Genomic DNA, 204845 nt, shown 5'->3' on the forward strand with positions numbered 1-204845 from the left:
AAACAATTAGGGGTTAATTTATTATAATTTGTATGACGACTTTGCATAATACAAAACTTATCCATCGGTTTCTGGTTACAATGTGCTCCTGCCGATGGTGGATGTTTCCCATCTCATCTGTGTATTTCAGAGACGCAGCTCCCGTCTCCCCGCTGTACAAGAGATGAGGATAATTATGTCTTTCTTGTAAATTAAATCTGCGATGCTTCATTACCACGACCTTCCCAAGCCGTGCTGCCTCCGTGCTAGGGGAAGAAGAAAAATCTGGAGGATTTAGGGTATGTGCACACGTTGCGGATTTCCCGCGCGTCCGCAGCGTTTTTTGCGGTGCAGAAACGCTGCAGATCCGCAAGTGATTTACAGTACAATGTAAATCAATGTGAAAAAAAACCGCTGTGCTAATGGTGCAGAAAATTACGTGCGGAAACGCTGTGGATTAAAAGAAGTAGCATGTCACTTCTTTTTTTGCGGATCTGCAGCGTTTTTGTACCCATTCCATTATAGAAATCTGCAGGGGTAAAAAATGCTGATAATCCACACAAAATCTGCAGCAAATCTGCAACAAAAAAGTATCCCCATAAATTCCTGCCACCGACAACCTCAAAGGATCTTACCACAGATATTCCTTCAGTATCTGTTATATGTGCCTGCCATATAGGACTTATTCCATGCCGGCTGCTGATGCTCCTGTAAGTAACTTCCTAAACCATCAACATAAATTCCAGCCACCGATAACCCATAGGATCCTGCTATAGATACTCCATCATTGTCCTGTATGTGTTTGCCATATAAGACCCCTTATGTGTCAGCTGCTGATGCTCCTGTAAGTATCTGCCTAAACTATCCACATAAATTCCAGCTATAGATACCCCCTTAGGACCCTGTTAGAGATACCTTTTCAGTGCCCTATATGGGATTGCCAGATAAGACCCTTTATGTGCCAGCTGCTGATGCTCTTGTAAGTAGCTGCTTAAAATATCTCCAGAAATGTTTCATTTAATTAAATTCAGCATCCAGCACTATTTCACATCCAAGTACCGTAATTGTCCCTGATACCTGCGGAAGTGTCTGCCTGCCATCAATGACCACTTAGGTGCCAGACGCACCATTGCGTACCTGTCAAGAATTCCCCGTTAAAGTTATTCCCACTACTGCAAGTTGCCAGGGGCCTAGAAATCAGATCCCCCCTAATTTTGTTTTTGCTTAGCGTAGCAGTGTGAGAATGGCCTTCTAAGTTCTGTAGATGCCTCCATAGGTGCTTGGCAAAGTTTCAATGTCTGCCTCAGGTGCTGTGTCTGTTAGAAATTTAGAAATGACCTCTTACGTTCCAGTCACAGATACTCCTGTAAGTATCTGCCTAAACTATCTCCTGAAATATCTCCAGAAATTACCTCACAGGTGCCTGATATGGATGACCACTTAAGTGTTCCTATGGTCATTTACCGTATATATCCCCAGAAGTCAATGCCACCAAAGACCTCTTAGGTGCTAGAGACCCCAATAAGTACCCAACTGAAAATCCATTGACAGAGGATTCCATAGGTTCTTCCCATTGAATCCCATCAATCCCATCAGGGTATTTTCATATGTGCCTGACTTATGTCATCCTGACAACCCAACGAGCCCAAATATGACTTTTGGAAACCCCATTGGCTGAGGAACCAGTCCTGATCTCCCCTGTAGGCTCCAACACTGATGTCTCCAGGCTTGCCTCTACGATGTGTAAGAAACAATTTAAAGTAGAATTTCCCATTAAGTAGTGGATGAGGACTAGCCGAACAGGTGCAGAAGCAGATGAACAACCCTCACACCTGTTTCCATGCACTCTTCAAGGGGAACAGACAGGACCTGTATGACCAGATGAGGGTTGTCTTTATGTGCCTGTCAAACCAGAGGGGTCCTACAAACAGGAGGGTCAGCCAGAAGAATCTGTGCAGCAGCTGAGGTGTGCACTATGAGGTTCTGCAGCAGCTCTATGCGCCTTTGAGATTGCAATATATGGTATATTAGCAGTAGTTTATTCTTCAGCACCAGACAGCAGTAATTTACCTGCACATCTGTGCTCTATTGCACTTGTCATAGAGGGATATTTCCTGCACTCGGGATAATGAAACACGTCAGCTGTAACCTTGTCTCTTAATGTGAAGTCTATGGCTTCTGGCAGCTGAGCGTTAACACTGGAGGTCTCGACTACGTCGAAGCATCACGGCTGTTCCTAATGGGCACGCTGCCACCCTACAAAGATGTCCTACTTGGAAACCGACTACTAGAAGGGACAAACTCCAAGACTTTCTCGATCACAGATGTTCCTGCATGAAAACAGATTGTCGCATTTCATCAAAATATAGAAGGGCAAAATAAACTGTAGGAAGAGTAATGGAGGAAGAGTCCCTTTAAGAGTAGTCACTTTGAGAATTTTTTACAATGGGATATTTTTGCTCAACTCTAGAATATGCCCAAAAGGTAGGATTTTGATTTGGGTTTCTGCCCAAGATTTGCAGTCTGAACTTCCACCAGTCCACGTGCCCTAATCGATGGCGCTAATCCACATGTGGCTATTCTCTTCTCTTTCCGGACAGAATCTTACTGCAGAAGTGGCTTTTTAATCTGCGGCCCAAATATCAGCAACACTGCAAATAAAAAGCATTTTTTGGGTAATTTTCAAGTCAATTTTGGGGCGGAATATGAGCCAAAATCTACATCATGATGCCCCTGACAAGGATCTGTGACGTCATCATTGATGCCCATTAGTAGGCTCTGTGATGTTAGGACTCTCCCCACTAAGTCCTGCAACATCTTCCGCAATTGAGTTCAGTGACCTCATTCTGGGCGCCCCTGGTGTTTACTAGTTCCTGCGACATACAAGGTCCCTTAAAAGGCCCAGTGATATCCTCTTATGAGGACCCTTACTAGGTCTTGCATCAACATCCTTGGCACCCCATAGTATGCAGCAAAGACATCTCCTTGGGAGCCTCTTGTGCTCACTAGGCCCCACAACGCCATGGAAGGTCAGATTGGGAGCCAGACAACACTCCGTGAGTCGAATTGCTCACTTCCACCATCCTGTGGATGCTTTTTGGACTTTAGACCACTGACCAGTAACCTGCCGTTGTCTAGTTATGGGGGAGGCAACAACTCCCAGCATGTCCTGAGCCTAACTGAGGAGGATGATGAGTCTATTTTTATCATATAGGAAAACGCTCTTAACAGGAGGGATAATTGTGGCTCGGTGATCTACGTGCCTCTGTCAGGTACAGCGCCCATGGCTTGTTTCCACTCCCAGGGACACACCTATATTGTACACAGGCCAGATGACTCCAGGCCATCCACATCATCAGGAGTCCAGCTCCATATTTTCATTTGTGTAACCGATACCTCTCCCGTAACTGATTCAGATAAGGAGGAAAAGTCTTGGCCGGTATCAATCTCACTGGTAGCGCCACATTTAACTATTTCATTGTGTATTGAGAACACCTGCTGGGCACTGGCCTATGCAGAAATCCTGAAAAGGCTTCTCAGGGATTGTATAAATCCTTGTGCTGCTGCCAGTAGTCACAGATGTATCATAAAATCAGATCATTAAAGGCAAATAATGTCAGCCACAATGTAACAGTGCCAGACTCAGTGCCCCAATAACAGTGTCAGACAGTGTAACAGTGTCAGCCAGAGTGTCAGCCATACTGCACCAATAAGGAAGAGTTTAATGCAGAGCCCGTTTAACAGTGGCAGACATTCGGTGACCCATAATCATGACAGTCGTAGTCACCCCTTAATAACGGTAGTGAAAGTGCCCCCTTGAGAACAAAAGCCACAGTGCCCCCAAAACAGTGGCAACAACAGTATTTGTAATCAGCGACATTCATAGTATCCCCATAATAGCTGAGAGAGCCATAGTACCCTCCTAATAGTGATAGCCACAGCGCCCCCATAAAAGAGCCTGCCATCATGCCCATAGCAGCAACAGTTACTATGTCTCTCTCGTGAGAAAGCCATACTTCTCCAATACTGTGACATCCACATTGCTCCCACAGCAGTGACTTCCACAGTGCCCCCATAGCAGTGATTTCCACAGTGCCCCCATAGCATTGACTTCCACAATGCCCCCAAAGCAGTGAATTCCACAATGCCCCCATAGCAGTGACTTCCACACTGCTTTTAGAAGTGTCACATACACCTTAATCCAGGAACACAATTGTTGATAAATAGAGCAGATCTGATAATAAATATATTTTATAGAATTACTATATACACTGCTCAAAAAAATAAAGGGAACACTTAAACAACAGAATATAACTCCAAGTAAATTAAACTTCTGTGAAATCAAACTGTCCACTTAGGAAACAACACTGTTTGACAATCAATTTCACATGCTGTTGTGCAAATGGAATAGACAGATGGAAATTATTGGCAATTATCAAGTCACACTCAATAAAGGAGTGGTTCTGCAGGTGGGGACCACAGACCACATCTCAGTACCAATGTTTTCTGGCTGATGTTTTAGTCACTTTTGAATGTTGGTTGAGCTTTCACACTAGTGGTAATGTAGGGGGAGCTCTGAACCCGGATTCAGGGGAGCGTCCCCAGCTTTAAGTGTTCTGGTCTGGAGGAAGAGTTAGACAGTTGGTCCAGGGAGACCGAACAGGTCAGTCTGTTGGAGGGAGAGGAGAGAGAAGGAAGTCTGGAACAGTGAGAGCAGACAGCGGAGCCGTGCAGCCAGGACTGAGCTGCAGCTCCAGGGAAAGGAAGTGAACCGGACGGGTTGAAAATGGTGGAGCTACTGAGGAAATGAGCACAGTGGAGAAGGAAAGGGGCTCAGAGGGGAACTGTGACCGGGCACCCTCAGAGCCGAAGCGCAGGAACCAGGCACCGGGAGCCCGAGGCTGTGGCATACTCCAAGACAAACGGCAGAACCGGAGGGCATAGAACTGTATTTGATTTGCCCACACCACACCTGAAGGTGAAACAGCACCTGAAGAGCCCGGGTTATGATAGAGACCCTATAAAATGGCTCAAGTTGCCCATCAAACAGGCAACTGTCCCAAGACAGGAGAGAGAGGACTTTGTCAGCAGCTACAGGCAGCAGGGACCTCGCACACTAGCATGAGTAGGAAGGCTTACAGACCTCACCTGGGAGAGGAATTCACTATTTCCTAAAGGCCCTACCATCACCTGTTCCTGGTACCCTGGACTGTGGATTACTACTGACAGTAAACCAGGTAAAGACTTTACAACTTTGTGTCCTCCACTAATTTGCCGGCATACACCATCCTTGCCCATACACCTTGGGAGCCCTGGGGACCCCACTTCACATGTGGGAAGTGTCACCATCTTGCTGCAACATCACCCCAGAGGACCCCTTTAAGCAATGTCGGTCCCCTCTGAACGAGAACGCACAGGTGGCGTCACGAACACAAACTTTAATACTAAACCCTTTAAAAGACCTTCCCTTTTAATTGAGCGCCCAGGGCCACGGACCGGGTCGCAGCCACTCTGACATCCACTTTAAGTGCGACCAGACCCGGTACCGAGTACCCCACGGCCCAGGCGGGTGACTTGGTAGCATGAGACGGACTCTACAACCCACACAAGTGGCTCAGGAAGTGCAGCTCATCCCAGATGGCACATCAATGCGAGCTGTGGCAAGAAGGTTTGCTGTGTATGTCAGCGTAGTTTTCAGAGGCTGGAGGCGCTACCAGGAGACAGAGCAGTAGACCAGGAGATGTGGAGGGGGCCGGAGGAGGGCAACAACCCAACAACAGGACCACTACCTCAGCCTTTGTGCAAGGAGGAACAGGAGGAGCACTGCCAGAGCCCTGCAAAATAAACTCCAGCAGGCCACAAATGTGCATTTGTCTGCACAGTTAGAAACCGACTCCATGAGGATGGTCTGAGTGCCCGATGTCCACAAATGGGGGTTGTGCTCACAGCCCAACACTGTGCAGGACACTTGGCATTTGTCAGAGAACACCAGGATTGCCAAATTCGCCACTGGTGCCCTGTGCTCTTAACAGATGAAAGCAGGTTCACATTGAGCACATGTGACAGATGTGACAGAGTCTTGAGATGCTGTGGAGAGTGATCTGCTATCTGAAACATCCTTCAGCATGACTGGTTTGGCAGTGGGTCAGTAATGGTGTGGGGTGGCATTTCTTTGGAGAGCCGCACAGCCCTCCATGTGCTCGCCAGAGGTAGCCTGACTGCCATTCGGTACCGAAATGAGATCCTCAGACCCCTTGTGAGACCATATGCTGGTGCTGTTGGCCCTGAGTTTCTCCTAATGCAGGGCAATGCCAGACCTCATGTGGCTGGAGTGTGTCAGCAGTTCCTGCAAGATGAAGGCATTGAAGCTATGGACTGGCCCACCCGTTCCCCAGACCTGAATCTGATTGAATACATCTGGGACATCATGTCTTGCACCATCCACCAATGTCACGTTGCACCACAGACTGTCCAGAAGTTGGCAGATGATTTAGTCCAGGTCTGGGAGGAGATCCCTCAGGAGTCCATCTGCCGCCTCATCAGGAGCATGCCCTGGAGTTGTAGGGAGGTCATACAGGCATGTGGAGGCCACACACACACAACAGAACATAATTTCCTTGTCTTGATGCATTTCCACTGAAGTTGGATAAGTCTGTAATTTATTTTCCACTTTGATTTTGAATATCATTCCAAATCCAGACCTCCATAGGATATTAATTTTGATTTACATTGATAATTTTTATGTTTTATTGTTCTCAACACATTCCACTATGTGATGAATAAAGATTTAAAACTGAAATATTTCATTCAGTGATATCTAGGATGTGGTATTTTAGTGTTCCCTTTTTTTTTTTGAGCAGTGTATATATCAGACCCTAGGTTCTAAGTGTATAGGAAGGGGACCATATCACTGCTCTATGCATTAAAGAACAGTGGCAAAATAGGGGACACATACCAGGATGATATACAGTGCCTTGCAAAAGTATTCGGCCCCCTGGAACTTTTCAACCTTTTCCCACAAATCATGCTTCAAACATAAAGTTACCAAAAGTAAATTTTTGGTGAAGAATCAACAACAGGTGGAACACAATTGTGAAGTTGAATGAAATTTATTGGTTATTTTAAATTTTTGTGGAAATTCAAAAACTGAAAAGTGGCGTGTGCAATATTATTCGGCCCCTTTAACTTATTACTTTGTTGCGCCACCTTTTGCTGCGATTATAGCTGCAAGTGGCTTTGGTTATGTCTCTATCAGTTTTGTACATCGAGAGACTGGAATTCTTGCCCATTCTTCCTTGGCAAACAGCTTGAGCTCAGTGAGGTTTGATGGAGATCGTTTGTGAACAGCAGTTTTCAGCTCTTTCCACAGATTCTCGATTGGATTGAGGTCTGGACTTTGACTTGGCCATTCTAACACCTGGATACGTTCATTTGTGAACCATTCCATTGTAGATTTTGCTGTATGTTTGGGATCATTGTCTTGTTGGAAGACAAATCTCTGTCCCAGTCTCAGGTCTTTTGCAGACTCCAATAGGTTTTTTCAAGAATTGTCCTGTATTTGGCTCCATCCATCTTCCCATCAATTTTAACCATCTGTCATGTCCCTGCTGAAGAAAAGCAGGCCCAAACTATGATGCTGCCACCACCATGTTTGACAGTGGGGATGGTGTGTTCAGGGTGATGAGCTGTGTTGCCTTTCCGCCAAACATATCGTTTGGCATTGTTGCCAAAAAGTTCGATTTTGGCTTCATCTGACCAGAGCACCTTCGTCCACATGTTTGGTGTGTCTCCCAGGTGGCTTGTTGCAAACTTTAAACAACACTTTTTATGGATATCCTTGAGAAATGGCTTTCTTCTTGCCACTCTTCCATAAAGGTCAGATTTGTGCAGTGTACGACTGATTGTTGTCCTATGGACAGACTGTCCCACCTCAGCTGTAGATCTCTGCAGTTCATCAAGAGTGATCATGGGCCTCTTGGCTGCATCTCTGATCAGTCTTCTCCTTGTTTGAGATGAAAGTTTAGAGGGACGGCCGGGTCTTGGCAGATTTGCAGTGGTATGATACTCCTTCCATTTGATCGCTTGCACAGTGCTCCTTGGGATGTTTAAAGTTTTGGAAATCATTTTGTATCCAATCCGGCTTTAAACTTCTCCACAACAGTATCACGGATCTGCCTGTTGTGTTCCTTGGTCTTCATGATGCTCTCTGTGCTTCAAACAGAACCCTGAGACTATCACAGAGCAGGTGCATTTATACGGAGACTTGATTACACACAGGTGGATTATATTTATCATCATTAGACATTTAGGACAACATTGGATCCTTCAGAGATCTACAGTGAACTTCTGGAGTGAGTTTGCTGCACTGAAAGTAAAGAGGCCGAATAATATTGCACGCCTCACTTTTCAGTTTTTGATTTTCCACAAAAATTAAAAATAACCAATAAATTTCGTTCAAATTCACAATTGTGTTCCACTTGTTGTTGATTCTTCACCAAAAATTTACATTTAGTATCTTTATGTTTGAAGCATGATATGTGGGAAAAGGTTGAAAAGTTCCAGGGAGCCGAATACTTTCGCAAGGCACTGTATCCGATCCCTGATGGATAGATTAGTCCAGAGCCATTTTATCTCGCATACAAATCCACCTTGGCTAGGAGCACAAACCAAGGGATGCTATAGGTGTGGCAGCTGTAAGAACTGTAGAGCTATTTCCCAAGGAAAAGAATTCAACAGCAATGTAAATCGTATTCCATCCACCACGTCATTAATTGCCGCACAAAGGGAGAAGTGTACAAGGCCATGTGTGAATGTGGATTGGAATACGTTGGAAAAACCAGAAGAGAACTGAGAAAGAGAGTGGGTGAACATCGGAGAGACGCATTTAACAAAAATGACACACCTGTAGCCAATCATATTAACTTGGTACATCAAAGAAACACAAATGTACTTAAATTTTTGTGGATAGATAGGATCTATCCACCAAACAGTTGAGGAAATTGGGATAAACTACTTTTACAGAGAGAGACCAAATGGATTTTCCACCACCAAACCATGGCTCCTAAAGGACTTAATGAGCAGCTTTCATTCTCCTCTTTCCTTTAAGGCAGAGTTTAACAGGGAGAGTTATTGCTAGGGTCAGCCGCCATTGAGTGGGAGCGCCAATGCGTAGGTTATTAGGGTGCCAACCTCCGCGTTAGGTAGCCATGTAATGCACTTTATGTATTGCGTACTAACCGTAGACAGCGCTGGCTTCTTAGCTTTTTTTTAACCATGTAATAGTGCAGTGTTTAAAAGGGATTCAGCTCTCTCTCACCTCCCTCTTTTCTCTTTTTCCGCTTTCTGCTTTTCAGATGATCTGTCATGTCTCCATATGAGGCTGAAGCACATACTGTATATGCAGCCCTTTGTCACCACTGACAATTCTTTTTATCTGTCATCATGTTTGCAACTTTTCCTATTGGAATATACAGGGGTTGGACAAAATAATGGAAACACCTAACGTTTTGGCATCATAATCTTCGAACATGTGATAAACATGCAAACCGTGACATATGGTAATGTTTTGTAGTTGATTATTTGTTATGTGATATGAGTATGTAAATTAACTGTTTATTTTGCATAATTGTAAGAACATTGATGAGAACCTGATACCAATGGCAGACCTCTCGGATTTTCAAAAAGGCCAAATTGTTGGTGATCGTATGGCAGGCGCTAGTGTCACAGAAAGTGTCCAATGCTTGGCGTGTCAAGAAGTACTGTCTCCAAAGTAATGACTGCATTTGAAAGAGAAGGAAAAACGTCCGCAGCAAGGCACATGTCCGGCCGAAAGTCAAAGTTGACTGAGAGAGACCGAATTGTGAGAGAGGATTGCAAGACCACGGCTCCGAAAATCACTGCTGAGCTCAATGAACACCTACAGAACCCAGTTTCCACAAAAACTGTTCGTCGGGAGCTGCACAAATCTGGATTCCACGGAAGAGCTGCAATTAGAAAACCGCTGCTCTCAATGCCAAATTTTTCCAAGCGTTTAGAATGGTGTAGAAACCTCCAGAATTGGTCCCTCAAGCAGTGGAAACATGTGATATTCTCAGACGAATCATCGTTTTCCCTATTTCCGACCTCCGGCGAGTATACGTTTGGAGACAGCCAAAAGAAGCATTCCATCCTGACTGCCTTCTCCCAACCGTAAAACATGGCGGAGGTTCTGTGATGATCTGGAGTGCTATTTCGTGGAGATCCGCCAGGCCAATGATATCCCTGCATGGAAGAATTAACAGCCGAGATTATTTAGGCATTTTGAGCGACCAAGTGCATCCAATGGTTCAAGCACTGTTCCTGGAGGTGAACGTCATCTTTCAGGATGATAATGCACCAATTCATACAGCTAGAATCGTTAAAGCATGGCATGAGTAACATTCTAATGAAGTTGAGCATCTCATCTGGCCCCCACAATCCCCAGACCTCAACATTATTGAGCATTTATGGTCGATTTTAGAGATTCAAGTTAGACGTCGATTTCCGCCGCCATCGTCACTCAAAGAACTGGAGGGTTTTTTAACTGCAGAATGGGTTAAAATTCCTTTGGAAACAATTCACACCTTGTATGAATCCTTACCTTGAAGAATTAAGGCTGTAATCGCTGCAAAAGGTGGACCTACACCATATTAAACTAAATTTTGTTGATGTTTCCAGGTGTTTCCATTATTTTGTCCAACCCCTGTACATATAAAGTTAAACCTAATTGATGTACTTACTCCTGATACACATGTGCTCGGACCATAGGGCCATTTACAAGATTTTACTTGATAAATGTTATTTATGCAGGGATTCGTTCACTAAATCTAGTTGATACATCCCTGCCACGCTTTGTCATTGGGTTAAGTCGGATATCCCCTGTCACGGTTCACGGGGAGGATACCTTTATCATCCCCACTAGGGTTGAGCGAAACGGATCGGACAAATTCAAAAATCGCTGACTTTCAGCAAAGTCGGGTTTCGTGAAACCCGACCCGATCCCAGTGTGGGATTGGCCATGCGGTCAGCGATCTTCGCGCCAAAGTCGCGTTTCGTATGACGCTTTCACCGCCATTTTTCAGCCAATGAAGGAGGACGCAGAGTGTGGGCAGCGTGATGACATAGGTCTCGGTCCCCACCATCTTAGAGAAGGGCATGACAGTGATTGGCTTGCTTTCTGCGGCGTCACAGGGGCTATAAAGGGGCGTGCACGTGGACCGCCATCTTACTGCTGCCGATCTGAGCATAGGGAGAGGTTGCTGCAGCTTCGTCAGAAGCAGGGATATAGTTAGGGAGGGAAGATTAACCCCCAAACCGCTTGTGCTATAGCGATTTCCACTGTCCAACACCACCTTTGTTTTGCAGGGACAGTGGAGGCTATATCTTTGTGCATCAGCTCTGTAGCTTATTAGGCTGCCTTATAAGGCTCCCTGATAGCTGCATTGCTGTTTGCACCGCTGCTGTGCAAACCAACTGCTTTTTTAAAAGCAAAAATCCTGTTGCTCCTTTCTGCAGTTATCTTGTGTATTTGTCCACACTTTTGTGTGCAGCAGTCCTTTTTGTTGCTGCCATACTTGTCCTGAGATCATTGTAGGGAGATAGAAATTGTACTACAGTCCTTGGATTTTTTCAGATATCTTCCAGTCACTTGCTGCCACTTACATTGTGTTGTGTTACACACTGGGCCTGAGTTGTGGTGCTGTCTCCCCCCCAAAAAAGGGAGATTCAAATTCTCACAAAGTGGATATACGTCAGTTCTGTTAGTTTGTCGTATAGCAGCCAGCCACGTTCTGCCACTTACATTGCGTTGTAAAATACACTGGGCCTGAGTTTGGGCTCTGTGTCCCCCAAAAAAAGTGAGATTGAAATTGTCACAAAGTGGATATACCTCAGTCCTCTTAGTTTGTGGTGTATCAGCCAGCCACTTGCTGCCACTCACATTGCGTTGTAAAATACACTGGGCCTGAGTTTGGGTTCTGTGTCCAAAAAAAAAGTGAGATTGAAATTCTCACAAAGTGGATATACGTCAGTTCTGTTAGTTTGTCTTATATCAGCCAGCCACTTTCTGCCACTCACATTGCGTTGTAAAATACACTGGGCCTGAGTTTGGGTGCAGTCTCACCCCCAAAAAAGAGAGATTTAAATTGCCACTAAGTGGATCTACGTCAGTTCTGTTTGTCGTATGTCTGCCAGCCACGTTCTGCCACTTACATTGTGTAGTGTAATACACTGGGCCTGATTTTTGCTGCAGTCTCCCCCCAAAAAAAGGGAGATTTAAATTCTCAACAAGTTTAGATACACCTTCTACCTTGTTTTACAGTACCATATAACGGTTGTTATTTTGGTTACATTTTCCCAAAAATGAGGAAGTCTGGTGGAAGAGGCCATGGGCGGTCGTTGGCAGCTGGTAATGATGGTGGTGCCTGGGTTAGAAAGGGAAATTGTTAACAGCCCATTACAAGATGAATCGGACATGGAGTGCACTGATGCACAGCCACAGCTAGATTATTATGCTGTTCCATTGACTCAGATCACTACATTGTCCTCGCAGTGTACTGAGCCAGAAACTGACCCTGATGAGACTATGGTGCGCCGTCCCGAACGCTATAGCACCTTACACGGTGACACAGAGAAAGGTGCACATGACATTGAAGAGGAGGTGATAGATGACCCAGTTGTTGACCCAGATTGGCAGACATTGGGGGAAGAGGGTGCCGCTGACAGTAGCTCAGAAGCGGAGGAGGATGATCCACAGCAGGCATCAACATCACAACAGCTTTCATCTGGCAGGCCCGTCTCAGGCCAAAAACATTTGTCAACCAAAAAAACAGTTTTAGGACAGCGTGGCCATCCGGTAAAAGTAGTACAGCGTGCAACGCCTGAAAAGGTATTGCATAGTAGGAAGAGTGGAGTGTGGCAATTTTTTAACCAAGATCCGAATGATCAGTGCAAAGTTATCTGTAAGAAATGCTCAAAGACCTTTAGCAGAGGGAAGAATCCCCTAAATTTAAATACAACATGCATGCGTAGACATTTAACCAGCATGCACTTGCAAGCCTGGACTAAATACCAAACGTCCCCTACCATTGGTGCACCTGCTCAGAATGAAGGTAGTGAGCAACGCTACATTGCTTCCCTCACTGTAAGCCCATCAGTTAGGACACCACCAGCAGCAAATGTGGAGGTATCGTCACAAGGCCAAAGCAGTCAGGGAAACACAAGGTTTTTGGTAGGAAACACTGTATGTAGGTCAACATCAAGAATAGCCTTACCAACCCTCTCTCAATCCACCATGTCCACCACCACCACTACGCTAGTTCCACCATATGCACCTCTCCAGTGCAGCTCACCCTACAAGAGACTCTCGTTAGGAAAAGAAACTACTCATCCTCTCATCCGCGTACACAGGGTTTGAACGCCCACATTGCTAGACTAATCTCGTTAGAGATGATGCCCTACCGGTTGGTTGAAAGCGAAGCTTTCAAAGCCCTGATGGCCTACGCAGTACCACGCTATGACCTACCCAGTCGACACTTCTTTGCGAGAAAAGCCATCCCAGCCCTCCACCAGCATGTCAAAGACCGCATTGTCCATGCACTGAGGCAATCAGTCAGTAGAAAGGTGCACCTCACAACAGATGCATGGACCAGTAGGCATGGCCAGGGACGTTACGTGTCCATCACAGCACACTGGGTTAATGTGGTGGATGCAGGGTCCACAGGGGACAGCCATAGTGGGACAGTTCTGCCTAGCCCACGGTCTAGGAAACAGTTGGCTGTAGGCATTCGCCACCCCTCCTCCTCCTCCTCGTCCTCCAGCAGAAGCGAAAGCTCGTCCACAGAGCGCAGTCGCACGACCACTCCATCTGCAGCTGCCAGTGTTGCACACGAGGTGTCCCATAATGGAACAGCTAGTGGTAAGCGTCAGCAGGCTGTGTTGGAAATGAAGTGTTTGGGAGATAACAGACACCGTGGAAGTTCTGGCCGTGTTCTTGCAGCAAGAAACTCAGTCATGGCTGTGCAGTGTACATCTTGAGGCAGGCAAGGTAGTCAGTGATAACGGAAGGAATTTTATGGCTGCCATAGCCCTTTCAGAACTGAAACACATACCTTGCCTGGCTCACACCTTGAACCTGGTGGTGCAGTGCTTCCTGAAAAATTATCCGGGGTTACCAGCCCTGCTCCTGAAGGTGCAAAGACTTTGCTCGCACATCCGCCGGACACCCGGACACTCCAGCCATATGCTGAACCATCAGCGATCGCTGAATCTTCCCCAGCACCGCCTAATAATCGACGTTGCAACAAGGTGGAACTCCACACTGCACATGCTTCAGAGTATTTGCGAACAGAGGCGTGCTGTAATGTATTTGTGGGAGGATGCACATACACGGGCAGGCAGTTGGATGGCAGACATGGAGTTGTCAGGTGTGCAGTGGTCGAAGCTACAGGACCTCTGTCAAGACCTTCAGTGTTTTGAGGAATGCACATGGCTGGTAAGTGCAGACGACGCCATCATAAGCATGAGCATCCCACTAATGCGTCTGCTGATGCAAAGTTTGACGCACATTAAGGAGCAGGAGTCTGCAGCCGAGGAGGAGGGAAGCCTTGATGACAGTCAGCCATTGTCTGCTCAGGGAACTCTCCTGGACGAGGTGGTGGACGAAGAGGAGGAGGAGGAGAATGATGGGGATGAATATTTATGGGAGGAGGTTGCTTCTCAGGGGGCAATTGAAACTGGTGGTGTTGCAAGGTCAGGTACAGGGTTTTTGCGGGAGACAAGTGATGTTGATTTGCAAGACAGTGCTCCTCAACCCAGCACAAGCAGTGAATTGACACCTGGAACATTGGCCCACATGTTGTGAATTCCGCTCTTGGGCTCCCTCCGGTGGTTGTAAGTGGCACTTTTGTGAGTTCTGCTCTTGGGCTCCCTCTGGTGGATTTAAGTAGAACTGCTGCTCCTTGGATTTAGCAGTCTGCAGCTGCTTCCACTGATCATCTATTCTGGCTCGGATATTTATCCTGGCTCTATCCTTCAGCCAGTGCCAGTTGTCAATGGTTCCTGCTTGGATTCACATCTCTCTTGGATTTCCCTGATATTCTGACCAGTTCAGCAAAGATAAGTCCTTGCTTTGTTCTTTTGCTTTCCACTTGTTGTGGACTTAATCGTTCAGTACATTCTATGTTTTTTCTAGTCCAGCTTGTCAGTATGGATTTATTCAGTTATGCTGGAAGCTCTGGGAAGCAGATTTACCCTCCGCACCTTTAGTCAGGTGTGGAGATTTTTGTAAACTCTGTGGTGGATTTTTCTAGTTTTTAATACTGACCGCACAGCATTCTGTCCTGTTCTATCTATCTAGCTAGATTGGCCTCCTTTGCTACATTCTAGTTTCATTCTGTGTATGTCATTTCCCTCTCCACTCACAGTCAATATTTGTGGGGGGCTGTCTGTCCTTTGGGAATTTTCTCTGAGGCAAGATAGCTTTCCTGTTTCTATCTTTAGGGGTAGTTAGTCCTCCGGCTGTGACGAGGTGTCTAGGGAGTGACAGGAACATCCCACGGCTACTTCTAGTGTTGTGTTAAGCTCAGGAATTGCGGTCAGTACAGGTACCACCTCCTCCAGAGCACGTCCCATGTTGCTCCTAAACCACCAGTTCATAACAGTACAACTGGCCAAAAATAAATTAAATGCATCTCAAAAGAAGGAAAAAAGAAAAATTCTGAGCCATTTTTTTATGTAGTCTGTTTTGTCTTTTTTTCCTCTTAATCTCTGGGTGTTTCAGGATTTTGGCGCTGGCATGGATGTTCAGGGTTTGTTTTCTCGTGTGGATCAACTTGCTGCAAGAGTAGAGTATCCAAAATTATGTTGTCCAGACTCCGGCTTTAAAGCCTAAAATTCCTACTCCTGATTTGTTTTTTGGGGACAAATCCAAGTTTTTGAACTTTAAAAATAACTGCAAATTGTTTTTTGCTTTGAAACCCCGTTCCTCTGGTGATCCCATTCAGCAGGTTAAAATCGTCATCTCTCTGCTGCGTGGTGACCCTCAGGACTGGGCATTCTCCCTTGAATCAGGGGATCCAGCATTGCTTAATGTAGACGCATTTTTTTCAAGCGCTCGGATTATTGTATGACGAACCTAATTCTGTGGATCATGCAGAAAAAACCTTGTTGGCCCTATGTCAGGGTCAGGAAGCGGCAGAATTATACTGCCAGAAATTTAGAAAATGGTCTGTGCTCACTAAATGGAATGAGGATGCTCTGGCAGCAATTTTCAGACAGGGTCTTTCTGAAGCCCTTAAAGATGTTATGGTGGGGTTCCCCACGCCTGCTGGTTTGAGCGAATCTATGTCTCTAGCCATTCAGATTGATCGGCGCCTGCGCGAGCGCAAAGTTGTGCACCATATGGCAGTGTCCTCTGCGCGGAGTCCTGAGCCTATGCAATGTGATAGGATTTTGACTAGAGCAGAACGGCAGGGATTCAGACGTCAGAATGGGCTGTGTTTTTACTGTGGTGATTCTGCTCATGTTATTTCTGATTGCCCTAAGCGTACTAAGAGGGTCGCTAGGTCTGTTACCATCAGTACTGTACAGCCTAAATTTCTCTTATCTGTGACCCTGATTTGCTCATTATCATCCTTTTCTGTCATGGCATTTGTGGATTCAGGCGCTGCCCTGAACTTAATGGACTTGGAATTCGCCAGGCGCTGTGGTTTTTCCTTGCAGCCTTTGCAGAGCCCTATTCCTTTGAGGGGGATTGATGCTACACCGTTGGCCAAGAATAAACCTCAGTATTGGACTCAGCTGACCATGTGCATGGCTCCAGCACATCAGGAAGATTGCCGTTTTCTGGTGTTGCATAACTTGCATGATGTTGTTGTACTGGGTTTTCCATGGTTACAGGAACATAATCCGGTGCTGGATTGGAAATATATGTCTGTGACTAGTTGGGGTTGTCAAGGGGTACATTGTGACGTTCCGTTGATGTCAATTTCCTCTTCCCCCTCTTCTGAAGTCCCTGAGTTTTTGTCGGATTTCCAGGATGTATTTGATGAGCCCAAGTCCAGTTCCCTTCCTCCACATAGGGACTGTGATTGTGCTATTAACTTGATTCCTGGCTGTAAGTTCCCTAAGGGCCGACTTTTCAATCTGTCTGTGCCAGAGCATGCCGCCATGCGGAGTTATGTCAAGGAGTCTTTGGAGAAGGGGCATATTCGGCCGTCTTCGTCACCATTGGGAGCGAGATTCTTTTTTGTTGCCAAGAAGGATGGCTCCTTGAGACCCTGTATTGATTATCGCCTTCTTAATAAGATCACGGTCAAATTCCAATACCCTTTACCTTTGCTTTCTGATTTGTTTGCTCGGATTAAGGGGGCTAGTTGGTTTACTAAGATTGACCTTCGAGGGGCATATAATCTTGTTCGTATTAAACAGGGTGACGAATGGAAAACTGCATTTAATACGCCCGAAGGCCATTTTGAATACCTTGTGATGCCTTTCGGGCTTTCTAATGCTCCTTCTGTATTTCAGTCCTTCATGCATGATATTTTCCGCAATTATCTTGATAAATTCATGATTGTGTATTTGGATGATATTTAGATTTTTTCCGATGATTGGGAGTCTCATGTGAAGCAGGTCAGGATGGTATTCCAGATCCTTCGTGATAATGCTTTATTTGTGAAGGGGTCTAAGTGCCTATTTGGAGTTCAGAAGGTCTCTTTTTTGGGTTTTATTTTTTCTCCCTCGTCTATAGAAATGGATCCTGTTAAGGTCCAAGCCATTCATGACTGGATTCAACCCACATCGGTGAAGAGCCTTCAGAAATTTTTGGGCTTTGCTAATTTTTATCGCCGTTTCATTGCCAACTTTTCCAGTGTGGTTAAGCCCCTGACCGATTTGACGAAGAAAGGCGCTGATGTGACGAATTGGTCCTCTGCGGCTGTTGAGGCCTTTCAGGAGCTTAAACGTCGATTTACTTCTGCCCCTGTGTTGCGTTAGCCGGACGTTTCTCTTTCTTTTCAGGTTGAGGTTGACGCTTCTGAGATTGGGGCAGGGGCCGTTTTGTCTCAGAGGAATTCTGATGGTTCTTTGATGAAACCGTGTGTTTTTTTTTCCAGAAAGTTTTCGCCTGCGGAGCGCAATTATGACGTTGGCAATGGGGACTTGTTGGCTATGAAGTGGGCATTTGAGGAGTGGCGACATTGGCTTGAGGGAGCCAAGCGCCGCGTTGTGGTCTTGACCGATCATAAGAATCTGATATACCTCGAGTCGGCCAAGCGGCTGAACCCTAGACAGGCTCGATGGTCCCTGTTTTTCTCCCGTTTTGATTTTGTGGTCTCGTATCTTCCGGGATCTAAGAATGTTAAGGCTGATGCCCTCTCTAGGAGTTTTTTGCCTGATTCTCCTGGAGTCCTTGAGCCAGTTGGCATTCTTAAAGAAGGGGTGATTCTTTCTGCCATCTCCCCTGATTTGCGGCGGGTGCTTCAGGAATTTCCGGCTGATAAACCTGACCGCTGTCCAGTGGGGAAGCTGTTTGTTCCTGATAGATGGACTAGTAAGGTAATTTCTGAGGTTCATTGTTCAGTGTTGGCTGGTCATCCTGGGATTTTTGGTACCAGAGATTTGGTTGCTAGGTCCTTTTGGTGGCCATCCTTGTCGCGGGATGTGCGTTCTTTTGTGCAGTCCTGTGGGACTTGTGTCCGGGCCAAGCCTTGCTGTTCCCGCGCTAGTGGGTTGCTTTTGCCTTTGCCGGTCCCTGAGAGGCCCTGGACGCATATTTCCATGGATTTTATTTCGGATCTTCCTGTTTCCCAGAACATGTCTGTTATCTGGGTGGTTTGTGACCGGTTCTCTAAAATGGTCCATTTGGTACCTTTGCCTAAATTGCCTTCCTCCTCTGATTTGGTTCCATTGTTTTTTCAGCATGTGGTTCGTTTGCATGGCATTCCGGAGAATATTGTGTCTGACAGAGGTTCCCAGTTTGTTTCTAGGTTTTGGCGGGCCTTTTGTGCTAGGATGGGCATTGATTTGTCTTTTTCTTCGGCGTTCCATCCTCAGACAAATGGCCAAACTGAGCGAACTAATCAGACCTTGGAAACCTATTTGAGATGCTTTGTGTCTGCTGATCAGGATGATTGGGTGGCTTTCTTGCCGTTGGCCGAGTTTGCCCTTAATAATCGGGCTAGTTCGGCTACTTTGGTTTCGCCTTTCTTTTGTAATTTTGGTTTTCATCCTCGTTTTTCTTCAGGGCAGGTTGAACCTTCTGATTGTCCTGGTGTGGATTCTGTGGTGGACAGGTTACAGCAGATTTGGACTCATGTGGTAGACAATTTGACGTTGTCTCAGGAAAAGGCTCAACGTTTTGCTAACCGCCGTCGGTGTGTTGGTCCCCGGCTTCGGATGGGGGATTTAGTCTGGTTATCTTCTCGTCATGTTCCTATGAAGGTTTCTTCCCCTAAGTTCAAACCTCGGTTTATTGGTCCTTATAAGATTTCTGAGATTATCAATCCGGTATCTTTTCGTTTGGCCCTTCCAGCCTCTTTTGCCATCCATAATGTTTTCCATAGATCTTTGTTGCGGAGATATGTGGTGCCCGTTGTTCCCTCTGTTGATCCTCCTGCCGCGGTGTTGGTTGAAGGGGAGTTGGAATATGTGGTGGAGAAAATGTTGGATTCTCGTTTTTCGAGGCGGAGGCTTCAGTATCTTGTCAAGTGGAAGGGTTATGGCCAGGACGATAATTCTTGGGCTGTTGCCTCCGATGTCCATGCCGCCGATTTGGTTCGTGCCTTTCACTTGGCTCGTCCTGATCGGCCTGGGGGCTCTGGTGTGGGTTCGGTGACCCCTCCACAAGGGGGGTACTGTTGTGAATTCCGCTCTTGGGCTCCCTCCGGTGGTTGTAAGTGGCACTTTTGTGAGTTCTGCTCTTGGGCTCCCTCCGGTGGATTTAAGTGGAACTGCTGCTCCTTGGATTTAGCAGTCTGCAGCTGCTTCCACTGATCGTCTATTCTGGCTCGGCTATTTATCCTGGCTCTATCCTTCAGCCAGTGCCAGTTGTCAATGGTTCCTGCTTGGATTCACATCTCTCTTGGATTTCCCTGATATTCTGACCAGTTCAGCAAAGATAAGTCCTTGCTTTGTTCTTTTGCTTTCCACTTGTTGTGGACTTAATCGTTCAGTACATTCTATGTTTTTTCTAGTCCAGCTTGTCAGTATGGATTTATTCAGTTATGCTGGAAGCTCTGGGAAGCAGATTTACCCTCCGCACCTTTAGTCAGGTGTGGAGATTTTTGTAAACTCTGTGGTGAATTTTTCTAGTTTTTAATACTGACCGCACAGCATTCTGTCCTGTTCTATCTATCTAGCTAGATTGGCCTCCTTTGCTACATTCTAGTTTCATTCTGTGTATGTCATTTCCCTCTCCACTCACAGTCAATATTTGTGGGGGGCTGTCTGTCCTTTGGGAATTTTCTCTGAGGCAAGATAGCTTTCCTGTTTCTATCTTTAGGGGTAGTTAGTCCTCCGGCTGTGACGAGGTGTCTAGGGAGTGACAGGAACATCCCACGGCTACTTCTAGTGTTGTGTTAAGCTCAGGAACTGCGGTCAGTACAGGTACCACCTCCTCCAGAGCACGTCCCATGTTGCTCCTAAACCACCAGTTCATAACACCCACATGGCTGAGTATGCCTTGCGTATCCTAAAAAGGGACCCCCGCATTATCAAAATGATGACCGATGACGATTACTGGTTGGCCTGCCTCCTGGATCCACGATATAAAGGAAAATGACAAAATATCATGCCACATGAGAACCTTGAGCAAATATTGGCTACCAAACAAGCAACTCTTGTAGACCGTTTGGTTCAGGCATTTCTAGCACACAGCGGCGGTGATGGTTCTCACACGAGCTGCAGGGGGCAACATGGCAGAGGTGTTAGAGGTGCACAAATCAGAAGTGGCGTTGGACAGAGGGGTTTTATGACCAGGTTGTGGAGTGATTTCGCAATGACCGCAGACACGACAGGTACTGCTGCATCAATTCAAAGCGACAGGAGACTGCATTTGTCCAGTATGGTTCCGAACTATTTTTCCTCCCTTATCGATGTTCTCCCTCACAGGTCATTCCCCTTTGATTACTGGGCATCTAAAATAGACACCTGGCCTGAATTGGCTGAATATGCATTACAAGAGCTCGCTTGCCCTGCTGCTAGTGTGCTATCAGAAAGAGTCTTCAGTGCTGCTGGTTCAATACTGACCGAAAAAAGTACTCGTCTGGCTACCCAAAATGTTGATGATCTAACCTTCATTAAAATGAACCAATCATGAATTTCAAATTATTTTACCCCACCTTCCCCTGCTGACACGTAGCTTGCCTGAAAAATGTCTTGCTTTTGGCTTCCTCTTACTGACTGCTCCAATTCCTCCATTTGCAGCTGCTGAATGTCCACCATAGGCCATTTTTATACCTCCCTAAATGGGCTGACTCCCCCCACAGGGCCGTGGTCACCACTTGGCGCAAGCACCCGTGCAAGTGCCGTTTGCCTGGACAGGTGGGTGTGCCCACTCTTGGGCGATGGCACTGGCACAGGGTCCCTCATAGTACAAAGAAGTGTCTCTGACGGTGGTGGTGAACAACCAACGTCAGACACACCGTCGTAATATGAGGGGCCCTGTGCCAGTACCGCCGCCCACGAGAGAGTGTTCCCCCCTGCTCAAATAGTGGTCTACCACTTGCAATACTTACCTCTCCCTGCTCCACCACTGTGTCGTCTGTGCTGTTAAATCCTTCAATGGCACTGCCAATACAAATTTGTTGAAATGATAGATGATAGTTAAAATATACAGGGGCCCTGGCCTCCATTTAGACCAGTTAATACTTTGCGCCTACTACCACTGTCTGCTACTCAGCAGAGGAACCCACCCTCTTATGAACAATTTTTTGGCAGACATTTAGCCCACTTTATTATTTGGGCCTACTAACTTTGTCTGCTACAATTTTCCGACACTGAACAAAGCATTGCCGCCAGTTTACTCCAGTTACCAATATTGAACTGCATTTAGCCTACTTTTTTATTTTAGGCCTACTAACTGTGTCTATCTGCGCCACTCAATACAGCTGTCCTCCACTGAACAAAGCTATGCCGCCTGTGTACTCCAGTTACCAATTTTGAACTGCATTTAGCCTACTTTTTTATTTTAGGCCTACTACATGTGTCTGTCTTCACCACTCAATACAGCTGTCCTCCACTGAACAAAGCTATGTTGCCTGTGTACTCCAGTTACCAATTTTGAACTGCATTTAGCCTACTTTTTTATTTTAGGCCTACTACCTGTGTCTGTCTGCGCCACTCAATACAGCTGTCCTCCACTGAACAAAGCTATGCCGCCTGTTTACTCCTGTTACCATTTTTGAACTGCTTGGAGCCTACTTTTTTAATGTGGGCCTACAAACTGTGTCTGCGCCACTCCTTACAATTGTCCTCCGCTGAACAAAGCTATGCCGCCTGTGTACTCCTGTAACCAATTTTGAACTGCATTGAGCCTACTTTTTTATTTTAGGTCTACTAAGGCTGTCTGCGCCACTCCTTACAATTGTCCTCCGCTGAACAAAGCTATGCTGCCTGTGTACTCCTGTAACCAATTTTGAACTGCATTGAGCCTACTTTTTTATTTTAGGCCTACTAAGTCTGTCTGCGCCACTCCTTACAATTGTCCTCCGCTGAACAAAGCTGAGCTGCCAGTTTCATCCTGTTTCGAATATTAAACTGCATTTGGCCTACTTGTTTGGTTGGGCCTACTAACGGTGTCTGCCGCTCCTTGCTTTTCTCCTCCACTGAACAAAGCTGAGCCTCAATTTTCATCCTGTGTCGAATATTAAACTGCATTTGGCCTACTTGTTTGGTTGGGCCTACTAACGGTGTCTGCCGCTCCTTGCTTTTCTCCTCCACTGAACAAAGCTGAGCCTCAATTTTCATCCTGTGTCGAATATTAAACTGCATTTGGCCTACTTGTTTGGTTGGGCCTACTAACGGTGTCTGCCGCTCCTTGCTTTTCTCCTCCACAGAACAAAGTTGAGCTGCAATTTTCATCCTGTTTCGAATATTAAACTGCATTTGGCCTACTTGTTTGGTTGGGCCTACTAACGGTGTCTGCTGCTGCTTGTTGTTCTCCTCCACTGAACAAAGCAGTGCCGCCTGTTTACTCCTGTTACCAATTTTGAACTGCATTTGGCCCACTTTATTACTTGGGCCTACAAACTGTGTCTGCCACTCATTACAGTTTTCCTCCACTGAACAAAGCAATGTTGCCTGTTTAGTCCTGTTACCAATTTTGAACTGCATTTAGCCTACTTTATTATTTGGGTCTCTATCTCTGTTTTTCCTCCTCATCCTGCCCATTGCCCAACCACTGCTAGATGAGTCTGCTGGTACATTGACCCAGATCACTACATTCCCTTTGCACTCTACACAGCCAGAATCTGACCCTGCTGAAAGTCAGGTTCCCCTTCCCGCATACTATACCATCTTACACGGGGACAAAGAAGAAGGTGCAGATGAAAGTGCAGTTTCCTTCATCAGGTGGGGGGGCAAACTCGTTGGCGACCTCACTGGCACAGGGCCCCCCATAGTACGCAAAAGTGTCTCTGCCGGTGGGACGCGCCACCGCCATCAAACACACCGCCGTACTTTGAGGGGCCCTGTGCCAGTGCCAATGCGAACGAGTGGGCACCCCCTGCTTGCTCAGGATCACAGCACTTGCAAAGTTGAAATACTTACCTCTCCCTGCTCCACTGCCATGACGTAGTCCGCGTTTCCTGTGCCCACGAAAAACTTGAACCAGCCCTACCCCCCACAACTTTAGCCAAATGACCCCCAATTTTCAATGGCTAACTATTATTATAAGGTAAATTAAGATTGACAAACTTAAGTAACAAGAATTGATGTTTTTGGCATTAAAATGGGCGTGTTTTCCTGTCCTCCACCCACTGCTGACTTTGATTCCCCATTGACTTGCATTGGGTTTCGTGTTTCGGTCGGCCCCCGTCTTTTCGCAATAATCGGCCAATTTCACCCGACCCGACTTTTGAGAAAGTTGGGTTTCGCGAAACCCGACTCGATCCTAAAAAAGAAAAAGTCGCTCAACTCTAATCCCCACCACTCACACCAATTTGTCATGAACCGGAGTTGTTTGGTTGCCCCTGGTTCTTTCTGAAGGGGATTTATCTACAGTATATCCCACTTCCCAGTTCCAGTTTGGATCTTGCAGCTCTCTGGCGCCCCCCTTATACTCAGGTCAGTCAGGGTACTGCACCTAGGGTAATTAGTAGCCAGAAAGGCTGCCTGCTATGTATTGGCTATTAGGCACGCTGCAGCGAGGGCGATATAACTACTCCCACTCAGGCGGGAACAATAATTATCAATGCCGCCGGTCGCTACAAAGCCTCCTAATCGCACAGGACAAATCCCGCTGCCACCAGCTCCGATTTCCTAATTATTAACGGGTCCGGAGTCAACCCAGATTAGTAGCGTAATTGTCATGGTTCCCAATGGCAAGGGAACGTAAGAAACATATAAGTAACGAACAAGCTCTCGGGTGATGGAAACTCGAGTTGACCGTGAGCTAAATCTACCACACAACTAACAGTAGCCAGGGAGCATACCTACGGCTTCCTATATGCCACGCGCCAGCCGGAGGACTAACTACGCCTGGTAGAGGAAGAAACAGACCTGGCTTACCTCTAGGGAAATACCCCAAAAGATGATAGCAGCCCCCCACATGTAATAACGGTGAATTAAGAGGAAAAGACATACACAGTATGAAAGTAGATTTAGCAAAGAGAGGTCCACTTACTAGATAGCAGAAGGATACAAAAGAGGACTTCACGGTCAACTGAAAACCCTTTCAAAAACCATCCTGAAATTACTTTAAGACTCCTGTGTCAACTCATGACACAGGAGTGGCAATTTCAGCCCGCAAGAGCTTCCAGCTACAGAGAATTACAAAAACTGCAAACTGGACAAAAGGTACAAAACAAAAGGACAAAGTCCACTTAGCTGATCAGCAGACTAGTAGCAGGAACATGCAACCGAAGGCTCTGGTTACAATGATGACCGGCAAGGAAATGACTGGAGAGCAAGGCTAAATAGGAAACTCCCAAACACTGATGGAAGCAGGTGAACAGAAGAAGCAAAGTGCAAACAAGTCACCAGTACCACCAGCAACCACCAGGGGAGCCCAAAAAGCGGATACACAACAGTACCCTCCCCTTAAGGAGGGGGCACCGAACCCTCACAAGAACCGCCAGGGCGATCTGGATGAGCCCTATGAAAGGCACGAACCAAATCCGAGGCATGAACATCAGAGGCAGTTACCCAAGAATTATCTTCCTGACCATAGCCTTTCCATTTAATCAGATATTGAAGTCTCCGTCTGGAAATACGGGAGTCCAAGATCTTCTCTACGACGTACTCCAATTCACCCTCCACCAGCACAGGAGCAGGAGGTTCAGTAGAAGGAACCACCGGTACCTCATATCTCCGCAACAACGACCGATGGAACACATTATGGATAGCGAAAGATGCCGGGAGGTCCAAACGAAAGGAAACAGGGTTAAGAATCTCCAAAATCCTATAAGGACCGATGAACCGAGGCTTAAATTTGGGAGAAGAAACCCTCATAGGGACAAAACGGGAAGACAACCACACCAAGTCCCCAACGCGAAGGTGGGGACCAACACGATGACGACGGTTAGCAAACTGCTGAGTCCTCTCCTGGGACAATTCCAAATTATCCACCACTTGTCCCCAAATCCGATGCAACCGATCCACCACCGCATCCACTCCAGGACAATCCAAAGATTCAACCTGACCAGATGAAAAACGCGGATGAAACCCTGAATTGCAAAAGAAAGGAGAAACCAAAGTGGCAGAACTAGCCCGATTATTAAGAGCAAACTCCGCCAACGGCAGAAAGGCAACCCAATCATCCTGATCCGCAGACACAAAACACCTCAAATAAGTCTCCAAAGTTTGATTAGTTCGCTCCGTCTGGCCATTGGTCTGAGGATGGAATGCAGACGAAAAGGACAAATCAATGCCCAACCTGGCACAGACTGCTTGCCAAAATCTAGACACGAACTGGGTACCCCTGTCAGAAACGATGTTTTCCGGAATACCATGCAAGCGAACCACATTTTGAAAAAACAGAGGGACCAACTCAGATGAGGAAGGCAACTTAGGCAATGGCACCAAATGAACCATTTTAGAAAAACGGTCACACACCACCCAGATGACAGACATCTTCTGAGAAACAGGGAGATCCGAGATAAAGTCCATAGAGATGTGCGTCCAAGGCCTCTTCGGAATAGGCAAGGGCAACAACAACCCACTAGCCCTAGAACAACAAGGCTTGGCCCGAGCACACACATCGCAAGACTGCACAAAAACACGCACATCTCGAGACAGGGAAGGCCACCAGAAGGATCTAGCCACCAAATCTCTGGTGCCAAAAATTCCCGGATGACCTGCCAGAGTAGAAGAATGAACTTCCGAGATGACTCTAGTGGTCCACTCGTCAGGAACAAACAGTCTACCAGACGGACAACGATCAGGTCTATCCGCCTGAAATTCTTGCAAAGCACGTCGCAAATCTGGAGAGACAGCAGACAAAACCACTCCATCCTTAAGGACACCAGCAGGTTCAGAATTCCCAGGAGAGTCAGGCTCAAAACTCCTAGAAAGAGCATCTGCTTTCACATTCCTAGAACCCGGTAAGTACGAGACCACAAAATTAAACCGGGAAAAGAACAACGACCAACGTGCCTGTCTAGGATTCAGGCGCCTGGCAGACTCCAAATAAATTAAATTCTTATGATCAGTCAAAACTACCACCTGATGTCTGGCACCCTCAAGCCAATGACGCCACTCCTCAAATGCCCACTTCATGGCCAAAAGCTTCCGATTACCAACATCATAGTTTCGCTCGGCGGCCGAAAATTTTCGCGAAAAGAACGCACAAGGTCTCATCACTGAGCAGTCGGAACTTTTCTGCGACAAAACCGCCCCCGCTCCGATCTCGGAAGCATCGACCTCAACCTGAAAGGGAAGAGAAACATCAGGCTGGCGCAACACAGGGGCAGACAAAAAGAGGCGCTTAAGCTCCCGAAAGGCCTCCACGGCAGCAGGGGACCAATTGGCAACATCAGCACCCTTTTTAGTCAAATCCGTCAGAGGTTTAACAACGCCAGAAAAACCAGCTATAAATCGACGATAAAAATTAGCAAAGCCCAAGAATTTCTGGAGACTCTTCAGAGAAGTGGGCTGCGTCCAGTCGTAAATAGCCCGAACCTTGACAGGGTCCATCTCAATAGAAGAAGGGGAAAAAATATACCCCAAAAATGAAATTTTTTGAACCCCAAAAACACACTTTGAACCCTTTACACACAAAGAATTCTCCCGCAAAACCTGAAAAACCCTCCTGACCTGCTGAACATGAGACTCCCAGTCATCAGAAAAAATCAAAATATCATCCAAGTACACAATCATAAATTTATCCAAATATTCACGGAAAATATCATGCATTAAGGACTGAAAGACAGAAGGTGCATTAGAAAGGCCGAAAGGCATTACCAAATACTCAAAATGGCCCTCAGGCGTATTAAATGCGGTCTTCCACTCATCCCCCTGCTTAATTCGCACCAAATTATACGCCCCACGAAGATCAATCTTAGAGAACCACTTAGCCCCCCTTATGCGAGCAAACAAATCAGTCAGCAAAGGCAACGGATACTGATATTTGACTGTAATTTTATTCAGGAGACGATAATCAATACAAGGCCTCAGAGAGCCATCCTTTTTAGAGACAAAGAAAAAACCGGCTCCTAAAGGTGATGAAGAAGGACGAATATGTCCCTTTTCCAGGGACTCCTTAATATACTCGCGCATAGCAGCATGTTCAGGTACAGATAGGTTAAACAAACGACCCTTTGGAAATTTACTGCCAGGAATCAGATCTATGGCGCAATCACAATCCCTGTGAGGAGGGAGTGAACTAATCTTAGGCTCTTCAAAAATATCTCGATAATCAGACAAAAATGCCGGAATGCCCCCCACATGTAATAACGGTGAATTAAGAGGAAAAGACATACACAGTATGAAAGTAGATTTAGCAAAGAGAGGTCCACTTACTAGATAGCAGAAGGATACAAAAGAGGACTTCACGGTCAACTGAAAACCCTTTCAAAAACCATCCTGAAATTACTTTAAGACTCCTGTGTCAACTCATGACACAGGAGTGGCAATTTCAGCCCGCAAGAGCTTCCAGCTACAGAGAATTACAAAAACTGCAAACTGGACAAAAGGTACAAAACAAAAGGACAAAGTCCACTTAGCTGATCAGCAGACTAGTAGCAGGAACATGCAACCGAAGGCTCTGGTTACAATGATGACCGGCAAGGAAATGACTGGAGAGCAAGGCTAAATAGGAAACTCCCAAATACTGATGGAAGCAGGTGAACAGAAGAAGCAAAGTGCAAACAAGTCACCAGTACCACCAGCAACCACCAGGGGAGCCCAAAAAGCGGATACACAACACGTAATGCACTTCAGAGGACGTGACCTGTTATGATCCTTAGTGGTTGAGGATCACAAATTACTCCAGCTAAGTAACAAACATAGGACAAGCTCTAGGGAGGTGGCAAACTGGACTGACCGCAAATCTGAACCTATCCAAACACACTAGAAGTAGCCGGTGAACGTGCCTAAAATCCTAGACGTCTCGAGCCAGCCTAAGGAACTAACTACCCCTAGAGAGAGAGAAAGACCTCACTTGCCTCCAGAGAAATAATCCCCAAAGATATAGAAGCCCCCAAGAAATAATAACGGTGAGGTAAGAGGAAGGCACATACACAGGGGTGAAAGCAGATTCAGCAAATGAGGCCCACTAATACTAGATAGCAGAAAATAGAAAAGGGTTCTGTGCGGTCAGTAAAAAACCCTTACAAAATATCCACACTGAGATTTCCAGAACCCCCGCACCAACTAACGGTGTGGGGGGAGAAACTCAGTCCCCTAGAGCAACCAGCAAGCGAGGAAATCACATTTTAGCAAGCTGGACAAGAAACATGATGAATGCTGATAATCAAAAAATGAACAAACAAAAACTTAGCTTGTCTTGGAGAGACTGGGAGCAAGGTAGTCACAAGGAATCTGAAGAGCACTGAATACATTGATAGCAGGCAAGGAACTGAGTATCTAGGTGAGCTAAATAGGAAACCAGCCAAGGATAACGAACCAGCTGATGCTGCCAACCTGCAGAAAGACAACACTACACAGTACCGCTTGTGACCACTATAGGGAGCCCAAAAATAGAGTTCACAACAGTACCCCCCCTTTGAGGAGGGGTCACCGAACCCTCATCAAGACCCCCAGAGTGATCAGGATGAGCCGCGTGGAAGGCACGAACCAAATCGGCCGCATGAACATCAGAGGCGACAACCCAGGAATTATCTTCCTGACCATAGCCCTTCCACTTAACCAAATACTGAAGCCTCCATCTAGAGATACGAGAGTCCAAAATCTTCTCCACCACGTACTCCAATTCGCCCTCGACCAGCACCGGAGCAGGAGGCTCAACAGAAGGAACCACAGGTACCACATACCTCCGCAACAAAGACCTATGGAACACATTATGAATGGCAAACGATGCTGGGAGATCCAAACGAAAAGACACCGGGTTAAGGATTTCCAAGATTTTATAAGGACCGATGAAGCGAGGCTTGAATTTAGGAGAGGAGACCTTCATAGGAACATACCGAGAAGACAGCCACACCAAATCCCCAACACGAAGTCGGGGACCCACACCGCGGCGGCGGTTGGCAAAGCGCTGAGCCTTCTCCTGTGACAACCTCAAATTGTCCACCACATGGTTCCAAATCTGCTGCAACCTATCCACCACAGAATCCACCCCAGGACAGTCAGAAGGCTCAACCTGACCCGAGGAAAAACGAGGATGGAAACCAGAATTGCAGAAAAAAGGCGAAACCAAAGTAGCAGAACTAGCCCGATTATTAAGGGCAAACTCGGCCAATGGCAAAAAAGTCACCCAATCATCCTGATCAGCAGAAACAAAACATCTCAAATAAGTCTCCAACGTCTGATTAGTTCGCTCGGTTTGGCCATTAGTCTGAGGATGGAAGGCCGACGAAAAAGACAAATCAATGCCCATCTTAGCACAAAAAGTCCGCCAAAACCTGGACACAAACTGGGATCCTCTATCAGACACAATATTTTCAGGAATGCCGTGCAAGCGAACCACATTCTGAAAAAATAGAGGAACCAAATCGGAGGAAGAAGGCAACTTAGGCAAGTGCACCAAATGGACCATCTTGGAAAAACGATCACACACCACCCAGATGACAGACATTTTCTGAGATACTGGAAGATCCGAAATAAAATCCATCAGATTCAGGGCAGCACCCGAATCCACAAAAGCCATAACCGAGTAGGACGACAAAGAACAAATCAAAGTAACAGACAAAATAAATTTAGGCTGTATAGTACCAATGGTGACAGGTTTAGCGAATTTTTTTAAGCGTTTAGAGCATGCTGAGTGTCATGGTTCTCAATGGCAAGAGACCGTAGTAAAGCATACAAAAGGACTAGCTCTTGGAAGATGGGAACTCGAGCTGACTGTGAGCTAAACCTACCGCACAACTAACAGTGGCCGGGTAGCGTGCCTACGTTTTATCCCTAGACGCCCAGCGCCAGCCGGAGAACTGACTGACCCTAGCAGAGGAAAATACAGACCTGGCTTACCTCTAGAGAAATTTTCCCCAAAAGGCAGACAGTAGCCCCCACATATAATGTCGGTGATTTTAGAGGAAATTGACATACGAAGTATGAAGATAGGTTTAGCAAATTGAGGTCCGCTTACTAGATAGTAGGAAGACAGAAAAGGGAACTACACAGTCAGCTGAAAACCCTTTCAAAACACCATCCTGAAATTACTTTAAGACTCTAATATCAACTCATGACACCAGAGTGGCAATTTCAGCTCACAAGAGCTTCCAGCCTCAGAAATATTCAAACACAGAGAACTGGAACAAAAATGCAAAACAAACTTAGGACTACAAGTCCAACTTAGCTGATAGTAGTCTAGGAGCAGGAACATGCAACAGAAAGGCTTCTGGTAACATTGTTGGCCGGCATAGAAATGACTGAGGAGCAAGGCTAAATAGACAACTCCCACATCCTGATGGAAACAGGTGAACAGAGGAGATGAAGCACATAAGTGCAGTACCACCAGAAACCACCGGGGGAGCCCAGAAACCAAATTCACAACAGTACCCCCCCCTCAAGGAGGGGGCACCGAACTCTCACCAGAACCACCAGGGCGATCAGGATGAGCCCTATGAAAGGCACGGACCAAATCGGAGGCATGAACATCAGAGGCAGTCACCCAAGAGTTATCCTCCTGACCGTAGCCCTTCCACTTGACCAGATACTGAAGTCTCCGTCTGGAAACACGGGAGTCCAAGATCTTCTCGACAACGTACTCCAACTCACCCTCAACCAACACTGGAGCAGGAGGCTCAACAGAAGGCACAACCGGTACCTCATACCTGCGCAACAATGACCGATGGAAGACATTATGAATAGAAAAAGATGCAGGGAGGTCCAAACGAAAGGACACAGGGTTAAGAATCTCCAATATCTTGTACGGGCCGATGAACCGAGGCTTAAACTTAGGAGAAGAAACCTTCATAGGGACAAAACGAGAAGATAACCACACCAAGTCCCCAACACAAAGACGAGGACCAACACGACGACGGCGGTTGGTAAAATGCTGAGTCTTCTCCTGGGACAACTTCAAATTGTCCACCACATGCCCCCAAATCTGATGCAACCTCTCCACCACAGCATCCACTCCAGGACAATCCGAAGACTCCACCTGACCGGAAGAGAAACGAGGATGAAACCCCGAATTACAGAAGAAAGGAGAAACCAAGGTGGCAGAACTAGCCCGATTATTGAGGGCAAACTCCGCCAAGGGCAAAAAGGCAACCCAATCATCCTGATCCGCAGACACAAAACACCTCAAATAAGTCTCCAAGGTCTGATTAGTTCGCTCGGTCTGGCCATTAGTCTGAGGGTGGAAAGCAGACGAAAAAGACAAATCAATGCCCATCCTAGCACAGAACGCTCGCCAAAATCTAGACACGAATTGGGTTCCCCTGTCAGAAACGATATTCTCCGGAATACCATGCAAGCGCACCACATTTTGAAAAAACAGAGGAACCAGCTCGGATGAGGAAGGCAATTTAGGCAAGGGAACCAAATGGACCATCTTAGAAAAACGGTCACACACCACCCAGATGACAGACATCTTCTGAGAAACAGGGAGATCAGAAATAAAATCCATGGAGATGTGTGTCCAAGGCCTCTTCGGAATAGGCAAGGATAACAACAATCCACTAGCCCGAGAACAACAAGGCTTGGCCCGAGCACAAACATCACAAGACTGCACAAAACCTCGCACATCTCGCGACAGGGAAGGCCACCAGAAGGACCTAGCCACCAAATCCCTGGTACCAAAGATTCCAGGATGACCTGCTAACGCAGAAGAATGGACCTCCGAGATGACTCTACTGGTCCAATCATCAGGAACAAACAATCTACCAGGCGGGCAACGATCAGGTCTATCCGCCTGAAACTCCTGCAAGACCCGTCGCAAATCTGGGGAAACAGCAGATAATATCACTCCATCCTTAAGGATACCTGTAGGTTCAGAATTACCAGGGGAATCAGGCTCAAAACTCCTAGAAAGGGCATCCGCCTTCACATTTTTAGAACCCGGTAGGTAAGAAACCACAAAATTAAACCGAGAGAAAAATAACGACCAGCGCGCCTGTCTAGGATTCAGGCGCCTGGCGGACTCAAGATAAATCAAATTCTTGTGGTCGGTCAATACCACCACCTGATGTCTAGCCCCCTCAAGCCAATGACGCCACTCCTCAAAAGCCCACTTCATAGCCAAGAGCTCCCGATTACCAATATCATAATTTCGCTCAGCGGGCGAAAACTTACGAGAAAAGAACGCACAAGGCCTCATCACGGAGCAGTCGGAACTTTTCTGCGACAAAACCGCCCCAGCTCCGATTTCTGAAGCGTCGACCTCAACCTGAAAAGGTAGAGTAACATCAGGCTGACGCAATACAGGGGCGGAAGAAAAGCGGCGCTTAAGCTCCCGAAAGGCCTCCACAGCCGCAGGGGACCATTCAGCAACATCAGCACCCTTCTTAGTCAAATCAGTCAACGGTTTAGCAACATCAGAAAAACCAGTTATAAATCGACGATAAAAATTAGCAAAGCCCAAAAACTTCTGAAGGCTCTTAAGAGAAGAGGGTTGCGTCCAATCACAAATAGCCTGAACCTTGACAGGGTCCATCTCAATGGAAGAGGGGGAAAAAATGTACCCCAAAAACGAAATCTTTTGAACCCCAAAAACGCACTTAGAACCCTTTACACACAAGGAATTAGAGCGCAAAACCTGAAAAACCCTCCTGACCTGTTGGACATGAGAGTCCCAGTCATCCGAAAAAATCAAAATATCATCCAGATACACAATCAAAAATTTATCCAAATATTCACGGAAAATGTCATGCATAAAGGACTGAAAGACTGAAGGGGCATTTGAAAGACCAAAAGGCATTACTAAATACTCAAAATGGCCCTCAGGCGTATTAAATGCGGTTTTCCACTCATCCCCCTGCTTAATTCGCACCAAATTATACGCCCCACGAAGATCAATCTTAGAGAACCACTTGGCCCCCTTTATTCGAGCAAACAAATCAGTAAGCAGTGGCAAAGGATACTGATATTTAACCGTGATTTTATTCAAAAGCCGATAATCAATACACGGCCTCAAAGAGCCATCTTTTTTAGATACAAAGAAAAAACCGGCTCCTAAGGGAGATGACGAAGGACGAATATGTCCCTTTTCCAAGGACTCCTTAATATATTCCCGCATAGCAGCATGTTCAGGCACAGATAGATTAAATAAACGACCCTTTGGAAACTTACTGCCCGGAATCAGATCTATAGTACAATCGCACTCTCTGTGCGGAGGTAGTGAACCAATTTTAGGCTCCTCAAAAACGTCACGATAATCAGATAAAAATTCCGGAATCTCAGAGGGAATAGATGACGAAATGGAAACCAAAGGTACGTCCCCATGAGTCCCCTGACATCCCCAGCTTAACACAGACATTGCTTTCCAGTCGAGGACTGGGTTATGAGATTGCAGCCATGGCAATCCAAGCACCAACACATCATGTAGATTATACAACACAAGGAAGCGAATAATCTCCTGGTGATCCGGATTAATACGCATAGTTACTTGTGTCCAGTATTGTGGTTTATTACTAGCCAATGGCGTGGAGTCAATACCCTTCAGAGGTATAGAAACTTCCAGAGGCTCTAAATCAAACCCACAGCGTTTGGCAAAGGACCAATCCATAAGACTCAAAGCGGCGCCAGAGTCGACATAGGCGTCCGCGGTAATAGACGATAAAGAGCAAATCAGGGTCACAGATAGAATAAACTTAGACTGTAAAGTGCCAATTGAAACAGACTTATCAACCTTCTTGGTACGTTTAGAGCATGCTGATATAACATGAGTTGAATCACCACAATAGAAGCATAACCCATTTTTTCGCCTAAAATTCTGTCGTTCGCTTCTGGACAGAATTCTATCACATTGCATAATCTCTGGCGCCTTCTCAGTAGACACCGCCAAATGGTGCACAGGTTTGCGCTCCCGCAAACGCCGATCAATCTGAATAGCCATTGTCATGGACTCATTCAGACCTGTAGGCACAGGGAACCCCACCATAACATCCTTAATGGCATCAGAGAGACCCTCTCTGAAATTCGCCGCCAGGGCGCACTCATTCCACTGAGTAAGCACAGACCACTTACGAAATTTTTGGCAGTATATTTCAGCCTCATCTTGCCCTTGAGACAGGGCCATTAAGGCTTTTTCAGCCTGAATCTCTAAATGAGGTTCCTCATAAAGCAACCCCAAAGCCAGGAAAAACGCATCCACATTGAGCAACGCAGGATCCCCTGGTGTCAAAGCAAATGCCCAGTCCTGAGGGTCGCCCCGGAGCAAGGAAATTACAATCCTGACCTGCTGTGCAGGATCTCCAGCGGAGCGAGATCTCAGAGACAAAAATAATTTACAATTATGTTTGAAATTTTGGAAGCGAGATCTATTCCCGGAGAAAAATTCAGGTAAAGGAATTCTAGGTTCAGATATAGGAGCATGAATAACAAAATCCTGTAAACTTTGAACCTTCCCAGCGAGATTATCCAAACCTGTAGCTAGACTCTGAGGATCCATATTAATCAGGTGAAATCAGAACCATTCAAGGATTAGAAGGAGAGAGAGACGAAGGCTGCAGTAAGCAGAGATGCTAGTGAAACAACTAATGAGCAAACTCAGGAAAAAAAAAAAAAAAAAATTCTCTGCAGACTTCTTTTCTCTCCTTTCTTCTGCCAATTATTTTAACCCTTGGCCGGCCAAACTGTCATGGTTCTCAATGGCAAGAGACCGTAGTAAAGCATACAAAAGGACTAGCTCTTGGAAGATGGGAACTCGAGCTGACTGTGAGCTAAACCTACCGCACAACTAACAGTGGCCGGGTAGCGTGCCTACGTTTTATCCCTAGATGCCCAGCGCCAGCCGGAGAACTGACTGACCCTAGCAGAGGAAAATACAGACCTGGCTTACCTCTAGAGAAATTTTCCCCAAAAGGCAGACAGTAGCCCCCACATATAATGTCGGTGATTTTAGAGGAAATTGACATACGAAGTATGAAGATAGGTTTAGCAAATTGAGGTCCGCTTACTAGATAGTAGGAAGACAGAAAAGGGAACTACACAGTCAGCTGAAAACCCTTTCAAAACACCATCCTGAAATTACTTTAAGACTCTAATATCAACTCATGACACCAGAGTGGCAATTTCAGCTCACAAGAGCTTCCAGCCTCAGAAATATTCAAACACAGAGAACTGGAACAAAAATGCAAAACAAACTTAGGACTACAAGTCCAACTTAGCTGATAGTAGTCTAGGAGCAGGAACATGCAACAGAAAGGCTTCTGGTAACATTGTTGGCCGGCATAGAAATGACTGAGGAGCAAGGCTAAATAGACAACTCCCACATCCTGATGGAAACAGGTGAACAGAGGAGATGAAGCACATAAGTGCAGTACCACCAGAAACCACCGGGGGAGCCCAGAAACCAAATTCACAACAGCTGAGATAACATGAGTAGAATCACCACAGTAAAAGCACAACCCATTTTGACGTCTATGACTTTGTCGCTCAATTCTGGTCAGAGTTCGGTCACATTGCATAGACTCAGGTCTCTGTTCAGAAAATACCGCCAAAGGATGAGCAGATTTGCGCTCCCGCAAACGCCGATCAACCTGAATGGCTAAAGCCATAGAATCACTCAGACTTGTAGGGGTGGGAAACCCCACCATAACATTCTTAACGGCCTCAGAAAGACCTTCTCTGAAATTTGCAGCCAGGGCACACTCATTCCATTGTGTAAGCACCGACCATTTCCGAAATTTTTGACAATACACCTCTGCTTCATCCTGACCTTGAGAGATAGCCAGCAACGCTTTTTCTGCCTGATTCTCAAGATTAGGCTCCTCATAAAGCAGTCCAAGAGCCAGAAAAAATGCATCTACATTAATCAATGCAGGATCTCCTGGCACCAGAGAGAAAGCCCAATCTTGAGGGTCGCCACGCAACAAGGAGATAACAATTTTAACTTGCTGAGCGGAATCACCAGAGGAACGAGGTCTCAGAGATAGAAATAACTTACAATTATTCTTAAAATTTAGAAACCTAGATCTATCTCCAGAAAACAACTCAGGAATGGGTATCTTTGGTTCTGACATAGGGCTATGAATAACAAAATCCTGAATACTTTGCACCCGTGCAGTAAGATGATCCACACTAGAAGTCAGAGTCTGAACATTCATGTCTGCAGCTGAGCTCAAAACCACCCAGAGTTCAAGGGGATGAAAGAAGCTAAACAGACTGCAGCAAAGGAAAAGCGGGAGGAGAAAAAAAAAAAATGTACTCAGGTCTTCTTTTTATCCCACTTCTGCGATGCATTAAACACTTTTTGGCCTGCTATACTGTTATGATCCTTAGTGGTTGAGGATCACAAATTACTCCAGCTAAGTAACAAACATAGGACAAGCTCTAGGGAGGTGGCAAACTGGACTGACCGCAAATCTGAACCTATCCAAACACACTAGAAGTAGCCGGTGAACGTGCCTAAAATCCTAGACGTCTCGAGCCAGCCTAAGGAACTAACTACCCCTAGAGAGAGAGAAAGACCTCACTTGCCTCCAGAAAAATAATCCCCAAAGATATAGAAGCCCCCAACAAATAATAACGGTGAGGTAAGAGGAAGGCACATACACAGGGGTGAAAGCAGATTCAGCATATGAGGCCCACTAATACTAGATAGCAGAAAATAGAAAAGGGTTCTGTGCGGTCAGTAAAAAACCCTTACAAAATATCCACACTGAGATTTCCAGAACCCCCGCACCAACTAACGGTGTGGGGGGAGAAACTCAGTCCCCTAGAGCAACCAGCAAGCGAGGAAATCACATTTTAGCAAGCTGGACAAGAAACATGATGAATGCTGATAATCAAAAAATGAACAAACAAAAACTTAGCTTGTCTTGGAGAGACTGGGAGCAAGGTAGTCACAAGGAATCTGAAGAGCACTGAATACATTGATAGCAGGCAAGGAACTGAGTATCCAGGTGAGCTAAATAGGAAACCAGCCAAGGATAACGAACCAGCTGATGCTGCCAACCTGCAGAAAGACAACACTACACAGTACCGCTTGTGACCACTAGAGGGAGCCCAAAAATAGAGTTCACAACAGTGACCGTACGTTACAGAGCAAGGAGAGACAAGCTAGTAATTTTATATTTTACTCCAAAAAAAGTAGGCAGTGTTTACAGGAGAATAAAAGATATTATAAAGAAGACAATTATCGTATGTACAATACAATTAAAATAAAATGGGATTAACATTGAAAAATCACATACATTTTGTTATGTTATATCATCTGATGGCTGACCGTGTGCTGTGGGGGAAGGACGAGCATATATCCAGATGCATCACCCCTGTCTCTCAGCAGGACCCAGGCAAAGACATGTGAAGACTGCTGCTTCACTCACTTATTTCCTAGCCTAAAACCCAGGCACTCCCCTGTGGTGACCTCACTTGAAGGCTGAAACCTCCTCTTTACTTAGAATTATGGTAACTATTTTTATGCCTAGCTCGCTGTATGAATCTCGTATACGAAAGATACAATGATCAGGATGTGCCCCACATCAGGGGGATTCTTCTAAGTGTAAACACAGTGTAATTACGTAACCCGCTTACAGAGACACCCGCTCTTTGCACTCTCTGGGTTTAGCTTCTAGCGATTTCAGGGAGTTATAGATCCCTCGATGGATATCCGGAATATATAACTCTTCTATCTCAAGCCCTGATCGGCGCCAATATATATAGTCTTCAAAGAACAATAGAAGCTTATGCTTTGTATACCAGTTTTAACCAGTAATAATAATAATAATAATAATAATTTTATTTATATAGCGCCAACATATTCCGCAGCGCTTTACAACTTATAGAGGGGACTTATACAGACAATAGACATTACAGCATAACAGAAATCACAGTTCAAAACAGATACCAGTAGGAATGAGGGCCCTGCTCGCAAGCTTACAATCAACCAGTACCAGGTGGGAGGGGGAATGAGTAGGGTAGGGAGATTTGTCTGCGCAGCACAGAGCCATATAAATTCTTGAGGGAGGGGGGAAATGAGGGGTTTAGGATTACACACACAGATAGAGAAAAGAAGAGGAAGAGGGGGGTCGGAAAGGCCAACAGCGTGTATCTGGAAAGCCATGGAATTTCTTGGTAGATACTCAAACATGGCATATTTACATTATCGTGACACCTCGCCCTTTTGGACCGCACTATGGAGACAGAACCTCACGGTACTCCTCCATTCGCACCTCAGCAGGTTCGCCCCAGTGCGACAACCCATCTGCATTGCCATGCTCCCTGCTCGTTTAGTGTTTCTGTAAAGTCATACTGCTGGAGGGCAAGGCTCCAGCTTAGCAACCTTCTGTTGGTTCCACACATGGCTTGTAGCTATCTCAGATGGTTGTGGTCAGTCACCACAGTGAAGGTGCAACCATACAGGAAGGGCTGAAAACGTTGCAGGTCCCAGACTATGGCTAGGCACTCCTTCTCGATGGTGGAATAGGCCACTTCCCTCGGCAGAAGTTTCCAGCTCAGGTACAACACAGGGTGCTCTTGGTTCCTCAAGTCGACCTGGCTGAGCACAGCACCGAGGCCAAACTCGCTGACATCGGGCTGCCCCAGGAACGTTCGACTGCTGTTGACTGCTTTTAACACGGGAGAGTTGCACGGGGCTGTTTTCAAAGCCTGGAAGCCCCCTCACAGCCGTCTGTCCAGTCGCGATATGGGGTAGCTTCTTCCTGGTGAGGTCCATCAACGGCTTTGCCAGGCTACCATAGTTCTGTACGAAGCGCCTATAGTACCCTGCAGTGCCCAGGAATGACGTCACCTGTTTCTTGGTCCTGTGGGTGGGCCAGGATACAATCACGTCCACTTTCCTAGGCTCTGGTCTTATGGACTTCCTACTCACCCGTTGGCCCAGGTAGTGGACCTCTCTCATGCCCATCTGGCACTTTTCCGGCTTGATGGTCAGACTGGCTTGGTGAATTCACCTGAGCACCTCCTGAAGATGCTGCAGGTGTTCATTCCAGGAGGAACTGAAGATGGCAATGTCATCCAAGTACGCCACCGCGTACTTCTCCAGTCCCTGAAACAGGTGGTTGACCATCTGCTGGAAAGTGGCAGGGGCATTCTTCATGCCAAAGGACATGACGGTGGACTCGTACAGTCTGAAGGGTGTGATAAAGGTGGACTTCTCCTGCCCCTCGGGGCTCAGGGGAACCTGCCAGTATCCTCGACTCAGATCCATTATGGTCAGACATTCTGTGCCAGCTAACCGCTCAAGCTGCTCCTCGATGCGCGGCATTGGGTGCACGTCAGAGGCTGTTATGGCGTTGTGCCCCCTGTAATCCACGCAGAACTGGGTGGTCTGATCCTTCTTTGGCACCAGAACTACAGGTGAGGCCCACGTGCTCTTTGACATTGAATCACCCCCAGCTGTAACATCTCATCGATCTCCTGGCGCATAACCTGCTGCACCTTGTCAGAGATCCGATAGGGTGTTCGCCATAGTGGGGAATGATTCCTGATGTCCACTTTGTGGACCGCTAAATCAATTCTTCCAGGTCGGTTGGAGAACACGGCCCAGAAGGGTTCCAGCGTGGTCCGCAACTGCGACTGCTGGGGTTCGGTTAACAACGCGCTTACCTCCACCGACCTTTGCTTGGACCAGCATGTCCAGGAGGGGTCTTCCTCCCCGTCTTTGGGCAGGCTGCAGACCGGTAGGACATAGGCTTCACGTGATGAGCCTTCATCATATTGACGTGAAAGGCCTTCAGCCTACCCCGAGCGTGGTCAAGCGTAACCACGTAGGTGACTGGGTTGAGCTGTTGGTGGACGATGTATGGGCCTTCCCAGGCTGCCTGAAGCTTATGCTTTGATACGGGGACCAGCACCCACACCTTTTGACCCACCTGGTGGGTCCGCTCCCGGGCGTTCTGGTCGTACCAGTGCTTCTGATCAGCCTGAGCCTGCGTCATGTTGTCATGCACCAACTGAGTCAAGGTCTGCATTTTGTCATGGAAGCGCATGACATACTCCACTATGGACACTTCAGAAGGGTTTGGCTCCTCTTCCCAGGATTCCCTTACCAACCCAAGGGGTCCCCGGACTCGCCTGCTGTACAGGCCTGCGGAACATCTCGGTAAGTGAATAGCAGGTGTGGGAGGTACCACTTCCAGTCGCGTCCTTGGGTCTCAACCAGCATGTGTAGCATCTGTTTGAGAGTACCGATGAAGCAATCACACAAGCCATTGGTCTGTGGGTGATACACACTCGATACCAGATGCTTCACCTGCATTCTCTTACAGAGAGCCTCCATTAGGCGAGACATGAATTGGGTCCCTTGATCGGTAAGCATCTCCCTGGGAAATCCTACCCATGAAAAGATGGCCAGCAGTGCATTCGCCACCTTATTTGCCCTAGTTGAGGACAGAGCCACTGCCTTTGGGTACCGGGTAGCGTAGTCTACCACAGTGAGGACGTATTGCTTTCCAGAGCTGCTGGGGAAGGCCAGCAGGCCCATAATGTCCACCGCGATCCTCTGGAAAGACTCCTCTATCACTGGCAAAGGGATCAGGGGAACCTTAAGAGCAACGCCGCCTGCCCCACTCTTTGACAGGCGATACAGGTGCGGCAGTAGTTTGTCACAACTGTCCTCATCTTGGACCAATAGAAGTGTTGAGACAGCCGGGCCTTAGTTTTGCTGATCCCCAAGTGTCCAGCGAGCGGGATCTCATGGGCAATCCGCAAAAACTCACCCCTGAATTGGTGCGGGGCGACCAGCTGTCTTTCCCTCAACCACTCCTTTTGGGAATTTCCGGGTACTGTCTCCCGGTACAACCTCCCTCGTTCCCAGAACACCCTCTCCTTATCAGTCATGAAGGTGGGCGTCTCAGCAAGGCGTCTCAAATTCTCCAGGCTCGCATCTGAGTGCAGAGCAGCTTGGAACTCCTGGCTAGGGGCAGCCAGAAGCGACGTCAGGGTCCCTTCCCCACGGTAACCCTCTGGGATCTGCTCAGGGTCCAGAAGGCAGAACGGTATCTGCGTTCTGAGCACTCTGACTGCGGGTGACAGCAGCTACATAGGCTGTCACTCCGGGGATTTCTACAGACCCATCAGCCAGCACTGCTATGGGTACTACCTCCCCATCCACCCCCATCATCACAGGAGCAGTGCTACTTATCGGGCAGTTACCTTCCTTTGTGGCACTGGTCAGTTGCACGGCATCACCTTCCTCACGGTTCCCATGCATCTCCCCATTTCCAATAGCACCATCGCTTGCTCCTGTTAAGAGTTCCTCAGCCATCCCACACTGCAGAGTGACGTGGCTGAGTATTCCTGCACCTGTGAACACATCATCCTTATGACATAAATGGTTAGCAGGCAAAACATGCATATTTTCATCATCAGTATTACCCTCTGCGTTTTCAAAAATATGATTATCATGTACGTCATTAATCGGTAAAGCATTGTCAGGTAACACATGCAATTTCCCATCGCTATCATCAGCATTCGATCGGGGAGGGGAGGCAGGGACATAATATGCAACCATCCGCCCCAAATCAGTCCCCAATAAAACATTAGTGGGCAAGTTATCGGACAGCCCCACTTCCTTCACCCTGCTCCCGGCACCCCAATCTATATACACCCGGGCCATTGGCAGGGGACAGATGCCCTCAATCCCGGTGACAGTCAGGGTTTTCCCCAAAAATAATAATCTCTTCAGGGGCTGCCAGTTCGGTCGGATGAGGGTTTGTTCAGCCCCAGTGTCCTTGAGCGACATGGCCCCCCATGGTGACATGCTGCACGTTGCCATACACCCTCCCAACCGTCCCACCCACCAAAAGAACTGCTGCATTAGGCACGTCTTTGGACTCTCTGTCTATGACAAACTGTCACCTTGTCTGGGGGGTTCTTTTGCCTCTCTGGACAGTGGGCGCTGATATGACCAGTCCGTTTGCAGAAAAAACACTAGCGAAGGCCGGTGGTAGGTCTGGTGCTGTTGGCAACGGGGGACAGGGCCTCTGGTTAGCGGGCTGGCAGGGCACTGGCGTTCGTTGAAAGCTTACTCCCTTTCCAGCTGGTGGTAACTGGCTTCCGCACTTCCGATTTACGGTTGGCCTCATAGGCATCGGCAATCTGCAATGCTTTAGTCACATCTTTGGGCTCTGTCCATCACGAACTGTCGCACCTCAGCTGGGCAAAGATATAGGAACTGGTCTTTGATCATCAGGTTCCGCAGCTGTACAAAGGTGGTCACTGACAGTCCTTGGGTCCACTGGTCAAAGTGGGTCCCAAGTCCATGCGCCACATCACCGAAGCTGTCACGTAGGCCACGTTGGAGGTTCGGAAACTTTCTATGGTAAACCTCAGGAGTCAGTTGGTACTTTGTTATCAGGGCCTGCTTGATGGCCTCATAGTCTTCATCTTGGTCTGGAGGGAGAGCAGCAAATGCCTCCAGAGCTTTGCCTTTAGCCCTGGTGTCAGGTATCGGGCCCATTGGTTCCCAGGCAGCCGGTAATGTCTGCAGGCCTTCTCAAATGCCCGCAAAAAAGTATCCAAGTCCCCTGTTGTGAATTAGACTTTTTGGCTCCCTCTGGTGGTTACTAGTGATATGACTCTGGGATTTTCTTCCCTTAGTTTGCACCCACCTGGGTCGTTAGTCCAGGGGTGTTGTTATATAAACCTCATGGATCCTTAGTCCAGTGCCTGGCATCGTTGTAATCAGATCCTTTTTGTTTGCTCCTATCTGCTGGTCCTGGTTCGTGCAAAATTAAGCTAAGTCTTGCTTCTTTGTTTTTTCAGTTATTTGCTTGCTCTCATTTTTGTCCAGCTTGTACTAAATGTGATTCCTGACCTTGCTGGAAGCTCTAGGGGGCTGGTGTTCTCCCCCCGGGCCGTTAGACGGTTCGGGGGTTCTTGAATTTCCAGCGTGGATATTTTTGATAGGGTTTTTGCTGACCATATAAGTTATCTTACTATATTCTGCTATTAGCTAGTGGGCCTCTCTTTGCTAAATACCTAGCTCATTCTTACGTTTGTCTTTTCCTCTTACCTCACCGTTATTATTTGTTGGGGGCTTGTATCCAACTTTTGGGGTCTTTATCTCTGGAGGCAAGAAAGGTCTTTCTTTTCCCTTCTAGGGTTAGTTAGTTCTCCGGCTGGCGCGAGACGTCTAGAATCAACGTAGGCACGTTCCCCGGCTGCTGCTATTTGTGGTGCTAGGATTAGATATATGGTCAGCCCAGTTACCACTGCCCTATGAGCCGGTTTTTGTGTTTGCAGACTTGGTAACTATTTCTGAGACCCTCTGCCATTGGGGTCATAACAGTATGCCAGGCCAACATTGAATGTTAATGCATTGCAGAAGTGGGATTATAAGAAATGAAATTCTGAGTTTTTTTTTTTTCTCCTCTCTTCCTCCCCTTTACCTTTGAGTGGCTTGTGCTTGCTGCAGACATGAATGTCCAGACCTTGATTACAAGTGTAGACCAGCTTGCTGCTCGTGTGCAGGGCATACAAGATTTTGTTACCAGTAGTCCTATGTCTGAACCTAAAATACCTATTCCTGAACTGTTTTCTGGAGACCGATTTAGGTTTAGGAATTTCAGGAATAATTGTAAATTGTTTCTTTCTCTGAGACCCCGTTCGTCTGGAGATTCAGCTCAGCAAGTTAAAATTGTTATCTCTTTTTTACGGGGCGACCCTCAGGATTGGGCTTTCTCGCTAGCGCCAGGAGATCCGGCATTGGCAAATATTGATGCGTTTTTTCTGGCGCTCGGATTGCTTTACGAGGAACCCAATCTTGAAGTTCAGGCAGAAAAAGCCTTGCTGGCTATTTCTCAGGGCCAGGATGAAGCTGAAGTGTATTGCCAAAAATTTCAGAAATGGTCCGTGCTTACTCAGTGGAATGAGTGTGCTCTGGCCGCAAATTTCAGAAATGGCCTTTCTGAAGCCATTAAGAATGTGATGGTGGGTTTCCCCATTCCTACAAGTCTGAATGATTCCATGGCGCTGGCTATTCAAATTGACCGGCGTTTGCGGGAGCGCAAAACCGCTAATCCTCTGGTGGTGTTGTCTGAACAAACACCTGATTTAATGCAATGTGATAGAATTCAGACTAGAAATGAGCGGAAAAATCATAGACGTCAGAATGGGTTGTGTTTTTACTGTGGTGATTCTACACATGTTATATCAGCATGCTCTAAACGCCTAACTAGGGTTGTTAGTCCTGTCGCCATTGGTAATTTACAACCTAAATTTATTTTGTCTGTGACTTTAATTTGCTCATTGTCCTCCTACCCTGTTATGGCGTTTGTGGATTCAGGTGCTGCCCTGAGTCTTATGGATCTGTCGTTTGCCAAGCGCTGTGGTTTTGTTCTTGAACCGTTGGTAAATCCTATTCCTCTTAGAGGTATTGATGCTACGCCATTGGCGGAAAATAAACCGCAGTTTTGGACGCAGGTAACCATGTGCATGACTCCTGAACATCGGGAGGTGATTTGTTTTCTTGTTCTGCATAAAATGCATGATTTGGTCGTTTTGGGTCTGCCATGGTTACAGACCCACAATCCAGTTTTGGATTGGAAGGCAATGTCTGTGTCAAGTTGGGGCTGTCAGGGAATTCATGGTGATTCCCCACCGGTGTCTATTGCTTCCTCTACTCCTTCGGAAGTTCCTGAGTATTTGTCTGATTATCAGGATGTATTCAGCGAGTCCAGATCCAGTGCTCTGCCTCCTCATAGGGACTGTGACTGCGCCATAGATTTGATTCCAGGTAGTAAATTTCCTAAGGGTAGATTATTTAATCTGTCTGTACCTGAGCATGCCGCAATGCGTTCGTATATCAAGGAGTCTCTGGAGAAGGGGCATAGCCGTCCATCCTCTTCCCCTCTTGGTGCGGGATTCTTTTTTGTGGCCAAGAAGGACGGATCTTTGAGACCTTGTATTGACTATCGTCTTCTGAATAAAATCACTGTTAAATTTCAGTATCCTTTGCCTCTGTTGTCGGACTTGTTTGCCCGGATTAAAGGTGCCAAGTGGTTCACCAAGATAGATCTACGTGGTGCGTACAATCTTGTGCGCATTAAGCAAGGAGATGAATGGAAGACTGCATTTAATACGCCCGAAGGTCATTTTGAGTACTTGGTGATGCCTTTTGGGCTCTCTAATGCCCCCTCAGTGTTTCAGTCCTTTATGCATGATATTTTCCGGAAGTATCTGGATAAATTTATGATTGTTTATCTGGATGATATTCTGGTTTTCTCTGAAGATTGGGACTCACATGTGGAGCAGGTCAGGATGGTGTTTCAGGTTTTGCGTGAGAACGCGTTGTTTGTTAAGGGCTCAAAGTGTCTCTTTGGAGTACAGAAGGTTCCCTTTTTGGGGTTTATTTTTTCCCATTCTGCTGTGGAGATGGACCCAGTCAAGGTCCGAGCTATTCATGATTGGACTCAACCCACGTCAGTTAAGAGTCTTCAGAAGTTCTTGGGTTTTGCTAACTTCTACCGTCGTTTTATCGCTAATTTTTCTAGCGTTGTTAAACCTTTGACGGATATGACCAAGAAAGGTTCTGATGTTGCTAACTGGGCTCCTGCAGCCGTGGAGGCGTTCCAAGAGTTGAAGCGCTGGTTTACTTCAGCGCCTGTTTTGTGCCAGCCTGATGTCTCACTTCCCTTTCAGGTCGAAGTGGATGCTTCTGAGATTGGGGCAGGGGCCGTGTTGTCACAGAGAGGCCCTGGTTGCTCGGTAATGAGACCATGTGCTTTCTTCTCTAGGAAGTTTTCGCCTGCTGAGCGGAATTATGATGTTGGCAATCGGGAGTTGCTGACCATGAAGTGGGCATTTGAGGAGTGGCGTCATTGTCTCGAAGGTGCTAAGCATCGTGTGGTGGTCTTGACTGATCACAAAAATTTGATGTATCTCGAGTCTGCTAAACGCCTGAATCCTAGACAGGCCCGCTGGTCATTGTTTTTCTCCCGTTTTGACTTCGTGGTCTCGTATTTACCTGGTTCAAAGAATGTGAAGGCTGATGCTCTTTCAAGGAGCTTTGTGCCTGACTCTCCTGGAGTCGCAGAACCTGTTGGTATTCTTAACGAAGGAGTTATCTTGTCAGCCATTTCTCCTGATTTGCGACGCGTGTTGCAGAGATTTCAGGCTGGTAGACCTGACTCTTGTCCACCTGACAGACTGTTTGTTCCTGATAAGTGGACCAGCAGAGTCATTTCCGAGGTTCATTCCTCGGTGTTGGCAGGTCATCCGGGAATTTTTGGCACCAGAGATCTGGTGGCTAGGTCCTTTGGTGGCCTTCCTTGTCACGGGATGTGCGGTCATTTGTGCAGTCCTGTGGGACTTGTGCTCGAGCTAAGCCTTGCTGTTCTTGTGCCAGCGGGTTGCTCTTGCCCTTGCCTGTCCCGAAGAGGCCTTGGACACACATTTCCATGGATTTCATTTCTGATCTCCCGGTGTCTCAGGGCATGTCTGTCATCTGGGTGGTATGTGATCGCTTTTCTAAAATGGTCCATTTGGTGCCTTTGCCTAAGCTGCCTTCCTCTTCCGATCTGGTTCCTGTGTTCTTTCAGAATGTGGTTCGTTTACACGGAGAATATTCCGTTTATTCCTGAGAATATTGTGTCTGACAGAGGATCCCAGTTTGTTTCCAGGTTCTGGCGATCCTTTTGTGCTAGGATGGGCATTGATTTGTCGTTCTCGTCTGCCTTTCATCCTCAGACTAATGGACAAACGGAGCGAACTAATCAGACTCTGGAGGCTTATTTGAGGTGTTTTGTTTCGGCAGATCAGGATGATTGGGTGACCTTCTTGCCGTTGGCTGAGTTTGCCCTTAATAATCGGGCTAGTTCCGCTACTTTGGTTTCGCCATTTTTCTGCAACTCTGGTTTCCATCCTCGTTTTTCCTTGGGACATGTGGAACCTTCTGTCTGTCCTGGGGTGGATTCTGTGGTGGATAGGTTGCAGCAGATCTGGAATCATGTGGTGGACAACTTGAAGTTGTCACAGGAGAAGGCTCAGCGTTTTGCCAACCGCCGCCGCGGTGTGGGTTCCCGACTTCGTGTTGGGGATTTGGTATGGCTGTCTTCTCGATTTGTTCCTATGAAGGTCTCCTCTCCTAAATTTAAGCCTCGCTTCATTGGTCCTTACAAGATATTGGAAATCCTTAATCCAGTTTCCTTTCGCTTGGATCTTCCGGCGTCGTTTGCCATTCACAACTTGTTCCATAGGTCTTTGTTGCGGCGCTACGTTGTGCCTGTGGTTCCTTCTGTTGAGCCTCCTGCTCCGGTGTTGGTTGAGGGCGAGTTGGAGTACGTGGTGGAGAAGATCTTGGATTCTCGTCTCTCCAGACGGAGGCTTCAGTATCTGGTCAAGTGGAAGGGCTATGGTCAGGAGGATAATTCCTTTGTGGTTGCCTCTGATGTGCATGCGGCCGATTTAGTTCGTGCCTTTCACGCTGCTCATCCTGATCGCCCTGGTGGTCGTAGTGAGGGTTCGGTGACCCCTCCTTAAGGGGGGGGTACTGTTGTGAATTAGACTTTTTGGCTCCCTCTGGTGGTTACTAGTGATATGACTCTGGGATTTTCTTCCCTCAGTTTGCACCCACCTCGGTCGTTAGTCCAGGGGTGTTGTTATATAAACCTCATGGATCCTTAGTCCAGTGCCTGGCATCGTTGTAATCAGATCCTTTTTGTTTGCTCCTATCTGCTGGTCTTGGTTCGTGCAAAATTAAGCTAAGTCTTGCTTCTTTGTTTTTTCAGTTATTTGCTTGCTCTCATTTTTGTCCAGCTTGTACTAAATGTGATTCCTGACCTTGCTGGAAGCTCTAGGGGGCTGGTGTTCTCCCCCCGGGCCGTTAGACGGTTCGGGGGTTCTTGAATTTCCAGCGTGGATATTTTTGATAGGGTTTTTGCTGACCATATAAGTTATCTTACTATATTCTGCTATTAGCTAGTGGGCCTCTCTTTGCTAAATACCTAGCTCATTCTTACGTTTGTCTTTTCCTCTTACCTCACCGTTATTATTTGTTGGGGGCTTGTATCCAACTTTTGGGGTCTTTATCTCTGGAGGCAAGAAAGGTCTTTCTTTTCCCTTCTAGGGTTAGTTAGTTCTCCGGCTGGCGCGAGACGTCTAGAATCAACGTAGGCACGTTCCCCGGCTGCTGCTATTTGTGGTGCTAGGATTAGATATATGGTCAGCCCAGTTACCACTGCCCTATGAGCCGGTTTTTGTGTTTGCAGACTTGGTAACTATTTCTGAGACCCTCTGCCATTGGGGTCATAACAGTCCCCGTCCTTTTCCATCACAGTAAAGTGCTCTGGCCGGGGGTTAGGGGTCTGAGCGCTGTTGGGCTCGCCGCTGGACTGGGACAACCTCGGCCCCTGGAGTCAGGCTAATTCCAGCTTGTGCTCCCGAACCACTTGCCACACGGTTTTCTCCGCCTCCCGCTCGGCTCGGGCCTCCTACTGGTATTGCTGGATCAGCCTCAGACGTCCATCACGGTCGTCATCGGTGGGGAGTTGTTCCAAGGCCGCCAGCAGGTTGGGGGCCAATCCGCCCTGGTTGGAAGTAGGGCCACATTCAGTGGGCTGTGAGACCGGGCTTGGTCTGCTGCAAATTACACCAGTTCCGTGACCAATTGAGCCTTGGTTTTGCCATGGGGGTCCAGGCCGTGGTACGTGCATACTCCAACAAGAGTGTCCCTCTTCTGCTGGGTGTACCAGGCTTCTCCTTTTGCAGCCGCCATTGCCAAATAAAAGATAGGATAGAAAAACAAAGAGAAAGGGAGGAGGTAATCGCAAGTACACACAATTGTCTCAGGACTAGTAAACACTGAGCTCGTTCTCCAAAACTTTTTTGCGCCAAGTCCTGTGCAAGTTTTTAGTGAGAGGAATGATTGCTCAAACCAGATCACTAATGCTCTATTTTCCCACCGCTCTGCCACCAATATATCACGTTTCACAGGGAGGATACCTTTATCATCCCCACCACTCACACCAATTTGTCATTAACCGGGGCTGTTTTTTTCTGAGTGGGATTTATCTATATCCCACTTCCCAGTTTCAGTTTGGATCTTGCAGCTCTCTGGCACCCCCTTACCCTCAGGTCAGTCAGGGTACAGCACCTAGGGTAATTAGTCACCAGAAAGGCTGCCTGCTATGTACTGGCTATTGGGCACGCTGCAGAGAGGGCCATATAACTACTCCCACTCAGGCGGGAACAATAATTATCAACACCGCCGGGTGATACAAAGCCTCCCAATCGCACAGGACAAATCCCGTTGCCACCAGCTCCGATTTCCTAATTATTAACGGGTCCGGAGCCAACCCAGATTAGTAGCGTAATGCACTTCAGAGGACGTGACCGTACGTTACAGAGCAAGGATAGACAAGCTAGTAATTTTATATTTTACTCCAAAAAAGCTAGGCAGTGTTTACAGAAGTATAAAAAGATATTATAAAGAAGACAATTATCGTATGTACAATACAATTAAAATAAAATGGGATTAACATTGAAAAATCACGTACATTTTGTTATGTTATATCATCTGATGGCTGACCGTGTGCTGTGGGGGAAGGACGAGCATATATCCAGATGCATCACCCCTGTCTTTCAGCAGGACCCCAGCCAAAGACACGTGAAGACTGCTGCTTCACTCACTTATTTCCTAGCCTAAAACCCAGGCACTCCCCCTGTGGTGACCTCACTTAGAGGCTGAAACCTCCCGTTTACTTAGAGTTATGGTGACTATTTTTATGCCTAGCTCGCTGTATGAATCTCGTATACGAAAGATACAATGATCAGGATGTGCCCCATATCAGGGGGATTCTTTTAAGTGTAATCACAGTGTAATTACATGACCTACTTATGGAGAAACCTCCTCTTTGCACTCGTTGGGTTTAGCTCCTAGCGATTTCAGGAAGTTATAGATCCCTCGATGGACATCTGGAATATATAATTCTTATATCTCTAGCCCTGATCAGCACCAATATATATAACCTTCAAAGAACAATAGAAGCTCATGCTTTGTATACCAGTTTTAACCAGTACCAGGTGAGAAGGGGAATGAGAAGGGTAGGAAGATTTGTCTGCGCAGCACGGAGCCATATAAATTCTTGAGGGAGGAAATGAGGGGTTTAGGATTACACACACAGACAGAGAAAAGGAGAAGAGTGGGGTCAGAAAGGCCCACAGCGTGTATCTGGAAAGCCATGGAACTTCTAGGTAGATGCTCAAACATGGCATATTCACATTATCGTGACATCCCCACTCTGATATTCATATAGAGCTAATTCCCACTTACATCAGCATGTCATCCGATCGGTAGGGGAGTGGTGACAGGCCTGATGTGACGTATGCGGTTTGCACCGAGCTTCCGGTCAGTGGAATGCAGGAAGCTTGGCGGATGCGGTCCGGGGACCGGAAGTGCGCTGCACGCTGCATTTTTCAGACAGCGTAGGAACATTTGTAAGCGAGCAAGATCAGGTACAGTCAGTGATAGGTCACTACAATATAGGAGACATGCCCCACTCCGCGGATGAATCAAAACTGAGGAAACCCATCAGGAGAAGAGCGTGTCTGGGGTTAACCATGATAGGATCTGGTTGATCTGTTATCCCTTGGTTCTAAATCTTCAAGTCAGTTATCAGAAGCTTTGAGATTCTTCCTTTTTCCCCCCTTCAATATGTTAAACTGACTTTATTTTACCCAGTCTGGGTTGCTTAGATAACATGCCCTAGGGGTCATATGCAGAGTGCTCTCTGACAGAATGGTATTTGTTGATTTTTTATTCTGCAGATTGGTATCATATACAAAAATTTATTTGGGATATATATATACCCACTTGCTGCTTACACTTTGAGTATCATCTGTATCTCTGTACTTGGCCGCATTCATGTTTCCTTCAATAGAAACCAGTCATCCTGCCCCTGCAGCTGAAAAACACCCCCATAGCCTGATCCTGCCACCACCATGTTTCACCATGTGATGAGCAGTGACACATACCGCTTAGAATTATCACCAAAAAGGTCTATCTTCATCTCATCAGACCAGAGAATCTTATTTCTCATAGTCTGGGAGTCCTTCATGTGTTTTTTTTTTTTAACAAACTCTATGTGGGCTTCCATATGTCTTGCACTGAGGAGAGGCTTCCGTCGGGCCACTCTGCCATAAAGGCCTGACTCGTGGAGGGCTGCAGTGATAGTTGACTTTGTGGAACTTTCTCCCATCTCCCTACTGCATCTCTGGAGCTCAGCCACAGTGATCTTGGGGTTCTTTTTACCTCTCTCATAATTGCTCAGTTTGGCTGGACGGCCAAGTCTAGGAAAACGTCTGATGGTCCCAAACTTCTTCCATTTAAGGATTATAGAGGCCACTGTGATCTTAGGAACCTTGAGTATTGCAGAAATTCTGTTGTAACCTTGGCCAGGTCTGTGTCTTGCCACAATTCTGTCTCTGAGCTCATTGGCCAGTTCCTTTGACCTCATGATTCTCATTTGGTCTGACATGCACTGTGAGGTGTGAGCTTTTATATAGACAGGTGTGTGCCTTCCAAATCAAGTCCTATCAGTTTAATTAAACACAGCTGGACTCCAATGAAGGAGTAGAACCATCTCAAGGAGGATCACAAGGAAATGGACAGCATGTGACTTAAATATGAGTGTGTGAGCAAAAGGTCTGAATACTTATGACCATGTGATATTTCAATTTTTCTTTTCTTAAAAATTTGCAAAAATTTCTACATTTCTGTATTTTTTTCAGTCAAGATGGGGTACAGAGTGTACATTAATGAGAAAAAAATGAACTTTTTTGAATTTACCAAATGGCTGCAATGAAACAAAGAGGGAACATTTTTTAAGGGGTCTGAATACTTTCCGTACCTACAGTATATGCCAGGATAGGGAGGGCCCTGTCCAAATTTTGCACTGGGGCCCATCGAACTCTAGTTCTGCCACTGCATATCCTCCATGCTGCGTGTTGGCATTGGCTTTGATGTGCCTGGATCTGCCCCCCCCCCACTCGCTGATATCACTACAAATGACAGTATTTTCAGGTCGATTATGTGGACAGTCCCCCAAGCTTTGCACTGCCGGTAACCGATGAAAGCAATATCCCTGCCTGATAGAGTTGCCGCATTCATGTGGATAATTATTACTTTTCTTCTTTTTTTCTCAGGTTAATCCCTAATATACGACAAGACAGACTCTCTGGGAAATGTGCAATTTCCATGTAATCTCGTAATCAAATCCACGATTCCCCTTCACATGCGCAGAAGGTAATTAGCAAACGGTCTCCCTTCCTGTCTGCTATCTCAGTAATCCGCAGCCTCTCATTCCAGGAGCTCAGTAAGAGTGAGGTGAAAACCTGTCATTCACCTTCCCCCACACCCATAGGACACTGGTCTAAAGTTTTTGACCTTCGGTAATTACCAGTCACCTGATTGAAATTCATGCTCAAGATTGGCCACTAATTTTTCCCAAAAACCAAGCCAAAAGACAACAACAAAACAATATGGGCAGGAGGTTATGCCATCCCACTAATATACCCAAAACGTGTAACAAAATGGTCGGCCAACTTGGAAATGCTGAACATCTCCTACTAGGTTGCGTTGCTATTCCAACTTGCCCCAGGCCCAGAAAAAAACAGGAACTGAAGAGTGGATATTTCACTAGACACTGCATATTCTACTGACCACCAGCCCAGCAGGGAACCACTGGGACTATTTTGTTGTATATGGTGCCATGTATCAATAAAAAAATCAGTGGATACATTATGGGCTCTACTGAAGGATAAAGAATTGGATGTAAAAATGGTCATTATATATCTCCGACTATCCCAGCAGGGAACTACTGGGGTTGAATGTTGTATCTGTCATCTTATATCAGAAAAACATTACAGAGTACTATGGTCTGCTTGGAACTAGGAAGGATGTTGAGGCTGGACGGCAAATGGAGGAGTTGAGAAGTAGACCACTGTGAAGCCAGAGGTTCAGCGTAGGGAGAATGGTGAGGCAGAGTAGATTTAGAAATGAAGCAGAGCAAAGTATGTCGCCGAATCCTATGCTGAACTATGTTGAATAGGTCAGGAGACTCTCTGTAGCTATGTTGTAGAACCCAGTGATGTAGCAGAGATGAGAAGGTCAGGAGACTCTGTGCAGCCATGTAGTAGAACCCAGTGATGTAGCAGAGATGAGAAGGTCAGGACACGCTCTGTAGCTATGTAGTGGAACCAGAGGCGTAGCTAGAGGTTCAGATCAGAGGAGCAAAAACATATGAGTGGGCCCCTAATATGTGGATATATCATCAGTGCAACCTGTGCGGCAGCACTTGGGCCCAAGAGATAAGGGGCCCATTTCTACAACTAAAGACGGTGCAATTTTGCATTTTTAGGAGCTCTTGGACTGCAAAGGGTCCATATATTGTTCTTGCACATGTGCTCTTTTCTGTCTGTGTCCATCAGTGGCCCCTAACCAGGTAACCATGATTATAACTACGGTGGCTATAGGTGAACCTCAGGAGATGAGTGCACAATTATTGAAAATATGCTTAGTTACATACCGGTAACAGTGTTTTTTGGAGCCCATGACAGCACCACGAGAGAATTACAGAGAGGTAAGAAAATTAGGGAGGGACCACAGCCTGAAGCACCCTTCTTTCAAATGTGAGATCGGAGGAGGCACCCATATCAAGCCTATAAGGTTTATAAAAGGTGGAGGGAGAAGATCATGTAGCTGCCTTACATATCTGCCCAGTTGACACGTCCGATCTCTCTGCCCAGGAAGTCGCCATGGCTCCTGAGGAGTGAGCCTTCAGACCCTCTGGAACTGCCTTGCCACTTGCTGTATAGGCCTAAGAAATTGCTTCATGTAGCTAAAGTGCTTTTTGAAACCTTAAGCCCCTTTCTAGTCCCCTGAAAGGAAACAAAGAATTTTCCAAGGGTCAGTTACCAAAATACATCTACAGTGCCTTGCGAAAGTATTAAAATTTAATATAACCAATACATTTTGTTCAACTTCACAATTGTGTTCCACTTGTTGTTGATTCTTCACCCAAATTTTACATTTGGTATCATTATGTTTGAAGCATGATATGTGGGAAAAGGTTGAAAAGTTCCAGGGAGCCGAATACTTTCGCAAGGCACTGTAAGTAGGCATCTCCTGACATCTAGTGAATGAAGCCTCTCTTCCTTCTGATTCCCAGGGTTGGCACAGAAGGAAGGAAGAACTATTTCCTGCAGTCTGTGAAATCTGGCTTCAAAATGACCCTATCCTCCCGGAACTGGGTATATGGTGGAAGTCTGGACAGGGCCTGAATGTCACTAACCCTACAGGTTGATGATAATGCAACGAGAAGGGCCGTCTTAAGGGAAACATTTTTTATTGGGGCTAAATCAATGGGCTCATAGGGAGACTCTCTCAACGCTGTTAGAACTAGGATCAGATCCCAAGACATCCTCTCTTTAAGGATGGGCCTAGACCTAGCCGATGCTCTAATAAACCTAGACATCCAATAATTGCATGCCAGATCGCAATTATATAGGGCCCCCAGAGCCGATACCTGGACTTTGAGGGTGTTCGTGGATAGTCCTATCTCTAGGCCCTTTTGTAGGAATTCCAGAACTTGCCCTATCTGAACCTTTCTCCCAATCTCTGCACCTGAGGCTGATAGAAACTTATTCCAGGTTCTGGTGTATATCTTTGTTGTGGATACTTTCCTCAGCCTGGAAAACCACGGCCTCTTGGGCCAAAAAGGGAGTGATTAAGATAACACGTGCCCTGTCCTCCCGGATCTTCCTCAACACCAACGGAATTTGGGGGTAACAGGAGAAAGGCATATGCCAGATTGAAGTCCCATGGAATCAACAGAGCATCTACCTCTTGTGGACCTTCTCTGGGGTTTAGAGAGCAGAACAGGTGCACCTTCCTACTGGTGGCAAAGAGGTCTATGTCCGAACATCCCCACATATACACAATCCGGATTAAGAGAGTCCAGTATGACACCCATTCTCCTTGCCTGAGTTGGTTGCAGCTTAGGAAGTCTGCCTTGATGTTCTCTTTTCCTCTTATGTGCAGGGAGGTTAGACAAGCAGGGACAGCAGGCAAGCTTTGGCAATCTGAAATATACGATCCGCCACTTCCATCAAAGACCTGGACCAGGTCCCCCCCTGGTGGTTAATGTAGGCCACCATTACCTGATTGTCGGAAAGTATTCTGACATGTTGACCATGTAGGGACATAAAGAGCTGTCATATTGCCAGCTCCTCTGCCAACAACTCTTCCAGGTTAGATAAACCACCACTCTCACACCTTGTCCACCTCCCTTGGACCATCACCTCCCCCAAGTGAGCCCCCCAACCCATGGGCTGGTATCTGTAGTAGCAATCTGGGAAATATGGTTCACCCAGGGAACCCCTCTGGACAAGTTTGATAAATCTAATCACCAAAAGGACTGTATCATAGAGTGAGACAAAGAGACCTTTCCTTCTAGACACCCTCTAAGCCAGTGGTCATTACGAAATACTTCCCACTGTAAGACCCTAGTATGGAATTGGGCCCACCGGACAGCCGAAATACAGGAAGCGAGTGATCCTAAATAGGACATAGCCCTCCTAAGGAACATAGATGGATTGTCCACTGCCTTCAAAACTTGATGCCGAATGCCTTCTAGTTTGGGCACCGGTATCCGACAATCCTGAGTCTTGGAGTCCAGCACAAGACCCAGGAATTCCTGCACCTTCAAAAGCCACACCAACCCTTCTAGCATGGACATTACACGTTTCAACTGAGTAGTGCAGTGAAGGACCGAACTGCCTACTATTAAAAAGTCATCTAAATAGGGGACCATCATGACATCCTGTTCATGGAGATGTGCCACGACCTCTGCGACCATTTTGGTGAAGACCCATGGGGCAATTGCGAGACCAAACGGGAGGGCTTTAAACTGGAAATGTCTTACTGTACCCCCCAGAGACACCGCCATTCTAAGGGACTTCTGGTGATCTGCATGTATAGGTATGTGGTAGTATGCATTCTTAAGATCCAACACTACCATAATGAGTCTTTGAAAAGCAATTTTATTGCCGACCTAACAGGCTCCATCTTAAATGGGCGTACTATCAGGAACTTGTTCAGACCTTTTAGATTAATAATGGTCTGAAAGGAACAGTCTGGTTTTTTAATCAGAAAGAGGGGGGTGTAATAATTATAGGGGATAACTCGAGACTCTTTGCGTGGAACAAGACAACTACAGGACACAGTTTTATAAGTGGTAAAGTCTATATTATCACACGGTGATTCAAACAGGTGCAGAGAGAAACTCAAGTCCACAACACTTGGTGTAAATATTAAACGCAGCTTAGCAGTCTATAGGAAACTTCAGAGGAAAATGCAATCAAGCAGAAAGTCTATGAAGCACAGTTATTCTTGAGGATACTTGACACGAATAAATCCTTGTCTAAGTCCAAACACAGATAGATAAGCTTATAAGGCAGTTCAAATCATATCTTAGCTCAACCAGGGAGGCCTGGTTAATAGTCTCAGGTTTTTGCAGAGCAGCAACAGCTTACATGTCCAGCAAATGCAGATGGAAGTAAACACGAGCAGCAGATGAAGGAGGATTACTGGAAACTGGTGTATGCAGCAGGAACTCAGAGCAGAGTAGCAGGATCACCACACAGGTTCACAGGAGCAGGTATATAGCCAGGGAGTAATCAGAGGTCAGGAGCTGGATGCAAGGCAGAATACTCTAGCACAGACTGAAGGCTGGGGTGGAGTTTTATAGCAGGAAGACACAGTGCACATGAGACCAAGGACGCCATCTTGGAAAAGGGCAGTAATGCACAAAAGGTAATAAAAATGTTCAGAGTCCTGACAGGGGGATTAAAACCCTCTGCCACTTTCGGACACAGAAACTTTCATCAAGACTGCCTTACGCCATAGCTCCAGGACTTCTGACTCCAGGGCCTGCTGTTCCCCAGCTGAGGAACGAGTGGGAGTTATCTTAAATTTGTCCTGCGGTATTGAACGGAACTCCAACCTTAGTCCTGATGTGATCACATTATGGATCCATCTGCTATTCGCTATTCTTGATCAGGCCGGTAGAAGGCAGACAGCCTTCCCCCTACCTGGGTCGGCAGTCATTGGGGTGGATTCCTGTGATCTCGGGAGTAGCCAAACATGTACCCTCTACGTTTTCTTTTCCTGTAGTCCCATCTGCTTTTAACCCTGGAGTAATATCTACAGCCTAATCTTCTCCTGTTGAAGGAACGTCCATAGGAAGAGACCGACGGGTTAGGAAACTTCTTTTTATTGTCCCCCGCCTTTTCCAGGGGTTTGTCCAACACTGGTCTGAACAAGTGTTCCCCTTCACAAGGGATGGCGCATAGCTTCGACCTGACCTGGATGTCTCCCGGCCAACACTTCAGCCATAAAGCCCTTAAGGCTGCATTAGAAAGGGCCTCAGCTCTTGTGGCTAACCTGACTGAGTCTGCCGATGCATCTGACAGAAAGGCTGCAGCTCCCTGCATCATGGGAAGCGTAGTCAAGATGCTTTCTCTGCATGCCTTGTCCTTTATTTGTGACTCTAACTGGTCCAGCCAGACCATTTAAGACCTGGCTGTACAGGTGGCTGCCACCGCCGGCCTAAGGGACCCTGCTGACATTTCCCAGGCGCCTTTTAGAAAGGTATCTGCTTTCTTATCGTGTGGGTTCTTCAGATTTCTCATGTCCTCAAAGGGTAGCGAGGAATTTCTAGATGCTTTAGTGACCTTCGCATCCACCTTTGGGGCTTTATCCCACGAGGACGAGGCAGACTCCTCATATGGATACCTTCTCTTGAAGGCCGGAGGTAAAGGGCCTTTCCTTTCTGGTCTCTTCCATTCCCACAGAATAAGACAGTGGATCATATCGTTCAGCGGAAAGGACCTGTGTTTTCTGATCACAGAGGAGGAGCAGGGAGGAACAGAGGAGGAACAGAGGGGGAACAGAGGAGGAACAGAGGGGGAACAGAGGAGGAACAGAGGGGAACAGAGGAGGAACAGAGGGGGAACAGAGGAGAAGCAGGGAAGAACAGAGGAGGAACAGAGGGGGAACAGGAGGAACAGAGGAGGAATAGAGGGGGAACAGAGGAGGAACAGAGGGGGAACAGAGGAGGAAAAGAGGGGGAACAGAGGAGAAGCAGGGAGGAACAGAGGAGGAACAAAGGGGGAACAGGAGGAACAGGGAGGAGCAGAGGAGGAATAGAGGGGGAACAGAGGGGGAACAGAGGGGGAACAGAGGAGAAGCAGGGAGGAACAGAGGGGGAACAGGAGGAACAGAGAGGAACAGAGGAGGAATAGAAGAGGAACAGAGGGGGGGCAGAGGGGGAACAGAGGAGGAGAAGGGAGGAACAGAGGAGGAAAAGAGGGGGAACAGGAGGAACAGAGGGGGAACAGAGGAGGAGCAGGGAGGAACAGAGGAGGAGCAGGGAGGAACAGAGGAGGAGCAGGGAGGAACAGAGGAGGAAAAGAGAAGTAGCACGGAGGAACAGAGGAGGAACAGAGGAAGAACAGAGGGGGGACAGAGGAGCAGTGGCATATCCAGGGGGGGGCAGCCGGGGCATGTGCCCCGGGCGCAGCCGACAGGGGGGGCGCCAGCGGACCGCCTGATGATGCGGCGGTCTAAGGAAGCTCCTCGTCCTGACCTGGATGTCTCCCGGCCAACACTTCAGCCATAAAGCCCTTAAGGCTGCATTAGAAAGGGCCTCAGCTATTGTGGCTAACCTGACTGAGTCTGCCGATGCATCTGACAGAAAGGCTGCAGCTCCCTGCATCATGGGAAGCGTAGTCAAGATGCTTTCTCTGCATGCCTTGTCCTTTATTTGTGACTCTAACTGGTCCAGCCAGACCATTTAAGACCTGGCTGTACAGGTGGCTGCCACCGCCGGCCTAAGGGACCCTGCTGACATTTCCCAGGCGCCTTTTAGAAAGGTATCTGCTTTCTTATCGTGTGGGTTCTTCAGATTTCTCATGTCCTCAAAGGGTAGCGAGGAATTTCTAGATGCTTTAGTGACCTTCGCATCCACCTTTGGGGCTTTATCCCACGAGGACGAGGCAGACTCCTCATATGGATACCTTCTCTTGAAGGCCGGAGGTAAAGGGCCTTTCCTTTCTGGTCTCTTCCATTCCCACAGAATAAGACAGTGGATCATATCGTTCAGCGGAAAGGACCTGTGTTTTCTGATCACAGAGGAGGAGCAGGGAGGAACAGAGGAGGAACAGAGGGGGAACAGAGGAGGAACAGAGGGGGAACAGAGGAGGAACAGAGGGGAACAGAGGAGGAACAGAGGGGGAACAGAGGAGAAGCAGGGAAGAACAGAGGAGGAACAGAGGGGGAACAGGAGGAACAGAGGAGGAATAGAGGGGGAACAGAGGAGGAACAGAGGGGGAACAGAGGAGGAAAAGAGGGGGAACAGAGGAGAAGCAGGGAGGAACAGAGGAGGAACAAAGGGGGAACAGGAGGAACAGGGAGGAGCAGAGGAGGAATAGAGGGGGAACAGAGGGGGAACAGAGGGGGAACAGAGGAGAAGCAGGGAGGAACAGAGGGGGAACAGGAGGAACAGAGAGGAACAGAGGAGGAATAGAAGAGGAACAGAGGGGGGGCAGAGGGGGAACAGAGGAGGAGAAGGGAGGAACAGAGGAGGAACAGAGGGGGAACAGGAGGAACAGAGGGGGAACAGAGGAGGAGCAGGGAGGAACAGAGGAGGAACAGAGGAAGAACAGAGGGGGGACAGAGGAGCAGTGGCATATCCAGGGGGGGGGGCAGCCGGGGCATGTGCCCCGGGCGCAGCCGACAGGGGGGGCGCCAGCGGACCGCCTGATGATGCGGCGGTCTAAGGAAGCTCCTCGTCCTGTACTGAGCGGTCACATGGTACCGCTCATTACAGTAATGAATATGCGGCTCCACCTCCCATAGGGGTGCAGCTGCATATTCATTATTACTGTAATGAGTGATAATGGTGACTGCTCAGTACAGGAAGAAGCTGCCGGCGCCGGGGAAGCAGGGACTGTACTGCGCCAGGAGCAGGCGAGTATAATGGGGAGGGGAGCGCTGCGCTGCGCGATATTCACCTGCTCCTCGTTCCAGCACTGCTCTGTCTTGAGCAGTGACGCTGAGGTCAGAGGGCGCGGTGACGTAGTTAGTGCGCGCCCTCTGCCTGAACGTCAGTGCTGAAGATGGAGCGGCGGCTGGAACGAGGAGCAGGTGAATATTGAAAGTGCCGGGGGCCTGAGCAATGGAGAGGTGAGCATGTGATTTTTTTTTTTTTTATCGCAGCAACAGCAAATGGGGCAAGTGTCTGTATGGAGCATCTTATGGGGCCATAACGTTTGTGCAGCACTATATGGGGCAAGTGTCTGTATGGAGCATCTTATGGGGCCATAATCAACGTTTGTCCAGCACTATATGGGGCAAGTGTCTGTATAGAGCATCTTATGGGGTCATAACGTTTGTGCAGCACTATATGGGGCAAGTGTCGGTATGGAGCATCTTATGGGGCCATAATCAATGTTTGTGCAGCACTATATGGGGCAAGTGTCTGTATGGGGCATCTTATGGGGCCATAACGTTTGTGCAGCACTATATGGGGCAAGTGTCTGTATAGAGCATCTTATGGGGCCATAACGTTTGTGCAGCACTATATGGGGCAAGTGTCTGTATGGGGCATCTTATGGGGCCATAACGTTTGTGCAGCACTATATGGGGCAAGTGTCTGTATGGAGCATCTTATGGGGCCATAATCAACGTTTGTCCAGCACTATATGGGGCAAGTGTCTGTATAGAGCATCTTATGGGGTCATAACGTTTGTGCAGCACTATATGGGGCAAGTGTCTGTATGGAGCATGGAGCATCTTATGGGGCCATAACGTTTGTGCAGCACTATATGGGGCAAGTGTCTGTATGGAGCATCTTATGAGGCCATAACGTTTGTGCAGCACTATATGGGGCAAGTGTCTGTATGGAGCATCTTATGGGGCCATAACGTTTGTGCAGCACTATATTGGGCAAGTGTCTGTATGGAGCATCTTATGAGGCCATAACGTTTGTGCAGCACTATATGGGGCAAGTGTCTGTATGGAGCATCTTATGGGGCCATAATGTTTGTGCAGCACTATATGGGGCAAGTGTCTGTATGGAGCATCTTATGGGGCCATAATCAACGTTTGTCCAGCACTATATGGGGCAAGTGTCTGTATAGAGCATCTTATGGGGTCATAACGTTTGTGCAGCACTATATGGGGCAAGTATCTGTATGGAGCATCTTATGGGGCCATAACGTTTGTGCAGTACTATATGGGGCAAGTGTCTGTATGGAGCATCTTATGGGGCCATAACGTTTGTGCAGCACTATATGGGGCAAGTGTCTGTATGGAGCATCTTATGGGGCCATAACGTTTGTGCAGCACTATATGGGGCAAGTGTCTGTATGGAGCATCTTATGGGGCCATAACGTTTGTGCAGCACTATATTGGGCAAGTGTCTGTATGGAGCATCTTATGGGGCCATAATCAATGTTTCTGCAGCACTATATTGGGCAAATGTGTCTATGGAGCATCTTATGGGGCCATTATTAACCTTTATGCAGGATTATATGGGGCTCCTGATTCAATATGGATATTCAAAAACACTTAATCTACTGATGTCTCAATTAATTTTACTTCTATTGGTATCTATTTTAACATTATGGAGATTCAGGAATATACCTTGGCTTGGTCATACAGTTTCAATAAAGTTAAGGTTCAAATGGGGGAGGTTTGGGGGGTGGGGGGATCCTTTGCCTCGGGTGCAGGAAAGGCTAGATACACCTCTGCAGAGGGGGGACAGAGGGGGAACAGAGGAGGAGCAGGGAGGAACAGAGGAGGAACAAAAGGGGAACAGAGGACGACAGAGGAGGAGCAGGGAGGAACAGAGGAAGAGCAGGGAGGAACAGAGGAGGAACAAAGGAGGAATAGCTGAGGAGCAGAGGGGAACAGAGGAGGAACAGAGGGGGAACAGAGAGTGAACAGAGGAGGAGTAGGGAGGAACAAAGGAGGAACAGGGAGGGAACAGAGAAGGAACAGGGGGGAACAGGGGGAACAGAGGAGGAGCAGGGAGGAACAGAGGGGGAACAGAGGAGGAACAGAGGGTGAACAGAGGGGGAACAGAGGGGGAACAGAAGAGGAGCAGGGAGGAATAGAGGAGGAGCAGGAAGAAACAGAGGAGGAACAGAGGGGGAACAGAGGAGGAACAGAGGGTGAACAGAGGGGGAATAGAGGGGGAACAGAGGAGGAGCAGGGAGGAGCAGAGGAGGAACAGAGGAGGAGCAGGGAGGAACAGAGGGGGAACAGAGGAGGAACAGAGGGGGAACAGAGGAGGAACAGAGGGGGAACAGAGGAGGAGGGGGAACAGAGGAGGAGCGGGGAGGAACAGAGGGGAAACAGAGGAGGAACAGAGGGGGGACAGAGGAGGAACAGAGGAGGAGCAGGGAGGAACAGAGGAGGAACAGAGGAGGAGCAGTGAGGAACAGAGGAGCAACAGAAGAAGAGCAGGGAGGAACAGAGGAGGAACGGAAGAGGAACAGAGGGGGAACAGGAGAGTACCACCAAATTCCTGGGGTGTTACCTTACCTGGCCTAATGGCCAGTCAGACCTTAATGTGTTAATCCATTCTATATCCTAAGCACCAACTCATCAGTCAGTATCATACAGGATAGGAGTAGATACATAGCTCAGCAGACAGAATCACACAGGATAGGATTAGATACACAGCTCAGCAGACAGTACACACAGGATAGGATTAAATACACAGCTCAGCAGACAGTACACACAGGATAGGATTAGATACATGGCTCATCAGTCAGTATCACACAGGATAGGATTAGATACAAGGCTCAGCAGACAGTACACACAGGATAGGATTAGATACACAGCTCAGCAGATATAATCACACAGGATAGGGTTTGATACACTGCTCAGCAGACAGTATCACACAGGATAGGATTAGATACACAGCTCAGCAGTCAATACACAGGATACGACTAGATACACAGCTCAGCAGACAGTATCACACAGGATAGGATTAGATACACGGCTCAGCAGACAGAATCACACAGGATAGGATTAGATACATGGTTCAGCAGACAGTATCACACAGGATAGGATTAGATACAAGGATCAGCAGACAGTATCACACAGGATATGATTAGATACATGGCTCAGCAGATGGTATCACACAGGAGAAGATTAGATACACGGCTCAGCAGACAGTGTCACACAGGATAGGATTAGATACATGGCTCAGCAGACAGTATCACACAGGATAGGATTAGATATAAGGCTCAGCAGACAGTATAACACAGGATAGGATTAGATACATGGCTCAGCAGATGGTATCACACAGGATAGGATTAGATACACGGCTCAGCAGACAGTATAACACAGGATAGGATTAGATATAAGGCTCAGCAGACAGTATCACACAGGATAGGATTAGATACACGGCTCAGCAGTCAGTATTACACAGGATCCATGGCTCAGCAGACGGTATCACACAGGATAGGATTAGATACACGGATCTGCAGACAGTATCACACAGGATAGGATTAGATACACAGCTCAGCAGTCAGTATCACACAGGATAAGATTAGATACACGGCTCAGCAGACACTATAACACAGGATAGGATTAGATATAAGGCTCAGCAGACAGTATCACACAGGATAGGATTAGATACACAGCTCAGCAGTCGGTATCACACAGCATAGGATTAGATACATGGCTCAGCAGACAGTATCACACAGGAAAGGATTAGATACACTGCTCAGAAGCCAGTATCACACAGGATAGGATTAGATACATGGCTCAGAAGCCAGTATCACACAGGATAGGATTAGATACACAGCTCAGCAGTCAGTGTCACAGAGGATAGGATTAGATACACAGCTCATCAGACAGTATCACACAGGATAGGATTAGATACACAGCTCAGCAGACTGTATCACACAGGATAGGATTAGATACATGGCTCAGCAGTCAGTATCACACAGGATAGGATTAGATACACGGCTCAGCAGTCAGTATCACACAAGATAGGATTAGATACACAGCTCAGCAGACAGTATCACACAGGATAGGATTAGATACACAGCTCAGCCGTCAGTGTCACAGAGGATAGGATTAGATACACGGCTCATCAGACAGTATCACACAGGATAGGATTAGATACACAGCTCAGCAGACAGTATCACACAGGATAGGATTAGATACATGGCTCAGCAGACAGTATCACACAGGAGAGGATTAGATACACAGCTCAGCAGACTGTATCACACAGGATAGGATTAGATACATGGCTCAGCAGACAGTATCACACAGGATAGGATTAGATACACGGCTCAGCAGACAGTATCACACAGGATAGGATTAGATACACGGCTCAGCAGACAGTATCACACAGGATAGGATTAGATACATGGCTCAGCAGACTGTATCACACAGGATAGGATTAGATACACAGCTCAGCAGACAGTATCACACAGGATAGGATTAGATACACCGCTCAGCAGCCAGTATCACACAGGATAGTATTAGATATATATCCATGATACATGGGGCATCTTTCTATGCTCTGTGGGCAGCTCTGGCGTATTGCGGTAATATTTTCGGTGTGTGCTATAATCAGCCGCCCGTCTGTCAGTGATCCACAGAGAAGTGCAGGAGACTGTATTTTGTTGGGTTGCTGCAATGTGAAGCTACAAAGCGGCAGCTGATGGAACACGAGAGTCAATGTAATATCCTTCAAACAAGGCCTCATAGCTCCATCCTCAGGGCACGGGCTGGGCAGCCTCACCCCTTCTGGGCTACAGGTGATCAGGGGTTCACATATCTACACTCCTTCAGTGAGGACTTATTGGCCAACAGGGAGTGGCAGAGTAAATAGCATTGACCATACAGTGTGTGTCACACTGCAGAAACATCAGGACCATGATGCCTTGCAGCGTTGTTCACTTAAATTTCGCCCAGTCAGGCATCTGACCTGCAATGCTCCGCCCAGTTGGCTTAAGGTCACAGCAAAGTAAGGTGACTTATGAACCTGTGTACACTAAAACCCTTTCTGTTGCCCGTGGCAACCAATCACAGTGCAGCTTTCATTTTATATTCTGCTCTTGCAAAATTAAAGCTGCGATATGATTGGATTTTATGTCGTATGTATTCAGGAATTTTACAGGAGGTTGTTTGGGGCATGTATTTTAAATATGTCTCATATGATGTTAATGCCTCTCTATTGTCCCCTTACACACACTGTAATGTCAATGCAATGAACCCCCTTACAGAATATGATGCCACCAGTACACCCTACACACCATGTGGACCCCCCAGTTCTACTGCACACACTATGATGACCCCTAAGTAGCCCCACACATAATGACGTTGCCCAACATATTGATGACTCATTATTGTCCCCTCACCACACATGCATAATGCCAGTGCCATGATTCTCACACTATATGATGCCCCCAGTGCACCCCTACATACTATGTGGACCGCACAGTTCCCCCCATATACTATAAAACCCATACACAGTAAGATGCACCCAGCGTCCCCCTCAAATTGTATGATACCCCTATAGTACCAACCCACACAGTGATGCCTCCATATTGTCCCCTTACACACACACATCATGCAAGTGCAGTGATCCCCCACAGTGTGATACTTCTAGGACATCCCTACACACTGAGGACCCCACAGTACCCCCACACACTATGACATCGATACCATGCCCACACACAGATGCACCTAGTGCCCCCTCAAATAGTATGATTCCCCTACAGTGCCCCCCACACACCATGATGCTTCCATATTGTCCCCTTACACAAACATCATGCTAGTGCTATGATCCCCCCACACAGTGTGATACCACCAATACACCCCTACACACTATGAGGACCTCACAGTGCCCCCTTACACTATGACACTCCCACTGTGCCCACACAGTAAGATGCACCCATTGTCCCCCTCAAATATTATGATTCCACTACAGTGCCCCCCACACACAGTGACAGATCCAGATAGTATTATGCCCCATCAGTCCTCCCCACAATTAGTATTATGCCCTCAGTATCACCCCATATGAATGATACCTCCACAGTGCCCACCCACCACACAATGATGCCCCCGCACAGTATGATGCCCCTCACACAGTTTGAGGCCCCTTCAGTCCACCGGCAATTATATATGCATAACAAAACAAATACTCACCTAGCCCTGTTCCCACAATGAGTGGAGCGGATCTCTGCTCTGGATGGTGACATTGTCACTCCTGCCGATCCTCAGACGGCACAGGCGAATGGTGGAGCTGGGAGATGACGCCCTCTGCTCTTCCACAGACACAGATGTGATTTCCAGTGGGACGGCTCCCCAAATTTGGGACTATTGCACTGGATCTGGGATGATTGGGCGTTATGCCAAGTGCCTCATGTACTCATGATTTCCAATAATTCCAGGTAACGCTTTTAAAGCCTGGATTCACATCACTGGCTTTTTGCAGCATCATTTAGGTACTTTTTTTATAAGCCATTTTGCTGTTATTTTTTTTAATTAAGTATCAGAATATTTGCAATCTGCATTTTTCATTACTTTATAGAAAGAAAAAACACAACCAGTGCACAATTTTTGAAAAGAATTGTCCCAAAAAAATCATGGGGGCAAGAAAAAAAAAGCACCAAAAGAAAGTGTAAATTAAATACTGAAAAATTTACATATGCATCATTTATATTTTAACTTTTTTTTTGTTCTTTCACTATGGAACTCAAAAAACATCAGTAAAAATAAATAAAAAATGTACAATATGTTACAAAATGTAAAACATGCATTAAAAATGGGTATAAAAACACTTCGTGTGTGTGTGAATTAGGTGTAAAACCCACAGATAAAAGCCCCGATTAATCTTCAAGTCTCTTTTAAATTTTTTTTTTTATTGCGCAACTCTTTTTTTTTTCACCAAGTTGTCCAATATGGTGCATGCGGCTCATGAATTTTTGCATTTGTATTTATTGTCTTTAACCTGTTATGTGACTTTTTAGTTCCTCTGAAGTGTTTCAAAATTTGGCGACTTTTTAAAAAGATGCAAATGATGAACCAGTCGAAACCTCAAACCCGACTCCCAATGATGAACCTAAAAAAAACAGCAACAGGCAAACGGATATAAAATAGTGTTTATGAAAGGTGTAATATAAAAAAAAAACAGGCAAAAAAATTGAAAAAAAAGGGCGTAAATGCAATAATGAATCTGGCACAAAGCATCTACAGCTCCCCCTAGTGCTGGGGCAGTAGTGCAATCCACCTCCAACAAAGGACTCTGTCTTCTCGCGTGAGGGCGTTGCAAAACAAAAAGCTTCCAAAACAAGAGGATAATGTCCCAAAATAAGATCAAGGGGGAAGCCCTGAGGTCTGAATCCCCTTGAAACAGCAACACATTAGAAAGAGAAAGGGGATATGTGAATGTGATCTCAGACAATGGTGAGAAAAGGCAGGAGCAGAAGAGGAGGAGGGAGGAGGAGGAGGAGGAAGAGGAAGGGTTGTCCTTGGAGCAGCCACAGAGGTGTAGAATCTGCATTCTGGAGAGACACACACAACTACACACACATCCATACATCCTGGGGAAATCACTTTATCTATCTGCCTGGAATTCTGCTTTTATCCATTGGGATCTACTCGCCAGGATTGGGATCTACCCCTTTATTTTTTTTCCTTTTATTTGCAAAATGTGGATTTTCTAACACAACCCCGGACAACAAAAGCTTCCTCATATAAAAGAAGACTCAACCTCCCCTCCTCCTCCTTTTTTTTTTTTTTTGAAAAAAACAGCCACAGTCCTGCTTCCCTCCCTTCCCCCCTCCTCCTTTCCCAAGAAGTGATCCTGGAAGCTGGAGGATTGCACATGTCTGAGGCTTTTCCAAGGCGCTTGGGGGTAAGCTGCAGAAAATGTTCAATATTGTGTTGGGTTTTTTTTTGCACTTGTTGGGGGGTCTGCCAGGCTGGAGAACAAGATAGGAGGAGGTGGGGTTGGTTATGGATACATTGTAGCACTGAGCTGATACATTGTAACTGATCTGATAGGAGCCATTCACTGCTTTCTCTCTCTCCCTGCTGGGGGATCTGCTGCAATTAGATCTAGTCATGAATCTAATCTGTCATATTTGGGAGCCGGCTTTTTAATCCGTGACTGTGCAGATTTAGGATTTCCACGTTGTGATGTTCTGGAGATCTGCTGCACACTTCCAATCTCATTAATGTAATCTGGAGATAAGGGGCGGCTAATCCTGAAGGTTTTTACCAGGAAGAGGCTTGGTTGGATTTTGCCTATATTCCTTTCCGGAAGGCCCCGTGAATCCATGGACTTTCCTAACGTCCCAGCCCGGTGGGAATGCAGCTGGTTTGGATCTGGAGAGGGAGCTGCCCACTAGTCTCTGATTATAAGGTTTGAAATCGTTTGTTGCTGCTAGCCACCAGGCAGGCTTGTCGAAGAGGCGAATGACCCCCTACAGTTGGGTTAATGTCACAATTTGCTGTGATTTTTGGAGAGCATGTTAATAATTAACATTCCAGTACACAGAGTAATACTGTCAAGATATGGATCAGACGAGGTGATGGATTATCTACTCATAAGTTGGGGGGTGGGGAGCACATCACCATGTGCTCTACTTCATGGTCTTGGTACAATTTAATTTCTAATTTTTGGTACCTGGACAGAGTTTATGGCACCACGATCACGGTTGACATTTATATTCTGAATATTCATATTAATATTCATGATTGCGTTTGTGATCATCATGAGCCCTTCCATGAGTGCATGATGGGTAGGCATTAAGTGACAGGGCTCCAATGTTTGCCAATTGACTACTAGTTTTGGGGATTCCATGTTAACGGGGACTAACCATCAACCTGCTGTCTGTTGGGGATCTGAAATCACAGTAGTGGACCTGATCAACCAGTATGTCCCCATTTATGGGAACCCATGTTCAAAAACTTTATAGTAGTGCCCATTGGCTAGATTATAGGGCACATGAAAGCCAGAAAACGAATGTTAGTGGTGTCCTTATCTTTGGCAGTTGCCTGCTATCGTAATTGTGGGTTTGATATTGGCTATGAAACTGTTGGTCATGGTGGTTCTAGTATGTGTCTTTGGTTATTTGTCAGGGTGGCCTGTCCATTTTGTGGGTTCCTCTATTACCTGCTGGTGGTCTTGAGCCCTATACTGGCTTGCAGCCACTTGCTGACCATGAGGAACCTGTGATTGAACTTGGAATCTATTGTAGCCACAAATTGTCAATTGTCTCCTGGGTTTGGGACCCTGTGTGGTAGCTAAGCTTGTTACCATCAGTCCTATTGCCTGTGGAGGCCCAAAATTCTCACAAAGGCTGATGAGTGATGACTAAAGCTATGTAGAGCAATGTACATTATTATTATTGCACCATTCATAGTGCTTTACACGAGAAAAGGGTATACATAAAAAAACAGTACAATAATCTATAGCGAGTTACCAACTGGTACTGGATGAGAGAGGACCCTGCCCGTGAGGACTCACAGCCTAAAAGGGATGGGTGAGGATACCGTAGGTGAGGGGAGACATGGTCAATCGGTGGTTACTGCAGCTTGTAGGCTTGTCAGAAGAGGTGAGTCTTCAGGTTCCTTTTGTAGATTTCCATGGTAGGAAAGAGTCTATGATGGGTTAGAGACTTCCAGAGTAAGAGGGACGCTAGAACTTGATTACATGTCCCCCCAACGTCCCTTGAGGCCCAACTTCTAAAGAGTGAGTTTGGAGTGTGATTGTGTGGTTGGAAATCATCTGTATGGTTAAGTCCCCATACACAAAAGATAAGTTGGCTGAACCTATTGATTTTCCAATGTGTATTGGGGTTTCTCGACTCTCCCCCGAACAGGTGATGTCAGGAAACATTGGTTGGATTTTAATTTCCCTACCCTTTTTGACTGTTTGAGGAGACTGGCAAAGGCTTCCTCATAGTGAACATGGAAATCTTCGGCTGAGCCCAGCATTTGTGTATAGAGGGGTTGGGAGAAATTGTCCAACTGATAGATATCTAATGCGAACGGCCAGCCTTACACCAAAGATTTAAAGGCATTTTCCACTACTTTGACAACCCCTTCTAAATAATGTAATACCTTGAGTTAAAAAAGAAAAAACAACTTGCTCTCGACCACCCGCACAGTCGCTGCTCCAGCAATATCTGCATTGGCTCTCCCAGCAGTTGCATGACAATTAGCTGTCGCAAATGAGCTATTTGCGCATACTTTCCTGGACAAAACTCAGGCGTCCAGGCTATGTGTGAGCATTGCAGCCAAGTAGCGACTGCGAATTACGTAATTTGAGAAAGTGAGACCTGGTGCTGGAATGGAGAAAAAGAAGTTGGCTAACAGCACTCGCTTCTTGGGGCGCCCGTGTTCAGTCCGGGGAACCTTCCAGGACAAGCAGATACTTGAAAGGAAAAATCACAGCGCTCCATCCGGGTGTAGTGATAGAAAAATAAGTAGCTTTATTACGCCATAAACAGCAACGTTTCGACCTGAGTAGGTCTTTATCAAGCATGTAGCTTGATAAAGACCTACTCAGGTCGAAACGTTGCTGTTTATGGCGTAATAAAGCTACTTATTTTTCTATCACTACACCCGGATGGAGCGCTGTGATTTTTCCTTTCAAGCTGGTGCTGGAATGGGACTGATGTGGGAGGCGAGTGTAACGTTTTATATTTTATTCAGGGTGGTTAAAACATTTAGGAGGGATTTGTCCAATTAGTGGACAACCTTTTTAAGTTCATTGGGTCAAATGGTCAGTAATAAAAGATCTAGGGTATTACAGAAAGGGAGACCTGAGTAAGCAGAAAACAATGAGTCTCTGAAATGTACATGGCACCATTGTCACAGAGAGAGGATTTGCTTGGCCGAAGATGGTGGCACCTTCTGGAGAACCACCAATACAATACAACACAATCTACGTTGCAAAAACATTAATCAAACTTACGGTACCTTGTTTGTTGTATATTTCTCCATTAGTTTTTCTTCCTAATACAGATAACCTACAACATCTGATCTTCAGTTAGATGGTTCGTCTTGTTTGTGGTTGGAAACAGTCAATGATTGAGTCTTCTTGGGATTAGTACATGTAGTCGTCTGGAAAATCGACCATTGATGGGGGAACTGCTAGTTTACTTGGTCTCTTTGGATTTATTCATGAAATACCCAGTTGTTGATTTTGTGCATGTGACTGGAAACCACAATACCAAAAAAACACCTTAGAGGTATTCTTTGCAAGACGTATTTTTTGTGAGTCCTCTCTTCTTGACTGGTGGTCATAGGTGATAGTTTAATGGGATTGGTCTTGATGGCCGTGGATGAGGACGATCATTGCTTTTAGGACCATGGGTGGTCTTGTATATATTGTGATGTGTCTGACCAGTAGGTCTTCATCTAATTATCTATGGAATGCCTAATAAAAAGTATTTTGAGGAAGGCTGGCCATAGACATTAGATGGCTGTCAGTTGAACCATCGTTCAGCTGACAGCCACCTCAACCAACACGCCCATACACAGGACAGCTCGTTTGGCTTCAGCAAGCATCCTGAAAGGTATATTGAAAAGATGTTCTTTGCTAGACACTTGATCATTTTTTTTTTACACATTTTTTGTGGGACCGATCTTCCTGACTGATCTCTGGTGACAGTTGCCTGGGTTTGGTCTTGTTGGCCGTGGCTGAGGGTTATTTTTGCTTGAAGAACCCTAGTTGATTTGATCGAGTATATTTTTGGATGTGTATGAAAGACCTGTAGCCCTTCAGTTAAATATCTATGGAAAGCCTCACAAAAAGTATTTTGAATAAGACTAGCCATACCCATTAGATGGATGTTGGCCAACGATGCGTCCACAGATCATTCAGCTGACAGTTGACTCCCCCATACACAGGAGCGCTCGCTTGGCCAAGTGATCCTCTTTTCTCTATGAGAAAAACGCTGACTGACATGTTGGCCGGTGGCTTATTTCTGGGAGAGCAATGCGATCAGCAGTCTGAAATCTTATATGCATGATCGACATCTCTCCCGACCATCAGTCGGCCAACTCCCCCATACACATTAGACCGTTGGCTGATATTGGCAGGTTCTGCTGACATTAGTCTGTTTACGGGGAGGCTTAAGGGAATCTGTCACCACATGTGACCTATGTAAACTATTACTGTAGGCATTCAGGTTATAGATTGCGGAGGAGAGTGATACCAGTGCGTCTCATATCAGATGACTGTTGTTGAGAAATTATCTTTTATCACTTTATATAAATGATATCTTCCAGTCTCTGAGGCGGACAGTGCCTGCAAGATAACTCTGCCTCCAGACATTATTATACATGATGGAGGAGTCACCAGTGCGATGGTTACCAGTGTGATGGTCACCAGTATTACCAGTGTGATGTCTGATGGTCGCCAGTGAGACAAATGACTAGCACAGAAGAGGAAAATTGAACTTTGTCTTCTTGGAAACACATTTTTTTTCTTCTCTCTGAGCTCTGCTGTACTGTAGCAATATTGCACCCTGTCTGCCTGTGAGCTGGAGGCTGCAGTTGTCCGGTATAATCACACACAGATCTGCAGTGAGATCAAGAGTGCAGAGAGTGTCCATCACACTGGTAACACTGGTGACCATCACACTGGTAATACTGCTAACCATCACACCTCACACTGGTAATAATTGTAACCATTATACATCACACTGGTAACTCCTCCTTCATGTATAATAATCTCTGGAGGCAGAGTTCTCTTGCCCCAGAGCCTGGAAGAGGTCATTATATAAAGTGATAAAAGAGCATTTCTTCACAACCAAACATCTGATATGAGACATACCGGGATCTCTCTCCTCAGCCATCCATAACCTGTATGGCCATAGTAATAGTTTACACAGGACACATGTGCAGACAGATTCCCTTTAGTCCCAGGACTATGCTGTGGCCTTAAGTTGACCCTTGGCTGTAGAAGTGGTGAAGCAATCTCACCAATATCAGTGCTCCTCAATGTGTCTGAGATGTGGACTCTCAGAAAAGTTTTAGTTGAAAGTTGTGTTACATGAAAACTTAATGGTGGATGTCACATGACCACAACAAGAGGAGAGTCTACCTCTGACTGGTAGTGCGGCTGGCGGTGTGGGTGGGCACAATGTATCAACACTAAACATTCCTGCCTTGGGATGAAGCAAGTGAGCTGCTGTACAGCCCGACCAAGGAATGCTCGGCGCTGTGCGCCCAATCACTGTGCCCCTCCCAGTCACTTGACATCCCAGTGATGGAATGTGGAACTAAAGTGTAAAAATTTAAATTGACTCTCAGCAAACTTCGCGGAGAGTCACAATGTCCTCTACATTCTGAATATTTCCCATGGTGGTCATCCTCTAGGGATATGGGCAGAAAACTTGGTCTTACAGGGAGACCTGAACAATGTGAAGTCAATATTGTAAGGGAGACAAAACAGTGTCCTGCTAAGGCCATTTTGAGATGGAAATCTTTTCTGTATTTAAACTTTTTTTTTATTTTTTATTCTGTATAGTAGTTTATTCTAGACCAGGTGCAGTTACGGCTACAATCAGCAAGGCATGCCAAAACATATCGGGATCAATAAAAAATAATTTTGCACTTTTTTTTTTGTTAAGTTATTTTTATGCTTGTCCATAGCGGCGTCTGGGCTGAGCTTAGCGGCATGTGGGCTGAGCTTAGCGGCATGTGGGCTGAGCTTAGCGGCGTGTGGGCTGAGCTTGGCGGCGTCTGGGCTGAGCTTAGCCCAATAAGTTCACCATAATGTTATCGTATGAAGTCTGTGATATGTTTATCATGGTGGCATATTCATGTCAGGTGAGATAGTATGAGCAGTAATCGGGATGTTTCGGTCCACCCCTCTGCTTTGTATTTTGCGCATTGTTGATACCTTTCTGGCCTGTAGGGGGCAGAAGGAGCTTATGGGTATACATGATAAAAAGTCAATAGGGAAGCAGTGTGTAACCTGAGAGTGAGCGTAGATTGTAAGCTGTTTGGGTTAGAGTATCCAGTGTCTGCTTTTCTGTAGGGGAGGATGGAATCGATACGGAATATCCTGTCATTATTGCGGAGCCTTTTGTTTTGGACTATAAACATCCTTTTACAGGTATTTTAGCTTGTGGCATAACTTCTGACTTTATGAAGGGGTTCATAAATTAGGAGTGACTTAATCTGAATTTACTTTTTTTTTTTTTTTTATAACTAAGTGATGTCAATTCTTACCAGTACCCGATACTGGGAAAGCTGGGTTGCTACCTACCCAGCTGCCTTTACGACCAGTTATTGTCATCCAGCTTTCCCAGTATCTGCAAGATATATGGCTGAACTGAATACATATAACTTGCTATACATAATTGTCCTGTCTTTTTAAGAAGGATCCTCAGGGTCCATTATAGTCCCAAAAAAGGGCACTGGAGGTGTCGCTGAGGATGGTCAAACTTTTAATGATGCTTACCCAGCTGAGTTTGGGAAGACGTATGGGACTGTTAGGTTCTTCAAGGTCTCGTCGTTTGCCAGCTCCTTGCTTTATACCTATGCCAAGAATTTTGGGTTGGAGTTCTGAATATTTTTGCAAGATTTTCCTTTTTGTTTGTTATGGCTCCTTAAAGGGAACCTGTCACCCCCACAGGGCGTTTTTAAGTAAAGGAGCCACCTTCAGCAGCACTAAAGCTGCATTCTGTGAAGGTGGCTCTTATGCTCAGCATCAATAGGAACACTGACATAATCACTTTTATAAATGTGGCGCCATACCTGTATTGAGTCCGGGGGGCACGTTTTCACCCTGACTCAGCCGCCTCGCAGCCGTCCATCATCCCACTGGGCGCCGCCTCCTCTTTGTGTCGTCACTGGTGCCTGCATGTAGCGGAGGCCCGAGATCCCGCCCCGCAGTGTGTTATGATGTATTCACACTGCGGGGCTAGGAATCTGGCGCTCTGCGCAGGCGCGATCTACTTGCATCACTTGGCGTAGGTTCCAGGGCAGTGCGCACGGCGCATGCCCAAGAAATTATTGCAGAGCGCAGGCACTGGCACAAGAGAGGAGGTGGCACCTGGAGGGATGATGGACGGCTGTGAGGCAGCTGAGTCAGGGAGAAATCATACCTCCCTGACTCAATACAGGTATGGCGCCAAATTTATAAAAGTGATTATTTCAGCATTCCTAGGGATACCGAGCCTAAGAGCCACCTTCGCAGAATGCAGCCTTAGTGCTGCTGAAGGTGGCTCCTTTACTTAAAAACGCCCTGGGGGGTGACAGGTTCCCTTTAAAGGGTTATTCCCATTTTCCTAGATGGATATATTTTGATAGTACCGGGAAAAACGAGCACGTTTGCACTTTACTGCTTTTTAAAATTTGTAGGCGATCTTGAGATATTCACACTTTTTTTTTTTCTTTTGTTTGGAGCTTGTTGCCTAGGAGACCGGCCACTGCTGCTGTCTAGGTTAGAAGCAATGCATTGACGCTGGCTGGGAATTCAGTCGGCCATGCCAGCGTTCCTGGCTGGCTTCAAATAATGCTTACAAGCTTAGTAGAAAAAAGGAACATAAGCACTGCAAATTTTATGCTGTCAACTAGCGGTGGTCGGTCTCTAAGGCAACTAGCCGAAAACAAAAGTGTTAATCTCAAGAACGACTGGCAATTTTGCTAAGCATTAAATTGCAAAATTGCTTGTATTTGCTACCACTATCCAAAAATACTCACTTCCGAAAATGGGAATACCCTTTTAAAGAGCAATGTTGTTACTATTGTATGAAGTTGACACTTGTTCCTGGAGTTTGGCATCTTTCATATCTTTCATGGCTTAGAATGGTCGGGGGTGGGCTAAAGAGTTTACAGTGATGCCCCTTGGTATGAACTTAAAGGGAGGGGAATATGCACTTTAATGGATTTTTGGTCAGACGTTGGAGTAGGCCATGTAGAGGATGGATACGAAATGATTGTATTGCTCTAAGATTGGTAGAATGCAATGGACAGGGAATAACATTTGCCTTATGGGAAAAGCTATACCCAATTGCCCTTGATGACATCTTAACACTTCTGTATTTTGAAAACTGTCAAAAATACTATTTTTTATTTCTGTCTTTGTCCTCACCAGGGACCATGAAATGGACTGTTTCTCCCCACAGGAAGCTAGTTAATTATTAGGACGTATGTACACTGAAGGTAGTTGTGTTCCTTAATTCTTAAGCATGAAAAGACTGAAGAATATACTAAAAGACAACCATGCTTAAAAGGTAGGGAATATTCGGGGGCGGGCACACAAGTGTAAAGTAACACCCCTGAGCAAGATCTTAAAGGAGAATTGCACTTTTATTGGATTATCAGTCTTGATTTTTGCCGAGACAGTGAAAATAGGCTTGATATTTCAGTAGTTTGAAGACTGGCATGAAAATAATTTTCATTTTTGCCCCTGACCTCACTTGGGACCATGAAATATTCTGTGTCTACCTGTAAGCATCATCTTAGGCCGGAGTCACACTTGTAAGTGCAATGCGAGAAACTCGCGCATGAATACCCGGTACTGCCGCCAGCACTCGGGACCGGAGTGTGCGGCTGCATGTATTTCTATGCAGATGAACGCTCCGGTCCCTAGTGTCGGCGGCTGTGCTGGGTATCGATGCGAGAGACTCGCGCATTGCACTCGCAAGTGTGACCCTGGCCTTATATACAGTAGGATAGCTGTCCTGGAAGGTAACTGTGTTCCTTCATTTGTTATGTCTCAATGTATGAAGGTTAAATTTGTTGCTGAGGGTCTTCACTCATCCTTATTAAAAGCAGTTCTTTAATGGAAAGGAATGTTCGGGGGCGGGCATAGAAGTTAACACCCCTGAGCAAGATCTTAAAGGGGAATTGCACTTTATTGGATGTTCTCTTTTTTTTTTTTTTTTTTTTTTTGCTGAGACCGTGGAATAGGCTTAATATTTCAATAGTTTGAAGACTGGCAAAAAAATATTTTTATGTTGTCCTCTGCCCTCATCAGGGACCATGAAACAGACATTTTTTGTCCCTGCAGGCAGCTAGTTAATAAGGGATATCTGCCCTGAAGGAAGTTGTGTTCCTTCATTCTTAAGGAGTGATCCACAGACAAAAGACGGTGTTAATCATTGACCCTGGTCCCTCATATGAGCCTTGTGTTATGTCTCACCAAAGAGGGGGGTGTCAGCCTCTATGATGCATTCACGGCCCTGTTAGTACAGATGTGCACACCTTTCATACGCACATGGTATCATAAATACAACTAACCTATTATCCCGAGTATCTGCACAGTAAAGTCCTATTGTATGCACTGTACGGCACAACTGGCAAAGAACTACACCTGTCAGCAAGCACAGTATTGCATTTTGCTTTAAGTGTTCTTTTCCCTTAAAATAAAAAAAATAAAGTGTCTGGCGACACCCTCCTTGGCCTCATCCTTGTTACTTGCTGATGGTTTTCACATGCGAGCTGGTATAAATATTAGAGATCACCCGATCGCCTACGCTGGGAATACTGTGAGTCACTGCTGTGGTGTACGCTTCCCTTCTCGCCATACTGATGCCAGACTTAAGGCATTTTCAGGCTAATTAGCATTTTTCTCTATATTTATATCTCAAGAGTCTTAATTAGCAAATAAAAATGGAAGAAAGCAAATTCCACCCTAATTTGTTCGCTGTCGGAAGCGAGCATCACTCTTCCCGGCCCCATCCCCCGCCGTTCTATATAGTGATGGTGCGGTGTTAATGGGAAACCCATTAGCGCTAGTCTGACACGTTACCTGCTTATTGACGAGGTGCGACTCCTGCTAAAATATTTATAGCCCCGTGGATGCGACGTGAGTAATGTCTGCGCCTGGCAGCTTATTCCACTCACGCTGTAATATATGGAGGTGTACGAGGATAATGACCCCTGTCACCAAATTGCCCTCAGGTCTTGATTACTCCCGATTTCCTCATGGCTTCTCCGTTTTCACTTCCTCTTCAGAATAAGATGGCGCTATTATGTGTTTACTATATGACTGTATTTAGGTACAGTATGGTGGTACAGTACAGCATGCCTCTCCTATGTACCCAGCTATCGGCCTTAATTTCCAATATTTTTTTCCAATTGTCAGTCAGAGGTTCAAGAAGTGTTAAAAACGGGGGTCCCAAAGCAGAGTGACTCACGGACCCCTGATGTGTCAGCTCAGACAAGTGCCGCTCTGAAAGGGCATGGTTACTTGTTCAGGACAGTATTACTATATAAGGGGAACTAAAAGGGGATTATTATTCTTCACGGGGGACACTTTTTAGCATTATTTTTTTATATTTGGAGTACTCAAGGTATTCGTACTTTACAAGTGACCACTCAGGCCATTGGTACTTTGGAAGAAGACACTCAGGCCATTGTCTCTGTAGAAGGTGCACTCACACCTTGTCACTCTGGAAGATGGTGCACAAGCTGTTGTCTCTCTGGAGAGGAGGTGCACACAGGTCATTGGTAGTTTGGAAAGGGACATTTTGACTGTTGGTAATTTGGAACTAGGCACTCAGGCCATCACCTCTCTGGACAGGGGAGGGGCACTTGTGCGTTCGCCTCTCTGGGCAGGGGAGGGGCACTTGTGCTTTCGCCTCTCTGGGCAGGGGAGGGGCACTTGTGTTCACCTCTCTGGGCAGGGGAGGAGCACTTGTGCTTTCGCCTCTCTGGGCAGGGGAGGAGCACTTGTGCTTTCGCCTCTCTGGGCAGGGGAGGGGCACTTGTGCTTTTGCCTCTCGGGGCAGGGGAGGAGCATTTGTGCTTTCGCCTCTCTGGGCAGGGGTGGGGCACTTGTGCTTGTTGGGCACTTGTGCTTTCTCCTCTCTGGGCAGGGGTGGGGCACTTGTGCTTTTACCTCTCTGGGCAGGGAAGGGGGGCACTTGGGCTGTCGCCTCTCTGAGCGGAGGGTGGCAATCAGGCCGTTTTTGTCTCTGGGCATGTAGGCACTCTAGGAAGTAAGATCCTCGTGTGTGTCCCTATTGAAGGTTAATTTGCACAGTCGGAGCTGAATGTTGGTTTCCTGGTTCAGTACGTGAAGTAATCAGAGCTTTTAACACATATATGAGCACCCCGCCTTCTGTGTAATGGAGTAGTGTCATCAATCATGTAATCTGTATTTATCCACTGATCCTAGTGTTCCACTCCTGAACTTTATGGCATGGCCTCCAATTCCAGATCCTATAAAAAGCTTACGAGGAATATTATTTCCTTCTATAAACCTTATAAGATGCAATTGTGCTGTACACGGAGGGCCTGAACCGCTGTATATGCCCCCATCATGTGCAGCATTGTCTGCTGTATCCAAACCTGTCCTATCTGCACAGCTGGTGTATCTAATCCAGTTGTGTATCTATGCTTACCGTGTGCTACACCTCTGGCAACTTGTCTTCTGATGTTCTAAATGGAAGCCGGTCTAATAATTCCACTTGAAGAAAAGGGGGGCGCAGCTGTAGTTGTCCCCCTGGAACAATGTGGCTTTTGTCCCCCTTTTTATTTCCTATTTTTTTGACTGGGCGATTAGAAAATCTTCCCCTCTCCCCCCCTTCCCCAGAAGAACACCATTTTCTCCTGCCGGGTGCCTCTTTTCAGGCCTCTCGAGACTGAAACAACTTCTTGTGCCGTGTTCGAATATGACAGCGAGGGGCACATGGCAACAAATCAAGTGTCCCTGCAGGAGATCCCCCTGCCGCCTGATGAATGTACCCCCAATACAACGCTGTTTGTACACATTCACGCTCCGGCCTATTCAGGACTACCCAGCTGGAGAGGACCTTGTTACTGACGATGGACAATGTGTGCGCTCTGTAGCGGAGAAAATCTCTCTTCACGCGAGACCACCATCGGAAAGAGAAATAAGTAATGGTAAAATTAGGAAGGGCAAGATAAAAAAAAAAAGAAAAGCAAATGGAAAATGTGCCCATAAGTGACATAATACTGGATGTAGGGGTGTATCGCTGCTGACACTGCGGAAGCTTACCCAGAAGCCCATCTACATAAGAAACGCCTGACTGAAGATGACGCACGGCAAACTGGAGACAAAAGGGTTACATGATAAGCAGCATATGTCAGCCCTGAATCAGAGACAGATCCTAATGAAAGGCTCTGCACTAATTCCTCTGCTTTCATCATACCAACATTTTTGCTGAATGAAGATTTGGAAGCTAGAATTGGCTCGTCCTTGCCGGAGGGATCAGTGCGGGACGAATGTTCACGTTTCCATAGATTTTGATAGTCTTCTGAGCTAGTGATGTGATGGCCATGGTCACTGTGTGGGCTGATGAAATGGTGGTATACAAGTTGAGACGCAGTCCTCATTTTAACCCTTAGTGCACTGAACATGTTTTTTTCTTGTGCTTTTTTTTTTTTTAAATTTTTTATCCTCTCCACCATAACTTTTACTTACATCTTTCCTTCTAAATAAATTTGTGGCTCGTTTTTTTTTTTTTTTTTTTTGCTGAAAAAGTCATAGTTTTGAATGACCCAATTTACTTTGCCATATAATGTACTGAAAGTATGAAAAAAGCAAGTTCGGTGGACTGGTGGAGAAAATGTAACTCCACTATTTTTTTTTTTGGGGGGTGGGAGGGGGGTGTTAAGGCATTAATTAAGTAAAATTGTCCTGGTATCATGGATGTCCAGGTCAATACAAAATTTGTCAATTCCAGATTGTTTTTGTTCGTTCTTTTATATTTTAGTAGTAGAACATTTTATGAAGAAAAAATAATTTGGTTTTGTGCCATTTTCTAATATCTGCAACTTTTTTACTATATATTTTTTTTGGTCAGTGAACTTTTGTGAGGGCTTGTTTATTGGTCTCTGAGAAATGAGTGACAGCCATTATAGTTCCCACAGTGGTTGTCATCCAGTCTCCGATCTTCCCATATGAAGGGGCCCACTATGTTGTTAGAAGCAGATTACAAAGTACCTTTCTGCTGAGGTCTCCGGTGATCAGCTGTAATCTGTAGGGAATATAAGTAGCTCAATTTCCCTGCAGCTCCCCCACAGGGGAAATGAGGCATTACACAGTGTCTAGTACCTTCCTGCTGAGGTCTCCAGCGATAAACTGTAATCTGTAGGGAATATAAGTAGCTCAATTTCCTTACAGCACCCCCACAGGGGAAATGAGGCATTACAGTATCTAGTACCTTCCAGCTGAGCTTTCCAGTGATCAGCTCTAATCTGTATGGAATATAAGTAGCACAATTTCCCTACAGCTCCCCCACAGGAGAAATGAGGCATTACACAGTGTCTTTTGAATACCTAGGCCTATCATTCAGAAATCCTGTGGGACGGCAAAGATTATCACACAGCTTTTTCAGTAAATATGGTGGTATTGTCTCTGTTTCAGGGTTGACATATGCAGCTTATAGTGTAACTCTTTAATCTCCATTATGTCGTATTTTCAGTAGGGCCATTTCCTATGTAAATGCACTTCTGGGAAAGCTGTATAACCCAGCTTTCCCACGTTCTTCAGATTTCGAAGGCTATGGCATTGGGGAGCCTCACATGACTTCCCGTTGTTTGGAGGACCATTGGGTGTGACACCTTCCCTTTTAAGCAGCTCCAGATCTATTGTGGACCGGACTGAGCAAACAAACCTGATCAAACACTTGTAAGCTGTCACTGAGCTGCCAATGAGGACTGCCGGCTCTGCGTGACCTCTGCGGGGGAAGGGAGCAGGTAAGGCGAAGTTTGCTTTCAAGTTCATGCCTTGAGGTGATTGGAGAGATGGCCTCCTGCAATAATGATGGAATCTTAATGACGCCTGTGTATGTACATGTCCTCCACTCGCCCCTTGTGTACGGCGCGGACTGCGTCTTCATTGACTGGAAAGTTATTTCCACCGCGGTGACGGTGATTTACCATGTCGCCCTTGGTTACATCTTCAGGAAAAATGTATTTTTGCCTCTGACGGTGTCAGACATGAAAGCAGTGTCAGGCTGAAGAACACTGGGCCTCCCAGAGGATTTGATTTTGAGGGCCCACCTTCCTACCCCACTGAAGAGTCCCATAGCAACTGCAAGGTTGGCACTATGAGCTCTCCTGAAGGAGAAGCTACGGCCCACCAGAGGATTCCCCGGTTCTCTCGTGGGCCAGTCCAACCCTGCATGAAGGGCTTCACGGCATCGTGTCACACTTCATAGGATTAGATACACCTGCTCACCTGACAGGATTATATTCAGTATTTACGGTATCAAACATGATTGGCTACATCAGCTTAGCAAGGCAGTATCACAGAGGTTAGGATTGAATACACCGGCTAAGTAGACTGTATCACGCAGGATAGGATTGGATACGGCGACTAAGAAGACTGTATCACGCAGGATAGGATTGGATACACCAGCTAAGACCATTTCACGCAGGATAGGATTGGATACACTGACTAAAAAGACCATTTCACGCAGGATAGGATTGGATACACCAGCTAAGACCATTTCACGCAGGATAGGATTGGATACACCAGCTAAGACCATTTCACGCAGGATAGGATTGGATACACGGACTAAAAAGACCATTTCACGCAGGATAGGATTGGATACACAGCTCCGAAGGTAAATCGCACTTTGATGAGATTGGATGCACTGGATCAGCAGACAGTATCGCATAATAGGATGGGGTATTCAGCAGACAATATTACACATGACAGGCTTAGATACACCAACATAGTATCGCATATTCTTGCCTCACTGTGCAGATAGAAGTGTAGAAAATGACATCCGGCTGCTGACAGTGAAGTTTTTTCCTTTCTTTCCTGAGGGTCTTGTAGAGAGATCTCGTTTTTCCAGACTATCAGATGACGACTCTGGGCTAAGAATTTGAGGTATACAGAGTTTCTCTGCACCCCTCACCCACTGTACTTTCTATTGTCCTACACGTTCATAATATCTGGTACTTTCACGGGATCAGTAATGGCTGCTCTGTGCAAGTTACAGAACGTAGTTGTGCTGTCATGAGAAATTGTAGGAAATGAGGCATACATTCTGTTCGGATATGTGATGTTCTTAAAGTGACACTACGGTTTTAAGTTACTGTTTTTGTTGCAGAAGAGGCTTGTTTTCTTGCAATTTTTAACCTCCGGATGGTCAGATATCAGATCCTGTTATAATTCCAGATGATCTCTATTCCCTAGGGTATAATCTAATTTAAAGGGGACCTGTCACTTGGTATAAAAATGTACTTTTTTTTTACTTGGTGTAAATGCCGCTGTCCTCCTGAATCTGGCGCTGTCTTTCTTTTGTTCCTGCGCCTCTTTTCAATTCCTGATATATGGTCCTTTATTTCCTGTATTTAAATCTTGTCTTGTTACTCATTTGGGGCGTAGACTTCAAGAACACGCCCAATGAGAAGAGTTGATGATCCCGCCCACTTTGATAAAAAAAACAAAATTTTCATACAGAGAAGAGGAGGCCATATCTCTGGAACGGAGAGGCGCAGGTGCAAAAGAAATACATCACCGGATTCAGGAGAACAGCGGCATTTACGCTACGTAAAAATGAAGCATTTATGGCACTTGATAGGTCCCCTGTACAGCAGTCGTAAAGAGACAGAGTTCAGCAGCTGATAATTATATAAAAAATAATTTGTACTAGTTTAATACAGGAGCACTTTTCACAGTCAGCATCTCGAGCACCATCATTTGTTTTTTAACCCAATTCCTTTTAAAAATATTTTTAAAGGGGCATGGTATCAGAAGACAACATGTACTGATTATTTTTATGGGAAATACTCAGGGTTTTTTTTTTCTCCTTCTATCTATAAATTATGAATGGTGATATAGGCTTTGAACCTCTCCAGATTTTAAAGTGTCTGCTTCTGCATTTCTTATCATTGATTTGTCTTTTATTGTGTTTGCTCTTATAAATGATTTTATGGCTGGAGCTGTAAAGTCATTAGACTACAGATAATGGTGCACATCTTTCTTTATTGTGCCATAAGATGAGATAAGAGTGGAGCTGCTCAATGACCTGCTATGGAAACCCCATAGTCATACACAAGATGTTTAAATCATCTATCTACACTTAAATACTCTGTGCTGCTGAGCAGCATGGGCTCCCTGCATCATCTCTGTGACCTCAACCTCTCTCAGCCACTGTCTGTGGACACACAGTCCCTACTAATGAACAGGCAGCTCCATCTTCTGAAATACTCTGCGCTGCTGTGGCATGACACCCCCCTCCCTACCCAACCGCCCATTACCCATTCTAAGGGCCCCTTCACACTGGTCGATTCTGCTACGATTACGACGCATTTGCGTCATATTCGACATCGCAGTACGAGCTCGTAGCCAGCGGTCACACTCTACGATGTTAACGCTTTTTCTGACGTAGTTGCGATGTGAACGTCACGCGTCGCAATCGTACGCTACCCTTCACACCGCCATAGTCCTACGACTCCGAGCGTGACGTATTACCAGCATGGGCGTGCTAAAACGTCACGCCCAATCAGGAGACAGGTATGCGGAAGCCCAACCCACGTAGTCGCATTACGAGCTCGTATGACCGCCGTCACATACTACGATTTCGACCGCCACAGCGGGACATTTACGACGAAAGAAAGTTCTGCTCTTTCTTTCACATCGTACGATGCTGGGCTGCGTCGCAAATCGTAACGCCATGTCACACTTTGCAACCTCGGAACGAGGACGGATAAACGTCACAAATCGAACGCTCGTTCAGACTTTGATTGCACAGTGTGAAGGGGCCCTTAGTCTGTGAACTATCCTCCTCAAATATGCACATTAACCCTTTACATGCAGCCCTCTCTTCATTCACATAATCACAGGATTGGACATGCCACGGTCCCCATCCCCCTAATTTCTCTTCTGAAAGAGTACAATTGGTTACTTAAACACTTTGTGCTGCTGTAATTTAATTTTTTTTTTTTTGTTACGTACTCTTCTCGTTGGCATAAAAAGCAAAATAGTTGTCTGACGCCACTAATTATTTAATAACCTGTTGGGATTTTTCCTAAGTGCTCTACTGTCTAGATGGTTGGCTGCGTGGCTACGTCTAAGTGCTTTGCAGATGTGGAATATAATCTGATTTTGAGTTGAGTGGCGATAAAAAAATATTTTACACTGTATTGATCTCATCATTTTAATACATCACGTGCTTTTTTTTTTAGCTTGTTTACAGGCAGCCATTTTAGGGGGAGTTAAAGAATTATCCCAAGCAGCCAAACAGATTTTGTTACACATTGTAATATGAAAGCAGGGATCTGATTGGTAGCTACTGGAAAGACGCCCCTCTTTGCCTCTCTAGCCGGCCTCGCGTCGTCCCTCTCTGCCTCTCTGGACGGCTTTGCATCTCCTATCTCTCTGCCACTCTGGCCGGCTTCGTGGCGTCCCTCTCTGGCCGGCTTCATGGCGCCCCTCTCTGCCTCTCTGGCCGGCTTCGTGGCGCCCCTCTCTGCCTCTCTGGCCCGCTTCGTGGCGCCCCTCTCTGCCTCTCTGGCCGGCTTCGTGGTGCCCCTCTCTGGCCGGCTTCGTGGCGCCCCCTCTGCATCTCTGGCTGGCTTCGTGGTGCCCCTCTCTGGCCGGCTTCGTGGCGTCCCTCTCTGGCCGGCTTCGTGGCGTCCCTCTCTGGCCGGCTTCGTGGCGCCCCTCTCTGGCCGGCTTCGTGGCGCCCCTCTCTGGCCGGCTTCGTGGCGCCCCTCTCTGGCCGGCTTCGTGGCGCCCCTCTCTGGCCGGCTTCGTGGCGCCCCTCTCTGGCCGGCTTCGTGGCGCCCCTCTCTGGCCGGCTTCGTGGCGCCCCTCTCTGGCCGGCTTCGTGGCGCCCCTCTCTGGCCGGCTTCGTGGCGCCCCTCTCTGGCCGGCTTCGTGGCGCCCCTCTCTGGCCGGCTTCGTGGCGCCCCTCTCTGGCCGGCTTCGTGGCGCCCCTCTCTGGCCGGCTTCGTGGCGCCCCTCTCTGGCCGGCTTCGTGGCGCCCCTCTCTGGCCGGCTTCGTGGCGCCCCTCTCTGGCCGGCTTCGTGGCGCCCCTCTCTGGCCGGCTTCGTGGCGCCCCTCTCTGGCCGGCTTCGTGGCGCCCCTCTCTGGCCGGCTTCGTGGCGCCCCTCTCTGGCCGGCTTCGTGGCGCCCCTCTCTGGCCGGCTTCGTGGCGCCCCTCTCTGGCCGGCTTCGTGGCGCCCCTCTCTGGCCGGCTTCGTGGCGCCCCTCTCTGGCCGGCTTCGTGGCGCCCCTCTCTGGCCGGCTTCGTGGCGCCCCTCTCTGGCCGGCTTCGTGGCGCCCCTCTCTGGCCGGCTTCGTGGCGCCCCTCTCTGGCCGGCTTCGTGGCGCCCCTCTCTGGCCGGCTTCGTGGCGCCCCTCTCTGGCCGGCTTTGTGGCGCCCCTCTCTGCCTCTCTGGCTGGCTTTGTGGCGCCCCTCTGTGCCTCTCTGGCCGGCTTCGTGGCGTGCCTCTCTGGCCGGCTTCGTGGCGTGCGTCTCTGGCCAGCTTCGTGGCGCCCCTCTCTGGCCGGCTTTGCGGCGCCCCTCTATGCCTCTCTGGCCGGCTTCATGGCGCCCCTCTCTGGCCGGCTTTGCGGTGCCCCTCTTTGCCTCTCTGGCCGGCTTCGTGGCGCCCCTCTTTGCCTCTCTGGATGGCTTGGTGGTGCCCCTCTCTGGCTGACTTCGCAGCGCCCCTCTCTGCTTCTTGGGCCGAGGCTTTTATTTGATACCCAGTGCTCTGTGGCTGCGGAAGAGAAGACAGATGGTGGTGATAAACCGCTTCTGTCTTCTCACTAGACACCGTGGCCTCTGGGAGTGCTGTAACATGCTGTACACAGGAGTCTGCTCATCTGAACGGTGTTGCACAGTGTGAGCTCAGAAGATCAGTGCTCAGGCTGCGCAGCGCTACATTGGTGATGAGAGACATTCCACAGACCTCCTGGGATATGCCTCTTTCGTATTTCCGTCGGTACGGGGCCATCGCAAACCGTCGGCCCGACGTACCGACGGACGTTGTGCAAAATTGTGCACAACGTGGGCAGCGGATGCAGTTTTCAGACGCATCCGCTGCCCATTATGAATTCCGGGAGGAGGGGGCGGAGTTCCGGCCGCGCATGCGCGGTCGGGAATGGCGGATTCGAAGGATGAAAAAACGTTCCCTTGAACGTTTTTTCATCACGAGTCACGACGGGCCGCAAAATCACGACACATTCATTGCACGACGGATGCGACGTGTGGCCATCCGTCTCAATCCGTCGTCAATAAAAAATCTGTGGCAAAAAAACGCATCCTGCGGGCACATTTGCAGGATCTGTTTTCTTACCAAAACGACGGATTGCGACGGATGGCAAAAAATGGAAATGTGAAAGAGGCCATAGAGACACAAATCTGTAACTGTCCTGCTGGATCCATGACGGTTGGGATTTATGGTGTCCTGCATGAGGTCTGCTGGTTTTCAAGGCCATTTTGAAGCACAATTTTTCTAATGATGGGGGGGTTAAAAGTCAGATTTGAAGCTTCATCATATTGTAAGAATTTGCATGTGGCTGAACAGATGCGCTTTCTTATAGGGCAGGCCATATGTTGAACTTGAGGTGAGATTAGTTTGCCAACTGGAATTGCTCTGTCAGGTGGAGTTGCTCGGTTGGTTTGCCCAGACAGCGCGGTATGTACCATCTGTTCTGCTGATTTAACGAGGAGCATTGAGTCATGTTAAGGAATCCGCAAACACAAATATCAGAAGGTCGTTCCTACGACTAATCATCATTTGAAGGAGTATTCCATAGATAGACAGGTGCGGAGTTAAAGGGAGTCTGTCACCCCCAAAACTGAAATTGAACTTTTTAGACATTCACAGAGGGATCTATAAAATCATACTTTCACCTGCAGATTTTTATTAGTTACATAGGAAAATTATTTTATTACATATGTTAATGAGAGCATTTCGATGTATCCTCAGCGTGTGCCGAGGGCTTGGTACATTGATCTAGCTCCTTCAACTAGTATTCTCCAGCCTAGCTCTTATGTTGATAGACAGCACTTACGGTACTTTGGAGTGCTGCCTGATCTAACTCCCCAGCCCTGCACACTGACACTTCAGGGGCGAGTGCCATTGTGAGCAGGTGCATCCTCATCCCTCTCCTGTGTGTAGCGGCCACTTGCTGCACACAGGAGCACAAAGAAGCAGACGGTCGATGTACAAGAATATAAGTACTATAATACTGCCCTATGTACAAAAATATAATACTATAGTATAGTAGAGCAGGATCTCTAGTGTATTCCAGGATGCAGTTTTACACTTCCCTCCCTGCCTCTTGTGTGCAAGAGCTGACATGGAGAAACATATCTCAAGGAGGAGGCTAGAGAGACAGACTAAAACCACATCACATTTGATACACTAAGACTCTTTAGTGTGAATTAAGGGACAGTAATTCTATGTAACTCATCCATGTCTCTCAACCACCCCAGGTCTAGCGGCACCGTCCCTGAAGGTCAGTGTCACGTCCTATTTTTTACTGTGTCTTTAGGAGGCAGGGTTGAATATATTAATGGAGCAGGAAATGTTCCCTGCTTCACCATTAACCTGTGCCATGCCAGGCTCTGCACGGGAAGTGCAATGACATTACTACATGGCACCTGCTGCAGCCAGTACAAACGCAAAATTGCTTATCGTGAAATTGCCATTTTTGTTAGACTGTGTGGAGAAACTCTGTGGAGGCTTCATACTCTGGGGGGCATTACAATGCGTGGGTGTAATCATGTGTGGGATAGTATTGGGACTTCATAATGTGTGAGCGAGTTACTGCGGGGGCTTCGTAATATAATGGGGTACACTATGGGGCATCATACTGTTTGTAGAAGAGGGCACAGTATGGGCATCAGTATGGGTGGGGAGCATTTTTCTGATCATCATGCAGAGGACATTATGGGGTTTCATTTTGCATGAAGACTAAAAATGTAGTAATAAAACATGTATAATCACTTAGAGTATGTTCACATGTAGCTTTATTTTATGCACAAAAAATTGCAGTGGAAATTCCATGCATTTTTGGTGCAGTTTTGTTGTTTTTTGTTTTTTTTAATAAATTATCTCAATGAGGAAAACTTGCAGTAAAAATGCTGAAAGAATTGAAATGACAGGTCAAAAACTGCAATGAAACAAAAAATGCACAATGTGAATGAACACTCATGGAAAGAAGCAGATTTAAAAAAGTCATGTGAACAAACCATTAGATGCTTTATCCAGGCAACTATTTCTAGTACTGTGCTTGATAGGGACATGGCATGGCTCTTTACCGAAGGTGACTGCCCCTCTTCCCTACTAGAAACCAGAGGCATGATGGTGAACCATACCAAAAGGGAAGAGACAATGCAAATTCGTCCAGCTTCTTATTTGGTAATTTCTTTTTTTTCTACTTTTTTTTTCACAAGTTTAACAGCAAAAATACAAAACTACAATAATAAAATACAGTGTAGCGAGGGACCCTGATGTGAATACACTTAAAAGCGGCTTCAAAAGTTATAAAACTGGCACAAAAATGGACATCAAAGCGGGCACCAAAGGGCATTATTGAAAGGGTTAAATTACTTTGGGCCACTGATCTCACACCACCAATACACAGATAGTGATGCCCCATATCAAATTCAGGTCACTGTAGCCGGGTCCAAATGTGTTCTAGGCATCAGAAGGGGCATCAAAGCGGGCAAATAGCCAATTTTCACAGATTTTAAAAAGTAACGGTGTTTTTCACGGGTTGAATGAGTGACCTGAATTTTACGCGGCCCATCACTATGTATGTAATAGTGGGGTGAGATCAGTGGTCCAAAGTCATTTAACCCCTGACAAATACCAGTTACTTATTCAAATCTTCAAAATCGAATGTATAAATATGCCCACTTTGATGCCAGTTCTGATGCCCAGGACCCATTTGGGCCCGGCTGCAGTGACCGGAGTCTGATGTGGGGTATCACTATGTGTAACTGTGGCGTGAGATCAGTGGCCCAAAGTCGTTTAACCCATTCAACAACACCATTCAGTTCCCTTTTTGATGCCCATTTTTGTGCCAGTTTTATAACTTTTGTAGCTCATTATAAGCATACTAGATGGTGGCCCGATTCTAACGCATTGGGTATTCTAGAATATGCATGTCCACGTAGTATAATGCCCAGCCATGCAGTATATTGCCCAGTCACGTAGTATATTGCCCAGTGACGTAGTATATTGCCCAGCCACGTAGTATATTGCCCAGTGACGTAGTATATTGCCCAGCCATGTAGTATATTGCCCAGTGATGTAGTATATTGCCCAGTGATGTAGTATATTGCCCAGCCATGTAGTATATTGCCCAGTGACGTAGTATATTGCCCAGCCACGTAGTATATTGCCCAGCCACGTAGTATATTGCCCAGCGACATAGTATATTGCCCAGTGACGTATATTGCCCAGCCACGTATGTCACAGGATAAAAAATAAACACATACCCACCTTCCGAGGGGCCCCTTGTAGTTCTGTCGCCTGTGTTCGGTTCAGGCGGCAGCTTCCGGTCTGAGGGTGTGATGACGTCGCGGTCACATGACCGAGACGTCATGGCAGGTCCTTGTCGCACACCAACCTTAGCACCGGAACCTGCCGCTTGCATGGACCGGTCACCGGAGTGTCGGAAAGGCGGTGGAAGGTGAGTATATAATGATTTTTTTTTTTTTTATTATTATTTTTAACATTAGATGTTTTTACTATTGAGGCTGCATAGGCAGCCTCAATAGTAAAAACTTGGTCACACAGGGTTAATAGCGGCGGTAACGGAGTGAGTTACCCGCAGCATAACGCGGTCCGTTACCGCTGGTATTAACCCTGTGTGAGCGGTGACTGCGTGGAGTATGGAGCGGGCGCCGGGCACTGACTGCAGGGGAGTAGGGAGGGACTAATCGGACTGTGCCTGTCGCTGATTGGTCGCGGCAGCCATGACAGGCAGCTGGCAAGACCAAACCGCGAATGAATATCCGTGACGGAAGTTGCCGACAGAAAGACGGAAGTACCCCTTAGACAATTGTATATATAGATTCACATCAGGGTTCCTCACTGCATTCTATTTTATTATCGTAATTTTTATTTTTGTCGTTTAAACCTTTAAAAAAAGGAAAAAAAGAAATTACCGAATAAGAAACTGGACGTATAAGAAACCAACTTCTGCCCCGAATCATAAAGTAGACCAATAAGAACCCAACTTCAGCATCAAAGAGAAGAGGGAAGCAACATGACCGACAAATAAGAAATGACACTTGGACTAGACGTTGCGATGTCGTCCTGTGGTGTTGGTGCGTTATACAGCATGGCGTCTCTGGTCACTTCTGTTCTCACGTCTTAGTAAATGTCTTTTAGATGAACACTGCGCTCCGTGAGTTGACCTTTTTTTCGTATTGATTTTATTGATCACTTGTTAATCCTCCTTCCATCTCGCAGACGTTTTCCTTTCATTTCCGTAACCTTGGGTGGTTCATTTATAGTTGACTCTCTCCCGAGACCCAAGTAAAAGGCCTTCTTATTGTAGATGCCAGATTGGCCAAGCGGGTAGGAACGCCGCTGTTTGTTTGCGTTCAGATCCAATTAACGCGACCTTCACTCGGTTACTTAATCTCCGCCCGTCAGGCTTCTGTGTTGTGGATCCATCGTACGTGCCTTGCAGTGACTTGTACATACAGTCAGCGTGGCATTAATGAACGTTACATGGAAACTTGTTAAACCGGCTTGGGGCTTTGTTTACCGATGGCTTCCCTCTGACTCGGTATTATATTTCTATAATCCAGCAGTAGCAACGTGCACAGCTTTGGAAACAAATATAAACAAATAGTGGGGGGAAAAAATATATTTTTTTTCACTTTTTGTGTATGCATATTTTTTGTGAGTCATCTTTGTGTTGTGACTTGTGTTGCATGTTTATCTTGGCCTTGGGTCATCATGAAGAGAATCGGGATAGTGCCTTGGCGCTGCTATGCTATAAAATACAACCTACCAAAGCTTGGTCCCTGGGTAGCAAGACCCTGCCACTACCACTCTGTGACAGGTTTCCAAAGAGGTGACCCTATTTCTCAATGGCTCCATGGGTTAACTCCACAGACTTTTATGTTTCAGAGACTGACTCAATAATTTGAAAGTGTTCGCATTGCACCGGCCCCTTCTTTCCTCTGCATATAATACATTTTTGTGGTGGTCCCTCTCAACCGCCACCCTAGCAAACAAGTGGAAGTGGTCTTCACCCAAATCTACGGGTCATGAGAAGAGCATTGAGGAAAAATGTTCTGGTGCCAGTGCAGCGCCCCAGAGTCCTGGTCGTTGCAGTATTGTTGCTCTTCCACCAGGGGAAGTGATGGTACGTCTGATGGTACTAAAGGAGTTCACCTGACCAGGTATCAGTCACACACTACACTTCACACTCCGGCCACCAGGGGGAGCAAAAGGTTCTATCTATTAGGCCACTCCTGACACTCGGGTAAAACTGGTGGGTTGGATGGGAAGTTAGAGAGAAAGCTGCCTGGGTGAGACCCAGAGAAGACCTGTCGGGCAGACAGGGAGAGAAAAGGAGGAACATCTGAGCTGACAGAGGTCCCTGTCAGGGGTGGGATCCTGACAGAGACAGAACGTTGCGGAGCTGCGCGTGCACCTCATTGCGGCAGCATCCTAAGGAAGGACAAGAAGCAAAGTATATTGTGGAGAAGGGAGAAACGAGATCACAGCACAAGGAGATAATACCAGGAGGAGTCCTGCCTTAAGACTGGCAACATCCTTCTGAGGCGCGTAGCCGGAGGCCGGAACACCGAGGGAGTAATTGGCTCTACGCATTACTTCAAAACACGGCAGGACAGTTAATTCCAAGTTGGCTGCCCAACCTTTAAGCTAATGAAGACAACGGAGGCAAATTGTGGGAGAGGGGTGTCTCTAGGGTCCCTATAAAACAGCTCCAGGCCTACCCCGTCATGCGGGTCGACCTAGCCATACCATCTGAGGGACGGAGAGAGAACATCAGAAATATACATGAGAGTTGTGAGGACTTTCCCGTGGTGCTCAGCAGGGAGGTACTACAACACACAGGTGCTAGTAGGAAGGCTACTGATTTCCACCTGCAAAGGGAACTCTGGATGTGCCTTCGGACCGGCCGGACTTAGCCTGCCCTGTGAACGGTACTCTGGACTGTGGACGCTGAAGTCTTCAGTAAAAGGTAAAGAGACTGCAACCTTTGTGTCCTCGTTATTCATCGCGCCTTACAACATCCACCATTACCACCTACTCTTCAAGGGAAGCCCTGGGGACATACTTCACCTGTGGGAAGGTATAACATCTAGCTGCCATTCCATCACCCCAGCGGACCCCTAGCAGCGTCGGTCACCCTGACCGAACACCACAGGTGGCGTCACGAACACTTGACAAACTACACCTTTAATTGGGCTCCCCTTAGCAGGGCCACGGACCGGGTCGGGCCACCGTGACATCCCCTGGACCAAGATAGAGGGACCCGGTACCGAGTACCCCACTGCCCTGCGCCTGGGGGCGATCCACGTACCAACATAAGGTTGTGTTTTTTTTTGTTTGTTTTTTTCTAACGGCCTTCGTCTCGATCTCGAGCCATGGCGACTTTATGGATGAATGATCTGTAGGAAGATCAGTTTTGTAGAAGCCTAAATAGGACCACCAGGGTCTTCACTGCCATTGTCTTAACCCCTTCACGACATGCGCCATACTATTACTGCGCATGTCGTGTCTCCCCCTTTGATGTGGGCTCCGGCGGTGAGCCCACATCAAAGTCGCGACATGTCAGCTGTTTTGTACAGCTGACATGTGCGCGCAATAGCGGCGGGTGAAATCGCTATTCACCCGCCGCTATTAACCTGTTAAATGCCGCTGTCAAACGCTGACAGCGGCATTTAACTACAGCTTCCGGCCGCGCGGCCGGAAATGAGCGCATCACCGACCCTTGTCACATGATCGGGGGTCGGCATTGTGTCAGGACAGTAACCATAGAGGTCCTTGAGACCTCTACGGTTACTGATGCCGGCCTGCTGTGAGCGCCCCCCTGTGGTCGGTGCTCATAGCAAGCCTGCAATTCAGCTACATAGCAGCGATCTGATGATCGCTGCTATGTAGCTGAGCCGCTCGAGTTGTGCCAGCTTCTAGCCTCCCATGGAGGCCGTTGAAGCATGGCATGCGTTAAAAAAAAGTTTTTAAAAATATGAAAAAAAATAAAAAAATATAAAAGTTTAAATCACGCCCCCTTTCGCCCCATCCTAAATAAAACAATTAAAAAAAAAAATCAAACCTACACATATTTGGTATTGCCGCGTTCAGAATCGCCCGATCTATCAATAAAAAAAAAAAAAGCATTAACCTGATCGCTAAACAGCGTAGCGAAAAAAAAAATTAGAAACGCCAGAATTACGTTTTTTGGGTCGCCGCGACATTACATTAAAATGCAATAACGGGCGATCAAAAGAACATATCTGCACAAACGTCTTAAAAACGTCAGCTCGGCATGCAAAAAATAAGCCCTCACCCGACCCCAGATCACGAAAAATGGAGACGCTTCGGGTATCGGAAAATGGCGCATATTATTTTTATTTTATTATTTTTATTATTTTTATTTTATTTTTTTTAGCAGTTTTGAATTTTTTTCACCACTTAGATAAAAAATAACCTAGACATGTTCAGTGTCTATGAACTCGTAATGACCTGGAGAATCATAATATCAGGTCAGTTTTAGCATTTAGTGAACCTATACCTATATTGATGACACATCCATTGCATCAAAGCCTCCTGATGATCCTGTTGGTGAAACGCGTTGAGGCGCATTATGACATCCTCTGAACGATGAGTATCTCTTCCTTGCTAACTGCTTAGTCCTATTATGTCATGTACACATTGCTAGTCCACTGCAGATTAATATGCAGATATTGATTGACTATAGGTTACTATGGCAATAGTCAAATATAAAGACCTCTAATGATATATGACATCAGAGTATGAGGTATATTATGGCATTGCGTATATAATACCCGTATTTTCCGGCATATAAGACGACTGGGCGTATAAGACGACCCCCCAACTTTTCCAGTTAAAATATAAAATCTTCTTAAAAGTCGGGGGTTTTCTTATACGCCGTATGTCGTCTTATAGGGCCGGTGACTAATGTGCCTTTGGGGGGGGGAGTGGTCCTGATGACGAAGAGGGGGCATCTAACAGGAAAGTGTGAGTGGAGTATCCCCCATTACCTCATTGTAGCTGCAGTGTGGGGTGCTGGGGAGCGGCAGCGGCCACCGCCCCACAGCACAGCACCCATGCGGCACAAAGAGGAGCAGCAGCTGCCGCCTCTCCCCAGCACAGAGACCCCATGCTGCAGCTACAATGAGGTAAGGGGGGATACTCCACTCACACTTTCCTGTGAGACGCCCCCTCTACGTCATCGGGACCACTCCCCCCACCCACCATATACACATTGGTGTCTGCACTCGGCGTACAAGACGGCACCCGGCGTATAAGACGACCCCCGACTTTTAAGAAGATTTTCAGGGGTTAAAAAGTAATCTTATACGCCAGAAAATACAGTATATATATTCACTAAGCTTGTGATATACATCTAATGCATATGATAACTAGCGTGTGGGTTTATCATTTCATTTTGTAGTCTTGTTAGCAGTTTGGTCTTTACATTATGACATATCAATTTAGCAACAAGACATTTTCTCTCTTGCCAATCTTTATCAGCCATCCATAGGGAATATTAAGGGATAGCCGACGTGGAGTGGGGGCGCCAGTTCCGCTGAACAGTAGGGTGCCAACCCCCGCGGCAAGGCAGGATTTGAGACTATAGGGAGCAGTCTAGCAAGGACTTTTTGTTCACTACAGCACTTTAGTTTTGCACTGTTTTTGCACTTTGTATGTTTGTGTCTCTCACCCTGTAAAAGGTATTTTTTGCCCAATATTCTTATGGGCTATATCGGCTGATAATCTATCTTTACCCAATTATTTCCTGTTGTACAATTGGGGGCCCGAATGTGACACATATATAGGGCATCAACAGGAGAATTAGGGTAAGCCGACGTTGAGTTGGGGCGCCAATCTCGATTGTGTATAGGGTGCCAACCCCCGCTGTTAGGCAGTAGACATCTAGGGCCCCTTAATAGGGCTATATTCATAGAGAGCACAATTGTTCGTAGTGTTATGTTTGTGGTTGTGTTTATGGATTCATTTAATCAATAAAATAGGTATTGTTATATATATGTCTTATGAGTATAGGTTAATTGTGATATACTATAAATTCTCGGACCTATAATTAGTACAGTTTTTGGTTTGACATTTAGTGAACCTAGCAAAAAAGCCAAGCAAAAAACAAGTGTGGGATTGCACTTTTTTTGCAATTTCACCGCACTTGGAATTTTTTTCCCATTTCCTAGTACAAGACATGGTAAAACCAATGGTGTCGTTCAAAAGTACAACTCGTCCCGCAAAAAATAAGCCCTCACATGGCCAAATTGACGGAAAAATAAAAAAGTTATGGCTCTGGGAAGGAGGGAAGCGAAAAACGAAAACGTAAAAACGAAAAAGGGCCGCGTCTTGAAGGGGTTAATAGTATAAAGCCATCGGGTTGGTGATCTTCCTCTTCGTGTTCCTTATATTTTTACGACCATAATGTCCTTCTCCGGTGATGGCTGTTTTCGTTCGAAATGTTCAAAGTAGGCAATTTGTAGCTTGGTGATCCTTGCTTCGAGTGACACATCTGGCTTGATTTCTTCCAAAATTGATAAGATCTAGCTTTCATTTTTACTCTATAGTTCTGTAGGCTCTGGGTACACCTTTTGGGACAAAAAAAAAGTCTTTAAAAGAACTAATCGGGGGCTTGACTTGTCATTATGCACACCAAAGTTTTCAGTTATTTTTTCCTATTTGCTGTTTGCTTTGCAATAAAAAGACAACCAAATGTTCACAGTTGTAGGCATAATCTGTACATGAACTGATGCAAACCCTCATAACAAAACAGTGAAATTCAAGGTTGTGAGGTAGCAAAACACAAAAACTGCCAAGGGGGTGACTACATTTGCAAGCCACTGTATGTGTGACCACATACAGTGAATGCAGTGGAGCACATGCATGAACATTAGGAGGGTGTGAGACATCAGTTCTTGTTAGACCATCACCCAATCATACGTTTATTGCCTATCATGTGAATAGGTTGTTGTTATTCCTTGAATAAACAAATTATGGGGGCAACTGTAAAGGCCTCCATTCACATGACACTAAAATCGGCCAAATCTTCATAAATCGGCAGGGGTATCCTCCAGGAATTCCCCAATAGATGTCACAGGAGAGTAAGATGTGGCCTGTTGAATTTCAACTTCTTGATCATTCTGATCTACCTTGAGGTCACATAAGAGTGAGAACTCAAACTGAACTTTGCTGGGAATTTTTGCCAACTATTTTGATCAATCGGATCGGAGATGGCAACTCAGCTCCCAAATCTCAGGCCTCGTGTAAACAAAACTTTAGACTATTGCCTTTAACTAAAGATTTCATTTTGTCAGAAAATTCAGGTGGAATATGCAAACTTGAGATAATTTACCAATACCTTATGCCTTCTACCAATGAGCCCCTCGCTGGTTATTCAGTCTCCGAGCCATATTGACCGGGATAAGTGCTTCAGTCTGGCAAGGATTATCATGTATATTTTCCTAGGATAGCTGACACCGCAGAGTAATTATGGATAAATGCTCCTTTGTAAACAAGGTGAGAAGAGACAGCAAGTTGGGTGTTGTCCACCCCCCCTTCCTTCATGTGTTAACTTTTGTCAAGGAGAATATGTTTCAACAAGAGTGTGTGCAGGCGGCCTCCACCTTCGAAGCATGACGTAAGGAGCCTTCAACCAGACATAGACAATGAAAGTGTTAGACAATTTTCCTGTGGCTTCTCCTTCAGTTGCACTACTACTGTTCATCATGGGGTGTTTTGGGGGTCTGCTAGGGTACAATACAGAACATGTATGTTGAACTCAAATTATTGTCTATAACGAACCATACGCATTGTATGCTTTGACAAATCACTCGGCAAATAGTAATCTTGGCCAAATCTTCCATACACAGGAGCATTCTCTCTGACGGGCACTCCCGTGTTCTTTATGCGAAAACCACTAGCAGAAATTTCTGCTGGTGGCTTATATGAGGGAGAAGAAAGTGATCAGCAGCCTGAAATTGAACATGCCCGATCAACATCTTCCCCAGTGATGAGTTGGCCGGTGCTACCTCCCCATACATATTAAAGTGTTGACTAAACCAGCCAATATGATCTGGTTCTGACAACATTATTCCAATGTCTCTGGTGGGCCTTGACCTTGAGCAAATAAGGATGACCTACTTAAAATGTTTGGCCCACATACAAGGCCACCAAATTGCCCCTGTGATGTTGTCCTGCGTGACAAAGCTGCCATCATCTGGTTCCAGCGCCCAAGTGAAACCAATATCTTTTCACCTCCTTCCATGCATGGTTCTTTTCATCTCCTTCCATGCTGGGTCCAGGGCTGGATTTAAGAGGTGGGTGGCCCGGGGCCCGTTTTGGAGGGAGGCCCATTTTTCAAGGTGTTGCAAAAACACAAAATGAAACGAACGCAAGTTTATTTACAAAAATCATTTACGTAGAGTAATTCAGGTAAAATCATTCATTTTTTTTTTTACAATCCAGGCACTTTCCTTGATTTTTGTGCTGCAAAATCACTAATGATGTCACTAAAGTCCAATTCACGCAGTATATCTGACTCGATGCTCATGATAGCCAAATTTACAAGTCGTTCCTGCTTCATGGATGTCCTTAATCGGTTTTCAACTAATTTGAGTTTTGAGAAGGAATGCTCACCACTGCAGTTTACCATGAAAATTAGATATAACCTTCGAGCTATCTCAATATTTGGGAAAGTGTCTTGCACACCCTTTTCCATGATAAGCTTGTACATGAAAAGTTCAGTGCTGATATCTTTTGGCTCCTCGTCTGTGAATAAATTGGCAAATGTTACAAACTGACACAGTTCATCGATAAATGTAATGTCCAAGTCATCTAAATAAGACCTGACGAGTTGCTTTGCTGTGGCCTTAAGCTCGTCTGAACACAGTTCTTTCAGATGGCTAAAAAAGCTAAATTTGTATTGTAGAAATTTGGGCTGTCTATATCAAAGACTGCTGCTGGGCTCTATATGTCAGAGGCTTCTGCTGGGCTGTAGATGTATGAGAGGGGCTGCTGCTGGGCTCTATATATTAGAAGCTGCTGCCGGGCTTTATATATCAGAGGCTGTTGCTGTGCTGGCTGTATATAGAATAGAGGCTGAGGGGCTGTATAAAGTGTTTACACAGCACTATACTGTAAACAGGTCCACACTATATACAGTGCCTTTGCGAAAGTATTTGACCTTCTGGAACTTTAACCTTTTCCCACATATCATGCTTCAAACATAAAGATGCCAAATGTAAATTTTTGGTAAAGAATTAACAAGTGAAACACAATTGTGAAGTTGAACGAAATTTCTTGTTGATTTTTAAATTTTTGTGGAAATTCAAAAACTGAAAAGTGGGGCGTGCAATATTATTCGGCCCCTTTAACTTAATACTTTGTTGCGCCACCTTTTGCTGCGATTACAGCTGCAAGTCGCTTGGGGTATGTCTCTATCAGTTTTGTACATCGAGAGACTGAAATTCTTGCCCATTCTTCCTTGGCAAACAGCTCGAGCTCAGTGAGGTTTGATGGAGATCGTTTGTGAACAGCAGTTTTCAGCTCTTTCCACAGATTCTCGATTGGATTGAGGTCTGGACTTTAACTTGGCCATTCTAACACCTGGATACGTTCATTTGTGAACCATTCCTTTATCGATTTTGCTTTATGTTTGGGATCATTATCTTGTTGGAAGACAAATCGCCGTCCCAGTCTCAGGTCTTTTGCAGACTCCAAAAGGTTTTCTTCAAGAATGGTCCTGTATTTGGCTCCATCCATCTTCCCATCAATTTTAACCATCTTCCCTGTCCCTGCTGAAGAAAAGCAGGCCTAAACCATGATGCTGCCACCACCATGTTTGACAGTGGGGATAGTGTGTTCAGGGTGATGAGCTGTGTTGCCTTTACGTCAAACACCATTTGGCATTGTTGCCAAAAAGTTCGATTTTGGTTTCATCTGACCAGAGCACCTTCTTCCACATATTTGGTGTGTCTCCCAGGTGGCTTGTTGCAAACTTTAAACAACACTTTTTATGGATATCTTTGAGAAATGGCTTTCTTCTTGCCACTCTTCCATAAAGGCCAGATTTGTGCAGTGTACGACTGATTGTTGTCCTATGGACAGACTGTCCCACCTCAGCTGTAGATCTCTGCAGTTCATCAAGAGTGATCATGGGCCACTTGGCTGCATCTCTGATCAGTCTTCTCCTTGTTTGAGATGAAAGTTTAGAGGGACGGCCGGGTAGATTTGCAGTAGTATGATACTCCTTCCATTTCAATATGATCGCTTGCACAGTGCTCCTCGGGATGTTTAAATTTTTGGAAATCATTTTGTATCCAAATCCAGCTTTAAACTTCTCCACAACAGTATCACGGACCTGCCTGTTGTGTTCCTTGGTCTTCATGATGCTCTCTGTGCTTCAAACAGAACCCTGAGACTATCACAGAGCATGTGTATTTATACGGAGACTTGATTACACACAGGTGGATTATATTTATCATCATTAGGCATTTAGGACAACATTGGATCATTCAGAGAGCCACAATAAACTTCTGGAGTGAGTTTGCTGCACTGAAAGTAAAGGGGACGAATAATATCGCACGCCCCATTTTTCAGTTTTTGAATTTCCACAAAAAGTTAAAATAACCAATAAATTTCGTTCAACTTCACAATTGTGTTCCACTTGTTGTTGATTCTTCACCAAAAATTTACATTTGATATCTTTGTTTGAAGCATGATATGTGGGAAAAGGTTGAAAAGTTCCAGGGGGCCGATATTTTCGCAAGGCACTGTACATACAGTATACACACACACTGTAGTGCAGGATATAGCGTTGACCTTTATATACAATATGGTACTGTGTAGGACAGGAGCTGCAAGAAAGACAGACAGACAGACACAGACATACACATACACAGACAGAGATCATACTAAGGCCATGTTCACACGTTGCGGTTTTTACCGCGGAACCGCAGCGATTTTGCCGCTGCGGGTCCGCTGCAGTTTCCATTGTGTTTACAATTACATGTAAACCTATGGAAACCGCAAACCGCTGTGCACATGCTGCAGAAAAAAACGTGCAGAAACGCAGTGGTTTACATTCCGCAGCATGTCACTTCTTTCTGCCTAACTGCAGCGGTTCCGCGCCCATAGACCTCCATTGTGAGGGTCAAACCCGTAGTAAAACCCGCAGATGAAAAAATATCTGCGGGTTTTCTGCGGTTTTGGGTGTAGAAACTGCTGCAGCAGGAAGTGCAGGGAAGCGGGAGGAAGTGCGTGGGCGGAATGTGGCTGTCATCATGGATACCTACTTACATACATACATACACTTACAATTGTGCTAAGTCGCCGTATGGGATTACTACTCCCATCCGGTATTAGGATGGGAGAGTTGTCCCTGTGTGTGTCCGGCGACTTAGCACAATTCTAAGTAACACAAAACACATAACACATACAATACACATACAATAAACGTAACATACATGGCACACAGTACATACAACATAGAGTATATACTCACCATACAGCACATACAGGTACGCGAAGCCCTCGCCCCTAGAAAAAAATCCCCCAAAAAAGCAAATCCATACTCCCTGTCCGCAGAATCCAAAACCGAGTGTCCCACGCCGATCGCCTGCTCTCCGGCGATACACTACCAGGAGCGAAGCTCCTAGCAGTGTATCACGTCCTTTACCGGAGTTCAGCGGCTCCGGCGTCTCTATTTACGGCATTAGAGCTGTGTGTGAACTTTCCCACGCAGCACTGCCGTAAAGAGAGAGTACCGGGGTCAATGAACACCGGTAAACTCTCGCGCATGCGCAGTTACACACCGACAGGAGCCATAGCTCCTGTCAGTGTGTTGCTGCAGCCGTGGAGAGCAGACACATCTCCGGATGTGTCTGTTCTCCATGGCAGATCTTCGTGGGACCCTCGATGGATTTCTGCGGACAGGGCCAGGGAGTATGAATTTGCTTTATTTTTTTACTTTTTCAGGTCGAGGGTCTTCTGGTGGATTGAGAGTTAAATTTAAAAAAATGGTCAAAAAGTGTGTCATTATTTCATTAAAATAATTTTTTCTAGTGTGTGTTTTTTTTTAACCCTGTCATAGGATTAATAATGGATAGGCGTCTTATTGACGCCTCTCCATTATTAACCGGGCTTAATGCCACCTTACAATAGCAAGGTGGCATTAACCCCTCATTACCCCATATCCCACCACTACACGGGAGTGGGAAGAGAGGGGCTAAGTGCCGGAATTGGCACATCTTTTAGATGTGCCTTTTCTGGGGCGGCTGCGGGCTTCTATTTGTAGCCGGGGGGGGGGCAAATATCCATGGCCCCTTTCCTAGGCTATGAATATAAGCCCACGGCTGTCTGCATAGCCTTTCTGGCCTCAAAATATAGGGGGACCCTAACACTTTTTTTGGGGGGGGCTCTTCCTATATTTGAGAGCCAGAAAGGCTACGCAGACAGCTGTGGGCTTAATATTCATGGCCTGGGAACAGCCATGGGTATTTTAACCCCTTCCCGGGCCACAAATATTGGCCTACAGCTGTCTGCCTAGCCTTTCTGGACTAAAAATATAGGGGGACCCTATGTCATTTTTTGGGGGGGTTCCCCATATATATTTTTTTTATCCTTTTAATAGGATTAATAATGGATGGGCGTCTTATTGACGCCTCTCCATTATTAACCGGGCTTCCGGTGTGGCGTGCGGAGCTGGATCTGTGGGCTGCGATCAGGCCTACGATCAGCACTCTGCGAAGCACTGTCACTATTCAAAATACGTCCACTCATTTTGGTGTGTTATTCCCAAAATGGAGGATGGAAGAAGAAAAGGGTTGGACAAAGAAATGACATCATTTTTTTTTTCTTTTTTCCCCACTGCAGTTCAAGCTTTATTTGTGTCAAACATACAGACAATCTGCAGAGAAAACCGCACTAAAAACCGCATAAAAAAATGCACCAAAAACCGCACCTGCGTTTTCTGCCAAGAGCTGCGGTTTTTAGTGCAGAAAAATCCGCAGGAAAATCTGCAACGTGTGCACATAGCCTAACTCTCCCACTGCGACACTGTGAAGACTGAACCACTTCTCCTCTGGATCTTCAGTGACTGAAGATCCAGAGTGAAGTCCTGCCGCGTTCCGCGGTGGAGAATCCTCTTCTCGTGCCGACATCGTGGCTCCACCTCCTTCCTCGAAGGTAGCTGAACAAACTCTCATCTGATCTAATCCGAGGGAGGGATCATATAGCTGAATAGGTAGCGCCTAGAAGCTTCTGTTGGGATCGGAGAAGGCTGCGGCATGCCATAAGCTAAGCATTAGGTACAGGGAGGGCACTGGAAGTCTGGCTAGGCTAGCCAGGTCATTAGATGCTGACGCGGGTCAGGTGCCATGACTCTGCCGCTCTGCTGCAGCCACTGAGATGTAGGACTGTAGCCAGGTCCTTAAACTTTCAATAGTTTCTCTTTTGTTAAATGTTCCTTAACATTAGAAATGGTTCACAGCAAAGAGACGTGTGTTTTACATGTTTTGAGATATTTATCCCTATATTGGTGGGAGGTCCCCGCTTGGTGGGTGGCCCAGGGCCCGGGCCCACCCCTAAATCTGGGCCCAGCTGGGTCACAAGAGGAATGGTAGATTTTCTAAAATGGGTGTCACCAGGATCATGAATTGTATGGACAGAATTTAGAGAAAAAAACACACTTCAAAACTTTTTTTTTCTGGATTTTTGTGTTGTCTGAACCTTTACATAATGGAGACTTGTAGAGGTTGTGTGTGCAGGGTGCACTGCTTAGGACTGTAATGCTCACAGGGCTTTCGTTTGGTGTCCATTTAGACAAGCGCACTACTGGGATCTGTCACAGTCTCCATCTTTACCTGGTGTCAGAGCTGTCCTGCTTCATTACAGGCCCCTCGCTGTGATCTCTTGCAGAACAGCATGACATTTTCACTGGCATACATGCAGCGGGCCTGCGTAGCTTTGTTTCCGGTCTCTGAGGAAAATTAAAGTTGATGTCTAAAGTTCAGATACATAAAAAAAGAAAAAGAATACAGGAAAATATGATAGAATACAATATGTGTATGTATATAATATAGTCTGCATACGCCCATTTTATTCTGGTTAAAGGAAATTTCACTTTTATGCGAAGTATTGGGTTTTATTGATGATGTTTATAGTTTTGAATCTATTACTTAAAAATTGTTGGCAATTTTTTTTTTTTCATAGCATGATCTGTATTAAAGAAAACAAAATGATTTATCTTGCAATGTTTACACTGACTGCTGGGGCTCTTGCTGCCTTTTCAGGAAACCTTTTCAGAAGTTTCCTTATCACAGGCAGGACTACAGTGACTGATACCTCCACTATATGCTACTCATGACACAGGATCCACCAATCACAATGGGCAATTTCACACCTTCCACTTCCTTCCCAATGACTTTTTCACATGCTCATTAGATGCTTCACTTATAAAAGATAGGGGTGGAGTCTGTTCATTGCTGCTAATGTTCACGTGCATTTCGTGGAAGAATTGAAAGTTAGTCAAACAAAAGTGTGAGATTTGCAACAATTTAAATTTTTTATGGTTAATACAGATAGTGATATGGGAAAAAAATACCAAGAAATAGCAAAAAATACACATTTCTGTTTTTTTCCCAACAATCTATTGAAAATTCAACTCATCTGGTGGCCATTTGATAAAATTTGTCACTTACAGTATGTGAGGTTCCTCCCTTGGCACAGATTTCTGGGAGTTACAGGAACAAGCTGTATACAACTGCACTGTTTGTTTATACAGCCTGTTTTTTAAATTGTCTCCCTTGTGTTCTGGGTTAACCAAATTTTGTGTAGGGGGTGCAGGACTTCATTGTGACGCTCCTTTCATCTTGTCTGGCTGATCTCCTTGTGTATGTTACAAGCAGGAGTCCCATGGAGAGAGAGCGTTGGGTGAGGGGCTGGAGCTTCTTCAGGGGTCATCATCTGATATCTGGACTTTGCATGGGAGGATGATGGATTACACAAAATGGTTTTAGTGTGCTGGAGGCAGCTGGCTGCTCTCCACAGGACAGCAGGTTGAAATGGCTCTGTCCTTGGCTACATGTTGCCTTTTGTGACCACTTGCTACATTTAATGAGGAAACCAGTCAAAATCCCTTGACATTCCTAATCGATTTAACAGAATTTAGCCTTTTTTTTTGTAATACTGTTTTGCAAATTTTGCTAACTTAATTTTTTTTTTTACTGGCACCCCACATAATCCTATGCCGGTTTCTTAAATTATTATTATCATCGCTGTCCCCGATGGGGCTCACAATCTAAATTCCCTATCAGTATGTCTTTGGAATGTGGGAGGAAACCGGAGAACCCAGAGGAAACCCACGCAAACACGGGGAGAACATACAAACTCCTTGCAGATGATGTCCTTGGTGGGATTCGAACCCAGGACTCCAGCGCTGCAATGCTAACCACTGAGCCACCGTGCTGCCCATAAATCCCGCTGTTCTCCCGAATCCGGCGATGTTTTTCTTTTCTTCCTGCGCCTCTCCATTCCTAAGATATGGCTCCTTTTAAAGTAAATTTAGTATATCTAGCGAAGTGGGCGTAGTCCTCAAGAAAGCACCCACAAAGAACTGTTGAGGGGTATGCCCACTAGGATAAATAAAACTATATTTACTTACAAGGAAGAAGTGGACATATCTCCGGAACGGGGAGGTGCACTGAAAAAAGAAAAACCTCGCCGTATTCAGGAGAACGCTGGCAATTAAACCACATAAAACTTGAAAGAAATTTTGTATCAACATTACCATGAATAAATTGTACATTTATTAAACAATTTTTACAAAGATTGAAACAATTTTTTTTAGTTCTGAATGCAGGAAAAGGGAGAAAATGACCCAACACAAATTGGCACATGGTAACTTTTCAATAAATATCAGTGTAGACCCATTAAAACCCCCACATCTCATTTTTTTTTTTCTTCTTTTTGGCCCTCTCTCTTAAACAGAAGCTATAGACAGGTAGCAACAGGCCTGGGATTAATCAGAAGAGCATTCACTGAAAGACTTGATTGCCACAACGAGATCATCACAGTCTTAATTCTCCATGTAGCAAATCATCTCTTTACAGAGAGGATTTTTGGCTAGACTGCATTATTTGCGCTCTTGTAATTCTTAAATCTCTTCATAATTATGGATCATACTCTAAGGGGGTTAGTCATTTGATGGAAAGAATTAGATGCACAGCTTCAATGTATTTTTTGTTTTCTTATATCTCTTAATATGGAGATTCTTCGTTGTGGGATAAACTTGGGGAGTGATGACTCTTAAAAATCCTGGATTATAGAGTTAAGGGTTTCCAGTTTGTCAGTCGAAGAGTAACTGGTTGGGTGAATGCTTTCACATTACCTCAAATTTCAAAGAGACGTGTGACAAAATTGGTCCCAAACTTTGGTTAGGCCTTTCCTAAATTCATTCTTTTTACGACGATCATGAAATTACGAAACCAAGGAGAACCAAAACAAGAGTTGGCCGCCTTCCCTAGTGGTGTTGTTTTTCCTAGCATGAGTATTTTTAATGATGTGAAGGCCTGTCTTTAATATGAGGTACCCTATTCTCTAGATTTAGATGTGGACTGGGTGATATCCAGGGTCTAAGTCGTGTTTTGTCGGACTTACCTAGTTTTATTTGTTATGGTCTCTTATTTAACACTTCCTGAAGCCCAACAGTTGTCAGTCTGGAGGGCCATTGGCTCTTACACATGTGGTAAATACCGTAGTTGTTACTACTCGTTTAATGACAGAAAACCCCACAATGGTCACAGAAAGAACTTGAATCTGACAAAAGTAATAATAAATAAAAAAATCCATGAAAATGAACAAATGAAAGTCAGACATTGCTTTTCAACCATGCTTCCACGGAATTTAAAATAAAACAAAGAAATAGGCCTGGATGGTACCCTTAACTTAGTATTTGCACAACCATTTGAGGCAATCACTGCAATCAAATGATTCCTCTAATTGTCAATGAGACTTCTGCACCTCTCATCAGGTATTTTGGCCCACTGCTCAAGAGCAAACTGCTCCAGTTGTCTCTGTGTTTGAAGGTTGCCTTTTCCAGATGGCATGTTTGAGCTCTTTCCAAAGATGCTCAATAGGATTCAGGTCAGGGCTCAAAGAGGGCCACTTTAGAATAGTCCAATGTTTTCCTCTTAGCCATTCTTGGGTGTTTTTAGCTGTGTTTTGGGTCATTATTCTGTTGCAAGACTCATGACCTGAGACTCAGACCAAGCTTTCTGACACTGGGCAGCACATTTCTCTCTAGAATCCCTTGATAGTCTTGAGATTTCATTGTACCCTGCACAGATTCTAGACACCCTGTGACAGATGCAGCAAAGCAGCCCCAGAACATAACAGAGCCTCCTCCATGTTTCACAGTAGGGACAGTGTTCTTTTCTTGATATGCTTCATTTTTACTTCTGTGAACATAGAGCTGATGTGCCTTGCCAAAAAGGTCCATTTTTGTCTCATCTGTCCATAGGACATTCTCCCAGAAGCTTTGTGGCTTGTCAATATGTAGTTTGACAAATTCCTGTCTCTTTTTTTTATGATTTTTTTCAACAATGGTGTCCTCCTTGGCAGTCTCCAATGAAGTCCACTTTGGGTCATACAATGATGGATGGTGCGATCTGACACTTTTGTCCCTTGAGCTTGAAGTTCACCTTTAATCTGTTTTACTAGTTTTTCTTGGCTCTTTTGTTACCATCCGTCTCTTTGATTTGTCATCAATTTTCCTCCTGCGGCCATGTCTAGGGAGGTTGGCTACAGTCCCATGGATCTTACATTTCTGAATAATATGTGCAACTGTAGTCACAGGACCATCAAGCTGCTTGGAGATGGTCTTATAACTTTTACCTTTAACATGTTTGTCTATAATTTTCTTTCTAATCCCCTGAGACAACTCTTTCCTTCGCTTCCTCTGGTACATGTTGAGTGTGATACACACCATGTCGCCAAACAGCACAGTGAGTATCTGCAGCCTTATATACAGGCCCACTCACTGATTCTAAGATTGTAGACACCTGTGATGCTACTTAGTGGACACACCATGATTTAACATGTCCCTTTTGTCACATTATTTTCAGGGGTACCTTCATTTCTGTCCAGGCCTATTTCATGAGTTTTATTTTAATTTTGTGGAAGCATGGTTGAAAAGCAATGTCTGACTTTCATTTGTATAGATCTTTTATTTATTACTTTTGTCAGATTCAAGTTAGTTCTGTGACCAGTTTGGGTTTTTCTGTTACTATACGAGGGGTACCAACAATTTAGACTACGTGTGTATTTAGGAGACCAGTAGTCTTCTTAGTCTTCTAGTCATTGCTGCATAGGGAAAAAAAAGTGATAGACTTTTCTTGCCAATGGGATAGAAGAAATCTTGCTAGTACCACCTGTTGTAGGTAACTACAATATAAGCCACTGTCTGACCTATGCGACATGACCAGAGATGCTGGCCAAGCCAGACACCCATCTACAGATTCTTGCTTTTCTATACCGATCAGAATGTGGTGGTCTGAATGAGACGTGCTTGATAGGACAAATTCAATAAGACAGGCACTACATCTGTCTACATTCCTGCCATACAAAATGCCAGAACCATTGAACAGGATGGAGAGGTGTGGCCATGTCATTTCCTTCTCCAGCTGCTCCCCAGCTTGGCCCATTTAGGTGGTGCTGGTTCAAATTGGGGTGTAAACGCCAAACATTGCCATTTTTTTTCAACCTTTTGCAGCACTTTTCTGGTATAAAAGCTTTTGTGCAACAGAAGCATGGGGTGGTGGAATTCTAAAGCGATTCTTTGTATTCAAGGAAGATAGACTCGGGAACAGTTTATCGCCTTTGCTCTTTGAAAATATTTGAACTTTCAGCCGAGTGCTCATATGTATGAGGTTTGTCAGAAAAGTTGACCTTGTGCTGAAATGAATTTTTGGCCATCGTTGATTTCATGTGTATGGCCAACTTGATTGTTGTGGATCATTTTTGCCTGAAATATTTTTGGGGTAGATGTTTTGACCAGTTATCCATACTTGTGATATATCTAATGGTTTATGGGTATCCTTTCAATTGGCCTGTTAAAGGAGCCTTTGAACTTTATTCTGTCAAATGGCTTCGAAGACAAGAGCCTGTGTAAGATAGCTTATTTATCATCTCTCCTCAAAGTCTATTCGTAGTGATGCCAAAACCCTTTCAGAGGAAGTTAGGTTATGTAAATCTTAACTTATGGACTTGATGTGTTAACCTTTCGCTATATCAGAACTTTCCTTTCAATACTATATTTCCATCTATCATCTTTTCTTGTTGGCCCTCAATCTCAAGTTCTGTACGTGGACCCAGTCTAGAGTCTGTAAGCCTAAAAAAAAAAAAAAATGATTGCATATGATTGACACTCTATAGATCTATTGATGTTTCTGCTGTGGTTTATTACCCAAGAGACTTTTTTTTTCTGATTACTGTTTTTGTCCAGGGAACTCTGTTTTATGTATATCATGTCAGGGGCAATGGCAGACGCTGGATAATATCATTCTGCAGGCTTGTTGGGTAATTGGTCGTAATTATCGAGGACAAGGTCAGGTTCAGAGAAATTTTCAGAGGACGCGTAAGGATAAGTTGATATTCTTGTCTGAAGTTGAGTGACCAAATTGGCCCCCCATCCAGATATTTTTGTAGTATTTAAATGTATTTGGTAAAAATATTGGTTCTTTGCCCAAAAAAAGTTTGCCTTCCCAAACCATAATGTCAATTTAATAGAATGTTTTCCTAGAATGACTTCTAGTCTAAGGAAAAATTACAGAAAAAATTGTGATATTCTGCGTCAAATTTTGCCCATTTTTTTAAAATCCCATTCTTCAAGACTTAACCTTTTCTGCAGTGACAAGAAAATTTAAACCTGGCCTATATGTTGGTCTCCCGACACGAGTCATTTACTGTGCAAGTTTGCTAATAAATGCTGTGTGCAAGGTACACAGGATCTGAATTATGTCTGGAAAACGCGTGATGAGCTGGAAGGAAAAGGTCAACATCGAGGATCTCGGCAAATATCCATGTATCTGGTGTCTGGGTTTGCTCATTACAGCTTCCCCTATCATTAGACCAACTATACAAAATTTCTCCCTATATCAGTATGCGGACCCCACAAAAAGAAGCTATTGGCCAACGTCTCCCGACTTCAGTACCCAACTCCTCTTAAGGGATCAATACGCTGCAACAGTGGTCTTCAGCTGGATATCATTTTGACGGCACACTGATTTGTCTTTGATTTGACTAGACCATCCAATACTTGGAATTTGATTGTGTGCAGCTGTCAAGGTATTAGAACAGTGCATAAATTTTCATCTAGAGGAGAATGAATATCAATTTTTTCCTGTGAAGCATTGCCTGGCCTATAAGACTACCTACATAATCAGGAACTAGGAGGAAGACTAACTCCCTTCTCCCTTTCGATTTACAGAATCATTTTGCACTCGCCCCAAGGAGGAACATTACCTCCTAGACCTACAAAACTTTTTTTGTTTATCCTCTCAAGACCTACAAAATCACATGTTGGTAGTCCTTCTTATCCTAGTTTCAAGTTTAGAGTTCAAGAAATAGTATAAAAGAGGTTGTCAGGGCTAAACACTATTCTGGATTCTGTGAAAATAACAAAATGTGCCATATTCAGTTTCTGTCATTCCCGTGGATCCATTGCGGCCCCTCTACAGTTTGTGCCAGCATCGAAAGTGATGACATCACCATTCACATGCACTGGCCCTTTTTGGCCACTGATTGGCTGCAGGAGTCAGGTGACTTCAACAGTGCATCATCAGAGAAAAATCCAGTACCTCTGTTAGTGTCACCTTACCGCTGCAGCTAATCACAAGCCGCAGTGGTTCTGTGACAGGTGAAGGTGATGACATCGCTTACAGTGCGGGCACAAACTGTGGAGCCTACTGTGTTGGAGAAAAGATTGACAAGGGCAGGGAAGTTCAGTTGGCTAGTAATTTTGTAAAATTTGCAGTTACACGTTTTTGTCTCTGTCCTATTTGAAAGCATGTTTTTTAAAAGGTGGATAAATTTTAGTCCAGTATGAATTATTTTCCTGACCAGCACTTCACATTTTTTTTTCTTTTTAGATTTTTTTTTTCTCTTTATGGATGAGACTTAAAATACCAAAAAGTAGTAAAGTTTGTACAATCGCTGCCACTGTGTTTTCAATGAGGGTGAAAGGTTCATACCCCCGGGTGCTGGAATGAATTTAATAGTAGAACAATACCAGATTCTAACCTGGCAGCCTTGGCGTTGTTATACACCAGTAGCTACAGAATTTCTCTGATTGATTTAGGACGTGATGGCTGAAGGTTCTGGTCTTGGTTCTCCAGGTGGCTGCTGGCAGGGCTGTGTTTTATTGGCTCACTATGAATTATGTGTCTTTATTGTTACTTCATACAATACCGCACTGTTGGGAGATCCCCGTGCAATTCCTTTAAGTGTTTTACCACCTTTGTAAAAGAGTTACTGAGATTCCTGCTTCTTTATTAATGGTGCTTTGGTGTGAGGTGGGAATTGCAGGCAAGGATGGATTCACGCATCCATGATTTGCGATTCGAGAAAGTTCCTGACCAAAAATCGACTATCTCACATATTCCTATGAGATTTTGTTTGGTAAGAGCGGATAGTTTGAATACAAATCGAATTTAAGCTGAATTTTTAGGAATTAGATGGAACTGGCAATTTCCTTCAAATGGCTGGTACCTTTTTTCAGAATGCATCAACCATAGAAGGATCACTTGAACACTGTTGCAATCTGGTGGGATTCCCATATTTCCTTGTAGTTCTCAAATAACATGGAGTAACATAGCCAATTAGGAAAGATTATCATAGCCTGTATAAAAGCCGAAGCAGGGGGATACAGCAGCCATTTTGGAGTCAATCTAGATAGTGATAGCACATCACGGATTAGCCACAGAAATGAGGAGAGAAAGCCATAAAACACTGGAGAACCCATGGAGCCCCAGTGTTTTCTGTAGCCCAAATTGGTGTATATATAAAAATTCTTTCCAGTAAAGACTTGTTCAGAAAATGCCGTTTTGGTGCATATTTTTCACTTTTTTTCTTTGCCCTTTGTTCTATAGTTTTTTTTTTGTTTTTTTTTATTAATGTATTTTGATAGAAATCCTTTTAAAAAGGACGACGAGAACAAAAAACAAATAATGAACTGTTTCCTTTTTCTGTACTTCTGGATCAGCCATAGACTTGAAATGTCTGAGAGGTCCACACTTTACTTTGCACTGACGCTGTAGAACATCACTGCATAGTAAGCAGCTTGAGTAATAATGTACAGATGTGGGGGTGGAGAGCTTAGATGGTCAAATTCCCTTAGGAAAGGTAAGCTTGGTTTATTACCATGTCTGTCATCCTGATTGCTGTCCTTGTTGAAGCGTGTGTACATATTAGTAAGCACTGACAGCGATCCCTCTTCTGGACTATGGATCATGGGATCACCGTGTACAGGGAGGGCAAGCTAATTGGAGGCTCCATCAACTCTGCTATGATGTTAGGTGGGTAAATTTTCCCTGTAGCTGGAAAAAGCCCCAGTTACAGGGTAAATCGATAATGAAAATAATGTATTATGTTCAAATGCCCCCACAAAAGTCTTTTAAGACCTTTTATGGGGGTTCACAGTGTGTATAGTAAATACCGGTAAGTAAAAAATAAAAATAAAATCTCCACCAGTCCGAATCGCTGTTTATAGCTCCTCCTTGTAAAAAACCCTAAAAAAAAAATCATGTCCAATGTATACAAATACAAAAAGGGAACAACTTTGTGATGATAAAATAAAAATGTGAAAAACAGACCTGTATTTCCTATTTTTCTTTTAAATTTTCCCTGAAATCAGCAAAACAAGGAATATGAAAAGTTAAGGAAAAAAGATTTGAATAGCCAAATGAGAATTTTTTTTAAGTTTTTTAAGCTGTGCTGAAAATGTTAAAAATATGCTTTATCAGGAACAAGGGGAAATAGCTCAGTCCTGAACTGGTTAAGTAAATTATTTTTTATTTTCTTTCTAGTTGCCAGTTACTTGGCGTGTCGGGCTTCAGAGATGACACAATGCCACTGTTTATTGAGATTCTGTATTGTGTGAGACAAAAGACTTTTCATCTTTCCTCTGAATTTTCCCATAATCCTGTGTTCTGGGGTCTTTCAGTAAGATTTATTACTCGTACAGGATCGCCTTTATCAATTATTTACAATGTGCCAGGCTGGCTCCCCAGGGCCGTCTGAGGCTTACGCCATCAAAATCCTTGAAATCTTGTTTTACAAAAGTGACAAAAAACGATTCCCTCCTTCCACCCACCCAACGTGATATTTTTTTGAAACAAGATAATAGAAATTTTTCACCCCGCGCTGGATATAAAATAATTTCCCCCTAAACCGGTAATAGTCCTTCTGGGATTGGTAGGCGTGAATATTAATGGACCCTTTCTATAATCTACCACATTTAATGATTCCCGCCAGCTAGGTTGCTTCTCGGCTCAGTTTGCGTCTACTGCCACTTACAAAATGTGATCGAATTTTTATATAAAAATGAGCATGAAAAAAAATAGAAAAATAAATCCCAAAATAGGAGCTGCAAAAATTCCTGAACCCTAGCCATTGTTTAAGGCTGAGGTTGCAACTGTTCTGGCAATGCATATACATGGATGGCTTATAAATCTCTCACAGTGTACTGTTCCAGACAGGGTGAAAAAAAAAAAATCTCCCATGACATACGACTGTTTATCGTAATGCTTTTCGCCTCTTGTCTGCGTACACTCAACATCAATGTCACAGAAAAAAAAAAAGAACATATAAACATCTAACAAAAAATTCAAATAAAATGTGAACTTTTTTATATCTTAATAATTTTTCATTTTTTCTTGCAGAATTTGATTTTTTTAATGTAAACTCAAACACCACTTTACCACCTTTTTACAATTTTGCTTTTTTTTTTATAAATATGCTCTTATTCCTTTTTATGTTGTGTTCAAATGGAAATTGTCAAACCATGAAGCGCAAGGAAAATTTCTTGTTTTCTATTTTTATTTTTTTTACTTTTTTATTCCATTTTATAATATTTAAAATTTGGAGCACATGAACAAAGTGAGGCAATAGGGATCAAATTGCTTTTCCACTCGCATCCTAAATGTTGTGGCTCCATTTAATCTTTCACGATTTGTTGGTCACTCATTTTTTTTTCAAAATGGCACGCGCAGCTTATTAATTTTGGGCACAAATAAGAAAATGATATTTTTATGCCTTTTATCCATTTTTTTTGTGACTTTTTAGCAGCAAAAGTTGCAAAATCTGTAAAATAAAAAAAAAATTGTCTAAAAATGCACAAAATTCAAAAAACTCCTTCAGAAACCTTACTCCAAGGGAAGGCCTAGAGTCAGAGGCACCCTAAAATGTCATACTCCATGAACATATCTAAAATATATAAATAAACAAAGCGGTGGAGGTAAAAAAGAAAGGCTTAAAAAAATAGCTGAAAACGTATATTTAAGATACTAATAAAGAGCAATTGAAGGAGCGGCAATGACAAATCGGGGTCTATGAGACTCAAAATAAGGTTGTGTTAGGATGGAACTAAACTTACTAAAGAAAAGAAAATCAGGGTTTGCCCTATATTAACAAATTAAATGTCTTTTTAAATTTTACACTATATAGTAGGGTGTTTTCAGTTTTCACGTCTTTCTAATTTTTTTTTCCTACTGATTTATGCGAATTTTATTAGTTTCAGGCTAGGATGAAGGCCAACAAAAGCCCTGTGGAGAAGGACAATATTTTAGTGCTTTCTGTGGGTGGTGATAATGTTGTGACAATAGGCTTAAGAATTGCTAATGCCCGTCCTCCCTGGCCAGAAATTAAATTTATTGCTCTCTGAATGGGTTATGGAGATCTGTGGTTTGAAAGGAAAGAGGTGGAGAGGAGGGGTGATCCTTCACTTTCTCACTCCCTTCCCCGAAAGCATTCCGTAAGAGACAGACTTGATGTAGCTTACAATAAAACTGAGATCTAGTTCGTTCTGAATGTAGCTCTTCGTATAACCTGACTTTATTTTACATTTTTTTTCATTGTTCCATTGCCTTCTTTTTCCATTTTTTTAATTTGTTCTTCGATTGGTGGCCTAATTTTGTATTCTGTTGAGTTAAGATGCAGATCTGTCTTTTGAAATACTCAACTTCAGCACTCCAACAAGGACTGAAAAAAAAATCTTAACTGGTGGATGATGTGGTTCAGATATCTACTTTTGGTCAGCCTCATTCTCGCGATAGTCATGAAAAGATGCTGATGGTTGACCATAAATTAAAAGGCTGATTTGGTCTAGACAATCAAAATCTCTAGTGTACTGTCACCCTGAAGTATTTTCTTAAAATGGATAGTGATCGCCAATCCACTGGAAAGGGAATGACAATCTGCTCTCTGGGCAAAGGCTGCACGGCTGTCCAAGTCAATGTCTACAGGGATAATGGAAAAGGAATAGCCTTGTGTTATGTGGTGTTGAATTAGTCCCATAGACTCTTACATTGAATGAGAACACTAATAATAATAATAATAATAATAATTTTTATTTATATAACGCCAACATATTCCGCAGCGCTTTACAACTTAGAGGGGACTTGTACAGACAATAGACATTACAGCATAACAGAAATCACAGTTCAAAACAGATACCAGGAGGAATGAGGGCCCTGCTCGCAAGCTTACAACCTATGAGGAAAAGGGGAGACACGAGAGGTGGATGGTAACAATTGCTTTAGTTATTTGGACCAGCCATAGTGTAAGGATCGGGTGTTCATGTAAAGCTGCATGAACCAGTTAACAGCCTAAGTATGTAGCAGTACAGACACAGAGGGCTATTAACTGCATAAAGTGTATGAGAACATGATGAGAGGAACCTGATTGTATTTTTGTTTTTTTTAAATAGGCCACACAGGGATAGTTAGGTTAATACATTGAGGCGGTAGGCCAGTCTGAAAAAGTTTTTAGGGCACGCTTATGGAGCGCCCCCACACCGCCGCAGGGCCGAGGGGTACCCGGAGCCGGGCCTCTGGGTCTCAGTCCGGGAGTTGTCACGGTGGCTAGACCCGGTCCGTGGCCCTGTCTGTCAGTGGGGGACGTCCGGTGCAATAAGTGGTGTTGTAACGGTGCAGTTGTGGGGTGCAGGTCGCGGTAAATAACGAGGACACCAGGTTGCAGTCTCTTTACCTCTTTACTGGAGATCTCTGAGTCCTCAGTCCAGAATACGGTTCACCAAGCTGCGCAAGTCCGGCCGGTCCAATGGCACCTCCAGAGTTCTCTTCACAGGTGGAAATCGGTGCCTTCCTTCTTAGCGCTATGTGTTGTAGTCCTTCCCTGCTGTGCTTACGGAAAGTACCCCACAACTGTTGTGTCTGTTTCTTAAGTTCCCTCACAACTCGATTAAATGATGTTCTTCTAATCGTCCGTCCCTTCCTGATGTTACAGTTAGAACGGCACCCGTTTGTCGGGTAGGCCTGGAGTTCTTCCGGGACCCTAGAGACGCCCCTCTCCCGCAATTGCCTCCCAAGACTTCATAGGTGATATGTGTTAGACAGCCCGCCTTAAACTGACTGTCCTGCCGCTGTTTAGAGTATTGCTTGAAGCTGAATGTTATAATACTCCCTCGGCGTTCCGGCCACCGGTAGTGCGCCTCAGTAGGGTGTTGCTCCGGTCTTACAGCACGACCCCTACTGGAATTCTCCTATCGCTTGATCTCGTTTCTCACTCAGCACAATCTATCTCGCTTCTAGTCCTTTCTTGGGCCCCGCCGCTTCCCGGAGCTGGCGCGGACCCGTTACGTTCTTTCCAATGCCAAGCCTCTGTCAGGATCCCACCCCTGACAGAGACCCTACTGTCTCTTCCTCCACAACACCCTCTGCCACTAGGTGTTGCTTTGTCCAATCCAGTCAGCTTTCTGATCTAACTTCCTGCCTGACCCCCAGTTTACCCACTATGGTGGGGAGTGGCCTAATGAATAGAACCCTTAGCTCCCCCCGGAGGCCCGGCTGTGAAATGTCTTGGTGTCTGTGATACCTGATCAGATGAACTCCTTCAGTGCCATCGGACGCACCATGGCTCCCCATAGTGGCGGAGCCACAGTACTGCAACGACCAGGACTCTGGGGCGCTGCACTTAAAACTGTGGGGATTGGGGATTAATCGTATTAACCTGGGTAGTGCATTCCAAAGAATCCGCGCAGCACGTGTAAAGTCTTGGAGACGGGAATGGGAGGTTCTGATTATTGAGGATGCTAACCTGAGGTCATTAGCATGGGGCACGGGTAGGGTGGTAGACTGAGACCAGAGAGGAGATGTAGGGTGGTGCTGAGCCATGGAGTGCTTTGTGTATGAGGGTAGTAGTTTTGTACTGGATTCTGGAGTGGATGGGTAGCCAGTGTAATGACTGGCACAAGGTAGAGGCATCGGTGTAACGGTTGGTGAGGAATATGATCCTGGCAGCAGCATTCAGGACAGATTGGAGCGGGGAGAGTTTGGTAAGAGGGAGGCCGATTAGTAGAGAGTTACAATAGTCCAGACGAGAATGAATAAGTGAGACAGTAAGAGTTTTTGCAGAGTCGAAAGTAAGAAAAGGGCAAATTCTAGAAATGTTTTTGAGATGCAGATAAGAAGAGCGAGCCAGTGATCGGATGTGGGGGGTGAATGAAAGCTCGGAATCAAGGATGACCCCAAGGCAGCGGGCATGTTGCTTTGGAGTAATGATGGAACCGCACACGGAGATGGCAATGTCAGGCAAAGGTGGGTTAGTAGAGGGAGAGAACACGAGGAGTTCAGTTTTTGACAGGTTCAGTTTCAGATAGAGGGAGGACATGATGTTAGAGACAGTGGTAAGACAATCACTGGTGTTTTCTAAGAAGGTCGGCGTGAAAGCAGGAGAAGAGGTGTATAATTGGGTGTCGTCAGCATGGAGATGGTACTGGAAACCAAATCTACTGATTGTTTGTCCAATAGGGGCAGTATACAAAGAGTAGAGGAGGGGGCCTAGGACTGATCCTTGAGGAACCCCAACAGTAAGGGGAAGGTGAGAGGAGGAGGAACCAGCAAAACATACAGTGAAGGATCGGTCAGAGAGATAGGAGGAGAACCAAGAGAGAACGGTGTCCTTGATGCCGATGGAGCGGAGCATAGTGAGGAGGAGCTGATGATCCACAGTGTCGAATGCTGCGGAGAGATCCAAGAGAATTAGCATGGAGTAGTGACCATTAGATTTAGCTGTTAGTAGGTCATTAGAGACTTTAGTGAGGGCAGTTTCAGTAGAGTGTAAAGAGCGGAAGCCAGATTGAAGAAGGTCGAGAAGAGAGTTATCTGAGAGATAGCGGGTAAGACGGGAGTGGACCAGGCGTTCGAGGAGTTTAGAGATGAAGGGAAGATTAGAGACAGGTCTATAATTAGCGGCACAATTTTGGTCGAGGGAGCTAACTGCTGCTCCGTTCATGTTGCTGAGACCTTTAGAGATCGGACCTTTATCATCTATCCTCTGGACAGGTGGCAAAAGTCCATTGTGAGTAGTTTTTTAAGGTCAAGCCTACATACATTTCAAATTTTGTTGCATGATAGTTGCACCCACAGGCATGAACATGACTTGGACAATGTATGCGTGGTTGACGTTCTGTCAGCCCAGGATAAAACATTGAGGTTGAATGAAACGTTGATAAAAAAAAAAATGATAGTCCCTTACCTGGCCGTGCTTCTCAGCCAGTGCGCATGCTCACTGCCGCTGGGTTGCTAGGCGCTGCCAACGGCGTCTCTATTGGCTCTGCATTGCTCTTGTGACTGTGGGCCCGCGCATGTGACCATGTGGGCTGTCCCTCATTCGTGCGTGGTCACATGCACACGATGACCTTGGTGATGTGGGCTTCCTGGTGTGTGGTGGCGCATGCGCCAACTTATGGCCGGTGATACTTTACCAGTCACATATCTATTCTAATACTAATTCCTATTGGCTGGCAGATGACATTTAATCCTACGCAGACTCAGTGATGCCACACCCCCAGAAGAAGGCACTCCAGCCGAAACACGCGTAGGGGTGGTGACACCGCAGATCTGAGGTAACTACTAAACATCTTTGTTCTCCTTAGCCATTAGATCCTTTCTTTTTTTATTTTTTTTTCGTATTGTGTACCACTGGCCTTATCTCTTATTCATAATGATCTAACATTTATCCAGTATATAGATGTATTCATGTGATCATAAATAGGCAATTTGAACTCTCCTCCTCTTTTTTTTTTTTTTTTTTTTGTCTTCTGACCTGCGGTTCCACTCTTTTGGTACCTCTCACTGTCAAATTACCTTTTGCTTTGGGTTATAATATTTGCATTTTATAACATACGGTAATTTTGTTAATAAAACATGATTTAGATTTTTTTCTTGGTTCCCTTATGTGCATTTCTTTATCCTCTTCCCTCTGTACCAGTCTGTCATTGTTAGTTTGTTTACTGTCAGTGATATTGGTATTTTGATGTAACCCCTTCTCATGTACAGCACCATGGCATTAATGGTGTTATATAAATAATAATACTACTATGTTCCACATGCTTTCTTGAACTGGACCTTTTGATCTAATCCCTGTACGTGGGCACAAGTGTCTACTTTATTTGACACTGTGCATTGTTATCAATATTTGATTTAGTCCCTTACCTTGTAGACATGTTTGGTTGAAACAGAACTTGAGTCAAGGAGTCTGAAACCAACCAGAGAGCACCATGACATACATTTTGTGTGCTCTACCAGAACTTGGATGGGTTTTCTTTGGTTGCTCAAGTATTTATTTATTTTTTTTGAGGGATTCAAAAACTGGCATCTACTCCTAATATGAGTACCTAAGAGATGGCTGTCAGCACACAGACCGTTATCACTGCAGACTACACCATAGACGTAACCGCACAACTTGGCTTATGTATTTTCAAGAGGGAGACAGGAGTAAGCCTTGGGCAATGAGATTCCAATTTGCCTAATCCTCTTCTGACATTGTTAGGGGGACATTTGGGATTCCACCATACACATCCCTGGTGGGTGTGCATGAGTTTCATGTAATGTTTATGGGGACCTTTCATCATTGTTTCAGATGTGTATGTTGGGAGTATTGCCAAATGTAAACCTCTGAAGATTCTTGTACTTCACATATTGTAAAAAAAAAAGTAAAGCTTCTGTGGAGAAAAAACTGTCAGCTACGCTTTACTATACTATTAGAGGTATTCATGATGTATACTACAACAATGGAGGTCAAAACACAATGGCTATGTTTGATGTATGCAGGAGAAACTTTCCCAGCATATGTAGGGCTTAAACACAACGTCAACAGAGCCTAACCCTGTGTTGATGACTTTACAGATCTTATCAGATGCCATAAATTATAGATGAGGTTTATCGGTGGAGAATCTACTGGATGTGGCCTGATAGCCGGGTGTTTCCAGGGCACAATGAGCGTCTGTGTTGGACTTCCTACTCAGTCTGCCCTTCAGGCCTGTGCTTTGAAGCCTGTCTCCCGTCCTTTTTTTGCTGTTTGTGTCATTTAATGGATAATGCACTTTGTGCTTTGAGTTCATACCTGAGTTTGTATTCTCTCATGGTTGCTGCTCCAATAGAATGCTGCATTATTCCACAGTGTTGTAGGACTTGTTATCCTCTTGCAGTCACCAGAGGAGGCCAGATGAAAATGCTGGAACTTGCAGATTTAATATTTGTGACCGGTATATCAATGGGAATTTGACATGCAAATACTCCCTTATATTTCATCTCCCAGATACATTGTTGTTTAAAGGGAACCTGTCACCCCCAAAATCGAGGATGAGCTAAGCCCACCAGCATCAGGGGCTTATCTACAGCATTCTGTAATGCTGTAGATAAGCCCTCTGATGTATCCTGAAAGATGAGAAAAAGAGGTTAGATTATACTCACCCAGGGGTGGTCCCGCTGCGGTCCGGTCCGATGGGCGTCGTGGTCCGGTTCGGGGCCTCCTATCTTCTTACGATGCCTCCTATCTTCTTACCATGACGTCCTCTTCTTGTATTCATGCTGCGGCTCCGGCGCAGGCGAACTTTGTCTGCCCTGTTGAGGGCAGAGCAAAGTACTGCAGTGCGCAGGCGGCGGGAAAGGTCAGAGAGGCCTGGTGCCTGCGCACTGCAGTACTTCGCTCTGCCCTCCACAGGGCAGACAAAGTGCACCGGAGCCACAGCGTGAAGACAAGAATAGGACGTCATCGTAAGAAGATGGGAGGCCCCGGACCGGACTGCGTCGCCCATCGGACCGGACCGCCCACCCAGGTGAGTATAATCTAACCTCTTTCTCATCTTTCAGGATACATCAGGGGCTTATCTACAGCATTACAGAATGATACAGAATTACAGAATGATACAGAATGATACACTCCTCAATATTGAAATAGCCACACCTAGAATTTGGTACGTCTATGGTTTGCAACGTTGAATCTCTCCCCCCCCAATGTCCTCACCCACCTATCCACTGTCTCTTTCCCCATGTGCTGACTTCTCCCATCTGTGATCTCTTTCTTCTTTGACCTGTCTACCCCTTGTCTGCTGTCACTCTCCTTCCTGTGCTGTGTTCTCCCCCATGTGCTGTCCTGTTTGAGCTGTCTCACCCCTTTGTGCTTTCTCTCTTCCCCAGACCGCCACCATCTTTGTGCAGACAGATAACGGCAGTCACATTAAAACTGTGCATGCGCTCCTCCTGTACAAACATGGCGGCGGTCAGTGAATCATTCGGCTGATCCCGGCGGCGGCGTGTTCGCGACAGTGTTCCGCTGGTGGTACCACGGAAGAGGCTGCGTACGGCCTATACAGTGTGTGTGCGTGGTGCCTACGGCATATACAGTGTGTGTGTGTTGTGTGTACGGCTTATGCAGTGTGTGTGGTGCGACGGTGTTCAGCTGTATGTACCGCGCAAGAGGCTATATATATATTATAGTTTTTGACACAATGTATAACTTTTGCAGGACCTATTTGTTGTATATTGACCCTCTTTTATGGTTTTGGCTGTACAGGCTATTTTTGTCGGGGATGAGGCTTTTTGCTCAATTAGACATGTATTTTTCCACTTCTTTTCCAATTGTCTTCTTATCTTCATCCATATTGTTCTTCCTCTGCCATACCCAATAATTTTTAATTCTGTGAACATTGAAGTTCCCTGCTGTGAACAATGAAGTTCCCAACATATTGAGATAACACAACAATCCTAATCTATGTGTTTCATTGCTTTCGTAAAATCTTGTCTCCAGTTACCATATTGATTCCATTTTCTCCCAACCACTGTAGCGCTGGCATAATATTTCATAGCGCACTTCCAGAAAGCAGGAGGAATGTGTGAGGCAGACAGGAAGATATTGAAGATTTTTATGGCTATGCAGACATTAAGAGCTTCTGATGATGGATGAGGTTGAGATGAGGTAATGAACTCTTGTCGCGTGAGCGTGGGATTCGCAATCTAGGATTTCCTAATGTCTGCATGGATTTCCAGAGCCAGGAAAGAATTAATATTAATTCCCCCCTTTAATAATGAAGCCTTTGAGATCATACCAGCATGTCTGGCTCTACACGGGACCTATTGTTAAGTCAATGCTAAGTGGTAATATGTGGACATTGCCGTACCTGCCCATTCATCATGTTGGCAGCACACGGAATCCTATACATCTTGTATACCCTCCAATTTATTTCGGTGTAATGGGTAATTTCGCTTTGACGTAATATATATTAGTAATGCGCTGTGGATATTCTAGTCAATATGTAATTTTCTTTGGAAAGGGCACTTTGCCAAGAACATGTGGTTTTTATTTTTGGCCGGTTGAATATGTGCTGCATATATTTTTTTAAATAAGAAAATGGTAATATAATTATTTGAATGCTTTTGAACTATAGAGAATTTTATAGAAAAAAAATCTCATTGAACAATATACCAGTGTTTTGTTATCAGAATTAGTTTGTTGATATCTCAACTTTTGTTATTTTTTTAACCTACTTTTTTGGCTGATTTTTAGAAAATGCATCATAAATTTAGTTTTTGGAAAGTGGGCAAAAGTAAAGCTTTTCATAAAAGAAAGCTCATGGAAGATCAAAAAGGAAAAATAGCAATATTGCAATATTCATCTCTCATCAGCTTATCAAATGTATGTGGTTCTTATTAATACAGTTTAATTTATAGTTTCCTTTTTTTGTGTGTAGGTTTTCAAAGCTAATGAATAGAAAGAAGCCTCCTATAAGAAATATCGATGGTGAATGATTGAAGAAACTTTGTTTTGAAACATTTCTAAATCCAAATTCCCACCTTTTTAAGATGCACAAAATATCGTTGGATTAATACAAACCATCCAAGCCCGCGTTTCCGGTCACCCTAACCTGGTGAGTGTCCATAATTGACATGTATTGTGATGCCAGTGGTTTAAATATGTTGACCTGTTACAAAGTTTAATCTCCCAAGTCTCAGGGATGCCAAAAAATCCTCCAAACTGAGCTCTTTTCCTCCCAAGCTTCACCACTGCAGCAATGATATCACCTCGACAGCGCTGCTATCAATCACTGAGCTCAGTAGCTTCACTCATTGTGGAGTGTATGAGCCACTGAGCTCAGTGATTGGCTGCAGTGCTGACCAGATCAGTGGTGAAGGGCAGCCCTGCACTCCTGGTGGGCGAGGAATAAGAGATCAGTTTGGGCTTTTTTTGTGATAGGGAATTTAGATTGTGATGATAATGTGTGCAAACTGTAAAGCGCTGTGGAATATGTTAGAGCTATATAAAAAAATAAAGATTATTATTATTTGTGTCCTTGAGCACATAGGGCAAATTTTAAAGGTCAATATGTAGTAATTCATCTTTCCTAATGAGAATGCGTGATGACCTCCTGTCTTGATTTGGGGGTGAGGTGGGGTCAAACGCTCCTGATTCCTGAATAGGTACATGCCTTTTCATGAATCGAGAGCATCTGACAAGTTGCATAAGCCTCTCTGCGTCACGCCAAAAATAGTACCGGAGTCCCTGACTGGAGTAAGATTTCTGGCATAAGGAGCGCCACAACTCATCATGGATTGGATGAGTCGCAGCGTCACGTTCCCATAATGCCCAATTTGGCACAACTGGGAAAAACTGTTGTGAAGGTGCCTAAAGTCGCAATTTTTTTTTCACAACTCCCAGTTGCGCCAAATTTTTTGAGACTTTTCAAAGCAATTTACAGTATAATTCTTATCAAAATGCTTTGAGGAATTGGGGCCTATATACATTGCTCAAAAAAATAAAATCCCACATCTAGATGTCACTGAATGAAATATTCCAGTTGTAAATCTTTATTCATTACATAGTGGAATGTGTTGAGAACAATAAAACCTAAAAATTATCAACATAAATCACAACTAATATCCCATGGAGGTCTGGAGTTGGAATGATGCTCAAAATCAAAGTGGAAAATGAAGTTAGTCTGATCCAACTTCAATGGAAATGTCTCAAGACAAGGAAATGATGCTCAGTAGTGTGTGGCCTCCACGTGCCTGTATGACCTCCCTACAACACTTGGTCATGCTCCTGATGAGGCAGCGGATGGTCTCCTGAGGGATCTCCTCCCAGACCTGGACTAATGCATCCGCCAACTCCTGGACAGTCTGTGGTGCGGTGAATTTAACCGTGAGCACTGCTAGCGTAGGTGCACGGGTAGGCTCCCACACCCTATAGCTAATCAATGTAATAAACCCGGCACTCAACTTCAGTATGGATGCTGAATGATTTATTGTGTAGTATCAACAATAAAACGTTTCGGTCCTGCGGACCTTCCTCAGTTACTACATAGTGAGAAAATAAAATAAACATAATGATTTAACAAAAAAGAAGAAAACAACAAAATAAAAAAACATAGGTATATACAACAATATGTACAAGGCATAGAGGTGGTCATGCATAAGTCGGAACATATACAATATAACGCTTAGAGACCGGTTAAAGCATACCTAATTGTGAGGTAAGTAGGGAGTAAACTTCCTTGCCAATAGAGCCCTATTGGAATCACTAGAAAGAAGAAGAAAGGGGTGGCTTTTTTATGTTGCGGTCGAGTGCAGTCCAGTGCTATGTATGTACTAGCCCCATGATGAGTACCTTATTATCCAGAAACGCTCCTGGTTTCAGCTTTAAAGCTGTAAAATAATAAAGGACAGAGTCCTAGTGACCCAAGAGGCGCCGTATGGCGTTCTCGGGTGGGCGTGGCTAATGGCCGGTATGGTGGGGCCGCTAAAAAGATCCGCAGATTACCTGTGGTGTGTCCGGGTATAGACGCGGTGTCCACCGCTAGTCTTAATCCTCTGCCGGTGTGAAGTGGACCGGTGTGTGCGTCCTTTTGTGTGAGCGGCGTGGAGCAACGTGATGTTGGTGGATGGTGCGAGACATGATGTCCCAGATATGTTCAATCGGATTCAGGTCAGGGGAACAGGTGGGCCAGTCCATAGCTTCAATGCCTTCATCTTGCAGGAACTGCTGACACACTCCAGCCACATGAGGTCTGGCATTGTCCTGCATTAGGAGAAACCCAGGGCCAACCACACCAGCATATGGTCTGAGGATCTCATCTCGGTACCCAATGGCGTTAAAGCAACCACTGGCGAGCACATGGAGGGCTGTGCGGCCCTCCAAAGAAATGCCACCTCGCACCATTACTGACCCACTGCCAAACTGGTCATGCTGAAGGATGTTGCAGGCAGCAGATTGCTCTCCACAGCGTCTCCAGACTCTGTCACATGTGCTCAGTGTGAACCTGCTTTCATCTGTGAAGAGCGCAGGGGGCCAGTGGCGAATTTGGCAATCCTGGTGTTCTGTGGCAAATGCCAAGCGTCCTGCACGGTGTTGGGCAGTGAGAACAATCCCCATCTGTGGACGTCAGACCATCCTCATGGAGTCGGTTTCTAACTGTTTGTGCAGACACATGCACATTTGTGGCCTGCTGGAGGTTATTTTGCAGGGCTCTGACAGAGCTCCTCCTGTTCCTTCTTGCACAAAGGCTGAGGTAGTCCTGTCCTGCTGCTGGGTTGTTGCACTCCTTCAGCCCCCTCCACATCTCCTGGTGTAGTGGCCTGTCTCCTGGTTGCACCTCCAGCCTCTGACAGATACAGCAAACCTTCTTGCCACAGCTCGCATTGATGTGCCATCCTGGATGAGCTGCACTACCTGAGCCACTTGTGTGGGTTGTAGAGTCCGTCTCATGCTACCACGAGTGTAAAAGCAGAACTAACATTCAAAAGTGACTAAAACATCAGCCAGAAAGCATTGGTACTGAGATGTGGTCTGTGGTCCCCACCTGCAGAATCACTCCTTTATTGAGTGTGTCTTGATAATTGCCAATAATTTCCATCTGTTGTCTATTCCATTTGCACAACAGCATGTGAAATTGATTGTCAAACAGAGTTGCTTCCTACATGGACAGTTTGATTTCACAGAAGTTTGATTTACTTGGAGTTATAGTCTGTTGTTTAAGTGTTTCCTTTTTTTTTTGAGCAGTGTATATAAACATTGGTCTTACATCTGATGATTTACCCTACATCTGACCATTATTCCTATTTTTATTTGGAAGTTTCAGTTGTCTATCTTATTTAGTTTGTGCCTTTTCAGACCTGAATTCTTCACAATTTTTTTTTTTTTTAGATTTTTCTCTTCATAATAGTCTGACTATTATAATCAAGTTTTTGGGACATTGAAAAAATGTCTAGTTTTTCAAGGGGAAATTGCTTCAGGAAACGCTCATAATTTTGAGAAGTTTTTCTTGTTTTCCTTGAAGTGTTTTGATTAGACAGTGCTTAGTCTGGAGAGGTTTCCTTAACCACTTCGCCGCAGCCCATTTTTCATTTTTGCATTTGTTTTTTGCTACCCTGCCTCCCAGAGCCATAACTTTTATTTTTCCGTTAATATGGCCATGTGAAGGCTTGTTTTTTGTGGGACATGTTGCACTTTTGAACGACACCTTTGGTTTTACCATATCGTGTACTAGAAAATATGTTAAAAAAAAAAAAAAATTCCAAGTGCAATGAAATCTTAAAAAAAGTGCAATTCCACAACTGTTTGTTTCTTTTTTTACCATGTTTACCAAATACTAAATCTGACCCGCCATTATGATTCTCCAGCTCATTAAGTGTTCGTAGACACCAAATATATCTAGGTTGTTTTTTATTTAAGTGGTGAAAAAAAAAATCCAGTTTGTTTAAAAAAAGAAAAAAAATTGCTCCATTTTCCGATACCCGCAGCGTCTCCATTTTTTGGGACTTGGGGCTGGATGAGGGCTTGGCTGATGTTTGTATTGATACCATTTTGGTGTAGAGACTATCTTTTGATCACCCGTTGTTGTATTTTAATGCAATGTTGCGGCGTCCAAAATAGTAATTCTAGTGTTTTGACTTTTTTTTTTTTCCGCTACGCCCTTTACAGATTAGATTAATTTATTTTTACAGCTTGATAGATCGGGCGATACTGAATGCGGCGATACCAAATCTGTGTATCAAATATGTGATACCAAGTATGTACGCATGTATGTGTGTGTATATATATATATATATATATATATATATATATATATATATATATATATATATATATATATATATATATATATATATATATATATATATATATACATACATACATACATACATACATACATACATACATACATACATACATACATACATACATACATACATACATACATACATACATACATACATACATACATATATACATACATACAGTTATATGAAAAAGTTTGGGCACCCCTACTAATCTTAAGCTTAATGTTTTATAAAAATTGTTTTTTTTTGGCAACAGCTATTTCAGTTTCATATATCTAATAACTGTTGGACACAGTAATGTTTCTGCCTTGAAATGAGGTTTATTGTACTAACAGAAAATGTGCAATCTGCATTCAAACCAAATTTGACAGGTGCATAAGTATGGGCACCCTTATCATTTTCTTGTTTTAAATACTCCTACCTACTTTTTACTGACTTACTAAAGCACTTTTTTTGGTTTTGTAACCTCATTGAGCTTTGAACTTCATAGCCAGGTGTATGCAATCATGAGAAAGCTACTTAAAGTGGCCACTTGCAAGTTGTTCTCCTGTTTGAATCTCCTCTGAAGAGTGGCATCATGGGCTCCTCAAAACAACTGTCAAATGATCTGAAAACAAAGATTATTCAACATAGTTGTTCAGGGGAAGGATACAAAAAGCTGTCTCAGAGATTTAACCTGTCAATTTCCACTGTGAGGAACATAGTAAGGAAATGGAAGAACACAGGTACAGTTCTTGTTAAGGCCAGAAGTGGCAGGCCAGGAAAAACATCAGAAAGGCAGAGAAGAAGAATGGTGAGATCAGTCAAGGACAATCCTCAGACCACCTTCAGAGAGCTGCAGCATCAACTTGCTGCAGATGGTGTCACTGTACATCGGTCAACTATACAACGCACTTTGCACAAGGAGAAGCTGTATGGGAGAGTTATGCGAAAGAAGCAGTTTCTGCAAGCACGCCACAAACCGAGTCGGCTGAGGTATGCAAAAGCACATTTGGAGAAGCCAATTTCTTTTTGGAAGAAGGTCCTGTGGACTGATGAAACCAAGATTGAGTTGTTTGGTCATACAAAAAGGCGTTATGCATGGCGGCAAAAAAACACAGCATTCCAAGAAAAACACTTGCTACCCACAGTAAAATTTGGTGGAGGTTCCATCATGCTTTGGGGCTGTGTGGCCAATGCCGGCACCGGGAATCTTGTTAAAGTTGAGGGACGCATGGATTCCTCTCAGTATCAGCAGATTCTTGACAATAATGTTCATGAATCAGTGACAAAGTTGAAGTTACGCAGGGGTTGGATCTTTCAGCAAGACAATGATCCAAAACACTGCTCCAAATCTACTCAGGCATTCATGCAGAGGAACAATTACACTGTTCTGGAATGGCCATCCCAGTCCCCAGACCTAAATATCATTGAACATCTGTGGGATCATTTGAAGAGGGCTGTCCATGCTCGGCGACCATCAAACTTAACTGAACTGGAATTGTTTTGTAAAGAGGAATGGTCAAAAATACCTTCATCCAGGATCCAGAAACTCATTAAAAGCTACAGGAAGTGACTAGAGGCTGTTATTTTTGCAAAAGGAGGATCTACTAAATATTAATGTCACTTTTCTGGTGAGGTGCCCATACTTATGCACCTGTCAAATTTAGTTTGAATGCAGATTGCACATTTTCTGTTAGTACAATAAACCTCATTTCAAGGCCGAAACATTACTGTGTCCAACAGTTATTAGATATATGAAACTGAAATAGCTGTTGCAAAAAAAAACAATTTTTATAAAACATTAAGCTTAATAGGGGTGCCCAAACATATATATATATATATATATATATATATATATATATATATATATATATATATATATATATATATATATATATATATATATATATATATTTTTTTTTTAAACTTATTTTCTCACTTTTACACTTGCTTCAAGAGTTTCCACGGGAGACTAGAAGCTGCGATCATGCGATCGCCTGTGCTACACACAGCAGGGCTGAAGCTATGTAGCAGAAATGCTCACTTGCTATTGGTGCCGACTGCTGGGTGGCACTCAAAGCAATCCGGCAATGACAACCACAGGGGTCTGTTGCGGACCCCCGATGGGCGGGATTAGTGATATGCTTCTGGCACTATCACAATAAATGGTGCTGTCAGAGATTGACAGCGGCATTTAATAGGTTAACAGCCCCAGGTGAATCGCAATTCTACCCGCAGCTGTTAGGGGCACATATCAGCTGTTCAAAACAGCTGACATGAGCTGGGAAATATGTGGGCTCAGTGCCGGAGCCCACATCAAAGGGAGAAACACGACATGCACCGTACATGTAAGGCGCATGTCGTGAAGGGGTTAAATGGGTTATCCAGGAATAGAAAAAACTAAATAACTAATGTAGATGTCATTATATAGAAGTTTTTAAATGCATTTAGTTCACAAATCACAATCATTTTATCTATAGAGGTTATCACTATAGAATTAAAATGGCCGTCACCTTGTTACACCAGAATTTTAATTGCCTCTGTAGACCAAAAAAACTGTGATTTTCTAATTAAATGTATTTAGTAAGTTATTTATAATGACATTTCCTATTAGTTATTTAGTTTTATTTTCTGTTCCTGGAGAACCCTTTTAAGGACCTGCTTTTATAGAAGTACCAAGCACTCTTTGTTATCCACCTTGCATTTTTAAAAACTTATTCAGGGGTTCAAAAAGCCAAAAGGAAACCTCCTATGAATTGCAAAATGGGATTACCAATTGATGTGTATATGAACAATTTTCCAAACATTTTTGAAGTGTTTTGTGGAGGATATTTGAGAGGATTCACAGCAAAAAACTCCTTAAAAAAATAAAAAAGTCTCTGTGGGAGCCTAATTGTTGCGCCCTTCACCTAGTGACTCAAGTCCACAAATGTATCTCATTTTGGACATTTGTCTGGTCGGGCAGTTGACCCACTTAATTAAATTCTTCTTGGACCCTGCAGATGGTAGAGAAGGGGTACAGCCCTTTCTAGATTTATGAGCATTGCTGTATGTTTGGTCTTCAGGGTGTTAAGTGTTTGACTCTCCGTCTGGAATCGTGAATGCTATGAAACATTTACATCCTAAATCCAAACCGCAGTGAATCATTTTAGAATTTATTGATCATGTGTAGCTCATTAAAAGGGAACAATTGTGCAACTGGAAATTGTTAGCCAGGCCATAAATTTCACAAAATTGTTCCAAAATGTTCTTGGCCTCAGAAAATTCCCTCTTCTGACATACTCTATATATTTAGGAAGCTAATAATTTACTTAACAAGGGTTCTGGGTGAGCTGGCCTCATGAAGGGGTAACTTCAGAACACTACTAAAATAATCTATAGAAAGTAGCATTTATATCTAGTTATACATTGCGCATAGAATTTAGTTGTATATTCAGAATCTATGATTTTCAGCATGTGGTTAAACTTACTTGGACAACCCATCAACTGGAATTGGTGTTGCCTCAAAGGGTCTATGCTTTTTAGGGTCCTACTTAACATCTCTGCCAACACCATCTGTAAATCCTAATGAATACTACTTAAAGTAATGCTCTTTGGTTTTCGTATTGGAACCTTGCTTCTTCTAAACTCATGGTTTCTTCTAAAAGGAACATGCTGCTAAGATGTTTTACGAAACGATGAATCCAAACTTACTCAAAAGATGGCTTCTCAAACTCTTTCCAAGACATTTGAGACCTACCTATTGTCTACTTTAGTCAGAACTTTCTTTTTTTATAAGCGTCAAAGTGGCCTAGTACTGTCGGGCAGCCATCTTTGAGGGGGGAGATTGTAGTCGAGTCAACTGTGGAGAACATTTTGGGCCCCTTGAGTGAAGTTGGGAGGGCCTTTGTGGGAATGTGAATTAAGGCTCAATGATCATTAGCTATTTCCAGCAAGCTTTGAGGGTTGAGTAAAAACTATTTGTGAGGCAAACTTGGTTCGATGGAGACGGCAAGAGAAGAACTCTTACCTAACTGGTGCTTAAGTTTAAAGTGTCCTGCCATAGACTGTAAAGGTACCGTCACACTAAGCGACGCTGCAGCGATAGCGACAGCAATGCCGATCGCTGCAGCGTCGCTGTGTGGTCGCTGGAGAGCTGTCACACAGACCGCTCTCCAGCGACCAGCGATGCCGAGGTCCCCGGGTAACCAGGGTAAACATCGGGTTGCTAAGCGCAGGGCCGCGCTTAGTAACCCGATGTTTACCCTGGTTACCAGCGTAAAAGTTAAAAAAACAAACAGTACATGCTCACCTGCGCGTCCCCCAGCCTCTGCATCCTGACGCTGACTGAGCTCCGGCCCTAACAGCAGAGCGGTGACGTCACCGCTGTTGCTTTCACTTTCAGTTTAGGGCCGGCGCTTTAGTGTCAGGAAGCAGAGGCTGGGGGACGCGCAGGTGAGTATGTACTGTTTGTTTTTTTAACTTTTACGCTGGTAACCAGGGTAAACATCGGGTTACTAAGCGCGGCCCTGCGCTTAGTAACCCGATGTTTACCCTGGTTACCAGTGTAAAATATCGCTGGTATCGTCGCTTTTGCTGTCAAACACGGCGATACACGGCGACCTAGCGACCAAATAATGTGCAGACCTTCTAGCAGCGACCAGCAATTTCACAGCGGGATCCAGATCACTGCTGCGTGTCAAATACAGCGATATCGCCATCCAGGTCGCTGCAACGTCACGGATTGCTGGCGATATCGCCTAGTGTGACGGTACCTTAACTGTCAAGAGGCATGCTATAGGGTGAAATTGTTATACAAATAAACAGTTACAGCTGCTTGTCACTGTCGAGCGGCGTGCCACAGGCTGCCATTGTCTAGCAGCTTGCCACAGGCTGCAACCACTAAGCTTGAGCACATCTGGAGTAAAGTTATGTTACTTTGTACCATAACACATTTTGTTGTGCTACTAAACTACTCTTGTATCATCTGCCATAATAAGACCCAAGACCTTTTGCGCCAACCCTAAAAAGATGCCAAACTGGTCTGTCCCCTATAGACTCCGGTAAGTGACAACTTATTTCCAGTGAGCCCAGAGAATTTGGCATGCAGATATCCTACATGCCTCATTCTACTATTCTCAGATATCGGTCACTGGGGGGGAGAGTCTGGGCACCCTCATACAAATTTAGAATGGTGGTCTGACCAGCCAAAATTGTCAGGTTCAGTGGAGGTCCATGTGATGTTTTAATATTAATAAGTTTACCAGTGGTAGGCTCACTTTGTGCAATAAGCGTCTTCTGCATTATATAGACTCTGCTCTTCTGTAGAGGGGCATATTTTCCTATAATAGTCCTGTCTAATCGTGCAGCTGTTCTGTGAACTGGTTCTACAGGTTCAATCTTCTGGTTAGCCTTCTTTTTTAGCTTGGAGTTTGGCTAATGTACTATTATAGTATTAAGAGTCTGCCGCCTATTCTGAAAAGTCATTTTGTTAAACTCCTAAACGTAGACTTTCCAATGTGTAATTTGTATGTAAGCTTTACATACCTAACAAGTGATTATAGGCAAGGCATGGGGTGGGCGTAATAAAAGAAATTGAAATCTAAAAGGAGAGGTAATGTCTGCATGTGACCACATACTACTTGGCCTACAATTTGGTGGGAGAACTATTGTACAATGTCCATATATACCTCATGACCATGTCCATATGAAGCTAGTCACAAATGAGTTTGGACATTGGACGCCCAAAGTTAGTCCTTCTGTTATGGTTTCCTACAGAGTTGGAAAGATCGGGAAACTCTTAAGATGTACTTGAGAAGCATTAGTGCTCATTAAAACACAAATGTGGAACTATAATGTTTTTATATTAGCTGGATCATATATGGTCTATTTCATAGTCGATTCTGCACATCAATGTACCAGAACCTTTTGAAGTTGTTCCGAGAATCCCCCTCCCCACCACTTCCCCGCATTGCAACACCGAAAAATATGCAGTTGTGTATACGGACTCTCCCGGTGATCTTGGATTTTCCAGGTTCCTCCTACACTCCAAAAAATAATAAGTTAATTGACTATTTTTTTAATTTCAATATGGGGTAATCTTTGGCATCACCATCACAATTAACTGCAAGGATATCGGTTTGTGCAATTATTTTTTTGATATCCAAACTATGGTTGAACCATGCTGGACCTTTATATGAGTCAGTGGGTCTGTCTTTTTCATTTGAGTCCTAACTGGACATATACATTAGACCAATGTCAACTTAACCAAATGTTGAGCGTAGATGACAGAACAAGCTTCATAAGGCAGGCCTCCCACATCAATATCTGCCATATATGAGCAGACAAGGTGATCATTAATGTATACAACAGCATCTTGACTCTGCCAACTGTAAAGCTGGGTTTGAATGACAGTCTGTGTTGGGAGCCTCAGTCAATTTGTTATCTGGGAAAATATCTGTCCAGAATGTTCTATTTTGGACTTAGGATCACATTGTGTTCCGGAGATAAGCCGCCAGACAAGTCTCTCAGAGAACACGAGTGCTTGGGAGAGTATGCTGACATGGCTGCTGGCTTGAGTTGGGTGGATCAATTTGCGGGACTTCGGTACATTGGCAAGGTCAGTACTCTCTGGCTGCTGGATGGAATGCTCGATAATCACTTATCTTCTGTGGTCTCTAGCTCGGCTCTTGACTAGCTGGGCGGTTGCAACTTAATCATTGAATTGACGAACATATGATGCAGTGCCAAGTATTCAAAGCTGCATCGAGGATCAAGATGGTATGACATTTGGGAGCCTACTGTCCAGTGTCCAGAGACTACTGACTTGGCTGATGGACCATAGTCCCACAAATTGATTAACCCAACTCAACTGCCCTCTAAACAATCGTTCTGCCGGCGGCCATCTAATGGGTGTGTCAAACTTAAATGTTTTGGGAAAGGATTGGAAAAAGGACTGGGTATGTTGGATTTCATATTGGCTCCTTTGTGCTCATGGGAAATAAGCACCAAGTCAAACATGTATGTATATGGGATGGTGGTCTAGAAGAATAGCTGCCGGACAATGATTAAAAGTTTTATGGCCACCTTTTAAAATGTGATTATCCCACTCGACCTCAGGCAGGGGCTGTAAAGCTCAAGCTTTTATATTTACTGTCCAAATTTGCTCTTGGAAAACTGTTCTCCCGGGATGACCACTCCATGCAGCGGCAGCATCTTGGGAACTGAATTGGGGCAGGAGTTGTATATAAAGGCTTGAGAGGTTCTTTTAACCCTTTTTGCTCATAAAGTGTGTTGACGTCTTTTTTGGAATCGCATATTATTTTTCCTTCAGCTTCCTTAGCTGTGGGCTTCACTTCAAGCTTTTGACAAAGGTAGTCCAAAATTGTATTTTATTTTTTTTGTCCACTTTTGTCTCTCGTGGATTTTCAAGGTCGTTTCCCTGAAGAAACCTGATCCTATTTTCTGAACAATACGAGAAAAGTTACAAAATGAAGACATATTATTTTTCCCTACAGTTTCGTTCCTTGCTCATCCTATACCCTTCTTTCCTTCCAACCTCTCCACCCTTCATCTCTCCATACACTTGCTAGGAAGAATATTTCTCAGCCTGGCTGCCATTACCTAGGAAACCAAAGGGGTGCATGTGGTGGGATGGGGGAGGTGCACGGAGACTAGGCCTTTTGGGTTTCCATGGTAATAGATGCAAAAAATCTGGTATTCGGGACAAAAGCCTTCACTGACTGCAGCATCCTGACCCCATCCATCCAAAATCAGTGGCTGGAAGCAGAACATGATTTGATGTGAATTTTTTTTAGTTTTGTTTCTATGGTCACCGAGCCTCCTCATATTGTTCTCCGGCCACTGCTGCCATGCGCAGACCATAAGATGTCACATAAGCTGTCAGTCAGTATCCTTCATTAATCAATGAGCTAAAAAAACTATGGGTTTAGAACGACTAGACTTTTTTTTTAACCTAATTTGAACGTTAGATTCATTTGGGTGTGGTGTTCGGGCGGCGGTTTAAATGTTGGAAAATATTGTACAATATTGTAAATGTTGTTTTAAGGAATAGGCCATCAATATCAGATTGTCAGGGACCACCTTGTAGAAATCAGGAAGTAATATCAGGCACAGCCACTACTAAATGAAAGGCACTGTGACTCGTAAATAATACGTGGGAAGCGGTTGTCACTGCTGTGACCCCATTACAGGTAGTCTCCCCCCACCACAAAAAATCAAATGAAATCAGATAATCATATAAAGGTGGCAGCCCTTATAAAATTAATGCATGTAGTATAGTTTTCTCTACCTTCCTTGTGCAGAAAACTATCTTTATTCATTAAGCAAATGAGGGTGCTCTGTGCACCCTTGGAGTGGCCAAGTACCAACTGCGCCATTCAATCCCCCAGACCCTGTTTTGGGCGTGCCAAAGGCCAATTTTTTAGTTCAGGCTGGTAATAAACAGGATATGGGTGTGTGCTTGGCCCTGGCGTGGAAGTGTATGTACCCACGGCTCCTGCGCTAATACAAATATACATGTACATGACCAAGTTGTTAATTTAGGCAGCAGTTGCTCTGGGCAAGGTACCACTGTCAATATACATAGGTGGAGGCAGCTAGATATGGTAGTTCAGAAGTCAGACAGGAGTACCAGGGAATGGCGCTGTCTTTGCCACTAAGTTGAGAATTTGGAATGGTGCTTGGCCATGCCAACGGTGTGCCAATCAACTCATTTACATAAAGAAGCAAGACTGTTTTCTGTACAAGTAGGGTTTAGAAAACTACGTTACAGGCAACATTTTTATAGAGGCCAAGTCCCTGGTTAGTTTAGGCTGCTGTGTGTAGAGGCCATCAAGCTTTCCATGACACACAATGTCGGAGGAGATAAGTGTCGTGCAGTTAGAATTTTAATGCCAGACTCTTCAGTTATTCAGGAAATGAATGTCCATGTGAAGGGGCAATCGGGAAGAATGAGTGCTTGGTCATCCGCTATCGTATTGAGTTTTTGGAGTCAAAACTGAGTGGAAAGTCCAAGTTTCCATGAACTTCTCAAACTCAGTCTAATCATACCTTTTGGGTGGTCTAAAAATCTAGATGCTCTACCATCATTGGTGAGGACTGCATCTTTGTCTTTTCCTATTTTCTCCGTTTTGAGAACTATGATGAGACCCAGTGACCCCACCCCTACTATACTAGAAAAGAAATGTCCGAGGATCCATAAATTTGAAATACATTTTACCTGTAACAGAGCATTCATGGATGCTGGTAGTCCCTTACATCCGGGACGCAGGCCTGATGACGGTGTCATAAGCTCATTTGAAGTAGTCCCAACAGTATAATGACTAGTCCTCCTGATTAAAAATACATGTTTCTGATTATATCCTTATGGGGGGGGGACCTGCTGGACTACCACCTCTGCTCTGCTTGCAGGCAAGTCAGTTCGTAGGAATTCTCAAATCTTGTGCACATACACCCTAGGGCCAATTTTACAGGAGAACAAACAAATTTTGGTGCAATGTGTTGCTACTTTTTGATGTGGCACCGGGAAGAGAACAAGTGTTTAATTGTGTCTTTTGTAACCATATCCAGCACATATTGACCACACTGAAGTCATCCTGTTGCTGTCTTCCTGGTATTCTCCTTATTTGTGGTTTCCTTCTACTCATATCTGCCCTCTGTCTCAAGGGAACATTCCCACAATGCAAATAACTCATGAAAAGACTTCTACAATAGAACTGTAGGTACACAAACCCTTCCGGAAAGACCTGATTCTTGTATATAGAAGGCAGTATTATAGTAGTGGTTATATTCTTGTACATAGGGAGCAGTATTATAGTAGTGGTTATATTCTTGTACATAGGGAGGAGTAATATAGTAGTTATATTCTTGTACATAGGGAGCAGTATTATGATAGTTATATTCTTGTACATAGGGAGCAGTATTATAGTAGTGGTTATATTCTTGTACATAGGGAGCAGTAATATAGTAGTTATATTCTTGTACATAGGAGCAGTATTATAGTAGTGGTTATATTCTTGTACATAGGGAGCAGTAATATAGTAGTTATATTCTTGTACATAGGAGCAGTATTATAGTAGTTATATTCTTGTACATAGGGGGCAGTATTATAGTAGTTATATTCTTGTATATAGGGGCCATATTATAGTGGTTATATTCTTGTACATAGTAGGCAGTATTATAGTAGTTACATTCTTGTATATAGGGGCCGTATTATAGTGGTTATATTCTTGTACATAGGGAGCAGTATTATAGTAGTTATATTGTTGTACATAGGAGCAGTATTATAGTAGTGGTTATATTCTTGTACATAGGGAGCAGTAATATAGTAGTTATATTCTTATACATAGGGAGCAGTATTATAGTAGTTATATTCTTGTACATAGGAGCAGTATTATAGTAGTTATATTCTTGTACATAGGGGCAGTATTATAGTAGTGGTTATATTCTTGTACATAGGGGCAGTATTATAGTAGTTATATTCTTGTACATAGGAGCAGTATTATAGTAGTGGTTATATTCTTGTACATAGGGAGCAGTAATATAGTAGTTATATTCTTGTACATAGGAGCAGTATTATAGTAGTGGTTATATTCTGTACATAGGAGGCAGTACTATAGTAGTTATATTCTTGTACATAGGAGCAGTATTATAGTAGTTATATTCTTGTACATAGGGGGCAGTATTATAGTAGTTATATTCTTGTACATAGGAGCAGTATTATAGTGGTTATATTCTTGTACATAGTAGGCAGTATTATAGTAGTTACATTCTTGTATATAGGGGCCGTATTATAGTGGTTATATTCTTGTACATAGGGAGCAGTATTATAGTAGTTATATTGTTGTACATAGGAGCAGTATTATAGTAGTGGTTATATTCTTGTACATAGGGAGCAGTAATATAGTAGTTATATTCTTATACATAGGGAGCAGTATTATAGTAGTTATATTCTTGTACATAGGAGCAGTATTATAGTAGTTATATTCTTGTACATAGGGGCAGTATTATAGTAGTGGTTATATTCTTGTACATAGGGGCAGTATTATAGTAGTTATATTCTTGTACATAGGAGCAGTATTATAGTAGTGGTTATATTCTTGTACATAGGGAGCAGTAATATAGTAGTTATATTCTTGTACATAGCAGCAGTATTATAGTAGTTATATTCTTGTACATAGGAGCAGTATTATAGTAGTTATACTTTTTACATAAATAACAGTATGATACAAGATATATTTATGAACATAGATGGCAGTATAACTGTATAAGGTACCAATCAATGCTTAGGCAGTGAATGTACTCTGCCACTCTGCTTTGCAGATAATATTAGGTTTCATAAGTTCAATAGAAAGGTTGTTCCTGTGTTTAGAGATTAGAGATTATGAAATCTATTCTTTTATATATTCTATGGAGATGATGTACACTTGACATTCTACATTATGGTGTTGATGTTGACTCCCAGCTACTGCTATGGTGGTCGACATACAAATTCCTGCTTTGTTTATTGTGAGTAACTTTCTTGGAGGTCATAGGTACTTGGTCAAGTGTTTGACCACTGAGGTGTAGCATTTAATCTTCTATAACAGGCCTAATTCCTTTTATTCCAATTTCCAGGTGGCCACTGTTCTTTATGAGAGGGCTTTTCTTTCATAGTAATTGCTTAAACAAGAAACCAGCAGGATGCCTCTGTCGGCCAAAAGTTCAAAAAGATGAGTAAATGGAAATGTAGATATTGCGTCCTAGATACAAATATTTTTTAAACGGTTTAAAAAAACAAAATTGCCCAGTAGCTTGGAACCTGTTGTGATGTGCACCTAGACCACAAATGGTCATATTATCTAGGTACTTCTTGTCTGGTCTAAGTTTCGTCCTTCTTGATTGATGAGAACTTAGAGATGTCTCTTGTGTCCCATTAATTTTAGCTTTGTAATCTTGTTTGGAATTTTGGAGAAGGCCAAAGCGTGAAAATTATAAGAACTCATCAGGTTCCTCCTACTAATGTGTTTTTGTTTATTTTTTTGTAGAAGATTATGGATGTCCGAACACTAAAGGAGGACTAAAGGAGGTCTCCAAAAGTAATTGGTGGACTGGTTTAGTGTGGAAAGATAGAACAAATGTCATAATCTAAATGTAATTAAAAACTTGGCCACCTCATTTAAAGTGTCAACAGGTTTTTGCTTGGTAATCAGAGCAGCATGATGTAGGGGGAGAGACCCTGACCCAAGTGATATGTCACTTACTGGGCTGTTTTTTGCTGTTTTGCTAGAATCCCTGTTTTTTCTTTTGTAGATGTACTAGTGGTCAGATTGCTGAGCTGTGTATATCCCCACCCACACCACTGATTGTTTGCCAGCTTCTGAATAATCAGTAAACTGCTAATCCGTGGTGTAGGCGGGGTTACACATATTAATGGACTGCCTGGCACGTGACACCTATTCCTGCAGTCATAATCTCCTGCTGATAAAACACTTATTGTATTGAAACTACAGCAATCTGCTGAGCAGGTAACACAACAGGGTCTCTTCCCCTACATTATACTGCTCTCAGATTATATAGCAAAAACCTGCTGCTAGATTTCTTTTAAGAATGCTAATAAAACCTTATTACAATATTTATGAGAATCTGTAACTGTTTTTTTGCCCAAACTAAGATTTTTTTATTTCCTCAGTGAATGATTTTATTATGGTTTAAAATACATTGGAATTTGTAGATTTGTCTTTATTGACAGATTAAATTAAAAAAAGATCGCCAACTGTTACTCACAGACTTGTTGTGCATCTTTAATTAATTTATCCTCATTAAGTATTCCTGGCAAATTGAAAACAGAGGGAGATGCAGTCACTTTTGCAGTTTTGGAAATCTGGAGCTGTGTAATTAAGTTCCTTTTTTTTTCAAGGCCTGACGCTTGAGATCTTCTCAACTCTACTAAATAGCTGTACTTTAATGCTTTTGTCATACAGTAGATGGTGTACCGGCTGCTGTGTACCTATATGTATGGATCATTTACTCAATATGTTTGGTAATCAGCTGTTGTGGTAGTTTTAAAGAAAAAAAAAGTCCATACTTTGGAGACAACTGATCAAAGTCTGGTTGTAAAATCTGCTTGATATTTGTGAGAATTTGCAGTCACTTTTATCTTCTGTGAGAACCAAGGATCAGTAATGTAAAATTCCTACATGCTCTATCCTTCTTTCCCCAAAATCTACCACATGAAATCTGAGATTCACCCACAGATATCTTCTGGTTTTATGGAAATTGTCTAACAGCTGTAGTTGAATGATTTTTCTCAACCCCCCATACTACATATTATTGTTCTTTTGAGATGGTTATGGTATGAAAAATCCATCGGCTGCTGATTGTGTGCTTGTACAGAGCATGACCCCATACAAATGTTGTGGTATTGGCAAAAGCTAAGTCACCCGAGAGTCCAGCAAAGGAAATCTGCTCCGTTATGCAGCAGTTCCTTACTTGTTCCTCTAGTTGAGGATTTGTAGGACCTTGGTCCAGTGGCCGCTGGCAAAAACTCTGCAATCTTCCTATTTGCCTTCGTCCTTGGTTCCTCTTTTGACTAGTAGGCCCAGTGCGATATCCTGTGCACATCCATTATGACTTTGTACCACTCCTACTAGTCAGATCAGTTGCTGGGGGTGCCAGCAGGATGAAGTGGTTCATCTGTAGTCGTTGGCTGCTGGATCAAGATCATGCTAATTTTTTTGCTCAACTCTAATATCTAGGCATTTGATTTCAGGGCCTGCATGACCACCTCAGTGGGAGATATTTCTGGCAGCTAGATATCACAGAACCAACTAGATGGAAAAAGAAGATACAATGATATCTAGTTATTGGTTGATGGTTCCTTGTCCATACCCACAAAATTTTCTACCACCACTTTCTTTTTAGTGGACTCCTTTTATCTTTATCATCGATAACGAATTTACCATGGCTTAAATGTCTCTATTCAATTTACAGCTTAAGGATTTCTACTAGTCTGGCTGCTGCTCTAATGTGTATGGGGTCAACTGATTGTTTGGAGAGATGTTGATCGGGCATATCCAATTTCGGACCTCGAATGCTTTGTTCTCCTGAAGATAAGCCGTCCGCAGAGATGTACAGTATGTTGAGAACGCAGAAGCATTAAGCCTAAAGCTGGAGTTACACTAAACGACTTCCCAACTATCACGACCAGCGATACGACCTGGCCGTGATCGTTGGTAAGTCGTTGTGTGGTCGCTGGGGAGCTGTCACACAGACAGCTCTCTCCAGTGACCAACGATCAGGGGAACGACTTCGGCATCGTTGAAACTGTCTTCAACTATGCCGAAGTCCCCCTGCAGCACCCGGGTAACCAGGGTAAACATCGGGTTACTAAGTGCAGGGCCGCGCTTAGTAACCCGATATTTACCCTGGCTACCATTGTAAAAGTAAAAAAAAAAAAAAACACTACATACTCACATTCTGATGTCACGTCTCCCGTCGGCGTCTACAGGGTTAAAACTGCTTTCGGCAAGAGCGCTGCTAATGCACGCGCTGCTGCAGAGAGCTTCCCTGCACTGAATGTGTCAGCGCCGGCAGTAACAGCGGTGACGTCACCGCTGTGCTCTGCTTTACGGCCGGCGCTGACACAGTCAGTGCAGGGAAGCTCTCGGCAGCAGCGCGTGCATTAGCAGCGCTCCTGCCGAAAGCAGTTTTAACCCTGTGGACGCCGGGGGACGTGACAGACATCAGAATGTGAGTATGTACTGTTTTTTTTTTTTTTTTTAACATTTACAATGGTAACCAGGGTAATTATCGGGTTACTAAGCGCAGCCCTGCGCTTAGTTACCCGATATTTACCCTGGTTACAAGTGAACACATCGCTGGATCGGCATCACACACGCCGATCCAGCGATGACAGCGGGTGATCAGCGACCAGAAAATGTTCCTGATCATTCCCCAACGACCAACGATCTCCCAGCAGGGGCCTGATCGTTGGTCGCTGTCACACATAACGAGATCGTTAGCGGGATCGTTGCTACGTCACCAAAAGCGTGACGCTGCAATGATATCGTTAACGATATCGTTATGTGTGACTCAGCCTTAAGAGGGAACACAGATCAGTGCATCTTTTTACCTTACACGATTAGGTCAGATCTTTTATTTTTGAGGGAATGCCAAATGTACAAGGCAAACAAGTGCTGAGAGTCACAGAACTTAAACAGAAACTTTCCCTGGGGGGGTTGTTTTAGTAAATCTGGTAATGAGTTTTTGCTGGCTGGTTCAGTATGACAGAGAAGTCATCTAGCCGCAGAAGGGTTCTGCAGGTGGTGGGCTCATGCCTTATTCCCACCTTCCTGTTTGAAGTCTTTTTGATTGCCTAATAGTGTCACATTTATGTAGAACTGGGCGTATCCCGACAGACACCAACATGTACGTTCCTTTTTAGTACAGCGTGAAACCCCATCAGTGTTTAATAGTTTGCAGGTGTCTGTAATTTCTAGTAATTTTTTTAAGCTTTTCTATGTGGCTTTTTTATGAATATATTGACCTTTATGATTTTAAATCTTCAGGTCTTTCCTTCTCATTAAGGTCAAGTCCTAAAACGGTTTAACCACTCAAAATGTTAAAACTGATGTTCACTTATATTCCAAATACTGTAGACGTGTTGACTTCTCTATAGTTTTCCCAGAATTGAGACTTTTACACTAGGTCTTAAAACATTGATCCTGCAACCCAAGTCATTGAATATTTATGGTGTGACTCGGGAGTTCTCACAAGTCATGGGTGGAAAAAAAATGCAATTACTCAAGTGGTCAATACAAAATCTTAGAAATTTGTTTTTGGATTGCCACCTTCTTTGTTTATTTCCACAGATTTCTATGATGGTTTCTATGTCCCACCAAAAAAGTTCAATTGGTTCCTGAAGCAGTTCTTTCCTATCTATATGAAAATAGCTACTTGAGCAAACTTGGAGTGTATTATGGACAATTGATTAATTATGTTGTTTAAGCGTATTTATTTTTTGTTTTACATGGTAGATCCCCTTATTTTTCTTATGAGACGGACCAAGACCTCCTATCAAAATAGAGTCCCTCAAGGTGAAAGTCGATTTTCTGACGGCGCCTTTTGGCCTGAAAAAACCTGTGCTGAAAGAGGCCGCAGCGGTGTTGGCTGCAGTTCCAGGTTCAGGGAAGCCGAAATCTGTAATCGTGGATCGCCACAAAGGACGTTACTCTGAAAACATGGACAACGAGTCCCAATATTCTGGGTACTCATATAAATCCGGGCAATCTCGGAGTTCACGCAAACACAGGTGAGACATTCTTCTGCTTATTCATTTTTGAGTAGAGCTTTATAAATGTAATTTGTCGTCTACATGACTCTTGACTTTTTGCATGTCAATGCTCAACATGTTATTAGTTTCTGCTAGGACTGATTTGTCCCCAAAAATTGTTTCTCTTCTTGGCATGGCAAGTCACTCACACACCTACACAGTAGGATTACTTTTCATGCTCATCTAGGAACTAGACAACAACCATTATTCCAGGTGATCTCAATCATTGCAGTCATGGTGCTATCACTTGGACCGTCTCAAACGTATAATCTACTGTGGCCAAGTTTTGACCAGCGTCGTAGAGTTGAAATGTGTTCACGTCAATGCCAGAAAGAAATACCCAAGGTGTTTGTTTTTTTGTTTTTTTTGAAAGCCAGTCATTTTCACCACACAGATATGTCTAGCAAAGAGAAAAGGTAGCGAGTCAAAGCAAGTAAGACCATCAAATTCTAGCACGATGGCGAAATGTTTTACAAGGGTATGCTGTAGATTAACTTATCATGTAGAGTCCTGCTGCATTCATCCATGTGACAGAGTGGGTATCCTCTAGCTAGTGTTCAGTTTCCATGCAGCGCCTCCACAGGAGGAGAATTTAAAATTTACACCATTCTTACTAACATCTACAGGCTTTCTATGTAATTCATGGACCTGTTGGGTCCTCCAGAGTGTTTGTAACTGTATCCTTGAAATCCTTACTAAACAGATTTCCTACGCTTTTTTTTTTAACAATAACAATGTTATTGTCTTTTAAAATTTTATTCTATATATTGTTTCTTTTTTAGAGATCGAAGAGAAAGACATCGATCAAAAAGCAGAGATGGCAGCAGCCGGGGAGATAAGTCAGTCACAATTCAAGCTCCTGGAGAACCTTTACTAGACAATGAGTCCACGAGAGGAGAAGAGAGGGTACAATATTTATTGTTGGAATATTTTTTTTTTCTTTTAGTTGGTATGGTAAATGTAAACCCTGCACACATCCTGGTACATACATTTTTCCATTTTAACTTCCCATTTGAATGCTGCGGGGCATTGTTCAGTGACAGCCGTCCCCTTTCAATACTAAACCTTGCTGCCATCATGGGATTTTCCATATTCGGAGGCAAACAGTCACTTAACCCATTGGCCTCCTACACGGTGTGGAATATGACAGCACATTACACTGCAGAGCATTTAAACCGCTTCTGTCACCCGCTGTCCTGGCGCCAGAAAGCCCTTGTGTCTAATTATTTTCCATGAGTGTCTGCAGAGGTAATTAGCAGAAGGCTTTATTGATTTTTTTTTTTTTTTTTTTCCGCGCCATTTATCTACATCCTAAAAGCAGTCACACTGCAGGGTTAATATTAACAGGCAGCTGGGTGTGAAAGAGAGATGTGCCCCGGACCCGCGCCGCCCTGGACGGGTGCCAGGGAGAGTTAATGAGCTGATCCGATGTCGCATTTCGGTGCACTGGGTAATTGTCAGGATTGTGCTATTGGGCAGCCGTGATGTCATTGTCTTCCGGTCTTCTCAAGGGCACGAAGATACAATGTGCTAAAGCCGTGAGCCCTACTGTGGGAACTACATTATCCGGCCCTGCTGTACAATTTACTCCTCTTAGGTCTATTACGCATTGATTTGTAAAGGGACAAATGAGGGTTGCCCTACGGCGGCAGCACAAAGCTAGATATTGTATAGAAGTATGTTTTACAAACCGCACAGTACTATTAGAGTATATATATATATATATAGATAGATAGATAGATAGATAGATAGATAGATAGATAGATAGATAGATATAGATATATATATAGATATATATATATAGAGATATATATATATATAGATATATGTGTGTATATGTACAGTATATAGCTATTTGTGTCTATTAGTGTGTGTATTTACGTAATATATATACACAGACATAACTACATAAATAGGCAGAAAAATTGGGGGCAGCACACCTTTTTGTAGTGAAAAGTAGCTGTTTAATCAGTCCAGAAAGCAACGTTTCGGTCCCAACAGGAACCTTTCTCGAGCTTGAGAAAGGTTCCTGTTGGGACCAAAACGTCCCTTTCTGGGCTGATTAAATAGCTTCTTTTCACTACAAAATGGTGTGCTGCCTCCAATTTTTCTGGATTTTTATAATTGAGGTTTGGTATTTTGGCTGGGGGGCTCTGCACCCGGACTCTTTCTTTGTGCTGCTCTAATTTTCTTTCTCTTAAATAAATAGGCACGTATTTATTTATATGTAGATATACACGTACACAGCTGTATAAATATATACACATTTGTATGTATGTGAACACAAGGCACTCCAGCTGGTTTAATAGGACTCCGTCCGCATCCTGGGGGACACATATCGACTCTCGCTTATGATCCCCCTCACTGCCCCACATATTCCACCCCCTCTGTTCAAACTTGTGGGGTTGAACACTTGTCACCATACAGGATGCCCGCGACAGCCCCTGCACGTTGTTCCACTGTGAAATTGAAATTTTGCAGAGACGAGAACCATTGGGTGACCCGAGCATCCTTGGCATTTCTCATCCAGAATAATCATGAATGATCTGTCACCAAGCAAAATGGTCGACCAAGCAAATAAAATCATAGGGACTCCAAGGCCCATTTAATGGCTAGGCACTCCCTCTCCACTACACTATAAGGCCACGTTCACACGCTGCGGGTTCCTCTGCGGGTTAATCCCGCAGCGGAATTGAAAATCTGCAGGGCAAAACCGCTGTGGTTATCCCTGCAGATTTATCGCGGTTTGTTCCGCGGTTTCCGCTGCGGGATTACTGCTGTACTATTAATGCTGCATATGCAGCAATATGCAGCATCAATAGTAATGTAAAAAATAATAAAAATTGGCTATACTCACCCTCTGACGTCGCGATCTCCCCGGCGCTGCAAGCGGCTGTGCCGACAAGGACCTTCGTGACGTCACGGTCATGTGACCGCGGCGTCATCACGGTCATGTGACCGCGACGTCACCACAGGTCCTGTTCGGCACAGCAACTGAGACCGGACGGCCGCGGGCAGCGCTGAGAGGTGAGTATAGCATCATTTTTTATTTTAATTCTTTTTTTTACACTATTTTATGGTTCCCAGGGCCTGGAGGAGAGTCTCCTCTCCTCCACCCCGGGTACCACCCGCACATTATCCGCTTACTTCCCGCAACGTGGGCACAGCCCCATGCGGGAAGTAAGCGGTTCAATGCATTCCTATGGGTGCAGAATCGCAGCGATTCTGCACAAAGAAGTGACATGCTGCGGGTTGTAAACCGCTGCGTTTCTGCGCGGTTTTTCCCGCAGCATGTGCACTGCGGTTTGCGGTTTCCATAGGGTTTACATGTTAATGTAAACGCTATGGAAACTGCTGCGGACCCGCAGCATCAAAATCGCGGCGGTTCCGCGGTAAAAACCGCAGCGTGTGAACATGGCCTAAGGCTATGTGCACACGTTCAGGATTTCTTGCAGAGAATTCCGGACATTTTCTGCAAGAAATCCGCAAGAAAACCGTGTGCGTTTTTGCCGCGATTTTGCCGCGGTTTTGACGCGTTTTTGCCGCGGTTTTTTCCGGACACTTCCCAATGCATTTTAAGTGGGAAATCCGCAAAAAAACCGCAAAATTAATGAACATGCTGCGTTTTTTACCGCGATGCGTTTTTACCGCGGAAAAAAACGCATCATGTGTACAAAAAGTGCAGAATTCATTAAAAATGATAGGATGCATAATATAAGCAGATTATTTGCGGTTTTATAGCGTTTTTATAGGGAAAAAACGCGAAAAAAACGCGAATAATCTGCAACGTGTGAACACAGCCTTATTCTTCTCACCTGGGGTGAGTTTCCTACTCAGGTAGGTGACCGGATGTTCCTCTCCATTCACCTCCTGCAACAGGAGCACACCTAGGCCCTACCTCAGAGGCGTCCTTCTGCACAACGAAGTCTCTCTTGAAGTTGGGGCTGATGACTTGCTGTCCACACAGCACCAACTTCATAGACTGGTATGCTTCTCCACCTGAGGGTTCCACCAGATCATGACCGACTTCTTTCCCTTTAGGAGATTGATTAGGGGTGTTGTTCTCCCAGAGAAATTAGGTATAAACCTTTGGTAATACCCAGAAATTCCACCTGTTTGGTGGTAACCAGTTGGGGCCAGTTCTGAATTACCTCAACTTTATTTATTTGGGGTTTGATAACCCCACGGCTGATCACGTAACCCAAGTACCAGGCTTCCTCGAGCCCTATCGCAAATTTCTTGGGATTCACCGTCAAGCCTGCTGCTCTGAGCGAATGTACTATTGCTTGTACCAGGGACAAGTGGGTATGCCAGTCAGTACTAAAGATGATGATGTCATCTAAGTATGCTGACGCATACTTCCAATGGGGTTCCAACACTATGTCCATCAACCTCTAGACTACATGAGGCCCCTGCCACGTTCCAAAGGGCAAGACTACATAGTGAAAAAGACGCTCTGGTGTTATGAAGGTGGTATTTTCCTTTGACGACTCTGTAAGAGGCACCTGCCAATAACTCTTGGTCAGATCGAGCATGGTGAAGCACTGGGCCTGACCTAGGTGCTCAATCAGCTCGTCCACCAGGGGAATTGGATGAAGGTCGAACTTCGACACCTTATTCAATTTGCGGAAGTCACTACCGAACCGTAATGATCCGTCCGGCTTCGAGATTAGCACAATGGGGCTAGCCCAGTCACTCCTGGATTCCTCAATTACTCCCAGCTGGAGCATTTGTCTCACCTCACTCGCGATGGCTTGCCTCCAGGCCTGGGCACCTGGTATGGTTTCATTTGCACCTTTACACCTTGGTGACATTGTCATGCTGGATGATGGCGGTACAACCGGATAATTCCGAGAATGTCTGCATTCTCTTGGACTAATTTCCGAACCTCTTGATGCTGCTGTTTCGAGAGAGTGTCTCCTATTTTTATCATTTTCTCGGCCTTGTCCTTGGCCGGTGACAGAGGGTTCCCTGTTGGTACAACCAGGGTCGCCTCCGTGACCAGACATTCCCAGCCTTCCACGCTTTCAACAGGTTGACATGATATAGCTGTTTGAGTTTTCTTTTCCTGGGCTGGTAAACTCTTTAATTTACCTCTCCCACCTTCCCACATATCTCATATGGCCCTTGCCACTTGGCCATGAACTTACGCTCTGTGGTGGGCACTAGTACCAACACCCGGTCCCCTTCTTTAAAGGTCCTGACCATGGCTCTTTTCTTTATACAGTGGGGCAAAAAAGTATTTAGTCAGTCAGCAATAGTGCAAGTTCCACCACTTAAAAAGATGAGAGGCGTCTGTAATTTACATCATAGGTAGACCTCAACTATGGGAGACAAACTGAGAAAAAAAAATCCAGAAAATCACATTGTCTGTTTTTTTAACATTTTATTTGCATATTATGGTGGAAAATAAGTATTTGGTCAGAAACAAAATTTCATCTCAATACTTTGTAATATATCCTTTGTTGGCAATGACAGAGGTCAAACGTTTTCTGTAAGTCTTCACAAGGTTGCCACACACTGTTGTTGGTATGTTGACCCATTCCTCCATGCAGATCTCCTCTAGAGCAGTGATGTTTTTGGCTTTTCGCTTGGCAACACGGACTTTCAACTCCCTCCAAAGGTTTTCTATAGGGTTGAGATTTGGAGACTGGCTAGGCCACTCCAGGACCTTGAAATGCTTCTTACGAAGCCACTCCTTCGTTGCCCTGGCGGTGTGCTTTGGATCATTGTCATGTTGAAAGACCCAGCCACGTTTCATCTTCAATGCCCTTGCTGATGGAAGGAGGTTTGCACTCAAAATCTCACGATACATGGCCCCATTCATTCTTTCATGTACCCGGATCAGTCGTCCTGGCCCCTTTGCAGAGAAACAGCCCAAAGCATGATGTTTCCACCACCATGCTTTACAGTAGGTATGGTGTTTGATGGATGCAACTCAGTATTCTTTTTCCTCCAAACACGACAAGTTGTGTTTCTACCAAACAGTTCCAGTTTGGTTTCATCAGACCATAGGACATTCTCCCAAAACTCCTCTGGATCATCCAAATGCTCTCTAGCAAACTTCAGACGGGCCCGGACATGTACTGGCTTAAGCAGTGGGACACGTCTGGCACTGCAGGATCTGAGTCCATGGTGGCGTAGTGTGTTACTTATGGTAGGCCTTGTTACATTTGTCCCAGCTCTCTGCAGTTCATTCACTAGGTCCCCCCGCGTGGTTCTGGGATTTTTGCTCACCGTTCTTGTGATCATTCTGACCCCACGGGGTGGGATTTTGCGTGGAGCCCCAGATCGAGGGAGATTATCAGTGGTCTTGAATGTCTTCCATTTTCTAATTATTGCTCCCACTGTTGATTTCTTCACTCCAAGCTGGTTGGCTATTGCAGATTCAGTCTTCCCAGCCTGGTGCAGGGCTACAATTTTGTTTCTGGTGTCCTTTGACAGCTCTTTGGTCTTCACCATAGTGGAGTTTGGAGTCAGACTGTTTGAGGGTGTGCACAGGTGTCTTTTTATACTGATAACAAGTTTAAACAGGTGCCATTACTACAGGTAATGAGTGGAGGAAAGAGGAGACTCTTAAAGAAGAAGTTACAGGTCTGTGAGAGCCAGAAATCTTGATTGTTTGTTTCTGACCAAATACTTATTTTCCACCATAATATGCAAATAAAATGTTAAAAAAACAGACAATGTGATTTTCTGGATTTTTTTTTCTCAGTTTGTCTCCCATAGTTGAGGTCTACCTATGATGTAAATTACAGACGCCTCTCATCTTTTTAAGTGGTGGAACTTGCACTATTGCTGACTGACTAAATACTTTTTTGCCCCACTGTACATGCGGCTCTCCGCGGCCTGGGCATCCATCAGCTGCTGCTTTACTATGGGCTGTACTGCCGCAATCTGGTCCTGCATGCTTGCCACATGCTCGATGACACTCTCTTATATGGCATGGGCTTCTGTATCCACATCTCCTTGGCTACATCCAGCAGTCCCCTCAGGTGAATGCCATTCAATAGGTCAAATGGGGATAACCTACGCCTACGGTACCTCCCGGATAGCAAACATTATATAGGGCAGTAAACTTATAGAGAGGGCACTCAAAATAAATGCTCCGCCATCAAAATATATAATAAACCAAAAGAAAAATGGACACCAAAGCTAAAAGTAACAATTTATTGAGAACCATAAAACCGTACAAAACTACACAAATGAGGTATATGATAAGAAAGAAAGATTATATAGAAGAAAGGCAACACTAGTGCCGCATACGTATATAACCTGCTAAGGGACAGAGTAAAAGGAGGGGGAGGTGTACCACAACAAGATATGCAATAAGTATATAGTAATACTATAAAATATTTAATGGTAACACAGCCAATGAAATATCTGACAGCAATAAAGTAATTGCTCATAAGTAGAAAGCAGGTATAGAGGAACAGTGGGTGTGCATGTAAGCCAAAAAGGTAGATAAAGTGCCTCATGCAAAATATAATGTGGCGAGAGAGCCCTATGTATCAATATTGATCTCAGCACATATGTATTAGCTTGGCCGAGGTGTGGGTGGGAGGTATAGTCTCTGGGTACCGTGTGGCATAGTCTACTAGGACCAAAATATGTTGATAGCCACGGGCGGATTTCACTATGGGGCCTACTAGATCCATTGGTATCTGCTCAAATGGTACCTCTATGAGGCAGAGGTACCAATGGACTCCAGTAGTTTGCGGTGGGTGAGGATAGCTGGCACTCCAGACACGTGTCAGTGCCTCTAGACCTTCGTGTAGACCCCAGGCCAAAAAAAAAATCGCTGCAGAATGTGCTCCTGTGTCTTTTTGGCCCCCAAGTGCCCTCCTAGCATGTGGGTGTGAGCCATGTCTCCCACCGCCTGACGTAGAATTGGGACACCACCAGCTATTCCACCACCTCATCCCAGACTTGATCCACCCAGTTTCCTGGTGGATAACCATGCGTGGAAAAATTGTCTCAGAACCTGGTTGCTGAGCTACTCCATTAATTTCAATCACCCTTTCTCGTGCCCGGGCCAGGGTGGGATCCTGGAGCTGAGCTGTCCCGAACTTACAAGGGGACACTTACAGCTCAGGGATCGCTGGGGTCTCCTCGACCTCTCCTGCCAATATCTCTAGGGAAAGCCTATTGGGTTACACTCTGTCCCTGTGTTGGCGACCCTTACGGCAGGTATCCCCAACTCGGGATCTATGGTTCCACGCCCGGAATAGCATTTACCTTGGGAGGGTTAACCCTGGTCTCCCACAGGGACCAGAAAAGGGGTAAGCCTCATCCCAACACAGTCCCATACGGAAGAATCTTTACCACTCCCACCACGTCTTATTTTTCCACACGGGGTGGAAAACATAACCTCCGCGATCGGGTACTCTCGGAGTTCTCCATGTATTTTACCACCCCCACTTTCCGACCATTGGGACGGTCTCCAGCAACAAGGGACACATGAACCAGAGTCACTATGCTCCCCAGGTCCAAGAGAGTGTCTGTCTGGTACCTGTTAACGAGTACCTTGCACAATTGGAGTTCGTTACTGACAGTGCCTGTAGTGACTGTGCAGACTGGCTGGACGTACATAGACACACGGCAAGTATACCTGCAGTCCATGGGTTCAGCTGTCAGGGGGCAGTTGGCAGCCACATGTCCGGGCCCTGGCACCACCAACACTTGATAGTTGCGGTGCGACTGGACCCTGGGGCCGATTTAGGGGACACTGTTCTGCTGTAACTCACCCTTCAGGGTACCCTCTCCGTACGGGCTCAGTCCTTATTGATTGGCCCCAGTAGAGAGTCGCAGACTCTTAACAAGGCTCCTGGGTTGGTGTGGTTCGATGTGGCAGCCGTAATGGAGCAGTGTCCCGTATAAAGTCCTGAGTGGTCGGGTACTGCTCAATCCGTCCTACCACCTGGTCCAGAGTGCCTGAATCCCTTTGCCCCACCAAACACTGTATGGCTGCTGGCAGAGCTCTCACCAGCCGGTCGACCTCCACCATCTGTGCTGGAGTCAAAGTCTCAGGTTGGAGCCATGTTTTCACAAGCTGCAGTAAGTCATAAACCTGAGACCGGGCTGGCTTGGGCCTCCACAAAAGTCCAAGAAAACACCCATTGTGCTCTCACGTAGGTATTAACCACCAGTCGGGCAAGGATCTCACCTTTTTACTTGGTGTAGTCCTGGGCGTCCTCCCGACTGAGGTCAAAGTAGGCTTTTAACACGTCACCCCTCAAGAACAGAGCCACGACTTCGTCCCACTGGCAGTTGGCAGGTTCTTCCACTCTGCGGTGGGCTCATAGATGGTGAGGGAAGCTTTCACGTTGTCTTCCCGACTCAGTTTCCTCAAAGCAAAGTGGACCTTGATTTGGGCCTCACGACCTTCCGGGGTCAGCGCTGGAGGTGCCTCACGCAAGGCTGCAATTTGCTGCAGCAACAGGTTATTGGTCTGTTGCTGTTGTTGCTGCGTGAGGACCAGCTGCCTCAGGATTTCCTCCATTTTGTCCGCAGGCCTGGGTTGCAGTGTGGCAGGCCTAATGACAGACATGTGGAATGCCCGCCAGGGCCTAGGGGTACTCGGTATCGGGTCCGGTACTTAAAGGGGATGTGTCACAGCGGCGTTGACCTGATCGGTGGCCCTGGTTGCCCAAATAAAAGGGACGGTCTTTAAAAGGGTTTGAATAAAGTTTGTAAAATAGGAAATGTTCGTTACGCCACCTGTGGTACTCGGTCAGGGGTGACCAACGGTGCTTAAAGGGGTCCTCTGGGGGTGATAGTACTGCAGCAAAGATTGTATTGCTTCCCACAGGTGAAGCTGGGTCACCAGGGCTCCCGGTCTGTTTGGCAATGATGGTATGGTGCTGGAAATAAATGGAGGACACAGGGTTGCAGTCTCTTTACGTGGTTTACTTGTGTAGGCAGCCTCAGTCCAGGGTACCAGCAACAGGTGTCGATGTCCAGGCAGCCTGAAAATGAGTGGGGTTCCCTTTGCCAGGTCAGACTAGGAGCCTTCCACTATGCGCTGAATAATAGGCCCTTGCTGCCTGGGGCTTCCTGACAAGGTCCTCTCTTACTCTGTCCTGGGACAGTTCCTGCATGGTAGGCAACGCAAGCCTTTCCATTGGGGTCTCAATCCACGGTGACTCCGGGCTCTGGATGTTGCTGTACCTCAGGGTGTAATGTGGGCAAGTCACTTTCAATTTACTGCCCTTCAATTCTGCCGTGGGACAAGGAGCCCAGTCACTGCTCCCTTCCAGCTCCTTAGTTCTCCTGTTCTACTTCCTCTTTCACTGTATCACACAATCTAACTAACTCCTCCTCCAGACCAGAATATATATTTATCTAGGGAAGCTCCCCTGAAACTAGGGTCTAGAGCTCCCCCTTGTGGTCTGGAGTCAGAAGGTGTTGCATGTACAGTTTACCTGTCAAAGGGATCCTCCTAGTTTCCATGCATGACATCACCCTCCCCGAAAGGAGGGAAGCACCACTGTGGTACCCGAACTCCTGGGATGCCACACATGCAGCTGGCATTGGGGCATGCCTCAATTCAAACTGCCTGCATTCTCTAACCAAATGTAGTGCAGCGGTGTTCTCACTGTGTAGTGATGAGGCAGTGACCCAGGAAAGTTCAAAGTAATTGTAGTTTTAATGTCCAAAACTTACAAACAAAACAAACGGTGTCTTCCGGAGCGCAGCCAGGAAAACAAGACAGTCCGTAAATGCTTCCGGCGACTGCACCACCGTACTCTGCTGCAGGGTGCCAGGTGTTCGCTCTGCTTGGTTCTGTGTTCCCTCACACAGGCTGAGTGTGCAAAGAGTGTGCAAAGCAGTCATCAAAGCAAAAGGTGGCTACTTTGAAGAACCTAGTATATAAGACATATTTTCAGATTTTCAGTTGTTTCACAATTTTTTGGTAAGTATATAATTCCACATGCGTTAATTCATAGTTTTGATGCCTTCAGTGTGAATGTACAGTTTTCATAGTCAGAAAAATCTTTAAATGAGGTGTCCAAAGTTTTGTTCTGTACAGTATAATATATACATATATATATATATATATATATATATATATATATATATATATATATATATATATATATATATATATATATATATACAGTGCCTACAAGTAGTATTCAACCCCCTGCAGATTTAGCAGGTTTAATAAGATGCAAATAAGTTAGAGCCTTCAAACTTCAAACAAGAGCAGGATTTATTAACAGATGCATAAATCTTACAAACCAAAAAGTTTTGTTGCTCAGTTAAATTTTTATAAATTTTAAACATAAAAGTGTGGGTCAATTATTCTTCAACCCCTAGGTTTAATATTTTGTGGAATAACCTTTGTTTGCAATTACAGCTAATAATCGTCTTTTATAAGACCTGATCAGGCCGGCACAGGTCTCTGGAGTTATCTTGGCCCACTCCTCCATGCAGATCTTCTCCAAGTTCTTTGGGTGTCTCATGTGGACTTTAATCTTGAGCTCCTTCCACAAGTTTTCAATTGGGTTAAGGTCAGGAGACTGACTAGGCCACTGCAACACCTTGATTTTTTGCCTCTTGAACCAGGCCTTGGTTTTCTTGGCTGTGTGCTTTGGGTCGTTGTCTTGTTGGAAGATGAAATGACGACCCATCTTAAGATCCTTGATGGAGGAGCGGAGGTTCTTGGCCAAAATCTCCAGGTAGGCCGTGCTATCCATCTTCCCATGGATGCGAACCAGATGGCCAGGCCCCTTGGCTGAGAAACAGCCCCACAACATGATGCTGCCACCACCATGCTTGACTGTAGGGATGGTATTCTTGGGGTCGTATGCAGTGCCATCCAGTCTCCAAACGTCACGTGTGTGGTTGGCACCAAAGATCTCGATCTTGGTCTCATCAGACCAGAGAACCTTGAACCAGTCAGTCTCAGAGTCCTCCAAGTGATCATGAGCAAACTGTAGACGAGCCTTGACATGACGCTTTGAAAGTAAAGGTACCTTACGGGCTCGTCTGGAACGGAGACCATTGCGGTGGAGTACGTTACTTATGGTATTGACTGAAACCAATGTCCCCACTGCCATGAGATCTTCCCGGAGCTCCTTCCTTGTTGTCCTTGGGTTAGCCTTGACTCTTCGGACATGCCTGGCCTCGGCACGGGAGGAAACTTTCAAAGGCTGTCCAGGCCGTGGAAGGCTAACAGTAGTTCCATAAGCCTTCCACTTCCGGATGATGCTCCCAACAGTGGAGACAGGTAGGCCCAACTCCTTGGAAAGGGTTTTGTACCCCTTGCCAGCCTTGTGACCCTCCACGATCTTGTCTCTGATGGCCTTGGAATGCTCCTTTGTCTTTCCCATGTTGACCATGTTTGAGTGCTGTTCACAAGTTTGGGGAGGGTCTTAAATAGTCAGAAAAGGCTGGAAAAAGAGATAATTAATCCAAACATGTGAAGCTCATTGTTCTTTGTGCCTGAACTACTTCTTAATACTTTAGGGGAACCAAACAGAATTCTGGTGGTTTGAGGGGTTGAATAATAAATGACCCTCTGAAAAGACTTTTCCCAATTAAAAAAACAAACAAACAAAGAAATAACATTCTTTTTTGCTGCAGTGCATTTCACACTTCCAGGCTGATCTACAGTCCAAATGTCACAATGCCAAGTTAATTCCAAATGTGTAAACCTGCTAAATCTGCAGGGGGTTGAATACTACTTGTAGGCACTGTATATATATATATATATATATATATATATATATATATATATATATATGTGTGTGTGTGGTTTATATGTGTGTATGTATGTATGTATATATATATGTATGTATTGTGGTGCAGTGACCCCTGTTACAGGTAGGGGGCGCTGCATGGTCTTCCCGGAATACGCATGGAGGCGTGTTGAGGCCATAGGTACGCATGGCAATCGCGGGCATATAATGGTGGAAATGAGTCAAAACCCGGCAGTATTGTGAATGGCCGGTATGTGTGTCGCAGAGGAAGATACTCTGCATTGTCAGAGGTAAGGATGTTCTGGGACCTGTAGTCCCACAAGTGTTGTGTTTGTATAATTATGAAGGGAGCCTGGCAGGGCTAGTTATGAGAGATGGGCGGGTCAAACTAGCCACACACACTCTCCCATCTAGGGGAGTGGCTACAGCTTGATAATGTGACCAGGGTGTGGGTCACATGGGTCCTGTATGGTCTCTGAGTATGGATCTAAATGGTCTGTGCTGAAGGTCCTAGAGAGCCTATGTATTGGGAGTGCTATCTCCCTGAATAGCACAAGGTGGAGCTTTGGACCTGTTGGCCTGGGGTGTTTGACGAACGTCCTGAATAGCTCCTGGACAGGCCACACACCTGTGTTGGACAGTCCCAGGTTGGGACGGACATCCTGAATAGTGCACTGGTGGCCTGGGGTGTTGGACGAAGTCCTGAATAGCACCTGGACATGCCACATGCCTCTGTGTTGGACGGTCCCAGGTGGGATGGATGTCCTGAAGAGCACAGTGTGATCGTGGTCCTGGACGGTCTGTGTTGGAAGCTCCTTTGAGTGGAGTCTTCCTGGAGCACCTGAGAGACCGTGGATCTGGACGATCTATGTTGGGGAAGCTATTGTCCTTCGGTGGGTCAAGACTGACTGAGGTATGCCTGCCAGGCAAGTTGGTGATTCCCGTGAGGCAGCTTTCCCCAGGAGAGAGGACTGACAAGGAGTCAGCAGGTGGAGCAGGATCTCCCGTAAGGTACCCCAATAGACTGTTGGTGCTTATGATGATCTATGGGCTGTGTGGTAATCCTCAGCAACTGGTCAGGAGAGGACCAGCGTGTTTAGTTGCCGCATATTAATGATGCAAGCTAATGATGAAGTAATGGACTATGTATAAGCCAATGATGTGTAACCTGGCTTATGGTGCGGTTCATGCTGTATAAAATAAACCGTATGGACTGCTTTTGTGTTTAAAAACCGTGCTTGAATCCAGTGTCCAGCGAGCATTCCCCAATGCGTTAGTGAGCGCTATCTCAGTGTTATTTTTTTTTTTTTTTGTATGTGTGTGTGATGTGTGTATAATATGCTTGTGTGCATATTCATTGTTTAGAAAGATCCTTGACAGAAGGTACCACATAAAGATAACAAATGAATTTTCTTACCTAAAGTACATTTCCCAGTCTCAGTGGCACACTGACCTTCGGGGTAAAACTTTGCACATTTGATACTTGGTATACAAGGTAATGAGAATATAGCAAAACAATAGGACAAAGCTGCACTTATACAATGCATGAATTTCAGCCAACATTTCGGTCCATTTAGGCCAACCTTTGTTTGAAAATTTGAGCTTCTAAATAAAAAAAAAAAAAAAGAAAATGGACAGCCTGGGATAATGTCACATAAGGTATAACTAAGGCGTGTACAAAGCACTGGAGCCAGCAAAGGCGAGAAAACTTCTACCTAGATTATTTCTACAATGAAATCACTCAATATTGTGTAATCGGCCGCCCTTCCAATTGACAGGATAAGACTTGTTCAGTCACTTTAAGTTTGTGGGAAATTCGATTGTTCTAAACACTCTTAAAGAAACAGAAAACACAAAATATAAATTTAATTCACAAAGAACATGAAAAATAATAATAATAATAATAATAATAATAATAATAATAAATTTTTATTTCTATAGCGCCAACATATTCTGCAGCATTTTACATTATAGAGAGGATTTGTACAGACAATAGACATTACGGCATAACAATAAACACAGATCAAAACAGATACCAAGAGGAATGATGGCCCTGCTCGCAAGCTTAGTCTGAGGAAAAAATGAAGACACGAGAGGTGGATGATAACAATTGCTTTCGTTGTTCAGACCAGCCATAGTGTAAGGCTCGGGTGTTCATGTAAAGCTGCATGAATCGGTTATCAGCCTAAATATGTAACAGTACAGACACAGAGGGCTATTAACTGCATAAAGCATGTGAGAACATGATGCGAGCAACTGAATGGGCAACACAGGGATAGTTAGGTTAATGCGTTGAGGTGGTAGGCCAGTCTGAACAAATGCGTTTTTAGGGCACGCTTAATACTGTGGGGATTGGGGATTAATGGGGATGCATTAAAAAGAATTGGCACAGCACGTGAAAAGTCTTGGAGACAGGAGTGGGAGGTTCTAATTATTGAGGATGTTAACCTCTGGTCATTAGCAGAATGGAGGGCACAGGTAGGGTGGTAGACTGGGACCAGGGAGGAGATGTAGGGTGGTGCTGAGCCATGGAGTGCTTTGTGGATGAGAGTAATAATTTTGTACTGGATTCTGGAGTGGATGGGTAACCTGTGCAATGACTGGCACTGTAATGCTTTTGTTATTTTTTTAGCGTTTTTTTATTTGACAATTTTCTTTTAAAATTATTATTTTCATTTTGCAGGATGACAATTGGGGTGAAACCACTACAGTGGTTACCGGGACTTCTGAGCACAGCATATCCCATGATGACATCACACGTATTACCAAGGACATGGAGGAGAGTGCCAACCTGGACTGCTCCCGGCACATTGGGGTCATTATTGGTGGTACTTTAGCATTCATTTCATTCCTGACCCCTATAGCCTTTATGCTATTGCCCAAAATATTACCTTGGGACTTGGAAGCCTGTGGTACGCCTTGTGAAGGTCTGTTTATCTCTGTGGCCTTCAAACTCCTTATTCTTCTTGTTGGCAGCTGGGCACTTTTTTTCCGTCGCCCTAAAGCTTTCTTCCCTCGGGTTTTTGTCTTCCGAGCTCTGATCATGGTGCTCATATTTTTGCTGGTGGTGTCATACTGGCTTTTTTATGCAGTCCGCATCTTAACAACGGCGGAGAGGAACTACCAGGGGATAGTACAGTACGCTGTATCACTTGTGGATGCTCTTCTGTTCGTTCACTATTTGGCTGTTGTCCTGCTGGAACTGAGACAACTCCAACCTCAGTTCACCATCAAGGTTGTCAGGTCCACAGATGGAGCCAGCAGACATTACAATGTTGGACACTTAAGGTAAGTCAGCAAAGGGAATGAACAAATCAAAATGTAAAAAACTGTTCAAATAGAATCTATTTTTGCCTTTATTTTATTTAATGCACTAAATATGTATATCTTTACTTGGTGCAAATGCCACTTTTCCTCTGAATTCAGCAATGTTTTTCTTTTCTTCCTGCGCCTCACACTTCCTGAGATATGGCTCCCTCTTGCGTAACTGTAACTCTTGTTAGCCAACTAGGTTTGGTCCTCAAGAACGTGCTCACAGAGCAGTTGAGAACTAATCCCACTTGGCTAAAAGGACTACATTTTAGATGCATGGAAGAGAAGCTCATATCTCAGGAATGGGGAAGCGCAGAAACAAAAGAAGAGCTGCTTTTACACCAGGTGAAAAAAATTACATCTTTATGACAAGTGATCGATCCTCTTTAGAGGAAACCTCTATCTGGAATCCATTTTTGGCTCATTTTGCTACATAAGTGGTTGTGTCTAAAATGATGACCGTTTTAATCTTTTACCTGCCACCACAAAGGTTTTATACGCCTTAAGTGATTCCTAAGAAATAAAATTTGCATTGGACATGCTCGATTACGGAGCTCAACCATGCTTGACCAGTAGCATAATTCCCGCCAGTTTAGCCTTCAGCTTTATGGGCGGTGACTGAACCCTAGTTGTAAAAACTCAAGGCCTGGTATAAGGAATAATGTAGAAACAGTATCTATTGTTATCTCGGTACATGATGAAATTGGAGCAGATTGTTTATTTTTGTGCTCTGTCGTGTATATCAGACCCCTACATTTTTGTGTTAAAGAGTTGCCATAGTAACCTCAGAGAAAATCTTTACAAGCTACACAAACAGCGGTAATGTGAAATACGGGATAGTAGTAAAGAGAAAAATTAGTAGAATGTAAATGAACTTGAAAATGTGACCCATAATGGACTCCGTCACTAACGGTATTCACATTCCTGACATCTCTCGAATGAGATTATGATATTTATATAATATGCAAATTGCCTCTTCTGAGAAAAAGAGGACTTGAACTCTATAGCGCCACCTGTTGGAAGTAGCGATCCTACAAGTCACAATCAACCCTTTAACGAGTTGTGATATTTATATACAAAGTTTTAATTTAACTCTTTCTGAAATTTACATTTTTTTTTTTTTAGAAAATGTAAACAAAAGTTAAAATATGATCATAATGGCAACAGCACCCATCTTCGACACAGAAAAACACCCAAAACATTTCATATAACTACTTGGTCCTTTTCGTAGATTTTTTTGTCTACAATTGGCAGAAGATGACCATAACTTTTTAAAATTGTTGACTGCAGAATGATTGGCCTGAAGGGATGTCTGCGAGGATTTTAACTTTTTGCTTTGTTTTCATACAACACAAAAAAGTGAAAAATAGTTTATTAGTTTAGAACCATAGTGGTGATGAAGGTTGACCCTAATTTGTGGTGCCAACATTTGAAAAATATTTCTTACCCCCTTTATTCGTCCTATAATTCTTGGGTCAGCACCAACATATTCTGCAGCACTTGACAATTAAGCAAGGACGTGTACACCCAATAAAACATTGCAAAGTAACATTACAATAGTTACAGGAGGGGTGAGGGCCCTGCTCGGAATCTACAATGTATAAGGTAAAAGGGGAGCACAGAGTGTCTACCACGTTTCATAAATATGTAGTTTTCACATGGTGTAAATTGTGATGTTTTCCTGTATATGGCTTTTTATTAATCTTTAAGATGTTTGATGACTATACCTCATGCTACCAGGTATGTTGAATTAACCTTCGATATCACATTCTGATCATCAATGATATTCAGAGTACTCCATTATTACCCTTAGTGGATGTAGATAAGACCACCTTCCTGAGGCTTCTGGTGGAAAAAGAAAAAACATCCAACAGAGTTGGGTCTGCCCATCAACCTTACAAATTAGTTTTTGATTGCAGGTATTTTTGTTCATAGATTTCTTCAATAAACACGACATTGCATAATGTGGATTTTTTTTATCCTGTTGATAGCAAAAATCTTTGGTGGCTGCTCTCTGATTTGGAAACCATATATGTTGGCTCTAGCTCTTCCTGTATATGTTTTGCTTTCCTTGTTGGTTCTCATGACCCTTTTGTACTCTCCTTGTGTCTCCTTTTCTCCTACTTCCTTAAATAAATTATTATTTTTTATTTTTATTATTTTGCCACCTGGTCCTACCCTGTCTTGTTTTCCTCTCACAGTATCCAGCGAGTTGCTGTATGGATTTTGGAAAATTATTATCACGACTTCCCTGTCTACAACCCCGCTCTCCTGAACCTGCCAAAATCCATCCTGTCCAAGAAAATGTCTGGCTTCAAGGTCTACTCTCTCGAGGGTGAGATGTTGCTCCCGCCCCTTAGAACTCCGCAGTTTTCTCCTTCATGTTTTCACCTGATGTTCTCTAACCCCTGCTATATGACCCTGTGTCACCATTGACTTTGTTGTCTGCAGTCCAAAACGTAATGATGTGGGCAACTCTTGCCTTGTGCAACATTTAGAATACTTTTTATGATGAATTTGGTGCTGCATGTGTATTTGACTTTCCGAAGGAATAGAGACAGACATGGTGAGGTATCAACTATGAAGTCTTTCTGATTTCAATTTGTTCAACTGTTAAATTCAATCCATTATTCTGGTATTGGGTGTTTTCATAGAATCCTAAAATGTTACAGTAGGAAGGGACCTCCTCCAGGGTCATCGTGCTCAATGCAGGTTTTATTAAACCATCTCAGACAGAGATGTAAGGGAAAACTCACCACCTCTTGTGGCAGCCTGTTCCACTCATTGATCACCCACCACTATAAAGTTGATGACAGAAGTAGAATTCAAACTCAAGCTTCCAGGTGAGACTGTGACCTGAACGCAGCCTTAGACCGCTCTTCCATCCTGACTTCTCATCCTAACTTTGTCCACTTCAGGCTGGCTAAACATTAGGGATATTTGGCTTTTTTTTTATAGTTGCTCTGTCAAGGTTGTGGTCTTGATCAACAATTTAGACTAAGCAACCATTGACATGTGGTCAGTTATAGACTTTATTGGTGGACTGTAGATCTGTCATTCATCATGGTCTACTCTCTAACTGGCACTGCACGATGACCGAAAAAATCCAACACAGAAGCCTGACATTGGTCAGTGTGTGTCACGTTTTTTTGAAAAGTAAATTATCTAAATGAGCCTTTTTGACTAACCATAATATCTACTTTATGACCAGACTAAGGCTATATACATTGGGAGACTTGGTATCTTGTGACTTTTATTGACTCTTTGAAAGAGCACTATATTCCTACCACTGAATTTCGTTTGCCGACTGTATTTTATTGGGTGGTAAATTAGTAGGATTGAGTGGCTCATCTAAAGCTTTGAGATCTACGAAGAACACGTCTAACATTAAAATGTTTAAGTGTGTAACTCGATATACAACTTTTATTTGATGTCTTGGTCAACGTGTTTTGGACCTGTAAAGTTCTAGAAGAGATCGGATTGTCAAGTTCCGATGCTGAGTTGCTCAAATTTCTTCTATAAGTAATGACCCAGTGGGATACTTAAATATGGAATTTATTTTAATGACTTTCTTTATTGGTGATGGTGGTTGTTGATTCTGTTCTTCACATGGAGGTAACTTTTTTTTTTTTTTTTTATCCATGGCAGGGCTATCACAGTTTTTCGAATTGTCACTCAAGAAATGACCATATTTTACATAAAATGTGCTAACGTATGGTAGATCTACAAGACTGATTTCCCGAAAATTACTTATGAGCTCCTCCTTCGATCTAGGGGTCAGTTACCCCAAAAATTTCACTTTTAGTGACCTCCATAGTGGTCTACAATTGTAGACACAGTAATAAATCACTTGGCCTTCCAAGTCTACTTCTATTGAGTAGCTGTTGATAGGGGGATTCCCTTTTTATTATAGATCTTGAAAAATTCCACCTCTTTAAATCCCATTCCCTTTAGGGCAATGGGAGATGAATAACATACCATAAATTTTAAAAACTTCAAAGCTCACCTGTCACATGCGTTGAGGCCTTAAGTTTCTATGCTGACTTGAAATATAGGTTTAGACTTCAGTCTGACTTTTTTTATATTAAGTCCACGTACACCCCTTCAATGACTGTAATTTGAGTAATATACCTTAATATCACAGTGACAGCATACGGTCTATGCAATCAAAATTACTTACATTTTGACATGTCCTTCTACCAGTGGACCTGTCTTTTTTTTTTTTCTCTGGACCATCAATGGTCAATACACAAAAATCTCCATCATGGAAAACAATACAAATTTTTTAGAAAATCAGGCTAGATCAGTTTTGCATTTACTACAGTTTGTGAAGTCATCTTGGAGTATTAATCTTGCCAACCAGGATGTAAGGATAGGACAATGACATGAGGTACGAGGAGCCACATATTTCAATTATGAAACTAAATCCCCTCTAGCTCTCACAAAGACTTCAGACATGTTAACATGCGCTGGTTTTCTTAAGTGATGGATAGTTTCGGAGGTAGTGTGATGTTCACAGCTGTCCGACTTTTTATCCCAATGGTCCTTGTTATTTTTAAGCTGTCCATGAAGATTGAGTAAATTTTCTCCTGCGAAGAACTACAACATGGGTAATAATTGATGGAGTCTTAAATAACCTTTCATGGATTGGTAATAAAATTACTTGTTGAGCCAAATATACTGGGATGGAAGAGGGTGGTGGACCACCAAGGCTTGTCTTTTTTGATTGCCTTTTAAGTAATGCCACCATTTCAAGGTGTTTCTTATAAGGTGGTCAAAAACATTGTTGATGGTGACCTTGCGCCCCCCCCCCCCCCCAATAACCTTTTTTATGGACTGCCTAGAATCTTTTCCATCTCGTACTGACAAACCCACAATGTTCCAGAATGTTTCAAATTTTCTTCTTCTTTTGGATGATTTCAAGATGATTGTTCTTTTGTTTATTTGGTCTTTGACTAATTCTTTTTTTTGTTTTATTTTGTATTTAGAAAATTCTACTAATAACTCAACAGGACAGTCCCGGGCAGTGATAGCTGCTGCCGCCAGGAGGAGAGACAACAGCCACAATGAGTATTACTATGAAGAGGCTGAACATGAACGAAGAGTGCGGAAAAGGAAAGCAAGGTAGTTCTAACATAGTACTTCTTTCATCTTGCTCATTTTGGTTGCTTTTGCCCTGTTCTGTTCTAGGAAATGGGCCGCATATATAGAAAAAATTTGAATTTGGGGGTCCGCATTCTTTGAAGGACAAAGTGACATTTTTAGTGATACCTTTATTTTCTGTACACTTTTTGAACATTTTTGCCATTTTTTTTTTTTTTTTTTTTTTTTATAGAGCTTCGGCCGCTATGGATGCGCTGATAACAAATGTGCACTCATATTGTGTTTGTCCCCATATCCAGGTCACTATATTGTAGATATGTCCCTATATCCAGGTCCCCATATTGTAGATATGTGCCTATCCAGGTCCTCTTATTCTAGATATGTCCCTATCCAGGTCCCCATGTAGTAGTTATGTCCCTAGATTTTAGAGGAGAAAAATAGAAAAAAAATGAATCAAAAATTGTAGTCCATTCTGTACGAATATGCCCATCCTGGTATAAATCCTGTTATGCATGGCCCCCTCTTCCCAATCCTGGTATGCATGGCGCCCATTCCCATCCCTATCCTGGTATGCATGGTCCCCTCATCCCCATCCTGGTATGCATGGTCCCCTCATCCCTATCCTAGTATGCATGGCCCCCTCATCCCTATCCTGGTATGCATGGCCTCCTCATCCACCTCATCCCTATCCTAGTATGCATGGCCCCCTCATCCCTATCCTGGTATGCATGGCCTCCTCATCCACCTCATCCCTATCCTGGTATGCATGGTCCTCCTCATCCCTATCCTGGTCTGCATGGCCCTCCTCATCCCTATCCTGGTCTGAATGGTCTCCTCATCCTTATCCTGGTATGCATGGCCCTCCTCATCACCATCCTGGTATGCATGATCCTCCTCATCCCTATCCTCGTATGCATGGCCTCCTCATCCTTATCCTGGTATGATTGGCCCCCCTCATCCCCCTTCTGGCATACATGGCCCACTCATCCCCATCTTGGTATGCATGGCCTCCTCATCCCTATACCGGTATGCATGGTCCTCCTCATCCCCATACTGGCATCCATGGTCCTTCTCATCGCCGTCCTGGCATCCATGGTCCTCCTCATCCCCATCCTGGTATGCATGGCTCCCTCATACTGATCCTGGTATGCATGGCCCCCCATCAGAAAAATATTTTAAAAAAATAAACCATTCTACTTACAGTGGGTACAGAAAGTATTCAGACCCCTTTACATTTTTCACTTTGTTTCATTGTAGCCATTTGGTAATTTCAAAAAAGTTATTTTTTTCCCATTAATGTACACTCTGCACTCCATATTGACTGAAAAAAAAACAGAAATGTAGAAATTTGTGCAAATTTATTAAAGAAAGAATAACTGAAATATCACATCGTCGTAAGTATTGAGACCCTTTGCTCAGTATTGAGTAGAAACACCCTTTTGACCTAGTACAGTCATAAACTTGTTGCATCATTTCCAAGAAGACTTTTCACACCTGGATTTGGGGATCCTCTGCAATTCTTCCTTGCAGATCCTCTCCAGTTCCATCAGGTTGGATGGTGAACATTGGTGGACAGCCATTTTCAGGTCTCTCCAGAGATGATCAATTGGGTATAGGTCAGGGCTCTGGCTGGGTCAGTCAAGAATGGTCACAGAGTTGTTCTGAAGCCACTCCTTTGTTATTTTAGCTGTGTGCTTAGGGTTATTATCTTATTGGAGGGTGAACCTTTGGCCAAGTTTGAGGTCCAGAGCACTCTGGAAGAGGTTTTCATACAGGATATCTCTGTACTTGGCCGTATTCATGTTTCTTTCAATAACAACCAGTCGTCCTGTCCCTGCAGCTGAAATACACCCCAATAGCATGATGCTGCCACCACCATGTTTCACTGTTGGGAATGTGCTGGCCTGGTTTTCTCAACACATATCACTTAGGATTATCACCAAAAAGGTCTATCTTCGTCTCATCAGACCAGTGTCCTTCATATGTTTTTTAGCAAACTATATGCTGGCTTTCATATGTCTTGCACTGAGGAGAGGCTTCCGTCCAGCCACTCTGCCATAAAGGCCCGACTGGTGGAGGGCTGCAGTGATAGTTGACTTTGTGGAACTTTCTCTCATCTCCCTGCTGCATCTCTGGAGCTCAGCCACAGTGATATTGGGGTTCTTCTTTACCTCTCACCAAGGCACTTCTCCCACGATTGCTCAGTTTGGCTGGAATGTCAGGTCTAGCAAGAATTCTTGATCCCAAACTTCTTCCGTTTAAGGATTTTGGAGGCCATTGTGCTCTTAAAAACCTTGAGTACTGCAGAAATTCTGTTGTAACCTTGGCCAGATCTGTGCCTTGCCACAATCCTGTCTCTGAGCTCCTTAGACAGTTCCTTTGACCTCATGATTCTCATTTGGTCTGACATGCACTGTGAGCTGTGAGGTCTCATATAGACAGGTGTGTGCCTTTCCAAATCAAGTCCTATCAGTTTAATGAAACACAGCTGGACTCCAACAAAAGAGTAGAGCCATCTCAAGGAGGATCACAAGGAAATGGACAGCATGTGACTTAAATATGAATGTCTAAGTAGGGTTGAGCGACTTTCATTTTTTTAAGATCGAGTAGGGTTTTGGGAAACCCGATTTTGTCCAGAGTCGAGTCGAGTGCAGTCGGCCGATTATCGCTAAAAGTCGGGGATCGACCGAAACACGAAACCCAATGCAAGTCAATGGGGAAGCATAGTCGGCAGTGAGTGGAGGCCAGGAAAACACCTACAGTGCCCATTTTAATGCCAAAAACATCCATTCTTGTTTCTGAAGCTTGTCAATCTTAATTAACTTTATAATAATAGTTGGGCATAGGGAATTGGGGGTCATTTGGCAAAAGTTGTGGGGGGAGTAGGGCCGGCTCAAGTTTTTCGTGGGCCCAGGAAATGCGGACTACGTCACGGCGGTGTTGCAGGGAAAGGTAATTATTTAAAAGTTGCAAGTGCTGTGATCCTGAGCAAGCAGGGGGGGGGCCCACTCGTTCGCATTGCCACTGGCACAGGGCCCCTCAAAGTACGGCGGTGTGTTTGCATGGCGGGGGCGCCTCCCACCAGCAGCGACACTTTTGCGTACTCTGAGGGGCCCTGTGCCAGTGACGTCGCCAACGAGTATGCCCCCCCACCTGATGAAGGAACCTGCACTTTCATCTGCACCTTCCTCTTTGTCCCTGTGTAAGGTGGTATAACATGCGGGAAGGGGAACCTTACTTTCAGCAGGGACAGATTCTGGCTGTGTAGAGTACAAGGGGAATGTAGTGGTCTCGGTCAATGTACCAGCAGACTCATTTAGCAGTGGCTGGGCAATGGGCAGGATGAGGAGGAAACAGATATAGGGCCAAAGAATAAAGTAGGCTACATGCAGTTCAAAATTGGTAACAGGACTAAACAGGCGGCATTGCTTTGTTCAGTGGAGTAGCAAACCCAAGAGCAGCAGACACTGTTTCAAGGGCCTAACCACACTAGTAGGCCAAATGCAGTTTAATATCTGATAGTATAGGGCGAAAGCCAGAATGTGGAAGCTCAGCTTTGTTCAGTTGAGGACAACACCAGGGAGGGGCAGACACCTTTAGTAGGCCGGAAAAGCCTATTGCATTTTTTAAAATGGTAATTTGGAGCAGAAGGTTGAAGCTCAGCTTTATTTAGTTGAGGGCAACACCAGGGAGGGGCAGAAGCCGTTAGTAGGCCCTAACCACCATTTTTTTTTTAAAACCACTTAATGAGAGCCGGAAGGTTGAAGCTCAGCTTTATTTAGTTGAGGACAACACCAGGGAGGGGCAGAAGCCGTTAGTAGGCCCTAACCACCATTTTTTTTTTTTAAAACCACATAATGAGAGCCGGAAGGTTGAAGCTCAGCTTTATTTAGTTGAGGACAACACCAGGGAGGGGCAGAAGCCGTTAGTAGGCCCTAACCACCTTTTTTTTTTTAAAACCACATAATGAGAGCCGGAAGGTTGAAGCTCAGCTTTATTTAGTTGAGGACAACACCAGGGAGGGGCAGAAGCCGTTAGTAGGCCCTAACCACCTTTTTTTTTTTTAAAACCACATAATGAGAGCCGGAAGGTTGAAGCTCAGCTTTATTTAGTTGAGGACAACACCAGGGAGGGGCAGAAGCCGTTAGTAGGCCCTAACCACCATTTTTTTTTTTAAAACCACATAATGAGAGCCGGAAGGTTGAAGCTCAGCTTTATTTAGTTGAGGACAACACCAGGGAGGGGCAGAAGCCGTTAGTAGGCCCTAACCACCTTTTTTTTTTTTAAAACCACATAATGAGAGCCGGAAGGTTGAAGCTCAGCTTTATTTAGTTGAGGACAACACCAGGGAGGGGCAGAAGCCGTTAGTAGGCCCTAACCACCTTTTTTTTTTTTAAAACCACATAATGAGAGCCGGAAGGTTGAAGCTCAGCTTTATTTAGTTGAGGACAACACCAGGGAGGGGCAGAAGCCGTTAGTAGGCCCTAACCACCATTTTTTTTTTTAAAACCACATAATGAGAGCCGGAAGGTTGAAGCTCAGCTTTATTTAGTTGAGGACAACACCAGGGAGGGGCAGAAGCCGTTAGTAGGCCCTAACCACCATTTTTTTTTTTTTTACCACATAATGAGAGCCGGAAGGTTGAAGCTCAGCTTTATTTAGTTGAGGACAACACCAGGGAGGGGCAGAAGCCGTTAGTAGGCCCTAACCACCTTTTTTTTTTTTAAAACCACATAATGAGAGCCGGAAGGTTGAAGCTCAGCTTTATTTAGTTGAGGACAACACCAGGGAGGGGCAGAAGCCGTTAGTAGGCCCTAACCACCTTTTTTTTTTTTAAAACCACATAATGAGAGCCGGAAGGTTGAAGCTCAGCTTTATTTAGTTGAGGACAACACCAGGGAGGGGCAGAAGCCGTTAGTAGGCCCTAACCACCTTTTTTTTTTTTTAAAACCACATAATGAGAGCCGGAAGGTTGAAGCTCAGCTTTATTTAGTTGAGGACAACACCAGGGAGGGGCAGAAGCCGTTAGTAGGCCCTAACCACCATTTTTTTTTTTAAAACCACATAATGAGAGCCGGAAGGTTGAAGCTCAGCTTTATTTAGTTGAGGACAACACCAGGGAGGGGCAGAAGCCGTTAGTAGGCCCTAACCACCATTTTTTTTTTTAAAACCACATAATGAGAGCCGGAAGGTTGAAGCTCAGCTTTATTTAGTTGAGGACAACACCAGGGAGGGGCAGAAGCCGTTAGTAGGCCCTAACCACCATTTTTTTTTTTTTTACCACATAATGAGAGCCGGAAGGTTGAAGCTCAGCTTTATTTAGTTGAGGACAACACCAGGGAGGGGCAGAAGCCGTTAGTAGGCCCTAACCACCTTTTTTTTTTTTTAAACCACATAATGAGAGCCGGAAGGTTGAAGCTCAGCTTTATTTAGTTGAGGACAACACCAGGGAGGGGCAGAAGCCGTTAGTAGGCCCTAACCACCATTTTTTTTTTTAAAACCACATAATGAGAGCCGGAAGGTTGAAGCTCAGCTTTATTTAGTTGAGGACAACACCAGGGAGGGGCAGAAGCCGTTAGTAGGCCCTAACCACCTTTTTTTTTTTTTAAAACCACATAATGAGAGCCGGAAGGTTGAAGCTCAGCTTTATTTAGTTGAGGACAACACCAGGGAGGGGCAGAAGCCGTTAGTAGGCCCTAACCACCATTTTTTTTTTTAAAACCACATAATGAGAGCCGGAAGGTTGAAGCTCAGCTTTATTTAGTTGAGGACAACACCAGGGAGGGGCAGAAGCCGTTAGTAGGCCCTAACCACCATTTTTTTTTTTAAAACCACATAATGAGAGCCGGAAGGTTGAAGCTCAGCTTTATTTAGTTGAGGACAACACCAGGGAGGGGCAGAAGCCGTTAGTAGGCCCTAACCACCTTTTTTTTTTTTAAAACCACATAATGAGAGCCGGAAGGTTGAAGCTCAGCTTTATTTAGTTGAGGACAACACCAGGGAGGGGCAGAAGCCGTTAGTAGGCCCTAACCACCATTTTTTTTTTTAAAACCACATAATGAGAGCCGGAAGGTTGAAGCTCAGCTTTATTTAGTTGAGGACAACACCAGGGAGGGGCAGAAGCCGTTAGTAGGCCCTAACCACCATTTTTTTTTTTAAAACCACATAATGAGAGCCGGAAGGTTGAAGCTCAGCTTTATTTAGTTGAGGACAACACCAGGGAGGGGCAGAAGCCGTTAGTAGGCCCTAACCACCATTTTTTTTTTTAAAACCACATAATGAGAGCCGGAAGGTTGAAGCTCAGCTTTATTTAGTTGAGGACAACACCAGGGAGGGGCAGAAGCCGTTAGTAGGCCCTAACCACCATTTTTTTTTTTAAAACCACATAATGAGAGCCGGAAGGTTGAAGCTCAGCTTTATTTAGTTGAGGACAACACCAGGGAGGGGCAGAAGCCGTTAGTAGGCCCTAACCACCTTTTTTTTTTTTTAAAACCACATAATGAGAGCCGGAAGGTTGAAGCTCAGCTTTATTTAGTTGAGGACAACACCAGGGAGGGGCAGAAGCCGTTAGTAGGCCCTAACCACCTTTTTTTTTTTTAAAACCACATAATGAGAGCCGGAAGGTTGAAGCTCAGCTTTATTTAGTTGAGGACAACACCAGGGAGGGGCAGAAGCCGTTAGTAGGCCCTAACCACCTTTTTTTTTTTTAAAACCACATAATGAGAGCCGGAAGGTTGAAGCTCAGCTTTATTTAGTTGAGGACAACACCAGGGAGGGGCAGAAGCCGTTAGTAGGCCCTAACCACCATTTTTTTTTTTAAAACCACATAATGAGAGCCGGAAGGTTGAAGCTCAGCTTTATTTAGTTGAGGACAACACCAGGGAGGGGCAGAAGCCGTTAGTAGGCCCTAACCACCATTTTTTTTTTTAAAACCACATAATGAGAGCCGGAAGGTTGAAGCTCAGCTTTATTTAGTTGAGGACAACACCAGGGAGGGGCAGAAGCCGTTAGTAGGCCCTAACCACCATTTTTTTTTTTAAAACCACATAATGAGAGCCGGAAGGTTGAAGCTCAGCTTTATTTAGTTGAGGACAACACCAGGGAGGGGCAGAAGCCGTTAGTAGGCCCTAACCACCATTTTTTTTTTTAAAACCACATAATGAGAGCCGGAAGGTTGAAGCTCAGCTTTATTTAGTTGAGGACAACACCAGGGAGGGGCAGAAGCCGTTAGTAGGCCCTAACCACCTTTTTTTTTTTTAAAACCACATAATGAGAGCCGGAAGGTTGAAGCTCAGCTTTATTTAGTTGAGGACAACACCAGGGAGGGGCACACAGACAGACTCCTTTAGTAGGCCTGAAAAGCCTATTGCATTTTTCAAAATGGTAATTTGGAGCAGAAGGTTGAAGCTCAGCTTTATTTAGTTGAGGGCAACACCAGGGAGGGGCAGAAGCCGTTAGTAGGCCCTAACCAAAGTTGAAGGCCAAATGCAGTTTAATTTCTGATACTATAGGCCGAAAGCCAGAAGGTGGAAGTTCCGATTTAGACAGTGGAGCACAATTTGAATTAGGGACTGCAGACAGACTTAGTAGGCTGTCCCCTGTGGACCATGCATCCACCACATTAACCCATTGCGCCGTAATGGACACGTAATCTTCCGTGGCCATGCCTACAGGTCCATGCGTCTGTTGTCAGGTGCACCTTTGTACTCACAGATTGCCAGAGTGCATGGACAATGCGGTCTTCTACATGCTGGTGGAGGGTTGGGATGGCTTTTCTCGCAAAAGAAGTGTCGACTGGTTAGCTTGTAGCGTGGTACAGCGTAGTCCATCATGGCCTTATTAATAGTAAATAAAATATATAACTAGGCTCTATGAACTTTTAAATAGGTTCCAGGGGTACACGGGCAGCATTGGTGTGGTCAGTGGAGGAGTATTGCAAGTAGGGGCTGCAGACAGGCTATCAAAGGCCTAAAATAACAAACAGTAGGCAGTCATGGCAGTTTTACATCGGTTACATGGATACACAGGCAGGCACTCCAGGCAGCATTGTGGTCAGTGGAGGAGTATTGCAAGTAGGGGCCGCAGACAGGCTATCAAAGGCCTAAAATAACAAACAATAGGCTCATTGCAGTTTTACAGCGGTTACATGGATAGACGGGCAGGCAGCTTGGTGGTGGTGAGTGGAGGAGTATTTAAAGTAGGGACCGCAGACAGGCTTCAAAGGCCTAACATAAGAAAATGGGCTGGCTGTAGGCACTTTATAATTGGTTCCAGGGGTACACGGGCAGCAGTGGTCTGGTCAGTGGAGGAGTATTTAAAGTAGGGACCGCAGACAGGCTTCAAAGGCCTAACATAAGAAAATGGGCTGGCTGTAGGCACTTTATAATTGGTTCCAGGGGTACACGGGCAGCAGTGGTCTGGTCAGTGGAGGAGTATTTAAAGTAGGGACCGCAGACAGGCTATCAAAGGCCTAACATAACAAACAATAGGCTCATGATGGCAGTTTCACAGCGGTTACATGGATACACGGGCAGGCAGCTTGGTGGTGAGTGGAGGAGTATTTAAAGTAGGGACCGCAGACAGGCTATCAAAGGCCTAAAATAACAAACAATAGGCTCATGGCAGTTTCACAGCGGTTACATGGATACACGGGCAGGCAGCTTGGTGGTGGTGAGTGGAGGAGTATTTAAAGTAGGGACCGCAGACAGGCTTCAAAGGCCTAACATAAGAAAATGGGCTGGCTGTAGGCACTTTATAATTGGTTCCAGGGGTACACGGGCAGCAGTGGTCTGGTCAGTGGAGGAGTATTTAAAGTAGGGACCGCAGACAGGCTTCAAAGGCCTAACATAAGAAAATGGGCTGGCTGTAGGCACTTTATAATTGGTTCCAGGGGTACACGGGCAGCAGTGGTCTGGTCAGTGGAGGAGTATTTAAAGTAGGGACCGCAGACAGGCTATCAAAGGCCTAACATAACAAACAATAGGCTCATGATGGCAGTTTCACAGCGGTTACATGGATACACGGGCAGGCAGCTTGGTGGTGAGTGGAGGAGTATTTAAAGTAGGGACCGCAGACAGGCTATCAAAGGCCTAACATAAGAAAATGGGCTGGCTGTAGGCACTTTATAATTGGTTCCAGGGGTACACGGGCAGCAGTGGTCTGGTCAGTGGAGGAGTATTTAAAGTAGGGACCGCAGACAGGCTATCAAAGGCCTAACATAACAAACAATAGGCTCATGATGGCAGTTTCACAGCGGTTACATGGATACACGGGCAGGCAGCTTGGTGGTGAGTGGAGGAGTATTTAAAGTAGGGACCGCAGACAGGCTTCAAAGGCCTAACATAAGAAAATGGGCTGGCTGTAGGCACTTTATAATTGGTTCCAGGGGTACACGGGCAGCAGTGGTCTGGTCAGTGGAGGAGTATTTAAAGTAGGGACCGCAGACAGGCTTCAAAGGCCTAACATAAGAAAATGGGCTGGCTGTAGGCACTTTATAATTGGTTCCAGGGGTACACGGGCAGCAGTGGTCTGGTCAGTGGAGGAGTATTTAAAGTAGGGACCGCAGACAGGCTTCAAAGGCCTAACATAAGAAAATGGGCTGGCTGTAGGCACTTTATAATTGGTTCCAGGGGTACACGGGCAGCAGTGGTCTGGTCAGTGGAGGAGTATTTAAAGTAGGGACCGCAGACAGGCTATCAAAGGCCTAACATAACAAACAATAGGCTCATGATGGCAGTTTCACAGCGGTTACATGGATACACGGGCAGGCAGCTTGGTGGTGAGTGGAGGAGTATTTAAAGTAGGGACCGCAGACAGGCTATCAAAGGCCTAACATAAGAAAATGGGCTGGCTGTAGGCACTTTATAATTGGTTCCAGGGGTACACGGGCAGCAGTGGTCTGGTCAGTGGAGGAGTATTTAAAGTAGGGACCGCAGACAGGCTATCAAAGGCCTAACATAACAAACAATAGGCTCATGATGGCAGTTTCACAGCGGTTACATGGATACACGGGCAGGCAGCTTGGTGGTGAGTGGAGGAGTATTTAAAGTAGGGACCGCAGACAGGCTTCAAAGGCCTAACATAAGAAAATGGGCTGGCTGTAGGCACTTTATAATTGGTTCCAGGGGTACACGGGCAGCAGTGGTCTGGTCAGTGGAGGAGTATTTAAAGTAGGGACCGCAGACAGGCTTCAAAGGCCTAACATAAGAAAATGGGCTGGCTGTAGGCACTTTATAATTGGTTCCAGGGGTACACGGGCAGCAGTGGTCTGGTCAGTGGAGGAGTATTTAAAGTAGGGACCGCAGACAGGCTTCAAAGGCCTAACATAAGAAAATGGGCTGGCTGTAGGCACTTTATAATTGGTTCCAGGGGTACACGGGCAGCAGTGGTCTGGTCAGTGGAGGAGTATTTAAAGTAGGGACCGCAGACAGGCTATCAAAGGCCTAACATAACAAACAATAGGCTCATGGCAGTTTCACAGCGGTTACATGGATACACGGGCAGGCAGCTTGGTGGTCAGTGGAGGAGTATTTAAAGTAGGGACCGCAGACAGGCTATCAAAGGCCTAAAATAACAAACAATAGGCTCATGGCAGTTTTACAGCGGTTACATGGATACACAGGCAGCTTGGTGGTGAGTGGAGGAGTAGTGCAAGGAGTGTCTGTCCCAGTACTCCCAAAATATAAATAGATGTTAATGTCTCGCAAAACAACCAAAACAAAAAAAAAAGGTGGCATACTTAGGTACAGGGGTGGGCTCATCTACTGAGTTTCTGACATTGTAATTTGGCAGTAACTATTTAATGGTGCCAATATAGGACACAGACACAGACTACTTTAAGTTGCATCATAGATGTCTACAAATTTGTATTGTCAGTGCCAGACATTGAATGATGTCAGCGAATAGACTAAAGATTGGTGGAGCTGTGCGACATAATTTTGCACGTGGTAGAGCACATTTTGAGCTGGGGTAGGGGGGAACTCTCTTGAGGCCGGCGGGACCGCCCCAGGGCCCCTCATGTTACAACGGTGTGTCTGACGTTGGGTGCGCACCACCACCGCCAGAGACACTACATTGTACTATGAGGGACCCAGTAGCAATGCCGTCAACCAAAAGCGAGCACACCCACCTCTTCAGACAAACAGCAGTCTCACGGGTGCTTGCGCCAAGTCGCGATACCACGGCCCCGTGTGGGGAGTTTTGCCATTTAGGGAGGTGTAAACATGTCGTATGCTGTACAATCAGCTGCAGCAAATTAGACATTAGAAAAGTAATTCACAGGCAAGAGCTTTTCATAGGAAAGCTAGGTGTCGGCCGGGCAAGGTGGGGCAAAAGATTTCGAAATCCAGTTGTGGTTCATTTTAATGAATGTTAGATCGTCAACATTTTGGGTAGCCAGACGAGTCCTTTTTTCGGTTAATATTGAACCTGCAGCACTGAATACTCTTTCTGATAGGACACTTGCTGCCGGGCAAGCAAGCTCCTGCAATGCATATTCTGCCAATTCTGGCCAGGTGTCTAATTTGGAGGCCCAGTAATCAAATGGGAATGACGGTTGAGGGAGAACATCGATAAGGGATGAAAAATAGTTAGTAACCATACTGGACAAATGTTGTCTCCTGTCACTTTCAATTGATGCAGCAGTACCTGTCCTGTCTGCGGTCATAGCAAAATCACTCCACAACCTGGTCAGAAAACCCCTCTGTCCAACGCCACTTCTGATGTGTGCACCCCTAACACTCCTAGTCTGCTGCCCCCTGGAGCTTGTGTGAGAACGATCACGTGCGCTGTGTGCTGGGAATGCCTGAAGCAAACGGTCAACAAGAGTTGATTGTTTGGTTGCTAATATTAGTTCCAAGTTCTCATGTGGCATAATATTTTGCAATTTGCCTTTATAGCGTGGATCAAGGAGGCAGGCCAACCAGTAATCGTCATCGTTCATCATTTTCGTAATGCGTGTGTCCCTTTTTAGGATACGTAAGGCATAATCCGCCATGTGGGCCAAAGTTCCAGTTGTCAAATCTCCGGTTGTGATTGGTTGAGGGGCAGTTGCAGGCAAATCTACGTCACTTGTGTCCCTCAAAAAACCAGAACCCGGCCGTGACACGCAACCAATTTCCTGTGCCCCCGGGAAAGGTTCGGCATTAAAAATATACTCATCCCCATCATCCTCCTCGTCCTCCACCTCCTCTTCGCCCGCTACCTCGTCCTGTACACTGCCCTGACCAGACAATGGCTGACTGTCATCAAGGCTTCCCTCTTCCTCTGGTGCAGACGCCTGCTCCTTTATGTGCGTCAAACTTTGCATCAGCAGACGCATTAGGGGGATGCTCATGCTTATTACGGCGTTGTCTGCACTAACCAGCCGTGTGCATTCCTCAAAACACTGAAGGACTTGACACATGTCTTGTATCTTCGACCACTGCACACCTGACAACTCCATGTCTGCCATCCTACTGCCTGCCCGTGTATCCTCCCACAAATAAATAACAGCACGCCTCTGTTCGCACAGTCTCTGAAGCATGTGCAGTGTTGAGTTCCACCTTGTTGCAACGTCTATGATTAGGCGATGCTGGGGAAGGTTCAAAGACCGCTGATAGGTCTGCATACGGCTGGCGTGTACAGGCGAACGTCGGATATGTGAGCAAAGTGCACGCACTTTGAGGAGCAGGTCGGAGAACCCAGGATAAGTTTTCAATAAGCACTGCACCACCAGGTTTAAGGTGTGAGCCAGGCAAGGAATGTGTTTCAGTTGGGAAAGGGAGATGGCAGCCATGAAATTCCTTCCGTTATCACTCACTACCTTGCCTGCCTCAAGATCTACTGTGCCCAGCCACGACTGCGTTTCTTGTTGCAAGAACTCGGACAGAACTTCCGCGGTGTGTCTGTTGTCGCCCAAACACTTCATAGCCAATACAGCCTGCTGACGCTTGGCAGTAGCTGGCCCATAATGGGACAACTGGTGTGCAACAGTGTCATCTGCCGATGGAGTGGTTGGCCGACTGCGTTCTGTGGAAGAGCTGTAGCTTCTGCAGGAGGACGAGGAGGAGGAGGAGGGGGTGCGAACGCCTACAGCCAACTGTTTCCTAGACCGTGGGCTAGGCACAACTGTCCCTAAATTGATGTCGCCTGTGGACCCTGCATCCACCACATTCACCCAGTGTGCCGTGATGGACACATAACGTCCCTGGCCATGCCTACTGGTCCATGCATCTGTAGTCAGGTGCACCTTTGTACTCACAGATTGCCTAAGTGCATGGACGATGCGCTGTTTAACATGCTGGTGCAGGGCTGGGATGGCTTTTCTGGAAAAAAAGTGTCGACTAGGTAGCTCGTATCGTGGTTCAGCGTACTCCATCAGGGCTTTAAAAGCTTCGCTTTCAACTAAACGGTAGGGCATCATCTCTAACGAGATTAGTCTAGCTATGTGGGCGTTAAAACCCTGTGTACGCGGATGCGAGGATAAGTACTTCCTTTTTCTAACCAGAGTCTCATGTAGGGTGAGCTGGACTGGAGAGCAGGAGATCGTGGAACTTTCGGGTGTGCCGGTGTACATGGCAGACTGAGAGACGGTTGGAGACGGTATTGTTTCCGCCGGTGCCCTAGATGCAATATTTCCTCCTACTAAACTGGTGATTCCCTGACCCTGACTGCTTTTGGCTGGCAAAGAAACCTGCACAGATACTGCCGGTGGTGCGGAAAATGGTGGCCTTACAGTGACGGAAGGGATGTTGCGTTGCTGACTAGCTTCATTGGCCGAGGGTGCTACAACCTTAAGGGACGTTTGGTAGTTAGTCCAGGCTTGAAAATGCATGGTGGTTAAGTGTCTATGCATGCAACTAGTATTTAGACTTTTCAGATTCTGACCTCTGCTTAAGCTAGTTGAACATTTTTGACAGATGACTTTGCGCTGATCAGTTGGATGTTGTTTAAAAAAATGCCAGACTGCACTCTTCCTAGACTCGGATCCCTTTTCAGGGATTGCAGACTGAGCTTTAACCGGATGGCCACGCTGTCCTCCAACAGGTTTTGGCTTTGACACGCGTTTTGGGCCAGATACGGGCCCGGCAGATGGAACCTGTTGCGATGTTGATGCCTGCTGCGGCCCCTCCTCCACCTCCGCTTCTGAACTACTGCCGCCTGCACCCTGTTCCCCCAATGGCTGCCAATCGGGGTCAATAACTGGGTCATCTATTACCTCCTCTTCGAGCTCGTGTGCAACTTCGTCTGTGTCACTGTGTCGGTCGGTGGTATAGCGTTCGTGGCGGGGCAACATAGTCTCATCAGGGTCTGATTGTGGATCTGTACCCTGAGAGGGCAATGTGGTGGTCTGAGTCAAAGGAGCAGCATAGTACTCTGGCTGTGGCTGTGCATCAGTGCACTCCATGTCAGAATCTACTTGTAATGGGCATGGCCTGTTAAATGTTTCACTTTCTAAGCCAGGGACGGTATGTGTAAAGAGCTCCATGGAGTGACCCGTTGTGTCGCCTGCTGCATCCTTCTCTCTTGTTGTAGTTTTTGCTGAGGAGGACAAGGAAGCGACTTGTCCCTGACCGTGAACATCCACAAGCGACGCGCTGCTTTTACATTTACCAGTTTCGGAAGAGGAGGCAAAAGAGCTAGAGGCTGAGTCTGCAATGTAAGCCAAAACTTGCTGTTGCTGCTCAGCCTTTAAAAGCGGTTTTCCTACTCCCAGAAAAGAGAGCGTTCGAGGCCTTGTGTAGCCTGACGACGAAACTGGCTCCACAGCTCCAGACTTAGGTGGAATATTTTTATCCCCACGACCACCTGATGCTCCACTACCACTACCATCATTACCAGCTGACAATGAACGCCCACGACGACCTCTTGCACCAGACTTCCTCATTGTTTAAAAATCGTAACCAAACTAACTTTATTTGTTGCTGTCAAACAACTTACACGGTGAGCTATAACTTCAGTATGATTTCAATATCCCTTAACAGGTTGGTGAGACCACAAGGAAAATCAGGCACAATGTTACACACTCTGTTTTCTGTGACACCAAATCACAGAGATGACACACACGCAGGACTGTCACTCAAGCACTAATGTCAATATTAATCTCCCACCTAATTTATTTTTTTTTTTTTCTCTGTGAGACTTTAGAAACCAAATAATATTTAAAAAAAAAACAAAAAAACAAGGCTTTCTATGGCCCACTGAATGAGAGATGGCACGCACAGGAGTGGCACACAAGCCCTGACTGAGGCCAATATTTTTCTCCCACTGATTGATGTAGTGTTTTTGTGTTGAGGTTGATTTTAAAACACAAATGAAGGAAAAAAATAAAAAGGCTTTCTATGGCCCACAATTAGAGAGAGAGGTGGCACACCCAGGAGTCAAGACTGGCACACAAGCTGAAATGGCAATATTACTCTCCCACTGTTTTTTTATGTATTTTTTTTTTATTTTCAGGGAGACTTTAGAAACCAAATAATATTTAAAAAAAAAAAAAAAACCAAGGCTTTCTATGGCCCACTGAATGAGAGGGACAGAGGTGGCACACCCAGGAGTCAAGACTGGCACACAAGCTGAAATGGCAATATTACTCTCCCACTGTTTTTTTATGTATTTTTTTTTTTTATTTTCAGGGAGACTTTAGAAACCAAATAATATTAAAAAAACCAAAAAATAAATAGGCTTTCTATGGCCCACTGAATGAAAGGGAGAGAGGTGGCACACCCAGGAGTCAAGACTGGCACACAAGCTGAAAGGGCAATATTACTCTCCCACTGTTTTTTTATGTATTTTTTTTTTTTATTTTCAGGGAGACTTTAGAAACCAAATAATATTAAAAAAACCAAAAAATAAATAGGCTTTCTATGGCCCACTGAATGAAAGGGAGAGAGGTGGCACACCCAGGAGTCAAGACTGGCACACAAGCTGAAAGGGCAATATTACTCTCCCACTGTTTTTTTATGTATTTTTTTTTTTTATTTTCAGGGAGACTTTAGAAACCAAATAATATTAAAAAAACCAAAAAATAAATAGGCTTTCTATGGCCCACAATTAGAGAGAGAGGTGGCACACCCAGGAGTCAAGACTGGCACACAAGCTGAAATGGCAATATTACTCTCCCACTGTTTTTTTATGTTTTTTTTTTTTATTTTCAGGGAGACTTTAGAAACCAAATAATATTAAAAAAAAAACAAAAAAACAAGGCTTTCTATGGCCCACTGAATGAGAGGGAGAGAGGTGGCACACCCAGGAGTCAAGACTGGCACACAAGCTGAAATGGCAATATTACTCTCCCACTGTTTTTTTATGTATTTTTTTTTTTTATTTTCAGGGAGACTTTAGAAACCAAATAATATTAAAAAAACCAAAAAATAAATAGGCTTTCTATGGCCCACTGAATGAAAGGGAGAGAGGTGGCACACCCAGGAGTCAAGACTGGCACACAAGCTGAAATGGCAATATTACTCTCCCACTGTTTTTTTATGTTTTTTTTTTTTTATTTTCAGGGAGACTTTAGAAACCAAATAATATTAAAAAAACCAAAAAATAAATAGGCTTTCTATGGCCCACTGAATGAAAGGGAGAGAGGTGGCACACCCAGGAGTCAAGACTGGCACACAAGCTGAAAGGGCAATATTACTCTCCCACTGTTTTTTTATGTATTTTTTTTTTTTATTTTCAGGGAGACTTTAGAAACCAAATAATATTAAAAAAACCAAAAAATAAATAGGCTTTCTATGGCCCACAATTAGAGAGAGAGGTGGCACACCCAGGAGTCAAGACTGGCACACAAGCTGAAATGGCAATATTACTCTCCCACTGTTTTTTTATGTATTTTTTTTTTTTATTTTCAGGGAGACTTTAGAAACCAAATAATATTAAAAAAACCAAAAAATAAATAGGCTTTCTATGGCCCACTGAATGAAAGGGAGAGAGGTGGCACACCCAGGAGTCAAGACTGGCACACAAGCTGAAAGGGCAATATTACTCTCCCACTGTTTTTTTATGTTTTTTTTTTTTTTTCAGGGAGACTTTAGAAACCAAATAATATTAAAAAAAAAACAAAAAAACAAGGCTTTCTATGGCCCACTGAATGAGAGGGAGAGAGGTGGCACACCCAGGAGTCAAGACTGGCACACAAGCTGAAATGGCAATATTACTCTCCCACTGTTTTTTTATGTATTTTTTTTTTTTATTTTCAGGGAGACTTTAGAAACCAAATAATATTAAAAAAACCAAAAAATAAATAGGCTTTCTATGGCCCACTGAATGAAAGGGAGAGAGGTGGCACACCCAGGAGTCAAGACTGGCACACAAGCTGAAAGGGCAATATTACTCTCCCACTGTTTTTTTATGTTTTTTTTTTTTTTTCAGGGAGACTTTAGAAACCAAATAATATTAAAAAAAAAAAAAAAAAAAAAATAGGCTTGCTATAGCCCACTGAATGAGAGATAGCACACACAGCAGTGGCACACAAGCCCTGACTGAGGCCAATATTTTTCTCCCACTGATTGATGTAGTGTTTTTGTGTTGAGGTAGATTTTAGAACACAAATCACGGAAAAAATAAATAGGCTTTCTATGGCCCACTGAATGAAAGGGAGAGAGGTGGCACACCCAGGAGTCAAGACTGGCACACAAGCTGAAAGGGCAATATTACTCTCCCACTGTTTTTTTATGTATTTTTTGTTTTTTCAGGGAGACTTTAGAAACCCAATAATATTTAAAAAAAAAAATAAATAGGCTTTCTATGGCCCACTGAATGAGAGGGAGAGAGGTGGCACACCCAGGAGTCAAGACTGGCACACAAGCTGAAAGGGCAATATTATTCTCCCACTGTTTTTTTAGGTTTTTTTTTTTTTTTTCAGGGAGAATTAGAAACCAAATAATATTAAAAAAAAAAAAAAAAAATAGGCTTGCTATAGCCCACTGAATGAGAGATAGCACACACAGCAGTGGCACACAAGCCCTGACTGAGGCCAATATTTTTCTCCCACTGATTGATGTACTGTTTTTGTGTTGAGGTAGATTTTAGAACACAAATCACGGAAAAAATAAATAGGCTTTCTATGGCCCACTCAGTGAGAGATGGCACACACAGGGATGGCACTGTAGCAGAAATGCCAATCTTAATCTCCCACAAAAAAAAAAAACAAAAAAAAAACAAAAACTGTCCTACAATTACTATCTCCCTGCAGTAATGTAAGCCAGGTATGGCAGGCAGCAATAGGAGTGGACTGATGCACAAATTAAATAAAAAGTGTGGAAAAACAGAAAAGATAGCTGTGCAGAAAGGAAGGAACAAGAGGATATGTGCTTTGAAAAAAGCAGTTGGTTTCCACAGTGGCGTACACACAGCAATACAGCTATCACGGAGCCTTCTAGGGCAGCCCAATGAGCTACAGCGCTGAGGGGAAAAAAAAAAAAAAATAGCTTCCACAGTCCCTGCACACCGAAGGTGGTGTTGGACAGTGGAAATCGCTGCAGCACAAGCGGTTTGGTGGTTAGTGGACCCTGCCTAACGCTCTCCCTGCTTCTGATGAAGCGGCAGCAACCTGTCCCTAAGCTCAGATCAGCAGCAGTAAGATGGCGGTCGGCGGGAACGCCCCTTTATAGCCCCTGTGACGCCGCAGACAGCAAGCCAATCACTGCAATGCCCTTCTCTAAGATGGTGGGGACCAGGATCTATGTCATCACGCTGCCCACACTCTGCGTTCACCTTCATTGGCTGAGAAATGGCGCTTTTCGCGTCATTGAAACGCGACTTTGGCGCGAAAGTCGCGTACCGCATGGCCGACAAGCACAGGGGTCGGATCGGGTTTCATGAGACGCCGACTTAGCCAAAAGTCGGCGACTTTTGAAAATGATCGACCCGTTTCGCTCAACCCTATGTCTAAGTAAAGGGTCTGAATACTTATGACCATGTGATATTTCAGTTTTTCTTTTTTATTAAATTTGCTAAAATGTCTACATTTCTATTTTTTCAGTCAAGATGGGGGGCAGAGTGTACATTAATGTGAAAAAAAATGAATTTTTTTGAATTTACCAAATGGCTGCAATAAACAAACAGTCAAACATTTAAAGGGGTCTGAATACTTTCCGTACCCACTGTACCTTCCCTGCGCTCCCACGCTGTATCTTATTCTGATTCCAGCTGCTGAATTTATTATGCTTGTCAGCAGCGCATGGCAGTGACATCATGTGCTGCTTACAAGCAGAGGACAGCTGCCGGAATACTCACTGCTCTCCACGCCGGGACTATAGGAGTGCAGAGCAGTGAATATTCATTGATTTTTAATAGCGGGGCACAGTAGCTGGCTTCCTGCGGCCGTGCAATCTCGTGTCCCTGCTATTTAAGGGAATGAATGTTCACTACTCTCCAACCTTATAGTCCTAGCGTGGAGAGCAGTGAATATTCATTTACTTAGTGGGCACACATGATCGGCCATCGGCTGTGCTTACTGTGCCTGCTATTAAAAAGAAATGAATAGTCACTGCTCTCCTCTCCCATGGGTGTGGAGAGTCGTGAATATTCATTTCTCTTTAGCAGTGGGCACATTAAGCTGAAATAAAACACTGCCTACAGCGACCCCCTGAACCGGGCAGAGATGCCAAAGGGTCTACAGTGACTGCGGGCCGCCTGAAGCAGCCTCAGTGGCCACGTATTTGAGACCTCTGGTTTAGGGCATCATCCATTCTAGGGCTGCATGTGCATAACAAGACCGGATTCACCATATAACCCAAGCTTTATTAATGAGAAGAGCAATGGTCAATGAATAATGTCATGAAGGGGATTTTATTATACTAGATTTAGTTCCGTCCCAGAATCCAGATGGATCTTGTATAGAACCTGCAGTTAATTGTTGGTTTGTAGGGTGGGTAGTGGCAAAACTTGAAGCTGATGGGTCCCAATAAAGAAACCTTTAACAGAGAACCCAATTTTTCCTGGCTTTTAATAGCATTGTAATTTGTTCTTCTAGTGTGCACCGAAGGCGTCTTTGGAGCACCCTTTGACTTCTGTGCAGAAATTCTACTGCAACCACAGCACCCATTATAGTTACATCCTAGAGGGCAGGGCTGTGGCAACTTTCCTATACTTTTCCTTAAGGGGATTTCTTATTTGGACAAAAAATGTCAAAAAGGCTTCCAGCCCACACCACTATCCATCATGACTTTTTTAGGATTGCATAGTGAAAGCAATTGAAGTCCCTATCCATCCATGGACCCCAAGATCTATTGAATGATAAACAATGAGTGTTAGGGTACTGTCACACAGTGCAATTTTGATCGCTACGACGGCACGATTCGTGACGTCACAGCGTCGTATGATTATTGCTTCAGTGTCATAGACTGCGGTCACACGTTGCAATCACGGCGCAATCACTAAGCGCAGGGCCGCGCTTAGTAACCCGATGTTTACCGTGGTTACCAGCGTAAAAGTAAAAAAAAACAAACCGTACATGCTCACCATCTGATGTCCGTCAGGTCCCTTGCCGTCCGCTTCCTGCTCTGACTGAGATCCGGCCGTACAGTGAGAGCAGAGTGCAGCGGTGACGTCACCGCTGTGATCTGCTCTCACTTTCCGGCCGGCAGACAGTCAGAGCGGGAAGCGGACGGCAAGGGACCTGACGGACATCAGATGGTGAGCATGTACGGTTTGTTTTTTTTTACTTTTACGCTGGTAACCACGGTAAACATCGGGTTACTAAGCGCGGCCCTGCGCTTAGTTACCCGATGTTTACCCTGGTTACAAGCGAACGCATCGCTGGATCGCTGTCACACACAACGATCCAGCGATGACAGCAGGAGATCCAGCGACGAAAGAAAGTTTCAAACGATCTGCTACGACGTACGATTCTCAGCAGGGTCCCTGATCGCAGTAGCGTGTCAGACACTGCGAGATCGTAACGATATCGCTAGAACGTCACGAATCGTGCCGTCGTAGCGATGAAAATTGCACTGTGTGACAGTACCCTTAGCTTAGAGGACCAGCCTCTGTCTGCTGATGACTTGTTTGTCCTCATTGGTCAACCTCTTTAGGTATTTATTGCACTATTAAAGAGGATCAGTGACTTGCCATAAATGTGAATTTATTTTTTTTTCTCCTGAATCCATCCAGCGGTTTTTCTTTAGCCTCTTGGCCTCATAGTACTTTAGATATTGTCCCCTTTTTCTACTCTCTAAATCTAGCCTTTTTACCCATCTAGGAGTGGTCCTCAACCACAGGCTTTTTGAAAATCACGCCCACTTGTTTAACAAGACTAGATCTTCATGCAAAGAATAGCTGGCCATATCTCAGTAACTGAGAGGCTCAGGAACAAAAGAACAACAACACTGAATTCAGGAGATCAGCGGAATTTACACTAGGTTAAAAAAAAATAATAATTTTTATGGAGAATGTCTGGACCTCTTAATGGGCTTCTTCATGGTAAAATAGAAACATCCTCATGTTGCCCCTGAAAGGAGCTTCTGTGACAGGTTTTTAATCTTGTTCACACATTCTTGGATCAGTGAAGATTTATGTTGAATCTTTTAAGCCTGTCTGTAATACTCTGCCTGTATGCTTCTTACACCAGATTGGTGACGACTCTAAGACCTGTACTGACCTGTAGCTTCATCTGTCATCATCTGCCTCTTGTGATAATCTTGGAATAGATAGCTGTCATTTTCACTTACAATAATCGTCAACGGCAGCAAGTAAATCCCGGGAATTTAGGATAATTTTCTACTCAAAAAATTTTCACCTCATTCTATAGTTTATTAGGACAGATGTCTACTTAGAGGGCAATGAGGATCATTTTAGATGTCAGCATTTTCCAACTTGCATTTACAGTGGGGGAAATAAGTATTTGATACTCTCCAGATTTTGCAAGTTTTCCCACCTACAAAGAATGGAGAAGTCTTTTTATTGTAGGTACACGTCACCTGTGAGAGACAGAATCTATAAATAAAATCCAGAAAATCACATTGTATGAGTTTTACATAATTAATTCGCGTTTTATTGCATAAATTAAGTATTTGATACAATAGGAAAACAGAACTTAATATTTGGTCCAGAAACCTTTGTTTGCGATTAGAGGTCTGACATTTCCTGTAGTTCTTGACAAAGTTTGCACACACTGCAGCAGGGATTTTGGCCCACTCCTCCATATAGATCTTCACCCGTTGTTTCAAGACTGTCACTAGGCAACATTGAGTTTCAGCTCCTTCCAAAAATTTTCTATTGGGTTCAGATCTGGAGACTTTGCTAGGCCACCTCGGGAGCTTGAAATTCTTCTGATGGAGCCACTCCTTAGTTGTTCTGGCTGTGTGTTTTTGGTCATTGTCATGCTGGAAGACCCAGCCAGGACCCACCTTCAATACTCTGACTGAGGGAAGGAGGTTATTGGCCAAAATCTTGGAATACATTACCCCGTCCATACTCCCTTCAGTACGGTGCAGTCACCCTGTCCCCTTTGCAGAAAATCAAATTCCAAAGTATGTTTCCCCCACCATGCTTCACGGTTGGGACGGTGTTCTTGGGGGTTGTACTCATCTTTTATTCTTCCTCCAAACACGGCGAGTGTAGTTAATACCGAAAAGTTCTATTTTGGTCTCGTGTGACCAAATGACCTTCCCCCATATCTACTCTGGATATGCAAGGTCTCTGGATAAGCGAGACCTTACATACCCTGCCGGGTTTTAATCTGACAGTGTAATGTATTACTAACGGTAATGTTTGAGACTGGTCCCAGCTCTGTTCAGGTCACTGACCAGGTCCTTCCTTGTAGTTCTGGGTTGATTCCTGACCTTTCTCAGAATCATCCTTACCCCACAAGGTCAGATCTTGCATGGAGACCCAAACCAATGAAGGTTGACAGTCATCTTGTGTTCCTTTATTTTCTAATAATTGTGCCCATGGTTGTTTCCTCTCACCAAGCTGCTTGCCTATTGTCCTGTAGCCCATCCCAGCCTTGTGCAGGTCTACAATTTTGTCCCAGGTGTCCGTAGACAGCTCTTTGGTCTTGGCCATGGTGGAGAGGTTAGAGAGTGATTGAGTGTGTGGACAGGTGTCTTTTATACAGGTAACGAGGTCAAACAGGTGCAATTAATACAAGTAATGAGTGCAGAGTAGGAGGCTTCTTACAGAAAAACTAACAGGTCTGTGAGAGCCAGAAATCTTGCTGATTGGTAGCTGATCAAATACTTAATTGCATTTTATTGCATGAAATATCTTTTTTTTTTAATATATATATTTTTAGATTGTCTCTTACAGCTGAATTGTACCTGCAATAAAAATTACAGACCTCTCCATTTTTTGTAGGTGGGAAAACTTGCAAAATTGTCAGTGTGTCAAATACTTATTTTCCCACTGTATTGATGCTATGTTCATGGCCTCATAGAACCCATTCATACAATAAAAACACAAAACGCTTTAATTGTGGATAAAAATGGCCGTGTAGTTTATTTAGGGTTACATAAATTAATTAATCACCAATAAATAAACTCCATAAATTATAAAACCAAAGTACCAAACTTTTCCAATAAACCAATCCACCCAGACATGGGTGATTTTCCCACAATTAAACTACACGACAGTAAATTTACAAGAATTCAGGGGAGGGAGGGTGGGGTCTTCTTTATCTTCTTCCGCTGACAGAATGACCAGATACCACAAAACAGGTGTGTATATATTCAAAAAAAGAGCGGCAAAGCTGCTTACAGCCAATAGAAAACCGTTTCAATAGCTGCCAAACATACCAGAAAAAACTGGATAAAACCAGTTTCACACTTTCAGAGATGACTGACCTGACCTTTACTTGACCTTTCTTCTGACAGAAAGCCATATTAAATGACAGGGTCCATGAGGCCATGAGACCCCCGCTATATTTCTTTCAGGTTTACGCGGGGGGGGCTAACATTACAGTTGTTTTGTTGCTTGAGGGTCATGGGATGCGGCACAAATGGAACAGATCTTAATGAAATTAGAGCGAAATAGGAGAGTATTAGAAGTCTTTTTGGTTCAATCATGTGTTTCCCGCACCACCATCATTTATGCATGTGGATACTGGCATTATCTCTTTGTGTGAATAAGGCTCGGTGATTCTAGAATTAAAGTGTATCGGTGTAGGAAATTCTGGTACACCTCAAAAATGGCCCCACTTTATCAATGCTCATGTGTCCATGAAGCTCTATTTTCAGTTCTTTGTTTGACAAAGGATATTTTTTCTGCGTCTGTGTGTCATCCAGTTGTTTCTGTGAAGGGGACTGGCTGACTATTTCCAGTTGCTGAGCTGGACCATTTTCTGTCATGGCTGGGACACTGAGAGAGAAGGTGTCTGTCTTAGGGATTGATACAAGCTAGTCACAAAGCCCCTTCATACACTGGTCTGATAACATGCTTTACAATTGGTATTTTAAAGGGATTGTCTCCTCTTCTGTCCTCAAGAGAGTGCACTTCTCCTCTGTCTCCGGTTCACCAGGGGTGGGGGCGGAGCACTCCTGATTACTGACAGTTCAGACCCACTACAGGGCTGAGCCACTGGCCTAACTGTACACCCTTCGACACAGCAAACTGTGCCATTGAGGCTGCTGGATCTAATGATTTGGCCAAGTTTCAGCGTAGCGCCGGCAATCACAATAACACAGAGCTTACAAGTGCTGCACTTCTTGTCAAGGAGACCCGCCACCACAGGTTTGCCCGTAACCCTCGGCAATGAGTGGTAAACTAAAGTAAATTCTGATTGTATTGAAAACAAAGAGGATTTTTACTAAGGGGGAAATGAGTTATTTGTGTTTTAAAAGCACTTTGAAATTTAGCCATTTAAGAAAGTGACGCAACCCCTCAATAGGTACTTTTAAATTATCTCCACCACCTATTAAACAAGAGTGTATGACTTTAACAATGGTTTTCAAATAATCTGTATATCCTCTAATTATTATGACATTCAGATGTTCCTCTGCTTTCTTGATTCTGTCATTTTAGGTTGGTGGTCGCCGTAGAAGAAGCCTTCACTCACATCAAGAGGCTACAGGATGAGGACCCGAAAAACCCACGTGAAGTCATGGACCCCCGGGAGGCTGCTCAGGCTATTTTCGCCTCAATGGCCAGAGCCATGCAGAAGTATCTCCGAACGACGAAACAACAACCATATCACTCCATGGAGAGCATCCTGCAACATCTTGAGTTCTGCATCACCCACGACATGACTCCAAAGGTTAGTGGGTAACTTTTTCCTGTAACAATGTCTGCTACTATTCATATTATTTGGGTTTCTTTCTGGGATTTAGATTTCCTTGACTGGAAAGTAGCTTGGTGACATAGTCACAGAACCATTGGTTCTTGTACACAAAATCTCAAAGAACCTCTGTAGAACCTCGATCATCTAATTTGAACAGTTCTTCACCCATTACTTGCTGATCTAACTCAACCTGAGATTTGACATCTTGAAATCGAAGGACTTGGTTTGGTCATTGGAGCGCCCCCACGTAAGGGCAATGGGGTACTCGGCACCGGGTCCTTCGGTTCGGGGGATGTCACGGTGGCCTGACCTGGTCCATGACCCTTTGAGGGACGTCCAATAAAGGAAAGAGTTTTTATAGTTTTGGGAAAGGTCTTTAAAGGGGTAGTTCGTGACGCCACCTGTGGTATTCGGTCAGGGTGACCGACGCTGCCTAGGGGTCTGCTGGGGTGATGTTATGGCAGCTAGATGGTATACCTTCCCACAGGTGAAGTGTATCCCCAGGGCTTCCCAGAGGTGTAGATGGTGATGGTGGATGATGTAAGGCGCAGTGAAGAACGAGGACACAAGGTTGCAGTCTCTTTGCCTTTACTGAAGACTTCAGCATCCACAGTCCAGGGTACAGACCACAGGGTAGGCAGAGTCCGGCCGGTCTGAAGGCAAATCCAGAGTCCCCCTATCCAGGTGGAAATCAGTAGCCTTCCTCTAGCGCCTGTGTGTTGTTGTACCTCCCTGCTGAGCTTCTCGGTAAGGTCCTCACAACTGTTGTAGATGTTCTAGATGTTATGTCTTCCTCTCTGTCCCCCAGATGGTATGGATAGGACAAACCCGTATGACTGATGGCCTGAGGCTTTTTACAGGGACCCTAGAGACGCCCCGGGCCCCACAAGTTGCCACCGTGCCTCCTGGGTATATGGTCGGGCAGCCAACGTGGAATTAACTGTCCTGCCAGTCTCTGAAGTAAAGCGTAGAGACTATTACTCCCTCGGTATTCTGGCTACCGGCTTCTGCCCCTCAGAAGGAGGCAGCCTTTTACAGGGCAGAACTCCTTCTGGTTTTATCTCCTTGTGCTATGACTTAGTTTCTCACCCGCTACAATACAATTCTCTTTGTGTCCTTTCTTAGGATGCTGCCACACGTGGGGCAGGCGCAGCTCCGTGGCCCGCTATCTAGGCCTCTGACAGGATCCCACCCCTGTCAGGGCCCTCTCTGTCCGCAGCTCTGGGATGTTCCTCCTTTCCCTCTGTCTGCCTGACGGTGCTGCCTGGGTGAAGCCCAATCAGCTTCTGACCCAATGTTACCTGGGCGAAGCCCAGTCAGCTTCTAACTTTCTATCCAGTCCACCAGTTTTACCTAATTGTGAGCAGTGCCCTAGTGGATAGGAGCAAGGCTCCCTCTGGTGGTCTGGAGTGTGAAGTGTGGTGTATGGTTTGTGATACCTGGTAAGAAGATCTCCTTTATTGCCATCAGATGTAATATCACTCCCCCTGGTGGAAGAAAAACATTACTGCAACGACCAGGTCTCTGGGGCGCTGCATCATCACTAGTGTTGAGCGATACCTTCCGATATTCAAAAGTATCGGTATCGGATTGGATCGGCCGATATCCAAAAAATATCGGAAATCGCTGATATCGATACCCGATACCAATGCAAGTCAATGGGACACAAATATCGGAAGCTATCCTGGATGGTTCCCAGGGTCTGAAGGAGAGGAAACTCTCCTTCAGGCCCTGGGAACCATATTCATGTAAAAAATAAAGAAAAAAAAGAAAAAATATGGATATACTCACCCCTCCGACGGACCCTGGACCTCAGCGGTGCAAGTGTCTGCCTCCGTTCCTAAGAATGCAGTGAGTGAAGGACCTGCGATGACGTCGCGGTCACGCGACGTCATCGCAGGTCCTACACTCACTGCATTCTTAGGAACGGAGGCTGCCGGTTGCACCGCTGAGAGCCAGGGGCCGTCGGAGGGGTGAGTATATCCATATTTTTTATTTTTATTCTTTATTTTTTACATGAATATGGATCCCAGGGCCTGAAGGAGAGTCTACTCTCCTCCAGACCCTGGGAACCATAAGCACCGCACACGCCGAAGATGACTGGGAACTTATATGAACTTCCGATTCCGATTTCCGTTATCACAAAAATATCGGAACTCGGTATCGGAATTCCGATACAGCGAATATCGGCCATTACCCGATATTTGCAGTATCGGAATGCTCAACACTAATCATCACCCTTGCTTGATAATAAGTTCCCTGGATTGTAAACTAATTATTTATTTTTAACAACCTTAGACTCTATATCGAGCCACGGGAACTTGATGGATGAACGCTGTGTAGAAAGTTCTATCTTGTACCAGGCCTAGATAGGACCACCAGGGTCTTCTCTGCGGCTATCTTGATAGTATAAAGCCATTGAGTTGCTGTTCTTCCTCTTCACCTTGTTTTTTTTTATTTTTCGGACCATGATGTCCTTCTCCAGTGATTGTAAACTATTAGTGTTCTGACTTTTCTGGCAAAGTTGGAATTCCTATGTGTCACAGGACGTGGGAAATCCTAAGATTTGGCCTCAGGCTGGTACAGCATCGAATATTTGTGATCGCAGTTAATGTTTTCATCTTCAGTGCTGTTCTTTTCTATTGCGGGTTCGGTGCTAGCACTATGGGATACCTCTCTATTTGCTTCTGACATGACCTGTGAAACATTTCCCGCAGAGGTGTTAAGCTTCCATAGGACAACTTGTTAAACTGAGGCTTAATTCCTGTCCCTATTTAGCTGTAAATTTTCCACATGTAATCTGATATTTTTTTAAGGTACAACCATGCCCCCTAGTGTTCCCTAGTAAAAGAATACAATCATCTCCCCTACAAAGCTATTGGTTTCAAATGACAAGGCTTTACTGTACCTAGCACTCACATTTTATTAAATATTCACATCTTTCATTCATATTTAATCATGGGCTCTCTGCAGAAGTCTTTGTTGTACGCTGAGCAGATGCGTGGATCACACCCCGAAGCCTTTAATAAAAGTCTGAGAGAAGCTCTTGAGATCTTTAAAAACAACCATTTGTCAGATTATAAACACTTGGCTTATGTTTCAGTCGACGGGTTATGGTGGAGATTGGGTCCCTGAATTTTTTTTTTTCTAAACATTTAATGCTTCTTTTAGGCTCAGACCACAGAGGTTCCTGTCTGGTCATCTTGAATCTCTTGTGATTTCATCCGGTTTCCTACTACAAATTTAATACAAAAAAACATAATTATTAGTAATATTTTAATTACTGGTGATGAATCAGTAGATTCCAAGTTAATGGAATTTGTCCAAAATTCGCAGATTTTTGGGAGTTCGGTTCACATAAGTTTCTTCTCCCCTCTGCCCCTGGGCTCCTTCTCCCTTCAGGTTGCTCCTCATTCTTGAGTGCTTCCATTGCCAGCTAGGCCTAGACACATGATGTCAAGTGGGGCGATGCACAACATGCATGTGTCTTAGCCTAGCCGGCCCAGCAAGTGCCAAGATTAAAGAGGTGATCGGTGTTGACGTTGAGTGGGGGACTTAGGAAGGTAGTGTGGACTTGGATGGGAGACATGAGAGGCTAGGCAAGTATTATCATTTATTGTTGTTCTTCCACTTGCCAGCCTATCTATTTATTCTTTATAGGGTTATGGGAACCCTCAGAGCACAATAAACTTTTTTTTTTTTAAACAACAATCATGGCTCATTTGATTCACCAGGAATAAATTTGCTGCAAATCAGAGTTCCCGGCCGAATTTCATTGAATTTGCCAAACTGGAATTTTGTCAGACTCGCTCATCTTTAACAATTACATGTTTTTAGTTTGAAATGAGCTTTTCTAACATAAATGCAGAAGAACAGAATTGCCCACAATGTGTTTTACAAGTGGTTTAGTGAAGTTTGAAACCAGGTAGTTTGTGAAACTGCGAGGTTATACAGAAAAGTTTTGTGTAGTTTTATTATTAGTTTTTGACTGATGATCGGATTACAAAAGGGTCAAAGAGGATTATATTTCTTGGAATTGATATGGATTATCTGTATGAATCACATCTAATACCTGAAAGAAGTCCACAAACGTCATGGAACATCCATTCAGATGGTCTCACAGATCTGATTGGTTAGCATCTGGATCTCTGGATTCATTCAGCCTTTTTGGCCACAAAACCATATTTACTCTTGTTTTTTAAATTTTATTTTTTTTAATTTTTAGCTGAGCATAGCACAAAGGAAAAAAAAAATTAGGCTTGCATACCTATTCCCCGTCACTCCTCCGTAGAGCTGCTCTGGTAACCAGCCATACTCCTTATATGTTCTTGTGATTTAAGGCAAACAAGCACGTTCAAGACAACTCAAACTAAATATTATATGGTATGGAGAATGTTCGAGCAATATAATTTGTAAATCTGCTTTTCAAAGTCTGAAATATGGAATTTTTGGCATGTGCTCTTGGTTGAGAAGCACCAAGGATCTTCTTGTGAACGGTAATAAGATTTGGGTGTCATCAGTTTACTTTATATTTTTTTTATGTTTCCCCTGCAGGCTTTTCTCGAGAGGTACTTGGCTCCAGGACCAACTATCCAGTATCACAAAGACCGCTGGCTGGCTAAACAGTGGACTTTGGTCAGTGAGGAACCAGTAACCAATGGATTGAAAGATGGGATTGTATTTGTTCTAAAGCGTCAAGATTTCAGTTTGGTTGTCAGCACCAAAAAGATACCCTTCTTTAAGCTCTCTGAAGAATTTGTAGACCCTAAATCACATAAATTTGTAATGAGACTTCAGTCAGAGACCTCAGTTTGAAACGTAAGGACCTTCATCCAGATGGACAGGAATACAAAAAAAAAAAAAGGAACGATGGTCGCATCCTTTTGTAGATCTGTGGCTGTCCTTTTTTTTTTTTTTCTGGTGGCTTCTATGAACTATAAAGTTGACTTTTTACAGAAACCTCAACATGCCTTCCTTGGGTGTGCACCAAACAGTAACTTCAACTCTGTCCATGTGTGGAATATCATTACTTCCATTTTATGAAGGGAAATTAGACCCCCATTCTTCCAGCTACCAGGTGGCTCAATGACTCTCACCATAGAGCCGATGCTTCTGTTTGGTTTGTAATCATTATTTTATGTCCTCTTTCCATCTTGGCAATAATTGAGATCTACTACTGTTTCCATCAGCTGAGACTTCAGGAATAAGACCTACTCCGGATTTTTTTTTTTTTCAGGACCTCATCTTCACCAGCCATGGCCATAATCGGATACAAATATTTGGTGCCAAAAAAAATCAAAGGGCTATCAGTTGATGCTTTTTCTATCCTCTGAATTTCCTGGTGCTGTCCCCACAAGGTCCACCTTCAACATTTGGAATTATTGAATGCTCCAGAAGATACTCTTGACATGAAACAATGTGGTCCTTCTAGATAAAGTTCCTCCATAACTTCAAAAAAGACCGATGTGATGGCAAAAAAAAAAAAAAAATAGTTCTCTTATTGACATAAATGTTTTATAACCCAGGCAGGTTTGCTTAAAAACCACTAAACTGTGGCACTGTTTTTTTGTTTTTTTTTCTCCCAAAAATATTTCTAATTTGTACAAAATAGAAACTTCAAATTTGTAAATGTACATATATAGGCAGGATATCAAGCTTTTTTTTTTTTTAATTGCAGAAACGTATTGCCAGTGTGGTTTCAGATGTAAATTCACCTTCATAGTGCATCATACACTTCTCTAGAATTTTTTTTTCACATTATTTTTTATTTTATTCATCTTTTTTTGTTTTATGGGTGCCAACCAGGAAATTACAAACTGTTACATTCCAATATTGTGTCTGTGGATTAACTCGATCCCCCTATAAGTGCACTAACAGCCTTGTCATCTCGTTTACAGTCTACAATCTATGGACCCCCCTGATTGGCTTGCCTATTTATGTCGATATGATCATTTTATGTGTGATGTTGCTTCATTTCAGTCTATAGCCTTTTTGGTTGAGTGGTGGAAATTTATTTCCTAATTTTTTCATCTTTTTTATAAATAATCTTCATTTTTTTGGCTTCAGCTTTCTTCATAAGACCTTCTCTTGACAAGATGAGAAGACAGTAGGATGTGGTGTTTACAGAAACATTTTACTTTTTTTAAAAAAAATTTCCATTGTGATGTCTCACTTTTAATATAAAAAGGACTTTAACGTTTCTAGCTTCTCACTACTGAAGGACGTAAAAAATTAAAGAAAAAAAAAATAAAGTTGTTTTTACACTACCTAACTTATTTGTTGACAAATGAGTAAAATGATGTGTGCGAGGATGTTCCTGTTTCTGGCTATTTGTTAATCAGTCGGGGTTTATCTCGGCCCCACGTAGAAACTGAAAAATGATTTAAAGGGTATATTTCCCATCCAGCACCTAACACATGTATGAAATGGAAACTAATGCTAATATTCTTCATTCCACTGTAGCCACCATCGACATGTTCAAATTAAGGATTTACACATTGAATTGGTTTAAAAAAAATTATTACAAAATTGAAATTTCCTATGTTTAAGGATTTCCAGGAATTTAAACAATCTTTACTTTTGTCAGAATCTGACAAATTGCTTCTACATGAAATGTAAGAAAAGGGGCTTCATTCTACTCACACGTTATGTGTGATCATATTAAAGTTTTCCATATGAGTCCTAATTGGTATTGTAATAAACTCCATTAACTTATTTTGCTTCCTTCTCTCCTAAACTCTATGCTGAAAGTGTTGCTTTATCTGCTTAGTTTGTGCCTTTTAGAAGCTGATTTGAACTGCTGCTCTAAGTAAGAATCTGGACTCAGACACTGTTTACATACATTCTCTTTGTGAACTACTCTGCTCCCCTCCCCCAGAGGGAAGATTATTTGTTAAGTGTCTTGAGCAAGAGATACTTGCTAGAACAGCAGTTCAAAGCCGCATATAAAAGAGCATGATCTAAGCAGATAAACCAGAAGGAAGCAAAACAATGCAATAGAGAATATGGCAAAGATTTGTCATTTTGCAAAGACTGATTAAGAAAAAAATAGCTACTCTTTTTAAACTAAAATAACAAAAATACCTTACTTCAAAAAATAACTAAAAATATCACCACTTTGAGATGCCAAAACCCAAAAGAAAAAAAAACCCTAAACTTTGCCTGTTCAAAACCGACCAATAATTTTTGTCATACGATTGGCTGGACTGGGGGCACTGTTTTATTAATTTTGTCTTAAAAGACTTCTGCCTCGTGCACTTGGTCTTATTAAAGATCTGTGATGAGGTACCTATAGCCTACCATTGGTTCACACTGTATCGTTGTGTTTTCATAAAGTTGTTTTTGTTTTCTTATGGATTCCATGAGAACAAGCAAGAAATGTGAGTCATCGCTTGCCTTATTATGACGGTCTTACATTTACGCAGTTTCACAAGTCCATGAAACATGGTCCGTGTTCGGATATGAATATTCGTCCTGACCGTGGAGTCTCATGACCGGACTGTGTTTCATGTATGTCTGTCTGAAGCTGGCCATAAGCATTACTACTAAGAGAAAATATGATGCCCCATGGAATGTCTATGTATCAAAACACAAAGCGCCTATGGCCTCATAATAATAACTCATAGGTACTGTTGTGAAGCCTCTGTACTTTGGAGGTATGAACCCATACTTGAGCTTTCTCAATAACTTTCTATGAAATGTAATTTGTAAGAATTTTAAGGCACAATTGCCAACAGGAATTGTAGGGTAGGGTTGAGCAAAAAGATTTGCATGACCACGTTGGTAGTCCATGGCCACCGAACCAGGTCACTGTGTACCTCTTACTACCTGCAGCATATTCAAGGCCTTTTCTGATTAATAGTCTTCCGTGACTCAACGTATCTGTTACGCCACAATGTTATGACGTTGAAGAGGTGCTAAGGATGCCACAGGTATCGCACTGCTCTAGTCAGGCAGCCGCAGACTACTGCCATGGCGGCTGAACCAAGGTCCTGCAAATCTTTTTCCTCAAATCTGATTATCACTGTGACTTAATTTAGAAAATAAATTTTTCTTGGCAAAAAAGTGATTTGTCTTTGCCCTTGAATGTTTTCTTCCTCTTGTTTTAGTCATCCTCTCATGAGCCTCAAAGTTTTTACTTTTCGACACAGTTTTCAAAAAGTTGTCGCACTTTAAATTTGCCTTGAAGGACTACTTTTTTTTTGCACCTGGAAAGGTTCTTCAGGGCAGCTAATTAAAAATATGAATGTGTGCATCATCCAATTAGCTTTTCCAAATCAAATTTTCATCTGCATGTTGAGAACATTGTGTAGAATTTGCGTGTTTGTGGCACATTGCCCTTATGACGTCCATTTTTGGATAGGATTTATCATGTTTTCCTTGTATTCTGCTCTTCACTTGGTATTACCATTTGTCCAATACAGTGACGGCAAATTGTGGGATCAACATAAAATGAACGAAAAGATCAGTCTTCAAAAAGTAGGTTATCTTGATTAGCTTAGCAAAAAATGTACCACTTCTTGGAACTAAGCCTAATTTGACACCAAGAACAAAGGTTCCTTTAATGTAAGTTCCCCTTGGGTTAGACTATTCACGGACTACGTGTGCTTGTGGAGATACTAAACAGGTCTACTATTAGAAATCTTTTCAGTTTTCTTTTTCCATGAAAAAGATCCAACAGAATGAGTTAATTGGAAATTAGTCTTAAATGTGCCCCAACCAGGTTGTGAGAATCAAACCTTTTCATGACGTGACCTGTTCTTTTGCTGATGATCTGAACGTTTGAGGTCAGATAGTGCCTCATTTTGGCTGGCAAACAGCTGCCTCATAATAAGATAGAGCCTTTAGAGCTTCCAAAAATGTAGTAAACCCTATGCTCAAACACAAGATTAACTTAGTTTTTTTATTTTCTTTTTATACTTGCTTAGTTCCTTGTTTTGACGCTATGTTTTTTTTATACCTTTATTTTTTTCATTACTTATATCCTTCAGTTTAAGTCTCAAGTCATTCTAAAAAAGTAACTTTTGGTGTTAAAACTTCCTGACTATGTTAAACGTAGTTTTACGAAAGGGTTCTACTGGAATACATAGTTTTTTGCCCATTTCTTCAATTCGTAGTAGACATGAGCAAAACAATTTGCAGGACACTGGTCCCATATCCACATCAGTGCGAGGGTCCTGTCAACTTCTTTGGCCATCCCTTTAATGCTAACATTCTAGGCCCTACAACATCATGAGATTTAGTCACTGGGCTCACGAGACGTCATGACGTATATCTTGGGTGCCAACTAAGGACTCTCCTCCAGATCCTATGGAGTATTGCTGCGGATATCTTGTGAATCTATTTGATCATCTCTAGTACATGGAAAGATCCATATTCATCTAAAAGACTATGTACCCATTAGTATTAATGGTCACTAAGACTTCTTCTTTCATTAGACCTCCGTAATGGTGCAGTTCATCCTTTATGCACATGGCACAAAAACTTGGGCTATTGGGTCCTAAAAAAATTTATTGTCCCTCTACATCGAAAAATGTGTGGTCTGTTCCTTGTATTGGCCAATACATACGGCCATCTATGGCTGGCTTTGACTATTTGAGTATTCTTTAGATGAGTTTCCAAACTAAATATTTACTTCTATCCAAATTAGGTATCTTGAGGTTTTTCAACGTTTATGACTGATATTGGTATCCGGTAGGTACATCAACATCTGCATTTTGAAGATAACGGGCCATCCTTTACAAATGCTCTTTACTTTAGTGGATTGAGGGCTGGGCATAATGGCAGGAAAAATCTGTCCAGAATTTTTTGTTTTAGGTAAACACTCCCAAATAGAAAAAGTGAAAACATTCATTTACCTTTTCCCAAATACCTGATGAGGTTGACCTCTACTGACCTTGACAGATCATTGCACTCTATCTTAGGCAGGGTTCATATTGCGTTAGGGCAGCCGTTCAACGCATGCGTTAAACGGACTGCGTTAACGCAAGTCCATTAAAGATTGCGTTATGCGGTCACGCTAGCACATATGCTCCACCTGCACTAGCGGTGACGGACCCCTAAACGCTACAGACTGCGTCCGAGGGTCCGTCACAGAATGACGGCACATCTCTAACGCATGCCAATTATGACATGCGTTAGCAATGCGCTACATAATTTCAGTCAATGGGTGCGCGAACGCATGGGTTACATAGCGTTAGTGCCGCTATGTAACGGATGCCGTCAGCGCATTGCCATTAACGCAATGTGAACCCAGCCTTAAAGTGCCCCTGTCAGCAGGATTGTGCTCAGTATCCTACACACAATGTCAGGTCGATGCCGTGCTACTGATTACAATGACACCTGGTGATGAAATCCGTCTTGTGGTTGTTGTGTAATCTTTATTTTCAGTTTTGAGTTAATGATATGCTCGTGCCCCAGGGCGGCCTGTGGGGGGTCTTCATGTGGTGATCTGATTAGATATTCATAATGCAGACTGCTGACAGGACACTGATCCCTCACTGACCTGCCCACTAGTTTACATAATGAATACCTGTACATACTGAAAAAAAAAACCCTTCAGCAGGCAGGCGCCAGCCGTGGTACCTCTGCTGCAGCATAATTGCACGTTTCATGTCCCAATAATGCATGTTCTTGATGTTATTCAGCTAGAGGAAAAAAAGGTGCACGCCACGCCTGCGCAATAGCAGCTATCAGTGTATATAGAGGTGACCCGAGAGCTGTTACTGTGCATGAGCTGGCGGCACCAGCTTACTGGAGAAGAAAAAAAATTCCTCCAAGATGGCGCTGTCCGCGTCTGCGAAGTTGCAGCTATCGGTGTGTATAGCTGTGATCCAATAGCTGGCACCTTGGGGGAGGATTTTTTTTCTTCTCCAGTAAGTTGGCGCTGCCTGCGCAGTAGCAGCTCTTGGATCACAGCTATACCCACTGATAGCTGCAACTGCGCGAGTGGCGCCATTTTGGAGGAGGAAATGTTATTTTTCTCTCTACAAAGTTGGCGCCACCTACGCAGTAGCAGCTATCAGATCACCTCTATATACAGATAGAGATGCCACTGTTCATGCGCGGCGTGCACCATTTTCAAATAGATTTTTTTCTAGCTGAATAAGATAAAGAACATGCATTATTGGGACGTGAAACATGCAAGTATGCTGCAGAGCAGGGGCCACAGCCAGCACCTGCCTGCAGAAGGTTTTTTTTTTTTCAGTATGTATATATAATATTCATTATGTAAACTAGTGGGCAGGTCAGTGAGGGATCAGTGTCCTGTCAGCAGTCTGCATTATGAATACCTAATCAGATCACCACATGAAGACCCCCCACAGGCCGCCCCACAGCACGAGCATATCATTAAGGGAAAACTGAAAATAAAGACTAAACAACAACCACAAGACGGATGTCATTACCAGGCATCATTGTAATCAGTATAACGGCGCCGACCTGACACTGTCTGTAGGTTACTGAGCACAATCCTGCTGACAGGGGCACTTTTCGAATGTTCCAGAGACACAAGATTTTCCTGAAATTTATGAACAAGGCTGTGATTGTAAAATAAATTCTTGTATATTTGATTATTTTATTTTTCTTCCGGGCTGTTTTATGTGCATGCCTGTAGAATACTGTAAAATGTCTTTTTTTAATATATACAAAGCCTGTTTTTACAGTTTGCAGTGATTTGGAGATCGTTTGGCATTAGAATTTTTTTCTTAAATTTTAGAATAACACTGTAAAAATAATTTTTTTTGTATAAAATAAACACCTTTTTGAAGTTTTCTTTGTGTTTTTGGTTGACTAAGATAATTTTAGGGAACAAAACAAATTATATTCAAAAAGGGTTATTTTTGAGAAATTCTTCGTAAAATTGGCAAACTTAAAAGCTTATTGTTTCTGGCACTATGGCCTACATTGCAGCACACATAGAGGATGACACTTGTTTATGTATGTTCCCTGTTTTTCTGATACAGCGTTCCAAATCCCGCACATCGATATGAGTTACATGCTGAAAATTCTGACCTCCTCCTGCCACCACTAGAGGGAACTTTGGCACTAACTAATATAACACACAGCTCCCTCTATTGGTGCCAGCGGGTACTGTGTTTTATTTATTAATATCTATGCTTGGGCTTTAGACCTTTGCTTTAGAAAATGAAAAGTGATAGATTATTTTACTCCCACCATTGAAAATGTTTAGGCTAGACATTCATTTTAAAGTCCTATCTAATTGCAATGAGTTTATATTGGTTTTGTGATGCTGGGACCTCCTGTGACCATCGACTGTGTCTTTTTTAATTTTTTTTTTCATTTCACCTTTCAAAGGATATGAGTTTTGTTGTTGCGGGATAAGGATGACATTCTCTGTCTACAAGATGTGAAACCTCAATGGCTCATAGGCGATCTCTCTTCTTCTGCTCTTCATTCGACACATCGTCATTAGTGATGAGCGAGTGTACTGTTGCTCGGGTTTTCTCGAGCACGCTCGGGTGATCTCTGAGCATTTATGACTGCTCGGAGATTAAGTTTTCATCGCCTCAGCAGCATGATTTACAGCTATTAGCCAGCTTGATTACATGTGGGGATTCCCTAGCAACCAGGCAACCCCCACATGTACTCAGGCTGGCTAATAGCTGTAAATCATTCAGCTGCCGCAATGAAAACTAAATCTCCGAACACTAAAAAATACTCGGAGACCACCCGAGCGTGCTCTGGAAAACCCGAGCAACAGTACACTCGCTCATCACTGGTCATCATCTGAGTTGGTCATTGCTGGATAGCCTGTTGTCCGTGCCCAGGACACAGGACAGCTACAGATAGACTCTAAGGCCGGGGTCACACTACCGTGGAATTTGGGCGAGTGTATACGAGAAAACGTCACATAGCACTCGGAGCAATGTTAATTTATGGGGCAGATCACATCACCATTTTTTTTTTTTTCTCAGGCAGATTATACGTGTGAGTGAAATCACAGCTTACTGCGATTTGCACCGTGTATCATTCGAGAATCGCCAATGAAAGTCTACGGGTGCGAGAAAAACTCACACACCACACGGACATTTTCCTCATTTCAGCCCATTGAGCCATTAAATTCAATGAGGAAAATCAGTGAGAAATGTAAAGCCATACACATGTCATACGGATACATGGGTGTGAGAAAATCACACTACACACAGATGACCATGTGGAGAACAACACTTGTGGGACTCTCAGCAGGGAGACCCAGACCGATCCATACGTTTAGTGTGACCCCGGCCTTACACTACTGATCAGCCAAGACAGCGCCTCATTCATTCAAGTGTTTCCGTCCTTTGCTTTTCGACTGTCAGCTAAATTATTATTGCCCTCTGCAACTGACCCTGAATGGAGGGATATGTTCGGATACCTCACCCATTTTGCAGAATAACAAGTATTGTGCATGGCATAGCCAGATGTACCCAGCATTATCCAGAGTCGCACACTTGTTACCCAAATATGCTACCTGGG

At 44.5% G+C, this 204845-nt stretch overlaps 1 protein-coding gene across 3 annotated transcripts; it reads left to right on the forward strand.

Moving 5' to 3' along the window:
• The first annotated feature begins 68436 nt into the window (after positions 1-68436).
• VANGL2 (VANGL planar cell polarity protein 2) lies at positions 68437-198402 on the forward strand. 3 transcript variants are annotated; one of them, XM_077258049.1, is made up of 9 exons: positions 68437-68849; positions 124390-124566; positions 144754-145028; positions 145832-145955; positions 160440-161044; positions 163270-163403; positions 166057-166192; positions 191114-191345; positions 195924-198402. In XM_077258049.1, the coding sequence occupies exons 3-9, from the start codon at positions 144958-144960 to the stop codon at positions 196182-196184; spliced, it is 1563 nt and encodes a 520-aa protein (XP_077114164.1). In that variant the 5' UTR covers positions 68437-68849; positions 124390-124566; positions 144754-144957; the 3' UTR covers positions 196185-198402. The 3 variants fall into 3 exon arrangements, with proteins under 3 accessions (XP_077114164.1, XP_077114181.1, XP_077114171.1); XM_077258066.1 differs by lacking the exon at positions 68437-68849 and adding an exon at positions 109071-109126; XM_077258056.1 differs by lacking the exon at positions 68437-68849 and adding an exon at positions 119830-120264.
• The last annotated feature ends 6443 nt before the right edge of the window (positions 198403-204845 follow it).

Source organism: Ranitomeya variabilis, chromosome 1, assembly GCF_051348905.1.
Source record: "Ranitomeya variabilis isolate aRanVar5 chromosome 1, aRanVar5.hap1, whole genome shotgun sequence".
NCBI lineage: Eukaryota > Metazoa > Chordata > Amphibia > Anura > Dendrobatidae > Ranitomeya > Ranitomeya variabilis.

What these genes read in the sequence shown, in the direction of transcription:
- VANGL2 (XM_077258049.1), top strand. Translation starts at nt 144,958, where the DNA reads ATGGACAACGAGTCCCAATATTCTGGGTACTCATATAAATCCGGGCAA. An exon ending in CAAGGTCTACTCTCTCGAGG is followed by an intron (nt 163,404 to 166,056) that starts GTGAGATGTTGC and finishes TTTTGTATTTAG; the next exon opens with AAAATTCTACTAATAACTCA. An exon ending in GTGCGGAAAAGGAAAGCAAG is followed by an intron (nt 166,193 to 191,113) that starts GTAGTTCTAACA and finishes CTGTCATTTTAG; the next exon opens with GTTGGTGGTCGCCGTAGAAG.